This window comes from Anolis sagrei, chromosome 3, assembly GCF_037176765.1.
Source record: "Anolis sagrei isolate rAnoSag1 chromosome 3, rAnoSag1.mat, whole genome shotgun sequence".
In the NCBI taxonomy this organism is placed as follows: Eukaryota; Metazoa; Chordata; class Lepidosauria; order Squamata; family Dactyloidae; genus Anolis; species Anolis sagrei.
In genome coordinates, this window is record NC_090023.1 from 109,179,482 (window position 1) to 109,467,839 (window position 288,358).

At 41.5% G+C, this 288,358-nt stretch overlaps 1 protein-coding gene and 1 long non-coding RNA gene across 3 annotated transcripts; both read right to left on the reverse strand.

The window, feature by feature from the left end:
- Nucleotides 1-48,501: 48,501 nt before the first annotated feature.
- On the reverse strand, nt 48,502-199,707 carry LOC137096733 (uncharacterized). Of its 2 annotated transcripts, none has more exons than XR_010909686.1 (4): nt 199,650-199,707; nt 199,448-199,526; nt 109,351-109,469; nt 48,502-51,422 (listed from the first exon to the last, which is right to left on the reverse strand). It is a non-coding gene; the product is annotated as an uncharacterized lncRNA (long non-coding RNA). The 2 variants fall into 2 exon arrangements; XR_010909685.1 differs by lacking the exon at nt 48,502-51,422 and adding an exon at nt 69,829-70,380.
- Nucleotides 110,603-114,457, reverse strand: SOX1 (SRY-box transcription factor 1). Its single transcript, XM_060769612.2, has one exon. The coding sequence runs from the start codon at nt 113,327-113,329 to the stop codon at nt 112,127-112,129; it is 1,203 nt and encodes a 400-aa protein (XP_060625595.2). The 5' UTR covers nt 113,330-114,457; the 3' UTR covers nt 110,603-112,126.
- Nucleotides 199,708-288,358: the final 88,651 nt, after the last annotated feature.

The following is a 288,358-nucleotide window of genomic DNA, read 5'->3' on the forward strand; positions in this document are numbered from 1 at the left end:
GGCAATTCTACTTTTGTTTGCCCCTGCTATCCAAGTTTTGATTGAGTTGTCCAATTTCTTGATTATTTTGTTGGGGATACTATACGGTAGTATTTGGAACAACAATTAAAATTTGGGAAGAATCCTCATCTTAACTATCTTGATTCTGTTTGACATATCCCAATTCTGATTTTTCCAGTTGTGATTTTTTAAATCCAGTTTCAGTTGCTTGAGTTCCAGTTAACTGAGATTCTATTGTATGTATATGTGTCATATACAACAAAATCGAGATAAACAAATTGATTGATGTGTCAGTCGTTCCACAGTACAACTAGCTATGGGTTAATGTATCCATCTTAATTCAACATCAAAGTGACAGTAAGTATTTCTATTAGGAGAAAACATTACAAAATCATGGGAAATGACTTGTCCATAGCTTTGTTTATTTATTTTTATTTATTTACCATATTTGTATCCTGTCTTTTTCACCCCAGAGGAGACTCGAGGCAGCCTTACAACAGGCAGCAATTTGATGCCATACATACATATAACAAATAAACAATTACAATCACCAATTAAAAAATCATTAATTAGGGCCCTCTGGTGGCACAGTGAGTTAAACCACTGAGCTGCTGAACTTGCTAACCAAAAGGTCAGCTGTTCGAATCTGAGGAGTGAGGTGCTCCTGCTGTTAGCCCCAGCTTCTGGCAACCTAGAATCTTGAAAGCATACAAATGTGAGTAGATCAGTATTTATTTATTTATTTATTTATTATTTGCACTTGTTAACCGCCACTCTCAGCCCGAGGGCGACTCGTGGCGGTGTACAGAACATAGAACATAGAACATAGTAGGTACCACTTTGGCATGCCACATGACCTAGGAGGTGTCTATGGACAATGCCAGCTATTTGGCTTAGGAAAGGAGATGAGTCGGACACAAGTAGACTTAATGTCAAGGGGAAACCTTTACCCTTTACCTTTTAATCAGAGTGGAGATTACAATTAAGAGATCAGAAGAAGACTAGGACTTGGAAGGACAGCTCTTAAGGAACTGGACAAGATTCTGATGGGTAAAAATGTATAACTAAATAGTAAAGTTGGGACTGCCATACTATCATATTTCCCATTTCAATGTATTGTTGTGAAAGCTGAACAATGAAGAACGCTGAAAGGGAAAAAAATAACTCATTTGAAATGTGGTGCTGGAGAGGACTTCTATGGATATCATGGACTGCTAAAACAACATATAAAAGGGTCTTGGAGTAAATCGAGCCTAAATGTTCCTTAGAAGCCAGGATAACTAAACTGAAACTATTGTAATTTATATGTATCAGGAGAAGACACAACTCACTAGAACAGACATTGTTGCTTGCTAAGATAGAAGACATTAGGAAAAGAGGGAGACCTTGGCAAGGCTGTTCATGATAGGTTGACTTAAAGGTGTCTCATTCATAGGATCACTATAAACTAAAGCTAACTTGACAGTGTTAAGAACAAGAAATAAACAATGCTGTTAGAATCCATCCTGTTTTAGACTTTGACATCATTCATTTGGCAGTGGCCTTAGAGGTGTATTTTTAATTCCAGAAACAAAGCAGAATGTGGAAATTGACTTTTATGAAGAATGAACAGGCAATGGCATGTTAAGGGTAATGGCATGACGTTAGTCAATGCTCTTGGTACAATCCTCTATTTCTTTTATACCAGTGTTTCTTAACCTTCCTAATGCCACAACCCCTTAAAACAGTTCTTCATGTTGTGGTGACCCCCAACCATAAAATTATTTTTGTTGCTACTTCATAACTGTAATTGTGCTACTGTTATGAATCATAATGTAAATATCTGATATGCAGGATGTATTCTCATTCACTGGACCAAATTTAGCACAAATACCCAAATTTGAATATTTGGGTTGGGGGGGGGGGGTTGATTTTGTCATTTGGGATTTGTCATTGCTGGGATTCATAGTTAACCTACAATCAAAGAGCATTCTGAACTCCATCAATGACCTAACTTGGCACACAGAACTCCCATGACCAACAGAAAATACTGGAATGATTTGGTGGGCGTTGACTTTGGGTTTTGGAGTTGAGTTTTGGAGTTGTAGTTCGCCTACATCCACTGTGGACTCAAACAATGATGGATCTGTACCAAACCTGGCACAAATATTCAGTATGCCCAAATGTGAACACTGGTGGATTTTGGGGAAAATAGACCTTGACATTTGGGAGTTGTTGCTGGGATTTATAGTTCATCTACAATCAAAGAGCATTCTGAACCCCACCAACAATAGAATTGGGCCAAATTTCCCACACAGAACTCCTATGACCAAAAGAAAATACTGTGTTTTCTGATGGTCTTTGGCAACCCCTCTTACTCCCCCCTTTGTGATCCCCAGACTGAAAAACACTGTTTTAGACTAACCGTTAAAGCAGTTAAGTCAAGAGTAAAGCAAACACAATACAGATAGAAATTTAGGAAAGCTTCAGAACTTGTCAAAATAAAATGTTCTATGTAAGCATGGTTAAGCATTTACATTTGTCTGTAATCCTTGAATTAATTTTATAATGTTTAATGTTTAGGGCAGTACTGAAAACCTAAGGTGGTTATAATGACGTAGGATGGACCCATGCTTAAAATAGTAAGAAAGCCCTCCTCTTACCTCTAAATGAAATCTCAACTGACCTGAATTTAGAAAACAGTACAGGGGAGAGGTGTCGCTTATTATATTTGTGATATCACAAAAGTGTTGTTTTCTTTAATTATAGATTTGCAAAGCACTGAGCATCTTCTGGTCTTGTCCCTTCTTTAGTTTTCTGAATAGGCCAAGACAGTGAAGAGATACAATATTATTCATTCGTTCCTCTCTTTGAATCGATTGCAAACTGGAAATTTACTTTAGTAGCTTTTTGATTTCCTGCCCCACTACCTGGCATCAGAGAACTTTGTATGTTCCATCACATTTTGCTTGATGGTTACATATGACCCTCTGATCATTCTTGATGGTTACACATGGCCCTCTGATCATTCATAAGAATAATCAGAGGGTCATATGTTACCATTAAACAAAATGTGATGGAAAATGGATAGATGGGTAGATACGCACCTAAAATTTATTTTTTTTTGCTATCAGGTGTGAACCCAAATAATTAATTTTCTTATAAAGAACAATAATCTAAATGAACTGTGACAAACTGAAATACTTGTATCCCCCTATAGAGAAAAATTGAGCCTTTGTTTGCAAAGGTTCATGCCATCTACAAAAGAAGCAAGATCACTATTTTCCAAGGTCATTTGAAATATTGTGAAAGAAATCCAAAGGTTTGTTGCTATGAGACCTGAGTAGGTGGTCAAAGTTAAATTTAGACTTCTTCCTACCCACTGTAGAACAGTTCATTAGTTTGATTTAAAAGTAAGTGGATATCTTTCATTTCTTATACTCTTGTAATGTACTATCTTTTAGTACTTTATGGAGAAACCTTTTGCTGGGGAGCCTGTGCACTCCTGTTTCATATTTGTTGCTCAGTGTCCATATGCTATTTGCTCAGGTAATGCTTTGTAAAAGATCAGACTGTAGTATTTTGCATTTGGTTCAATGCTATATGACTCTCAGGTAATTCATACTGCTTCATATATGTGATTTTAGTTGTCCAAAAGCCATTGGTTCCTTGGGTATATTGTTTGTGACACTGTTTGTTCTGGAGAGCAACACAATAACTTCCAGCTGCTCTATCAAATGTCATAGCCTAGTCAAATATTTGCTCGGACTCCCTGCATTTATTTTAGACATTATCCAAGAAAATGATTGTATGAAACTTGTGGAAGTTTTTAATGCTTCTTTTCTATTGCAATCAAATTTCTTAAATATGCCCCCTTCTTCTAGACCCCCCTTGTTAATGTGGGGAGATATCTCAATGAGAGTAGACCAATCAAATTATTAAATGGTAAATCGGCCCATATAAGCAAATCCTACTGAGTACACAGGTTTACCAAAGTTAAGAGTTAACAACAGGATTCAGACCTGGAAATATTTTAGAAATTGGTCTAGGTTAGTGGGTGTATAGCTACAATGGTGCAGATTCAAAAAAGAAAAATGAATGTCTGTGATACCAAATACCAAACCACATAGTATGTTGTTGTTGTTTATGCATTCATTTGCTTCCATCTTTTCGTGATCTCATGGACCAGCCCAGGCCAGAACTCCCTGTTAGCTGTCACCACCCCCAGCTCCTTCGAGGTCAAGCCAGTCATTTCAAGGATACCATCCATCCATCTTGCCCTTGGTCAGCCCCTCTTCCTTTTCCCCCAGCATCATTATCTCTCTTCTCATTATGTGGTCAAAGTACCTAATCTTTGCCTCTAATATCCCTCCCTCTAGTGAGCAATTGGGCTTTATTTCCTGGAGTATGGACTGGTTTGATCTTCTCATGGTCCAAGACACTCTCAGAATTTTCCTCCAACACTACAGTTTAAAAGCATCTATCTTCCTTTGCTCAGTCTTCCTTATGGTCCAGTTCTCACATCCATAGGTTACTATGGGAAATACAAATGCTTTCACTATACAGACCTTCATTGCCAGTGTGATGCCTCTACTCTTCACTGTTTTATTGAGATTAGCCATTGCTCTCCTCCCAAGAAGTAAACGTCTTCTGATTCCCTGGCTGCAGTCTGTGTCTGCAGTAATCTTCTCATGGGTCAATGACTAAAATGCATATCCTTGGTCTCCAATGATCATGGAAAATAATTTGTTCTCTCTAGTAAGATTTATAGGATTGTAAGAGAACATTAGGAGGTGGAGTGCAAAGAGGTCAGAATGCACATTATTCTGGTGCAAACTTTGACTGGGTTGCATATAGAACAGGTATAGCCAGCCACTATGATCACCTTGAAGCTTTTCTTGGAAAAGATCACTGTCTAATGTTAAGAATATCACTTCAGCGATGGCCAAACCATTTTGCTGCCCATAATTCATGCCCCTTAATCATCATTTAAAGTAGAGCTGGCCTTGTGGAGGTTTGGTCCATTAAAGCTGGTGTCTTCACAGTAGCTGCTTCCAAATACATGCTGCACACATGTTTTCTTTGTTCTGCTCTGCATTTGTATTTTTATTTATTTATTTATTTACTTACTGTCCTTGTATACCGCCGTTTCTCAGCCTAACTGGCGACTCAACGCGGTTTACAACAGAATATACAGTACACAGTATACAATTAAAACCGTAAAAAACATAATACACAATATTTCACATAAATCACAATCCAATACATCTCCTAACTAAAATCGTGGTCCAATTGCATCATCCATATTACCAATCCGTAATCGACACATTCATTGCACCGAATTAACCAAATGCCTGCTTGAACATCCAAGTTTTTAGTCTTTTTCGGAATACCATCAGCGAGGAGGCTGATCTTACCTCCATGGGAAGGGCGTTCCAGAGCCTGTTTGTTTGTAATTTGAAACAACTCTGTGGGACAAAGCTATATAACATTTGGTGTTAATTAAGTACTACCAGAATAATCCTCCTTTTTACCTAGTGATATCAGTACAGTGCTACAGATCGACCCAGAGATTGTGCTGTAATGTTGCGGGCCTTCTTTCTGCCCACCACTTCCAGTGATATATCTGGTGGCAGCTGGAAAGAAGACCTAAATGGCTGCTCCCAAGCTCAGAAACTCTTTCTTGGACAGATAGGACTCCGCAGCAATCTCCTTGCTATCCTTTTGAAGGCTACTGAAAACGTTTTTGTTTGGGAAGGCCTTTGAGGGCAAATTGCCCAAGGAAAAAGGCCTTTCATAATGTGCTTTAATATATGTATTTCTTGCTTTTCTTTGTAATGTTCATGCTTTTAATAGCTTTTAATTCTCTTAGCTTAATTGCATTTTATCTTTCATATGATTTGTACTTTTTGCCGTATCTCTTCTAACTTTTGAAGCCATCTTGAGTTCTGGATTGGGAAAAAGGTGGAGTATAGAAATTGATCATCAGCATGGACACCCATGGTGCAATGGGTTAAACCATTGTGACAGCCAAACTGCTGACAGACAGGTCAGCAGTTCAAATCTGGGGATAATGGGTTGAGCTCCCTCTGTCAGCTTCAGCTTCCCATGCAGGGACATGAGAGAAGCCTCCCACAAGGATGGTAAAGCATCAAACATCTGGGCATCTCCTGGGCAACGTCCTTGCAGACAGCCAATTATCTCACACCAGAAGTGACTTGCAGTTTCTCAAGTCACTCCTGCCAAGAAAAAAAAATCATCAGCATTCAGTGCAACACAATAACACAATGGTGCAATGGCACAGCTATGACTAGAGCTTGCCCTTCACACTTTTTATCTGATGATGCAGTGACTTATTACAAGAATATCAACAACACTAGGCTAATACTTGTGCAAAAATGGAAATCCAACGTAATGGTGATATGTGTGGTATAATCTTTTCTTGCTGTAGTCTTCTCTAATGCTCCTGGAAACCTGCTAAGGAGGGCCGTATAAATAGTAGATTTTTTTCAGTGTTTCAATGTGTGTGGTAAAAAGGGGAGATTTTCGAAATCCCAACATTGCCATTGGATTTAAACTTGAGCCATTATACCACTCCTCTGTCTGCTTCAGCTGTGGCGTGTTGTTAATCACCTATAACCAAAGATGACAAGAATCTATGGAGGAATGATGAACTGAGATAGCCAATCATTGATCTGCTCAGACTGCAACTTTCTTTTCTTGCAAGGACTAGCACTTGCTTCTCAGCTCTGAGCAAAATAACACAACAAAAGCATTTGTTTGTACACACATCCACAAACTCGCAGCAGATAGCCTAGCCTAAGAATTCTTTTGTAAAAAACCTTCCAAAATATTCAGTGAGAATGCATGTGAAGTTGTTGATTATGTGCTATGTAAATACAGGCGTGTGATCCAGTTTGTGGGCCAATAATGTGTGTGTATATATAGCACAGTGCAAATGCAGTAGCATTCTCTATGTGTGGGGGGCAATAAAACATGGGGTCAGTGGTAGGTGAATCCCACATACGGAGAGCAAGAATTGAGGCGGGATGAAACATTCCCTGAGTATTATTATCATCCCAGCATTGTAACTGGTGGTAAGATTGCACCCTAAAGAACGGATAATTTTGCTTATATTTAATTCTTTTATTCAAAAAATATTATTTTTATTTTTAAATGGATAAAATAAATACAATATTTCTCCTCCCACTAATGTCTGTTCCTGTTCTCTTTCTCTCTATCTCTCCCACCCACTTGCAGCAAGCGCAGAAAGTGAGCTAGATTCCAGGTTGCAATCATTTCCTGGATGAAGGTTGCCTGTCCATTTGACTCAATATAGAATTTTCAAAATTCGAAACAGTTGCTTATTACTGTTGTGGCAATTGCTGTTCTTAACAGACATGCTGTCAGGTTTCAAAATGTATACTCCGGCTTGCGCAGGAGAAGAGAGAACCCCCTTTTTAAACACACATGCACGCACGCACACACACACCAAAGGTCAAAACTTTTAAAATGTCACTTCTTCTCCAGTTTTGCATAGAAAATACACTGAGTCAGTGGGAGGGCTCCTTGTCCATAGAAACAGGCTGTAAGGAAAGAATGTTACCCTGCTGCTGTAGTTTCCACTTTCACTGGCAGCTGCGGTCTGAGCAGAAAAGCACGGTGGGAGCCTATTGTTACCCCAGCTGGGTAATAGTTTTCTTATTTTACAGTCAGGAGCCAAGGGGGGTTGGGGTGCCTCAGCAAAGTGCCTGAAAGTATAACTCCTGCAAACAGATCACTTTCCTGCTTTCCAATGAGAAGCCAGCATCCATAAATCTTTCATTTTGGCTCTCCGCTCAAGGGAATGAAAAATTCTCTAAGTGAAGGGAGGGCCCACCTATTATTATTATTATTATTATTATTATTATTATTATTATTATTATTTTACTGACACAAAAACAGTATGTCACAGCAAATGAGATCTATATGCTGGATTTCATATCACAAAATCACAAGTCGAACACTTCCCAAGCGTCTAGGACTGTGTGATGTATTTTCGAATGATGTGCGCAGATCCAAGTAAGGTGGCCTTTTGCAGTTGACCGATCGTGATTTTGTCAATATTTATTATTTCCAAATGCCAGCTGAGATCTTTTGGCATGGCATCCAGTGCGCCAATGACCACTGGGACCACCTGTACTGGTTTGTGCCAGAACCTTTGCAGTTTGATTTTGAGGTCTTGATAACGGCTGAGTTTTTCTTGTTGTTTTTCCTCAATTCGGCTGTCACCTGATATGGCGACATCAATAATCTAGACTTTTTTCTTTTCCACAATTGTGATGTCTGGTGTCTTGTGTTCCAAAACTTTGTCAGTCTGGATTTGAAAGTCCCACAGTATTTTTGCATGTTCATTTTCCACTACCATCATCATGATCATCATCATGATCATGATCATCATCATCATCATCATCATCATCATCATCATTATTATTATTATTTATTACTATTCCTTTTAAAAATACAAAAACTGTTAAACCAATGCAAGTATTGTGCACTTATGTGGTGTAAGGGTTACTTCTCACTATAGTGCAGATTCATGCAAAGTCTTGGATTTATGGGGGAAAAAAACAGAAATTGGATCATAAATACAACAGTATAGCTGTTAGCATTCATTTAATCAAAATATACCATGCTTGCTATCTTTGACGTGGGTGTAAAAAGGGTTGTGTCTACAACTGACCAAATTAATTAGCTGCGGAAAAACAGCTTATATTTGTCACTGGTTTATCCAGCTAATGAGACTGATTTTAGCAGCCATGGCAACCCAAGTATTAAAGGTCAAAGGTCACCGACCCAGCCATAGAGCCTTACAATCTCCTTGGAGGTAGTTAATATCCCAGAATTTGTCAAACCAGATAATAGGAAGACAAAATCTAAAGGAGAGATGATGTCATTGCTAGATACTCTAACTTCATGAACTGAATGCTGAGATCTCGCCATGGTTCTCTCATTTTAGTTTGAAGAAAACTGTGCCTGTGTGTATGATGTGTATATGTGTGTGCAGATAACGAAACAAATAGATTGAATATCTATATCTATGTCTATGTGTGTATATATATATATATATATATATATATATATATATATATATATGGAAGCATTGCTCACTTCAGCACATCCAAAAGAGCTTTGCAGCAAATGCTATTATAGAGGAAGCGATGATCAGATCAATGAAATATTGAGTGTTTGATACCATTTTGTTTGTCACTGCATTTGCGGCATTTACGGTGATTCACATTATTGTTGTTTCATGTCTTGAAATCCTTTCCAATATATATTGACCCTCAGATGAACCTGTCATGGGATTTTCTTAGCAAGATTTGTTCAAAAGGGAGTTGGTTTTGCTTTTTACTGAGGCCGAGAGAGTGTGACTTGCCAACAGTCACCCAGTGGGTTCCCTTGACTAAGTAGAGATTTGAATCATAGTTGCCAAGGCCATAGCCAATGCTCAAACTGTTACACCAAGCTGGATCTCTTTTTACACAGTTAGAGAACCTCTTTATCTATCATCTATGTTTGTAGCTTTCAACAAAAGATTTATGTAAATTGAAAGCCCAATTTTCATTCCTCTTGTCATTTCATCAGCTGCTCTTGTGTGGAAATGTGTTGCTAATCATCAGTCCCAAGTCCCATAATGTGTAACATGTGTAACACAACCTATGTAACACAAGAAAGGAGACTCTTCTTATAGGCAGATGATATCAAGCCTGTTCTCAAGGTAGGGAATCATATGGATTCTGGTCTTATGAATATCCAATGTATATTTATGCCAGATCGAATGACTAAAAAACAACTTGTATTGCTGTATTAACTGAACACAGGTTGCTGTATTAACTGAGCACAATGAGGGTTGCAGGATTGTTCCATGATGGAAATATTGGCTGCTATGATTTTTAGTTTTGAATATGTTTTTATGGATTTTAATTCATTTTTAAAAACCAATGCCAATGATATTTAATTCTGTTTTAATGTTGATATATTTTAGATTTTAAATTGCATTGAAATGCTTTTAATATAAGGTGCTTTGAGTCTCCTCGTGGAGAGAAAAAGTGGGGTGTACACATAATAATAATAATAATAATAATAATAATAATAATACGTGAAGTTCATGTGGTGCAGGACCAGCTAGTTGGATTCAATATGTTTGATGAACATCTATGAAATAAACTGGGAAAAAACCCACAATGATTTATTTTATTTATTTATTTGGGGTTCTTATACCCCGCCCTTCTCACCCCGAAGGGGACTCAGGGCGGCTTACAGCAGCAAGGCACAATTTGATGCCTGCATCATAAAACAAGTGTACACAAAATTACATCCAATCAATTAACAACAGTTCATACATAAATTCATACATTAATCCCATAAAACCAATAAAATCAATAAAAACCCCATACAAACCCGATTTCTCCTTTTACATGGTCAGCGTTTGCTCATTCATAGTTCTAGTTTCCTGTTTCACTTTATCCGTCCTGCTGGTCTTACTTGCCTGAATGTCTGCTTTAATTGCTGGAGTGCCCAAAGGCCTGGTCCCACAACCACGTCTTCACCCTCCTCCTAAAGGCGAGGAGGGATGATGCTGCCCTGATTTCCCCGGGGAGTGAGTTCCACAGGTGAGGAGCCACCACTGAGAAGGCCCTGCTCCTCGTCCCCACCAGCCTCACTTGTGAGAGTGGTGGGGTCGAGAGCAGGGCCCCCCCAGATGATCTCAAAGTCCTGGGTGGGACGTAGAGGGAGATGCGTTCGGACAGATACGCTGGACCGGAACCGTACAGGGTTTTGTAGGTCAAAACCAGCACCTTGAATTGTGCTCGGAACTGAATCGGCAGCCAGTGGAGCTGGCATAACAGGGGGGTGGTATGCTCCCTGTATGTCGCTCCGGTGAGCAATCTGGCTGCCGCTCGTTGGACTAGTTGAAGTTTCCGAACAGTCTTCAAGGGCAACCCCACGTAGAGCGCGTTGCAGTAGTCTATTCGGGATGTGACAAGAGCGTGGACCACCGTGGCCAGATCAGACTTCCCGAGGTATGGGCGCAACTGGTGCACAAGTTTTAATTGCGCAAAAGCTCTCCCGGCCACCGCTGAGACCTGGGGTTCCAGGCTCAGTGATGAGTCCAGGATCACTCCCAAGCTGCGAACCTGAGTCTTCAGGGGGAGTGTAACCCCGTCCAGCACAGGCTGTAACCCTATACCCTGTTCGGCCTTACGACTGACCAGTAGGACCTCTGTCTTGTCTGGATTCAATTTCAATTTGTTAGCTCTCATCCAGTCCGACACAGCAGCCAGATTTCCCTCTCATCACTTCAAAAATGTATAACTGTGTTGCAAAGATTTAATGCTGATTCACATTTCACTGCCTAAGAAACATAAGGTACATTGTTCTTAACTGCCATTATGTCAAGTTCAACTTTTGGCAAACTTACAAATGAGGGACTGGCAAGCAATTTTTGTCATTAACAGCCCTGCTCTGGACTTGCACTTTTATGACCATGGCTTCCTTGACTGGGAGTGAATCTACACTGGTTGGAGCAGGATTGCTCTAGACGGGCCTCAACTCACTGTGACTTCACATTGGCAGGGGAAAAAAACCCATAATGGTTTTTCTTTCATCAAATATGGATAATGTATCCATTTTTGGCTTGAAGAGTTTCATCTGCTATCTATTGAGACATCATTTTCTTTTTAATGTATTTTTGCATTATTCCCTCCCAATAATTCTGGCCTCAGTTCAGAGTTCTTCCAACTCCTGATCAATTAGGCTTAACAGTACAAATCAACATTATTTAAATTTTATGTATTTTGCATTGTATTTTTGCTTGATAATTGATTTAATAGTTGTCATTAGCTTTACTCTTTTTTATAGTAGTAGTTCATGGTCTCTGCCACAATCTGCTCCTTGTCTTGTTTTTGCTGAGAGAATGGAACTTCTTCAAATTCTACTTCCTCTTATGTAGTCTATTTGGTTCTATATTGACCATCAGCTATGTCTATGTATATTCTTTGGTTAGTTGAGGAATATGTTAGTAATGAATATAGTGTTGGTCTCTAACAATTAAATTACTGGTACTCATTCTCCTGCTTCATTTCTTGATCCTAGGCAAAAATTTCCTACAAACTTTTTTCCTGCTATTTCCTGCTTTTCCATTCCAATTGCCTATAATTAACAACAAGTCCTGTTTGGTTGTGTGATCAATTTCTTCCTGGACTCCAGCACAGAATCTTTCAGTTTCTTCTTCTTCTGTCCAGGTTGTTAGAGTAGAAACATGGATTATTATTATTATTATTATTATTATTATTATTATTATTATTTACATGGGGTGTCCTTGATGTTTTGTTGATATGTTTGGTCAGACTTTGCACTATATCCTTTATCTGCATTTGCTAAATCTTTCCTCACTTTTAATGTCACCCCCATTTCTCTGTAGATTTTTATTTCCTGACTCAAAATGTGTCATTCTGGTCCCCACTGGCTCCAGGGCCATAGCTAGAAAACATTTTCAGGAGGGGTTGAAATTTTGCAGGGGGAGGGGTTGAAACCTGCCTCCTAACTCATGCTGAAGCCAAGAGCACAGCAGGGGGCAGAGCAGCTTTCAATAGCCTGCAGCTCCCCTCCCCTGTCAACCACCTCCACCAAGTCTGGCCTCCTTAATGAGAGCATTCAACACTCCCCCAACTTGGTTGCTTCACAACATCGGCTATTGCTGCAAGTAATGATAGTGTGAATAAATTGTCAATATTTGCTTGAGATAGTGCTTGCAGTTCTGGAGGGACTCATATTTTTTGTGTCTCATAGACTTAGCATGGGGATTTGGTTAGCCAGTTAAAAGTAATGAGTAAACCAGGTTTTTTTTAACCTGAAAAATTTGGGGGGGGGGGGGGGTTGAACCGGCTACAGGCCTGACTGGCTCACTTCTCTCAGTATTACAATGTTTACAATGTTCCATTTCTTGTTTTACTATGTCTTGTTTCCACTTATGCATATTATCACATTCCATGTCTATAAATGTATAATATTGAATAGGATTACCATTTTTACATAGCCCCCAACTGTCCCAGTTTGGCATGGAAAGATTAATCATCATCATCATCATGAGGTTTCTAGTAGGTATTTAAGACCTATGTTCTCTTAGATTACAAACTTCTATGCCACCAAAATTTCTTCTTCCTAAGATGTTTTTGTGTGTGGTGGGAGGAGAAAATAACTAAATTATGCAAGTTACTCTTCCTGTGAAAAATATGCTTTAGAAAAGTGATTTTGAGAGAAAGGGTTCACACAAAGATTTGAATGCCTGAATACTTTGTGTGAGATCTTAAAGATGTTCAGTGAAGAAAGCTTATAGTGTGGTGGTAGGGGGACAACTTATTTGATATCTGGTCCTGGAAGAGAGCTCTACGTACTGTATACTATTGAGTGCAAAAAGACAAATAGGTCCAAGAGTAAGTCAAACCTGAATTCTCATTAGAAGTCAAAACAATGACATTGAGGTTATTGTATTTTGGGCATATTGTATCATGAGATGGTATTGGAAAATCTTCAGTGGAGTTGATGGCAGTAGGAAAAGAGAAAAACCACTTTTGAAGTAGGATTTCATCAAAGGAAATCTTAGCGCTAGTCTAAGATGATTGGATGGCATGCAAGAATAAGTGTGCTTAAAATGGAGATATATCTGTATATCTGTGCTTAACAGGATAAATTTAGAAAAGAAACGTTCAAAAACAGAGAAAATTAATAACTTATTAATAATATTTCACTAAGAGCCAGTGTAGTGTAGTGACTTAAGAGTTTACTATGTGAAATTTCCACTTAAACATAGAAGCTTGATGGGTGACTTTGATCAAGATCCAGCTTGGCTACCTACCAGTGAAGTTGCAAGACCAATATCCCAGCCTGTCTCTGGCAAAGTTTCTAGGATGCAAAGATTAGACAGTGACATGTGAAGAAGATATAAATCCAGGTCACTTCAGAAATTCTTAAGAGAGATAGGCACTGATACACAACTTAATGAAAGCTTAACTGAATGTCCAGGTGCATGTGCAATGGGCAACTTATAGCCATACAGCTATTAGCCCAACAAAAGAAAACTTCTTGGTGTCTTGGCTTTTAGACCTATTCCTGAGGTTATTTGGGGTGCTGATTCAGAAATTTGTATTGTATAAACTACACCAACTCTAGTTTCTTAGATGTGGTCATCATGATTTTCTATGGATGAGTTGATAGCAAATGGTAGATGGCGTATGTTCTGTATCTCAAAAACTAGAGTTTATAGAGGAAAACTGGTGATTTTTGGACTCAGCAAATCAAATATTTGAGGCACCAAAATGTGTGAGTGTGCCTCAAATTAGAAGCAACACTTCATTTCTCATAGCTGCCTACAATTGAGGGGAGCTGCATTCAAACAGCATTAGGTGGACTAAAAGTTTCCTATTGTTATTGAGACTCCAACCCCATCCCTAATTTAAAATACAACAACATTTGATCCATGGGAATTGTAGAGTCCCAGGGAAGGAAGGCCAGAAGAGTTGGAAGTGGCCTCCATCCCCACGATATCCCTTGAACCTCCCAAGGACCAGCAGTGGCACACACTCCACAGCCCCCAAGACCCCAAGCTGCCGCCCCCCAACGGGCACACACCATTGGCTCAGCTGTTTGGCCCAAACCAGTCTACTCCAGTGGATCTCCACAGCTTCAGTGCAGAACACCCAGCTGAACCTCTCTCTCCTTCTCAGCCAAGAAGTGAGTGGGACAGCTACAGTGTATCTATAACACCTCCATTATCCAAGCCTCTGCTACTATGTTAGTCATATTTCTTTTCTTTTCTTCTGTGAATGTGTGCATGAATGGAGGGGATAAAGTATAAACAACTATAGCAAATGACCTTTCCCTTTTCATGCTCATGCCTTCACTCTTAATCCCCTTCTTCCTTCTCTATGAGTCTATACCAGTGGTTCTCAACTGTCTAACACCAGGACCCCTAAATATGGTTCCTCATGTTGTGGTGACCCCCAACCATAACATTATTTTCATTGCTCCTTTATAACTGTAATTTTGCTACTGTTACAAATCATAATGTAAATATCTGATATGAAGAATGTGTTTTTATTGTTACAAATTCAACATAATTAAAGCATTATGATTAATAAAAAAAATATGTTTGGGGGAGCATCCCTTGGCTATCCACGGGACTTAGAAAAAACTCCAAATTCTTGACATCACTATCTCTGTGCTGGAGGGTTTGGTAGACAATAATTTTAAACTCAAAGATCCTATTCACATAATTTGATACATAGTTTGCACACTACCTAATAAGCCTGCACAATCAATGAAAAAAAATTCAATACTCATTGCTAAATTAGGGGTGGTGATGAATCATTTCTAAAGTATTGTCAAAGGCTTTCATGGCCGGAATCACTGGGTTGTTGTATGTTTTTTTGGGCTATATGGCCATGGTCTAGAGGCATTTCTAAAGTGTTTCTAAAATATCATTAGGGGTCTGTATCATTATTGTAATGATATAACACATTTTTGTAACTTTTTCGTTAAGCAATTACGCAAGTAGGAAAGCTTCCAGGCCTCCTCCCTCCCTCATTTTTAAAGCTACTAAGATGAAACTTGCTACAATGTAGAACATATTTACCACTGTTACCCCCCCCCCAAGTTTTAGAATGTTTCACTCATCCACAACATATTTTTTAAAATCAGCAAGAGCCATCTCCTTGAATTTCTGTTTTCAATTATACAACATAACCAGAGCACCATCCCCCCAAGATTCAGAAAGATTCGCACATCCACTGATTTTTAGGGAATTTTAACTAACATAAACTTAACATTACTATTTCACCAGAAGACCCCAGGGGTCACCCAGCCCAATCCCCTTCTGCCAGGCAGAAAAAAAGCAAGCACAGTCAAAGCATTCCCATCAGATGCCCATTCAGCCTTTGAAATAATAATAATAATAATAATAATAATAATAATAATAATAATAATAATAGGAAACCTACTAGGTAAACTTTGGAGCTACGGTCTCAACTTTCCCTAATGCACAGGGTTGATTTAACTCTCAACAATCCTCTTTTATCTTGGAATCTCTTTATAGAATGAACATGGGTTTTCCCCCACCAAAACTTTGAAGGAGGAGGAGGCACAAGGTAGTAAGGAGAATTCTGGAAAATGAAGTTTGGGAAGGTGAGGACTTCTTTGGCAGAGAATTCAGAACTACATTTCCCAGAAACTACATTTCCTAGAATTCGGCTCACTTCCCACGTTAAAGTCTCAATGTGATGGTCACTGCTTATCTCTCTCTGGACTGAACATGTGCCAGAGGGTCTTTTTCCTTGCCCGGCCATCCAACCAGACATCTCTCCCTCCCCCTTGCCACCCCCTTTGGAGAAAGAGCAGGGCTTCGCCCTCCACTTCAGACCTCACCATCCTCCTCAGGGCCCTTTGGTGAAACCCAACTCTTTATGAGGGAGAAGCGGTGTCCATGACAGAGACCTGGAGCCACTTAGAGACTTGCATAACTCATCCAAAATTCATAGGTCAGTGTTTTGAATCTTAAGTCTTTTTGCGTGGATGCCCATTGCATTTCTAAATATTACTTCGTATGTATGAATCTTATGAAATAGATATGAAAAACAATTTACAAACTAAGTTTTGCACAGCTCTTCTACCTATACTACCTGATAGTGCCAGCTTCTTGAAAGAGCTGCCATTTAGAAGCTGTGACATCTTCTTATTTAGATTTAGAATATTATATAGTTTAAAACTGTATTATATCTATACTAATATCTTAATTTTTTATTATTTCCTTCACTGTTTTTTTTACTTATATGTTGATTCTCGAATAAGCCAGGGAGTGTGTGTGTAGTTATAGCATGTGCAAGCAACAACAAGGATAAATGCATGCTTTCCTATTTTTAGTTTTGCCCATCATTAGCTTTGTCCACAATTAGTGCTTAATTATAGTTTAAGTAGTTAGTACAGATGAAGAAAGATCAGTTCTTATGACCACAATGTCAACTACTCTAATATGCAGTAATTATTATTATACAAGGTTAATACAGACAGATTATAATTTGTGTCACATTTTCAGAGCTACATTCTATTCTGCCTCCACTCCCAACATTATTCTTCATAGTTTCACATGATGTTTGAGACACCAATGCTTCCCATTGGGATGTATTAGATTTTGGGGGGAGGCTGGGGTTTCTAACCACATTTCCATAATTTATAACTACACTCAAGGGATCAGTAGCACATCTGATTTATTTTTGTTCTTTAAACAAATGTCATCAGTACCTGGGAAATGTACCTGCTTATTTTCCTATAAACTAGGGAAAAAAACCTACAACTGAGAGATGACATAAAAGTTGAATGTATTTGAAAGCAATTTAGATTGTGAAGTTTCAGTTAGAAAATATTAATGCTAATAACCTATAATTTATAATGTTCATTACTTGTGTTCTAGTTGTTTCTAAGGCCTTGCAGGGAAGAATTTCCATATCAAGACTATGGCAAAGGGTTGGTGCTCCATAGTCATTCTCCAAAGGTTTGAAAGTCAAAAATATCCCACCAAGTTGAAAGGAGCACATTTTGGGCTCACGTAACTCCTTACAAATGGCTTTCAGATTCCTCACTTGTCCTTAATGTTATATTAAATATATATTTTTCAACATCTAGGCAAGGTTTTTCTTTATGACAGCAGTTCTGAGCACTTGGAAAATACATTTAAAAAAATATTATGTCAAAACAAAACTGAGTCAGGAAAACCGTTTAACTGCTAGCGTTGACTACTTCACTCATTTCTACCATTCATTCTGATAATGATAAATTACAAGGGCAGATTTATCTAATGATTATATAGGTTGAGAATGAGGGTCTCTTACATTAAGGCCAGCTCTAATATCCAGACTTGGTGGTTCCTGGGTGGTGGTTCATGGGTAGGGGGAGGGGTGGGTATGGGATTTGGTGGAATGACAGTTCTGTATTATGTGTATTTAATTTTTTTTGTTTTATTTTACATTCTGTATGTCACTTATATGATATATAAATTCATCATGAATTAAGTCATGATCTAGCTCACACACGCACACACAATAGCTAAATCATGACTTAATTCATGATGAATTTCACCCTTTGAAGCACTTTGGAGATGGTTCCTTGGCTAGTGCCACCCCATTTACCCTCCAAGTGCTGAGGAAGCATTGCAATACACTTCCTCAGTAACAACGGTACCAATGGAGAGATAAGTGGGTTTGGGGTAGTTTCCCACGTTTTTGTGATATTTCCTCTTTGTGATGGAAAGGACAATGCGGCAACACACATTGGTGCTCTTTCCCTCATTTGATGGCGATAGGGCATCAACGCGCCTTGTCCCATCCCTCACATGTGATGGGGGAAGGAGGGAGGGCACATGGGGCAAAATGACATGCCTCCCCCCCCCCCCATGTGTGAATAAGTTCTGAGTGCTATTTCAAGGGGTAGGGTGGGGGATGGACTCCCATTCAAGCTTCATGTGTCAAAGGTGTTTTTTCATGCCTGAATTTTCATTAATTTTTGCATAGCCTCCTTTTTTTGTTTTGGTTTTTATGGCAATTTAAGGTCTGGTTCTTAAATGTTACTTTTGGACAACTGCTTCAAATATGACAAAATTAGTGTGCTCAATTTTAGTTCCAGCTAGAGCAGACCAATTCAAATAAATATGCTTTACATTTTATTGACTGCATCATAGGTATGCACATGTGCCTGGGAGTCCAAACCCTGAACTTTATTTTGGTATATTGCACCAACACAGATTTATAATCCATGGTTTGATCACTGGACATTGTTTGATGTTAATTGTGGTTTATTGAAACAAGCAAAACCCATTAACCATGGTTTCGACAAGGCAAACCAAGGAGGATTAGACCTTGTTATGTCAAATTCTTAGCATTATTTCAATAGCAAATACAAATCTCACTGAACACATTAGTTTATCTTTTGAAGTGTGCATATTTGCGTGTGTGTATGTGTGTGTGTGCACGCATGCAAACAACATAAAACTACCATGTTATGCACAGGTATTTGGAAATAAGTCTTAATATATTTAATTACATTGTTCTTCCCCTCTGTCATAGCAACATGTCCTTGGTACAGTAAAGTCTTGCTTATCCAACATAAACAGGCTGGCAAAACATTGGATAAGCAAAAATGTTGGATAATAAGAAGGGATTAAGGAAAAGCCTGTTATACGTCAAATTACATTATGATTTTACAAATTAAGCACCAAAACATCATTTTTTTTACAACAAATCAACAGAAAAGGCAGTTTAGTACATGATAACATTATGTAGTAATTACTGTATTTACGAATTTAGCACCAAAATATCGCAATGTATTGAAACAGCTGTGGATCTGGGCAGGAGGCAGACTACGTTGAATAATACAGAATGTTAGATGAGCGAAGGTTGGATAAGCGAGACTAATGTATCATGGTCACGGAACCCCTACAGGGGTATAGGAAGTTGTTCGTTGTGATGAAATATTTCATTTTGCACTTATATTTGAAGTGAGCATCTGGAAATATAGCAACCTCAGTCAAAATGGAAGTCAGTCTCAAAAAGTATGCAAACATCAGCAGTGGGTTAAAGCACTGTGCCGGCAGGACTGAAGCCCGACAGGTCGCAGGTTCGAATCCGGGGAGAGGTGGATGAGCTCCCTCTATTAGCTCCAGCTCCTCATGCGGGGACGAGAGAAGCCTCCCACAAGGATGAGAAAACATCAAAAATCATCCAGGCGTCCCCTGGGCAACGTCCTTGCAGACAGCAAATTCTCTCACAACAGGAGCGGTTGCTCCTGACACAACAAAAGAAGAAGAAGAAGAAGAAGAAGAAGAAGAAGAAGAAGAAGAAGAAGAAGAAGAAGAAGAGCTTTGCAAATCCTTTATTCAGAGGGAATTGTAGTCCAAAATGTAATTTGTCCAAATCTGGGAATTGCAGTTCAAACGAAACATTTCCAGGCTCTGCTTTTAAAAGAGTGCACAGTTCTATACAGAGAGATAATAATTCATCCCATGTTGTTAAAATACTCACGCAGTACTGTTTAACAAGAGTTCAAGTATAATGATTTTCAAAATGCAAACTCAGCCTCAACAAACTAGGCACTGACAATTTTGTAATATTCCAGAGCTGCTGTTGTGTTAGTATTTTTTTTTTTAAAAAAGCAGCATTGGTATCCTCAAGAAGAGGCAGACAAGAAGCAGAGTTGGTTCAGCTGCTCATTCGCTTTTGTGAAGTTCACAATGACTGAGAAGTAAATTGCTTCTTAATAAGTTTTGTATTCTCCAGGGGTATGGTGAAAGGGTTAATTTAACGCTTGACCCATTAAAACCACTGAGTGCAGTGAGAACCTTACACGGCTGATCAGATGATTATTTCTGGGAGATAAGTGGTTGAAAACTGAGCTTCACTAGTTCAGGTAATCAAGGGAAATCGGCATAAAAGAGAAGATGCGGCTGAGTAAAGACAGAACAGCTACCTGAGATTCTATTACTTGTCGTCTTTCAAGCATAATAATGAGATTATAGTAACCCTAAACTGACTGAAAACAGAAATCTGGCTGTCTGTCAAGTTCATTGTGTTGAGTTTTACAACACTCCAGATCTGGTTCCTCTCTGAACCTGGCGTAATTATACCAGGAAGACAAATTCAAAGAAACTTTTTTTCAATCTTGGGTTATTGTCAGGCTTTGGCTTAAGACCAACATGCCATTGTTGATGACATGGAGAATCTTGTTAAAGCGTATTATTTTTTCCCACCAGGCTGCACTAAGCAATACTGCTATCATAGTATAAACAGCCACAAATACTTTACATTGCATCTGCTGCATGTTCTAAATCATTTTGCTATCGATCCACGTCTCATTCTTTTGTCTTGTGGTTGTCCAAACAAAAAGCCTGCCAAATATTCCTGAGTCTGAGTGAAAGAGGGTCTGCCCTAGCAAATCTTTTGTATCGTTACCCCAGTACCCCCATCATATGGGATATATTGAGCATGGTGATCAGATCATGATATGAATAAACGTAACAGTTTAAATAATGTATCTGTAAGGCCTTCTCGTGGACCACCATGAGAATTTGAGGGGCTTCACCCTCCACCCCCCCACCCCCACCCCCACTACATGCCTGCATGGTACCAAGATTGAAAAATAATGGTGGGGGGAAATTATTAGTGTGTCACATTTGTATAATTAAATCCACATAAAGAAGATGCACAGTTATGTTGTGCAAGTGTGACACCAGAGTTTAAGAAGATGCAACGTGGCAATCCTACCTATGCAGTCTCAACCCTTGTACTTCTTGTGTGGCCAAGTGATGTTATCTACTAAAGAGAAGAAAAGACTCCCCACCTTTCCTTGACCTGTAAGGCAAGGAGTGCTTCTTTTCCACCTAATGATTTTCCCTTCTCCTTATCCTATTCATATCCCTCATAACTATTACACATGTAAAAAGTGGGTGTACTAAATAAGAAATAAAAATGGCAAAAAAAATGTACAGGAAAGCAAAAATCAGATTTTGGGATTGGCCTGCCTGCACCAGCTCTGCTCCTCCTTCCCTGATATTCTCTTTCTGTCAGTTTAATTCCATGATCTTTTCCCTATTGAGCTGGAGAATCTGAGGGAAATTCTACATATATGCAGGTAACATATTCCCGTGTTTCCTTGATGCAGATTCATGTTTGAGTGCAGGAGTTCCATTGTAGCTGAGTAGTGATCTATTAAGTAGCTGAGTGGTGAATCCATGTAGACTTGCCTTAAGTATTATTATTATTATTATTATTATTATTATTATTATTCTGTAAATTGTAATACAGCTCCGAAAGCCATGAACTCCAGACCTTTGTAAATTATACCAGGTCAGTAGGGCCGACTTCCACAATTGCTGAGATGTTTAGTGCCCCTGGCTGTTATAATTCTTGTTCCTTCTACTGCTGGTCAGTTAGTGACTCTGTCTCTCTGTGTGGGAATTCTTGAGAAGCCATGCTCTATTGAATGGCACATTTCTGTCTCTCAGGCTACAAGTCCCAGACTTTCAAATACAAGTATGCTCTCTTTCCATTGTCCACCACAGCTTATCCCATCTTCTTGCCAATACATAAAGATGAATCCAAAACAGGAGAGATCTCTAATGCTGCTTGTCGTTGGCTCCAGCATTGAATCCACATGGATATAAGAATGTAAGTTTGAGCAATCAATTTCTACTTTCATTTTCAATCAAGTACCATTTATACCAGTGGTTCCCAACCTGTGGTCCGTGGACCACCAGTGGTCCACAAGAACAAAAATATGGTCCACAGCCTCACCATTGCTACACAGTTGCCTCAAAATCATGCGGCAATTAGGGGAACTGGTTTTGTGAAACTTTCTTATAGTACCAAGGCAATGGGGATGTTGGGAGGAAGACACTGACTACCCATGAAATATTACTACTACCACATCAGCTCTAGATTATTAAATATGGTTTTCTGTGGGCGAGCAGATGGCAACTACTGGATGGCATATGTTCTGTATCAGAAACTAGAGATGATGTGGTCTATTCAATGCAATTTTCTGAATCAGCACCCTAAATAACCAAACTGAATCTAGAGTTGACCAAAAATGGATTCATAACCCTTTTGGTATTAATGTTGGAGAGTGGTCCCTGGTTAAAAAAAGATTGGGAACATAGAATCATGGAATCATAGAGTTGGAGGAGACCTTGTGGGCCATCCAGTCCAACCCCCTGCCAAGAAGCAGGAAAATTGCATTCAAAGCACCCCTGACAGATGGCCATCCAGCCTCTGTTTAAAAGCATCCAAACAAGAAGCCTCCACCACACTCCGGGGGAAGAGAGTTCCACTGCTGAAGAGCTCTCACAGTTAGGAAGCTCTTCCTAATGTTTAGGTGGCATCTCTTTTCTTGTAGTTGAAGCCATTGCTCTGCATCCTAGACTCCAGGGCAACAGAAAACAAGCTTGCTCCCTTCCCCCTATAACTTCCACTTCCATATTTATACGTGGTGATCATGTCTCCTCTCAGCCTTCTCTTCTGCAGGCTAAAAATGCCCAATGATTTCTACCAACATAGTAATAGGATTTGCAGTTCGGATCTGTTTTCAATGTTTTGTCTCTGCAGATGAAGTTCATCTCTGAACTGGGACTGTAGAGAAGCTCATTCATGACCAGTATAGTCCAGTATGAATATGCTCTAGAGCAACTAAAATCCCCGAAGTACTCAAACCACTGAACTTGCTGATCGAAAGGTTGCAGGTTAAAATCCGTGAAGCAGTGTGAGCTCCTGCTGTTAGCCCCAGCTTCTGCCAACCTAGCAGTTTGAAAACATGCAAATGTGAGTAGATCAATAGGTACCACTCTGGCAGGAAGGTAATGACACTCCATGCAGTCATGCCAGTCACATGACCTTGGAGGTGCCTACGGACAACGTCTGCTCTTCAGCTTAGAAATTGAGATGAGCACCAACCCCCAGAGTCGGACACGACTGGACTTAATGTCAGGGGGAAAACTTTACCTTACTGCTCACTAGAAGTAGCTGTGCACCATAAAGAAGGCCAGCCTTCAATTTGCCAAGAGTACCAGGTTTTTGGTTTGTGTAGATAATTACCAGAACGCCTTTCTTCTCACTTCCTCCATCCATGGTGCATGCCCAAGTAATTTTCTTAAGAAGTCAATGCTATATTTGAGAGAGCTCTGTTCTGCCTGTTTTACCTAAGCACAAGCCCCCAAGTACATCAGAATTATGGTTTCTGATAAATCCAAGTGGTAAATTTAGATAAGTATGTCTTTTATAAAGGTGTCATTCAAAAAGTGGATGTGTTGAAGGCTTTCTCCCTTCAAAGGTATTTTATATAGATATATTTTCCCAAAGTTAACAAATATCTGCATTCCTCTGGCACCAACAATTTAAACATGGGAGCTGTGAAACTGTGCTATACAATTTGTTAAAGTATAAAGGTGTTCCATTTTGACATGCTCTGCTCTTTCCTTAACAATGACAGGATGCTACACAAAAACACTGCATTTCATCTGGTGTAGGTCTTTATCTTATCTTGACAGATTATTGCTGGTTAAATTGTAGAGCTGACTTAAAGGCAGGACTCTTCAAGGAAGTCAGAAATTAAGGCTTCACCAAATGGTAATAAAGCTATTAAAAATGCAAACAGCAAATAGCTACACTGTGCAGGTTAGACAGCTAATCCAAACTAGCGGTTAAAAAAAAGAGAGAGCAATTACACTTTTATTTAAATGCAAGGAATATGAACAAGAATAGAATGAGAAGCCTTGTTTAAATGCATTCTTCTGAATATTTATTAGAAATAATACATGTAGTTAAGCCACTTATCTGATTTCAGTGAATAACTAAAATGCAAAAGATCAATTTTCATAATTATACCAAAGAAGTCTGTCTTTCATAAAAATCTCATTAATAACACCATTATTACTGAAAAATATCTCAGTATTATTATTGTTATTCTAATTATCACAAAATGCTACTGATAATGTTGTCATAAAATTCCTTTTTAGTATCCTATTAAGGAAGAGAGACTAAATAGTGGTATAAGTTAAATCTACATTTTAAGTGGCATTATTAAAACTCTCTTTGTGTACTTGGTTAAAATACATTATGTGTATAATTACACAAATTGCTTCAGGATTGGCAAACAGGTCTGGGGAAGTGTTAGCTAGCTAGATATTTCAGCCATGCTGAACGCACACACACTCTTCCATGTGTGTATGTGCAAGAGAGAGACTGCATGTGTAGTGCATAATTATTGTCCAGTAGAAAATGTTATGAAGATTATATTGCAGTTTCTCCAAGTCATGCAGAAGCGAAATCAACAGAACCAATGTTTGTGTCTTATTTATGGGCACCTTGATATTTTTTTTAAAGAAACAAAATGCAATTTCTGTAGCAAGAAAAGAATTTGATGATTATTAGGAGATTAAGATCATCTGGGGAGGCCCTGCTCTCGGTCCTGCCTCCTTCGCAGGCACGGTTAGCAGGGACGAGGGACAGAGCCTTCTCAGTGGTGGCCCCTTGGCTGTAGAACTCCCTCCCCAGTGACATTAGATCAGTCCCTCCCTCCTGACCTTCAGATGGAAAGTGAAAAAGTGGTTTTGGGATCAAGCCTTCGGAGAATAATTGTAGTGAAATAACAGATATGGAAAATGTGCAATAACTTTTGGAATTGCCCTGGATTATGATTGTGGAAGGTGTGGTTTTAATAGCATTTGTAATGTTTTTAAATGTTTTAATATGTATTAATTTTAATTTTAATGTTTATTTTAATTGTATGTTGTTTTAAGGGATTGAATAGTCACCTATATGTAAGCTGCCTTTAGTTCTCTGGGGTTGAGAAAAGTGGGGTATAAATAAGGTAAATAAATAAAATTGCATAATCCAGACTCAATGGCTACACCACACTAGCTCTCTAAGACTTTAAAATAGCATAAACACATCTTTAAAATATGACAACAAAAAATCATACGCACACCGCATTAAAAAAAAACACCTTAAATTCACAATTCAACAATCTCCAAATGCCTGATTCAATAAGGTCTTTGTGTGTGTGTGTGTGTGTGTGTGTGTGTGTATACCTTCATAGTGTTTTCTTTGACAAGAAATAGATTTTATAGGGTTTCCTTAGGCAAAGAATTCTCAGAGCGGGTTTCGCCAGAAAAGAAATGTAGCTTATAGACCTTGATATTCATTGGCAATGTCCCATCCAAGTACTAACCAAAGACGACTCTGCTAAACTTCCAAGATCAGATGTGAGCTGTTGCTTTTATACAATGGCTTCTTTATCTGTTAACACAAGGAAACCATGTTCTCACTAGACAGGCCTGTGAGGATGATGAGATTCCTTACTCTACCTTAAAGATCTTTAGATTCAAGTAGACTGACATAGGATCAGGATCAGGATCATGGTTGGACAACTCTAAATCATAGCCTTTGTTTCATGAGTTTTATAATTAGCTGTAGGCTGTTTCAAATGCCACTCCAGTAGTAGAAATGTGATATATACATTTTAAATAACATGAAACTACCAAACTAAGGCTGTATCCCATGAGCTGCCTCGGCTCAATGCTGTAGAATTTTGAGATTTGTAGTTCTGTGAGATATTTTCTCTATCAGAAAGCTCTGGTCCCACAACAAACTACAAATCCATAGGGTTGCTATGAATTTTCCGGGCTGTATGGCCATGTTCCAGAAACATTCTTTCCCAAGGTTTCACCCACACCTATGGCAGGCATCCTCAGGGGTTATGAGGCCTGTTGGAAACTAGACAAGTGAGGTTTCTATATCTGTGGAGTGGGACATTCCACAGATCCCCAATTCCATAGAATGGAGCCAAGGTAGTTAAGGTGGTGACAAACTGCTTTAACTTTGCAGTTTGGATGGTCTCTCACTCAGCATAATCTATTGATCATTAAAGGGAGATCAAACAGAATTCAGTTCACTCTTAGAAAAATTATCCACCATAATTATCCACCAAAGAATATAACGGATGAGAAAAGTAGAGGGGGACTAGCGATGCCGAATTTAGGGCTATACTCAGAAGCATGCGCGCTAACTTGGGTCCTGGATTGGATAAGGTTAAAGAACGAGAAGCAGCTGAATTTAGAAGGGTTCGATCTCAGGAAAGGCTGGCACGCCTATACCTGGTACGGGAAAAGGAATATAGAAAAAAACTTCGGTAACCACTTCATTAGAGCCGCGATTATAAGAACATGGGAAAAGTATAAAAAAAGAATTTACAATAAAACCCCATTATGGGTATCCCCCCTTGAAGCTTGTCAAAGAAGGGAGTTAGGCTGGATGAAATGGCCCTGTTATAAGGAAATAATAGGTAAAAATGGACAAGAGTTATACTTGAAAACCCAAGACGAAGTAAAAAGGCTCTACCCAAATGTGAATTGGCTACAGTATAGACAACTCAAAGAATATTTTATGATGGATAAAAAAATTGGATTTATGCAAGAAGAGAACGGTTGGGATAAAATACTAAAAATAGGGAAGAAAACAATATCACTAATATATAAAAAACTGTTAGAATGGAACACAGAGGAGGAAAAAATAAAGGAATGCATGATAAAATGGGCCAAAAACATTGGGAGATCAATAGGATTGGCGGAATGGGAGAATATTTGGACAAAGAAATTAAAATATACAAAAGCATACGATTTAAAAGAAAATTGGATTAAGCTATTTTATAGATGGCATTTAACACCACAAAAACTAGGGAAAAATCTATAGACATCTAAATACTAAATGTTGGAAATGTGGAGAGACAGAGGGCACCCATTATCACATGTGGTGGCACTGCAAAAAAGCCAAAAATTACTGGAGAGGAATTCAAGAAAAATTACAATCTATATTGAAGATAAAAATACCATTATCTCCAGAAATATTCCTATTAGGGATTACGGATGAGAAAATGGACCGAAATATGGACAAGTTTATTTTTCTGGCGGTAACAGCAGCGAGAATTTGCTACGCTAGATACTGGAGAAAAGAAGAGATTCCTGAGGTGGAAGAATGGGAAATAAAACTTATGGAAGTAAAAAATATGGACAGACTAGGGTACTTAATTAAAAAAATACAAAGGACAATCAGAAAATGAAATGGACTGGACATTGGTAGAAGAATACTTCAAACAGAAATGATATAGAACCAAAAATGGGAAAAGAAAATTCCGCAGCCCAAAGAAGAAGCAAAAGAAATGAAAGAGAAATTGGAGAAGGTAGGAATGAAAAGGAATCTTCCCGCCAAAGACACCAGGAAGACAGACCGAAGGAAGAGGGGAACCTCATCTTGTGGCTCCTATTTTTAAAAAACACTTCTACATCTTTCTGCACCTCTCTTTCTGATTTCCCACCTATACCTACACTCACCTATTCTTCCCTCCCCCTATCCCAATTCCTCAACTCTATTTTGCCAACTATCCAGTTCTACGCCCCTTTCCTTTTTCTTTTCCCCTTTCTCTCTCTTCTCCCTTTTCTCCCCCCCCCCTTTTTTTTTTAACCATAATGATTTCTTTTAACTATATGTATGGAAAATTGAATAAAGATATTAAAAAAAGAAAAGAAAAATTATCCACCATAATAACATCCATGAATATAGGCACAATAGCCAAATGCCCACTAAGTTTGCAGTCGTACTTTTTGGATATACATAATAATATATGAGGATATCTGGTGTTTTTGTTTGTTTGTTTGTTTGTTTTTTTGTCAGGAGCAACTTGAGAAACTGCAAGTCGTTTCTGGTGTGAGGGAATTGGCCATCTGCAAGGACATTGCTCAGGGAATGCCTGTATGTTTTGAAGTTTTACCATCCTTATGGGAGGCTTCTCTCCTGTCCCCGCATGAGGAGCTGGAGGTGACAGAGGGAGCTCACCCACACTCTCCCTGGATTCGAACCTGCAACCTGTCGGTCTTCAGTCCTGCCAGCACAAGGGTTTAACTCACTGTGCCATGGGGGTTAAACCAATTGATATCTGTTGAAAATCAATTGGTTTGAAGATGAAAAATAGATTGCAACAACAGACATGCATTTAGTTTACACATACACACTGCGTATATCTCCTTTTTCTAAACTAAGACACTATTGAACTGTAACATTATAATTAAGAGGCACACACAGAGATATATTCATTGGGTATACAGGCTTTCTGCCATACATTTTCCATTTTCCGTGGTGCTGCCCATTTCAGGAGTGTTTGATAAAAACGGATTCTAACCACAAATAGCTACATTACGGAGCCCCTTAAAGCCTGTTTAATGCTCTGCACTTTTTGAAAAATGGGGTGGTGTTTCCATGTGGATGAAATAATATTGCTTTAATGGCACTTAAGATCTAAAGATAAATTAACCAATCTCATCAGAGAGAGTGATATGAGTTTCAGAAATAAGTATAACTTTTAGTCGGCATTGCCACTGACTGACACAATGGAAGTGATACTTATCTTTGGTCTGTCCCTGGTGGCATTTGCTTCGATGCATGAATGTAAAAGCAAACAGAAACAGCTTTTATCACAGCGGCAAGTCATGATCTCCACTTAGGGCTCAATCTTGCCATTCGCTATGTGGGCATGAATTGATGTGTACTGGAGAGCGGCTGAGCCATTGCACTCACACACTATAGAATGCATTCTAAAAATATCATAAAAATTCATAGGGGGCTTACAGAAATTCATTTTTTGTCTGCTAGAGGAGGAAAAAAAGCTTTATTTTCCCTTTTGTCTGGAAGAAAAAAGTCCATGTCATCCAGCAGGGAGGAGAGATCCAAGGACACTCCTTGAATGTTCTGGTATACTGAGCTCTGCTATACTGAGCTCCAAGGTTGGAAAAATGATTTTTGGGGCAGAAGTTCCAGAATCCCTGGCTGTGGCATTTTGGAAGTCATTGTCCCAAACAACTCCCTTTGCCTAGGCTAGATTTGCTTCTAAAATATACCAACGTTGCCTAAATTTGATAGGTTTCTAAAGTGTACTTAAAGAGGTAGCAATACACATTCAGAATAATCTAGAATCAGATTCTACTGTTCTTGCTTAGGCCTTTCAAATGTCAGAATACACTTTGTTGTAAAGAATACCAAAGCATTTTGTTGCTTATTACATCCCAATTCATATCAACTAGATTTTTATAACTTACTTTTTAACAAATAAAATGTGGAAGAGATGACGCACAATAGCTAATATAATGTATAGGACGGCAGTTTCTTCCATAAACTGATATAATATAAAGGTAAAGGTTTCCCCTGACATTAAGTCTAGTCATGTTTGACTCTGGGAGTGGTGCTCATCTCCATTTCTAAGCTGAAGAGTCAGCATTGTCAATAGACACCACCAAGGTCATGTGGCCAGCATGACTGCATGGAGCGCCGTTACCTTCCTGCAGAAGCTGTGCCTATTGATCTACTCACATTTGCATGTTTTTAAATTGTTGGGTTGGCAGAAGCTGAGGCTAACAGTGGGAGCTCACCCTGCTCCCCAGATTCGAATCACCAACCTTTCAGTCAGTAAGTTCAGCAGCTAAGCAGTTTAACCTGATGTGCCACCTGATGTGCCCATACAAACTGATATGCATAAATAAGTTACTATACTTCAATCAAAGTGTGTGTTTGCAAACAGGTGGTCCAGTTTGTCACCTGGTCCAATTTGTCACCTTTGTACAACTTTCTCTGCTCCAGTTTGTCACCTTTGTACAACTTTAAAAATGAGCAAAACAAGCTGAAATTAATTTAGCCTTAGATGCAATTGATTAACTAACTCTAGTTCATTATCCTTTACTTTCCTAAAATGTATAAATGGGCTATGGTTCTGTTGGTTTTGACTGATCTTTGACTGAAGATCAGAGTTTGAATTTCCACTCAAGCATGGAAACATACTGAATAATCCTTGTCAAGATTACATTTTCCCAGCTTCAGTGGAAGGCAAAGAATTCCAAGATGACAATCACTTTCTCCAAAGTTGCCATCACTTTCACTTCATCAGCCAGCCTTTTCCTGTTGGTTTGGAATCACAGATATTCTTTCACTATCTGAGTTGTGGAGATGTCCTTCAAGTAAGGTATTTTTATTGTTCCATTCATAACAGAGTTATATGTCAAGATAGTGAGGGTGGAAAATTACGACCACTACAAGCAGCAGTAACAAAAACAATGATAACACATTACTATTATGGCTCTTCTCTTGAAGGTTGTATCACCTGCTTCAGGGAAGTATTGTATCTGGACTGACATCTGTTTGTAGTACAGCCTGAGACTGATGAGTTCACTGATTGTTTAGAGAGAATTGTGGAATTTCTTGTGAGATTTACTGGGGCACAAAGTGATGAAAATTCAAATCAAAGAAATGATGGCTCTCTCTGGGAAAAATCTGATTCAGAAAGTAGAAGGCTCCAAGGTCAGAAAGAGGAGCCAGAAACTGCAACGTTAGATAAGGAGTTGGGCAAAGAGCTAAGTGATATGGAAGGATCCCAGGGAAAAACACCTGGAGCTATGGAGGTCAACAGAAGTCTTCACTTACAGATTTGAGCAGAAAATAGGCAGCTCTGGTCAGAGTACTTACGGGAGAAAGCTGAGGAGAGAATTCATGGGGAAAAAATATCTTCATGGCTGCCTATCAGCAAGTTGTTTACCTCAGAGTTAGTTCAGGCAATGTAGCATTCAAGTGAAGATGCTAGGCCTGTGTTCTCTGGTTCGTGTTTCAAGTCAAGCTTTGTTATTGGATTATAGTATCCTGGAAGTTTTCTATGTTCTTCTTTTTTGTATTCTTGCTCAAGTTTTTACTTAGCATTGAATGTGGGATGTGGGCTGATCATTCTACCTACATTAGGCATCCTCTTCAATAAGCCATGGGAAAAGTGCATATTTCATCTGTATTTGGCATATTATCTGGACAATTTATATAATCTCACATATTTCAGGCAAGTTTAAACACGGTCTAGCTCAGTGGTTCTCAACCTGGGGTCCCCAGATGTTTTTGGCCTACAGCTCCCAGAAATCCCAGCCTGTTTACCAGCTGTTAGGATTTCTGGGAGTTGTAGGCCAAAAACATCTGGGGACCCCAGGTTGAGAACCACTAGTCTAGCTAACATGTATACATAATCTTCAAGATGCACATAAATGGGTTTGACTGACATATCCAGTCCTGATTGCTTCAGGAGACTTGTAGAAATGATGGAGCTGTCTCTGGTGCTGCTCTTATTCTAACAGAATGGAGACATTCAGCAGAAATGAGAGGACACTATAGCTCCATTAAAAAATCCAAAATTGGTTCTGAGCATTTGAGAAATTCTCCAGATTGAGTTTTGAGGTGACTCACTTTTAGAAAAGGGGGAAAAATCTTGTGAGATGTATGCATTCTATTTATCCTGTTAGTGATTATGCAAATTATGTACAGAGAGTACAAAATGAGGTCAACATGTGCACATTCCTCAAGGCCTATCAGCGATGATGAACAATGGCTGTAGAATGTGTAAAACCCTTATGAATTCACAATTACCCAAGGGTTGCTGGAGACCACACATATTGTGCATAGGTGACATTTAGCTACAATGCTGCTCTTCATTCTGTTTCTGTTGGGTGAGGCTATTTCCTACAAGGTATCCTTTTCCATTCCTGTAGTCCAGCCATGAATGTTGCCTCACTATGGGTCATTCATATTACAGAATTATAGCAGTATTATTCCACTTGAACTGCAATGATTGTATCCTCTAGAGATTTGCAAATTAAGGAGAAGGCATTTACAGTTCTCAGCCAGGGTTCCCCAGTGCCTTACCAAACTACAACAACTAAAACTCCATAGGATGGAGCCATGCAGCTAAAGTGGAATAATAATTCTATGACGCCTACATCTCAGTCATATTTAGAACACTGTTGTTTCCTTCTTTCAATTGGAATTAAGTTCCTTCTGTTTCTTTTCAATAATGAGCAAATTTACATAGAGGTAATGGGAATAGTACATTACCAATTTCCCTGACATATTTACTTGAAAATTACAAGATACTCCCTCAAGTGCATTATGTCTTTCTTGGTCCCATATGCATTTGCACTTAAAAACCTGGATCAGTTCTTAGTCTTGGGCTTCTCCTTCTTTATCCTGCAGGTTTTAGTTTTAAGCCTCCATAGTCAAGCTAGTGAGGCTCCTGCCAAAAATAAGCTTCCCAGACTTTGCGAGACACATCTTATCCTGCCCCAGGAGTCCTTAATTTTAGTACTATAGGCTTTGATCCAGGAGATTAAACCTTTTTGATGATACTCCTGCATAGCTAGTTCTTTAGTTTTAGTTTGACTTGTTCCTCTCTTTTACACTCTGAATGTCAGCAGTAAACAACAATAGGGGAAAGGATTTCTGGCCCCATGTTTTTATTCTGCTACCTAGAGTCTCATATATAACTGGATATACATTCGAGAATTTCAGCAGCTGGGATTTTAAACAACTTGGCTTTGTGCTAACTTTAAAGATACTGAACAGTGGTATGAATGAAATTCCATAGAAAAGAGTTTGAATGAGTGAGACAAAATTCCTCTATATAAAAATCAAAATATCTATGTATGAATCTATGTATGTATCTAGCTATTTTCCAGGATGACTCCCACATTGGAAGAGCTCTGTCAATCCCAGCAATGGATCTCCAACAAACTTGGCACGTGTGCCCATCATAACCAACTAAAAATACTGGAGGAGGGGAGATGTCAGGGGGATTGACAAATATTAATGAACATTGCAATCCCCCCATGTTTATAGAGCTTTTTGAATCTCATCGACACTGGATTGGGACCAAACTTGAAACACAGATCCATTGTGAACAACTAAAAATATTGGAGGGAATGGCCTAGAACAGTGGTTCTCAACCTGTGGGTCCCCAGATGTTTTGGCCTTCAACTCCCAGAAATCTTAACAGCAGGTAAACTGGCTGGGATTTCTGGGAGTTGTGGGCCAAAACACCTGGTGATCCACAGATTGAGAACCACTGGCCTAGAATGATGGAAACATACTGCACCCACATCCCGAGAGCCCATTGTAAGGTTATGCAATTTCTAATGGGCCTATTCATAAAATCCAAGACCAAGCAATGACTATTTCTAATAAATAGCATTACAATAAAGGTAAAACTAGACAGAAGAGCATTTCAGCTGAACACAGAGAAATCCTTTCCAAGTTCTGAGCACTCCAAAGGCCTTATGAATCCCCATAGACTTTGCCTGGTTTGGGAAATTAAACAGCAAAGAGGTGTAATGATTTTCCCCAGAAGGTAAGTTCCAGAGGTTCACTGCTCTGGTGGAGAAGGCCCTCTCCTAGATAATCTCACCAGTGGTGCAATGGATCAAACCCTTGTGCTGGCAGGACTGCTGACCAACAGGTCAGTGGTTCGAATCCGAGAAGAGTGGGTTGAGCTCCCTCTGTCAGCTCCAGCTACCCATTTGCGGACATGAGAGAAACCTCCCACAAGGATGGTAAAACATCAAACATTTGGGCATCCTCTGGGCAATATCCTTGCAGATGGCCAATTCTCTCACACCAGAAACAACTTGCAGTTCCTCAAATTGCTGCTGACCAAAATAAAAAATCTCAGAATTAGGGGGAGTTATTTTTGGACTAGTTTCAAGAATTCTCCATTCAACATATTTGCTGCTTTTTATGTGCTCACTTCTAATTCTTATTCCTGTCCTAGATCCTCTGGATAATACCATGAGCATAACATTCTCAAACACCAACTTTGGAGACATTTTAGTGAAGGGAAAACCTTTAAATACAATCTGCTTCAGTTTGACTGGATGAGCTTTGCTGTACTCAAGAATAATATGAGATTGTTTCAGCACCAGAAAGATTAATATTGCGCCTCTGAAAATGTATTTAATATCGAAATAATATCTAATATCGAAAACAATGGTTTAAACTTCTTTCAAAACTAATATGACCATAAAAGGCAAAGGTTTCCCCTTGACATCAAGTCTAGTTGAGTCTGACTCTGGAGGGTGGTGCTCATCTCAATTTCTAAGCCAAAGAGCTGGCGTTGTCTGTAGACGCCTCCTAGGTCACGTAGCTGGCTTGACTACACGGAATGCTGTTACCTTCCTGCTGAAATGGTACCTATTGATCTACTCACATTTGCATGTTTTCAAAGTACTAGGATGGCAGAAGCTGGGGCTAACAGTGGGAGCTCACCCCATCCATGGATTTGAACCACTGACCTTCCGATCAGCAAGTTCTGCAGCTTAGCAGTTTAACCCACTGTGCCACCATGGCCCCATGGTTATATGAAAATAACCTCCAATTACCCCAATTTGCCAGGGAATCAAGCTGTTGTCCCTCTTTTTCAGATGCTTTAGCAATTTCCCAGTTTCTTTGTCATCCGTCTTCGTACTCGGCTTTCTTCAGTTGCTGCACACTAAATGCAAAGGTAGTCTCAATTCTGTTAAATCAACTGTTGTGGGCAGGCAGAAGGAGAGGAAGATAAGGGATGGAATTGTGCTCTTTCCAGTGGTCCCCAGCAAAGGCAAACTGTTCCTTACTCATCTATTCTTCCTCATTGATACCTTTTCCCGTTTTGACCACCCTCTGATGTTGCTTTGACTGTTTTAATCTCTGAAATATTGGTATGCATGAAAGGAAGGCAAGTTTCAACCAAATGGGGAAAAAACTAGACATAAGTCATTGTCAAAGAAATTTATGCATTTATTATGTTCATTATTTTTCTGAATAGACAATTTGTTCTTTGCATGATTTTGACCCCACTGTTTTTTTCATTGCATGTGTCCCCTTTCGTATATCTTTCAGCTGTGCTGTCTGTGACTGGGTAGGTGTAGGTCTTATCCTCCATTCTCCTTAAAATAAGTAAAGGTAACAGTTTTCCCCTGATATTAAGTCCAGCTGCGTCCGACTCTCCATTTCTAAGGCGAAGAGCTGACATTGTTAGTAGACACCTCCAAGGTCATGTGGCTAGCATGAAGTGCCATTACCTTCCTGCCAGAGCAGTACCTATTGATCTACTCACATTTGCAGGTTTTCGAACTGCTAGGTTGGCAGAAGCTGGGGCTGACAGTCATAAAATACTATTCAATAAAAGAGGTATACAATAAAAAATATAGTGGCAGAGACAATAGGGAAAGCAACTTTTCAAGTTAGAAAGCAAAAGGTTGCCAGAATAAAAACTTCATCTACTAAAAAGTAAACAAAAAATTAATGAAAGACTATCTTTACCTTCCAACTTGTAAATTATAGCTAAATTATATGCATAGTATGACTAGATTTATTTCAGAGTATAACAGCTGCCGCAAGTCTCTATCTCGAGAAACAATTAAAATCCTTATTATATATATTTGACGAAGTGTCCTGTGAGGTTTTAAAATCTGCTGAACACATTTAAGCAGCTCACCAGAGCAATCGTTTTAAAAATTATATGACATGTAGAATAGTCCCAAGGGTGTTATTCTCCCCAGGAAAAGGATAGCTGGCAGAAGACAATGGCAGAAAGAGGCACAAACTCCAAAGAAAAATTGGGTTCATGCATGGAAGGCATATGCTTATGGATTAGCACTGTTATCTCTCTTTCTTATGTTTTAGGACATAAGGATCACACTTACATTCTGTGTGTTGTTTCACTTGCTAGTGCCTTACCTATTTTTTGTTGAATTTTGGAAATTTTCCTCACAATGTTTTCATAACTTCAGCATGTTTCCATATGCTGTTTCTATTTATTAGTGGCGGTTGTGAGTGGAATAAAACACTCATAGGTTTGGGTCTGCGATGCTCAGCTTACAAACTCAAGAGTAAGACACATAGGAAAATAATACAGAGTGAAATAATAAATTCACAAGCATGCAGACAAGTTCAACAGAAAGGAAGAAACCATGAAAATGAACAAAATCTGGCTACCAGTATTAAAAACTCTAAAATTATAACAGTAAATAAAGAACAAAGCTCAGGCACAGGGGAATTCCAGACAAGAAACCATCAGGAATAGCTAATCACTTCTCAACAAAAGATTTCCCCAGGCAGGCATAAGTCACACCTAAAAACTGTCAGGCCATTAATTGCTAATCAAGGTGACCAATTGAAACATTCAAACCTACCTCCAACAAACAAGAGTTATTTCTCCCACCTTGGACTTTCCACAGATATATAAACCCAATTTTCCTAGTTTCTGAGTTCCTTAGTTTCCAACAGACCTCCCAACCTCTGAGGATGCCTGCCATAGATGCTGGTGAAACATCAGGAGAGAATGCTTCTAGAACATGGCCATATAGCCTGAAAAACCTACAACAACCCAGTGATTCCGGCCATGAAAGCCTTCGACAATACAACGTGTGTAGCATTGTAGCACAGTGGGCAGATACATCTTTCTGCTCCAAAGATTAGACAGGACTTCTTTCCTCCCATTTCAGTATGTTAAAATTTCACACAGCTTATTCTTAAACTAAGACTTTTTCTTCAATTACAACATATTCCGCTTTTAAGTGGAATATCAGTAAGCTTCCTGGGTACTTTGTTTTCCTTCTCAATCATATCTAGATCCCTCTCACTTAACATTTTGTTTTTAAATTAGAAAGCTGAAAGGAGATGCCTTTAAAAGGGGGAAAGTCATTGCCTCGGTGCCTGTTTTTGTTTTCAACATGTCATTTCATATCAAAATCCACTTAAAATCCTGCATTTTAAAAGTGTCATTGTATGCCATCTCACACTTTGGAGCAATGTGAGGAGAAAACTATGATCCATCACTCAGTAAAATGTAAACACTGTGCTTCATGCAGCCCGCTTTGTGCCATCTCTTCTTTACCCTGGGCATGATGAGCAAAGACCACATTCATGGGCTCAAGGACACAACACATTTTGTTTTGATGAGTTTTGCCATCCATTGATTGGCAGGGAAACTACTTGAGCTTAAATTGCTCCATAGCTACCTTTCTCTTCTCAAATCTGTTTTCTGCAAATTTACAAAGAGATATGTACAAAGCTGGTTGTAAAAATGTCACATCAGTATAAATAATAGCATGCTTAGTGGTCTAATTTGTACTTTTTTAAAGAAATATATGAAGAGATATCATTAAAATTTCTTAAATCAGTTAATTTTATTAGACTTTTTTGGGATCCCGATTTAAATACCCTATATACTCTAGTATAAGCTGAGTTTTTCAGTCCTTTTTAGACTGAAAAAGCCCCTTCAGCCTATACTCGAGTCAAAATTATTTATTATTTTTCTGGGTTATTATTATTATTATTACATTTAAATTTATTTATTTATGACATTTATATTCCGTTTTTCTCACCTTTGGAAGGGGACTCTGGGCGGCTTACAATTGACAGCCATTAGATGCCAAAAACAATAATAAAAACACAATTAAACATTAATTAAAACCTCATCATAAGTTAAAATACCATTTAAAAGAGACAAATCCACATTCATTATTTTACTCTATTTATTATTGTTGTTATTATTGTTGTTACATTTATTATTTTACTTTGTTATTGTTGTTATTATTACTTTTATTATTTTACTCTATTATTTATTTATTTATTTTCAGTATTTATATTCCGCCCTTCTCACCCCGCAGGAGACTCAGGGCGGATTAGCACATATACATGGCAAACATTCAATGACATAGACACACAACATATATAGACAAACACAGAGGCAATTTAACATTCCAGCTTCATGAGGGAATGCTTGAATTCTGGCCACCGGGGGAGCTGTCACTTCACGGTCCACTTGTGACACTGAGTCCTCGATGGAGTACTTCCTCATTCTTTTGCCTGCTGCTGGAGATTTTTATGGCATTGTAAATTAGTTAAATTATCTTCCCCACATAAGGGGTACCTAAATTTCCTACTTGGCAGATACAACTGTCTTTCGGACTGCAAAGGTCAACAGCAAGCTAGACAATGGTTGGGAGCTTACTCCGACCTAGGCTGGCTTCGAACTCATGACCTTTTGGTCAGTGGTGATTTAATGCAGCTGACTCCTAGCCAACTGCACCACAACATAATAACTGTTATTATTACGTGTATTATTTTACTCTATTATTACTGTTATTATATCTGGAATATTGTGTCCAATTCTGGGCACCACAATTCAAGAGAGATATTGACAAGCTGGAATGTGTCCAGAGGAGGGCGACTAAAATGATCAAGGGTCTGGAGAACAAGCCCTATGAGGAGCGGCTTAGGGAACTGGGCATGTTTAGCCTGAAGAAGAGAAGGCTGAGAGGAGATATGATAGCCATGTATAAATATGTGAGAGGAAGCCACAGGGAGGAGGGAGCAAGCTTGTTTTCTGCTTCCTTGGAGACTAGGACGCGGAACAATGGCTTCAAACTACAAGAGAGGAGATTCCATCTGAACATTAGGAAGAACTTCCTGACTGTGAGAGCCGTTCAGCAGTGGAACTCTCTGCCCCGGAGTGTGGTGGAGGCTCCTTCTTTGGAAGCTTTTAAGCAGAGGCTGGATGGCCATTTGTCAGGGGTGATTTGAATGCAATATTCCTGCTTCTTGGCAGGGGGTTGGACTGGATGGCCCATGAGGTCTCTTCCAACTCTTTGATTCTATGATTCTATGATTCTATGATTCTATTATTACATTTCCATTATTTTACTCTATTATTATTATTATTATTTATTACATTTATTATTTTACCCTCTTTATTATTATTGGAAGGATAGATAAGTACATTTACATTGAAGATGGTTAGAATAATGGTTCAATCAGAATTGGACAGTCTTATCTTAAATTACAGTTTTATGTAAATATTCAAAAACATTTAACCTACAGATGCCTCAATTAATGTAATTTCATTGCTATCTATTTTTATTTTGAAATTTACCAGTAGCTGCTGCCTTTTCCACCCTTAGCTTATACTCGAGTCAATACATTTTCCCCAATTTTTCTGTAGTAAAATTAGGTGCCTCGGCTTATATTCGGGTCGGCTTATACTCGAGTATATACCGTAATTGAATGATAGATCCTTGAGAGATACTAAATCACCTTTTGCATGTTTGTCATAAGGGTGCCTTCTTTAATTATATGCAAGCACTTGATTTTGGGAATTAAAGTGGTAGGTTTTTAGCCTGGCCAGGCTGCCTTTTTAAACTCATGCCACATTAGAGAAGGCTTGTTATTCTAGGACTGAAATGGTGAAGATGCAAAATGGTGACGATCAAGGAGACAAAGTGGCAAAGCCTTAAGTGCAGTTAACGCCTCTAGAGCCATAACTCCAAATTTGTTCATTCACTGAAGCACATGAATACCTCTGCATAGAAAAAACCCAACAGCATGATGATATGCCTGTGAGAACATATTACAGTGATACCAGGTGATAATATATTATGATTTGGTGTCACATTTATTCAGCGTGCAATTGAATGTACTGCATTTTTACTAAGATCAGCTGTGCCGAATTCCAGATTTTGATGATAGATTTAATGGTATTCTATTCCAGTTTCAATAGAGTCAAAGAGACTCTCCTCATTTTTTTTTAAGTCAGAAGAGATGCTTCTCATCCCTTATTTGAAATTGCTCCGCTCCAGATAGGATACTGACTAATCTATGCAAATGTCAATGGAAATATTATTTTTTCTTCTATAAAAAATAACTAGCTTGATTACTTTCTAGTATGCTGGCAAATCCAAAGAAATACTAAAATGGGATTAAGTAGTCTTCCAATTGCTGATAGTGAATTATATATTTGGAATGACTGGTCTGGAGAACAAGCCCTATGAGGAGTGGCCTAAAGAGCTGGGCATGTTTAGTTTGCAGAAGAAAAGGCTGGGAGGAGACACAATGGTAGTGTATAAATATGTGAGGGGAAGTCATAGGAAGGAGAGAGGAGGCTTGTTTTCTGCTGCCCTGGAGACTAGGATGCAGAACAATGACTTCAAACTAAAGGGAAAGGAGATTTCACCTGAACATTAGGAAGAGTTTCCTAATGGTGAGAGCTGTTTAGCAGTGGAACTCTTTGTTCTGGAGTGTAGTGGAGGCTCCTTCTTTAGAGGCTTTTAAAAAGAGGCTGAATGGCCATCTGTCGGGGGTGCTTTAAATATGTTTTTCCTGCTTGTTGGCAGGGAGTTAGGCTGAATAGCCCACAAGATTTCTTCCAGCTCTATAATTCTATGAATGGGAGTCACATAAGAACCCAGACAGAGAAAAATCTGATTTTCTCTGTAAGCTTTAATAAAAAGGGGGTCCATAAGGATTCATGAACACTACTGTGAACGAAGATGACTTCTACACTTGTACTTCAACTTGCTGTTTGATACTACATCCACACTATACAATTAATGGAGATTGGACATCACTGCCATATCTCAGTGCTAAAACCTGGGAGTTCTAATTTGGTGAGATGGAGAAGGTGAAAGATATTGTCAGATGACAACTTGGGATTCCCTAGCAATTAAAGTGGAGTCAAGTGGGAGTTGTAGTTTGGGGCTGCGGTGGCACAACAGTTAAACCATTGAGCTGCCAAACTTGCTGACTGGAAAGTTTGTGGTTTGAATCCGTGGAATAGGGTGAGTTCCCGCTGTTAGCCCCAGCTCTTGCCAACCTAGCAGTTAGAAAACATGCAAATGTGAGTAGATTTGGTGGGAAGGTAAGCAGGTGCTTCATGCAGTCATGGTGGCCATATGACACAGGACAATGGTTCTCAACCTGTGGGTCCCCAGATGTCTTGGCCTTCAACTCCCAGAAATCCTAATAGCTGGAAATCTGGCTGGGATTTCTGGGAGTTGTAGGCCAAATAATCGTATAATGTGTGCAGATCCAAGCACAGTGGCTTTTTGCAGCTGAGAGGTGGTAATTTTGTCAGTGTAGATTGCTTTTAAGTACAGGCCAAGGTCTTTGGGCACTGCACCTAGTGTGCCGATCACCACTTTTACTGGCTTGTTGTTGTTGTTGTTGAAGCACAGGTAATCGTTGTCAAGGGAGACTCAAGAACCTTGTAACACTGCAACCCATGACTCCTTAGCACTGAGCCAGGGCGGGTCAAGCAGTGTTAAAACTGCATCAATTCTGCAGTGTAGACCCACCCTAGAATGGTTTTTTATTCTCCTGTTTAGGACTGGCTGTTCCCACCTAGCTCAGGATTTCAAATGTTGTCCAGTACCACCAAGAATGGGGGGGGGGGGGAATATGCCTGGGAAAAGAGGCATACTGGAAATATCACGGGCAGCAAAACATCACCGTCACCAGTATCTTGAGCTACAGATTATCAGGGCTCTGCTCAATTGCGCTCCTCCACCCGCCTTCCTCGGATGCAGCGCTGATGACTCCGAAGCCGAGCTGTTTCGGGCAAAAGGCGCCCCTTCCCCCCTCTTTCTTCCCTTCTTTCTTGCTTTCCCCGCAATCTGGGGAAGGGGCCGCCCCCTCCGGAGACACGGTCCCACTGATTGGGAGCCCTGCGTGGCCTCCGCGGGGGTCCAGGAGCAGCCCACCCCGCGGAAAGGAAGAAAGAAAGAGAGAGAGAGAGAGAGAGAAAGAAAGGGAAAGGGCAGCGCAGAAGACGCGCTCCGGGAGGCCTCGGCGCCGCTGATTGAGAGGGGGCCGAAGAGCCCCAAGAGAAAGGCAAGGAAGGTGGTGGGCGCTTGGTGTGCAAAAGAACCCCGCCAGCCCCACGCGGCTTTCCGCTCCATGCTTGCGCGCCTCAGTTTCAATCAAGTCAGGTTTTCCTCCGCCTCATCCACTCTTCTTCTACTGCTTTTGATTCCCTCCTCCTCTTCTTCTTTTCCTTGTCCTCCTCCTGCTCCTCTTCTTCTTTTGCTTATCTTATCTTCTTCTTCTTTTTCCTCCTCCTCCTCCTTCTCTTCCTTTTCGCCTCCTCCTCTTCTTCTTCTTCTTCTTATCTTCCTATTCCTCCTCTTCTTTTTCCTCCTCCTCCTCTTCTTCTTCTTCCTCCTCCTCTTCCTCCTCCTCTTATTCCTCCTCTTCTTCTTTTCCTTATTCTCCTCCTCTTCTTCTTTTTCTCATCTTCTTCTTCTTTTCTCCTCCTCCTCTTCTTTTTCTTCCTCCTCCTCCTCTTATTTCTCCTCCTCCTCTTCTTTTTCCCCTCCACATCTCCTCCTCCTCTTCTTCTCCTTCATCCTCTTCTTCTTTTCCTTATTCTCCTCCTCTTCTTCTTTTTCTCCTCTTCTTCTTGTTCTCCTCCTCCTCCTCTTCTTCTTCCTCCTCCTCTTCTTTTCCTTATTCTCCTCTTCTTCTTTTTCTCCTTCTCCTCCTCTTCTTCTTTTCTCCTCTTACTCTTCTTATTTATCCTCCACCACCACCTCCTCTTCTTTTTCTGCTCCTCTTCCTCTTCTCCTCCTCCTTCATCCTCTTCTTCTTTTTCTCCTCCTCCTCTTCTTCTTCCTCCTCTTTTTCTTTTCCTTATTCTCCTCCTCCACCTCCTCCTCCTTTTCTTCTTTCTCCTCCTCTTCATCTTTTTCTTCTCCTCCTCTTCTTTTTCTCCTCCTCTCTCTTTCACTACTGCTACCACTTCTCACCTCTTCTATTACTTCTTCTCTCCTTCTCTTGCCCGGGTTACTACAATATTGCTTCTTTTCTCCTTCCCCCTTTTATTCTTGTTGGGTTTCATCCCTGACTGCACAAGTCTCCATCCCTCAATGAGTAGTTAGCCTAGATAGATTAGAGTAAGGGATTCCTTCTTCTACATTCCCTATGCATGCCTCTCTCAAGAAGGGGCTTAGAAGGGGGTTGTCTTACTCATCCTACATGCCACTATCCCCCCTCCCACCTTTGAATACTTAGCAATGTGATATCTTCAGGTATACCTTTAAAGGTATTTTTATTGACCTGGGTGAGGCCATGTGGTCAATTCTCCATTTTTGGCCTCTCTCCTGCCTTTGTTCTCCTTGAGTGAGGATGCATCTTGCCATTCTCCTGGCAAGATGTAGGCACGGCTATTTTGTTATTTTTCCTTTTTATTTTCCTTAGAAGATAGCTCAGTGGAACTAGTTAGCTCCAAGAACCTTTCCTATCCAGAATGGATTTCTTTTGACTTTAATAAACGTATTATTTTTAGAACCTATGAAGTTGTGGCTCCCTGCAATCCCGTTCCATCCTGCTGAATGGAAACTAATTCTTCCCCTCTACACCTAAGCTTCTGCTGGTTATGAATTGTGCTTCTGGCACTCTGCTATATTTTGTGAAATCATCCTCAAGTGGGGGTTATTTTTGAGCCTAACAACTCTTGATTCCTAACAATTCTACTGCTACTACTCCTTTTCTTATTTTGTCTCCTCTATTTCTCCCCCTTCTCCCCATTTACTACTGCTGCTACTCTCCTCCTCTTCTCCTTCTACTACCATTTCTTCCCCTCTTCTTTGTACTTAACTTCTCCCTTTCTCCCTTTTACTATTACTTTTCTTTCCTCCTCCTTTTCTCTCTTTTCCTCTTCCTTTCTTCTTCCCCCTTCTCCTCTTCTTCTGTCTTCTTCTTCCCCTTTTACTGTACTACTACATTTTCTCTCCTCTTCTTCTGCCTTTTACTCCTCCTACATTTTCTTCCTTCTCCCCTTCTATTACTATTACTACCACTACTTTTCTTCTACTTTTCCTTTTCAGAGTGGAACCGTCTTGTCTGGAAATAATCATAATAACACTTTATTTATATTCCACTCTATTTCCCAGAGGGGACTCAGAGTGGATTACAACATATCACAGATAGGCAAGCATTCAACGCCTTTAATAACAAAGAAATAACAATGACACACAAATACACAGAACAAAGGTAAAGGCTTCCCCTTTCATCTCTGGCTTCTGGAGGTGGTGCTCAACTCTGGCCATGGTGCTCTTTTTCCATTTCCAAGCCGAGGAACACATTTATTACCTTTCTGCAGAAATGGCGCCTATTGATCTCACCCTTGCATGTTTTTGAACTACTAGGTTGGCAGGAGCTAAGGCTAACAGGGGAGTAAGCCCCAGCCATGCGGCTTCAAACAGCCAACCTTCCTGTCAGCAGCACAAGAGTTTAGTCCATTGCACCAACCTCAGACATGGTATTTTTTGCAGCATAATGAGGTGGAAAACAAGGGAGTTGTAAAGAAGCTGTCTTATAATGGGAATCATTTCCCTTCATCTCAAGAATGGATTGATCAGATCCTTGGACTGATGGTTAGTCTTCCTAGTGGGCAGGCTCTTTCTCCTGGGAAGGGATTTTCCCCTTGCAGATTTAGTAGGACCACGGAGAGAAATATTTTTAAAATCCATATTTTGCAAGACAAGAAGTTTGGAATCAACTCTCCCAAATCGCCACTGTCACAATTCCAAAGACAGGGGAATGAGCCATAATGACCTCTTTGGTTGTTCCAATAAGTCTTGGGTGGAAAGACTGGAAATGTTTTTTTTATATTACTACTCTCAACATCTCCTATTCCCTAGCAACCTTAATAAGTTGACGAAGGCTTTCATGGACAGAATCACTGGGTTGCTGTGAGTTCTCCAGACTGTATGGCCATGTTCTAGAAGCATGACATTTACCCACATCTATGACAGGCAGCCTCAGAAATTGTGAGATCTGTTGGAAACTAGAAAGCCCACAGCAACCCATGGCCTTAAGAGTTACCCTCTGATTGTGAATTTAGGATTTTTCTTACTTATGGACCATTACTTGACTTCAAATTATGTAAAATAGATAAAAGGTGGGGGGCATTCAAATATTTTCAGGTGGCACCTGGGAAATCAAATTCAAATGGCAAGTCTGAATTAACTTTTCTTATGTTATTCATAGGCCTGAGGAGCTCACATTTCTTACAAAAACCTCCAATGCTATGGGTATGTCTTTTCTTTGGCTAGAATGGTGGATCCACTCTGGGTTTTAGTGTAAACTTGTGCTACCCAATGTCTGGCCCTATTTTGGTGATAGCATTCAACATTTTGGGTATCTCCTTTGAGCTGAGACTCAAAAGTGGAGAAGGTCCTATTCCGCTGACATGGAAGTCACCAGAATCACAATTAGAATGCTGTAGTGGTGAGCAGGTGGGTTTCAGTTTCATCAGTGAAGGGTTTCTACATATATAAATGAGTCATCTGCTCATTAGGAAAGTGAATGATCCAGTAGTGAGGATAACATCTAGTGAAAATAAATCTTGTACTAGCTGTACTAGTGGTTGCTATGGTGGATCCCCTCTCCCTCCAGTTTTCTTTGTGTCCTCATTTAGCCCAACCTTTTGAAGTTGGCCCTAGGTGTTTTGGCATTGTTGTGGGGAATGTTATCAGAGTTCACAGCAGTCTTTGCAAAGAGCTAAACAATAGAAGTCACAGAAATTAAGTAATAATAAATAGATAACCAGAAGCCAGCCCTTTACACAATCAATGCTCACTCATCAGTTTGAACAGTACCCTTTGTCCTATGATGATCCAGACAACTGTTTAAAAAGAGAGGCAACATTTATGATTCATCCAGGGTCGTGTGTCCTTGTAACCACTCTGTGAGCAAGAGATTAAAAGACATTGAAGAGGAAGATTGTTGCAAAGATGGGCATTCAAAAACTAGAAATTCTCTCGACTTTAACTTCAGAATAAGAACTACAAGTGGAGCCAGCAGCAGAATAATGGAGGAACACAACAATAATAACAAAAAAAACCCCTACTGTATCAAACCAAAGGATTTCCTGGTCCAACAGTGTGCTTTCCTGGCTTCTCTGCACTAGCTCGGAGTTTCTGACAACTTCCCCTATTAGTTATAAACTATTAGGAGCTCAAGCAAGTAGAATATTCTACTGCCATAATCCAATTTTCTATTTTTTTCCCCAGTGGATGTGCCAACATTCTTGGGACTGCTTGTTGTTTATGGGTTGAGTTTTTTTGTTGTTATTGCTCTCTATTGAGATTTAAAAAGCACCAGATCCCATGTGACCTTGGAAACTGGTTTGTCTTCCAACAATGGATGAATGTCTATCATTGGGTGGAAATTCAGCAATGGATACCATGTTCTGTAGAACAAGTTGGAATATTTTCAAGACTTGACTATTAAGTCTATATTAACCTGAACCTTACAGGTACTCCTAACTAGTATAGATCCACCGAATCAGCTGTCAAAGGATGAGACAGTGCTAATGTAAATCCCATTGATTTGGTGGATTTATTCTTGTGAAATTGACAATAGCATTTGGGCCACCAGCTTTGGTGAAGTCAGACATACTTGAGACTTCTTTTATGTGGTAAATTCTGGAATACCACTGCCTAAGGCAGGGGTCGGCAATCTGAAAACCTGGGGTTATATGCAACCCAAAAGTTATTTTTCCACTCCTGATCCCCTCTAAACTCTCTAGGTCAAATTGTCTTTTCTGGAAGCTTCTAGAAAGAGAATGTATTTATGTAACTGCCCTGAGTCCCTTTGGGGAGATTTTTTGTTTTTTATTCATTCAGTCGCTCCCGACTCTTTGTGACCTCATGGACCAGCCCACGTTGCAGTTAAACATAAAAAACCCAAGATGATGGCAACCAAACTGAATAATGACTGGCAAATAGAGGGAGAAATGTGGAAGCAGTGACAGATTTTGTATTTCTAGGTGCAAAAATTACTGCTAATACAGACTGCAGCCAGGAAATCAGAACATGTTTACTTCTTGGGAGGAGAGCAATGACCAATATCGATAAAATAGTGAAGAGTAGAGACATCACACTGGCAACAAAGGTCCACATAGTTAAAGCAATTGTATTCCCTGTAGCAGGCATGTAGCCGGGGGGGGGGGGGGGGGGGGGGGGGCTTGAGAGGCTTCAGCTCCCTGAAATTCTCAGGATGGTCTGCGAGAAGGCCTTACTGGTACATTATTTAAGCTGTTATGTTTATTCATATCATGATCTAATCACCATGCTCAATATATCCCATATGCATGGGGCTATTGGGATAATGATACAAAAGGTTTGCTAGGGTAGATCCTCAGCTCCCCCCCCCCCCCCCGAATCAAACTCAGCACCCCCAAATCAAAATCCTGGCTACAGGCCTGCCCAGTAGTAATCTAGTAACCCATGGATGCGAGAGCTGGACCATAAGGAAGGCTGAGCAAAGGAAGATATGCACTTTTGAACTGTGGTGTTGGAGGAAAATTCTGAGAGTGTCTTAGATTGCAAGAAGATCACACCAGTCCATACTCCAGGAAATAAAGCCTAACTGCTCACTGAAGGGAAGGATATTAGAGGCAATGATGAAGTACTTTGTCTACATCATGAGAAGACAGGAAAGCTTGGAGAAGTGCTGGCTTTAGCCTATAAAGCCCTAAACGATTCTGGCCCAGCTTATGTATCCAAATGTATCTCTCCTTATGAACCATCTAGGAATTTAAGATCAGCTGAGGAGGCCCTGCTCTCGATCCCATTTTCCTTGCAAGTGCGCCTGGCGGGGATGAGAGACAGGGCCTTCTCAGTGGTGGCCTCTTAGCTGTGGAACTCCCTCCCTAGGGACATTAGATTGCCCTTCTGTCCTTCCGAAAAAGAGTAAAAACTTGGCTTTTTGAACAAGCATTTGGAAGTGCAGCGGAATAGGTAATTATGAAATAGGAAGAATGAACATGGAATGGCTGGACAATGCTGCTGGATAATGATTTTAACAGGACGACATTGGTGATTATATGTTTTTTAATGGTTTATATATGCTTTTACAATATTGAGTTGAATGTTTTTAACTGTACTTTTATGAATGTATAACACTAAAATTGCTATTTCTGTGAGCTGCCTTGAGTAGTCGCAAGGCTCAGAAAGGCGGACTACAACTGCCGTAAATAATAAATAAATAAATAAATAAATAAATTATGATGATGAGGAAAATGGAAGTAAGAAAGAAGAGGGGCCAAGATAAGGCACTATATAAATAAAAATGATGATGATGATTAGCTGCACCCCAATAATAATAATAATAATAATAATACTAATAATAATAATAATAATGTATTTCTTTACTTTTCTGTTGACATGGGATCCACAGTATATATTTACATTTAAATATGTTGCAGAAGTTCCCTGTGCCATTCATCTTTAAATGGGAAAACCCCAATGTTTTTTCTTCCAGAAATAGCAGTGGATGTCTGATCACTGTAGGAGAATGTTTAATTCCTCAGCGGTTCCCAAGACAGAAGATTGGTCTCCGTGACACATCCTGGAGTAACATAAAGGCAGCCACTACACACAGCCCCTACTTCACTACCTATATCAAATTCAACCCATAATTTAGTGGTGAAATTCCATAGGGTAACCTAGGAAAGCAGTACATATACAAAGGCTTTTGGGTGATAGTGAATCTCATCTATAGACCAGTTTGCCAGCCCTAATCTAAAGTACCAAAAAAAAAAAACCCTTTAAGACAGTTTGCTATATTTTTGCTTCCATCAGGAGTCCCAGTTCTAGAATGTGCGAAGTACGCCATACAGAGTATATTTTTTCTATTGGCCTCCCCACTTTTGGGTGGTGTAGATTTGAATTCCAGCATCCCTTATCTTTCAGATGTAGCACCACTGGAAGAGATCTTGTAATAACAATGTTTTGGTGTGTTGACTAAATTTCAGTCGTGAATTCATACAGATCATGTGACAGCTATCCATTGTATTTGCTCTTCTAGGAACATTTGCCAAATGCAAGAAGCCTGGATAGCTCAAGGCCAAACAGACGACAAAGCCTTGCATTCTTTTAAAAATCTGTTTGCAATTGAAAAACATCCCTGTGAAATAGAGCTATGTGAAATAATTACAACCTTTGTAAACAGCCAGCACTTATACGCCTTTATCAGTGTAGCACTATAATGGTTCTTAATATGTATCTGTCTGTCTGTCTGTCTATCTGTCTTATCATACTACATGTCATAAGATTAGACAATGTGCTTCAAGGGGCACAGTGTTAAATTTCAAACAATACTGTGAAGTGCAGTTAACCCTCACACAACAGACAATCTCTATCTATTTCCTATCTACCCTGTCTGGCTATCTATCTATCACTATCTATCTGCCTATCTTCCTATCTATTTGTCTATCTAACCCTCCATTGCTTGAATTTCTGAAGCCACTGAAAATGCCAGTGTTCTGCGCGATGTTGGTGAAGAGTGCAATATACAGCCATAAGACACAAGATGGAATCAAAATAAAATAGGAGATACAATGGAAATCATGCATCTTGTACTCTGAGACAGTTCCTTGCCCCAATGAATTCCACTCGTCTGGCAATGGAAAGGGGGCCAACCTGCTGAAAACATGTCACATCTGCTCCCCTTGCATTGTGTGTCCCCAAAATCATCATAACACATTTTTGTCCTGATATTTATCATGGTTGAAATTTTAAAAATCCTCAGTGGTAAAGATCAATAGATGTTAAAAACTTTTTTACCCCTGTTTTTTTAAATTTGCAAAAAAGAAGCACCATTGCATATCACTACTAGGTGAGATTTGGGAATTATTTATTACAGTGCAGGTAACAATGGTGTAGGTCTAACTCTGTGTGGAGTCTGCCTGAGTCCAGGTTACCTATGGAACTGCCTCCTGCTGTATTCCATCCATATGGGGAATATGCATTTATTGTATATGGTCTTTTCAGCTAATGGTTTAACTGATATGTGTTATGTATTTTAACCGATTGTATATGGTGTATTTGAATATGTTGTTGTTCCCTAACTCCATCCATGGAGAGAGGTGGGTAGGAAATTATCATCATCATCATCATCATCATCATCATGATTCAGATGCATTTAAATATCACATTCTATTGCACAGGTAATGAGTGAAACTAATAATGGTTTTCCTATCCCAGAACCTCTTCAGATGGTGCCAGATGAGATTTTTCATATTTATTCTGTCTCAATCATAAAATTTTATCTATTTAATTTTGTTTATTTATTTATTTACGATATTTCTATCACACCTTTCTCAAGCCCGAAGGTTATTCAAGGTGGCTTACAAATTGGCAGCAATTTGATGCCATAACAATCCACAATATACAATTAAAACATTTAAAACAGCATTATAAAATCAATATAAAATCAATACAATACAAAAAAAATCTGCCTAAATGACGTTGTCTGGAATTGAATAGTTCCTACTATGTAACATAACTTATTTGTCTGTATCTATGAAATAGAAATCCTAAGAAGACCAGCTACTGAAATCTGAAGTTGCATAATGAGACACCACTGAATTGCTGAACTTGCTGACTGAAAAGGTTGGCAGTTCGAATCCGGGTAGCAGGGTGAGCTCTTAGTGTTAGCCGCAGCTTCTGCCAACCTAGCAGTTCAAAAACATGCAAATGTGAGCAGATCAATAGGTACTGCTTCTGCAGGAAGGTAATGGCGCTCCATGCTGTCATGTTGCACATGATCTTGGAGGTATCTACAGATAACGCCAGTTCTTCAGCTTAGAAAAGGAGATGAGCACCACCACCACCCCAGTCGGACATGACTAGACTTAATGTCAGGGGAAATCTTTACCTAATCATAAAATTGTATCAATGTGTGTAATTATCTGCTCAAATGACATTGTCTGGAATCCTATAGTTCCTGCTATGTAACATAACTTATTTTATGTATCTATGTAGTAGAAATCCTAAGACCAGTTATTGAATTCTGAAGTTGCATACCTAGCAACCTCCAGGGGTGCCCAATGTACATTGGGCACTGTACCATATTGGCTACAATATATGTTGGTGCCAATGCCAATTGATTGCTGTATTGGCTCTGGTATCATAGAATAATCATAGAATAACAGAGTTGGGCCATCTAGTCCAGCCCCTTGCTATGTAGGTAAATAACAGCAATTATCTACTGAATATGGGCATTTTGAACTACCCAATTCTCATCCTCACCAATGTAAGTCCAGTTGCAGAGATATAATTCCCATATAGAATTCTTATCAACATCTTCCATTTTCAACCCAATCAAGTCTTCTCACCACTTTTTACATAATTTGTATTTCTGCAAGAGAGAAAGAGAAATCAATTTAGAAAAAAAAAGTTAGAGCTCAGTAACTGAATACATACCAGATCTCTTCCTCATGCTGAGATGCTAGCTCATTCCCCCACCCACTTTATTTATTTAACTTAAACACATTCATGTAATGGATGTAGAACTCCCATTCAGTTAGCCCGGTTCTTGATATCTTTATAGTTTTGATGCAGCAGTAGTGTTATTGTTAATGATGTTTTAATTTATTTTAGTATTTTTTTTAAATGGCCAGGTTTCCCGATCAACTGTGTTTCTACCATAGTTATGAAGCGACATAGTGCCTCCCAGCACAGCCACTTCAAGCCCACTTACTGCACATAAACTGCTTAATCAATTGGGTTCTGTTCTCCTGTCAATCAGGAAGCAAGTAACTGACTTTCCATCATTCAATGATCAGTTTCCATTGTGACAAGCAGAAACAGGGCCCCTGTTGCAACTCTCTCTTGCATAGAGATGTCTTGAAGGAAGGGTGTGTGGGAACAGCAGTAAACTGCTTCCTGATCAACAGGGAAACAGACTTTCATTGGGGAGTCTCCCAGTGGGGATTGAGGAACTTTCATGGTATCTATGTTTACCCTAAACTAGAGAAAACATTGAGATCTCAAATACAGATCAATCACAAATGCATAAATCTAAGTTACACATGCTTGACTATTCTAGATTCTTCCCATTGTTATGTAACTCTTTTAAACCTTCATAAGAATTTAAATTCATAATTTTGAAATTACTATAAGCCATTGTAAATCCCATTTTAGGATAAAGTTGGGCTATTAAATAAATAAATAAGGACCACAGGCAATGCTATCTGGGTCAAAGCTGCAATCCTAAGGTCATTTTCTTGGAAATAAGTTCCAGCGAAATCAATGTTAGACGCTGATACATCAATATATGCTCACACATCAACTCATTTAGGAGTTCAGTGTATGTACTTGTATCCATCAACCATTCTGGCACCAGTAAGAGTGCATCAAGGAGATGGTGCTGAGAAAAGAATGGAGAAGTGTGCTGTGGCTGCTGTGATCAACAGTTGATCTGGCTACTTTGTCACTCTCCCTCTTCCAGACATTACTGCTTGATGGCTTCCATGTTAGTTCAGCAGGGAAAGCATTTCAAGTTTCATTCCAAATTTTAAGTGAGCTATCCAAGGTGCTGAGGCCTAACCTGCAAACAGGCTCAGCACTTTGGACAGCTCCTTGGAGTTTGGAGCAAGTCTCAGAAGGAATTCAGTTCTCCCTTGACATAGAATCCAAGCTCTCCTTGGTTCCAGCAATCTTCAACAAGATTGTTTGGTATATTCTTTTCATTCTATAGTTAAATTAATTATAGCCAATATGATTCACAATGAAAAATAAACACTTCTTCTAAACATAATCAAACAAAGATGAAGAGGCTTGAGATTTTAATTGTGGCTCTTTCTGCTAATTTATGTTGAATTCCTAATGATATTCTTAACAGAGGTTGCAGGCATCTTCTGTTACAGCACTGAAATGCTGCCCTTCATCATTACATTTCACATCACATTCTGGTTTTGATCAAGGAAAGTGTGGGACTGCCTTTAAAACAATTTATTTTAGCTCTTCTGAAGAGCTTTCCTACATTATGCATAATGTTTTCTCTGTCTATTCCTTGTTATGTCAGTAGAGTTTTAGCAAGAAATTATTAAATTCATGCACAAGTCAAAATAAAATAGTTTGGCCTGCAAAAGCAGTCCATATAATCAGAAAAATGAGTGGACACAATTGAACCTGAAACCATAGAATATTGGTTTTATTCTGTATCATGAACTGATGTTATCACAACAATAATACTTTTGGTGCACGTATAGGTGCACATCAACCTGTCTAGACTGCTTGCTGTCCAAAGCTACCTTGAACATAAGGCTGCTCCCTTTTCCTTTGCTTCCAGAACAACCAGCATTGCATCAAATGTCACTCTTAAGGTGAGAAGCTTTGTGGAAGGTACTACTGGATGCCTCCTTCTGAAAGGCCTGAGAAAGTCTATGCACAGGCATGTAATCAGGTTAGCCCCCTCCCTCCTGACCTTTAGGAGACAGCTAAAGACAGGGCTGTGGAACCAAGCATTTGGCCCATCATAGAAATAATTAAAGTTAAACTGAAAGTTGAAAGTGCAATGACCCAGGACTGTTTACAGACAATTACTATGTCTTTGTGTGATATGTGATGTAATATTATGTGAGGTGTTTAATAATGTTTAATGTTTTATCAGGGGAGGATCAATTTTGATGCTTTATACTGGCCTCTTGTTTAGTACTGCATATGTTATCCATGGGATGCCAGCCTATATGTATTCAGCACATAGACAGTTCATGGTGTAAACTGGTTCTTAGGAGCAATTCGGGTGTGCTGTGGTTTTTAACTTTTTAAACTTTGAATTTGTTTTAATGTTTTGTAACTGGGAATTTTTTTAATACTGTTCAGATTTAATCTTGTTTTATGTGTTTATATATTTATATATTTTAAATTGTTATGCTGATGCTTTTATGTTAAGCCATTTTGGATCCCCTTTGGGGGAGATAAAGCAGGGTATAAATAAATATTATAATATTAATATTAATAATAATCCGCTGTAAATTACATTGCATATGTAGCTTCCATCTCGGCCAGGCCAAATACCAAGTGTGTTAGAACAGGAGTTGGAAACTTATAGAATCAGTGTCATAGAATCTTAGAGCTGGAACAATCATAAGGTCATCTAATCCAATAATCTACCACGCATGACTACATACTCCTGAAAGATGCTCATCAAACCTCTGTTTAAAGATCTCCAAAGATGGAGAGTTCATCACTTTCTATTTCACTGTCTAACAGCTCTTACAATAAAAAGACATTCTTCTCCATGTTTACCCTTTTCTTATAATTTGAATTCATTGGTCCACGCTATAGTCTCTGGTGCACCAGAAAACAAACATGAACCATCTTCTACATAACGATTCACCTTTCAGTGTTGGTTTTCTTCGTGTTAAAGATTCCCTTCTCCATGAGTTGTTCTTTACAAGGCTTATTTGTAGGCCTTTGACCATTGTGGTCACCCTTCTCCAAGCATGTTCCAGCTTGAAGATATTCTCTGGATACCATATTGCAAGTGATGTCTGACCAAAGCAAAATTGAGTGGCACTAACTTTGGTACCAGAACCCCCTGTGGATACCAAAAGTTCTGGATGCTCAACCCCCATTTTATAGAATGGCATAATAAAGTGTAATTCATCCCTTATATAAAATGGTGAACACCTCAAACAAGTGTTGGAGAAAATCTAGGGATCTGTGAAATGGTGGAATCCTACCACAGGGTATGCCTACACCTCAGCATACTACTTTGCACATTGCAAAATCAAAGTTTGTTTTCTGGAATTCATTTCCAAATATTTTCAAACATGTTTGTTTGAATTCATGGGTGCAAAACCCATAGAAAAAAGGGTCAACTGCATCTCTTCCTTTACTTCCATGTCTATACCTATCTATTGTATTTTAATGCAGTTATTTAGACATTAGAATCTGTTTAGGATATTGTCTTAAAAGTTCAAATTCATATAGTAGCTGTGCTTGTTTGTTTTTCATTTCTGGTCCCCCCCCCCCCCATCTGATTCTCTGGAACAGCCTTCCTCCTCCTGTTGTTGTTGTTGTTGCTGCTGCTGCTGTTTGTATCCAGCTCTTATTTTTGTGATTGAGGTGCAATACAGCTTTTTAAAGTAGGGAAACAAAGCCTTAATGAGATGTGAATTAAGATATCTGAAACCTTCTTTTTCCACTGTGTAGACATAGGAATCATTTTAATTCCATCATTATCTAGTGTTTATAGGGGTACTTCAAAAGTTTAGTTGATAGTTAATTTAAGATTTCTGACAGATCACAATAGACTAATTAAACAGAATTAAGGTAAAATGGAAAGAAAATGAATCAAGTAATACAATGCATTGTGTAGTATTTTCCTCTCTTTTGAAGGCATTTGTGGTAATGTTATACTGTTTGGATTCACATGAAAGAAAGACACTTTGATTATATATTTCTGTTGTAAAATCCTTTGAAATTTGCTGACTAGCTCTGGCTTCCAGCTTTTACTGAACCTATTTCAGTGAATCTTGCAATACAACACTCAGAGCAGTAAATCTTTAAGGGCCCTAAAGACAATTGCATTGTATTCCGGGATGGCTTGCAGGCTTATGTGTTGGCTTTCCACAAACAGTTTTGCCTTCAGTCGCTATTTCTTAATGATCTTGCTAAGATATTGCTCCCTTGGTATCAGGCTCAGTTTTTTGTGAGTAAATTGAAACCCTGAAGTAGAGAAGAACCTACTAAAAGAGCATAAAGTAGCTTGCACATTTTATTTAAAAACACCCTTGATATGTCTATTATTAGCAATGGTCACGATCTATCAAACTGAAGTGCACGTGCTTAACTCTCTCCCATTGAAATCATGAGGCCAAAGCTGTTCAAATTTGGTTGACTCAAGCCTGCTGCTAGAACAATTTCATATGCCTCAATAGAAGGGAAGATGCAGAGTGTTGGAGGGGTAACATTTTTGAGTTTACTTTTGTAGAGCAAAACAAAAGGAAATGCCCCTAAAACATCTAGTAATAAAGACAGGAAAGGGCTGTATTAGAAACATTATGGTGTGCTTTGTTTTTAATTTGTAAGTATCATCTGGGAGATCATTCAAAAGTTATATTCCCCATGTGTTCTGAAATAATGATACATTTTGGAAAGGCATGACCTTGTCAGAGATCATAAACTTTTGGAAAACCACTGGTCACATAACCTTTATGAAAATTGCATTCATAACCATTTAGGAAAACCGGGAATCTCCTGGGAAGAGTTAAAAACTCACTTGAGTCAACCTTCTCCTTAGTGGTAAATATCCATTAGTATTCATGCAAGGCAAATAGGTTACATGCCCCCATGTATGCCACCCCGAGTCCTTTTGGGGAGATGGAGGTGGGATACAAAAATAAAGTTATTATTTTACTGACAGAATAACACAGTATGACACAGCAAATGAAATATACATGCTGGATTTTGTATCACAAAATAACAAGTCAAACACTTCCCAAGCGTTTAGGACTGTGTGATGTATTTTTGAATGATGCACACAGATCCAAGTAAGGTGGCCTTTTGCAGCTGACAGATCATGATTTTGTCGATGTTTATTGTTTTCAAATGCCGGCTGGGATTGCACCCAGTGTGTCGATTACCACTGGGACCACCTGTATTCAGGCATGTAGCCCGGGGGGGGGGGGGGGGCTTGAGGGGCTTCAGCCCCCCCCCCCCCAAAATTCTCATGGTGGTTCGCGAAAAGGCCTTACTGGTGCATTATTTAAACTGTAATGTTTATTCATATCATGATCTGATCACCATACTCAATATATCCCATATGCTTGGGGGTATTGGGGTAATGATACAAAAGGTTTGCTAGGCTAGACCCTCTTTCACTCAGACTCAGCCCCCCCCCCCCCCCCCGAAAAGAAATTACCCCCCCCCCCCCCGAAACGAAATCCTGGCTACGGGCCTGCCTGTATTGGTTTATGCCAGAGCCTTTGCAGTTCGATTTTGAGGTCCTGATAATGGCTGAGGTTTTCCTGTTGTTTTTCATCAATTAAACTGTCACCTGGTATGGCAACATCAATAATCCAAAAAATTTTCTTCTCCACAATCATGGTGTCTTTTTGTGTTCCAAAGCTTTGTCAGTCTGGATTTGAAAGTCCCACAGTATTTTTGCGTGTTCATTTACCACTACCTTTGCAGGTTTATGATCCCACCAGTTCTTTACTATTGGCAGATGGTAATTGTGACATAACTTCCAATGAATCATTTGGGCCACATAGTTTTGCCTCTGTTTGTAGTCTATCTGTGCAATTTTATTGAAGCAGCTGAGGATATGATCAGCCCCCTACCATGACAAGGTGGCACCCATCGGGGGGGGGGGGGGTGTTGTTATTTGTTGTTGTTGTTGTTGTTGTTGTTCTCAGATGTTAAACTGAAATCCTAGATCTCTATGTCTCTGTTGGGGACATAGATATGTCAATGCACAAAAACTATATATGTAGAAGAATTTCAGAAGTGTTATTTCAGTTGCCCAAAAAAGTCTGCTCTTTCTTGAAACATCTTTGTTTAAACCATGCTCTCAAGAGGCCAAAAATAAGTAAACTTCTTTAAAAGCAACATTGTTGGTTTACTCACAAATGTCATCTATTCAGCATACAGGTACTTTGCTTATCAGACCTGTTACAGATAGATTTGAAGTAGTTTCTATGTGCAGATAACACTAGCCATCTTTTAAAAAATCTTAACAGTCCAAAGTCTAAAGTATCTCTCCAGTCTGAGAGTCTAATAGAGTCTCTTCTCTAAAGCATTCTGTTTCTACAGACTTTGAAACTGTACTGTATTGCTTCTGATGCAAACACACTAACTTCTAAAATGGAGCCTGAGTCTGAACAATCCCAAACCTGATCACATGGTCTGCAGCCCCTCTCACAACAAAGAGTTAAAGAAAACTGCACACCAATACACACCCATACAATATGGTAAGCAATAAGAAATATATACATTACAAATAACTAGTATAGGAGGCTTAAAGAAGATTTCTGTTTCCAACAATACAATTCTATCCTTTTAACCAACTCATCATTCTAGCACTTCATTCTTCTGACTATGTAGATTCAGGCTATGTTCAGTTGAAATGATATACATTACTTGCTATCTTTGTTTGAAGGATGGGTAACAAATAAGTTAAAAGATAACTATGGTGGGCTCTTGATATGCTATTGGGTTTGTTTCCAGGACCTCCCATGGATTTAAAATCTGTGGATTCCCCATTCCTATTGCATACAATGATGTAGTAAAATGGTGCTCCTTATACAAAGTGACAAAATCAAAGTTTGCTTTTTGGAATATTGTTGGGGAGGGGGAGGATAATTTCAAGCCATGTACAGTTGGCTCTATAAATGCAGAATCAATGCATACAAAGGACTGACTGTACTTTCCAGGAAAAAAAAGATGGAGGAAAAGAAGCCGAAGTTAGATCTGGAATCAGTTTTTGTGTTCTGTTCTTGGTCTGGCAGTACAATTCTAACAGTAATTTTAGATGACACGATTTGGTCATTATTATCATGTTTAATGAGTCCAAAATCATACAGAGATCATTTTATCTTCTCTACACATTTTAAAACTTGAATGGATCCAGTGGAAGAAAATGTATTTCTGGCAGAGTAATGCAAGTTCTGTTCACTGAATCTATGATTCCCTTTCTGTGTGTGTGGATGAGTGTATCAGCCAGATGGCTGTGTATGCCATCAAATGATAATAAAAGTGACAAATACAGACAGTGCAGGAACAGAGATAACCACAAAAATATGCTGTTGCTGGAGATGGAAGAAACCGAAGGTGGAAAATGAGAATTAAGTTCCTTTCTGGACAAATCAAGTTTGTGCACTTTTCCACAAGACTGTATTAACGAATGTAGAGGAGGAAATATGGATCCTAGCAAGTGGTGGGGCATCTTCAAGGTTAATTAATTTCCTATATTATAGGGCCCATTTGAATACTACAAACTGGTGTTGGTTGTCTTCAGATATGTGTAGGCCAGGGCAATCACGTGGGAGACAATCTTACGCATATTCACCATTTTATAACACTGCACTGTTATAGTGCTATATTCCACTTTAACTCTCATTTCAAAATTATTGGAATACTGGGGTTTGTAGTTTAGTGAGGTCTCTTTGGCTGAGAAAACAAAATCCTCTTCCGTAAACTGAAAATTCCAGGATTGCCATGGCAGCTAACATGGAATAAAGCACTATAACAGAGTAGTCTACATCCAGAGAGTACTATGGACTCAAACAATGTTGGATCAGGACCAAACTTGGCATGAATATTCAATATACCCAAATGTGAGCACTGGTGGAGTTTGGGGAAAATAGACCTTGACATTTGGGAGTTGTAGTTGCTGGGATTTATAGTTCACCTACAATTAAAGAGCATTCTGAAGCCCACCAATGATAGAATTGGGCCAAACTTCCCACATAGAACCCCCATGACTAACAGAAAATACTGTGCTTTCTGATGGTCTTTGCCAATCCCTCTGATCACCCCCCTCGTGACCTCCCACGGGTCCCAACTCCCAGGTTGAGAAATGCTGAGTGAGTGTGTTTTAACAGGTTTAAATTACATTTAATTGTTTTAATTACACTTTTAACTTTCATATGAGGTTAATTTTTAGTAATGTTTGCTTGATCAGTTGTAAGTTGCTGTCTTTGACGTTATCCTGAACTGGGGAAAAGTCAGTGTGTAGATAAATATGAGAAGGAGGATTATTCTAATAATATCTGCAAAACAACACCCATCTGGACACTTCTCTAGGGCTGATATGGACTTATTTTTGGTAATAAATGTTTACTAATAAATTTACTGTAAATTGCAGTTGAATAAGAACTATGTAGACAATCCAATATAGCTACAACATTGCAACATATTCCATAATTTAGTTTTCTTAAGTTGGGTTTATAAGTGCAAACGTTGACTTCGCAGTTATTGTAATGACATTGTGTCCCAACAAGAAAACAATCCGCTTCTGCATTTTCCTCATGAATAGAAGTAAAGTTGATTTTTTTAAAATAACTAGATAAAATGTAAAGGAATAATAACTTATACACATATACATACAGATAAACAAATTAAACCATCAGGCCTAATGTTTTTCCTTATTTAGGATAAGTTTCTTCTTCTGTTTCACTTTTTGTGGTCTTTGGGGTAGGTTAGACTGGGCCCCCTCCCCTGCATTCTCTCCCATCTCCCTGGTAACAAACCCCACTCGCTCCCATTCTAAACCTCTAACTCCTGGCCTTTCCTGCATAAGGTTCACTTGACAGGCAATAAGAACTGAACATGTGTGAAACAAAATGTGTGAAGTCTCTTAGGTGATACAGAATACCAAATCCCACATTTTAGACAACTACCAATGTACTATATCCTAGCACAACAAAATAAACTCTTTCCCAAAGATGATACACAACTGTAGAAGCTAATTGGTGTATATAATCCTCACAAAGTCAATGCAGGAAGACATATACAATTCTTGTTAAACTGCTAGATACTATTCATCAAATTATAACAAATTATAACTATAAATAAGCAACTTCTTGGTTATTCCACCTTAGAGTTGAGATGGGCCATCCTCATTTTAACCTCTCCTACCCTGCCATTGTTCAAACTGAACCATTTTTGAAGATAAACTATGTCTCTCTTACCTTCAATGTTTACAGCTCAATGTGATTAATCAGATTGATCTGTAATGTATGTTTAGTGGCTTTATAATATGTAAGTAAAGAGAACTATTGCTTTTTTCAGTTGGACATGCTGTCAGAGTGTATGGTAAAGAAATTTCTCTAAAATGGCAGAAAACTTAAAAGGAAGCTCTTGGACAGTTGTGATCAAAGGTTGGAGAAACTACTACTGTTGCTTCCATCATTTTAATGTGATGGCTGCTGCTCCCAGAATTCACCAGTCAGCATGGAGTATATTTAGTTGTGCCCATCAATATTGCAATTCAAAAAAGGTAACCAAATCTTTCAAGGAGATGTCCAATGGTTAATAATATTTGGCTGTTTCTAGCTCTTTTAATTTGTATTTGTCCTTTCAAACTCCGTGTTTTTCCCCATTTTTCCTTTTGTATTTCACAGAGAAGAAACAAAGGAAGCACTTGGATATAGCTCACATTTATTGCTTTTGTGTATTTACTCAGTGAGAGAGCCACAAACAATAAACAGGCACAGACATTTGAATGCCCACCCACATTTATTTCGTGACAATCAAAGCAACAGATTTCTGATTGTATTTGCATGCCAGCAGTTCATATTCAATACCTTGAAAGTGATACATCAGGGCAAAGAACCTCTGGTGCTCCATATGTTGATGAACTACTTCACTCATCACGTCTCACTATTGTCCATGTTGGATAGAGTTTATAGAACTGGAATTCAAAAAACATCTGGAAGACCTCAGGTTATCCAGCTTTGTGATACAAGACACCACCCACATTCTTCAAAGTTTAATATGAAGGTTAGGCGGGTTGAATACGGGAATGATAGTTGCAATCCACAGCTAAGTATGCCTACTTGAAACTCATTCAAATGAATGGTTCATGACCATTTTACTTAGCACAGGGCTGCAGCCACCCAAATCCCTTTCAGAATAATTCAAGTTACCAATGGTCTACCTTTCTATCAAATTGTCTCTGAAGAACATAAGCTCATATTCAGTTGGAGTGATTTGAAAGGGTCAAAGAACCTTAGCAGAGATAATGTAATTTTCTATTGAAGTAGTGTGCGGAGGGGAGAATCTTTAAAAATCAGAAGTAGGCAGGAGCAAGAATATGTGGGGCTAATTCTTTTAAAGCATTGTTGAAGTTGGCTCAACATAGCCTTTTGCTATGCATTTTTATTTCAGAATCACTATATACAATGAGGTAAAATAAATGATGTGGGGGTGAAACTGTAGCAGAAGAGGAGACCTTTTACCACTTTTTAGTCATTAGCAGCAAAGGAGAGGAACTTACTAAGTAGGACACCAGTGAAAGATATATGTGAGAAAATAGCTTTGCATTTCTCAGTGGTAATAGTCCTGTAGATATGCAAAATTCAACATTGTATAAGGATCATGTGTGCAGTTGTGTGGTGACACTGATTCAGTTTCAGAATCACTATGTACAATGAGTTAAAATAATGATTCAGGAGTGAGAGTGTAACAAAAGAGGAGATATTTTACCACTTTTTAGTCATTAGCAGCAAAGGAGAGAATCTTACTAAGTAGGACACCAGTGAAAGATACATGTGAGGCAATAGCTTTGCATTTCTCACTGGCAATAGTCCTGTAAGGTAAAGGTTTTCCCCTGACATTAAGTCCAATCATATCCAACTTACTGGGTTGGTGCTCATCTCCATTTCTCAGCCGAAGAGCCGGCGTTGTCTGTAGACACCTCCAAGGTCATGTGGCCAGCATGCCTGCATGGAGCGCCGTTACCTTCCCACCGAAGTGGTTCCTATTGATCTACCCACATTTACATGTTTCCAAACTGCTAGGTTGGCAGAACTTGGGGCTGACAGTGGAAGCTCATGCCGCTCCCCTGATTCAAACTTGCAATCTTTTGCTCAACAAGTTTAGCAGCTCAGTGGTTTAACCCACTGCGCCAGTGGAGGCGCCTGTAGCTATGCCCTGTAGCTATATAAAATTCAAAGTTGTATAAGGATCGTGTGTGCAGTTGTATGGGGACACTGATTCAGTTTGAAGCCCAATTCAGTGATTTGGATCTGGGCCCAATTCAGTCTTAAGATCTAGAGCAAATCTGATCTGATCAGAAATATGGATCCTATTGATGTGCACTGGTAAACTAAAGTGGCTGTAATTTGTTCAGTATATTCATGTATTTAAACAAACTTTAAAGACAAGATTAATCTTAAGATAGGACTAACACTATCATATTTCTGAAAATTAGCTTTAGAGGATGCTCTACTAGTCGCCTGCAAAGTTTCACTTTGTTACTTTGTGTTTTTTTAAATTAAAGCTGTAAACTCTACATGATTTGTTTTGCCTGGTGCTGTACCTTTAGTAGAGGTTCATTCTACAGCATGTCCCAGTCTTTTCTATAGTTGAAGAACTGCACCAGCAAAAACAGAACCTATGGGGCAGTCGTGCTTGACAAAAAAAAAAAACCTAGAAGCAAAGAGTTTTTTTGATGCTGGAGGAAGAATGGCAAGCATAGTCATTTATGTCTGTTAAATTTTAGTTATTATCAGATGATATGATAATGATATAATGAGAATTTTCTTGAGAAGGTTGCTGTTGTGTACTTTCAAGTCATTTCCCACTGCGGTGGCTCTCAAATGAACCTTCTTTGGGCAAGTTGCATCTGATTTCCTCTGAGTCTGAGAAGTTGTGACCTGCCCAAAATCTCCCAATGGCTTCCTGCAGCTAAATGAGAATGTGAATTGTGGTCTCTAGAATCATAGTCCAATGCACAAACTAATACATTATTTTTGCATTATTCTATCAGCAGTCAATTGGTGAGATCCAATAGCATAAAAAATTAGGAAACTAATGCGATGATGCTTTGCAAGTTGATGAGATCCTCTTGGTGATCCTCTTGGTCTGCCTTTTATGACATTTGGTCTCCCTTAAGCCATTTGATGGTTTGAGATACTGCTGGAAATTTTCAACTCATGGCTCATGCTTTCCCGGCCCTATCTCTTTTGCCTACTTGCATCCTGTTTGGAGGTAGGAGAAGATATTGAGAACTTCTGCTGTCAGGGGATTCAGCAGCCCTTAGGGCAACCTTTCTGTGCCCCGAGCAAAAGTACTGGGTCCTACGTCTTAAGACCATTTAGCTCTTCTCATTTGCTGCCTACAGTGAAGGTAAATAGTACCCTTTGGATCCATTCCTACCTAAAAGTGATCTGAGGCCATATTCCATGTAGGACAATGTCATCAGAGGAATGGACGTCTGAGAAGGCATTTACATGTGAGGGGATTCTTGCTGCTGCTGCTCAGCTACTAGATTCCTATTAACTAAATAAAGGCCTCAGCGACCTCTTGAGAGAGGTCTCTGACCTCCTCCAGCAGTGTGTTCTGTTCGGTCTCTTCAGTCACCAAACTAGGGTTACTTTGACAGACTGTTACCAAACTAATGCTACCTCTTGCTTGCCTCTGCTATTTAGGAAGATTAAGTACTCTTCTCACAGTAGAAGCAGGAAGCTTTCACTCTCACTATGGCCTTTTGTCCAGGCCTGCCAACATTGCTTCTACTGGACTGTATTAGTCCCATTGGGGATGAAAAACCATATCCTTCTAGCAGTCTGCCATGGTGGTTTCAAAAGACTAGCTCAAAGCCTACAAGTTATGCTGCTGCATGATATAGCAGGTCTTTCTCACTGACACATTCTTGTTGTATCTTCACATTTGCCGACTGACATAGATGCCTCATTCTGCTTAATGGTATGGCAAAGCCTAAAAGAAATGCCAGGAGTTTGATCCAATAGCTTTGTGAGTTGTATCCAGCCAATAGGCCAGCAGTTCACCACCTTTACTACAAAATCTTGATTTGTTGCAGTGAGAAGGAAGACAGAAAGGGTGCAGCACCTAGGATCAAAATAAGAAGCCCTCTTCAACCCAGTGGTCAAGATTCATTAAAAATATTGAAGATCACATTTCAGGGGTGGTCAGGGCTGAAAACAAAAAGGATGAGACCAAAAGTACCAGTGTATTTTATTGTAGAGCTCTTGTTGCAAGTATCTAAGCCTGAGGAGGCACATTTCAGAATGGAAACAAACCCATTTTGAGTTGATAAACTATAAACTCCAGGATATTCATTCATTAATTCATTCATTATTTTATTATTTATTTTATTTATTTCCAACATTTCTATCCTGCCCTTCTCAACCCCCGAGGGGGGACTCAGAGCGGCTTACACAGGCAACAATTTGATGCCACAATGTACAAAACAATTATAACAGATATAAAAACAATTTAAAACAGTGAATAAAACAGTAAATTAAAAACAATTTAAAACATTATTATCAACCATATAACCATTTCCAGTCCAGTTCAACCTCCAAAGTGCTGTCATGCCTGCTGTCCAAAGGCCTGGTCCCAGAACCATGATTTCAGGATTTTCCTAAAAGAAAGGCGGGATGAAGCTGACCTAATCTCACTGGGGAGCAAGTTCCACAGACGGGGGGTGATGACCAAGAAGGCCCTGGTCCCTTGTCCCCACCAAATGCGTTTGCGAAGCTGGTAGGGCCGAGAGCAGGGCCTCCCTGGACGATCTTAGGATACGAGGTGGAATGTAAAGGGAGATACATTCAGACATAATGACAAGGGGAGAACACAGCACCCTGGAACATCCCAGAGGTCTGTGATTTTCTACCCTGGGCCTAGCGAGTCATTTCACAGACTTGAAGTTGAAGAAGCTCTTGGTTTATCTGTATGTGTATGTGCTTTCAAGTTGCTTGGTAACCTAAAGCGACTCCATGAGTTTCAAAAGGTTTTCTTAGTCATAAGAAATAATCAGGTCTGAGTCTTCTTAGCTTCCAAGATCAGATGCAATCTCATACTTTTCCCAGAATAGTAAATACAGGCTTGTTTACATTTAATTGTGCCAGTTTTGTTTGAAAATTTTTGTCTTCTAAGAGATGCAGACAACTTAACCTAAAAAAACAAACCTCTTAAAGGGCATTGAAATTTCCATGAGATTTCCATTTTAAAATTACATAGTGAAAAGCATGCTACCTTAAGGAGTAACTTTAATATCACTTTATGGTATTAAAGAAAGCTATTTATTTCTTGAAAGGGAGGAAAAGAGTTAAATTTAGTAGAAAATGCAAGTAGGGCCTTTCCTGAGGACAACAGGGATCTAGCAATTGAGAAGAAATGACATCGAGTTCTCAATCCAGTGAAGATCAACTGGTGATTAATTTGTGACAAAACCATATTTCTGCTTTTCCTATTTTGTCCAGGACACAAGAAATGCATTCTTTAATTAGTGCATGAAGTCCAACATGGAATATTGAACCTCTGAATGTCTCTAGTTAACTATTCCATAAGAAATCCACAATTTTCTCAAATGTATGTCCCTCAGGTGTGCTATATCATAGATTCCATCATCCCCATGAAAGATTACTACTATCACATCAGCTCTAGATTGTTAAATTTGGTTTCTGGGGCAAGCAGATGGCGACTATTGGATGGCATATTTTCTGTATCGGAAACTAGAGCTGAACACATCTGAAAGTCACCAGTAGGAGAAGGCTTGTGTATTAGGATGTAGCGCATGTTTTTCATTATTTTAAAACACTTTTTAAAGGCCCTTCATTCTCCAGGATTGAAATTTAGCAAGATAAACTTTCATCCTACTCTTTCCATGAGAATAGTTCTTGCTTGCTGAGCCTTTTACCTCTCTTTGTATTGTTATCACTTACTTCGGTCTCTTTCTCTTTCTAATATGACATCTGATACTGCACTACAGCTGAGGATGAGGGCTTTGGATTATTAATGATCATATCATACAAAATTACAAAAAAAGTCTTGCTGAACACTTGATTCACTTTGTTTTAGAGCCACATGGGAGGGATTTCATATCTGTAACAACTGACTCTATCTCTAAGTTAGGATCATGGCTTTGAAAAGTTTCTTGCTTTGACTGTATGGCCACTGAAGTACACTAGGAATCCCACTGGAATCCCACTAACAGTTGCAGATAAAGAACACTTTTCTGAGCTGTGTTAAGACTACAACTTGATTCCTAAATAAATGTATAAACCAAAGAATAAATAATTTTATTCACATATTGCTCATAAAGAAAAAGAAAATAACAACTATAAATAAACTATTTGTGTTATACAGTATAAGGGAGCCACTATTGTATAGCGGTTTGAGTGCTGCACTAAGAAAGCACACTGGGTGGCCTTGGGCAAGTCACACTCTCTCAGCCTCACAGGAAAGAAATATCAACTCCCCTGAACAAACCTTGCTAGAAGTTTCCCTTGTTGTTGTTTTATATCTACAGGTCATTTCTGAATCATGCCAACCCTAAGTTAAATCTATCACAGGGTCTTCTTGGCAAGATTTGGTCACAATAACGTTGCCATTTCCTTCCTCTGAGCCTGAGAGAGAATAACTAGCCCGGTGTCACTCAATAGATTTTTCATCTTATGCTCACCATACATTGAAAACACATAATTACTACAACAGCAACAACCAACAATTTTATCTTACACTAGCTAAAAGACCACATATATTTATCAAGACCCACAGTTGAGGTCTTTCTTGTAATCCCATCACTATTAGCAACATGTTTCATGAGAATACAGCAGGCCTGGCAAAACCTGGGCCCTCCAGGTGTTTTGGACTTTAACTCTCACCATTCCTAACAGTCTCAAAAAGGGGCCTGAGGCTGTTAGGAATGGTGGGAGTTGAAGTCCAAAACACCTTGAGGACCCAAGTTTGCCCATGCCTGGGATACAGGAAAGGGTCTTCTTATTGTCTGCTCCCGAGGTGGAGAACCTTCTCCCAAAAGCAGTCAAAGACATGTTTGTTTGCCTCTTCCCTTATGGAGCAAAGGGGGCTTTTAATGAAATGTTCTGTGCTTTTCTTCTTTCTTAATAGGGCAGCATGGTAACAGTCTGCAGTTACCTGTGACTTGTTAGTGGATTATTCAAAAAATATAACATTAAAGGTTGCCACATTTGCAGTCACAGCCCAAAAGATCAGATCTAAATTAGTAAAGTCCACAGCAGAGGCTAGAAATGGAGATAGTTTGGGATGATACAAATCAGACATTATTATTATCATGTCACTGCTATATAATTTTAAAGAGCCAGTATATGGAATAAGTTGTAATGATTATATTGGAAAGTGCTTATTGTACTTTTAAAGGTTGTATATTATTTGATGTCATAGCCTATGGCTGTTACAATAAACAATTCATTCATTCCTTTCTGAATATATATAACTTGTACTTTTATTAACTTTTTTTAAAAAAACCGTCTTGTATGATAAACTTTTCACTGCATTTTGTCTTAATTTTTCATAAACCTGCTTGGGATCCTGTGCTTAGGCAAAGATTGAATATAAATAAAATAAAATAAGATACAGGCGTCTTTTAAAAATGCCTAGAAAGAGCAAAGCAGTCTAGAACCCTGGGAACATCAAGCTGACATGGATATTCTTTAAAAACCGGAACAGAGACATGCAGAATGACTGACAGATGCAGAGAGATGTAATATCTAGGAATGCATCTACATCGCAAACATAATATGGGTTGAACCCACTTCAACTGCCATGGCTCAATGCTAAGTCATTGGGGTTGTGGTTTTATCAGGTGCTTAGCCTTCTCTGTCAAAACGTGCTGGTGCCTCACCAAACTGCACCAGTGTTCCATAGCACTGAACCATGGTAGTTCAGAATTAAACTGTGTTAATTCTGCAGTGCAGATTCACCCCACGAGATAAATCAATCAACAACATTATACACAGAGATAAAGCATAAGGGATGCGAAAGGGAGGTTTCTTGCAGCAGTTTGTTTCTGGTTGCAGTGGGCCTCGGTGATCCTCTGGAGTCTGATTCCAGGATGATGCATGGACGTGCAAATCTGTGGCTGCTCAAGTCCCATTATATACAATGGCATAATAAAAGTTGGGGGGGGGTATTATTGGGGAGGGGGGTTTTCAAGCTAGGAATGGTTGTTGAATTCATGGATATGGAAGACTGACTGTACTTTCACATGAGGAGGAGGAGGAGGAGGAGGAGGAGGAGGAGGAGGAGGAGGAGGAGGAGGAGGAGGAGGAGGAGGAAAATGATGATGGATTTTGGTTTGCTTCCTTCCCTTTTTCTCAAGCCCTGGAGTCTGCTGTTCATCATGCTGCCTTCGCATTCCAAGGATGTGCAAGAGACTCTCTCTCTCTCTTCCTCTCTCTCTCTCTCTCTCTCTCTCTCTCTATTCCTCCCATTTCACTCTCTCTCTCTTCCCCCCTCCCTTGCCCTACCCCTCCTTTCTTTCTCTATCTCTCCCTTTCACCCACTCCATCCCACTATTTCCTTCGCCATCGCACTTCCCCTTCTATCTCTTTCTCTCTCTTTCCCTTGAAGCCAGTGATGTGGGTGTGCTCTCCCATCTCTCCTTCCTTCCTTCTTTGCCTCCCTCCTTTTCTCTTTCTCTTTCTCTCTTTCCTTCCCCTCCCTCCCCTTCTCTCTCTCTCTCCTCTCTCTCTTCCTCCCCCTTTCTCTTTCTTCCTCCCTTTCCCCCTCCCTCTTCCTATCTCTCTTTGTCTCTCTCTTCCTCGCTCCTTTTTTCTTTCTCTCGCTCTCTTTCCCTCTTTCTCTCTCTGTCTCTATCTTTTCCCTTGCTCTTTCTTCCCCCTCTCTCGTTCTATCTCTCTTCCCTTGCTCTCTCTTCCTCTTTTCTCGTTTCTGTCTGTTTTTCTCTCTGTCTCTATCTCTTCCTCACTCCTTTTCTCTTTCGCTCCCTCTCTCTTTCCCTCTCCCTTCCTCCCTTCCTCCCTTTCTTTCTGTCTCTTTCCTCTTGCTCTCTCTTCCCCCTTTTCCTTCTTTCTGTCTGTTTTTCTGTCTCTGTCGCTCTCTTTCTCAGTCCTCTTCCATTTCTCTCGCTCTTTTTTACCCTTTCTCTTTCTCTCTCCCTTTCCTTCTGTCTCTCTGCCATTTCTCTTTCTCCTCCCTCTTTCTGTCTGTCTCTCAGTCTCTCTGTCTCTCAGTCTCTCTCTTCCTCTTTCACTCCTTTTCCCTCTCTTTCCCTCTCTCTCTCTTCCTCCCTCCCTTCCTTTCTCACTCTGTCTCTCTCCCCCCCCCCCTTCATCCCTCATTCATTTTCCCTCTCTTTCCCGCTCCTTTTCTCCCTCCCTCGACGTGATGTTTTGCAATGCTGACATTGATGTAGCAACGGCCGGTCGGAGGCAGCAACGCGGCTGCAGCTGAGCTTGGCTTTGAAAGGCGGAGGACAATGGGAGCCTCTGTTCTCCTTCCTTCTCTCTCTCTCTCCTTCCCTCCCTCCTTCCCTCTCTCTCTGTCTCTCTCGGTGGCTTCGCCTTTCCCGGCTCTTTTGCATCGTCTGTTCTGCCTGATTGCCCAGCCGGGGTTGGCCGGGGGGCCAAGGCATTGTTCCCAGGTCCCTCCGCCATGGCAGGGATGGCAAGGTCCAGGTGAAGGGAGAGGAAGAGCCTTCGCAGCCCCGAAGCCCACAGCCCCTGGGAACTGGCAGAGGCCGAGCGAGCGGGGGCAGAAATCCAGGCCTGGACGGGGAGCTTTCCAGCCACCTTGAAGCAGTTTCCAGGAGGAGAAAAGGAGAGGCGAAGACTCTGCCCTGTGCTTTCCAAGTTGAAAAGGAAAGCCCGATCCAAATCCTCTTCCTGTCACGCCTGTGCCAAAAAAACAAAAACAAAACATGCCCACTCCCACGTGAAAGGCTTGCAAATCGCAGAGCAAAGCGGGCACCAAGCTGTCAATACCACTGCCTCGGAAAGTGATGGGAGTTTTGAGACAGAAATTGGGCAGGCAGGGCAGCAATTCGCATTAGGCAGAGTGGGTTCTGTGTGGGAAGTTTGGCCTAATTCTATCGTTGGTGGGGTTCAGAATGCGCTTTGATTGTGGGTGAACTATCAATCCCAGCAACTACAATTCCCAAATGACAAAATCAGCCCCTCGCCAACCCTAGCTCTCCCAATTCGTCTATCGCAGGCTTGGGCCAACTTGAGCCCTCCAGGTGTTTTGGACTCCAACTCCCACCATTCCTTTACAGCCTCAGGCCCCTTCCTTTTCCGCTTAAGCGGCTGAGGGGGGAAAGGAAAGGGCCTGAGGCTGTTAGGAATGGTGGGAGTTGGAGTCCAAATCACCTGGAGGGCCCAAGTTGGCCCAGGCCTGCTGTAGCGTGGTCCCGAAGCCTCCTCCCTCCTCCCTCCCTCCCTCCCTCCTTTCCCTCGGGTTTCAAGCGAGGCGGGTGGGGCCGAAGTGTCCCGGGAGTGTGTGGACTTTCGCGGCCGTGTGTTTACGGATCTTTCCCGAGGCGCTTATCTCGGGGACGATCGAACGATTAATACAGCCGCAGGTTTCCAGATAAGTGATTGTGATGGAGATGGTTGGCGAGAAAATAGACAATTATCCGCTGTTAGCTTTACATAAAGATCGCATTAACTTGAATTAGTTATCAGACAAAAGAACATCAGAAAGCGGCACCTTTCCTGCCAAGGCAACGGCGCGGGCGAAAGGCGGGGGGGGGGGGGGGGGGGAGATGCGCGCGCGCGTGCACGTTTGAAAGGGCGGGTGGGCGCGCACACGCTTCGCTCTGATTTGCTCCGAGGAAAAGTTGAAAAGCGAGTTGGAAGGAGGGAGCACTCCGAATCCGGTTTGGGTTTGGTTCCAGGGGGGCAGTGGATACCAAAATCCGCGGATGCTCAACTCCTATGATGAAATCTATCTTCTATATAAATAAAAATGTAATGTTCGTTTGTGGGATTAACAGAACTCAAAAACCACTGGACGAATTGACACCAAATTTGGACACAAGACACCTAGCAACCTAATGTATGTCCTTCACTAAAAAAAATTGATTTTGTCATTTGAGAGTTATTGTTGCTGGGATTTATAGTTCACCTACAATCAAAGAGCATTTTGAACCCCACCAACGATGGAATTGACCCAAACTTGGCACACAGTTTTCCTATGACCAACAAAAAATACTGGAAAGGTTTGATGGGCACTGACCTTGAATTTTGGAGTTATAGTTCACCTACATCCAGAGATCACTGTGGACTCTAGCAATGATGGATCTGGACCAAACTCTCCACGAATACTCAATATGCCCAAATGTGAACACTGGTGGACTTTGAGGAAAATAAAATCTTGACATTTGAGAGTTGTAGTTGTTGGGATTTATAGTTCACCTACAATCACAGAGCATTCTGAACCCCACCAACGATAGAATTGGGCCAAACCTCCCACACAGAACCCCCATGTGGGCCACAGCAACGCATGGCAGGGGACGGCTAGTATAAATAAAAATGTAACCTTCGTTTTTGGGATTAACATAACTCAAAAAACACTGGGCGAATTGACATCAGGCCGACGAGTGACCATCACTCATAAAAACACTGAAAAACACAGAAGAGACGTAAAAGGCCAAAACATAAAAATACATTACAACACATGCACAAAACCATACATATATATGTAAGCACACACACATACACACATACACAAAACACATATACACACAAAACACATATACACAGACTAGGCCACAGCAACGCGTGGCAGGGGACGGCTAGTAGCATATAAAATGGTTAAATCAATGTTTGCTTTGGGGATTTTAAAAAATAATAACTTCCGAGCCGAGCATGTTGGCATCCGTGGATCCGGAGGGCCGGCTGAAGCCACAGCCGCGGAAAAGAATTGGGCGAGTGAAAGGGTTGTCAGTTCCCCTCCCAAAGAGAAAGAGAAAAGCTGAGGCAGGTATAGTAATTATACAGTTGGAAAAGATTCCAAAGGCCACCCAGTCCAATCCCATTCTGCCACGAAGGAACATGCAAAGCCCTCCCAGCAGATGGGCATCCGGATGATGTTGAAACACCTGCAGAGAAGGAGAGGGCATCACACTGGGAGGTTGCTTGGTTGCACGCAGAAGTCTGGCCTAGTGGTTTTCCCCAAATCGTGTGCCCCCTCTGTATGTGGAAGGAAGGCAGGCAGGCAGGCAGGCAGGCAGGCAGTGTCTCCCAGGATAGAGCTTGGCCAGACCAAGGAAGGTCTTGAAGTTACTTTTTGGATTCCAAACTCCAAAAGCCCCTTGCCCACTGAAGAGGGCGGCGGGAATGGTGGTGGTGGTGGTGTGGGGTTAACCTGTAGCTCATCCCTTGAGCCAGGCTTGGGAGGGCTAAGGGCTGGACTGCAGAGGCCACTCCGTTTGGTGGCTTCCTACATTATAGAATTAATGCAGTTGGACCCCACTTTCACTCCATGGCCCAGTGCTGTGGGAGTCTTCCTTGGGTGAGGTACAAACACTCTTGGGCAAAGAAAGCTAAAGGCTGTGTGAAACTACCACTCCCAGCATCCCACAGCATGGAGCCACAGAAGTTCAAGTGGTGTCATAGAATCAGAGAATCGGGAGACACCACATAGGCCGTCCAGTCCAAAATCAAAGCACCCCGACAGATGGTCACCCAGCCTCTGTTTCTGTTGGGTTTCATCGCTAGACTGCACAAGTCATGTGCCAGCAGGTCAGAGGTTCGAATCCGGGGAGAGTGCAGATGAGCTCCCTCTGTCAGCTCTAGCTCCCCATGCAGGGACATGAGAGAAGCCTCCCACAAGGCTGGTAAAACATCAAAACATCCAGGCGTCCCCTGGGCAACATCCTTGCAGAGGGCCAATTCCCTCACACCAGAAATGGGGGTTCGAATCCGGAGAGAATCCGGATGAGCTCCCTCTGTCAGCTCCAGCTTCTCATGCAGGGACATGAGAGAAGCCTCCCACAAGGATAATAAAACATCAAAGCATCTGGGCATCCCCTGGGTAATGTCCTTGCAGACGGTCAATTCTCTCACACCAGAAGAGACTTGCAATTTCTCATGTCACTCCTGACACAAAAAAAAGAAGTCTCTTGTGTCATCATGTCTCCAGACCTCAATGAGTAGCTAGACTAGAGATAGGATTAGGCTGAGGGATTCCTCCCCCGCATTCCTGTGCGTGTTTTCCCAGAAATGGCTTTGTCTTTTGTTCTTTTCTGTTAGCCACTGTCTCCTCCTCCCCTTTGATGATGTAGCAATGGAATTCCGTGAGGGAACTTCCTCTTTTAAGTTTCTTTCCCCTGGGCTGACCATGCGGTCTCCGCCATTGTCTCTTCTGCTTTTTCCATTCTTCCAGTAAGGAAGCATTTTGCCTCTCTCTGGGCAAAATGTAGCTGTATGGGTCCTTGTAAACATTTTGCCTTTTCCCTTTCTTAGAAGACGAACCTTAGTAAGCTAGTTCGCTCCAAGACCTTTTCTATCTAGAATGTATTTCTTTTACTTCAAAAAATATTTTTGAACCTAAAGTTCTGACTCTGCAATCCATCCTAAGGAATAGAAGCTTATCCCAACTCATCACATGTAATTTTCTGCTGGTTATGAAGTTTGCTTCTGGTACTCTGCTATATTAATGATGGAATCACCCCAATCGAGGGTTATTTTTGATCGTAACAGTTTCAAAGCCTCCAAAGAAGGAGCGTCCATCACACTGGGAGGCAGAGAGTTCCACTGTTGAATACCACTAACAGTGAGGAAGTTGGGTTGTTGTAGATCGGGGTCCTCAAACTAAGGCCCGAGGGCTGGATACGGCCCTCCAAAGTCATTTACCTGGCTCTTGCTCGGGGTCAACTTAAGTCTGAAATGACTTGAAAGCACACAACAACATCATCGACAACAGCAATCCTACCTTATCAGCCAAAAGCAGGCTCACACTTCCCATTGAAATACTAATAAGTTTATATTTATTAAAATTGTTCTTCATTTTAATTATTGTATGGTTTTAAAGTGGGGTTGTTGTTTGTTTTGTTTTTTTGCACTACAAATGAGATATGTGCAGTGTGCATAGGAATTCATTTATGCTTTTTTCAAATTATAATAAATTATAATGTTTGAGGGGCTGTGACCTGACCTTCTGTTTAAAATGTTTGAGGACCCCTGTTGTAGATTTTTCGGGCTGTATGGCCATGTTCTAGAAGCATTCTCTCCTGACGTTTCGCCTGTATCTATGGCAGGCATCCTCAGAGGTTGTGAGGATGCCTGTCATAGATGCAGACGAAATGTCAGGAGAGAATGCTCCAACCCAGTGATTCTGGCTATGAAAGCCTTCGACAATACAGTCAGGAAAGTTCTTCCTAATGTTTAGGTGGAATCTCCTCCTTTCCTGCTCCCTCTTCCTGGTGACATCCTTTCAAATGTGTAAATAAACATGGCTCTCAAACGGTACGAGTCCTGAAGTGTAGATGTGAGGAAGGGGGTCCCCCAGACCTACCCACTCTCCCATCTAGGGCCCTTCATCTGGGCCGCCCCTTCCTTGCCTCTGTGCTGACCCGCGGTTCCCAAGGCCTCGGGGCCGCTGCCTGGCGCGCCTTGGCTCTGTGTGGTCCGTCCCTTTCCCAGCGACTCGGCTCCTGGGCCGGGCTTTCTCTTCGGGAGGGGAGGGGAGGGGAGGAGGGGGCTCCCCGGGCCGCTTTGCACCTGCGCGGCTGCGGGCTCCTTCAGGAATGCGCTGGAGCTTGTAATCAGCTTTGTGAAGGCATTGAGGGCCCGGCGGAGGAGGGGCGCCCGCTCCGCTCGCCCAGGACGGGCCCCATGAATAGGAGTCAGCATGGGGCGCCTCGCCAAGGCCCGCCGCTGCCAAATTCCAGCAGAGCCCCGCACAATCGCGCCACACAGGCTTGGCCGCCCGCCCCGGCCCCAGAAAGGCCCCGAAGAAAGGCCCAAAGAGCCGCCGGGCAGGACAGCGGTCGGTTCCCAGATTAAGGGCGGAAAAACCAAGGAGGGGTGGATCCTCTCTCTCTCTCTCTCTCTCTCTCTCTCTCTCTCTCTCTCTCTCTCTCCCCAGCTCCCCCTCTTTCTGGATCCTCTTGGGGCCTCAGCCTCTCTTCATCAACATTACCCTCACCAACATAAATATTATCCTCATCAACAACTTTTCTTTTCCTCTTCACAAATACAGGCAGTTCCCAAGTCTATCTATATAAATAAAAATGTAATGTTGGTTTGTGGGATTAACAGAACTCAAAAACCACTGGGGGAATTGCGCCAAATTTGGCCACAGGACACCTACTCACCCAAGGACTGCCCACCACTCAAAAAAATTGATTTTGTCACTTGGGAGTTGTAGTTGCTGGGATTTATAGTTCACTTACAATCAAAAAGCATTCTGAACTCCACCAATGACAGAATTGAACAAACGTGGCACACGGGACTCCCATGACCAACAGAAAACACTACAAGGGTTTAGTTGGCATTGACTTTAGGTTTGGGAGTTGTAGTTCATCTACATGCAAAGAGCACTGTGGACTCAAACAATGATGGATCTTATGGACCAAACTTGGCACGAATATTCCATATGCCCAAATGTGAACACTGGTGGAGTTTGGGGGAAATAGGCCTTGACATTTGGGAGTTGTACTTATTGGGATTTATAGTTCACATACAATCAAAGATTATTCTGAACCCAACTAACTACAGAATTGGGGCAAACTTCCTACACAGAACCCCCATGACCAACAGAAAATACTTAAGTCCATCCAGTCCAACTCCCTTCACAAGGACAAGAAAACCTAATCGAAGCCCTCCTGACAAAGAGCCATCCAGCTATAAATATAGATATATATGATTCACACAGAGAGAGATATAGTATCATAGATTTGAAAGGGACCCCTAAAGAAGGACAATTATATGTTACATGTTCCAGAGTAGGCAAACCAGACAATCTCCCCATCAACACTGATGAAGAAACAGCAAGAAAGACTGTTTACCCACAAGTATAAAGAAATTACATAGATTAGAAACCAACACTTTCTCATTATTTTATTTTCCAAATCACCAGACAGCAATGCGTGGCAGAGGGCGGCTATATAATGTTCGTTTGTGGGAGAAACATAACTCAGAATACACTGGTAGAACTGACACAAAATTTTGACACAATAAATCTAACAGTCCAACAAGTGTCCATCACCCTTAAAAACACATACAACCCCCCCCCCCCATGAAACAGACTTAAAAACCCAAAAAAACATACCATATATACATATACACAAACACTCATATACATATACACATGCACACATTCATACACACATGTATATAGATGCACAAGCACACACACATATACATACATACATATATACATACATATACACATGCAGACATACATATACATAAACACATATATACACACAAATATGCATATAGATAAGCACACACACATATACAATATGCATATACACATATAAACACAGAAATACACAAATATATGTACACATATATACACACACACACACATATATATACACCGACATATATATGCATCAATAGGAGCATAGTGTCTAGATCTAAGGAAGTAATGCTACCCCTCTATTCTGCTTTGGTTAGACCACATCTGGAATATTGTGTCCAATTCTGGGCACCACAATTCAAGAGAGATATTGACAAGCTGGAATGTGTCCAGAGGAGGGCGACTAAAATGATCAGGGGTCTGGAGAACAAGCCCTATGAGGAGCGGCTTAGGGAACTGGGCATGTTTAGCCTGAAGAAGAGAAGGCTGAGAGGAGATATGATAGCCATGTATAAATATGTGAGAGGAAGCCACAGGGAGGAGGGAGCAAGCTTGTTTTCTGCTTCCTTGGAGACTAGGACGCGGAACAATGGCTTCAAACTACAAGAGAGGAGATTCCATCTGAACATTAGGAAGAACTTCCTGACTGTGAGAGCCATTCAGCAGTGGAACTCTCTGCCCCCGGAGTGTGGTGGAGGCTCCTTCTTTGGAAGCTTTTAAGCAGAGGCTGGATGGCCATTTGTCAGGGGTGATTTGAATGCAATATTCCTGCTTCTTGGCAGGGGGTTGGACTGGATGGCCCATGAGGTCTCTTCCAACATTTTGATTCTATGATTTGATTATATGATTCTATATATACGCAAACACACATATATACACAAATATATACACACACATACAAAACACATATACATAGACTGGGCCACAGCAACACATGCCAGGGGACGGCTAGTTATAAAATAGGTTGTTCTGTAGGTTTGTTCTTAAGTAGAATTTGTATGTAAGTCAGAATAGGTACATTTTTAAAGTGTAACTCTAACAAACAAAAAAATACATACTTCTTGGCTTTGGATCGCATGGGGAAGAGTTAATAACACCCCTGTGGAGTTTGCTTTGCCGTCTGTTCAAAAGATTTCTGTCCCTGGGATAATTGGATTTTGAGAAATGTGGCTTGTTGTGGAAACAAGGACTGGTGCTACAGCTTCAGTGAAGACACCTTTCCCCCATGATTACTTTTGACCTGCAAGCCTTTTTGAATCTGATTTCTGCCTTCTTACACTTTAGTATGGAGAGTATGTGCTATGTGCTTTGAGATCTCTCTCTGCATGTGTGTCAGAGAGATGTGGTGCTTGGATGATTTTCCCTCCCTTGAAACCTTAGAAGAGATGGGTGTTAGAGTAGCTCAGACCCAGTTTTTTACTATTAAGAAATGCAGTTATTTCTTATTACTGTAAGTAAATCTTTTGTGATTTTTGAGACTGGACTCTGCCTAAGTTCTGAATTCTTTACAGCCACAACCAAGGGCACTTCAAGCTCTGCTCGCTAATGAGGTGATGCTCAGCTTTTGTATCTTGTTTGTTTTTGGATGCTCTGCTTTATTTTAGGGTAGTTATCCCTAACAAATATCCCTTCCTAGGGGTAGATTTCTCTCAGTCCCTGTTGTCTCACCCCTGTTCTTTACTATGTGTTATTTGTAAGTCAGATGTTTGTAACTCGGGGATTGTCTGTACTCCCCCCCCCCCACCCCAATCTATATTTTGCATAGTTCCTGTTGCAATCCTGCAGAAACAATGTATTGTCAAAGGCTTTCATGGCCGGAATCACTGGGTTGTTGTAGTTTTTCAGTCTGTATGGCCATGTTCTAGAAGCATTCTCTCCTGACATTTTGCCTGCATCTGTGGCAAGCATTCTCAGAGATTGTGAGGATGCTTGCCACAAAGGCAGACAAAATGTCAGGAGAGAATGCTTCTAGAACATGGCCATACAGCCCTAAAAACCTACAACAATCCTGCAGAAAAACTTCATTTGGGAACAGGAGTTCAGAGGAAAGACCACTAAGGAATATTTAATAACAGCAACAAAGGCATCAGCTCCAATAGAGTTAAAAATTAAAGCCTGTACAATGTACACTTATCTAGACAGAAGGAAGTCTTATTCATTTCAGTAGAAATTACACCTCAAGGTGAATGCCCATTTGCAGGAGAGTAAAGTTTTGCTTCACATTCACTTACCACTGAAGTCAAAGGAAAAGCAGGACTGACTTTCAAGTAAATAATGTGTTTACAATCTTGCAAAGTGCTGGTATTGTGAAAAAGTAGTCACAGAAACCAAGGGCACTGTTGCTCAAGTATGTATTCTCCTTAAAAGAAGCCATTCCTGGTAATCTTTTCCATATTCAATTATCAGGTTCTACTAATGGGGTGGTGTAATAATAGCAGAGTGCTCCTGGCTGGGCCTTACTGCAACAAGATGCAAGATGTTCCCTCTCTTGTGAATCCTCTGGGTATCTTCAGATGGCCAACCAACCCTTTGCACAGAAGACACGGATATCTAATTTCTTGTCCCCTTTAATGTCAGCTTTATTTGGAGGTGTCCTGATGCACCTCATAGAATATGGTGGTAGGAAATCCCAAAAAGACATATTTATTTGTAGATGCTCCCTATTCTCTTAGGTTTGTAGAGCAGTGGAATTCAACCTTCTTTTTAAAAAACAGGCTTACAATAACAAAATTCTAGAAGTGTAGACAAAGGGCCACAAGGGGCATCTCATCCAGTGACAGAACACGCAGCATTCCTGATATGTGCATAAGTTCTCTTCCAGAGGCAACTAGATATGTTTGTCTTAACATTTGCATTCAGTTCAAGGTACAAAAATTGAATGTGCAAGAAAAGCCAATACTCTTTTCTGGCCTAGAGCCACCATACCTTCATTTGAAGGCAAAGGTGGTTGCCATTGCTTTCCTTTAAAGCCAAGTGTGACTTCTTCAAGGTCACCTTGCGGGTTTCTTTGGCTGAGATGCTGTCTACAGTCTCTCAAAGACTTAGTCCATTACTCAATCCATTTTACCATGTTAATTCACTACTGCTTGTTTTTTTTTAAATCTATGGCAACCCTAAGGTGAACTATCATTATTCTTTTCTTGTGTTGTAGATGTCTTTCACGGCCACAATCACTGGGTTGCTGTGAGTTTTCTGGGCTATATGGCCAAGTTCCAGAGGCATTCTCTCCTGATGTTTCACCCACATCTATGGCAGGTGTCCTCAGAGGTTGAAGGGTCTGTTGGAAACTAGGCAAATCAGCCATAGCAGACCACCTGATGAACCAACCTGGAGACAGCATATTATTTGAGAACACAGAAATGCTGGACCACTCTAACAACCACCATGTCGGACTACACAGAGAAGCCATTGAAATCCACAAGCATGTGGACAATTTCAACAGAAAGGAGGAAACCATGATGTGAACAAAATCTGGCTACCAGAATTTAAAAACCACTAAAATAAGCACAGTAAATAAAGAGCCACATGCAAAAATCAGGGTAATTCCAGACAATAATCAATCAGGGGCCGCTAACACCTCCCAAAAAAAGATTCCTCCAGGCAGCAACCAGCCAGACTTTGAAGATGCAAGGCCATTGAATGCTAATCAAGCTGGCTATTTACAGCATTCATACTTGCCTCAACACTTGCCCTGGACATTTCACAGATATATAAACCTCATTTGCCTAATTTCCATTGGTCCCCTCAACCTCTGAGGATGCCACCATATATGTGAGTGAAATGTCAGGAGAGAATGCTTATGAAACATGACCACACAGCCCAGAAAACTCACAGCAACTCTTGGCAAGATTTGTTCAGAGAGGTTTGCCATTGTCTTCCTCTATAATTGACACAGTGTGACTTGCCCAATGTCATCCAGTGGGTTTCCATGGCTGAGCAGGGATTCACACTTTGGTATCCAGAGTCACAGTTGGCTCCTTCATTGGCTTATTTCTTATCCAACTAATGACAATTGTTCCCAGGTCCAAGTGAGGTCTGATAGTAAAGTTCCTTTGACATTCAATGTGGCCTTCTTTTGTTTAGAGCCAACATTCATGTGACTCTTATAGACAATTTTTGTTTCCTCTCATAAATAGACTTCTTTAAGTTTGGCTTGTCACATGGCATGGAGGAAAAGTGTTGGGAGCTAAGGTAATACCAGTAGTGGGGTGGTTCCTTGGATCCAACAGATCAAAGTGCATCATGCCTCTTCCTTAGGATTTCAGCTCTGGATACTTTTGCACCCTCTTGAGTCAGTAAGTCCTACCTCTGTGTGAAACCTATTGACTCAGCGCAATGGTCCAGCACAACAAACCAATTGACTCAGCACAACAGTCCAGTGGCCATTTAGGGCTTATCTAAGACATTTTGCTGCCATAGGCAAGGCAGCAAATGCTCTGGCTCCCAAGTGGACTTAGGACCACCTCTCCTTTTTTTTTGTAGTGCTTGAGACCGATCATAACAAAGATCATAACATTTCCAAAAAGTTCAGGAGTGTTGGGAATCAGGAGCTGTTAGGTTCAAAATAATCCTCACTTGGGGGTGATTCCACAAAAATATAGCAGAGTGCCAGAAGCACAGTTCATAAACACCAGAAAAGTATGTGTAGTGAGCACAGATTGACTTCCATTCAACAGGACGAACAGGATTGCAGATCCACAACTTCATAGGATCAAAATAATATGTTTATTAAAGACAAAAGAAATCCATTCTTGATAGGAAAGGTTCTTGGAGCTCACTAGCTATCTTCTAAGGAAAGGAAAAAGGAAAAATAACAAAATAGTTATATCTACTACATCTTGTCTGAACAATGGCAAGATGCCTCTTTACTCTAGCAGAACAAAGGAAGAAGTGTGAGGCCAGAATGGAGAATTAACCACATGGCCTCACCAGGGCAATAAAAATACCTTTAAAAAGGAAGTTAGGTTTTCCCTGAAGAGATCACGCTGCTAAGTATTCAAAAGGGGAGGAGATCATGGCATGCAGGATGAGCAAAACATCCCCTCTTCTAAGCCCCTTCTTGAGATAAGGCATGCAAAAGGAATTTGGGGAAGGAATCCCTCACTCTAATCTATCTAGGCTAACTACTCATTGAGGGCTGGAGACTTGTGCAGTCAGGGATGAAACCCAACAAGGAGATTTCTATTTTCCAAAAACGACATCCTGGAAAGCTTGAGTTGGGACCAAGTGGACGAGTCCCATTGATTTCAACAGGAAGGTTAAGCTACTTGGTGAAACCAGGGGCACATTCGTTCCGATGTTATGCTTCATGCTATTTATAAAGTCTTTTGACTTTGGGAGTTTGTCATTCAAGGAAACGGTGTGCTAAAATCTGGAAGTCATAGGAAGGACTGTCCCCTTTCTGAGCCAACCAGCAACCCCTAAAACTCCATTCTTGACATCTGAAATCTATCGAGCCAAACCAGCGGCTCTTGTAAGAATTCCCAGAAAGGATTTCACCCCCTGTTTCTTTCCTCGGGAAGAAACTTTCTCTCCCTCCCTTTCTCCCTCCCTCTGCTTGCCTCCCCCTTTCCCCCCTTTTCTGACTGGCTTGGAAGTTGGATGCTCCATTTTCGCCCGTGTGGCTTCTTCCAGCCTTTCTCAGTGACAAGTCAGGAGGATATGCAGTAATTCAGAAATTAGTGAATTTTTCCTTCTTGGTGGGGGCGTTGGATTAAGAGGCTGGGAGAGTGTGAAACAAGTCAACGTGTAATTGTATGATAAGGCTCTCACGAGGAATTTATTGGCCAAGTTGCTATTTCTATTCCTTCCTAATCTCGTTTAGCACATTCATTCTCTGCAATCTGTCTCCATAATCTTCTGTGACAGAATGGCAGCCAATAGAAGCATGCATGTTTGGAGAGAAGAGAAAATATGCAGAGGCGTGATAAACTGATGCTAATTATCCATATTTAGGACACCGAGTGCAGAAGATCAAGGTTTACAAATAACAAACCCGAGCCAGGGAGGGTGGCTTCCTAGCGCGGAATATATCGGAGGGGACAAGATAAGGGCTTCACGGGCAGGAGAGATTTATTGGTCAAAGGGTTCACCTTCCACTCTCCCCACTTTCCAGGCCGGCCTCCATTATTTCGGCGAAATTCACCAGAACATTACTCTTTTCTTTGGCGACGTGCCATGGCTTGCTCCCGCTTTGTGTCTGCTCAATGCAAATCCTTGTAGTGTAACATCAGTTGATAAGGAGGGAAGAATTGAAGGGATAGGTAATTCCCTTTAAATTGCGCATCTAGGACGGGAAGGGAAGCATCCTTTAATGGGCCGAGCGGGTGGGGAAGGGAAAGGGCTGGGTCCAAAGGAGGAAACGGAGAGCGGAGGGGGAAACAAGGCCCAAGGAGAGGGCCAGAAAGAGAAGGAAGGAAGGAAGGGAGGGAGCAAGGAAGGAGGAAAGGAAGGAGAGAGTGGAGGGGGAAACAAGGCCCAAGGAGAGGACCAGAAAGAGAAGCAAGCAAGCAAGCAAGCAAGCAAGCAAGGAAGGAAGGAAGGAAGGAGGGTTGAGTCCAAAGGTGGAAGCAGAGAGCAGAGGGGAAAACAAGGCCCAAGGAGAGGACCAGAAAGAGAAGAAGGGAGGGGAGGGGAGGGGAGGGGAGGGAGGAAAGAAGGAAGGAAGAAGGTTGAGTCCAAAGGAGGAAGCAGAGAGTGGAGGGGGAAACAAGGCTCAAGGAGAGGACCAGAAAGAGAAAGGAGGGAGGGAGGGGAGGGGAGGGGAGGAAGGAAGGAAGGAAGGACAAAGGTTGAGTCCAAATGGAGGAAGCAGAGAGCGGAGTGGAAGACAAGGCCCAAGGAGCGGACCAGAAAGAGAGGGAAGGAAGGAGGGAGAGAGGGAGGGAGGGAAGGAAGGGGAAGATTGAGTCCAAAGGAGGAAGCAGAGAGTGGAGTGGAAGGCAAGTTCCAAGGAGAGGACCAGAAAGAGAGGGAAGGAAGGAGGGAGAGAGGGAAGGAAGAGGAATAGTTAAGTCGAAAGAAGGAAGCAGAGAGCAGAGAGGAAAACAAGGCCCAAGGAGAGGACCAGAAAGAGAAGAAGGAAGGAAGAAGGAAGGAAGGAAGGAAGGAAGGAAGGAAGGAAGGAAGGGGGAGGATTGAGTCCAAAGGTGGAAGCAAAGGGAAAAAGAAGGCCCAAGGAGAGAACCAGAAAGAGAAGGAAGAAAGGAAGAAACGAAGGAGGGAGGGAGGGAAGGATGGATGGATGTAGGTTAGGCATAGAAGATTTCTAAGTTGAGCTCTACCTCTCTGGAAAGAAAGGAAGGGGAGAAAATGGCACACACATTTCAGCGGGGAAGTTAACTCCATCCCACCGCCTGCTCCCTCCCTCTCTGTGTGCATCTTTTTCTCTCCCTCTCTCACAAAGTTGGCTCTGAGAAATAATAAGGGGATTCAATTTGGCAATATTTGTGCTGCATGGTTGAGAGGTTAGCCGCAGTGATCTTAGTACTTTGCCATAATTGCGTTGTAAAATTTCCAGGATGCTGCGACAACTTGAGCAGAGGGTTGGCTGGCAAGGGTGTTGTGGCTCGGGCGTCGAGCTCTTCTCTTCTCTTCAACACCTCACGCAGAAAATGTGCCGCTTTCTGACTTTGCCCTGGCTTTATATACTGCTTTCTAGAATCATGATGCCTTTGAAAGTCCATGTTTCTATCTTCTGACTTTGTGGGTGCCTCTTTTGTTGCACCTTCAAACCCAATGATAGTTTCGTTCAAAAATTATAATCGTTATTTAAGCATCCGGTCGGTGACTGTGATTGTAATGTGAAATAAAATGGCTCTGTAAGAATGTTGGTTCTGTAAGGATTCTTGGCCACGGGAAGCTGAGAGGCCAACAGTTCCCCAGATTTTCTGGACTCACTCCATTAACTTCTCCTCCTTAGAAGAAACTCGTTAGCCTTCTTCCAGAGATAGTATAATAAATTCAGTTGCTAATCCCACCTAGAGCATAGTGAAGGGTGCATCATTTTTGGGAAATAGCATTCAAAACCCTTTAGGAAAACCAGGAATCTCCACAGGCTTTTGGAAGCCTGATCCTTTTGGAGATTAATTAGCATTCAGACTATTTGTAAAAATCACAACCTTTTGGAAAGGCATGGCCTTGTTATAAATTGTAAACTTGTGTAAAGTATAATCTTACTGAGAAGAATTAAAAACTCGTTTGAATCAACCTTAGTAGTAAATATCCACTAGTATAGGCAGTTAGGTTTCTCAGCTGTTAGACTCATATACCTAGATATCTCTTTGAACTGTTAAGGACAAAGATATGCTAATGCACAAAAAAACATATAGCAGAGTTTCAGAGTGTTCTTCTCAGTTGCCCAAAAACATCTACTCTTCCTTAAAACATCTTGGTTCAAATCATGCTCACAAGAGACCAAAAATAAAGTCGTGTTAGTTAAAAGTAATATATCTGGTTTACTCACAAACTTCATGTATTCAGCATGCAGGTACATTTCTTATCAGTCCAGTTACAGATAGATTTGAAGTAGTTTCTCTGTGCAGATAACACAGGACATATTTCTTATAATCAACAGTCCAACGTCTAAAAAGTCTAATAGAGTCTTTTTCAATCTGAAAGTCTAATGGTGTCTCTACAATCTAAGAGTCGAATGGCATCTCTACAGCATTCTGTTTCTACTGACTTCTAAAATGAAGTCTGAGATCTGAACAGTCCCAGATCTTGTCACATGGTCTGCAGTCCCTCCCACAACACAGAGTTAAGGAAAACTGCATACCAATATACACATATACAATACTGTAAGCAATCTGAATTATATACAAACAAATTACTAGTGGAGGCTTGTAGAAGGTTGCTATTTCCAACAACAACAGCAACAACATTTATTTATATTCCACCCTATCTCCCCAAGGGGACCCTAACATATGAACACATATGGAAATCCTATTGGTATAACAAATTAACTTTACTTGGGCCTGCCAATCTGACCTATGTTTTCTGAGTTATGTTTGGATTTTTAAAAGAGGGCTTTGAAGGACTTTACACCCCCTGTGGCTCTTAACTTTAAAAAGAATAAAAACAAATGTTGGTCTTTTCTGCTTTTGTTCTATGAACAACACTCTTATTGCCTTTTTGTTTTGAGGGGGAAAAAGTAATGTCTGATTTTTTTTATTTTAAAAAAAGATATAAAAGATACTCTTTCTAGAGTACTAATCAAGCATTTTGTCAGGCTTTGTAACTCCAGTCCACGTCATTGTCCTAACTGGTTCTAAAGTCCTGCATCAGACCCTGTGTCACACACTGTTTACACTGTGAAGCTCTAGTAGTTTCCATGATTCCGATCTAGGAAATCATGGGGCTTGCCCTTTGATGAGACACTTCAAACGTTCTGCTGGTAGACAATTATGGGTCCCTCACAAACTGCAAATGCTGAGATTCCATAAGAAGGAGACATGGCATCTAAAAGGGAATCAAACTGGTGTAACTGTGTAATATGGATGGTCTCCTAACAGGACTCCAAATGATAGATGATACAAAACACCCTACTGCTTCTGCACTGCTGGAGGTCATGGGTCCTCCAGTGGTTGGTAGATAATTCCCATCACACCTAGATAGCACAGATGCAGGTCAGTAACATCTGAAGAGATGCATGAGCTTCACCCTTGGTCTAAAGCTGAGCCTTCTGAAGAACTGGCAGTCTACAGAGTTAGTAGAGGGATTTTTTCCCTGTGAAAGAGGTATGGCTATTATAAAAAGTCTGGTCAGATTTAAGCTCCCACAGGAAACCATTTTAGCATGGTAAGAAGAACATGAAGAGAATGGGAGAAGATAATGCCTTTTAAAGTTTTGGAAAACCAGCATCTCCAAAGCCATTTGGAAGCGTGACCCTTTTTGGAGATTAATTGGCATTCACACTATTTGGAATAATCATAACTTTTTTGGAAAGGCATGACATTCCTGATATGAGTTTAGGTTTCTCAGTTGTTAGACTGATATCCCTGGTTATCTCTTTGAACTGTTAGGAACAAAGATATGCCAATGCATAAAATATATAACAGATCTTCAGAAGTGTTGTTTTAGTTGCTCAAAAACATCTACTCTCCCATGAAATATATTGCTTTCAAATCAGACTCTCAAGAGACCAAAAATAAGTAGTCTTCATTAAAAGTTAACATAGTTAACAAGAATGGTAATTGACTAAAGGACTGGCAATATGACGACGAATAGGATCACGTTTTAGTTAAGAGCTGAATTGGATTGGTATTGATGTATAAACTGTGTTTTTATGTTTTTATGCTTTTAATTGTATATTGTTAACTGTTATTTTATGCTGTAAACCGCGTTGAGTCGCCGGCTAGGCTGAGAAACGGCGGTATATAAGTATCTAAATAAATAAATAAATAAATAAATAGTTGATTTACTTACAAACTTCATGTATTCAGCATACAGTTACATTTCTTATTGGTAGAGAGCAGGCCCGTAGCCAGGATTTCGTTTCGGGGGGGGGGGGGGGGGCTAAATTTTTTTCAGGGGGGGTTTCAGGGAGGCTGAGTTTCGGGGGGGGGGGAGCTGAGTCTGAGTGAAAGAGGGTCTAGCCTAGCAAACCTTTTGTATCATTACCCCAATACCCCCATGCATATGGGATATATTGAGTATGGTGATCAGATCATGATAGGAATAAACATAACAGTTTAAATAATGCACCAATAAGGCCTTTTCGCGAACCACCATGAAAATTTCGGGGGGGGGGGGCTGAAGCCCCCCGAGCCTCCCCCCCCCCCTCCCCCCCCCCCCCCCCCCCGCTACATGCCTGGTAGAGAGTTTAAACAGTAAGTTCTCTAAGCATTCTGTTTCAGTTTCTTCTCTGTTGCATACAGGCTAACACTCTCTTCAGTCTAATACACCTCTGAACATTGACTCAATATACATTGATTTTCACTGTATCATAGCGTATTCAACTCAACTGACTTCATACATCAACCATACTATACTAAACTGACATCTAAAAATGGAGTCTCTGTCTGAATAGTCTCACATCTGGGTCACATGATCTGTAGTCCCTCCCACAACCTCAAACATCATAGAGTTAAGGGGAAACTGCATACCAATATATAAATACAACATAGAAATTAATCTCAATTGTACACATAACAAATAACTAGTATAGGAAGCTTGTAGAAGGTTGCTATTTTCAACATAAAGAGCTTCTCTTACTCTTCATACCAGTGTTTGGGCATAAGGTAAGACCACACCACCATTACTTCTCTCTAGTTATTCAGTGAGCCAAATTCAGCATGAGCTCAAGCATCTGTCCCAGTGGTTCTCAACCTGTGGGTCCCCAGGTGTTTTGGCCTACAACTCCCAGAAATCCCTGCTAGTTTGCCAGCTGTTAGATTTCTGGGAGTTGAATGCTGAAACATCTGGGAATCCACAGGTTCAGAAACACTGATCTATCCTGTATTAAGTTCAGAGGATCAAGAGTTCATTGTAACAACAATCCAGACATAAAACAATCAGGGCCAGCTAACACCTCCCAACAAAGGATTCCCCCAGGAAGCAATCAGCCAGGACTTGAAGCTGTAAGTCTTTGCAATGCTAATCAAGGTGATTAATTGCAACATTCACACTTGCTTCCAACAGACGAGAGGTTTTATTTTTCTCCCACCCTGGACCTTCAACAGATATATAAATCTCCTTGTCTAGTTTCCGATATACCTCACAACCTCTGCCATAAATGTGGCTGAAAAGTCAGGAGAGAATGCATCTGGAACATGGCCATACAGCCTGGAAAACTCGCAGAAACCCCAAAAAATTGTGCACAGCAATAGATAACCATTCTTGGGACAAAGTCTGGGAATGCCATGGGCTTGGACACAATATCACCCAGCCTCTCCCATCTTTTTTAATTCTTCTCTATGCAGGGCAAAGCCTAATGGAAGCTGTAATTTTACCAGGTTTTTAACCTTCTCTGGCAAAGAAAGATGGCACTTCACAAACTACATCTCCCAGTATTCCATAGCATGGACCCATGACCGTTAAAGTGATATAGTACTTCTACAGTGTAGATGCAGCCATAGTAGATACTTCAGTAAAACTGAAATGCAGAGTTGTTGTCTATTGTTTCCCTGTGATTGGGATCTCCTCACAATATAATCCCTAATAGGAAGTAATAGCACTAGAATTCTGTGTTATTTTCTAGGAAGCACTTTGAGAAAACTATAACTTGCCTTGACACTTTAGAGCTGGCATGGGAAAACCTTGGCTCTCCAGGTGTTTTGGACTTCAATGTTGGGAGTTGAAGTCCAAAACACCTGGAGGGCCGAAGTTTGCCCATGCCTGCTTTAGAGTGACTCTGAGCTAAATGCAGTACTGTCCTTGGCATGATGCCACAGAGGTCCGCTGTTCTTCTCCAGGTACACAGAGCCTACAGCCTGTGTGATTAATTAACCAGCGTTTCAATGTAGATCAAACTTAATATCCTACTGAGACCCATGTGGATCTGTCAGTGGACTTCAGAGTTTTGGAATAAATGGTGGAGAGGTTTGCGGAGATGCCAAAGCGACCAAGATAAATCACCCTTCGAGCAAAAATAGCAGGAGTGCAGGCAGGCAATGTGGTGTTGTGTTTTAGCAGTTGGACTTTACTTCTAGAGCTCAGGGTTCAAATCTGGACACCACCATGGATGTCTTGTGGAAGTCACACACTCTCAGCTTCAAACGAGGCCACCGAGGAAATCCCATAATATAGTCAAAGGCTTTTGTGGCTGGAATCACTGAGTTGTTTTAAGTTTTCGGGGCTGTATAGCCATGTTCCAGAATCATTGTGGAAAGTCCAGGGTGGGAGAAAGAACTCCAGTCAGAAAATAATCAGGGACAGCTACTCACCTCTCAACAAAGGATTCTGCCAGGCAGTAACAAGCCACACCTAAAAACTGTCAGGCCATCAAATGCTAATCAAGGTGGCCAACTGAAACATTCATACCAATCTCCAAAAGACAAGAGTTCTTTCTCCCACTCTGGACTTTCCACAGATATATAAACCCAAAATTTTTTTGTAATTGTCTTTTATGTGTACTGTACACCGCCATGAGTCGCCCTTATGGGCTGAGAATGGCGGTTAATAAGTGCATCAAATAAATAAATAAATAAATATTCCTAGTTCCAACAGACCTCACAAACTCTGAGGATGCCTGCCATAGATGCAGGCGAAACATCAGGAGAGAATGCTTCTGAAACATGGCCATAAAGCCCCCAAAACTTAAAACAACCAAGAAAACCCAAAATAAATTCTCCTCACGACTTGAAGGTGCACAACAAACAGAAGGGTTCCACGCAGAATTTGTTCTCAACTTTTTTATATTCATGGGATTGATTTCACTTGGTTTGAAGCTAATGATAAAAGTGTATGAGGATCATGATTACTATGACTACCTACAGTAGCATTAAGAATCTGCAGTGTTAGTATAGTTAATCATTTGCACCCATATGCACACTTTTCCTCCTTTTCTAGTTCTAGACTAGGCTGTGTTTTGTAGTACTAAAGACATTTTCTCCCAAGGGCTGACACAGCAAGAAGTAAGCTGCATAGACACCTTGTCTTTCCCACTCATTCCTAACTCTTCTGTTTATTACTTCCCAACTCCAGGCTCCTCATCTTCCCATTCCACACAAGCAATTGTTTTATGGTCACAAGTCCAGGCTCCTAGTCTTCAGATAAACATATTATTTCAAGGTTTACTCCAAAGGATGAATAGGGATTGGAGTGTAGAAAACACAGGAATCCCCTTATTTTATGTCCTTGGCTATAAAAGACTGGCACTGAAGTCTGTTCCACTCCTACTTGCTGGGGAATCTGAGCTGTTAGGCTCAAAAATAGCTCTCAGTTGGGGCAATTCCACCAAAATATAGCAAAGTACCAGGAGTAAACTCCTTAACCAGCAGTGTGTGGTAAGCAAGGGAAGGTTTCTATTCCTTAGGATGGCTCAGAGTAAAACCTTTGCTTCAAAAATATTTATTGAAGTAAAAAAGAAATGCATTCTTGAAAGAAAAGTATTGGAGCTAACTAGTTTACTAAATCTCATCTCCTAAAGAAGGTAAAAGGTTTTTAAAAGTCCATGCAGCTACAGTTTGCCTACAGAGAGGCAAAATGTTCATCCTCACAGGGAAAAAGAAAAGCAGAAGAGTCTCAAAATGGTGGAGACTGCATAGTCAACCCAGGGCAGTTTCAAACTTAAGAGGAAGTTCCCTCACAGAAATTCCATTACTACTTCATCAAAGGGGAAGGAGACAGTGGCTAGCAGGAAAGACAAAGACAAAGCCCCTTAGAGAAACATACTTAGCTCCCTTCCACACAGATGAATAAAATCTCATATTATATGCTTTGAACTGGAATATATGTCAGTGTGGACTCGGATAATCCAGTTCAAAGCATATATTGTGGGATTTTCTGCCTTGATATTCTGGGTTAAAGGACTGTGTGAAAGGGCACCTAGGAATGTGGGGGAAAGGAATTCTTCAGTTTAGCCCTGTCTATAGTCTAGATACTCATTGAGGACTAGAAACTTGTTGACACAAAAACTTGTGCAATCCAGGGATGAAACCCAACACAACTAATAAAAGTTAATTCTCAAAAGGTGTCACAATTAGACCTAGATCTTTGGGTGATCTGGAGCCCTTCCACACAGTCCTACATCCCAGAATATCAAGGCAGAAAATTCCACAATATCTGCTTTGAACTGGGTTATCTGAGTCCACACTCAGATAATGTAGGATTTTCTGCCTTGATATTCTGGGATATCAGACTGTGTGGAAGGGCACTTGGAGTAGACTTACAAAGTTTTCTCACTCCCACTTGTTTTAGTGCAGATTAGAACTCTCATGTTTTAGACCCCTTTTACACTGCCCTATAATCCAGATTATCAAATCAGATAATCTGCATTATCTGCTTTGAATTTGGTTATTGGTGTCTAAACTACCAGTTCAAACTTGTTTACTTTTTAAACTGAAAATACTTTAAATTTAGAATCTACAGCTGGAAGCATTTTTTCCCATGTATTTAAAACAATTTTGCACATTTCATAAGAATAAGTAATGCTAATTGCAGGACTTGGCAGGACAATTTTTAGTTTGATAGTTTTTGAGCAAATATTTACATGATGTGGAAGAACTGCATGGTCTCAGGTTTCTTAAAGCAAACGGCTGTTTTAAAAATTAGGCAGCCACACAAATTATGTTAAGATAAGGAGCATGTTTTAGCTTCATGACATTCCTTCAGCTAAAAACACTACTTACAGTTTCAGGGCCCTTCCACACAGCCATATAACCTAGAATATCAAGGCAGAAAATCCCATGATATCCGTTTTTAACTGGGTTATCTGAGATCACTCTGGGCCTTTCCATATAACCTGATATCCCAGAATATCAAGGCAGAAAATCCCACATTATCTGAGAGTGGACTGAGATAACCCAATTTTGACGGAGATCTTCATGGCTAATTGTGGACTTGAACCCATGTCTCTTAAATCTATTTGACCCTAGCCCATATCACCTTAAAATTAGACCTGAATTAATTTTTCTAGTTAGCATTCTCATCACAATAGTGCTAGGTTTATTAATAATAATAATAATAATAATAATAATAATATCATCTTATATAATAAATGAGGCCATCCTCCAGAGCAATGTCCATTGCATGATCATTACAACATTCAGCAGATGGCTTGTCTGTGTAAATAAGCTATAGCTGGCCAGACATCACAGGGAGAATTTTCATCCTGTTTTTCCTTGAAGGCCGGTGGTTTTCAGTGCTGAATAAACTTATCTCACCTCTGTTTCCATGAAATTCATTATAAGATCCTAATGTCATAGGGATGGAACTAAATTACTAGGATTGGAAGTGAATCAAAGGACCAATTTCATAGGGTTGGAACTAAACTAATGGACTGTAGGTCCATTAAGAACAATGAGATTTCAGTCAGCCATGACTAATTTAAGTATCACTAATTTCAATGTGCTCTAAGCATGCCTAAATCTGAATCTAACACAGAGATTGTTAGTCTGGTCGATGGATTTGAAAGGGGTTGGATAACTGTAATCACTTACCAGGATTAAAGGGGAAAGGTTGTAAGCACCCTACTCATTGTTTAAGTTTGATGGATTCCAAAGCAAGTTAGGGGAAGCATTCATCCCTGGACTGAAAAATATGCCCTCTCTTCTGCTTGATATTCTGGGTTATATGACAGTGTGGAAGGGCCCTAAAAATCTCTTATAAATACACCCAGGCCCCTTCCACACAACCCTATATCCCAGAGTATCAAGGCAGAAAACTCCACATGATTTGAGTGATTTGAACAGATAACCCAGTTCAAATCACATACTGTGGGATTTTCTGCTTTGATATTCTGGGATATAGGGCTGTGTGGAAGGGCCCTATGCTTTCCCCTCGCGTTTTCTGTTCAAGTAATGACATGCCTCTGTGAATGGGTTATGAAGATTCAAAACACCAAGCAACGATGTTCAGGTCACAAAAAACGCATTCCTTTTCAGGTCCATACATTCACAGGACTATCTGCAGCCCCTTCTACACTGCCACATAAAATCCAGATTATCTGTTTTGAACTGGATTGTATAGCATTGTATAATCCAGTTCAAAGCAGATAATGTGGATTTTCTGCTTTGATAATCTGGGTTATATGGCAGTGTAAAATGAGTCTGGATATAGTGATAAGTGGGTATTTTAGGGCCCTTTCACGCTATCATATAACCCAGAATCCACAATATCTGCTTTGAGTCCACACTGCCATAGAACCCAGTTCAAAGCAGATAATGTGGGACTTTATACAGCTGTGTGGAAGGGGCCTTAGAGGTCTTTCGTTCACAGGGTCCCCATATATCAAACTCAATGGCAATTAACACCACCATGGGAATTCCATTCAAATGTATGATGATCCTTCTCCAATGAGAGACAGTGTATGTTTTTGTCAAGGCAACTAGATGAGAAGCAACCTCTGTTTCTGATGTTAGTGTTTCCATTCTTGGCTGATAACCTTCAAATGCAAGGCATCATGTTACATTGGGAGGATGAAGACACAGTTGTGGACTGTGCATATGTGTGAGAAACTTCCCCACCTTCCTACTTCTGGTGGTCTGCTAATAGGACTGGTCTTCCTTTGAACATCTGAAAACTCATCCTCCTTCATTCTGTCTCAAGATATCATGCAAGTACCCCCTTTTGGGGAACATCTTTCCCGATGAAAAAATCCAGAGATTGCCAGATTTCCATACTTTTTATTTAGCCTCTTGTTTGACCAATGAAATCGTTGGAGAATCTGAGCTGTTAGGTTCAAATATAACCCTCAGTTAGGGTGGTTCCACCATAAATATAGCAGAGTACCAGAAGTAAACTTCATATCCAGCAGAAACTTAGATGTGATGAGCTGGGATGGCCTTCTATATATCAGGATGGACCAGGATTACAGAGTCAGTGTTGGAAATTGGAGCTGTTAGGCTCAAAAAATAACCCTCACTTGGGGTGATTCCACCATAAATATAGAAGACTGCTAGAAGAAGACTTAATAACCAGCAGAAACTTACCAGTGTGGTGAGTCAGGATTAGCTTCCATTCAACAGGATGGTACAGGATTGCAGAGAAAGAACTTTAGATTCAAATATATTTACTGAAGTAAAAAAGAAATCCATTCTAGATAGAAAAGGGTCTTGGAGCTAACTAGCTTACTAAACTAATCTAAGGAAGGTAAAAAGATAAAATATCAAAGGTATCCATGTAGCTACATTTTGCCTGGAGAAAGGCAAAATGCGTCCTCACTGGAAGGGAGACAAAAGCAGAGAGAAGACAATGAAGAATGACCATATGGCCAAAAACCCAGGGCAATAAAAAATACCTTTAAAGATAAAGTTGCCTCATCCCTCACAGAGATTTCATTGCTACATCTTCAAAGGGTGGGGTGGGGGTGGGGGGCGCAGAGATTGTGGCAAGCAAGAAGAGTAAAGAGAAAGTCCTTTCTGAGAGAAGCATGCATAACAATGTGGGAAAAGGAATCTCTCTCTCTAACCCTATATCTAAATCTAGCTATTATTGAGGACTGGAGACCTGTGCAGTCCAGGGATGAAACCCAACAGTCAGAACTTTAGATTCAAAAATATTTATTGAAGTAAAAGAAATACATTGATATAAAAAGTCTTAGAGTTAACTAGCTTACTAAATGTCTACTAAAGAGGTAAAAGGGTAAAAAGTCCATGCAGTTACATTTTGCCTAGAGAGAGACAAAATGTGCATTATCATAGGTAGAAAGAAAAGCAATAGAGAATGGAGAAATGGGGAATGGCCACATGGCTAGCCCAGGCAATAAAAATACCTTTAAAAAGGAAGTTCCCTCACAGAATTCCATTTCTACATCCTCAAAGGGGAGGAGACAGTGGTATGGAGCAAGAGTAAAGGCAAAGCCCTTTGGGAAACATGCATAGGAATGTGGGAGGAATCCCTCAGCCTAATTCTAGCTCTAGCTACTCATTGAGGTCTGGAAACTTGATGAAACCAGAGACTTGTGCAGTCCAGGAATGAAACCCCCCAGGAATAAAATGGATTTTGGATTAATTTTTCCCAGATGGCCAACACAGGCACAAAATTTGCTTTTAGAACTGGAGGACTCAAAGTTATCCACAAGAACCAATTTGTGCTAGAGGAAAAAAAACACCAGGCCAGCATAAACTCAATTAGTTTCCTGTTGAATCTTTCTAATTGGAGGGCCCAACTTGGGATAATACTGTAAGCTGTGCAGTGGGGGGTGGGAGAAACACATTCCGAGCAAGTCTCTGGCAACATCAACCCTGTAACTGCACCGTTGTTCGCTTCAATTATAAACCCAGACTTTGGTCTCAAAGCATCCAGCTTAAATGTTTTGTTACAAATGCAGGGGATTGTCGAAAGAAAGGGGAATTTCACCTGAGTGCCTGATGGTGGCTGGGAGCAGCTGAGCCTGAATGAGGAACTCTTTTTCTATTAACTATCCACCGCAGCAAACTACCCAGGGAATGATCCCCACGACACACCCCTGTATAGCTTTCCTTCAGCAAAGCTTTCTTGATCCAACTTTCCAGGCTGAGCATATTTACCACCAGAAATTGGCACTGGTTTACCGAAGCAACAGCCTCCAAATTATTCTTTGGTATCTCTCACGGCAGACATTCTTTCCAAATCCCTTACATTCCAGTTTGTATTTACCTAAGCTAATGAGATATCCCTGCTACAGCACAATAATTACTCACCTGTGGCTTTGGCATCACACCAAACGACCTCCTCCCCCTTCCCAGTGTTTTGGGGACAAAACTGACTCTTCCTCTCCATGGTTTCAAGGTCTCTGCTTGAACCATCCTCCCTCCCTCCCTCCCTTCCTCCCCTCTTTTCCCTCTGAAAGGGATTTATCTTGAGGCTGTGAGGGTTTGGAAAAGGAAAGAAGAGATCCTTAATGGCTCTTCCAGGCTGTTTTCTAGAAGATGTCTGTAATGTTCAGCTTTCTCTCCAAGCACATCACTCCTTTCCTCTTCCCCTGTTTTCTTCCTGTGCCTTTCCCATTTCAGGACTCCGTTGTGTTGGGAATCAGAGATGTTAGGCTCAAAAATAACTCCCACTTGTGGTGATTCCACTATAAATATAGCAGAGTGCTAGAAGCAGACTTTTTAACCAGCAGAAACTTACATGTGGTGAGCCAGGATTAACTTTCATTCAACAGAATGGAACAGGACTGCAGAGAAAGAACTTTAGATTCAAAATATTTATTGAAATAAAAAGAAATCCATTCTAGATAGAAAAGGGTCTTGGAGCTAACTAGTTTACTAAGCTCATCTTCTAAGGAAGGTAAAAGGATAAAATATCAAAAGTATCAATGCAGCTACATTTTGCCTGGAGAAAGGCAAAATGTGTCCTCACTGAAAGAGGGACAAAAGCAGGGAGAGGACAATGGAGAATGACCACAGCACATTAGTCATCATAGAATGGCAGTATAAGGTGAAAATGTGGAGGCCAAAAAAAGGCAGAGGAAAAAATAATCCCCTCTGGATTTATATGTGGCAACCTGAAATCATAGAATCATAGAATTGGAAGAGACCTCGTGGGCCATCCAATCCAACCCCCTGCCAAGAAGCAGGAATATTGCATTCAAAGCACCCCTGACAGATGGCCATCTAGCCTCTGTTTAAAAACCTCCAAAGAAGGAGCCTCCACCACACTTCAAGTCCACACATGTATGTTTGTTGCTGGTTGCATACATGCATGGGAATGTGAGGGAAGGAATCCTTCAGTGTAGCCCTGTCTCTACCCTAGCCATTATTGAGGACAGAAAACTTGATGACACAAGACACTTGTGCAGTCCAGGGATGAAACCCAACACATAGCTAAAAGAGTGAATGAACTTTATTTGAGACAAATATTTTGTTGGAGCTCAGATCTAGTTGTCAAAGTATCATCTGTGGTGGTTTATCCCTACATTTGTCCTTATACTATACAGAAACATGTGTGAAATTACTCTTAGTCATTTTTTCCATGAGTAATAACAGCTTGGTTTGGGGTGAATGCTCTCTAATAAATAGGAAGTTTAATTCAACCTGTGGTGTCTGAAACTTGAATTTAGTCATTAATTGTACTGTTAGTTTTAATAAGTTGTTCTTTCCTCAGTGGAATTCAAAATACAACTTACCCTAACATTTCTAAAAGTTCAGCATAGGTGTGATTTTGCTTCCAAGATCAGAGGGCCTCTGGTGCCTTTAGGATATTTAATCAGGGATCCTTATCCTAATCTTAGTGGGGTTTGATCTTATTGTTGAGTGCCTTCAAATCGTTTCTAATTTATGGCTCTATCAAGGAGTTTTCTTGGTGGGTTGCTGTGAGTTTTGCCGGTCAGAAGCATTCTCTCCTGACGTTTCACCACATCTATGACAGGCATCCTTGGAGGTTGTAAGGTCTGTTGGAAACTAGGCAAGTGAGGTTTATATATCTGTGGAATGTCCAGGCTGGGAGAAAGAACTCTCCTCTGCTTGAGGCAGGTGTGAATGTTGCAATTGGCCACCTTGATTAGCATTGAATGACCTTGCAGCTTCAAAGCTTTTGCCTCTCCCTGAGGCTGAGAGAGAAACATACCCACAGTCACCCAGTGGCTTCCCATGGTCGAGGAGGATTCAAAGCCTGGTCTCCAGCGTCCTACTCCAACACCCAAAATCATGATTCCCTAGTGCTTTACCACTTCAGAGCAAGCCTTCGTTGCAATCTCTACAGCACAATGCTATTGATAAAGCGACGTCAGCTTGTTTAATTCCATTTCCGCTTTCTGGAGCTAATTGTTTACTCCAGCAATTAACCCAAGAATGATGTCTCAGCGTGTGCAAACGTGGATACCATTTGATCAGAAAAAGTGGATCGTAGTTGGCTGTTCTTAGTCCAGAACATAGACACAACCACCCCGACTTCCTCAGCCATGGCTTCTCTACGATGTCTCTCCCCGAGTTTGGTTGAAGTGTAATTTTGTCAGCCCAAGGAACAGGCCTTCATCCCTCCATTTAGTGATGCTGAAGGGTTTTTTTTTTTGGTTTTTTTTACAGAGAAAGGCTTCTTGGCTTGCTTGGTTCCCAATGCACAAAGGTTTTCGTCATTATGTTAGTCTCTCTCTACACAGTCATATAACCCAAGGCAGAAAATCCCACAATATCTGCTTTGAACTGAGTTATCTGAGTCCACACTGCCATATAACCCATTTCAAAGCAGGAAATGTGGGATTTTATTCAGCTGTGTGGAAGGCTTAAGACTTTGTAAAACGAAAACTCCCATATTCAGTGAGCCACGGTAGCTAAAGGGGTGTTAACCTGCCTGTATTCGACAGTGTAGATGCACCCCAAGGTTGAGGATTTCAAGACACCGCCAGGATATTCATAGAATAAAGACCCATGATGATAGTTGCTAGCAGCACTATTATTGTAACCGCAGTTTTATCTAAGGACCCTTCCACACAGACCTATATCCTAGAACAGGGATCTCCAAACTTTTTAAACAGAGGGCCAGGTCACAGTCCTTCAAACTGTTGGAGGGCCGGATTATAATTTGAAAAAAAAATGAATAAATTCCTATGCACACTGCACATATCTTATTTGTAGTGCAAAAAAAACCAACAACACTTAAAACAATACAATAATTAAAATGAAGAACAATTTTAACAAATATAAACTTATTAGTATTTCAATGGGAAGTGTGGACCTGCTTTTGTTTGATGAGATAGGATTGTTGTTGTGTGCTTTCTAGTAGTTTCAGACTTAGGGGCTGGGTAAATGACCTTGGAGGGCTGTATCCGGCCCCTGGGCCTCAGTTTGAGGACCCCTGTCCTAGAATATCAAGGCAGAAAATCCCACATTATCTGAGTGTGGACTCAGAGAACCCAGCTCAAACAGATATTGTGGGATTTTCTGCCTTGATATTCTGGGATATAAAGGTGTGTGGAAGGGCTCTCAGATAAACCAGTTCAAAGCAAATATTGTGGGATTTTCTGTCTTGATATTATGAGCTATAGGGCTGTGTGGAAGGACCCCAAGTTTAATTAGTCTGGAATTCAACGAAATTGTGTGCCATGCTTTTTCATTTCTAAGCCTCGCTGATAGTGCAGTTACATTGTAGAATATGTTGGGTTTTATCCCCAGACTGCACAAGTCTCTTGTGTCATCAATGGCCCTTCCACACAGCCCCATATCCCAGAATATCAAGGCAGATAATCCCACAATATCTACTTTGAACTGAGTTATCTGAATCCACACTCATAATGTGGGATTTTCTGCCTTGATATTCTAGGACAGGGGTCAGGAACCTTCGGCCCTCCAGGTGTGGTGGACTTCAACTCCCACAATTCCTTGAGGCTCGGCATTCGCCCAAAGGCTTACCTTGGCCTCAAGGAATTGTGGGAGTTGAAGTCCACCACACCTGGAGGGCTGAAGGTTCCCCATGCCTGTTCTAGGATATAGGGCTGTGTGGAAGGGCCCCAAGTCTCCAGTCCTCAATAAGTAGCTGGCTACAGATAGAATTAAGCTGAGGGATTCCTTTCCCCACTTTGCCCTGATGTTTCCCAAAAGGGCTTTGTCTTTCCTCCTCCTTCTGTCTCCTCCCCCTTTGAAGATGTACCAATTGAATCTCTGCGAGGAAACTTACTTTTTAATGGTATTTTGATTGCCCTGGGCTTGGCCATGTGGCCATTCACCACCTTTGTCTCTTCTGCCTTTTCTTCCTTCCAGTGAGAACGCAAATTTTGCCTCTCTCGGCAAAATGAAGCTGCATGGATTTTTTTTGAACCCTTTAGCTTTCTTAGAAGAGGAGACTTAGTAAGCTCATTTCTTTTGCTTCAATACATATATTTGAACCTTGTCATGTATCATGTTCTACAGTTGATGGCGGTTGGTGGTGGCAGGCCTAGCAGTCGGTGATGGAAGAGTTAATATAAGTCTTAGTTCTAAAGGATTGAGTAATCTGTAAGTAAGAGTTCATGGGTGAAAGCAATTAAGGGTGGAAGTATGCAAGAGATAGGTTGCAATTGGGTGTTTCTGGATATAATGAGCTAGCCTTGGGATGATCTTCAGGAGAAAAGGATTTGTCTTATTTTGGTGGTAGATGCTGCTGGTTTCCCCCCAGGTTTGTGGATTTTTGGTATCCTGATCTGTCTCCTATGCTCTTGGAACCTTGAATCTCTGGACTGGCTTTGGACTATGGTATAGACTCTTGATCTCTGGACTTTGCTCATTGAACTCTAGGCGTTTGACCGCTGAACTGGACCTTGACTACGGTGTTATATTGAACCTGCAGCAGTGTTTGCTGTCAATTTATGTTTTATATTCTGTGACTGGGTGCTATCTTTATGTTTTATATTTTGGACTATTCAAACAGCTAGAAAGTAAGTGCTGTCTGTGGGAAGCGAGAATGGCCGTTGGGAGAGCGCTGAGAAAGAATGGCTTGAGGAAGGGTCAGGGGAAGGGCTGCCAGGGGCTTTTCCCTTCCTTTTATCGCTGCTCCGGCTGGAGAGGCAACGGAGAGCTGGACAGGGCAGCGCGTCCTGCGGGGAAGGCGGAACAACGACGGGGCGCGCTTTCCTTGAAAAGGCGGGAAGCGCCCGAGAGGCCTCCTCCTCCTCCTCCTCCTCCTCGTTGTCTTGGGCCCGTTTTTCTGGCGAGGCTTCCTGCCCTCCGCGAGCCTCCTTCCGCCTTGTGCCTCTGCTGCGAGATGAATGACAGCCATCCACGACCCTCGTTTCCTTCACCAAATAATATGACTTCCCCCCTTAGAGGAGAATTGACGTGTTTGTCAGAACTGTCCTGTCTCCCTCCGAAGTGTCATTCAACCCGCGTTTGGGGCTTGCGGTTTCCTTTTTATTTATATTTTTCAGGATCCTAGCCCTTTATTTCAGCTTTCTGGCTAGCCACCAGGGAAATAGGCCCCATCTTTCCAACTGTGGGAGCTATTTATTTTTCTGTGTCAGGAGCTACTTGAGAAACTGCAAGTCGCTTCTGGTGTGAGAGAATTGGCGTCTCCCAGGGGGCTGCCCAGGGGACGCCTGGATGTTTTACTACCCTGTGGGGGGCTTCTCTCATGCCCCCACATGGGAAGCTGGAGCTGACAGAAGGGAGCTCACCCCGCTCCCCAGTTTTTAACCCATTGCATCAGGGGAACTCCTGGATAACAAACTAACAAAAAGTGTGCCAAAGAAAGCCCTTCATCCGCATCAGGACCTTGTGGCTTGTGGATCTCGAGTTCCAGATCAGGTTCTTGAAAACCAGTTTGAAACTGCATAAATAGTATTGATGGGGTTTCAATATAGCCCTGGTGCCACACCTCGCGGTGGAATTGTTTGTGGAATTTCTCCCTTCAATTCCCTCTCTTTAAGATTTTTTCTCTAGTGTGATGAAGCAACAGTGCATCTACACTGCTGATATAAAGCAGTTTGACACCACTTAAACTGCTAGGGCTCAATGCTATAGACTCCTGGCAGTTGTTCTTTTGGAGATGATTTGGCAAAAAAGGTGAAACACCTTGAAAAGCTACAGCTCCCACTATTCCATAGCTTGGAGTCTTGCAGCCGAATTGGAGCGAAAGTATTCATTCCGCAGGAGAGTCCGAACAGCCGCCTTGGTTCCCCCGCTGGGCTCTCCTTCGTGGATGTGGGGCTGTTTGTGGAATTTCCCCCTCAATTTGTCTCTCTTAAATACAAAGCTAAAATACATTCCCTCTTGAAAAGTTAATACACTGACACTGTTCTCAGCTACGAAACCTTATCTCAGTTCGACGGCCTTTTGGGGGCTTTCTTGCTACAAAGAGCAAGATCCTGAAAGAAAGAAATCGAGGATCTATTTTTGAAGTGTCAGGAGCGACTTGAGAAACTGCAAGTGGCATCTGGTGTGAGAGAATTGGTCGTCTTCATGGACGTTGCCCAGGGGACGCCCGGATGTTTGATGGTTTACCATCCTGTAGGAGACTTCTCTCATATGAGGAGCTGGAGCTGACAGACGGGAGCTCACCCTGCTCCCAGATTGGAACTGCTGACCTATTGGTCAGCAGATCTGTCAGCACAAGGGTTTAACCCATTGCAAAACGGGGGGGGGGGGGTCCATCGAGGATCTATGATATACTGTGAAGAGGAGAGAGTTTGTGGTCGCTTCTACACTTCCATATTATCCAGATTATCAAAGCAGATAATACTCATTATCTGAACTAGATTATCTGAGTCTCCACTGTCATATAATCCAGTTCAAAATAGATAATGTGGATTGTATATGCCAGTGTAAAAAGAAGAGGGCTGAGTTTCCACCCTGGGTGTGATTCCAACTCTGTTTGGCTCTACACTGCCCAATATTTCAGGATCTGATCCAAGATCACCTTTTCAACCCAGATTATCTGGCAGTGTAGACATAATCCAGTTCAAAGCAAATCTAGGATCAGATCCTGAGATATAGGGCAGTGTAGAAGGAGCCCAGGTCCCACACAGCTAAATAAAATCTCGCATTATTTGCTTTGAACTGGAATATATGGCAGTGTGGACTCAGATAAACCAGTTCAAAGGAGATGCTGTGGACTTTTCTTCCTTGATATTTTGGGTTCTATGGAAGGGCCCTCAGTCTTTCGGGCAACAGCGGTCGGTCCAACCAACCGGGAAAGCCGGCCTTGACCTTAGGCAGCCCTTGCTTGAAGCAGTGGCAGCTTTTGGGCACTAACCAGGGAGGGATTTTCTGCCTCAGGCGCCCAATTCGTCTCGAATACCATTTCGTCTCCTTTGCTAAAGGGCGCTGCTGGCACTTCCCCAGACTTCAACTCCTAGGATCTCATAGCCTTGAGCCACGGGCGGTTAAAGTGGTGTCAAACTGCATCCATGCTACAGTGTAGCAGCTGCACCCCCAATGTGCGAAGCCTCTCCGAGCCGCCTCGGGCCCTCCAGCTCCAGTCCTGCTCTGGTTTCACTTGTTGCCCGGCAGGCTGCTCGCAACAGCGGGAGCCATCAACGGGTTTTCCCCTCCTCCTCCTCCTCCTCTTCTTCTGTTTCTTTCCCCTTCCCTCTCTCGCTTTGCTCCTGAGTGATTGTAAATAGGTTTGACTAGCCGCTGATCCCAGGGTCAGGGCTCTCCTCCCGGCTTAATCCCGCGCTCTCCAAACACACTCTGGCCTCCCGCGCTCGCCTCTCCCTTTCGCTCCGCTCCGTCGCCTCCCCCGCCGGCCCTCCTCCCCTCCCTTCTTTGCCTTCCTCTTCCCCCCCCCCCCCCCATCAACCCCCTCTCCCTGTGGCCCCCCAAGGAAAGGAGGAGGAAGCCAAACGCCCAGAGGAGAGATGGGGACGGCATGATAAGAGAGGGAGAGAGGAGAAGGAAGGGGAAGGGGAGGAAAAAGAAGAAGAAGAGGAAGGAAAATATGAAGGGGAGGAAGAGGGAGGAGAGGAAGGAGAAGGAAGAGAGGGAAAAACGAAGAAGAAGGAAGAAGTACCATAAGGAGAGGAAGAGCAAAGGAAGGGGGAGGAAGGGAGGAAGGAACGACGGATGAGGTGGAGGAAGAAGTATCACAAGAAGAGGAAGAGCAGGGAAAAGGAAGTACAGGAAGGGGAAAAGACGAAGAGGAAGGAGGAGGAAGGAACGACGGATTATGGGAAGAAGTATCCAAAGAAGAGGAAGAGGAAGGAAAAGGAAGCACAGGAAGGGGGGAAAGACGAAGAGGAAGGTGGAGGAAGACGAGGACGACGGATAAGGAGGAGAAGAAGAGAAAGGAAAGCTGAATAGGAAGAAGAGGGGGATAAGAGGAAAGACGGAGGAAGGATTGAGAGAACGTGCATTTCATAACGAGGAAGAAAAGAAGGAAGAGAGGAGGAATGAGGTGGAAGAAAAGGAAGCCGAATGAGAGGAGGAAAAAGAGGAGGAGGAGAAAGAGAGAGACGAAAGGAAGAGAAGGAAGAGGAATGGGGAATCAAAAGGAAAGAAGGAAAGCTGAACAAGAAGACATGGGGGGGGGCTTGGGCTGAACGAGGGGTCCCCAGGTGAAGCCGGCGGGGTGTGTGTGTGTGTGGGGGGGGGGGGGGGGAGGCTTCGTTGGCCTGTTGGCGCGAAGAAGCAGCTGGGGAGAAGGCCTGGATGGTGTCAAGGCGGAAAGAGAAAAGGCCTCCCAACCAACAGCTGGTGGGAAATGAACTCGGGGTTGCTTGGGCCTGTGTTGGGCAAGGCGGGGAGTGAAATATAGCACACGGGGGGGGGGGGGCACAAAGTGGCGCCTAACGTTCAACGGAGCGTAAACAGAGAAGGGCGACCGGATCATTCCGACGCAAGGGCCATCCAAAGCAATGGGGCTGGGTGGAGTGAAGGCAAACTTGAGGACCCCATAGGATTGCTTTTCCTATGGCGTGGACTGGAAGTTTCTCAACAACAACAAACCAGACACGGAGTGGAAGAGGAGCGAAGGGTTGTGAGACTCAGAAAAGGCTAAAATATAGATGAGGTGGAGCAATTGCGGAGTTAGATGGGGAATGGGGATGGATCTCAGGGAAAGCGAAAAAGGAAAGAGGTTCATAAAGTAACAGCAGGTTGGTTTTGGGAGGGATTCCTTCCAATCAAGCGCAGTTGGGTTCAAAGGGCGGCTCTGCCTAGGACTGCGGCCTCGAGGCGAAACTCTTGGCGGAGGCTCATGAAACTTTTCGGAACCTGTCCTGGGATTTTAATCTGGAATCAGGAAGGGAAGGAAACTCTGTTTTTAGGAAGAGTTTTCTCGAGCGAAACTTCCTGGCCCAGAAGGTTTTTCTGGGATGGAAAGTGGAGATTAATAAAGGCGGGGAAGAGATAATGTGGGCTCCTTCCATACAGCTGTATACAATCCACATTGAAGTTTACTATACAGCAGTGTGGACTCAGATAACTCAGTACAAAGCAGATATTGATATTCTGGTTTATATGGCTGTGTGGCAGGGCCCTTGAAAAACACCTGCGATTACGGAACGGGGAAGAAGGACAGAGGAAGGGGCGGAGATGCGTGGGAGAAAGGCGAAGGCCGTGAAGGAGAACCCGGGAGGAAGGGCTCTTCGGAAGCCAGGCAGATGGGAGCAGAGAAAGTCCTCGCTCGTTAAAGTGACAAAAGGCTTTCGAGGGCAGGGCAGGCATCAGAAGGGGGGAAAGACGCATTTCAAGCTGCAGGTCACTTTCTACCAACCTGGGCCCCGTCTACACACCATTCAGTGCCGTTTCAAACCGGTATTGAAGGAAGTGTGGGGTTTTTTTTCGTGTCAGGAGCAATTTGAGAAACTGCTTCTGGTGTGAGAGAATCTGCACGGACGTTGCCCAGGAGACGCTCCGGATGTTTGATGTTTTACCATCCTTGTGGGAGGCTTCTCTCAGGTCCCGCACGGGGAGCTGGAGCTGACAGAGGGAGCTCAACCCGCTCTCCCCGGATTCGAACCGCTGACCTATCGGTCAGCAGTCCTGCCGGTACAAGGAGAAGTGTAGATGAGTACATAGGAAATTCGGGAACCTGGCCTGGGTCGGGATGGCACAGAAACTGCCGAGTAGTGAAGCACATTCAGGGCTTGTTTTCTTTCTTTTGTGGGAGTTTGTTGTCTGGCCGTTGCAGTTCGAGCTTTACAAAAGGGGCCAGTAGGGATGGGGCCCAGGCTCTCCTGGGAGAAGGCGGGAAGGGTCGGCAGAGGCCCCCGGGCTTTCCTTGGGCGCAGAAGCTCCCTTCCCTCTCTCTTTTTGGGGCTGGCAAAGGGCAGGCCTATCGCCGCCCCCTACCCCCTCCCTGGGCCCTCCATTGTCCCGCGAGGCCTTGGCCGGGAGGCTCTTCACGCTTCCCTGAGCAGGTCCCACGGGCTCCCCCTCCTCCTTCCCTCCCTCCCTCTGCGGCCACTTGGCTCGGAGAGGAGAGGGCAGCGGCCCATGTCCTCCCGGACCTCCCCTTTCTCCCCGCCTCGAAAAAGAGGGTTATTGGGCCGAGGGGCGCTGGGAGGGAGGTCGAATCCTCCTCCACGGATGGTGCCTGCCAGGCCTGCTTTCGACCCTCCCACCCGCGTCCCGAGAAAACAGCAGAGAGGCCCAGAGTGACCCATCAGGGTGTCCTTGAGGCCGAACGCCTCGCCCTTTGCCTCTCTTTCCCCCCTTTGGGCTGGGGCTTTGACCTCGGGGACTCTGGCTGTGCTTTCCAATCCCAACTGTGGGCAACCCACAGCCATCAAAGATCGCTCCTTCCTTCCTTTCTTCCTTCCTTCCCTTGGTCCCTACCGACCTCCCCTTCCCACTTCAGCCATTTCCCATGTAACAACAACCCTCCTCGGTCCTATTCCGCATCCTGTACCTCGTGAAGAGGAAACCCCTCCACACAGCCCTATATCCCAGAATATCAAGGCAGAAAAATCTCATAATATCAGCTTTGAATTGGGTTATCTGAGAGCCCTTCCACACAGATCTATATCCCAGAATATCAAGGGGAAAACAATCCCACATTATCTGAGTGTGGACTCAGATAACCCAGTTCAAAGCAGATATTGTGGGATTTTCTGCCTTGATATTCTGGGATATAGGGCTGTGTGGAAGGACCCTCAGACACAACTCTCCTTTGAAACGGGAATTAATAGCGCAAGTCAAATCATTCAAATAAAAAATGTTCACCATTTATGTAGTTGTATTGAACCTACGCCTATCTTTTGAAGAAGAAAAAACCACGTTATTATGACTTCTCTTTCGGTCAAGGTTTGATGAAGGTTATTATGACCCGCGTCTCCGGGGAAAAGATCAAAGGGAGCGCCAAGCCTGGCCAAGCCCGACCAACCTCCTTCCTCCCCAAACCCAAGCGAAGGGAGGCCACCGCTTCCTCCTGGTTTCTGGGAGAGGAAAGGATACAGGGCGACCAATGACGCCCATCTCTTTCCCAATGGAAGCAAGGCGTCCTGTGGAAACTTTGCCCCGGTTGGGAACAACAACAAAAACAGCAAAGGAAGAAAGTTTATTTTTCCCCACCCGTTTGAACTGGGATATTAACCGGTATGTTTTGGAAGGGTCACCGTTGGTCATACGTTACTTACTTAGGACTAAGGTTAAGCCAAAAGGGAAAAAAAATAACTCGAAAGACGACTTTTCTCCAAAGTCGAGGCAAACTCTGCAACCCAGGATGTGGCCTCCATTGGGAGCTCCCTCCACCCACCCTTTCCCTCCTCTCTCGCCTCCCTTAGGAAAAGGTCTTAATATTCTTTGCAGGCATGGTGGTTAATTGATTACATATCTCCTATTTTCCTCCCTACCAGGCTGACATCTTTCACTTCATATCAATACACCCAGGCCCCTTCTACATTGCCATAGAATCCATATTATCAAAACAGATAATCTACTATCTGCTTTGAACTGGATTATACGAGTCTACACTGCCCTATAATCCAGTTCAAAGTGGACAATCTGGATGTTACATGACAGTGTAGAAGAGGCCATAAAACATTTTGTGTGTGCGCTCGGTCATTTACATGAACACACATATAGGAATACATATACATATCATCGTGGGTGTATTTAATTTATGTATGTGTGTATATATACGCACAAACATATTACGAGCTACTGAACGCACAGGTGTATTCATGGCCCTGGGTCCACTCGGTGAGATAGGGCGGGTTATAAAGAAAATAATAATATTGTCGAAGGCTTTCATGGCTGGAATCACTCAGTTCTTGTGGGTTTTTTCGGGCTATATGGCCATGTTCTAGAGGCATTTCTCCTGACGTTTCGCCTGCATCTATGGCAAGCATCCTCAGAGGTGAGGTCTCCTGGAACTGCCCAGTTCCAGCAGACCTCACCTCTGAGGATGCTTGCCATAGATGCAGGCGAAACGTCAGGAGAAATGCCTCTAGACAGGCATGTAGCCAGGGGGGGGGGGGGCTTGGGGGGCTTCAGCCCCCCCCCGAAATTTTCATGGTGGTTCGCGAAAAGGCCTTATTGGTGCATTATTTAAACTGTTATGTTTATTCCTATCATGATCTGATCACCATACTCAATATATCCCTTATGCATGGGGGTATTGGGGTAATGATACAAAAGGTTTGCTAGGCTAGACCCTCTTTCACTCAGACTCAGCCCCCCCCAAAACTCAGCCCCCCCGAAACCCCCCCTGAAAAAAATTCACCCCCCCCCCCCAAAACGAAATCCTGGCTACGGGCCTGCCTCTAGAACATGGCCATATAGCCCGAAAAAACCCACAAGAACAAAATAATAATAATTAATAATTAATAACATTATTATTATTATTATTAGTATGCTGGTGAGCTCCCTCTGTCAGCCCCAGTTCCCCATGCGGAGCTGAGAGAAACCTCCCACAGGATGGTAAAACATCAAACATCCCGGCGTCCCCTGGGCGACATCTTTGCAGACTGCCAGTTCTCTCACACCAGAAGCGACATGCAGTTTCTCAAGTCGCTCTCGACACGAAAATTATTATTATTATTATTATTATTATTATTATTTCTAGGACCTTTCAGGAAGACACACAAAAGCCAGCCTCCTTTGCCTTGCTGAGATACAGAAACTTATTCTTGCAAGGTCTGATTTAAGATCCTGATCTGGCCAACCTAGAAAGATATATCTCAAAACTCCTCCGGCTTTTAGATATTTGACTGAGAAAATAGAGGGGGAAAGGGGGGGGGGCATGACACCCAAATGACATTAAGGAAATCGTGAGGGGGAAGGAGATAGTTTCTAATTTTTTTCGCAAAATAAAAAGAACAAACAACTCCGGTTTGCAAGTACTTCTAAGAGCGAGTTATTCAGATCGATAGGGATCGGCTCACATTTTTCCAACTCTTTCTAGAGAACTGCCCCCCGCCCCGCCTTCCCCACAGCTGAATAAAACCCCACATTTTCTGCTTTGAACCGGAATACATGGCAGTGTGGACTCAGGTAACCCAGTTCAAAGCAGATATTGTGGGATGTTCTGACTTGATATTCTGGCTGTGAGGAAGGGCCCTCAGACCCATCCTCGAACACTCTTTTACTTCGTGATAAGACAGCTGAGGGACTTACTTCTTGGCTTATGGGTTTGGACAAGGGAAGGGAGCGAGCGAGCGAGCGGCGCCTCTCCTCCGCCTGGGCTTTGACTCGGGACCCAAAGGTGGAGAATCCGGGCTCCGCGGTTTCCGCAACTGATACAAACAATAAAAGGGAAGCCATTAATCCTTGCGTTGAACCCTTTACCCCCCTTTCCAGACCTCCGGGGGTTCCTCCCACTCTTGTTAAGAACCCCATTTCCCCCGGAGCGACTTTTCAGGAAATGTTAAAAAGTGGGACCTTGATGGAGAAAGCGCAGCCTCAACTTTTGCCTTTCGAACTCAACATCAGAACCAAAGAAGGGAGGAAATCCAATCCCGACGTATTAAACAGTATCAAAGCATTAGTACAAATGCACGGACTTATTTCAGTATCCCAGGGACCTTTCAAACAGCCATATAACCCAGAATATCAAGGCGGAAAATCCTTCAATATCTGCTTTGAACTGGATTATCTGACTCCACACTGCCATATATTCCGATTCAAAGCAGAAAATGTGGGGTTTTATTCAGCTGTGTGAAAGGGGCCCCAGTCTTCCACATAAAACGTATTTTACAGGGTATTTAAAACACCCACACAAAAAACAACACACTTGTTTTCCAATTTGTTTAAATCCAGTCCCTATTCATTATCATCATTGCTTCTGCCGAGACCTGATGAGACCAATAATGGCGACATTATGACTGCCCTTGGGGAAAGGATAGGGGAAAATATTGTATATTCATGACCGGAATCACTGGGTTGTTGTGAGTTTTCCTGGGCTTTATGGCCGTATTCCAGAAGCATTCTCTCCTGACGTTTTGCCTGCATCTCTGGCAGGCATCCTCAGAGACCTCACAACCTCTGAGGATGCCTGCCCTAGATGCAGGCAAAACTTCTGAAGAGAATGCTTCTGGAACATGGCCATACAGCCCGGAAAACTCACAACAACCCGATAAGGGAAAGTGTTGTGGCGACAAGAGTTCTTTCTCCCACGCTGGGCATTCCACAGATATAGAAACCCACTTTTCCTAGTCTCCAACAGACCTCACAACCTTTGAGGATGCCTGTCATAGATGTGGGGGAAACGTCAGGAGATAATGCTTCTGAAGCATCGCCATACAGCCCGGAAAACTCACAGCAAGCCAGTCATGTAGCCACTTCTTTCAAATTTCTGCATTTCCTCAGGACCCAAAACTGAATATTTAGGCAGGCCAGTGAGAGGAAGAAAAACAAAATAAGCAATCGGTACTATGGAAAGTATTTTAATAGATCGCCTTCCATAACAATACTCAACAGATATTAAAATAATATCCCAAAACTACACTAAAACTTTCTTCCCTTCCTTGTTTTGTTTTGGTGAGAATTCTCAAACCCAAGTTGGCATTGATTGGTCTTTTGTTTTCCTTCTGTTCTTCTGTCGTTCTCGTTATACATTCTCCTCACCTTCCCATTGCTAGTTTTTAAGGCATGCCATGAATTAGTACGTTTTGGACTGACTGTTTCCTTCCACTTTCACTTTTGACATTGATTTAACTCAGAGTGGAACTCCATCTTTATATATTTTTATTCGTTCTCCTTTTTTTCAGAGGAAATGCTTTTTAGTAAACTATATACACATTTCTGAATTCCCTTGTAACGCCTAAAATTAATTAAAATTATTCCCACAATGCATGTACAAGAAAAAAAATACAAAGAAGTTAACAAAAAGGGGGGAAATGTAGACATAATCAACATTTACAAAATCCAGAATATTGTTGCTGACCTCAGAAAAACTTTATAAATAAACAAAACCAAAAAAATTCCCGCGTCATAGGAACTACAAAAAAAGAAGATTAAAGTAATTTTGGATTTGCATCCTTGGTACTTGTGTAATAAACGGTTTGCACTAGGTTTACTTTCATTAGGCAATAAAAAGTCTTCAAGAGAAATGGTCCAAAGGGTGGCCAGTGAATGCTCCCCTGTGGCAGAAAAGTTGGCATCGCCTCAACCTCTGAATAATTATTAATTCTGGTCCCATTTCTTCCTCTTTCCTCCCTCTTTTGCATCCTCCCCACCCCTTTCTTTAGCAAATTCAAAAACAAACAAACCTGGCTTCTGGGTGAATGATAAATACTGTACAAAATCCTCCCCAAACCCTCAGTGTCTGAAAAGCGACCACAACAGAAGGGAAAAAGAAATTATCCTCATGAGAGCAATTCCCCTTCTAGTTCCAAAAGCTACTTCTTTTGGGAACGAAGGAGGACTGGAGGACTCTTTTGTGTGCAAGCATTACAGCACTGGGTTACCTTCTCTTGTCATTACCCTCAGCAATATGAATATTTGTTATAGTCATCGTTATTATTATTATTAATATTATTATTAATACAACGCCATCAAAACATTTCTCTCTTTGTGGTGCTCCGGGATTCTGTACAAAAGGAAGGGGAAGCAGGGGAAAGGGTTGGTGGAGGGACACGAGTGGGAGTGGGTGGGTGGAGGGGCCCACGGAGAGAGAAAGCGTCCGTCCGTCTGTCCCGTCCCCATAGCGTCTGGTCCGTGGGTCGATGGGCCCCAGAGGCGCGTGAGACTGGGGGCTGCGGACACGCGTGGGGGATACGGACACGCGTGGGAGGGTCCCCTCGGTCCATCTCTAGGTCGGCCGGCCTCAGAGGCGCGCCAAGAGCACGGCGAAGGCTGGGGACGGCGACACGCGTGGGTTTTGGAGATTCCGCGTGGGTGTGGGGGACGCGCGTGGGAGGGTCCCGTCGGCCCGTCCGCAGGTCCGCTGCCCTCAGATGTGCGTCAAGGGCACGGTGCCGTTCACCCCCGTGCTGGCGCTCTGGTAGTGCTGGGGCAAGGAGTGGAGGCGGCTCTGAGCCGCCGCTGCCGCCGCCGCCGCTGCCGCGGCTGCCACCGCCGGGTCCCCGCCTTCCCCTCCTCCTCCTCCACCGGGCAAGTACATACTGATCATCTCCCGCAGGTCCCCGGGGCAGGGGGCCCGCGCGTGGGCGGCTCCGGCGGGCGGGCTGACGCTAGGCTCGGCCTTGACCAGGGAGCCCAAGGCGCCCAGGGCCCCCGAAGAGGCCGCCGCCGCCGCCGCTGCTGCCGCCGCCGCCACGGCCGAGTTCTGGTGTCCCTGCGACCCGTAGGAGAGGCCCCCGTAGGCGGCGGGCGAGGCGCTCATGTAGCCCTGCGAGCTGGGCAGCGGGCTGTACTGGAGGGCGCCCATGTCGTAGCGGTGCATGGGCTGCGGGTTGTGCGGGTGGTGCGGATGGTGCGAGTGCGGGTGCCCTCCTCCTCCGCCGCCGCCGCCTCCTCCTCCTCCGCCGCCCGGGTGCTGGCTGTAGGCGAGCTGCGCCTCCTGCATCATCGCCGCCACGGCTACCGAGCCCGGGTAGGCGCCGTTGGCCCAGCCGTTCATGTGCGGGTATCCTCCGCCGCCTCCTCCTCCGCCCCCGCCGGGGCTCTCCAGGCGCTGTCCCACTCCTCCGGGGCTGAGGCCCACGCCCAGGCCCACGGGCGGGCCCCCTCCGACGCCTCCTCCGCCGCCTCCGGGCCCGCCCGCGCCCAGCAGCCCCCCGGCCAGCGAGTACTTGTCCTTCTTGAGCAAGGTCTTGGTCTTCCTCCGCGGGCGGTATTTATAATCCGGGTGCTCCTTCATGTGCAGCGCCCGGAGGCGCTTGGCCTCGTCGATGAAGGGCCGCTTCTCCGCCTCGGACATGACCTTCCACTCCGCGCCCAGGCGCTTGGAGATCTCCGAGTTGTGCATCTTGGGGTTCTCCTGCGCCATCTTCCGACGCTGGCCCCGCGACCACACCATGAAGGCGTTCATGGGGCGCTTGACCCGGTCTTGGTTCGCTTTGGGGCCGCCGCCGCCTCCTCCTCCTCCGCCTCCTCCGCCTCCTCCTCCGGCTCCCGTTTGGCCCGACAAACTGGTCGCCACTTGGGCTCCGCCGGGCGAGTGCAAGTCCGTCTCCATCATCATGCTATACATGGCTGCTGGGTGTCAAAACATAGAGCGAAGGCGAAAGGGAGAAAGAGCCCGCGACGGACCGGGAGGAGGAGCAAGCAGGACCCGGTCTGGGAGAGCGAGGCTCGAGCGACGACGACGAGGAGGAGCTCGTGATGGGGTTCAAAGGTGGAAAGAGTCCCCTTCCTCCAAAGCCCGCGCTCCAAAAGAAAAAAAAAGAATGGAAAAGTTTCTCTCCTTCAATGGCAACGCTGGGGCTGGAGGTGAGCCGGATTCAAAAGCGACTCAAACAGGTGCAAGCCGGAGAGAGCTGGAGAAGAAGGAAAGCCAAAGCGGAGGGGGTGGAGGGGGTGGGAGAGGAAAGGGGGAGGAAAGAGAGAGAGAGGAGGAGGAGGGGGAGGAAGAGAGAGAGAGAGAGAGAAAGAGAGAGAGAGAAAAGTCTGGCTGCTCCACTTTGGCACCGAGAGTGGTGTGCGCGCCCGATGCTTCTCAGCGCTTTGCCACGAACACACGCACAGAGGCAGGACTCCCCTCCTCCTCCTCCTTCTCGCGGATGCTGCCGAAGTGATCTAATGTGCCCCCCCACTTCTGCTCAGTTCCAGAGAGAGAGAGAGAGAGAGAGAGAGGAGCGAGCGTGTGTGACTCGCATCCGCCGGTCCCAAGTGAACAGAGGATGAGGGAGAGAGAGAGACAGGAAATTCCCCCTCCCCCTTTCCCACCTCCGCTCCGTGTTTGGAAGGGGGGGGGGAGAAAGAGAGAGGGAATAGGAGGGGAGTAATTAAATGACGGAGGGGGAGGGGGAGAGACGGAGGGAGAGGAGCGCGTGAGAAAGAAAAAAAGGAAGGAAGCAAGCAAGAAAAGAGTGAGGAGGGAGAAAGAGGGAGGGAGGGAAGGAGGGGGGAGCGGAGCGCCTCCGGGCAGAAGTTGCGCCGCAATTTGTTCTCTGTGGTTGCTTTCCCTCCTCTCTCACAGCCTGGGAGGAATCAGGAAAGGAGGAGCGGCAAAGAGAGAGAGAGAGATACAGCTCGAGACGAGCCCAGCAGCCATACGCCGCGCGCTGAACCCGGATTAAATGAGTTCGCCTCGTCCAATCGCTGCGCACGGGCGAGGGGATTATTTGCATGGCGCGCGGGAGGAGTGACGTCCGGAGGTGAGAAGTACAAACTCTGCTGAAAGCAAAAGGGAGGGGGGGGCGGAAATGGGGGGCAGAGGGAGGGAGGGGCCCGGAAGGGGTCACGACCCCTTGGAAAACAACCAGGGCAACCACAACAACAACAACACAGGGCGGCATCTCGCGGAGACCCACGTTTGGGATGCCAGAAAGCTCCAAAAGGAGAACTCGGCGGGTCCTTTCCCCCTTTCCAGGCGGGAATGGGTTTTCACGCGGAAGCCACGCGCAGAATCACTCACGCACACCTCCACAGAGGTTTCGCCTTGTTTGTGAAAGTGTGCGTGTGAGAGAGAGAGAGAGAGTTCGCGGCCGGGTTTGTTTGGAAACCCAGAAAGTTTTCTCCTCGAAATTGCTGGAGTTTTGGTCTAAATTGGGTCAGCTCCCCTCTGAGTTTCTTCCCATCCTCTCTGAAAGAAACTTTTTCTGGGTCTTTTGTTACCTAGCAGCGCGTGCTTATGCACACGTGATGGTTTGGAGTTTTTGGGGGGAGGGGGGAGGTATGGATGAGGAAGGAAGGAAGAGGTGTGTTGGCAAAAAGATTATCACCCGATGGATCCAGAGGCACACACCGATAGTAAAAAATCTGTCAGAAAGTTCTCTTGAGATCCATACAACTGAATATGAAATACTATCTAGTTTCTACAGAGCTTTGTGAATACCTTAAAGGGCCCTTCCACACAGCCCTATATCCCAGGATATCAAGGCAGAAAATCTCACAATATCTGCTTTGAACTGGTCTTTCTGAGTCCACACTGCCATATATTCCAGCTCAAAGCAGATAATGTGGGGTTTTCTGCCTTGATATTCTGGGATATAGGGCTGTGTGGAAGGGCCCAAAGACTGCAAATATATTGTGGCACCAAAGAGATCTCTCCTTCCCTTAAAAAAAAGGAAAAAGGGCCAAATATTCTTTTTAATAGTCTGCAACAAACTGAAATGGTTCCCAAGTTAATACATGTTTCTTATAATAAAGCTGGAACCCTTTTGGTTTCTCCCAATTTACAGCAGATTCATGGACTCAGTGCTGGAGGGTAAATAATATAGGTAAATCCATTAAAAGGGGAATTCAATGGGTCTACTCTAGTTTGGACAATGGGATATAGAGATTGTATGGCAGTTGTTTACAATTTGACATTGGTTCTGAAATCTCTTTTCCCTCATTGTGTACTTGAAGTGGTTGGAAAAAGAGGTTTTATAGCATATATTTATTGAGAAGGAAGCCACATGGAGTTTAATTGTGGTCTTGCTTCCAGGTAGGTCTGCCTAAGATTGCAGTTGTGTCCTAAAGGTCAATCTTGAAGGAGACTTAAATTAATTCATAACTAAGTTATATTCCATTGACAGATATGTTTTGGCAGGAAAGAGATCTCACATTATCCTAAATAGAGAAAGAGGCCAAAGATTGTTTTTAACAGTCTGCAACAAACCGAATATGTCTCCTCTGGAAATAGTTCCCAAGTGTATACATGTTTCTTATAATAAAGCTAGAACACTTTTGGTTTCTCCCAATTTACAGCAGGCTCATCGACTCAGTGCTGAAAGGTAAACAATATAGGTAAACAACTCTGCATTTACAGCCCAGTACAACCAAGGCAAGAATGGGATTAAATTCCCAGTAATATTTAGGATTTGAGTGTTAAAAATGCCAACCATAAGAACCCTTTCAGACTAGGAGTCCTTCTACACAGCCATATAATCCAGAATATCAAGGCAGAGAATCCCACAATATCTGCTTTGAACTGGAATATATGGCAGTGTTGACTCAGATAACCCAGTTCAAAGCAGATATTGTGGGATTCCCTGTCTTAATATTCTGGGTTATATGGCTGTGTGGAAGGGCCCTAGGTCTCTAAACAGGGATAGCCTGAAGCCTGGAGGACAGACGCCCAAGCCTTATATATAGTATTGGAGTCTATTGTGCAGATTTCAACCGAATTTTTTCCTCACAGAATGTGCTTTGGATTGCAATCACTGTATCAGTAATGAATGGGATATTTTGCAGAACTCCACCAGGTCTCAGGGGCCTACTCCAAATTCCAGTACTTGATCCAGTTTGAGCATGGAACCTTACATGAAGATCATTTTATCTTGAATATAGAGGTAATTTCCATTAGATACAAATGGGGGTGAGTGGGGGCCCCCCATTTCAAAGAATTACACTTGGAAAGGCATATTTCTCCTGATGTTAAAAGATTTAAGACTTTAGCTTGCATGTGTTCCTTGGATTAATGCATGAATTGATATTATATTGATCTGCATTATTATAGAATGAATAGCAACATATGTATGAATTTAGCAGACTCATCCCTTTGGCTGACAATATTGTCAGATACAGTATTGAGAATTTCTCACGCTCTTTCTCTGTCACCAGAAGTGCTGGGGCTGGAAGTGAGTTGGGTTTAGGCAAACAATAGAATCATAGAGTTGGAAGAGGCCTCATGGGGCATCTGCCAAGAAGCAGGAACATTGCATTCAAAGCACCCTCGACAGATGGCCATCCAGCCTCTGTTTAAAAGCTTCCAAAGAAGGAGCCGCCACCACACTCCCGGGCAGAGAGTTCCACTGCTGAACGGCTGTCACAGTCAGGAAGTTCTTCCTAATAATCAGGTGGAATTTCCTTTCTTGTAGTCTGAAGCCATTGTTCCGAGTCCTAGTCTCCAGGGCAGCAGAAAACAAGTTTGCTCCTTCCTCTCTATGACTTCCTCTCACATATTTATACATAGCTATCATGTCTCCTCTCAGCCTTCTCTTATGAAAACATGAACAGCATGTTTTTTAAATAGAATTGTATATGTTTTACTTTTCCTGTATCATATCTTTGGTTCCACTGCTCCCCCTCCCCCAACTGATCATCATAAATTAGGTAAGATACTGCAGAGTTATTTAGCTAATAACAATTTGCTAATATGCCAGAACTCCAGCTGAATCAATCAACAGCTTTTTCCTTACACCAGTGCAAATACGTTTTAATGATAGCAAAACATGGTTTGAGCATTGGATTAGGATTCAGGGAGATCAGAATCCAAATCGCTCCTGCCTATGGATGGGCAAGTCACTCTCTCTCAGCTTTAAGAGGAAGGCAATGGCAGCAATGGCAAACCTCCACTGAAGAAATCTTGCCACTTGAAGGTGCATATCAACTAAAACATGGTTTTTATTGAAAGCAACAAATTATAGCATTGGAATTCTTCTGGCCACATAATAACTATGTGTGGGAGTGTGTGTAAGTGCCTTCCAAGCCGCCTGTGGACTTATAAACACTTCATGCATTTTCTGGGGTTTTCTTAGGCGAGGAATCCTCAGAAGTGGTTTGATCAGCTCCTTCCTCTGAAATACATCTACTGAGCTACTACTAGCGTTCCTTGGCAGTTTCCTATCCAAGTCCTAACCTGCAGTGTACTAGCCATATTCCATAGGTTTGCCGAGGCATTGGTTTCACTGGGACAGTCCATAATTTCCCTAGTGGGATGGAAGACAGGGGCAAAACTCTGAGTGGCAACGCTTCCCTGACTTTATTTGGATTTCTAAACAAGCCTTCTGGCCATGATAGCAATCTATAGGCAGTAGGTTCTTGTGGTTTTTTTCGGGCTATATGGACATGTTCTAGAGGCATTTCTCCTAACTCCTTTCTCCTCCTTCCAGGAGAAATGCCTCTAGAACATGGCCATATAGCCCGAAAAAACCCACAAGAAACTAGTGATTCCAGCCATGAAAGCCTTCGACAATACAATCTATAGGCAACTAGGAAGAAAAATGCTACCGTTAATTGGACGCTACACCTAATTTGCTTGTTCTTCTCTGCCTACAAGTGGTTTCAGATATATGGCAACCGTATCACGGGATTGTATCACGGGATTTTCTTGTTTGGGGGTGGGGTGCCCTTGCCTTCCTCTGAGGCTGAGAGAGTGCGACTTTCACAAGGTCATCCAGTAGTTGTTCGGGATTTGAACCAGAGACAAAGGATGCATTTACAGTATGGATTTAAAGTACTAGGACACCACTTTCAATGCTATGGAATCACTGGAACAATTGTTTCTGGAGCCACTGGCAGATCTTGTCAAACTACAACTCCCATGAGATACTGTGAGTTTTCCGGGCTCATGTTCCAGAAGCATTCTCTTCTGACATTTCGCCCACATCTATGGCAGACATCCTCAGAGGGTGTGAGATCTCAACTCCCATGATTCCGTAGCACTGAGCCATGGCAATTCAAGTGGTGTCAAACTGCATGATTCTACACTGTAGAGGTGCCCATAATAATCCAGCTCAAACCACTTCACCGCGCTGGCTCCAAACTGAATCCTTTCTCGAATGGCTTCATTCTGCAAGAAGGAGGTTCATGCTTCACGCTCCCAAAAGCAGCACTTCAAAACCAGTGAAAAGATAGTAACCAAAACAATAAAAGAGACAAACATAACACAACAGCGAAGTTATTTTTGACCACCGTTTTTTAGCAGCAAGCTTTCAAAAGACAAGAAACCGCAATTTAAAATTAAATAATTAATGTATCTTCGAGTCCCAGTAACAGATTACAAAATGGAAAGCAGATTATGGCGATAACACTATGTAACAAAATGTGAAAATAATTCTATTCCTGGTTTGAAAGGGTTATTGTGCATTCTTTACTTTGAAAGTAGTTATTATACTACAGAAACTTCGTTTTGTGGATGGCACAAACTATGTCGAATTGGCGGAGACTCAGATATTCATTGAAAAACTATTGCAAAATGTGTTGCAGGATGTCCCACAAAAATAAAGTTTTGGTAGTTTCTATGTTTTTAAAGGATAGAATCAATTAGGAAATGACATTTATAATCCAGGAACAAAAATCGTGTTACATAGTGTAATAAAGACAGCTGAAGTTAGAGAAACCAACATCACTGGGCTTCACAGGGCTTCACAGAATATCCCATACCAGAAACTAGACATAGTGGAGATGTTCCCCAGGCCTCCTAGGCCCCATCTACAGTGCCAAATAAAAACCAGATTGTATGTCAGTGCAGATGCACCCCTAGTTGAGGATTCTTGGGTAGAATTTGTCAAGTGCCCACCTGCAACTCTATCCGAAAATCCAAAAACTCAAGGATCCATGGAGGATCTGGAGCCTTCCTCACTTCAAAACACAGCACTGCCCGAATTAGAACAGCTCAAGAAATCAAAGTGGGCACCTTACAGGAGCCAAGGGCTAGTCCAGCACACAGTGCCCTCCTTTGTTTATGGATAGTGAATCTAAATACCAAAAGCACTAGATCCCTTCTGATGGTGGAGACTAAGCAGTAGTAATTGAATGGGAGACCCCCCCCCCCCCTCAACCAATGCCAGGTACTGAGGACTCTACTTCAGAGGAAAGAATTGGAAAAACCAGCTCTGAGCATTCCTTGCCTAAGATGGGATTGCCCTCAGTGGTCTTAAAGGCACCAACATACATGCAATATAAATATTAGATAAGGGACTTGCCATTGGCACAGACGGAAACAGCATTGTGTGTGTGTGTGTGTGTGTGTGTGTGTGTGTGCGCGCGCGCACACACTCTCTCTCCCCCTCCCCTCCTCTCTATATATGAGATAAATGCAATCACCAATGAGGCCCTATTGCTCTGTTCCTCCACACACACACATATACACACACCCACCCTTATTTCAGGGATAGCTCGAGACTGAAGTGAATAAAATTCTATTAACTGCTAACATAAGGAGCGAAATATACGTTTGAACGGTGCTTTATTATGTTATGTTTCTCAGGCATTGCATGTTTGCCGATCTTTTGTTGTACACCGCCCGGAGTACCTTTTGGGAGATAGGGCGGTATCGAAATTATTGTTATTATTATTATTATTATTATTATTATTATTATTATTATTATATGGTAGCTATAAGGGATGGTGTGCTTAGGATTTCACAGGGGAAATATAATAATAATAATAATAATAATAATAATAATAATATGTTGTTGTTGTTGTTGTTGTTGTTGTTGTTGTTGTTTATTCGTTTAGTCGTTTCGACTCTTCCTGACATCATGAACCAACCCATGCCAGAGCTTCCTGTCGGTCATCACCACCCCCAGCTCCTTCAAGGTCAAGCCAGTCACTTCAAGGATGCCATCCATCCATCTTGCCCTTGGTTGGCCCCTCTTCCTTTTTCCTTCCATTTCCCCCAGCATCATTGTCTTCTCTAAGCTTTCCTGTCTTCTCATTATGTGGCCAAAATAACAACAACAACAACAACAACAACAAAACAACAACAACATAATAATAATAATAATAATAATAATAATAATAATGACACTTAAAGATGTGAGGGAAAGTCATAGGGAGGAGGGAACAACTTTCTGCTGCCCTGGAGATTAGGAAGCTGACCAGTGGCTTCAAATTACAGGAAACCAGATTCCACCTGAACACTAGGAAGAACTTCCTTTGAGAGCTGTTTAGCAGTGGAACTCTCTGCTTTAGAGTGTAGTGGAGGCTCCTTCTTTGGAGGCTTTTAAACAGAGGCTGGATGGCCATCTGTCGGGAGTGCTTTGAATGGGATCTTCCTGCTCCTTGGCAGGGGGTTGGACTGGATGGCCCTCTTCCAAATGAAGGATTCTATGATTCCATCTAAAGATCTTATCTATGGGCAGCTGTTTCGGAGATTAAGTATCATTTTTAGTTTTCGAGTAATCACTTGAAATATAGTTAGAGACATTAGTCTGTGGACCTCTTTGAATGAATTTCCCGAAAGTAAATAGGGCTGATTTTCCCCTGAGCAAGCAGAAGGGAATTAGGTCCAGCCCTGCACAGTTTTGGGAATTAATTCCAGGCAATATTCTGCGATTTACTTCCAACTAATCAGGAAGCATCGGGCTACAATTCCGGGAGACCAAGGTTCAAATCCCTGTTGGGCCATGGAAACCCACAGGTTGACCTTGAATGGGTCTCACCCTCTCAGCCCCAGAAAACCATGATAGGTCCTACTTAGGATCACGTATTACCATTTAGAATAGATTATTTTTATTTTATTTTTAATATTTTCATGCTCCTGTGATCTTCATCTGTGGGAGAAAACTGTGAGGTTAGCTGCTATACTTCCTCCCCATTTTACAGAATTGAAAACTAAGACCCCTTCTACACTGCCATACAATCTAAATTGTCAAAGCAGATAATCCACATTATCTGTTTCGTACTGAATTATATGAGTCTACACTTCCATATAATCCACTTCAAAGCAGATAATCTGGATTTTAGATGGGGCCTAAGGGTGGATCTACACTGCCATATAGCTTTGAACCCGATTATATGGCAGTGTAGATGCAACCTGAGATACAGCTGGTTCATCAAAGACCGTGCTGAGGTTGTTTAGTAAAGAAAATTAAATTCTTTGGTGCGTTATATTTTCCCCTTGAATTTGCCAATTCGTTTGATGACAGAAATCCTTGCTCTGGCCTCCCTTGGTTCATGTATAAGTCGAAGGAAACCAGATTAGTGAGGAAATCGTATGTGTGCCCCTGTCCAAACCTCCTGCGGCCCTGCAAGACACCTTCCAAACTCTGGTGGGGCTTCTGCCCCCGCGTGGCCAAGCTTCGAGGCCTTAGGGGCGCCCCCATTCTTCAAGGCGGGTCTTGTTGCTAAGAGACCGGTGACTGACAGCTGTGGGCGCACCAGCTAGATAACCCCGGTGCCCCAAAAAGACTACACTGACCAATATAGAAGTCAAGCGAAAGATGGGGAAGGGGGCCTTAATTCTCGTGGTTTTCATTCCCCACGCGCTCTCGAAAGAAAACTTGATGTACTCTTTGAGAGTGACTCCCACTGAAAACGGGACTCCTCCAGTCCCTGAAAAAGGAGGCATATAAATATAAATATGATAATAATGTTTTTATTATTCTATTGCTCCCTTATTTCTATCGCTTTCTCCCCCACGGCGGTTTACAGAGTGAAACCTCTCTCCGGATGGATCTTTTCTTGGTGTGACTTCGGGCGTCGTCTTCAAAGGAACACCAACCGCAAAACCCGGTCTGACTGCTGCTTCCTACACCCACAGGAGTGCTCTTAGGGTTTCTAATCGGCCATTTAATGCGGTTAGAAGCTAGCTTCAACCGCTGGGCCCAGGCAACAAACTCCTACAAAAGCGCGGGAAAGATAGCCCACCCCGCCCAGCATCAGAGCAATGTGGTTTGTGTCATCACACTAGTTCCACTTTTGTCAATGCCGGTGTGAGAGAATTGGAGAATTGGCCGCCTGCAAGGACGTTGCCCAGGGGACGCCCAGATGTTTTACAATCCTGTGGGAAACTTCTATAGTGTCCTTGCATGAGAAGCTGGAGCTGACAAACGGGAGCTCACCCCGCTCCCGGATTCGAACCAGCAGTCCTGCCGGCTCATTACTCCAACGATTTGAAAGTGACTCAAATGATCAGTGTAGTGAAGTCCTGGGTGACTCTAGGGCACGTTTGGAAACCAAACGAAGGGTGGATCCTAGATTCTCAACTTTTGGGACAGAATCCGGTTGTATCTACACTGCCATATAATCCGGTTCAAAGCAGATAATCTGGAGTTATATGACAGTGTAGATCCACCCTTAGGCCCCATCTAAAATCCAGATTTGTTGTCGTATTGGGAGCGACTTGGGAAACTGCAAGGCGCTTCTGGTGTGAGAGAAGTGGCCGTCTGCAAGGACGTTGCCCAGGGGACGCCCGGATGTTTTGATGTTTTTACCATCCTTGTGGGAGGCTTCTCTCATGTCCCCCATGAGGAGTTGGAGCTGGAGCTGATAGAAGGAGCTCATCCGCGTTATCCCCGGATTCGAACCTGCGACCTGTCGGTCTTCAGACCTACCTGCACAGGGGTTTAACCCACTGTGCCAGGGGTGGGGGTGGTTATCTAGATTATCTGCTTTGAAGTGGATTATATGGCAGTGAAGACTCATATAATTCAGTATGAAACAGGTAATGTGGAAGCAAACCTTTTGAGCAAAAGGGTGGGCAGTGGAGCACTGGGTCTATAAAGAGGGGTTGCCAGGAGACAAAGGATGAACTGATTTTATTTATTATTATTATTATTAAAATAATATCATATGACTGTTAGTTGCATGCAGTAATAATATTGGAACTTCCACCATGGTTTCCAGCTAGGAACAGGTGATAAACATTTTCAATGTCTTGTCTAATGTTTAAGGGGCCCACTTGCCCTTGCGCTCAACGCCCTTCCTGGGGGGCAAAGTGAGTGTGGGAGTAAGTGAGTGAGTGAGTGGCGGCGGCATCTCAGGCGGTCCCTTCTTGGGTAAGACGGAGGGGGGGGGGGGGAGAGAGCCCCTTGGGGAGAGGGAGGAGGGGGCAGCCGGCCCTGAGGGCGGCATCTGAGCGAGGGGGGCTCCCCAGCGCGGGAGGCGATCGCCGTCTGGTGGCTGCTCCGAAACTCCAGGAAGAAGAAAAAACCATCCGCCGCCCTTGGATCCGGAACGGCTCCCCTTTGCCTCCCGCGTCCCTTTCCCCTCCTTCTCCAGATCTTTTGCGGTTGACAAGTCCCACCAAATCAATGGGTTGCGCTGAGTTTTCCGGGCTGTATGGCCATGTTCCAGAAGCATTCCCTTCTGACATTTCACCCACATCTATGGCAGGCATCCTTAGATGTCGTGAGTTCTGTTGGAAACTAGGCAAGCCTGTGGAATGTTTAGGATGGGGGAAAGAACACTTGTCTGCCTGAGGCAAGTGTGCATGTTGCAATTGGCCAGCTTGATTAGCACTGAATAGCCTTGCAGCTTCAAGGCTTGGTTTCTTCCTGCCTAGAAGAATCCTTTGTTGGGAGGTGATAGCTGGCCCGGGTTGTTTGCTGTCTGGAATTCCCCTGTTTTCTGAGTGTTGTTCTTTGTTTACTGTCTGATTTTAGAGGGTTTTTTTTATACTGGTAGCCAGAGTTGTTTATTTTCGTGGTTTCCTCCTTTTTCTTGAAACTGCCCACATACTTGTGTATTTCAATGGCTTCTCTCTCTACTCTGTAGTTAGAGTGATCCAGCATTTCTGTGTTCTCAAATAATATTATTTGCATAATAACACCTCCCAACAAATGATTCCTCCAGGCATGTAACAGCTAGGCTTTGAAGCTGCAAGGCTACTCAATGCTAATCAAACTGGCCAGTACCGACATTCAAACTTGCCTCAGGCAGACAAGAGTACTTTCTCCCATCCTGTGCATTCCACAGATATATTAATCCCATTTGCCTAGTTTCCAACAGAGCTCAAAACCTCTGAGGGTGCCATGTGGGCGAAACGTCAGGAGAGAATGCTTCTCGAACATAGCCATACAGCCCGGAAAACTCACAGCAACCCAGTGATTCTGGCCATGAAAGCATTGCACAACACAGTCCCAAACCACTTCTCCAAATGAACCCGGAGCGAACCCACCCATTTCCGAAACGCGCAGAACAAACAGTCGTCCAACAGAGCCATTGGAACCTGCTTGCCTCACCCTTGATCTTGGAAGAAGTATGCATTTGGAAAGGGAGGAGAAGGGGAGGGGGCTGGGTCTACACTGCCATATAATACAGTTTGAACTGCAGTATATGCTCAGTATAGACCCAAAAGACAGGCACTCCCCAGTTATGGACATAACTTGTGTGGGTTAGGAAAGAAGAAGAGTTCTTTTTCCCCGCCCAGGACATTCCACACATACAAAAAAACAAACAAACCCGTTGCCCTAGTTTCCAACAGATCTCACAACCTCTGAGGATGTCTGCCATAGATGTGGGCGAAACGTCAGAAGAGCATGCTTCTGGAACATGGCCATACAGCCCGGAAAACTCACAGCCATGAAATCAGTCCACAACACATTGTGTAGCTTATTCGTAAGTTGAATTTGTATGTAAGTCGGAACAGCTACATTTTTAAAGTGCAACTCCATCCAAATATATATATATAATATTCTTTAGCTTTGGATCGCACAGGAAAGGGTTCACACTCCTGTGGGGTTTGTTTTGCTCTCTGTGCCCCTGTTCCTCCTCTCACTTTCTATCCTTGTAATAATTGGATTTTGAAAAACTTGATGAGAAAGCTTCAATGGAGACAACTTTCCCCCAGTATAATAACTCTTCCAGGAGTGAATTTTGCTTCTGAGGAGTAGATTTCCTCTCACTTCCTGTAGTCTCACCTCCCACCTCTTGGTATCGAGGACTGTCGCCTATAACGGTTCAAGATGTAGATCCAGATAGGCCTATTGCGATCCCCAGAATCTATTCCGAAGGTGAACGCTCCTTTCTTCCGCCTCCTTCACATGCCTTCCCTTCCCTTCGCCTCTCTTCGCCTTGCCTTTCCTTTCCCCTTCCTTCCCTTCCCTTCTCTTTTCCTTTCCTTCCCCTTCCCTTCCCTTCCCCTTCCCCTCTCTTCTCCTTCCCTTCCCTTTCCTCCCCTTCCCCATCCCTTTTCCTCCCCTTCCCCTTCCTTTCCTCTCCTTCTCCTTTCCTTTCCTCTCCTTCCCTTCTCCTTTCCTTCCCTTCCCTTCCCTTCCCCTTCCCCTCTCTTCTCCTTTCCCTCTCTTCTCCTTTCCTTCCCTTCCCTTTCGTCCCCTCCCCTTCCCCTCCCCTTCCCCTTCCTTTCCTTTCCTCTCCTTCTCCTTTCCTTTCCTCTCCTTCCCTTCCCCTTTCCTTCCCTTCCCTTTCCTTCCCCTTCCCTTCCCCTCTCTTCTCCTTTCCCTCTCTTCTCCTTTCCTCCCCTTTCCTCCCCTTCCCCTTCCCTTCCCTTCCCTTCCTCCCCTTCCCCTTACTTTCCCTTCCTTTTCCTTTCCTCTCCTTCCCTTCTCCTTTCCCTTTCATTTCCCTTCTCCTTTCCTTTCCTTCCCTTCCCCTCTCTTCTCCTTCCCCCCTTCCCCTCCCCTTCCCTTCCTTTCCTCTCCTTCCCTTTTCCTTTCCTTTCCTCTCCTTCCCCTTCCCTTCCCCTTCCCTTCCCCTTCCCCTCTTTTCTCCTTCCCTTCCCTTTCCTCCCCTTCCCTTCCCTTCCCTTCCCTTCCTCCCCTCCCCCTTCCTTTCCCTTCTCGTTTCCCTTTCATTTCCCTTCCTTTCCCCTTACCTCCCCCTTCCCCTCCTCCCCCTCGTGACAACTCGTGGGCCCCTTTTCCGCGCCCTTTCGAGGGCCCGTGCGAGGCTGGGAGGCCGGGGCTGAGCCCTCTGCGCCGCCCGCGCTCTCACATATAATTCAAATTTCACAGCTGACCTGCTCTGAAAAACCTCAATCAGCTTCTAATTGAAGGGAAAACAAAATATGGCTTTCCCCCTACAGCCGAGCTAACGATTTAATCATTATATCAGACATTATAGCTTTTAATTAGGCTAATGCTGATACTGTATGGGAAAGAGATAATGCCGCCGAGTTCTTGATGAATTCTGTAATTGGGGGAACGGCGGAGAGGCGGCGGAAACCAGGCCTATTCCCAGCCGCGGAGGGAGCCCACGCCGCCAGGTTCAGAGGAACGGGAGCCGAGCCTTTCCCCTTCGCCTTCACCCTCCGCGGTTGCGGAGCCCCCAAATCGGAGCCCCTTCTCACTCCGGAATGACCCAGGCCTTGCTGAGACCTGCGCTTTCTTTCCCGCTTCCTTTTCTCTCTTTTTAAGAGGACGGGAACTTAACTCCGCGCCCATCTACGCGGTTTTTTTTTGTCATGATCCCCAAACAAATCTGACTAATGTGTGTCCCAGCTGACAGCTCCTTCCTTCCCCGAAAATCAACGGGAAACGCGTTTCCTCGCTTGGACGGAAGGGCAAGCCAATGCCAACCAAACCCCGCACATTTCTCCGACACTCCTATTGAATGCCAGAGAAGGAGGTCGTCTTGTAACCTCATCACACCAGAGAATGAATCCACTTTAAATCCGGTTGCTGCCTCCTGCAGAATTCTGGGGTTTGTAGTTTAGGGAGGAGCCCTTCACAGTCTCCCTAAACTACAAACCCTAGCATTCTGCAGGAGGAAGAAAGCGGATTTAAAGTGGATTCATTCTCTAGTGTGATGCATTTGGAAAGAGAAGGGGCTGAAGGAAGGGCACTTCAGACAAAAATTCGTAGAGACCAAAACCGTAGAGACCAAAAAGAGGGTAACCGGACGCAAGTTTTTTTTTTTTGCATTGAGTCAGCAACCACACCTTTTGGATGTAAACTAATAAAGGCTTACACCATACTCACAACCCCCGAGGATGCAGGGGAAACATCAGGAGAGAATGCTTCTGGAACATGGCCATATAGCCCGGAAAACTCACAGCAACCTAGTTACACCTTACTGCTATGGAATTAGCCGTAAAACAGATACCGTTCAAAGTAAACATACTCTCCAGTAGTTCACATAAGTATTGCCATTTCTGTCCTGTAAGGATAAAATCCCGGATCTGACAAGGCAGCAGATTTCTCCCCAACGTCGTTTCAGCCGGACTTTAGAAGGAATTTTTGGCTGCCCTTTCTCCTTCTCCTTCGCTTAAAATAATATTTAAAATGCTAGTAAGGGACCCTTTGCTTACTGTTTTCTTCCGCCCCTGTCAATCAATTCCGTTCGCCTTTCCGGCCCTTTCCCTCTTTATCGGCCCCATATCGGCCTGATCTCGGGCGCTAAGCAGGGTCAGTCCTGGTTCGGACTTGGATGGGAGGCCTCGAAGCAATACCCGGTGCTGTAGGCTAGATTTCAGAGGAAGGAACTGGCCAAACCACCTCTGAATATGAAAGAATCATATTCATAATCCTATGAAACATGAAACAACCAAGGCCAGCTAACGCAGCCCAAGAAAGGATTCCCCCACGCAGGCTTTGAAGCTGCAAGGCTTTTCAATGCTAATCGCCAATTGCAGCATTCACACTTGCCTCAAGCAGACAAGAGTTCTTTCTCCCACCCTGGGCGAAACGTCAGGAGAGAATGCTTCTGGAGCATGGCCATACAGCCCGGAAAACTCACAACAACCAGATAAGGGAAAGTCTTGTAGCGACAAGACCTTTTTCTCGCACCCTGGGCATTCTACAGATATATAAACCCCACTTGTCTAGTTTTCCAACCGATCTCACAACCTCCAAGGATGCCTGACATAGATATGGGCGAAACTTCAGGAGAGAGTGCTTCTGGAACGTGGACATACAGCCCGGAAAACTCACAGCAGCTCAGTGATTCGACAACACACCTCTGAACACTCCTTGCCTGAGAAAACACTGCAAAAGTCATAGGATGGACCATATTTGGGGCCCTGGGTTCCAATCCCGGTGCCTCAGTGCTCCCTTTCTTTCTACAAAGGCAAGCTCTCTCTGAACGAATCTTGCCAAGGAAAACCCGGGTTAGCTTCGCCTTTGGGGCCCCATCTACACTGTCATAGAAAGCAGTTAAAGAATGCAGTTTAACTGCACTTAGATGAGCTTGGACTCCCTCATTTCCTGACTCTCTGGAGTCCAAACGAAGGGGACGTTCAGGGTTGTTTGCATTTGCAGGGACTCTCGGCACAAGATCGTTTGACCAGAGCTAAACGTTCTCCATTGCGAGCCACCCTAGCCTTCATTTCTCACTAATTGCAGCGGAAACATACGGGTCCTTGATCAAATCCCATTGGCACAACCCACCCCGACATTAAAGGCACCTTGAAATATAACCCGAGAGTTATAATTTTGGCGACTTCTCGATAAAGAATCCAAACTCACCGCATTTCTGAAGGGTAAGGAAACAGTTCTGCCCAGTTCCACACCAAAGAATATAAGCTGGCCAATTGCAACATTCACACCTGCCTCAGGCAGACAAGAGTTCTTTCTCCCACCACTCTGGACATTATTCCACAGACATAGTAACCCCACTTGCCTAGTTTCCAACAGACCTCACAACCCGTGAGGATGCCTGCTATAGATACGGGCGAAACGTCAGGACAGAATGCTTCTGGAACATGGCCATACAGCTCGGAAAACTCACAGCAACCCAGAATAATATTCTTCTGGAAGTGTAACACATTATAGTTAGGCTCCTTTTAAAGGTCGGTAATTGCATGGCAGAGGCCTAAATACCTCGAAAGTATTCGATTCTGTCTAATCGTGTATGCTAAGCAGGGGCAGCCCTGGATAGCACTTGGATGGGAGACCGCAGCCAGGGCTGAAGGCTATATTTCAGAGTATTCCTTGCCTAAGAATCCTGCATGACTTTTATGGGGAAATTTATGTAGTAGAGTTTCTAGGGAAGAGGATAGAAATAGTGCAGAAGGGCGATAAGGAAGAGTGCTTTTTTGGAGCCCCCCAACTAGTCTCCTCCAAAAGGGGAGAGGTACTCCTGCATCCAAACTGGAGACAGGTCAGAAGAGAAGAGAAATAACACAAGGAGGAGGAGGAAGGGGGGGGGGGGAGGCAACTCCTCGCCTCTCTTCGCCTTGCCCCCCTCCCCCTCGCCCACCCCGTGTTATTGCAAATTAGATTAACCAGCCCGGCTTCAATATAGCCTGACACCGGGGTTCACGGGCGAGCGGAGGATCATCCACTCCAATCTCTCTTTTCATCGAAGCATCTCCCATAAATGACACCGTGTCCCTTAATACACTTTTCTATGAGATTAAAACATCACTTTGACACGGTTTCGGGCCTGGCAGCCGCATCCCGCAATTACTTCGGCGAAGGAGAGAAAAGGGGGGGGGGGAGAGAGAGAGAGAGAGAGAGAGAGAGAGAGAGAGAAGCGTCGAGGAGGCGGCGAAAGCGAGGCGGCGCCTGGGCGAGAACTCCAGCAGAGCCTTTGGACTCCCTCCGTGCTCTTAACCTCTCCCACCGGCAAGGAGGAGCCTGCTCCTGGAGGAGAGCGAAGGCGCCTTTCCTCTAGCTCAGCGTTATTTGGGGCAGGGAGGGAGCTTCCCTGTCAGCTTACTCTGGGAAGGGGAAGGGGAGGAGGAAGGGAGGGAAATAGGAAGAGGAAGGGGGAAGAGAAAAAGAGGAAGGAAGAGGAGGAAGAGGGAGGAGGAAAGGAGGAGGAGGAACAGGAGAGAGGAGGAAGAGGATGGAGGAGAAAGAAAGAAGGGGAGGAAGAGGAAGGAGGAGGAGAAACAGAGGAAGGAAGAGGAGGAAAAGGAAAGCGTAAAAGAGGAGGAGGAGGAGGAAAGGAAGGAGAAGGAAGAGGAGAGAGGGGAGAAGCGGATGGAGGAGAAAGAAAAGAAGAAGGAAGAGAGAAAAAAGAAGGAAATAAAGGAGAAGGAAGAGAAAAGAGACAGGAGGAAGAGGAGGGAGGAGAAAGAAGGGGAGGAAGGAGAAGGAGAAAAAAGGAAGGAGAAGGAAGAAAAGAAATGATAGACGAAGAGGAAGGAGGAGGAGAAGGAAAGGAATGAGAAGGAAGAGGAAAGAAGAGTCAGGAGGGAGGAGAAAGAAGGGGGAGGAAGGAGGAGAAGAAAAAAAAGAAAAGAAAGCTAAGGAAGAGGAGAAATGAAAGAATAAGAGGAAGTAGGAGAAGAAGGACAGAAAAGAGAAGGAAGAGGAAATAGGAGACCGGAGGAAGCCAACAGAGAAGGAAGAGGAGGAAGAAAGGAAGATGAGACAGGGGGAGGAGAAAGAGAAAGAGGAAGATTTCTGGACGGATCAGGCTCCTTGGGTTGTCCTGGGAGTCTTGGGAGTCCTCCTCCTCCTCCTCCTCCTCTTCCTCTTCCTCTTCCTCCTCCTCTTCCTCCTCCTCTTCCTCTTCCTACTCCGTTCAACCTATTCGAACATTTCGTACATTGGTGAGTTGGAAAGTCTGTGCACCGACTTTATCCACAAATAATCGGTGGATCGTTTAGACCTGAGAAACCCTTTCTCTCCCAGGGCACAGGGGTCCTTTCTGTTTCCTCTATGAAAAACTATACCCCCCCCCCATCCCCAAACAACAACCCACTCCCCGATGTGACTCAGTAAAAGGCCCTCTCTCGACCTCCCTATCAACCAATGGTCGCGGTTCTTCTTGGGGAGACAGTAAAGTTCAGATTTAAAGCGCCTGCTTTAGTCTTCCCAGACAGATTAAAAAAAAAACCCCGAAAATTCATACACCAGAACCAAAGAGCATTTCTTTCCTGCCTGGCTCATTTTTAAGCGGCCTGGCCAATATGGTTTAATAGTCTCTCTTAAATTCACTGTCCATCTAATGGGTATTCTTTTGCGTATATTTGCGTCCTAAAACGCGAGTCAACTGTTTTCAGATCATTCCGAGTCGGAATGTATCCTAAAGCTATTGGTTAAGGTGTATTTTGAGGTGTGAATTGTTCACATGCTCTTGAGCTCAAGGGGGTTTGCTTTGCTTCGGGACATCTTTCGGGAATCAGGACATTTTCGTCGATATTTAATCCGCGGGCGAAAATGGGAGGAAAGGAGCCTGTCTCCATTTCTGGGAGTCCTTAGACTTTTAAAAAGAAGTATTATTTGGTGCATATGGTGGCCAATATTTTGCTTCTGGTCTTGCTGGGAAGTGGGCAAAATCTCTTCTGCTCTCTCCTCCCTCCTTGTTATTTGCACCCTCACAAATTAGGGCTCTTCCACACAGAATATCAAGGCAGAAAATCCCACAATATCTGCTTTGAACTGGGTTGAGTCCACACTGCCACACATTCCAGATTAGAGCGGGAAATGTGGGATTTTATTCAGCTGTATGTAAGGGGCCTTAGTTGTGCTGATTTTGCTCCTTTCCACCCATCTTACCACACGCAGTGGCCCAAAAGGTGCATCTACTCTGTCGTATTGATGCAACTTGACACCACTTTAATCGCCTCGGCTCAATACTATGGAGCAATGAGAGCTGTAGTTTCCCAAGTTCATTGCCGTTCTCTGCCGAAGAGTGCAGGTGACTAAGGGCCCTTCCACACAGCTCTATATCCCAGAATATCAAGGCAGAAAATCTGCTTTGAACTGGGTTTTCTGAGTCCACACTGAGATAATGTGGGATTTTCTGTCTTGATATTCTGGGATATAGGGATGTGTGGAAGGGCCCTCAATCATCTCACAGGCCAAGAAAGCGGCACCTTTGACACTCGGAATACACGTCTCCGCCTTCCGTGAAAAGAATGAGCAGGAAAAACAAAATCCTCTCATTCAGGAAGGCCTGCGTATGAGGTGGCCAGGTTGGCCACATTTCTTAATAAATTAATATATATTTCCCTGATTGTTCTGCTTAACGGAAAAAACTTAACACTAGAGAGAGAGATCGCAGGGCCTTCCTTGTTTTGGATTTCGAGAGATTTCCATATTTGGTAACGGGAGTCTTTGCTTTTCTATGCCACGCAGACTGTGCAACTCTCCTCTTCCTTCCTTCCTTCCTTCCTTCCTTCCTTCCTTCCTTCCTTCCTTCCTTTCCTCCTCCTCCTCCTCCTCCTCCTCCTCCTCCTCCTCCTCCTCCTCCTCCTCCTCCTCCTCCTCCTCCTCCTTTCTCTTCTTTCTCTTCTTTCTCTTCCTCCTCCTCTGCTTTCTCTCTCTTTCTCCTCCCTCTCGGGTATCACAACTTCACCCCTGGAACAAAGAGGGTTTCCAGAGGACCCCCTCCCTCCTTTTTATTTTATTTTTTATTTTAAGGGGTCTCCTCTGCTTCGGCCTGCCCGGGAGGGCTTTGCAGTGGCTCCGTTGACTGGGAGGCAGTAGCTCAGTGACCGACTCCTCGGAGCGTTGGCCAGGGCTGAGCCCCCCCCCCCTCCGAGGCCGAGGAAAGGCGGAGGAGGAGGAGGCCGGGAGGTTTCGGTCCTGACTCCCCAACCTCACATGACCCCACCCCCTTCCCTTCCTCCTCCTCTTCCTCGTCTTCTTGCTCCTCCTGCTTCTTCTATTCCACCTTCTCGTTTTCTTGCTCTTGCTCATTATCTTCTTCTCTTGCTCATCCTTCTATCCTTCATGCTCCTCTTCTTCCTCTTCTTGTTCTTGCTCTCCCTCTTCTTTTTGCCCTCCTGTTCCTTCTCTTCTTCTCCTCATCTCCTTGCTCTTTCTCGTTCTCCTTCTCTTCTTTTTTCTCTTGCTCCTCTTCCTCGTCTTCTTTCTCTTGCTCTCCCTCTTCTTCTTGCTCCTCCTGCTTCTGCTCCTTCTCTTCCTCCTCCTCCTCTTGCCCTTCCTCTTCTTTTTTCTCTTGTTCCTCCTCCTCTTCTTCTTCTTGCTCCTCTCCCTCTTCTTCTTCTTGCTCCTCTCCCTCTTCTTCTTGCTCCTCCTGCTCCTCCTCCGCTTCTTCTTGCTCGTCCTCCTTTTCTTCTTGTTGTTCTTGTTCCTCCTCTTCTTTTTCCTCTCCTTCCCTTCTCCCCTCCCCCTTTTCTTCCTCTTGCTATTCCACCCCCCCCCCCCCAATTTTTGCTCTTGTTCCTCTTCTTCTCCTGTTCTTCCCCTTCCTCTACCACCACCTCCTTTTCCTCCCTTCCTTCCTTTCACTTCACCATATCCAGGTAAAGCCAGGCGAGGGGAAACCAAAACAGCCCTTTGGGCGGGGCACCTTTCTTGCCAGACTTACCAGGTGTGGACTGCTGATTCCTCGCCACACACTCCCAGACCCCCCCTTCTAATAATACTCCAGCCCCTCTCACACCCAAGCTCTTAATTCAGTTCCCTCCCTCCCACACACTTCAAGGCAGCGCTGGGCCCCAATCCGCCCCCTCCCTCCCTGCGCGCTCATGCAAACAGAAGGTAAGGAGGAGGAAGAAGGGGCCTCCTTGCCACCCTCTTCCTCTTCCTCCTCCTCCTCCTCCTCTTCCTCCTCCCCCTCCCTCACGCATCTCTCCATGCCTCCCCATTGATCATGGAAAGGTCTCTCTCTGTCGCCACTTGTGGAAAGTTGGAAGCCCGCCTTCCCTCCCGAGGCTCCTCGCGCTGCAGGAGACGATCTGCCCCTCTCTTTCCCTCCCTCCCTCCCTCCCTCCCTCCCGCTGACCCCCACGTACCCACCCATCCCCTCCAAAGTTAGAGGCACACTTACAGTTCCTCGCTCTCCTCTTCCCCGCCGCAGAGTTCAGGGGCGGGAGGGCAAGCGAGAGGGTTGCGTGGGCCACCGTCTTTGGATTACAACCCCCCATCGCCTCGCTTGGCCCAGGGCCCCCCCTTCGTTCTCTCTCTCTCTCTCTCATTCACTCTTTCCCTCTTGTCACCCACCTCGCATCGCGGTGCCACTGCCAGGCTTGCCCAGCGCCCTCCTCGCTCGCTCTCCCTCTCTCTCAACGTCTCTCCTTTCTCCCTTCCTTCCTTCTCTCTCTCTCACACACACATACATGCACACACACGCCGCAGAGGGAGGGAGGGGGAGAGGCGAGAGAATGAAATTTATTATTGATACAAAGAGAGAGAGAGAGAGAGAGAGAGACTTTCAAGACAATTTCCAGGGATTGTTTCTCTCTACGGAAAAGAAAAGGGGGGGGGGGGGGGAAGCGAGGAAGAGGCGAGGGCTTCCCTTACTCCCCCTTCTTCCTGCCTTCGTACTCTCTCCCCCCCCCCCTCCTTCGCCATCCCGGAACATAATGACAAGCTTTTGTGTGGCCCGGAACAATACCAAAGAAGTCTGCTAATAAATAGCCACTTCTCCTTTCCCCAGCCCGTTCCGTCTCGGCGGTGAATAGAAAACCGAGCCGTTGGTTGGAGAGCAGCTGGGATGCTGAAGGCAGGAGGGAGGGGGCGAGGGGAAGAGGAGGGGGCGAGGGAAGCCTGTCCTGCTTTGCCCCCTTCCCCGCCAGCCTCCTCCCCCTCCTCCCCCGGGTTCTTCCCAAGGTGGGCTCCTCTGCCTCTCCCTCCACCTTCCGGTGGGGAAACAAATCCTTCTTCCCTCGAGGATTGCAATTGGGGATCCCTTTCTCTGCAAGCCCTGCCCTCCCGCCAAAGAGGAACCGTGTAGAGGGAAAAAGAAACAGAACAAAACATAGACGCCTTCAAGTTCCCTGTCCACAGTCTGGGGTCGACCCATGCATCCCTTGGGTGAGGAATACAGACCACCACAAACAAGGGGTGTGTGTGTGTGTGAGAGAGAGAGACAACCGGAAGTGAGAAAAGAAATTCATTCCTAAAAGAGTTCTCATGGGGAAAAGGTGCCTCCACTGAACCTTGTTTCCACGACAACCCCAAATTTTCAAAGTCCAGTTGTCACAGGGATAGAAGGTGGGGCGAAATCTTCTGAATAGGAGCACAGGCAGCAAAACAAACGCTATAGGGGCGCCCACCTTTCCCAAAGCTGTCCAAAACTAGAATAGAAATGGCTGGAGAGACGCTTTCAAAAGTGCCCCTGTTCCGACTTACATACACACGCAACCTATAGAACTGAACTTTTTCGTAACTTGGGACTGTTTGCACTCTGACATGGTTTGCCCGATGGTGTTCTTCTGAAACGCATGCTATTCCTGGATGGTCTTCCATCCAACTGCTAACCGGGGTTGAGCCTCCAAGATCAGAGGGGAACCAGTGCCTTCAGCAGCAGGCGAGGAAATCAATGGCCTGTCGCTTCCTTCCCGCTCTGCATCACACTAGAGAAAAAAATCCACTTAAAATCCGGTTTCTGCCTCCTGCAGAATTCTGGGGTTTGTAGTTTGGTGAGGTTGCTAAAGGCCCCTCCCTAAACTACAAACCCCAGGATTCTGCAGGAGGCAGAAACCAGATTTTAAGTGGATTTTTTCTCTAGTGTGATGAGATCCCGGTTTTGGGACTTTTCTTGTTTTGGGACTCATTCATTCATTTAGTCTCTTTCTCCTTATAAGCACGGGGGTGGGATGCAACTTGAGTCTGGGGCCCCTTCTACACAACTGAATGAAACCCCGCATTATCAACTTTAAATTGAAATATATGGCAGTGTGGACTCAAATAACCCAGATATTGTGGGTTATTTGAGTAGATATTGTGGGATTTTCTGCCTTGATATTCTGGGTTATATAGCCAGAATATCAAGAAAGGGTCCTAAATCTGTTCTGGACTATTTCACGGAAAGATGGCCTTTGATTGGGGCAAGCGGGGGAAACTGAAGCCTATCTATCCCTCCGTCATTATATTCTCATTGTTATTATAATTGTTGTTGTTCATTCGTTCAGTCGCTTCCGACTCTTCGTGACTTCATGGACCAGCCCACGCTAGAGCTCCCTGCCGGCCGTCACCACCCCCAGCTCCTTCAAGGTCAAGCCAGTGACTTCAAGGTTATTATAGTTAGCTTCGTTAATGTGCATTGTCCATCCATCCACAGCTATGGACCCCTGCTTTATTTCTTGAGAGACTAATTGCTAATTTTGGGTGGATGGGGGGGGGGGGCAACAAAATAGGCTCCTTTCTCTCCAAAGGGAGTAGCGAACAAAGGAAGCGAAAAAGCTCAAATGAATGGTGCGACTCCAACGTCAGGCTTTCGGGTGCATCTACGTTGTGAGCTGTCATGGCTCAATGCTGTGGAATCATGGGAGTTGTAGTTCTAATGCAGGCGTGGGTCAACTTGGGCCCTCCAGGTGTTTTGGACTTCAACTCCCACAATTGAAGGCCCTTTCCTCCCCCCCCCCCTCTGCCGCTTAAGCATGAGGCTGTTAGGAATTGTGGGAGTTGAAGTCCAAAACACCTGGAAGGCCCAATGCCTGTTCTACAGGGTCTTTCACCTTCTTTACCAAAGAGTGTTGGTGCCCTACCAAAGGACAAGCTTCAGAGTCCCATAGCTTTGGGCCATGGCAGTTCAAGTGGTGCCAAACTGCATTAATTATACCATGTAGGTGCAGCCTCGCTTAGGGTCTGGTTGTTGTTTACACGGCAACAAACCGAATCTTTTGAAATCGCCGACTTTCTCACAAGTGGCTTACACTTTCCAAGCTCAGGCTGGGAAAAAAGAGAGAGATGGATGGCATTGCAGCGATCGTTTCCCAGCCCTGCAAATATTTGAATGGTGCCTCTTGCACGCACGCACACACACACACACACACACACACTTTCTCTCTTTCTCTCTCCCTCTCCCCATTCCCGGCTGCCTCTCATTCTGCAAAGCGGAGCAGCTGTCAGTCAGCTGGCTTTGACAACCTGCCACAATTTTTGTCACTTAATAGTGGGTGTTAGGCTAAGTGCAAAACACTCTGGCAAACAGATGTCAAACCGACATCTCATACAAACGTGGGTTGTGAAATTGAGTTTTAGCCCACACGCTTCTCCCCGCTCAGCCTCCCTCTCTCCCCCCACAACACATCTCCCCCCCCTTTCCCCACTTCTTCTTTTTTCCCCCAGCGTGTAAACTGTGTACAAACCCGAGAGACGAGCCTCGCCGTCTCCGGCCGGCTGGGCTTGTTATTTGAAAAGGAGGCGTCTTTGGAAACCTAACCCCCAAATTACCGGCGCTCTCTCTCTCTCTTTCTCTCTCTCTCGCTCTTCTTCCGTTGAGAAAAGGGGAAAGCAGAGAGAAACCGGGCCCCGGAGGGAGGGAGGGAGGGAGGGAGGAGGCCTGCGCTCCCAGGACAAAGGCTGCAGACCTCAGGGGACAGAGGTCCAGATAGTCAGCATCACAATTAGGATTATGATTATTACTACTATTCAGAGGAAGGCAGTCGAGATATTAGGAAAAACATTATTATTATTATTATTATTATTATTATTATTACTAGTAGTATCATCATTATTCAGGGGATTGTAATTATTAAGAAACATCACTGATATTATTATTATTAATCAGGGAATAGTAGACATATTAGGAAAACATTCTATAATAATAATAATAATAATAATAATTCGGGGTGGTATTTGAGTTATTAAGAAACATCACTGATATTATTATTCAGGGGATATTAGTCGAGATACTGAGAAACATCATCATCATCATTATTACTGGGATAGCAGTCGAGATACTGAGAAACATTATTATTCTGGGGATAGCAGTCGAGCTATTAAGAAACATTATTATTATTATTATTATTATTATTATTATTCTGGGGATAGCAGTCGAGATATTGAGAAACATCATCATCATTATTATTCAGGGGATAGCAGTCGAGCTATTGATAAACATTATTATTATTATTTATCAGGGTATGGTAGTCGAGATATTAAGAAACATCACTATTATATAACATTATTATTATTATTATTATTATTATTATTAATTACCAATTATTATTATTATTACTGAGGGAATAGAAGTCAAGATATCAAGAAATATCAGTATTATTATTAATTTTTAATCAGGGCATGATAGTCGAGATGTTAAGAAACATTACTATTATTCAACATTATTATTAATTACTAACTGTTATCATTATTATTATTATTGAGGGAACAGCAGTCGAGATATTAAGAAACATCACTGATATTATTCTAGGAACAGCAGTCAAGATATTAAGTAACATCACTGCTATTATTGTTATTAATAATAATGATCAATAGTGGATGGCAGTCGAGATATTAAGAATTATTATTATTATTATTAATCGTCATCGGGCTGAATTTGGTTGCTTGTCCTACCTAAAGTGTGTTGTTATTCTGTGCCTTCAAACCGTTTCCGGTTTATAGAGACCCTTCTTTATTTCTTTAGTGAGGCTTTTGCCTTTGCCTTCCTCTGAGGCTGAGAGAGTGTCACCCAAGCTTGAGCATTGGGGCCAGCACCGGGAGACCATGGGCACCCATGGTCTCCCGGTGCTGGCCCCAATGCTCAAGCTTGCCCTTTCCTTCCTCAAGTAGACCCAGTGAATCAGTGGGATTTATGTTGACTCGCCATCCAATAATCCATTGGGTGGAACCACTCTAGTCGGAACCAAACAAGAGAATGCCAGTTATTATTATGACAGCCGGCCCTCCGTATCCACGGATTCTTCACCCACGGATTCAACCATCCGTGGAAAAGACTCTTCCGCCAAATTGAAAGGAAAGAAAGCGTCCCCTTTCCTGCGGAAATACATGGATCCCTGCGATGTTTCCACTCTCTAGGTTCTTGTGGGTTTTTTCGGGCTATAGGGCCATTTTCTAGAGGCATTTCTCCTGACGTTTCGCCTGCATCTATGGCAAGCATCCTCACTACCTCTGAGGATGCTTGCCATAGAAGCAGGCGAAACGTCAGGAGAAATGCCTCTAGAACATGGTCCTATAGCCCGAAAAAATCCACAAGAACCTAGTGATTCCAGCCATGAAAGCCTTCGACAATACATTTTCCACTCTCATTTTCCCGCTTGCACCCCTTGATGAGATGAGGAAGAAAGAAAGGGAATGTATTGTCGAAGGTTTCCTGGCCGTAATCACTGAGTTGTTGTGAGTTTTTCCGGGCTGCATGGTCATGTTCCAGAAGCATTCTCTCCTCACGTTTCGTCTGCATCTATGGCAGGCATCCTCAGAAGCTGTGAGGATGTATCCGACCTCACAATCTCTGAGGCTGCCTGCTATAGATGCAGGCGAAACGTCAGGAGAGAATGCTTCTGGAACATGGCCACACAGGGATCGGAAACAAACTTTTAGGACGACCTTTCAAAAAGTAAAATAATATATTTATTATTATTATTATTATTCAGGGTGGTATTTGAGTTATTAAGAAACATCGCTGATATTATTATTCAGGGCATAGCAGTCGAGATATTGAGAAACATTATTATTATTATTATTATTATTATTATTATTATTATTAGGAACACAACAAGATGAGTCCACAGCAGAAAAGATCACTCTGCTGGCTGTTGTAATGGATCACACCTCGGGCACTTCCCAAGTGTCTAGGACTGTGTGATGTATCAGCGAATAATGGGTGCAGATCCTAATAATAACAATGATTCTGGGGATAACATATATATATATATGGACTGCCGTTTGAAACGCTCTTTAGGGTAGGTTTCAAGCTACCCCCTTGTTACCCAAGTGGTGCGGAAACAGGCCTGGAAACCTCGTGTACATTTTAGTTGGGGTAAAACCTCACTTTTCCATTCAGTGTGGAACTGGAGACATTGATATAAAATGAATGGCACCTTCGGGTGTCTGTTATGTTCTATCGGGATATTCATGGCAAGCATCTTAATGTATCGCCTTATGCTTTTGTGCAAGCGACTCAGACCCATTGGGTGGTTACATGGAAAAGTCGGATCGTAAAGCAATTTTCCACCATCGGAAGAGATTTCCGACTTGGCAAAAGGGAAGCGCCGCGGTGCTCAAGGCATGGAGGCCTCCTGATCCCTGGCTTTGCCGTTTGGATTCTAATGATGGCATTCATTTCTATCCCTGAGCTGAAGGCGGCTCGCAAAAGTAAAAACAGAGAGAGGTTAAAACCTAACCTCTCCTTTCAGTCAAAAATTTAATTAAATTCCCAGTAAAATGGAAAGCCGTTAAAAGCACAACAAGAAGAAGAACCAGGCGATTTTCGCCCACCAAGGTCTTCCCTTGCCCACGAAAGGACAGCAGTTTGACATCACTTTAACTGCCTTGGCTCAATGCTATCCTGGGATTTCTAGAGAAGACTAAAGACCTTGCCAAACTACAACTCCCATGCTTCCTCCAAGGCCAGCGGAAACACTGGGTTGCTGTGAGTTTTTCAGACTGTATGGCCATGTTCCGGAAGCATTCTCTCCTGACTTTTCATCCACATCTATGGCAGGCAACCTCAGAACTTGTGAGGCCTGTTGGAAACTAGCAAGTGAGGTTTATATATCTGTGCAATAATGTCCGGGGTGGGAAGAAAGAACGCTTGTCTGTTTGAGGCAAGTGTGAATGTTGCAATTGGCCAGCTTGATTAGCATTTAATGGCCTTGCAGCTTCAAAGCCTGGCTAGTTGCTGCCCGGGGATCCTTTGTTGGGAGGTGTTAGCTGGCCCTGATTGTTTCCTGTCTGGAATTCTGCTATTTCCTGAATGTTGCTCTTTATTTACTGTCCTGATTTTAGAGTTTTTAAAATAGTGGTAGCCAGATTTTGTTCATTTTCATAGTTTCCTCCTTTCTGTTGAAATTGTCCACATGCTTGTGGATATCAATGGCTTCTCTGTGTAGGCTGACATGACTACCAGCGGAAACAGATCAACAGCTGCCCAGAAAAGGTAAATAGGAAGCCTTTCCAGGCTAATCTACATAGGAAGGGAATCCCAGAGCAGCCCATTTGAAGATCCACAGTTTTGAAGAAGAGAAGGAGTGGGTACTACTCCACCATCCTTTTGGAAGTGGACTTTTAGAAGCCCTGGAGTTGATAGAGTGATCCCAGCTGAGGCCCCTTCTACACTGCCATATATATAACAAATTATCTGCTTTGAATTGAATTATATGAGTCCACATTGCCACATAATCTGGATTTTATATAGCAGTGTAGAAGGGACCTAAGTTAATGCTAAAGTTTTGCTGAGGGTGTGTATCTATACACTGTAGAATACTACTTTAACTGCCATGACTCAATGCTATGGAGCCCTGGGAATTGTAGTTTCACAATGCTTTTAGCCTTCTCTGCTAAAGAGAGTTGGTGCCTCACCAATGGACACAGCAGCTCTGAGTGTTTTCTTGGGAAGATTTGTTTGGAAGGAGTTTTCCTTTGCTTTCTTCATAGAATCATAGAAGTTGGAAGAGACCTGGTAGGCCATCTAGTCCAACCTCCTGCCAAGAAGCAGGAAAATCCCTTTCAAAGCACCCTGACACATGGCCATCCAGCCTCTGTTTAAAAGCCTCCAAAGAAGGAGCCTCCACCACACTCTGGGACAGAGAGTTCCACTGTGGAACAGCTCCCACAGTCAGGAAGTTCTTCCTCTTGTTCAGGTGGAATCTCCTTTCCTATAATTTGAAGCCATTGTTCTGCATCCTAGTCTCCAGGGCAGCAGAAAACAAGCTTGCTATCTTCTCCTTATGACTTCCCCTCACATATTTATACATGGCCCTCATTTTGTCTCCTCCCAGCCTTCCTAATGTCCTAAAGTTCTTCATAATGTCCCCAACCCTCTGAGATGGAAACAGTGTGACTTGCTTCAGGTCACCTAGTGGGAGTTTCCATGGCTGAATGGGATTCCAACCAGTTTCTACAGAGTCCTAGCCCCACACTATACCATACTGGCTCAGTATAAGATCTAACTTCAACCTGATCTGTAAACAAGGACTCCCATTCCCAAACCTGAACACACTTCAGAATCAATGATATTGAGCACAACAGAATTTACCACCTAGTAAATACATATAGGTCTTGAAAACACACAAAACAACTCAATCCCCCTCCCTGTATTTTTTTACATGCAAGTACACAGGCAAGATATCTTATGGAATAAGGTTAATCTGGTTACATCATTTTGTTTCATATTTTAATTTAAAGCAATTGAAATAAGTGGGGCTTTCTTCCAAGACAAGAGGATCAGCTATAAAGTCACAATTGATCTTTCAAAGTGGATCTGCAGACACTGAGGATTCCCTGTACTTTTTATGGATATGACACACATTTACAAATGCACATGGCTTATTACACTGTGCACTTTTATAGCAGTACACCTAGAAATCGAAGCTGTGAAGTAGCTTGTTAAATCTGATTTTATCAGGACTTTATTTCCAGACTGTCCATTTAGTAATTGAACATTCTCTCTCTCTCTCTCTCTCTTTCTCTCTCTTACACACACAGACTCAGTTGGGTATACCTTACTCTGCTATCTCTAGTAAGTTAACATGCCAAAGATCAGTACTCATACATAGGATATTTGTGGACAGATTGAAATGCTTTCTCTTGTGCCTGGCTCCCTTTTCTTTCAGTAAACTGGAATTAAGTTGTTCTTCTCATCAGAACTGAAATGGATTTTGTCAGAGCTATGCAATTTTGATCAACTTTGGCAGTTTTATGAAGTGTAGCAATGAAGTCCACTGGCAGCCTGACTCCCTTAAAATTGCTCCAGAGTCTTTAACTGCGGTGTCATCAGAATCCTGTGTATGGGTGGGTGGGGGTTAGTTGATAGACAGACACACAGACTGACAGATGGATAGACAGATAGAACTGTTTACTGTGGGTAACACTGAAAACAAGACATCAATGATTTTGTGTGTGTTTGCTTTCCACTTGCTTGCTATAGCAACCCCATAAATATTTCAAAGAGTTTTCTTAGGCAAGGAATACTCAGATAGTTTTGCCCATTCCTTCCTCTGAAACACACCTAACATCACTTGGTAGTTGTAGATGTCCTCCCACTCTGATAAAATCAAATCAAAACAGTTTATTGAGGACTTGGTGATTTAAGGGAAAGTTTCATGGTTCTGAGTGTAAATATTTATCCAAACCTCAACATTGTTTTAAACCCTGATTTACACAGGAGAAAAGGATGTACCCCAGATAATTTCACTGGAGAAATGGCTAGCAGAGCAAATTAGATCAACTTATTAGCCCTTAATTCATCCTAGTTAGATATGAAGCTTCAGATCTAAACTGAGTGACACATGCATCTATCATTCATCTGATGAAGTTGCTAAGGTAAGATTTCAGTTATGCCTATTTTCAGGTTTTTGGTGCCCTACTCCTAACAGGTGGAAAAAGGTAAAGTAAAAGTTTCCCCTGACATTAAGACTAGTCATGTCCAACTCTGGGGTGGTGGTGGTGGTGCTCATCTCCATTTCTAAGTCAAAGAGCTGGCATTTTCCGTAAACACCTCCAAGGTCATGTGGTTAGCATGACTGCATGGAGCGGCGTTACCTTCCCGCAGAAGTATCTATTGATCTACTTGCATTTGCATGTTTTCAAGCTGCTAGCTTTGCAGAAGCTGGGCCTAACAGTGGGAGCTCACCCCACCCCCATATTCGAACTGCCAACCTTTCAGTCAGCAAGTTCAGCAGCTCAGGGGTATAATAATAATAATAAGAAGAAGAATAATCTTTATTTATACCCTGCCACCATTTCCCCAAAGGGTTACTTGGGGCGGCTAACATGTGGCCAAGCCCAAAAATACAACATGACAAAATAAAATACAAAGCAATGAAAAATTACATCACAATAAGATACATATAGTAACAAAATAAAATAAACAGTTGCAAAATAATATACTGAAGAAATGGAACACAATGGGCGGGCCAAATGCTCACGATAAAAAAGCTAAAACCCTGGATGAGATAGTAGTGAAAAAACGTATTTGTGAGGGAGGAGCTCATAAGGGAGGAACAGTGGGGTTAGGCGTTCATTTAGGATGGCGGGGAAAGTGCATTATGAGGACAACACTATACTGCGCCACCAGTGTGGAACTATGCTTATTTTTACTGCCATGAGGACTAGAATGGTGCCACACAAATGACAAGGGTTTGATTGGTATAAGTAACTTACCACAACAGATATTCTCTTGGGTTGACAACTTTGTTTACTGTTTAAACCTAATGGTCCCCACCTGATGTGTTGGACTAGAAACTCAATTGTTCCCCCCTGAGTTCAGCCAATGGTTATGCAGACTAGTCATGACAGCAATTGTAACCCAGCACATCTAGAGTTATGGAAATGCAGCTGTTCTCAAATTCTCCAGATATTTCAGACTTCAGCTCCCAGAATCCCCATGACGCATGGAGAATAGTCCAGGATTTTTGGAACAGAAGTCTAAAACATCTGGAAGACCAAAGATTGACCCCCACTGAGCTGACATATTAAGGACACAAGCCACATAGCTTGCTTGTTATATCATTATGCTATTGCTTGGAACTGTATATTTAAAAAATCGCTAAGTCACCAGCACCACCTCAAACCTTACCAGCTATTCTATGAGTATGTTATTTTAGAAGTGTCATGTTTACTGTGTAAAACCATGTTGGCATTTTCTGCGCCTCCTTAAGTATCAATTTGCTAATAAATATCCTTGAACTTTGGGTTTGAGTATATGCAGTTTCCTGTTACATTGCCGATGGAAGGCCACCACATGTCAGAGAATGAGTCTCTGTTTATTCATGTTGGTACATTTGCAGTGTTTTCCAGGTTAGTGACACAGTTGACATTTGTGTGTCTCTTCCCTGCCTCTAAAAGAATGAATAATTTTGCTTGGACTGCTGTGTTCTGCTTACATCAATGTTCTTGATGAACCCAAAGTTACAGCCCGTTTATGTTATGTTAGGTCTATGAATCCACAAATGAATTTATTTGAATCAAGTTCCTTGGATAACTTATCGCAATGTGAAGAAACAATAACTTAGAATACAAGAAGTAGTTTCAGAGTTTTGTGCATTCAGGTATAACATGCACATTTAAATTAAGAATGGCTAGCTATTGTATTCTGTACTTGTATGTATATTTATGTTTTGACCCAACCTAGTGAAATATGTGCAAGTGAGAGCCTGTTCGCACCATATATTAATGTCTCAAATAATAACAACTGCAAGGGGAATGCCTCCCAAAACAGTCTGCATCAATGCTTTTGAAAGAGTAGGAGTGCGCTGCTTTACATGAATGCCTGGCCTATCATTAGGGAAGAGAGGGAGACAGCCATCCAAGCAGCAGATATTTATATATCATGAGAGAGCGATAGGTTGTTAGCTATTTACGGGTGCATCTACACTGTAGAATTAATGTAGTTTGACACTTCAACTGCTATAGCTCAATGCTATGGAACCCAGGAATCTGTAGGTCTTTGCCCTTCTCTACCAAAGGATGATGTTGTTTAATCAAACTACAATTTCCAGGGTTTCATAGCATTGAGCTATAGCAGGTAAAATGGTGTCAAACTGCATAAATAGTAGAAGGTAAAGGTTTCCCCTGACATTAAGTCTAGTCATGTCTGACTCTGGGAGTTGGTGATCATCTCCATTTCTAGGCTGAAGAGCTGGCATTGTTTGTAGTCACCTCCAAGATCATGCGGCCAGCATGACTGCAGGGAGCACTGTTACTTTCCCATAGAAGTGGTACCTATTGATCTACTCACATTTGTATGTTTTCGAACTGCTAGGTTCGCAGAAGCTGTGCCTAACAGCTAGAGCTCATCCTGCTTCCCGGATTCAAACTGCCAACCTTTTGGTCAGCAAGTTCAGCAGCTCAGTGTTTAACCCACTGTGCTACCAAGGAGCCCATGTCATGTAAAGTGGAATAAATACTATAGCATAAATACATAATCTCAGCTCTCAATTATTCCTCATTTTTTATCTCATTTCTTTCTCAGATTATGCATAATTTTTGAATTCAGAAAAAAGGAAACATAAGAAATATGCCACAAGCCTGCTTTACCTGATTTAAAGTGCAATGCAAATTTGTCAAAATGCCTGGGAACCACCCGCCTCTACCCCCAAGAAGAGAAGCTCTAGAATAAAATATTTGCTTTGCTTTTAAAATATTTTTAAGAGTCAGTAATTGCGAATGCTTACTGTTGTTGCACTAAGCAAGCCCATAACACGATGAAACTGCCCTTGTGTGAACACAGGCTCTTATTTTATGAAGAACTAAGAGTACAGTTTATACAGACATGGAATAAGACCCCTTTTGAATAAAACAATCTGCATAAATGCTTAAAGAAAGCCTATAATTATGATAAAAATGTTGCTCAAAGTTAAAATTATGAAGCAATCAAGATTTATAAACAGTCTCTCGTCAACTTTTAATCACACTTTCAGTTTTCATATACGAATTGTATATGGAACAAGCATAACAATATGTTTCTTGGGATGGATCCACACATTTATTTAATGTGCCAAATCCAGTGGATTTCTCTGGTCATGTTATCTCTGCCCTACCACATGTTGAGGCATTTCTCATCACACGTATATAGACAATGCCTTGTCATTCAAAAGCAATCCCACATGCTGAGGAATAAAGAACAACTTTGGATTTTGGATGCATTTGCAAATCTGCCCTTAATCTGAGGCTCTATCCAAAGAAAGGTATTAAAATAAAAGGATAATGTGACTGGGAAACATACATTTTAAAAATTACATTCTATACTACAGCGTTTGGGCCAGTTTTACCATAGCTATCATTATAGTATTTATAGTCCAATAAAGCAATTATTTCAAACTCAGCACATCTATAACTTAGTACATATCTTTCTGTTAAGGCACTAGTATTGATAGTAGGTGTTTTCTGCTAACTAGTATGATGAAAGGACATTAATCCCAAGGAATATTTTTTATTATTTTGTTGTTAATTGTATAATGGCTTTGAATGTTTGCCATATATGACTTCTGTAATCAACTCTGAGTCCTCTCGGGGAGATAGAGTGGAATAGAAACAAAGTATATTATTGTTGTTGTTGTTGTTGTTGTTGTTATTATTATTGTCATTTTACATGCTGTTAAATGAAAAATATCTATAGCAGTACGGGCAAAGAATGCGCTACAGGTCGCATATGTATGTTCTCCAAGTGTATTTGCAGCCCCAGCCTCCTAGGCCTTCTCAGATGCCCCCTCAAAAAAGGATATTGACATTGTAATTTGCAACCAAAACTTGTTTTATGGTCAATGGAGAAAGGAACAATGTTAACTGGGACTAAAGTCAAGAGGATGACCATTGCAATATTGTACTATGCGATCAATATAATGCTAAAGTCAACTGAATTTACAAGTAAATATATAAAGAAAAGCAATTAACTACATACGATTGGGGGATTTTATTTGTTAATAGTGGGTGAATAATGCCTATAAAATATGAGTTGTGTAGGATCTTCTGGAACTTCTAATATTTCTCTGTGCTGGGAGAAAGAAGGCATACACATGAATGATTTCTATCCAAAAAGTGGTACTGAGTAATTGCTGCTCAACTCCTCGGCCTGTGGTCTTTGGGATCCTCCAGTTTCTCTTCTGTTCTCCATGCTATTTAATTTAATATAAATATGAAATTTAATATAAACATGAAACTACTGGAAGAGGTTGCCTGGTGTTTCAATTGTAGCAGCTACCAGGATGCTGGCAACCATCAACTCTATCTCTCCTTTCCATTTAATTCCAGTGAAACTGCTATCAGGCCAACATGGCACCTAGCATCAGTAATGAGTAGAAGAGAGGAAATAAACTGAAGCTTAATCTAGAGGAGATAGAGATGCTCTTGATCATTTGAAAAGCAGTTATGGAGCAGGGTTAGAGTCTGTGATTGATGGAGTCACATTTCCCCTGAAGAGGTAGAGCCTAGAGGCCCAATTTCAGGAGAGGTGGCCATCAGTATGTTCGCTGCTGAAGTTAGCCGACTAACTGCCCCTGCTCCTGGAAATGTTTCATTTAGACACAGTGCTATCTGTCACAGTTACATCCTATTAGGATTACTATATTTCACTTCCCTTCACTTTGGTGATCCCTTGTTGTCCATGAATGATGGTCTTTCAAGAGCAATGTCTTGGCGGTAGGTCCATAGGTGATTGTGAGGACCTATACTTGATTCGCACATTCTTCCACAGTGAGGACATCAGTTTCCTGGTGAAAGGCGGTCCTGGTCAGGGTTGGCTTGATGTGCATTCTTCATGGCATGTTTCTCCATTCCTGCCTCTTTGAATTCCACAGTACTGATGGTTACAGCTGACCTCCAGTTAGATTGTTCAAGGGCCAGGGCTTCACAGTTCTCAGAGTCTATGCAACAGTTTTTAAGGTTAGCTTTAAGCCTATCTTTAAATCTTTTGTCCTGTCCACTAACATTCTGTTTTCCATTCTTGAGTTGAGAGTATATTACCTGCTTTGGGAGATGGTGATCGGGCATTCAGACAATGTGGCCAGTCCAGCGGAGTTGATGGCATAGGAACATCGCTTCAATGCTGGTGGTCTTTGCTTCTTCCAGCACACTGACATTTGTCCACCTGTCTTCCCAAGAGATTTGCAGGATTTTTCAGAGGCAACGCTGATGGAATTGTTCCAGGAGTTGAGTACAATATCTGTAGACAGTCCATATTTGCAGGTGTATAGCAGGTTTGGGAGGGTAAACAAGCACTTTGGTATCTCTACGGATGTCTGATCCTCAAACACTCTACTATTACTATAATGCATCATGCAGGAGCTGTCTTTGAAAAATACTCAGAAAATTCCTTTTGCCCAAAGAGGTACAACCAGGCAGTTAACCAAGATTGGCTAATAATAGCACTGGATTCTCTTCTTAAAATAGCTCTACTTGTCTGTTTCTGGACAAAATTCAAACTGCTGATGATTCTCTATAAGCCTCTTTATTATTCTTTTCTTGATGCTAACATCTTCACAGGCACATCTAGTGGGATCACAAGACAAAGCCTTCTCAGTGGTTGCTCCCTCCATCACAAAGCTTAGATTCTTTCTTGTTATTCCCTCGTCAGAAAGAGAAAAGTACCCTTTTTGACACATTTTTGGGAAATGAGTACAAGGGCCTTAATAGTGTACTGTTTCATTGCTATTTATCTTTCAATGTTTTAATTGTTTTTCTTTTAAAAAGAGGTTCTGATCTTATGGATTGTTTCACTTTAATTAAAATTTAAAAATAGGTGCTTTTATCTGTATTTTTAAAAATAAAAAACCAAAGTCCCAAGCTGGAGAAAAGCTGGAATAGACATTAAATGTTAATAATAATGCATTGAATTATAGACGTTAAGTAATGATATGAATAATAATGATGAAATAGAAGATGTGTATAGAAAGAAAATGATCAAGCACTTCGGTGCTTGAAAAAAACATATCACAATATGACCAGTACATTAAAAACATAGAAGGAAATCTGAGAAGGAGAACACCTGGAACTGGTGACAGAATGAACATAGAAACTAAATGACTTGTTTTTGTGGAATAGGTGCTTCAAATAAATAGTTTCAAGGCAAATACTGAAAAAATAGATGTTGTTGGTAAAGCTCATCTATGTAAAGAAAAAAAAGATGAAAATATTGACTGTCTTATTAACATGGTAGAGTGGACACAATGATTCCTTAGTATGTACATCAGAATATGATCTGTCATTCTCAAAGAAATGGTGGAAACCTATGCCTGAAAACATTCTTGAAAATGCTGACATAAAATCCCCATAGGTCTTTAAGACAGACAAATTACAACAACAACAACAACAACAACAACAACAACAACAACAACAACAACAACATAATAATAATAATAATAATAATAATAATAATAATAATAATAGTAACCTGCCCCATCTCCCCAGGGGACTATAACATGCCTGGTATAACTGGTTGAAAGGAGGAAAGCTTGAATTTTAGACTGCAGAATAAAAGACAAAGAGAATAAAAGGTTATGAATTATTGAGACAGAAATATTGAGATTCTGGGAAAATAAAACAATAACAAAAAAATAATATGGCTCCAGTGATTTTTTTTATCAGCTCCATATAAATTGAACTCCCCCTCCCCCCCCATCTGAATGAAACCACCATAGATTTCATTCATTTTTTTTTTCCCCAAGATGGCGCTGTGAACACACACAGCACTGCCAGCTCCTGGGGCGAGATCCAATTGCCCCCGATTTTTCCCCTCACGGCCTCCCCTTCCCAGCTGTTTCCGGAGGAGGTGAGTGAAGGCCCGTTCAGCCGTCTGCTCAGCCCCCCCCCCAAGCCATCGGGAGGGGTGAAGAAGAGGGAGCCAGCTGTTGCTGCCCCATCCAGCCACCGGCCCTTTCGCCGCACCGGGGAAGGGCCGGCTGAGCTCCAGGCTGTGCCATCTCTGCCCACACGCCATTGGGAGGGGTGAAGAAGAGGGAGCCAGCTGTTGCCGCCCCATCCAGCCACCGGCCCTTTCGCCGCACCGGGGAAGGGCCGGCTGAGCTCCAGGCTGTGCCATCTCTGCCCCCACGCCATCGGGAGGGGTGAAGAAGAGGGAGCCAGCTGTTGCCGCCCCATCCAGCCACCGGCCCTTTCGCCGCACCGGGGAAGGGCCGGCTGAGCTCCAGGCTGTGCCATCTCTGCCCCCACGCCATTGGGAGGGGTGAAGAAGAGGGAGCCAGCTGTTGCCGCCCCATCCAGCCACCGGCCCTTTCGCCGCACCGGGGAAGGGCCGGCTGAGCTCCAGGCTGTGCCATCTCTGCCCCCACGCCATTGGGAGGGGTGAAGAAGAGGGAGCCAGCTGTTGCCGCCCCATCCAGCCACCGGCCCTTTCGCCGCACCGGGGAAGGGCCGGCTGAGCTCCAGGCTGTGCCATCTCTGCCCCCACGCCATCGGGAGGGGTGAAGAAGAGGGAGCCAGCTGTTGCCGCCCATCCAGCCACCGGCCCTTTCGCCGCACCGGGGAAGGGCCGGCTGAGCTCCAGGCCGTGCCATCTCTGCCCCCATGCCATCGGGAGGGGTGAAGAAGAGGGAGCCAGCTGCTGCCGCCCCATCCAGCCACCAGCATTGGAAGGAGCCGACGAACTCATCAGGCTTCGCCTGCAGCAGGAATTTGCAGCCGCCATCTGACTCTTTTTCTCACTATTTTTATTTTCTTTTCCTACTTTTTCCTTTGGCTAGCTGTATTTTTATTTTTATTTCATTAGTATAATCATAGTTAGCTATACGTTATATGTTTTAATTGCTGATTATATTAGGAGGTGCGAGGAGCAACAGGAGTATTGATAGGAGAGAACAGGATTGCCTGAGATGGTGTGAGTTAAGAAGCCCAGGAGAGCGCATGAGTTGTCCGTGATAGTAGCGAATTCATAGGAAGGTGCGGTTGAGTTGTGTGTGAGAGAGTGTATAAGTTTGGCTTCAGTGGGCTGAGAGAAATGTGGGAGGATGTGAACAGTGGGGGAGTTGTGGAATGCCTGGAGGACTGACTGATTGTGCTGTAAGTGGGAGGTGAGTGAGTTCTGATAGAGTGCTTGGTGTTAGTGGTGAGAGAGTGAATTATTGACATAGGAATGGCTACAGCGGATCCTTATGCGAAAAATGATATTTTGCACTTTTACGACCTCCTGAGGGACTCGTTCAACCATGTGTTGTTTCAGCTCAGGTTTTTGAACGAGAAAATGGACCATCTCCTTAGAGGCTTTGCCTCTTTCTCAGGAATTACTGTGCAATCTAACCCTCCAAAGACTGAAAACTCTCTCTGTGCAGACTTAGCTAAGGACTTGTGCCGGAATGGGGAGGAAAGCACTTTAGAGCATTCGGAACATAGGGTGGAAGGAGGGAGGGAGGGAGGGATGAATGATGAGACATCTGAGGGAAAAGGAGAATCTCTGGGCACACATAGGAATGGAAACATCTGGGAGTGGCAGCGGACTGTGCTGGCTACTCAGAGAACGGCCAATAACACAACATCCGGCCTCATGGATCAGCCCACTGCACTTTATGATCGGAATCAACATCTCCCCACGGACAGTTTTGCAGTGGATATTGCCGATCTAATGATAAACAGAGGCAGATGGACCTCCAAGAGGGCAGTCTGTAATTCCTTGGCCCAAATCCTAGGTAAAAGATCACAGGATATAAGACTAAAAGCCATAGTGTGGCTGTGGAGGGATTACCAATCTTCTGACCGCTCCACCCGTCTTCAAATTTCACCTGAAGACAGCACTTGGCTTGGTGAGCTAATGGCTAAACAACCTGGCCTAAAGAAATGGGGCATCACTATTAGGAGGGTAGTTGTGGACCCTCACATTCGCCCCTTGTTTGATCCTGGGGCTTTGTTCCACCACACTCCACCTGGCCCCCAGGCGAACTCCACAACTAGCTCACCAGTTACGGCCCCCCCTCCTGGTTCGTATAATTTTGAGACCCCATCTGCCCCGGTCGCCTCCACTCAGCCAGTCACACTTCTCCGCTCGAGAACGCTCCCTTTATTCAGCCCACTTAGCTCCCTTGATACCTCTCTATCCACATCAACATCAGAGTCATCCCTACCAAATGCCCAAGGGAGATTATTCCCCAGCCCAACTTCCTCCCCTGAGAGCTGACTAGATTCTGGTCGGGCGGGGGGGGGGGGGGAAGGTTCCAGAGAAAGGGGGTGCTATCCGAGTTGTGTGGGGAAGGAGATTTGCGGATCACAAACATCCCAGGGAGAAGCGCAACAGAGTCTTTGCGACCCTGGAAAAGGTGGGTAGTGGTAGGCTCCTTGGCAGCCCCCTTGGTCTCAAGGTCCTGTTGATTAATGCCAGATCCGTTAATGGTAAGACCGCGGCCATCCAGGACTTGATCCTGGATGAGAGGGCGGATCTGGCATGCATTACCGAGACCTGGTTGGACGAGGTGGGGGGTGTAAACCTTTCCCAGCTGTGCCCTCCAGGTTTTGGAGTGCATCAACAGGCCAGACAAGGGGGGCGGGGAGGAGGGGTCGCAGTGGTCTTCCGGCAATCCATCGCCGTGACCAGATGCGTTGTCCCGCAAGCTTCTGGGTTTGAGTGCGTCCACTTGAAGGTGGGGAGCCGTGACAGTGTGGGGTTCCTGCTGGTGTATCGTCCACCCCGAGATCCAGCAGCTTCCCTGTCTGAGTTAGCGGAGGTGGTCTCTAATTCGGCCTTGGTCTCCCAGCGCCTGGTGGTGCTGGGAGACTTTAACATTCATGCCGAGACCACTTTATCTGGCGCAGCTCAGGACTTTATGGCCACCATGACGGCCATAGGACTGTCACAGATAATATCTGGCCCCACGCATCAAGCTGGGCACACTCTTGACCTTGTCTTTGTGGCGGACGACGAATTGATCAGAGTGGAAGATCAAAACATCCTTCCAGTGTCATGGTCTGACCATCATCTGATCACATTTAGACTTACTGCGACCCTAAACCTCCGCAGGGGTGGAGGACAAATTAAGATGGTCCGCCCTAGGAGACTGATGGATCCGGATGGATTCCTGAGGAATCTTAGGGTTCTTCCTGCCTTGGAGCCTGGCGATTCTATCGACGCCTTGGTAACTCTCTATAACGGGGAGATGGCCAGGGCGTTAGATATGATCGCACCCGAACGCCCCATCTCGTTGCGTCGTGACAGGCCATCCCCTTGGTTCACCGAGGAGCTGGCTGTGATGAAGCATACGAGAAGGGGGCTAGAGCGCAAATGGAGGAAATCTCGAGATGTGTCTGATCGAACACGGGCTAGAGCCTCTCTTAAGGCATACTCCGTGGCCATACGGGCGGCCAGGAAGTCATTCACGACCGCTCGTATAGCATCTGCAGCAAATAGATCATCGGAGCTGTTTCGGGTCGTGGGAGAACTCCTCCACCCACCTGCGGTGGAGGAGGTCCCTGACGACCCCGCAGCTCGGTGTCGCGATTTCGCACACCATTTTGCAGATAAAGTCGCCCAGATACGTCTCGAGCTCGACTCCAATTCCATCGCAGTGCCAGGAGAGGTGACGGAGGCACCTGCTTGTCCAATTTTGTGGGATTCTTTTAGGCTTGTTCTTCCTGAAACCGTGGAGGAGATTCTTGGGGCTGTGAGAGCGACCACCTCATCTCTGGACCCATGCCCATCTTGGCTCATTAAATCAGCCAGAGGGGGGTTGCTTGATTGGTTTGTACCGATTATCAATGCATCGTTGGAGCAAGGAATTTTTCCATCTAATTTGAAGCAGGCCGTGGTTCGCCCACTTATCAAAAAAGCTTCCCTTGACTCCACGGTGCTGAATAATTACAGGCCGATCTCCAACCTCCCCTTTTTGGGTAAGGTGCTGGAGAGGGTGGTCGCCTCTCAGCTCCAGGGCTTCCTAGACGATACCAACTACCTAGATCAGTCACAGTCTGGTTTCAGGCCTGGTCATGGCACCGAGACAGCCTTGGTCGCCTTGGTGGATGACCTCCGCAGAGAGCTGGACAGGGGGAGTGTGACCCTGCTGGTTCTCTTGGACATCTCAGCGGCTTTCGATACCATCGATCATGGTATCCTTCTGGGTCGTCTCTCCGGGATGGGCCTTGGGGGCACGGTTTTGTCGTGGCTCCAGTCCTTCCTGGAGGCACGAACTCAGATGGTGAAGCTGGGAGACGCCTGCTCCGACCCCTGGCCTTTGACCTGTGGGGTCCCGCAAGGCTCTATTCTGTCTCCCATGCTTTTCAACATCTACATGAAACCGCTGGGAGAGGTCATCCGGAGTTTTGGAGTTGGGTGCCATCTCTACGCGGATGACACACAACTCTACTACTCTTTTCCACCTAATTCCAAGGAGGCTTCTCAGGTGCTAGACGAGTGCCTGGCCGCTGTGTCGATCTGGATGAGGAAGAACAAGCTGAAGATCAATCCCGACAAGACAGAGGTCCTCCTGGTCGATCGTAAACCGGATCGGGGTATAGGGTGGTCACCTGTGTTGGACGGGGTTACACTCCCCCTAAAGCCACAGGTCCGCAGTTTGGGCGTCCTCTTGGATTCTTCGCTTACACTTGAGGCTCAGGTGTCGGCGGTATCCGGGAGGGCCTTTGCGCAACTGAGACTTGTGCGCCAACTGCGACCATACCTCGTGAAGGCTGATCTGGCCGGGGTGGTCCACGCCTTGGTCACCTCTAGAATGGATTACTGCAATGCGCTCTACGTGGGGCTGCCCTTGAAGACGGCTCGGAAACTTCAATTGGTCCAGCGGGCAGCAGCCAGGATGTTAACCGGGGCCCATTATCAAGAGAGGTCTACCCCTCTGTTTAAGGAGCTCCACTGGCTGCCATTTATTTTCCGAGCCCAATTCAAGGTGCAGGTGCTTACCTACAAAGCCCTAAACGGTTTGGGACCACCCTACCTGCGTGACCGCATCACCATCTACGAACCCACACGCTCGCTTCGGTCATCTGGAGAGGCCCTGCTCGTGATCCCACCCACGTCGCAAGCGCGCTTGGTGGGGACACGGGACAGGGCCTTTTCTGTGGCGGCCCCCCGACTTTGGAACGCCCTCCCAAAAGATCTCAGACAGGCCCCTACTCTAGCCGTTTTCAGAAGGAATTTAAAAACTTGGCTGTTCCGTTGTGCCTTCTCAGACTAGGAATCCCCACCCCAAGTCCTAGTAGCACCTTAGCATAACTAATTGTCGCTGCACACTGCACTTTTAATCCCACGTGCCTCCTGCCATTTCAGCACTTTTAACCCTTGTACCCCAGTGCGCCGGCCGAACCAGTTTTAATAATGTCTTGATGTACTGCTATTGTTGTTATTTTGCTTATTGTTTGATTTGCTTTGTTATTGTGGTGTTATGCTATTTTGTTTATTGCTGATTTGCTTGCTATTGTGATGTTATGCTCTCTACTGTATTGTTGTTTTGAGGCTTCGGCCTGTGTAAGCCGCATCGAGTCCTTCGGGAGATGCTAGCGGGGTACAAATAAAGTTAATAATAATAATAATAATAATAATAATAGATAGGATCACAATAAGATAATAACAAAATGTGACACTGATTGTAATGTACCACATCATCTGACAATATGTTACTGCTAGAACCCAAATCAATGATGGTCTAGTACTACCAGATATATTGTGATTTTAAGAAATAGGTATAAATTCTTCTGAGCATGGAAACCAGGAATCCTCCTATTTAGAATATATTAACACGAAGAGTTCTGTGAAGGAACTCTAGAACACTCCTGACTCCTGTACATGAACCCCACTTGCTGTGATTTAGATTAGATGCAAAAATATAACACCCCTGAAATGACTGATTGCAGTTCCCATAAGCTTCACCAGCAGATTCCATGGAATATATATGTGTTATATTCCAACATCTGGGCTGTGCAATTCCCAACACTAGTCTATACTCTTTATACACCATTACAGGACAGAATGTGTCTTCTTTAACTTCATTCTTTGAAATGATGGCAATTGAGATTATCTTTCCAATTCCGGCTGTATGGTTGAACAATGTGCTTTTGCATGGAAAGAAATACGTAAATGAAATGCACCACATTGTGTATATATATATACTTAGATGAAGGTAGAAACTGAGACACAAGCTATAATACTAAGCAAAACTCCTTTCATTCAGGTGTGGGCTGAGTTATTATTATTTTTTTATTTTGACATGGAGAGATGAAAACCAAACCAGTACTGAAACATATGACTGATTCTTACACAATCTATGTATCCTTCTTAAATTTTTTCATATGCTTCATGCTCACAGTTAATATTAACACTATTGCAACAGAATTTCCCCAATTGGTCTGTTGTCTTGGTATTGTTCAGTTTGCATTAACTGAAACATGGACTTCTGTATATTTATTTTTTCAGCTTTTAACATTCTTTTTCATCCCTTTCTCAGACTATCAATGGAACGGAGAACATCTTGTGTTGAAAATGTGAACACTTGACAGACTTACAATGTATTACAAATAGAGAAGAAAAAATGTGCCGAAATTTTTATTGTTTGTCTCAGCTGGAGTCGGGACATTAAATCAATTAGATTTACTTAAGTGTTGACTCATTATTTAGTAATTGATTCAATTAGTTGGGTCTAATCAACATGGTCCCAGCCCAAGTGAACATCTACATAACCAAGTAAAAAACAAAAAGGAAAACTAAAAAAGTCATCTGAGAACAAAATTCATACCTTTTCCACATCATTAATTTACAGTAAATAAACTGGTTTGTCCTTGTAGTCCACCCTCCTTCAGCACATTCCTTCCATATCTTTTTGTTTCACGGATTCCCTATTTCTCCAAGTAAGCATGGCTAATTTTGGTGTGTATATGAATGTTTGTACATGCCTTCAAGTTGGTGTTGACTTAGGGCCACCCCATACATTTCATATGGCAAGAAATAGTCAGAGGTAGTTTTGCCAATTCCTTTCTCTGAAATATATCCCACAGCACTTGGCATTCACTGGCCAACCAGGACCGATCCTGCTTAGCTTCCATAATGGGATCTGCTGCCTTTATTAATTTACTGGAAAAATAAATCTTTTGATTGTTCATCAGGAGTGGAAATATTGCTTTAGTCAGTAGAGGGAAATTCATGGCTGAAAGCAATGGCTGAATATGTTCTAAAAAGGACATTTGCTGAGGTCTAAGAATATCCAATTTCTTTTATTCTAGGAATAAGCTCTTGTCTCAGAGTTTAATTCTAATTTCCACATTGACAGCTTGAAAGGAAGCATCTTAAAAACAACAGAAAAGAAATGTAATGTATCTGTACTTCACATTCTTATTACAAGTATCATAACAAAGTTAGACTTAAAGGTAACTGAAATGGAAAGTTCTGAAGCCTAGAAAATCCATGGATGGTTTGGCTTTAAACAGTACCTTTGAACCCTACAGTTCAACGAAACAGTAATTCTATAGCTTAAGTGAAACAGTTAGCATTACAATGTTAATTATATTTCTGTATCTTCTCTTTAGCAGATTTCAAAGAGAATGAGCCCTGTTATGAAACTTAGATGGAAAAGGCTGGCTTGGAATAATAGGCAAAGTTTTTAGATTTGGGGCAATGCTTCTCAACCTGGGGGTCGGGATCCTGGGGGGAGGGGGGAGGTCACAAGGGGATGTCAGAGGGGTCACCAAAGACCATCAGAAAACACAGTAGTTTCTGTTGGTCATGAGGGTTCTGTGTGGGAAGTTTGGCTCAGTTCTATTGTTGGGTTCAGAATGCTCTGCAGGTGAACTATAAATCCCAACAACTACAACTCCCAAATGTCAAAGTCTATTTCCCCCCAACTCCACCAGCATTCACATTTGGGCATATTGAGTATTCATGCCAAGCTTGGTCCAGATCCATCATTGTTTGAGTCCACAGTGCTCTCTGGAGGTAGGTGAACTATAACTCCAGAACTCAAGGTCAATGTCCACCAAACCCTTCCAGTATTTTCTGTTGGTCATGGGATTTCTGTGTGCCACGATTGATTCAATCTCATCACTGGTGGAGTTCAGAATGCTCTTAGATTGTGGGTGAACTATAAATCCCAGCAACTATAACTCCCAAATGACAAAATCACCCCCCAACCCCCCAAACCCCACCAGTATTAAAATTTGAGCGTATCGGGTATTTGTGCCAAATTTGGTCTAGTGAGTGAAAATACATCCTTCATATCAGATATTTACATTACGATTCATAACAGTAGCAAGATTACAGCTATGAAGTAGCAACAAAAACAATTTTATAGTTGGTGGTCACCACAACACGGGGAACTGTATTAAGGAGTTGCAGCATTAGGAAGATTGAGAACCACTGATTTAGGGCAAATCTGATGTTAGCCAATCCTCAGCCAACATCCAAGCTTAGAGCTTTTCATGAGAAAAAAATAAACTACTGCTGAGGATGTGGCTGATCCAAATATATGCTTTTGAGAAGTACAGTAATCTGCAATTTCACATAAAAGAGTTGCTGCCTATTTTAAGAATGGATGAGCTAACTGTAAAGCGATGGATGTTATTCTTATTTTCTGCATTGCTTTGGACTGTCTCAATAGGAAATCCATACGCCTTGCAAGGTTATCTCAAACTGCAATAACAATTTCAAAGATGTTTCACTCACATCAAAATGGATTCATTCAGTTTCCTGATCTTCCAGCAAAATAAATGCAAACATCTTGCAAAAAAAATTATAAAATAGTGATGTCTTCACAAGCAGAAACAAAGATCTAAACTTATTTAGAATTTAAATTCAAAAATTAAAAACAAACAAACGGGAATCTCCTATGAACAGTGTAATCTGAAACATATGTACGTAATCAGCTATAAAAGCAATCATGGTTGTAATTGGAATCACACTAATTAAAGTTTGCAACCCTATTAAATACATATTGAGGGTGAATGGGAAGGATTTGGATAGAGTGCTGTGACTCAACATTCACATCTCCATTTACTGAAGTTAAAGGTATTTTCACATCACTGGACAGAGGAAGTGTAAGGCAATTTCTAGAGGCATTACTATATTTCCAACTCTACCTACCTTCTGCTTGAATATTGCTTAGGAATTTCACACAATATATTTCCTATACAAAGTCTTTGTTCCTTTTATCCATTGTTAAGCTAAGCCACACACAGACATTTACTTTGGAAATTATTCCTTAGGGTCCCCTTTTCTTGTGCTATACATCTTTTTAGTTACTTTCCTTTCCACTGCTCTGAATAGTGTGGGTTTAGTTACATTTGTCTGACAATAAAGGCCAGATTGTAACCTTGCTCACTTGTCCATAGGAAGGGGCAGTGCCTAACTGTTCTGCATGAAACACAAAGAAGGGACTCTGCCACAAATGAGAGTAATGAGCAGGCCTTCCTTCCCTTTCCCACCTTCCTGCCATACTGAACCCTGGCAAAGCTTAATTCACTGCAGGACGCAACCCTGTATTGTGCCGAACACTAGCTCTGATCCCACACAGTAACGTCAAGGGAGTTATTCTTCCATTTGTTTCTGCCTCTACTAGTTGCAGGCAATGAGATGAATGCCAACAAGGCTGGGGGGTGGGGGTGGGGTGGGGGAATGGTTCAAAATAAAGCAACCAGGGGCTCAGGATGACAGGGATGTGGCACCATTTATAGTTGTGTTGAATGATGGGATTTCAGCAGATGCAGATTTTTCCAGTCTGGCATCACAAGCTGCCCAATAATTATAAGGAACCCAAGGCCAAATAGGACCAACCAAATGGTGTCAAAAAGTATGCCCATTTTGCACTTTTGAGAAAATTCCACAAAAGAGGCTAGTGGCTCTGGGGTTAGTGGCATGTTGCATTCACTCTGGGGTTTAGTGTAAATGACAGAAAATGCTGATTTTTGGAGACAGGGTTCAGTGGTTTGCACGTCTTCTTTCAAGTCTGGACAAATCCTAGTGTGGATTCACTACCCTACTGACATTAGAGTTACCAGGCTCTTCTGAATTTTGATTAGTGTAAAAAAACATATAATTTGTCTCAGATTGTTATTTTTTTTTCTCATGGATGACACACTTAAATGTTAGTGGAAGTGATACAAGACCCTTGGCTATTTCTTTATCATTGGGTCACACGAGACATGGGTTATGCAGTATTTGAGATCAAGATAATATTTCATTTCCAAAAATTCCCAGGAGTCTTCAGACTCTAGCTGAGGGACTGATCTTGAATTTTGTGAGACACATACCTAATTTTGAGTTTTTAAAATTATAATAATAATAATACCTTAGTGAACTGTTCCAGTGGTGATTATATTTCGTCTGTCATGTTTTTCACCATGTATTATAGTCTCATAGATGAATATATGTATGTGTAGAATATTTCCACATTTGCTGCCTTGGCACTCCAGATATGCAGGGAATGTGTTTTTTAATTAATTTGTAATTTCTTCACAGTAAGAATAATATGGGAGTGGAACTAATTACCTAGATATTTTGGTGGGGCTTTTTCTTGGTGGCAATATTCAATCAGAAACTAGACACCCATGTGCTGGCCATAGTTTTGCTCTGGATCTCATGCACAGAGGTGGTGGTAGTACTACACTATAATAATAACAATAATACACTTTATTTATATTCCACCCTTCTCCTCTAGGGGACTCAGAGCAGATTACAGCATTTACATACATAGGTAAACATTCAGTGCCTTTACAATCATATACAATGAGACACAAAAACACAAACAAAGGCAGAGGCTTCTCCTTTCATTTCTGGCTTCTGGAGACGGTGCTCGTCTCTGGGGAGGCGCTCTCCTCCATTTTCAAGCCAAGGAGCCTGCGCTGTCATCTCCTGATTGCGTGGCCGGCAAGATTGCCTTTTCCCACCAAAGTGGTACCTATTTATCTACTCACATTTGCATGTTAACGAACTGCTGGGTTGGCAGGAACTGGAGCTGAAAGACAGGAGCTCACCTTGTCTCGTGGATCGAAATGCCAACCTTCAGATCAGCAGTTCAGCAGCACAAGGGTTTAACCCATTGCATCACTGCAGCTCCTTGAGATCAATTCTAACTCAATAATATTCCAAAAGAAAAGATTTCTACCACTTTGACACTGGGGAAGAGTAACTGCAATATCTGGGTTCCAGAATACAGTAAGAAGAGGTACTAGGACATAGCCCTGAATCCAACTACAATAGATCTATCAGCTCAACAGTACTTGCATAAATTGTTGATTTACCACACTAGCACATTAGTTTTGGCCTACTTTGTGTCCTTAGTTTAGCAGAGGGAAACAAGGAAGATACATTTTGGGCACTTCATCTGATGATCCAGCCAATAGTGGTTAGTGGTTTTCATATGGGGTGATGAACCCATTGTGATCTTCAATCTAAGTTTCAATATAGGATAGCAAGAGATTTAAGGCTAAATAGGGAAGGCTTCACAGCCCTCTTTGGCCTCTTTTGTGTTTGCACCAGTAACTACAACAAATAAGAGTCCGGGATGTTGTAGTGTCTTGAGGGTTGGACTAGGACTGCAGGAGACCAGACTTCAAATCCCCACTCAGGCATGGAAACCCACTGGGTGATATTCAGCAAATGTCACTCTCCCTCAGCTATACAGGAAGGCAATAACAAAGCTCCTCTGAGTAAATCTTGCAAAGAAAATTCTAGAGTAGGGTTTGGATGAGTTCAGATTGACTTGAAGGTGTTATGAATAACTTTCAATGACTTTAAAGCATAGGTTATTTTTATTGCAATTTTCCATTAGGAGAAAGGATATCAGAACTTTTTCAGAACAACATTTAGACATACAGATATACAGATTCTATGTAACTACTTTGGATTCACAAACAACCTACAGTTACATCGGCTAACAAACAAAGGGGAATTACATTTTTACTCAGTAGTCACTTACCCATACAAACATTCATCCATCATCATACATACATCACCATTTCACCATTCTTCCTCCGTGAAGAACATCTCTTAGGCCAGAATGTTTCCTTGCAAATCTGCCAATGCATATTCCAAAACTTCTAAAATGCCAAAATGCATCCTGTCCCTAAGCACAATTCCAAGAATCAGATCCCTGTTTTCCATACAGCAGAACCTGACTTCCTGCACAAAATCCAAAACTCTAGAATAATATTCCTTTCTCTTCCCTTGATAAAAGGAGCCCAAGTGACAAAATTTCTGCTTTTCATTGCAGATCTGCCATTCCCAAATATATATACCATCTCTGTTCTTCCCATGTAATAGAACTACAGGTGGGTTAGACTCCTCTGATTGGCCACAAATTTTGGATTGTAATAAGGTCTCATATAGCAATATTTTGCTGATGTTGCCCTAAAGTTATAAATGGCCAACAAGGTTGTTTTTCCAACCTGAAACATTCTGGCTTCCATCAGTTCTTGGATCGATGTTGACTCTTCATAATTGGTGTTAGTAAACACAAGCCTTGTGTTGACTTTCTTCTTAATGTAAGGAATCTTGTAAACATTTCCTTAACTTAAAAGAGCCATTGTCTCTAATAAACAGATGTAAACATGTTGGTTTCCCCCAAAAGTTCAATAGTTAATTATTGTCACAGTTCTTATCAATTTCAGCAGTTCAGCAACTTTTAATTAAAGTTCATGAGAGTAGTTGTTTTCCAGGCCTAAATATTCAGAATGGTGTCGTCAAAATTATAAGGTCTTGTTCAATCATTCTTTTCATACAATTCTATTCAAACCATATATCATATTTCATCATGACAAAGTCACACATTTTGGGGGAAAATAATCCTGGTACCCAGAACTAACTGTACATTGCACACAATAGTTGTGCATTGAATCAAAATAGAAGTAGTGCTGAGGGGCACTGCAGAGTTATTTGTGCCAGCAGTATTGCCACTCCTTCAAACGATTAGCATAGGTGTTGCATGCCTCCTTTACTCTATGTCATTAAAGGCAAATATTGAAAAACTTGAAAGAAGACCTAGAGCACCAAACCACACAGATTGTCCATTATCAGGTTGAGGCTGCTTGAACACTAAATGCCAGTAATCTGCTAATGTATTTTCTTGACTGCTTTTTTAAACCATGGGACCAGCACTGGTCTGGGTAAACAATACAGGTGCAGCACTTGTTGGCATATGGAATGGTTAGGAAAACCTGATGTTTTCTATATAGAAATTTATCACATAAAAAACAAGACATAAAGTAAAATCTTTTGAAGAATCAGTCCTACCGGTTCCTGGAATGTAGGGTTTTATAATTTTAATAATAATAATAATAATAATAATAATAATAATGATAATAATAGTTTGTTATTCACCTTTGCTTTTGATATGCCATAAATCCAAACCCACTTGTTCTATACATGGCATGATCTAATGCTGTGTGTAGCACACACAACAAGAAAGTGGTCATCCCTGGGCTATTGGAAGTATAATTAAATGTTAAAGCCCCTGAGGGCTTTTAAAAAGGCCTTTCAAACTGTTGTTTAAACCTAAGCAAATAAACTTGATTTTGACTTGACATTTACACAGGGACCCGAAGATTCCCCAGGAGAACAATCTCTGTCAATTTCTGTTTCATGTTTCTTTTTGGGACCCTGAAGTCAATCCTGATTCTATTGACCCTTCTCTCGGGTCATTCATTCCCACTTGGCTTCGATGAGTGGGGATTTCTCAGGTTCCTGTGGGGTGTCTTTCAGCCTTACTGAGACAACCTTTGAGGAGGCACCCAGGGAAGAGCCTTTTATCATCTGGATCTAAGATGTGGGGAGCGGTTTAGTAAAGTGGACCGATTCCAAATGTCATTTTTTTCTTTGCCTGAGATACAACCCTCTGTTCTTAGGTAAAGCTTCAGCTCAGTCTAACGGCAGGGAAATGGCACAGACTGCATGCAAAGGGAAACTCAACTCTGCTGGATAATTATTTGTGTTCCACCAAATGATGTTAGAAAGGAAGGAAGAAAGCGAGAAAGAATGCAATCATCTGAATTTAACAGAGCCTTTTCGCCCCCCACACAGGTAATGTATTCTCCAAATGTATTCATTAGGTTAAGAATGACATTTTTTCTGGTGAATGTAAGATGATAAGAATACTTAGCATTTATATAGCATTTTTAAATGTTCAAAGCAATTCAAAGAGATAAGCATTTTCTTGTGCTTAATTGTGAGCCTAATGAACACATTGGGAAGATACTTTGTAGGTGAAATTACTCAGAAATGTATTTTTTTACAGTAGGGTTATGCAGACTAAGGGCCACTTCAAATGTTATGTTTTCCTACATGGGGCGCACTTCAATTGAAGAAACGAGCACACAAATTATGTATAAATCACCAGCGCTTCAAACCATTCTCCTGAAGGAACATGTTATTCCTCTTGCTCGTGGATTTGGGGGAATTCTAGTCTGAAAAGGAACCTTTCCAGGCATTGTGACACCCCCACTTTCCCTTACAAATGACTCACAGTATATATAAATGAGGCAAAACATAACAATTGTATATGACATGATTTTTTATTGACAGTATATACTATTAGAGTGAATTGAGTTACTTAGAAATGATTGCATTAGCATTTGTTGTTTCAGTCCTAAATTGTTGTCAATGAATGCAAGGCACCAACACAAATAAATAATGTCTGGAACTGTCAACCAATTCAAAGAATCCCTGGCCTTTTTTCATTCATCTTTCATTTTGTCATGGATTAATTTGCAGTCAAGATCCTACACTAAAGCTGCACCATGTATATCACCAAATGTGGAGTTACACAAACTTTTGTGTTAAACAGCAGAGTTGCCAAGTGAACGCACACTTAGATGTGCAACTGAATTCACATCCAAATGTATTCACGTGCACCTGTGTGAGCAATTGCCAAGCATTCACAGCTCTGGTTTCACAGCCTTGAACTGAAAGCAGACTTTCCACATTGTACACAAATGTTCAACCACTTCCTTTGGAGAATGACAGAACAACGGAGTTCTAGCTCACAAGGGCTAATTCACTGGAATACTATTCCCTCCAATGAAGTGTATTTTTCAGATACTGAAGAAGGTATAAGATAGCTTATGCTTTTTAAAAAATTCTACATAATCTCATTGCTAGAAAAAAACCCCTCTATCTTTAATATTTGCTGGTTCATTTCTTTTTGCAATAGCTTACAGTGTGAAAAAAATGAATGAGTATGCTCTTAATCCATAGTCCACTGATCATAATCTTTCATAATTAAGTGAAAGTTTTATTTGATTAACTTGCTGATTAAACCAATATACAGACACTGTGTTCAACAAGGCCGCCCCGATGGAAGTGTACACAAGAGATCCACTTGAAAGAGAGTGGAAATTTATTGACCCTCCACAAGTTGGACTACAATTCCCATTGCATTTTAATATTGCTATGTACGCTCCACTCCAACAATCTGGAGGGGGTATACATTCCTCAACCCTATCCTAGAAAGTAAAGAATATTACTATTTTTAGGAGCACGGATTGGCTGCTGTGCTGTCTAAGATACCCAAGGTATTTCTCCATGTTCTACTATAACCCTTCAAAAAACCCACTGGGTACACCATCTTAGACACAATCAAGATAGCAGAGCATCAACAGCTTCCATCCAGTTTAGCTGTTATCTTTCTCAAGAGGTTGTCCATGTCTACACATTTAAAGGATGCTTCAAAGAGGAATTTAGTTTTTTGTGTGTGCATGAACAGGCTTAAGGACACTACAGCAGAAGGCTTAGTAGATTGTAACCTGCTCCATTGATCAGATTTTTAAAAAATGCATTGTAGATTCCTACATGTGTGTGTATGTGTGTATTTGTAGATTCCTACATGTGTGTGTATGTGTGTATTTATATGGGTTATCCAGAAAGTTAGGTTACAAGGTACATAGCTCTCATGGGAAATTTGCGGGGGAAGCTGGTATCACTGCCATGTAGCGGGAAGCCAGTGGAAGCAACAGAAGATGAGCATTCTATTTCCATTTCCCTCCAAGTGAAAAGTTTGCACTATAATACGCTACCTAATGCTAAGGGCATGAACAAAATCATTTTAGTTTACAGAGAGAATATAATGTTAAGGCAGCATGTGACAAAATGATTATGGAATATATTGTGAAACCATGAAGAAACTTCACAGAGCCATCCGAAACAAACATCATGGGATGCTGATGGTGGAAGTCTGTCTCCTTCATGACAATGCATGTCTGCACACCACTCATGCAACACAAGAGGTGTTGACTTCATTCGGTTGGCATGTTTTAAGCCACCCCTCTCACACCCCTGATCTTGCACACAGCGACTATCATCTGTTCATTAAATTGAAGGAACATCTGGGTGGAAAACACTTTTCTGATGAGGTGAAAATTGAAGTGATGAACTGGCTGAAAAAGGTGGAGGGAAACTTCTATGACACAGGCATCAAAAATTTGTCCCATGGATGACAGAATGTATTGAACTGAATGGTGATTATATAACACCTATGCTACAATCCATGTGAGTTTTATTAAAATATATTCATTCTTTGTATTTTAATAAAATCTTGTAACCTTACTTTTTGGATAACCCATATATATATATATAAATCTTCATGAGATCTGTTTTACTATTTCTCTCTGAGCAAATCCATATATATATATGGATTTACTCAGAGAGAAATAGTAAAACAGATGTCATGGAGAACTTTACATATAATTTGGAGGAAGTCAAATGTGGATCATCAAGAAAACTCAGGTAACAAAATAGTGACAAAGAGCAAATTGATTTACATATCATGTTGGAAGCGAGAAAAGTATAGTGGATTATATAACTTGCACTAAAGCATATAAAAACAAGTGAAATCCTCAATTGGACTAAGTCTGTGGGAAATATGAAACATTTACAAACAATTGCATTAGCCATTCAATTTTATCCTGCAAAATCATTAAGTATAAACACATTTCCTTCATCATATAATCAGATTGCATACTTCCACTGCTGCAGTTGTTATACATGGAAATTGAATGGCACAACAGTGATATAAAGGAACACCTTATATTGGCTAGTCATAGGTTTGGGCTTTGGTTCTGAGTTGTGAATGCATTCTGGTTTTTAATCTGAATGGTACTGGAGATAGCCAGGGTGTTGAATTGTATTCCCCAAATAGACTTAATACCAGACTAAAACCCAAAGTGCAGCACTGGTCCAAAACCGCTGGAATGCCTCAGTTGCCTATCCTCATTACAGACTTTGCTTGGAGACCTGTCAATTTGAGCTGCTTACTAAATTCCAGCTGCAAGCTTCAGTACGTCTAGTCTCTAGTTTGTTGAAAAACACAACAACCTTTTAAAAAGGCATGAGTAGAACCCATGGGAGCATTTGGGCTGCACAGCCATTGCAAAAAAGACTAAAAACAGAGCAGACACACTTTCAATCTGTCACTTAGAGAAGCCTTATCAATTCAGTTTATTCTTGCCATATGTTGCTATGTATGGAAAAGCTGACAGTCTCTCTCAACTTGGCAGCTTACGAAGGACTTGGCATACCCCCTCCCTTAAGTCCCTTCATATGCCTGATAGCACACATTTGCTGAACAATATATACATCTTAACATGCCTTCATTTATGTCACTGGTGATTTTGGCCAAGAGGCATCCCAGAGAGCTACATTCAGGGCAGGTGTGAATACAATTCTTAGATTTGTCTTAATACAAAGAAATTGCACAGTACTGTCAATGCTGCTGCTGAGGTACTGCATAAATGTCTGAAGCAAATAACTATACTTATTATGATGAATTCCAGTCTTTGACCTTAATAGCTACCTTTTTGCAGCTAATAAAGTTGTGAAGCTTTTATGCAGAAAATATAAACCAGGCATCCTAACATTTACACATGAATAAATGGATGTTGGTGAGTTCAGTACTCTTGCTTAAGACTCAGAAATTCAACACACAGATGCATGGTCAAGGAACAACATCAAGCTGGAAAATCATACTGAGAGATATAAACTGGGCAATGACTAAGACTTCTACCCTCATCAATAGCATGTGGGGACTGTCTTGTCTTTCATTCTGGGAGAAAAGGATATACATTAAATCAATCAATCAATCAATCAATCAACCAATCACATGTTATTGTCATGTAAATACTTAGGAAGAAACTGAATCTGATCTTGCAATCATCAGTCTTTCAGGGAGAAGGTATGGGTGTTTGAGAAGTTGAAATACTTGTGGCTCACATGCTAGTGGGATGGTGAATCGGATCCAGTTTTAAATTGAATTTAGAGTAGTGTTTCTCAATCTGGAAGTTGGGACCCCTGGAGGTCATGGGGGGGGGGGGGGTCAGAGGGGCACCAAAGACCATCAGAAAACATGTACTTCTGATGGTCTTAGGAACCAAGTTTGGTCCAGATCCATCATTGTTTGAATCCATAGTGCTCTCTGGATGTAGGTGAACTACAACTCCAAAAGTTAAGGCCAATGCCCACCAAACTCTTCCAGTATTTTCTGTTGCTCATGGGAGCTCTACAAATCCCAGCAGCTATCAAGGTCTATTTTCCCCAAACTTCCCCAATGTTCACATTTGGGCATATTGAGTGTTCGTGCCAAGTTTGGTCCAGGTCCATCATTATTTGAGTCCCCTGTACTCTCTGGATGTAGGTGAACTACAATTCGAAAACTCAAGGCCAATGCCCACCAAAAACCTTCCAGTATTTTCTGTTGATCATGGGAATTCTGTGTGCCAAGTTTGTTTCAATTCCATCACTGGTGGAGTTCAGAATGCTCTTTGATTGTAGGTGAATTATGAATCCCAGCAACTGCAACTCCCAAATGACAAAATCAATCCTCCCCAACCCTACCAGTATTCAAATTTGGGTGTATTATGTATTTGTGCCAAATTTGGTCCAGTGAATGAAAATACATCCTGCATATCCGATGTTTACATTACGATTCAGAACAGTAGCAAAATTACAGTCATGAAGTAGCAATGAAAATAATTTTATGGTTGGGGGTCACCACAACATGAGGAACTGTATTAGGGGGTTGCGGCATTAGGAAGGTTGAGAAACACTGATTTAAAGGGAATTATTTAAAGTGTTTGATTGTATCCCCACAAAAGGTTCAGGAACATGGATAGTTTAAAAAGTAGTTAATTTTTTAGCAGGCGGAGTAAAAAAACTGTTAAAGAACTTGAAAATCAGAATAGTAACATTTCCAAGTGTTGCATTGGATCTTACAGGCGATATAGCCTCATCTTTCATCCCTTCTCCTTCCCTGAATTGATTTTCTACTTCATTGCCAGCCATTCATGAGTATGGGACAATTTAGTATGAGTGGATTATAGCTGGCAATGAAGTAGAAAATGGATGTGAAAACCCAGAACCTGATGATGTGGATCCAGATATGGACAGCTTTCCTTAAAGTGTTCTCATCCAACTCTATGATTCTATATAAAAACCTTCCTGTTTAAGGAAGGTTTTACGAATGCAACATTACTCTTTTCAAAATCCTTCTCCTGATAGTTGCTAATTTCTTTTGTTAGATTTTAATTCACCTGTTTTCTTGGTTGATCCTTTTGATATTTTGAGTATGATATTCTGTTTTAATTGTTTCAAGTGTCTGTCTAATATCAGCAACTTGGAAAGTTACTTGAAAAGTAGCTAGTTTTATAAAACCATAGTGAGATCATATATCCTTAACCATCAAAATAATTAGAGTACATTTACATTGCAAAAGCAGTGAAGTTATCCTGTGCTAAATTACAATATACTTAATATTTTGTTACTGGAAAAATAATAATTACAAGCATTTTGCTATTTTAAACTAATTACTCCTAGTGCAATTTCTGTTGCTTTTATTGTCTAGGGTCTACAGATAATTTCTGGAGATGGGGAGGGAGGGAGAGAAAGATAGTGGTAGTAATTTCATAGCCTTTGCGGATTTTGTGATAGTCTGGCAGTGCAGAAGCTGAATCTGATGCACTTGCTTTATCAAACACAAAACACTGACTCAGAAATAATTTGCAGATTTTTGTGCTAATTGTTTCAGCACTAAAACAAATATGTAGATCTAATCCCAATGACTAATCATACCTAGATTGACCCATTACATCTATGGAATGATGGTAATGCCATTGATTTAGGGAATTTACTTTAACTGGGACGAACAATAGGATTCTGTTTACAATTTACCAACTAAAATAGAAGTCCCTAACAGTATTGACATAGAGCAAGGTTGACTTGAAGGCAGTGAATAACAACAAATTATTGATTGATGGCATGTTTCCTTTCATCTAAAATGTAGTAACTAGTCCAAATGCAATATACTAAAGGCCAAGCTTACATTAGTACTTGCTCTAAGGAAGAAAAAAAAGGAGCCAACCTGACATAATGGTTTGACTGGAGACCAGGGTTCAAATTCCCACTCAGCCATGAAAACCCACTTGGTGACCTTGAGCAAGTTCCATGCTCTTAGCCTCAGAAAGCCCTGTGATAGCTTCACCTTGGGGTTACCATAAGTGAGAAACAACTTGAAGGAACACAGCAACCCCAACAACAACAACCTGTGGGAGAAAATTATTCATTATTAGAGTAAAATCTGAAAGATTACTTTCTTTAGTTGCCCATGGTCACTTATGTCATTGGCTTAAAAACCTAGTCAATCAATCTGATTTTTTTAAAATTAAGACAACCCCCTTCCACCACATACCCATAAAAATATTCAGGCAAAAAGAGAAAGTGGACTGCTTGCCTAAAATTAGATGACATCAGAAATGATGATAGCACATTTTCCTTTTATATTTATAGATTTGGCTGTTTTCCAAGCTCTGATTTCAAAGGGCCTGATTTTCCTTTATCCTGATTTTCCTCTATGTTATTCTGGTAATGTAAAGAGGGCACAAAAAATGGACACAAATTATAATTATAATCACTTCAGGGCCCATTTACATCATCCTGGCAGAGATTTTGTTTGGAATTTCCAGACCCACTTTAAAAGAAAAAGGGGGAAAATTGATAGTTTTGAGCATGGGTTTGGATTTCAGTGGAAAGGGAGAGAGAGGTTATTGCTTGTTCCCACTACATTTTTAAAGCAAGGGAATTTGTGCTCTTGGCACACCTAACTATGAAATAAGTTCATTTTATTGCTTATTCAAAGAATAGACACTCAAGATGCAGAACCACTGATCTGACTAGGAATATAGAAACTCCTGAATCATCATTATTCTCATCATCATCACACATCTGTATTCGTAAAATCCATGATTCCCAGTCCAATAAATGATTTGCATTTGCATATCCATTTTGAAACTGAGATTATGTCTAGGATTCAACTTGAATAGTGTTTAGATTTTGATTAAAATTATCCTTGTTATTTGTTAATTATTCTTGTTTGTGATTATATCCGTGCAGATTGTAATTCTGTCAACTTTTTAAACTTCATTCAATATGCTTTTTCTTTAAACATTTAGAAAAAGCATTTTGAAACACTTCATGGTTGAGTGAACTGTAGTCCCTCAGATGTTCAAAACTACCATAATCTCTCAGCACTTTCTGATAGGAACTGGGGTCTTACAACATCTGGAGGGACATAATTTTAATGTCATTTTAGTGTTTTTTCTCACCTGTTACTTCACACACAAATATGCACACACTATACTTACTTTCTGTATGACTATAGTTTGCAATAATGTAAAGTTACAGAGTAGGTTAAAATATTCTTAACTGTTTACTTTTTTCCAGGGTTGGCTCAGGGGCATATGTAGCTCTTAGGCCTGATGTCTTGCACCTCAGGTATAATCTATTGGAAGCATTGTGAGAAATGACATGGTTTGACTACTGTTGCCCTTATATGTCCTTTTGTTTTGTTTCTTATTTTTTTTATTTGGAGCATTTCTATCCCGTCCTTCTCGCCTCCGAAGAAGGACTCAGGATGGCTACCAACAGGCACCATTCCATGCCAAACAATAAATGATATAAAATAAATGATATAAAATTAAACTATATTAAAAGAATTATAGATACATTAAAACAGTTTGCCATTTCACATTGTCTTCCAAATCAATCAATTTCCATCAGCTAAAAAGTCCATTAAAACTAGCTATTCTGTGATCACTTGATCCCATAACCAGGGTTTGAGCTTCTTCCAGAAGGCCATGAGGGAGGGGGCAGATCTGATCTAATTAGGGAGGGAGTTCCAGCTGAGGGGCCACCACCAAGAAGGCCCTGTCTCTTGTTCCCACCAAGCGTGACTGCGATAGCGGTGGGACCGAGAGCAGGGCCTCTCCAGATGATCTCAAGGTCCTTGGGGGTTCATAGAGGGAGATAAGTTCAGACAGGTAAACTGGGCCAGAACCATTTAGGGTTTTATAGATCAAGACCAGCACTTTGAATTGTGCTCGGAAGCTAATAGGCAACCAGTGAAGCCAGCGTAACAAGGGGGTTGTATGTTCCCTGTACCTCGCTCCAGGGAGCAACCTGGCTGCTGAGCATTGGACTTGCTGGAGCTTCTGAACAGTCTTCAGAGGCAACTCCATGTAGAGTGGGACGTAACCAGAGCATGGACCACTATGGCCCTTTTATACAACTAAAAGTCATGATACTACATCCAAGCTGTGTACTGTAAATTTCTACTCATTCATGGCACTACACTGCATGCAGAAATCTCCTTCCATGAACTGGAAATGAATACAGATGTTGCCTTTCAGGAAAAAAAGTCCAATAGGAGAACTTGGGCGTTTATGTATAAGACATTGGAATTTGGCCAAAGCATCAAGAGGAGTTTAACAATCATCTACTGCATACATCTGCTTCAGCACAAGTGCTGTAATAACGTAGGGTGCATTTGCAACAGTCCTGATAGTCATTTTATCTCTGGTTAAATATTTCCAGCAAAGGATATCCCACCCCCTCCTACCTACCCTCCCAAGGCTATCATATATTCTCATAACCACACATTCACTCACTACTACTATTCCTTAATTTTAATTTTTTATTTTTAGAAAATATTTGCACTTTAGTTTTTGAAAAACAATCAGAAAAGAGCATAACTATATACCAAAATAGGTGATTGAAACATTGGAGGACTAGGAACTATTGATGGGTTTCACCTGTCAATAGCTAAGAATGGGAGAATCACAGAAATAATGCTATTGAATAATAGAATAACATTATATACCTTGCCGCCACCTCCCAGAGGGACTCGGGATGGCTCACAAAGCACTCAAGGTGCAAACACGCAATATACAAAAAATGCAAAGATAACAACAAAAAGCAAGAACAATCAACATAAACATCACAAAACCCTCTGATTAAGTTCAATAAAGTGCAACAATAGTTGCAGAATACAAACAATCAAACTGCAATCAATATCATTCTCATAAAGTGCACGGTGAAAGGCTTGTCTAAAAAGTCATGTCTTCAGTTGTATATGGAAGGCTTGGAGAGTGGGAGCTAGCCTAACCTCCCCCGGGAGGGCATTCCAAAGCCGGGGAGCCACCACTGAGAAGGTCCTCTCTCTCATCCTCACCAACTGCACTTGAGACGGAGGTGGGACCGAGATGAGGGCATCTCCAGTAGATCTTAGTGCCTGTACTGGTTCAGAGAAGGAAATGTGGTCTCAAAGATAGGGCTTTATAGGTGATAGCATGCACTCTGAAATTGGGACTGGAAAGACACACGGTATCATCAGTATCATGCAATAGGATCATCACGAAATGTGATGGTCCAGCTGAAATGCTGGTTTGCCGTCTCATGTAATAGTCTTTAACCCTGTTTAAATGAAAATGTCTTTGCCTGTCAGTGAAAGGAAAGCAGGGAGTGGGCAATGGCTCTCTCTTGTGTCCCCACCAAAGGAGTCTGTGATGGTGTCTGGACCAAGAGATAGCATTTCCCCATAGATCTTAGAGCCCTGGTAAGTTTACGTGGGGGGAGGGGCAATCTTTTAGATAGTCTGAATATCATATAAGGTTTCATAGGTTTGTGCCTGGAAATGAACTGATAGCCCATGTTTTAACAAGGGCATTATATGCCTCCCATAACTGGCTCCAGTCAACCTTTGTAGGAACTGTACTCTGTCCTCCCACTGTAGGAATGGCTGGTGGTACATAACATGTAAATAAATGTCAGACATAACTCATACTTGCATGGTTGCCCTTCAAAGGTATGCTTTCCCCACCTTCATTAGTCCACAAATGTTAAATCCAGCCCACGTCCAGGCACAGAAATGTAGATAAATGTGTTATATGCATTTGAACTATTTATGCTGATACATAAACATGGATAAATGTATTACGAACAGAATTACTTTCAGTGCTGTTCTATATACAGTTAAAGGTTTAAAAAGAGCTTTAAATGACATAATGACATTACTGTAGCTGATTTTCTGTGAAAATAGTACTTAGAAGTGTTGCACAGTAGTCACTATACATTAATTCTCACTCCCATCACTTAATTGCATCACCCTTTAAGACAGACATATAATGTAATTAGAGATTTGAACAGTTCACAGCCAGATCACTTAAAGTAACATTGTTAATGGGCTTTAGGAGTTCTCCCTTTAATATTGCCAGTGTTATAACTTCTAATTACCTTAATAATTAGGGCTGTGTCATTCATGATTGAGGTAACAGTTTCTAACACTAATGGGTATTAGAGGGCTTATACAAGACATGTTTTGATGTTCTCATCCAGTTGCTTAGGCTAGAAAGGAGCTATTTGTCCTTAGAAACATAGTGGTTGCTATGTGGTGACCCGGGAAGAGGCATCCTTACCAGCTACTCTAATACTGCCAGTACCGCTGCTGTTTTCATGGACTGTATAAAATGCATTCACCCAACACTGCTCATGAAATGCAAATGTGGCCCCTATGACTGAAATTCAGTGAACTTAAATTGCTGCAAATAACAGTGTAAACCCAGATGTCAAACCTGGCTGGCATTGAAAGAAATCAATAGGAAAGCCCCCCTCCCTTCATTAAAATGTAACATTACATCTTGACACGTATTAATAAAAAGGTGAGGAATTTTAAGATTTAGCATAAAATTTTGTCCTAAACTTGTTCCATTGTTTTGAACCTGGAGGGGGGATGATGGGGTATGGCCCGGCTTCAAAAGAATCGACACATGGTTCCAAAGCAATGGGGTTCACTGTTTTTCCCCCTACCCTTTTGGTTGGAATAGGGGAGGGAGCTGTGGGGGGAAGGAGCAGTAGATTTTCTTAGTTCTGCATGATTTCTAAGTAAACAGTTTCTCATAGCAAAGCTGTACATCTCTAGTTAAAGTCATGAAAGGCCTGAGGATAATGTTCTTGTTGTTATTGATTGACATATAGTCAGATTCAACTTAAAGAAGCTCTATAAATGAAAGACCACTAAGAGCTCTAGTCATTGGTAGTTCTGCTCAGGTCCTGCAGATGCATTACTGTGAAGCCTTTATTGAATCTATCATCTTTAATGTGGACTTCCTCTTTCCCTGCTGACTCCCACTTTATCAAGCACTATTGTCTTTTCCATTGAGGGTGCACCTACCCTATGGAATCAATCCAGTTTGATGTCACTTTACCTGCCATGGTTCAATGAGATGAAATCCTGGGAATTATATCAGCACTTTTTGCCATCTAAGGCTAAAGACCTTGTAAAATCACAGCTCCCAGGATTTCATAGTATCGAGCCATGACAAAGTGGTTGCAAACCACATTAATTCCACAGTGTAGATATGTCCTGAATCCTGTTTTTTTATGATACAACCAAAGTACAATAGCCCAAATTTAGTCATTTTGTCTTCTTGGGGGAGTTCAACAATGATTTGTTCTTGAATTTTTTTGCTCTTTTCAGTGATCTGTGTGAACCACAGAACTCTCTTCCAGTACCAAATTTCAAATGAGTTCATCTTGTCAGCTACCCAACCAGTTGAAAGCATGAGTTTTAAACTTGTGTCCTGTGTTTTGGTCTCAGTCCTGTGTGATTAATGTATTGTTTGCTTGTTTTTCGATGCTTATTTTAATCTGATTTGTTGGGCATGTCCCTTTGTAAGCCGCCCCAAGTCCCTTCGGGAAGATGGAGGAGGGGTATAAAAATAAAGATAATAATAATAATAATAATAATAATAATAATAATAATTATATAGAAATGCTTGATATGTATTTTTAAGGAACTGCATTTTAATATGTATGTTTGTAAAAATTTTATACTACTTGTGTGTTTTTTTACTGTGCTGTGAACCATGGGGAGAGGTGGGTAAGAAACATAATAATGATAATAATAATAATAATAATAATAATAATAATGTAGCTTCTTTCTTGTACTTTCTTTTTTTAGTTCTCTTCAGTGCAGTTGGGATGGAAGTAAAGATTAATAATGAATTGCTCCAGACAACTTCTATTCTCCATAGGATTGGAAGATAGTTGCTGTATTCCATTCATCCTTTTTAATAAGCTAGTGTTAATTTGCTAAGTGAAGTGGCAAAAGAGAAATGATAAAAAGAAGCCCCAAATTAAAGTGACATTGTCACCCCCTGCAGGCAACAGGATCTAACTAGTTAAGGGAAAACTCATCACAAATCCTTTAGCCACACAGATTAGGAAGCAATAGGAGGATCAGGATCTACTATTGATGATTCAAAATATGTTGAAGATTTTTTTAAAAAAAATGACCTTGGGTCATCATTCTCTATTAAAAATTGATATTCTGGAGGTAAGACATAATGTTTTATACTGGGTTGATAACTGTCTTACTGAACAACTAAAGGATTCTGCCCATGTTGGCTATGGCTATTCTTTTCTTCTTGCACTGTCAGCAGCTGGATTGGTTGGGTGGGATAACTGATACCTATCCTCTTACCTGGCATTCCAGAGTCTAACTCTGAACTCGCTCAACTATGCTAGCTCTCCTGCATTGCTTTGCTCAGTCAAGCATCTCTCTCTTCACTTCTATCCATTTGCAGAAAGTGATTTAATTATTCCAGGCTAAGGAACAAAATTGTATAAATAGTATCTGTAAGTTTGCTATTGTCATTATTAGTGTTGTTATTGGTAATAATATGAGTATTTTCAAACAATTAACACACTTTGCAGAAAATAAATATTTTCTATATGGCAGAGATAAAAATGTTGCTTTTAAAATGATGAACCAGGACCTTATCACACTGGGATACTCTGTTTATACAGTAGAGTCTTGCTTATCCAACCTTTGCTCATCCAGCGTTCAGTATTATCCAACGCAGTCAGCCTCCCACATGGATCCCCAGCTGTTTCAATACAATTTGTAAATACACTAATTATTACATAATGTTACCATGTATTGAACTGCTTTTTCTCTCAATTTGTTGTAATGTTTTGGTGCTTTATTTGTAAAATTATAACGTAATTTGACGTTTAATGGGCTTTTCCTTAATCCTTCCTTATTACCCAACATTTTCACTTATCCAACATTTTTCCTGCTTGTTTATGTTGGATAAGTGAGACTTTGCTGTATCAATGTGTGTCCCATATTTTTAAAGGACTGGATGTATGTGTGTTCAGATGGGATGCATACTGACCCCTTCATACCTGATTCTTACGTTTTGAAAATACTATACTTTGACTCATCACACCATGGAAGACTGGCTCCTCCAAATCTGTTCGAATGCCTCCCTACATCACTTTTTTATTTTTGTTCCTAATATTGCACAGTGATGTATCTTGGAAATCTCAAACTACCATTCTCGTGAGATTTTAGCTGACAGAATGCACACTGATTTTACAATCACATGTAAAAATGGCATCTCAGAAACATATTAAATCAAAAAACACGATTAGAATTACTCGGTTTCTATGACATTTTGCAGATGGATTCCAATGGATTATTGATGGAATGGGACAAATGTCATGTGACAGGATGCATTTGGATCATGTTCACAGGGTCTCAGAAACTGAGTACCATATATACTTGAGTATAAGCTGACCCGAATATAAGCTGAGGTACCTAATTTTGTGGTGCTGGAGGAAAGTGCTGAGAGTCCCTTGGACTACGAGAAGATCCAACCAGTCCATCCACCAGGAAATAAAGCCCGACTGCTCATTGGAGGAAAGGATACTAGAGACAAAGCTGAAGTACTTTGGCCACATCATGAGGAGACAGCAAAGCCTGGAGAAGACAATTATGCTGGGGAAGGTGGAAGGTAAAAGGAAGAGGGGCCGACCAAGGGCAAGATGGATGGATGGCATCCTTGAAGTGACTGGACTGACCTTGAAGTAGCTGGGGGTGGTGACGGCCGACAGGGAGCTCTGGCGTGGGCTGGTCCATGAGGTCACGAAGAGTCAGAGACGACTGAACGAATGAACAACAACAACCTAATTTTACTATAAAAATCTGGGAAAACATATTGACTCGAGTTTAAGCCGAGGGTGGGAAATGCAGCAGTTACTGGTAAATTTCAAAATAAAAATGGGTAGCAATAAAATTACATTAACTATAATTTTAGGTTAAATGTTTTTGAATATTTACATAAAACTGTAATTTAAGATAAGACTGTCAACTTTGATCAAACAATTATTCTAATCTTCTTCAATGTAAATGTATGTGCTTACCTATTGTTCCAATAATAATAAAGAGATAAATAATAAATGCAATAAAATAATAATGATAGAGTAAAATAATGGAAATTTAATGATAACAGTAATAATAGAGTAAAATAATAAATGTAATAATAATAATAATAATAATAATAATAATAATAGAGTAAAATAATAAATAACTTTGAATTGTGTATAAGCCAAGGGGAGCTTTTTCAGCCCAAATAAAGGGCTGAAATACTCGGGTTATGCTCAAGTATATAAAGTATATTCCAACTGGCACTTCTGTCTGATGTTTTGATTTATGTTTGATATAATAGTTTGCATTTTTAATTTAATTTTAGTTGTTAAATTACAATTTGCTTTTATATGTTGGGTTGTCAATTTTCATTATTATGTGTGTATTATTGTTATGTTCAGACATTGAAAGTTTGCCTTTTATTATTGGAATCCGCCCTGAGTCCCTTCAGGGAGATAGGGTGGAATATAAATAAAATATTAGATAAACAACAAGATTAGTACACAGCAAAAAAGATCAAGTGTTTAGGACAGTGTGATGTATCGGTAAACAATGCATGCAGATCTGAGTAGGGTGGCCTTTTGCAGCTGACAGATGGCAATTCTGTCAGTGGCGATTCTTTTTAAGTGTAGACCAAGGTCTTTAGGCACTGCATCCAGTGAGCCGATCACTACTGGGACCACCTTTACTGGCTTGTGCCAGAGTCTTTGCAGTTCTATCTTTAAATCCTCATATTTTTTAAGCTTTTCCAGTTGCTTCCCTTCAATTCTGCTGTTGCCTGGGATTGCAACATCACCAATCCACACTTTGTTTTTTTCCACAATCGTGAGGTCAGGAGTATTGTGTTCCAAAACTCTGTCAGTCTGAATTTAGAAGTCCCAGGGTATTATTATTATTATTATTATTATTATTATTATTATGTGATAAGGTCCCCAGAAATATAGTACTGTTGTCCCATGCCCCCAAAGTAATTAGGTGATATTATACGCAAGTTTTTGCAAAAGTAATTCCACATTTTCCTGTATCTAATAATAATAATAATAATAATAATAATAATAATTCATTTCTAGACCACCCCCGCTCCCCGAAAGGACTCATGACAGTTAAAATGAATTACATAGTTACTGTCTGGTAAATTTCAGACAATCTGATTGCTACAGTCTGTTTTTATCAAAAGCACTTTCTTTCTGTCAATTTCTGAGACTTCCATAAATTATACAGAAATTCCTGAATGAACAACTAGACAATGGGCATTAATGCCTGCTAATACAACCTTTTTGTGCTCTCCGTACAGCATCATGGTTATATCAGGTGGGTTTTTACATAAAATGTTATTATTTTTTTAAAAAATACCTAGGAAAAAATCCCTGGTTGCCCTTTCCTTCACTGGACATTCATGTACTGGTAGTAAAGTTTTTGGATCCATAGTTGCTTGCAGGAACAATGTTATGGGCTAGTATACTTATGCCATTAGAATTATGTAGCTGATTGATTATCTCTGCCTACTAACAAATTGTTTGTATTTCAATTCAGTTTCATGATTAGATTTGAAACAGCATGTTCAGATTCCAAAGTGAAAGTAAGACAAAGTACAATTTATTCACCAAAACTAAATTCATCAGCAGAAAAAGCCATCATGTATTATTTTCTTTTGAAAAATGCCATTAGCATATTCACAAATCAAAAGTTTCCCCAAAATAAAAAAGTCATAATTCCCTTCACTAAAATGTCCTCCCGTTGACTAAATCGTGGAAAAAATCAGTTGTAGTTGAAAGTTTTAATTGACTGTTGTTGGAATTATACAAATTTAAGTAGCTGTGGATTGGAAAACACCCTAGGAAATGTACTCCTATACATCCATCTACATTCATATGCATCCATCTTCGTGGGAAGATGGTTCAGTACTACTTTTAACAAGGCCAATGTGACTTAAAAATCAGAAATCCTTAGGCAAATAAATGCCACAGATATTTTGAGCTAAAAGGTCAAAAAGAGGAATATGCTACTTAGCATTTCTATTTTGACTGACATTGTTCTAAATAACCAGTTCTGTCACAATTGAGAGAATATGGAGAAGCATGATGCAAACCCTTGCTGATGCCTTCTAGGATGACACTGTCAAAAACATACTTGTAAATGAAAACTGCAAGAAATTGTGCTAAAAAGGGGATAGGAGGAAGAGAGGATGACTATAGTTTCCATGAATGAAAATTCAATATTCCCTGGGGGTTCAGAATTAAATGCAGACGGTAATAATTACACTAATTATGTCTGTTGTGATTCTACCTTTCAGTCTACATGAAACAAACATATAACAATTAGTTGCACTTTCATTTAATTAATGAGCTTTAGGAGAGCCAGCTATTATTTTGGTTGCCTTCTAACTCTTTTAGAATAGGCCAAAGATAAAGCTGTTTACTTTAATTTGTCAATAAATGTGTCACTGGCATCATGCAACACCATACTTATTTGTCCCACTGGAGAATAAAGTTCTCCTTTTAACATAGAAAAACCTTACACACTGTGTAAATATCCAGTGTTTTTTCATGTTGCCTTTGTTTCGGGATTTGGAGAGCTTTTAAGCATGCTTCAGAGTGCTTACTTTCTAACGCTATCGGTTTGGACACAAATTGACCAAAATGGGGAGAAACATACTTGCACACATGGAGTCCTAAGAAGCAGAACTATATCTCCCCAGAATGTGATCATGGGTGATGTATATATCCTGTAAAAATGTATTGCATTCATTGAATCTGTACCTCAGCTATGTTTCTTTCAGCCATATTATTTTTATATTGGTTTTAATTGTGTTGTTATTTGTTTTATCTGATGTTTTAATTGGTTAAAGTGTTTTACATGGGTGTTTTAATTGTAATCTTGGGCGTGTCCCTTGTAATCCGCCCGAGTCCCCTAGGGAAGATAATTGGCAAGGTATAAAAATAAAGTAGTAGTAGTAGTAGTAGTAGTTGTTGTTGTTGTTATTATTATTATTATTATTATTAAAGTAAAGTTTCCAAGCTGTGCTGAAACCAAAACAAAACCTGTTTTCTACTACAAATATGTCCAGCTACTTCAGAGCTACCTATACATGTTGAGCATCCCTTATCTGGAATTCCAAAATTGCCCACACAGGTGGCTGAGATCGTGATATCTCAGTTCCATGTTCAATGTACACAACTTTGTTTCATGCACAAATTATTTAAAATATTCTATAAAATTGCCTTCAGGCTATGTGTGTAAGATATATATGAAGCATAAAGAAATTTTATGTTTGGACTTGGATTCTCTCTCCAAGATATCTCATTATGTATGTATATGCAAATATAAGTATTTCAGAATCTTGAGAAATTTGAAACCCAAAAGACTTCTGGTCTTAAGCATTTTGGATAAGGTATACTCAACCTTTGCCACTAACAATGCCCCTCCAGATTCCAAAAGGAAGACTTCCCTTAGGCTGATGTAGAGATGCCTGGAAATGAATGCATGACAAGCAGGAAATATCTGAAATATGGAAGTTCATCATGATAACTCCCATGGCTCTCCTCCACCAGATTCATATTCTCATTCAAGCAGCCATGTTGGTTCATAGTAGCATGCGTATTTGTGTTTGTTTGTATATAATCGTTCTGTATGTCTGTATATATGCCTTCCTCATAAGGTTGCAAGATGTCACTTAGGACCTCATCACATCGGGAAATTTACCCATCCTAGAACATTTCACCAACACAACCAGCACATGACATACAGCTATTTCTGATGGGGCTCTGTGATGGCTGTGTCAGCCAAGTATTCTACGACAGGAAAATCTGAACACGGGAGACTATTCATGTTCAGACTGGAAATACTGGGGACAGCACTGGAGCAAGCTGGAAATGTATGCTTTCTGACGTGTGATGAGCAAGCAGGTGATATGGCCAATGTTGGGCTTTGGGTGATGGATTTGCCCCATTGCCCCATGATTTGGCCCGCTGCCCTATGGATTCCTCTGTGCCCTCCCACATCAAGGACCTCCATGTGATGAAGTCCATATTATACTAGATGCACCTGGAGATCGAGGAAGCTTGCCCCTTATCAGGCATGTAGCCGGGGAGGAGCTTGAGGGGCTTCAGCCCCCCCCCCCCCGAAATTCTCATGGTGGTTCGCGAAAAGGCCTTACTGGTGCATTATTTAAACTGTTATGTTTATTCATATCATGATCTGATCACCATACTCAATATATCCCATATGCATGGGGGTATTGGGGTAATGATACAAAAGGTTTGCTAGGCTAGACCCTCTTTCACTCAGACTCAGACCCCCCCGAAACTCAGCCCCCCCGAAACCCCCCCTGAAAAAAATTCAGCCCCCCCCCCCCAAACGAAATCCTGGCTACGGGCTTGCCCCTTATAAATTGTTAGATATTGCCATAAGTGTAGAAATCTTTTCCTTTTGTATATGAAATGAGATGCAACCCTTTCCCACAAATGTTGGGGGTATAGATCCTGCATAAATGTATGTATCATGTAATCTATGAATTTAGAAAGTATATTACTTTTACAGAAATATACATGGCTAAGTGAACTAAAACTAATGCTCCAATTTGGTAATTGGAATACAAACTGAATAATGACTTTCTGATTGCAAACTCTGCATTTTGACTGCCTCCATATTGATATTTGAAAATCTGGGAACAATATGCCTTGGAGACATCTTTAACTATATCTCTGATCAGATATTACGTTATTGGGTGAAAGCAGAGCAGGAAAACTGCCCAAATGTTCCCACAGATCCGAAGTCAGTGGATAGTTTGAATTCTTTGCCAGAATTAAGATTTCCCCTTGTCTGTGACTAATGTGGGGCAAGCCCATATTAAGGTGGCCTTGCCTTGCATTACCCTGGATAAGCTTCTTGTGGTATTTGGCTATCACAGAACTGATCCTGCTCTATACTGATTAAAGTGGTCAGTATAGAATGTGGCCTGGTTTACAGCCTTTCACATGGGAAATAGTCCTATTGTTTTATTGGTTGCTGGGATTGGACCTTGCACCTAAACTCCAGTTTTGTGGAGTTATATAAGCAGGAGATGAGTTGGCCCTTTGTATCCACCAATTCAGCCACCTATGCCTTGAAAATATATTTTTTTAAAAGCTCTGAAACACATCTGTTGTACCAAAACCAATGAGATGAACAAAACTATAAGTGTTTCTGCTTGCTTTCCAAAACTCTAGTACATATGGATGGAAGACTTTCCTGCTTCTTGGCAGGGGGTTGGACTGGATGGCCCACGAGATCTCTTCCAACTCTATGATTGTATGATTCTAAGAGTTACTAAGTGGGAATTTCTCTGTTGACTGGTGACTGACTATCCACTAGGCTTGGTTGATAAAAAAAATGGTTAAAAACTCATTTCGGATGTAGGGGGAGCTGGTGGTTCGATTCTAAAGTCACTTCTGAAATTTTCCGAAAAAAAGTCAGAACTTTCCGAAACTTCAGAAACGCTTTGTTAATGGCGGACATGATTGTGCAATATGCAGAAAACAGCACTGGCACCGGGGAAACTCCAGGGCCACCTTCCTCCTTAATTTTTTCAGCAATCTTGATGAAATTGATATACTGCTACAACACATCCTCCTCTGTTGGCATACCAAATTTTTACATGTTAGAACATGTGAGCAAAAAAGAAGCTTCCAGAAATAACGTCATTAATTTCACCCTCTCCCTCCCTCTCAAACACATTTTTCCTTCTTCTTTGGAACAGAACTGTTAGAACAAGTTCAAAATATAGACCCCAGAAAAAGGGAGGGACCCCAAGAAAAATAGCAAAACTTTAATGGTGAGCTAAAAAGAAGTTAGGTTCTTGTGGGTTTTTTTGGGCTATAGAGCCATGTTCTAGAGGCATTTCTCCTGACGTTTTGCCTGCATCTATGGCAAGCATCCTCAGAGGTAGTGAGGTAGTAAAAAGAAGTTTCCAGAAAAGACATTATTAATTTCACCCTCCCGCCTCCTAAACAAACTTTTCCTTCTTTCTCTCTTTTCTCTGGCTCCAAACCCTTCCTCTCTAAAAAATCTTCTGTTCTACCTTGCCTTCCTCCATTATCCAAAATTCCTTTCCTCTGGCTCCAAACCCTTTGTGCCACCCCACACCCAACAGCAATAAGCAGCAGCAGAAACAACGGTCCAAACTCCCCTCTCCCTTCCCTGGCTGCCAATGAGCCTTCCAGCCATGTGCCTGGGTTTATATATACCAATGGCTGCCGAATGCCGCAAACCTTTCCCCAAAACATAACCCCTGATTGGTTGAATGGCAAGCAGCTTAGGCTTCACTTCCCAGCAGGCTTAGTTGCATTAAAAATATTTCATCATAGTTCCAACTCACTTCCACATCCCTGAAATCAATTGCGCAAGGTGAGTTGAAACTATAGGGGACTACAGCCTTGTGGAAATGTGGCGGAAGTCCCTTCGGAAGGCAAAAACATCCAATTTTTTTGAATTACACCATGTCCGAGCAAACCTATTGAACCTTATTATCCACACTACAGAATTATAGCAGTTTAAGTGTGCATCTACATTGCACAATTAGTACAGCTTAACACTTGGCTCCATGCTATGGAATTCTGGGAGCTGTAATTTGGTGACAAAGAAACCTTGTAAAAACTACAACTCTCACGATTCCATCACCTTTAGCCATTGCATTTAAAGTGGTATCAAACTGCATTAATTCTACAATGAAAATAAACTCAAATATCACTTTAACAGCAGGACTCTGTTGTATGGAATTCTGAGTTTTGTAATTTGTTGTGGAAGCAGAGCTCTCTGGCAGAGAAGGCTAATTATCTAGCAAACCTACAAATCCCAGAATTTCACAACATTGTGCCACGGCAGTTAATGTGGTGTCAAACTGCAACAATTTTGCTGTGTGGATACAGTCTAAGTGGTGGAACTTACAATTGCTATTTCAACAATACTTGTTATGGAAAACTGGGGCGGGGGGTGGGGACTGAACATGCGAAGAGACTGCAATTTCTTATGTTTGCCTTTGTATGAAAAAAAATCATAGTTTTGGAGAATAGAGAAAGATACCAAAGGCTGCTGAGTCCCAACTCAGAACGTTCTAGTAGCTTGAACCCCAGTGTTGTCAATAGACTAAATTATTCTCACATCTTAATCCTAAAAACACACATAGCCCAACCCTATGCTGTGTTGATGCAACTAATCCTGTTGATTTTAATGGGCTTAGACATGTTTAATGCTGCATAGGAACACAGAGGGATTTAACAGGGCTCAGTCTCACATAAATATGTATAGGACTGGTATCGAAACTCTACTATGTCCTGCTGGTGTCCACATCACTAGAACTGATCAAGCTGGAGAGATAGGTGGAGTTATGCAATCATTTTCAAATTGATTGTGTACTACAGAGTGTAGCAGTTTGATTGATACCATTGTAACTGTCATGACTTCATTCTACAAAAGTCTGGGATTTATATCATAGTGTAGGATTGATAATTCTCTGAGAGAGAGCTCTAGCGTTATGCTTCAGTGGTGGATTCTCTAGCTTTCAAGCAAAGAATTCTAATTCTGTCAAAAAAGCGAACTATCTTAGGATGGAGCCTTGAAATTAAAGTGGTACCAAATTGCTATAACTCTGGAGTATACATACACTGTCACATTTGACTCCTTCAGTAGAGGCCTTGAACGGAGCTATCAAAATTTCTCTTCACTGAAATTCCTTTCCTTGAAAGTGTAAATTATATGTGTGATCTACAGCAGTTTTCTCATCGGAATAGTACAGCTGTCTACTGCGCTTAATGTATCATTTTTTATTATTCTTCCTATGCATGTTGCTCTGTGAGGTCTTAGCCTTAGAGAAAAGCTAATAAATACTTCGAACAAATAAACAAAAATAAATATCACACTTCCTCATGTATTCGTTTTCTTTAAAAAACAGAAAACCAACCACCTGCTATTTTCTGTGAATGCCATTCATACCTGTAAAGCTATGCAAATATGTGCCCCTGTGTTTCTTAGTATCAGTATTTCCCTTGCAGTATTTGAATCATGTGGTTGTAGTTGTTGCTGCTTCTGTTTTTAGGTAAAACTTGCACAAATTTCCTCTAAAATCTTATTTATTTTGTGAATGCTTTCAATCAGCTTAGTCTCATTAAAAAGATCAATGTCAGGGATTTATTAATTCTTAATATGGGATGGGATGGGAAAAGGTTGTGTTTTAAAGTGAGGAGAGTGTAAAGGAATCCTGACTGAGTAATATAATTATGTGGGCTTCTAGCACACAATGCTATGCATTTAAATATAAGAGATATCTTTCTGAATAATGACAAGTGTTTGCAAGCAATACAATATTTGTAAGATGGCCACCATGTGTCATTGAATGGAAACACATCCAAGGTAGCTTTCCAAATCATTCATATATAGATGAAACACCTTGGGTCACAGCCTATACTATAATGAGTATTATTAAAGATGGCTGTGGAGACCCCAGTGGTGTCAATGGACTAAACCAGGGATCCACAAACTTTTTAAACAGAGGGCCAGGTCACAGTTTCTTAAACTGTTGGAGGGCCAGGTTATAATTCGGAAAAAAAATGAATGAATTTCTATGCACACTGCACATATCTTATTTATAGTGCAAAAAATATTTAAAAACAATACAATAATTAAAATTAAGAACAATTTTAACAAATATAAACTTAATATTTCAATGGAAAGTGTAGGCCTGCTTTTGGCTGATGAGATAGGATTGTTGTTGTTATTGTGTGCTTTCAAGTAATTTCATACTTTGGTTGATCCTGAGCGAGGGCCAGGTAAATGACCTTGGAGGGCCGCATCTGGCTCCCGGGCCTTAGTTTGAGGACCCCTGGATTAAACTCTTGTGCCAGCAGGGCTGCTGACCAAAAGGCCAACAGTTTGAATCTGGGGAGTGGGGTGAGCTCCTGCCTGTCAGCTCCTGTATGTGAGAAGCCTGCCATAACATGGTAAAACATCCAGGTGTCCCTTGGGCAATGTTTTTGCAGACGGCCAATTCTCTCACACTGGAAGTGACTTGCAGTTTCTCAAGTCGCTCCTGACATGAAAAAAAATTAAAGATAATTAATTTTAAGATAGTTCTCTATATTTTCCTCATTTATTTGCTTTTAAAATTACTCAGATTTACACGCTGCATGTTAATCTATCTTATCTAAGTATTGATAGTTTCAGGGAAGAATTCAAGCACAAACAAATACATCCTAGGTGGGCAGCCTGTGATGTTAGTGTGCATCTACATTGTAGAATGAACACAACTTGACTGCTATAACTCAATACTATGGAATTGTGAGAGTTGTACTTCTACAAAATCTTCAGCCTTTTCTGCAAGAGTATGGGTGCCCCACCAAAGGAATAATCACATTAAGCCATATCAATTAATGTGGTGTCAAACTGCATTGATTTTACAGTATATATATAATGGGGAGGCCCTGCTTTTGGTCCCGCCTTCTTCACAAGTGCGACTAGTGGGGATGAAAGAGACAGGGTCTTCTCAGGGTGGCCCCTTGGCAGTGGAACTTTCTTCCCAGCAACATTAGATCAGCCCCCTCCCTCCTGGCCTTCAGAAGGAAAGTGAAAAATAGCTTTAGGATCAAGCCTTTGGAGAATAGTGCAGTACAATAACAGATATGGAATATGTGCAATTACTATTGGAATAGCCCTGGGCTACAATTATGGATGGTGTTGTTTAATATTGAATGTGATGTTTTTAAATGTTTAATATGTATTAATTTCAATTTCAGTTTTAATGTTTATTGGAATTGTATGTTGCTCTAAGGCATTGAAAAGAAACTGTGCTCTAGATGACATTTTTGGTGCAATTTTTTTGACCTTTGGGGACACTGAGGACCACAAAAATGGGCTGGGAAGCTCACATGAAGGACACTGACTGCAGTTCTTCCACTTCTGCTTAAAACTAGTTAAAATGTAAACAATGCATTGATCAATTTATGTTTATAGTCCACAACTTGTAGGTAGTGCTGGGTGAGGTTATGACAATGAATGTACTTTTCTGAAGGTTGAGAAAGAGGATATTCAGTGCTTTCTTGCTCAATACGCATCACCTCTTGCAATGTCACAGCAGGTTCTCCCCACAAACACTCAGTGGCTGGGTGGTCTGGCAGGATCTTTGTTGAACAGATGTGACACATTCATATTGTCTCATGTGCTCTCAGAACTAAACATATGCTAGCATACTCACTGCAAATCCAAGAGAGCAATATCTGTTTTCTTCTCTTGGAGCCATTCTACACAGGCACAAACACCCAATTTGAAGCTGGCTTGAAGTCAAGTGTCTACAAAACATACACTCCTAATATGCACTGCAACATGAATCCAGTCGGAAATAGGGTAATAAAAAACTTACTGGAAATACTGGATCAAGCCTATAAAATCCGCTGAACTTGATCAGTATATGTACTATGCAAAGCAAAAATCTGAGGCCAAAACACAGATTGCTTGTGAGAACAAGGTTAATGCTGAAACATTTGGAGAAAGAAACAGAATACACAGTTTGGCCAGAAGGCAAAAAACAAACAAAAAACAAAAACAAACAAACAAAAAACAAAACAAAACAAAAACAAAAACTTTCTTTTGGAAAGGAAACTACAGCTCTCCCATTGGGACACTTGCTTTCACTTTCTTGGTTTACCTTGCTCAGTCCAACACTGATTATTATTGATCAGGCTGCTTCTTATCTGTGCATCTCACCGGACAAGGTGGAAAAAGAAATTATTATTTGGATTACATCAATCCTCAATCAATGGATCTTTATGCCCTAGCTTGGAATTAGTTCATGGGGTGCCCATGTAGGCACTCCTCAGCAAACTGATTCTCTTTCATTCATGTCCTGACTCAGATTAAATGGCTGCAGAATTGCATCTGGATATTGTCTCTCAGTCCTTAACCTTCAGAAGCACTGGGTGGCATTGTTGACTAGCTATCTTGGGGCACATATACACTAACCATTTAGGTTGCTGTAGATATGGATCAATCCCATGGTGGCTACACATCTCACAGCACTGATTTGGGGTAATCCAGGGAAAGGCCAGCTTAATGAGGCCTTGTTTTGCTTTACCTTAAGTTGGGGGACAGTGAATCCTGATTTGGAATTTTCCCCAGTTTAGGGGCAGCAAGGACAGTTGGTCAGTTCCCAACTCATACATAAATTCTCATCAAAATAAGTAGGACTCATGCAAAAAATAAGGCAGTTAATAACAAAATTGATGTCCCCAAGCTCACCTCAAATGAATTGTTTTACTCCAGTGGCATGGATTCACCTTGTTTCCTTGCTGACTATGGACCTCGTCACACCGCCCATGTGGGTCATGCTGCTGTGCTAACAGTCACTAGTGAAAGGGAAGGCATGTGGGGAGCCTTATGGCTCCCTCCGCCCCCTTCCTCCTTCCCCATTACATGGTGGGAATGGGATAGGACGTGTTGGCATCCTGTCCCTGTCTCATCAGACGAGAGAAAGGGCGATATCATTTGGGGAAAGGGTGAGGAAAGTGCAGGTAGCGCATTTTGATGCTTCCCCTCCACTTCAGCAGGAATGTGGTGGAACCTAACATACTCGGCAGGCCTCATCCAAGCCCCAGCTAAAAGTGGTAAAACAAGCTATTTTGTCCTGTGTGAAGAGGTCCTAAATCTCAAAATCCTTAGAAAAATTGATCCTGTTAATGAATTCCTTGCTTGAAAAACAACACTTATGTAACAGTATTTATTAAACAGAAGGTATATGTAATGAAGGGAAGATAATTTCATATTTATTTGAATTAAGACAGTGGTTATTGATTGTTGGCCAAACAAAATTTCAGTTAATCATTCCTTTTGCAAAACTCTTCATGCAAAGACGGAGAGCACCAAGATTTTAACAAGAGATTAATTGGCTAGCTTTGAAAAACTGCAGTGCCATCGCATTGTCAATTCTGCAAACACCAAGAATGGATTATGCAATTCAGAGACAGGAAAACATCCCCTTTTTTGTGCATCCCATCCATCCAAGTCCCTCCCAATGTATTTCATTTATTTGTAAGTTCCATGCAATACACAATCTCAGAACTCCTTTATTTTTAAATATATATATTTCCCTCTCACTTTGATCTATACAGAAGAGCTTCTATATACATAATGAAAGTTGCAGATTATCTGCCAGGAGAGGGAAAGCTACTGAGACAGACAACCATCTCCAAATGCATGCAGAGCCACAACAGTTAAATCTCAAAGCCACTGTGAAATGGGTTGGGGGTTGTCAGCAAAAAGTGTGGTTCCAGAGTATAATCCTAGCAATACACTATGTTCTTTGGAAAAGGTTGTGAGGCCTTGGCCTAATAAGCATAATCTCATTACACTGCAAATAAAAGTTTCCTATTTATCTCCAGATTTCAAATGAATCTAATAAGGCTTATGATACAGTCACCCAATACCCTAATCATATTTCAGCCTATCTAAAAGCAATCAGTAATTGTGTTATAGCAGAACGTGCTGACAATACCTCTGACACAGAAAGGAGAATGAGAGCCCAGCTGTACTAATTAAATTAAATGCTAGGCTGATGGAATACATTTGCTGAAGCTTGGAGAGTATGGGTGCAGAATTAATAAGCATTACAGCTTAGAGCAGGAGATGATATCATAATGGATGCAAGGTTTTGATGTGGAGAGCCTCATTCAGATTCAATGTACCATAATGTACGGATGTGACAGCTGCTTAGAGAGGTGCAGAACCTTGAACAAAGTGCACAGGAACTTTCCCTTTTATTTAGTCGCTTTATTTCTCAGTTAGGAACAGTATATTTTTTAACAAGGGGCCGGCAGCTTCTGAAACGACTAGATCGAGACAGCAAGAGAGTTGCTGCAATAGGAAATTTGTTAACCTTATTTATGAGCATGGATTGCCTCCTGACTCACACCAATATCCTCTTATGTTTCAAGCTTACTGGGTGCACATGGCAATATGCCATGTTGGACTTTAAATAGTTACAAACGACCATTACCATTTCACATTGTCAGTATGGAGGAGCATCACAATATTTTCACCTTTTCCAGCTGCATGTGGTACATTTAAGCTGCAATCTATATTCTCTTCTTGGGAGGCTCACAGAACAAAATAGGATTTACTTCTGGCTAAATATGCAGATAACTGACTTGTATGCCATGTTTATTTACAAATAACCTGACCTTACACTTGCTTGTTCAGGAGGAAGTACCAATAAGTTCAAAGGCACCCCCAAGTTACTGTGCATTGCCCACAAGTGAACAGACCAGTCCAATATATGTGTATGTTTCCTTGGAATTGTCCAATGAAATAAATACAACCTGCATAGAATCACAAGCCAAACTACTCCTTGCTACATTACAAGATAAGTGAATATTTAGTCCTACAGTTATTTTGGCTCACAACTGCCACAATCCCTTGTTATTAGCCCTTCCAGGTGGGGTTGGGGTAAAACATTTGGAGGGTCAGATGTGTACTTGCTGTCATAGTGTACTTGGGCTATTCTTTCTGATTTGGAAGTGTATATTTCAGGACAGGACACATCCAACATGTCACACCACATGAACAGGTGGCTAACTGATTATGTCTGACATCAAGAAGACATGTTGAATCTTTCCCATGCCATGAAGACTCCAAGCCTGCTGCAATCTGATGTACACTTATGGGAGAACAAGTCTCATTGAAAACAGTGGGACTTACTTTTTAGCAGATAATTACATGCTTATAGAAGCTGAATGTCTTTATCCAGAATTCTGAAATCTGAAATATTCCAACATCACAAACACCCATGTCCTTATGGGGATCTGAGCTAGTGACACCTTTACTTTATGATTGTTCAAAGTACACAAGCTTGGTCTCATGCCCATTATTAAAATATTGCATGAAAAGTGTTTATGAAACACCTGTGAATTTCATGTTTAGACTTGGGTTTCATCTCCAAGAGATCTCATTATGTACATAATTATACAGACTTTCTTCAATTCTAAGATGTCATTGACTTTAAGACGTATACAAAATTTCAGTCACACCAATGGACCCACACACACATACAGCCATGATTCCAAGATGCACCCCGTTTTTAGAGATGTCTACATGGCAAAAAAGTGCCTCTTGGAATTGAAGAAGGACAGTATTTTGAAATTCCAGATACGGACTCTTGACCTTCATAAGTCTTAAATCTTCCCATGATGCCTTGTGGGCCAGAATAGCAATATTGTTTGTTTGTTTCATATTTTATCTTTCTCCCTGTATAAAACCCATGGTGGCTCATAATACAGTTCAATGATATTTATTCTCAATTTATTAGGATTCAGGATGCTGAATCCAGATGCAGCATTCCTTAAAAATATACAGCAGACCAACCAGTAATCTTCCAAGGTACATTTTGAAGTAGTGAAATATAATAAAAAAATTCTAAATTATTTTAAAAATATTGATTTAAAAATATATATAAATTATCCATGTTCATATAGGAATCAAATGAGAATTTCTAAAGTGTTAATCTGTTGGAGGAAAACCAGCACCGTAAAAACTAACAGTTTTATTAAAGCATGAGCTTTTATGCACCACAGCAAAGTACACAATAGCATTTGTTTATCATCAGCCAATGCACATTATAATTATGTTTCGAGTCCTGTGATTGCATCATCATCATCATCATCATCATCATCATCATCATCATCATCATCACCACAATTGTCATTAGACTACTAGAAAACAAAACCTAAAAAAATACCCAAGAAGGCATTATTCTCTATAATGCACTTTAAAAATAATTATATATCTAAACACATCTCTAAATGAATGACTTCTCTGCACCACCTTTGGACACAGGTATGCCTGACAGGAGAATGTCAGGCTTACTGTGCTCTCAGTCATGGTGTTTTAAGAAGCCTTTGAGGAGGGCTTTTTTGTCCTCTACCTCTTGGGAAGTCAACTTAAACTACTTCATAATATCTAGGTGCTTCCCTGCTCAGCCAGCAACTTCATACTCCAGCTCCAAAACCCAAATAAAGGACCATCAACACGCTTCTCATCTGACCAGCTCAGCTCATGCCAACGCAGCACAATTCCTTGTTTGCAAATTAGCAGTACTATCTCGTGAGCCACGGCTTCAAAGCGGCTGTGCCAACTGAGCCAAGAAGGCCAGCCAAGATTCATTATCATGAGAATTTTGACAGGATATTAAATTTACTAATCCTGAACTTTCCAGACTGACCCTTAACTCATGCACAAACAATTCTGACAGTGCCTGCTTTACTACAACGTGCTTTTTTCTGTTTTCTTTGCTCTCTGCAAAGGTTTCTACATTTCTCTGTCAAACACTCATCCACCCTATCAATTCTAGTCCTTTTCTGAGCCTGAGATTTGCACTAATGTTTTTATTTGGTATGTTTTCATGATGGGTCTTTTAGGAATGCTCCCAATTTTTCACTCCTTATGTATTCCAGTATGAACTATTGTTTTAATTGTTGCATTCTTAAACTCATTTAAGATACACAGATATCTTAAGAGATTTCATGTGGTATAGGAGTTTATTTATTTATTTATTTATTGTTTTTCTCAACCACTGGGAGGACTCAAAGTGGTTCACAACAAAGTAAATGGCAAAATTCAATGCCTCACAAAATATAAAATACAACACATAACTCAAATAGCATATGACAGTAGAGTGAAACCAGTAAACTATAAAATATCAGACACCAACAAACAGAAAACACAGAAACTTTGAAATTACACCAATCCTGAAATTCTTGACTGCATCATCTCACTCCCCAAATACTTGCTTGAAAAGCCACATTTTAAGTAGGTTTCTAAATGTCAGGACGGAGGGGACTGTTCTGATTTATTGGGGAGGGAGTTCCAAAGCTGAGGGGCCACCACTGAGAAGGCCCTGTCTCTCGTCCTGCCAGTCGCACCTGCGAGGGCAGTTGGACTGAGAGTAGGACCTCCTCTGCCAATCTTAATAGTTCATAACTAGCTCATAAAGGGAGATACATTTGGATAGGTAAGCTGGACTGGAACTGTTTAGGGATTTATAGTCTAAAGCCAGCACTTTGAATTGTTTTTGGTAACAAACCAGCAACCAGGGGGGTAGTATGCTCCCTGTGAGTCACTCTAGTTACTGCTGCCCATTGGACTACTTGAAGCTTTTGAACTGTCTTCAAAGGCAGCTCCTCATAAAGCACATTGCAATAGTCTATTTGAGATGTAACAAGAGCATGGACCACTGAGTGTGAACTCCAGTAGACCAAGGTTTTAACCCACACTTAGTTATGGAAACCTAATGGGTAACCTTGGCCAACTCACACCCTCTCAGAGGAAAGCAATGACAAAGCTCTTCTGAAAAATTGTTGACAAGCAAACCCTTCAAGTTAGAGTTGACTTAAAAGCACAGAAGAACAACATAGGCATTACTGAAGGCAGCCAGATTCTGACCTGTTAACTAATTCCACCGTGATACAGTATTTGAGAAAGTATGTTTCTTACTATGCGTAGGTTTAAGACAGGATGCTCACTACTTCCTATCCCTTCCTCAATTTCATTTTATTTTTCTCTCCACATTGGATTTGTTGATTATAGTCTACAAACAATTATATTAGTAGTCCGTTAAGGAACAAAGAATATAATGCCCAATTAAAAGGAAAAATAGAAACAGGTTTGGGTGGATGTTCAATGTGGGAAAGTGCTTTCTACTCTCTGACCACCTGCCCCACTTGTTGGGAGTGGTTGAACTGCTAACTTTTCTTGTTGTTTTCTGTTCAATATTCCCTTCTATGTCAGCTATTTACTTTTAACAACATTAGCCACTTTCCTTATTCCCATTGGACATGATGAACCCGTCACTCAAATTTTACTGTAACTAAAGTATTATGACTCTAAGAACATCTTTCAAGGAAGCAATACTCTGAGTCTATATGCCTTGTAAACCACTAATATTCTGGTCATCACTTGCCCCATAGCCCTATTCCCTGGCTCATAACAATTTCAAATGGATCTAATAAGGCTTATAGTCTCTGAATAAGTACAGGGTCCCTTCTGGAGGGACATTGCAACCAGGTCGATTTGTGCTGTGACATCCACTGCTTGGGAAAACAACCAGATTTTTGGGGCAACTACACTGCTAGATAAAAATTTGATTATCTGTTTTGAACTGTATTGTATTAGACTACATTGCCATATAATCCAGTTCAAAATAAATAAATACATAAATAAAAGCAGATAATCTGGATTTTATCTGCCAGTGTACATGGGGCTTGAGATGCATTGCTTTGGGAGTTCTCTGGCTTGCTCCAGGACCCATACAAATTGGTTTGGTTGGTGTTCCAGCTGCAGGCCTATTTTTGAGTGCTGTCTTCAGTGGTGGTTAAGGGATTCCATCTCAGTGGGGTATGAATCCACTCTGGAACTCTGAACAAACCTCTTAGGATGCTTGCCACAGATGCAGGCAAAACATCAGGGGAGAATGCTACTGGAACATGGTCATACAGCCTGAAAAACTCACAGCAACCCAATCCACTCTGGGTTTTCAAGGACTTATCTAAGGCACTGAACCCTATCCTCCCAATAGGTATAGCATCTTGAAAGAGTCCTCCTTTGAAGTTAAAACTAAAATCTGAAATAGAATCATCACTCCATCAAAATAGTATGAGCCAACATGATCTTATAACTTCTTTAGGACTAAACTTCCACCTTTAGAACGATATGCCAGAGAATTGGTTATGGAATCATTTTTGCTGTTTCCCACTTGATGGACAAACTTTCCTCTGATGGAAAGTGCTACAACTACGAGCAGTCCAATCTAAATTCTCTCCACACACAACTGCTATCCCTTTCCCACATCCAACTCCTGTAAAACTTTGCAGCCGATCTCGCGCAGTGCACAGTTTTAAATAATTCAGCATCAACAGCTAGGCAGCTCTGCTACCTAACGGGGAGGGGGAAGAAAAGTCTCCCAGAACAACCCAGTGCCAATTAAGTTGCTGAAAACAACAGATTCCCTCTGATACCATACAGATAAAGCTGACCATTAAATCACGATTTAACATCCCCAGGGCAGCGGTGGCTGCTGACAACCTCTAAAGCTTGTAATCTCATTTAACCCCCCTCCTGTCATGAGTGGGCCCAGCCCCTCTAGCATAATGCAGGCCAAATTAGACTCGACATGGCAACAAGAGAAATAAAAACCTCTTTAGCTTAAAAGTCATGCCACAGTGGGTAACCCTGACCTTCAGCTTTTCCCGCACACAGCCCCTCGGCCCCATTCTCTTCTCCAGGGACCCAGGAGGCATTTCATGGTTAGGCAGAAAGAGAAAGAGAGAGAGAGAGAAAGCTCAAAAGTATATATTATTAGGAGTATTGGCATTGCTGGCATTGCTTATACTATTTAAAAAGGGTGCGGGGGGGGGGGACTGCAAAGGGGGTGCATTTCTCTTGGGGGAAAGATAGACAATAGAAAAAGAAAGGGGGGGGGATTCACCTGAGCTGCTTTTTTGTTGCTTCCCCCAAAAGGTCTGCCTTGAATCATAAAAGGTGACCCCTGAGGGCTTTCTTCAAACCTCTTTGGCTCAATATTTCCCTCTGCTGCCTGCAGGGCTCTGGACTTAGAAGTCAGGGGGGCATCTCCGCTGGACCAGAGCATCCTCCCTCCCTCTCCCTCTCCTTCTCCCCACCTCCCCCTCCCTCCTGCTTTGAGGCTCCTTACAATTCATTCCTGCCTCCATGGCTTCAATAGCCTCCTATGGGAAGGTGGCTTTGCTGGCTTGTTGGAGCTCAGGAGGAGGGAGAGGAAGAAGAGGAAGAAGATGAAGAGGAGGAGGAGAAGAAAAAGAAGAGGAGATGGAAGAGGAGAAGAAGAAGAGGAGGAGGAGGAGGAGGAAGAAAAAGAGGAGGAGGAGGAGAAGAAAAAGAAGAGGAGGTGGGGGAGGAGGAGAAGAAGAGGAGGAGGAGGAAGAAGGAGGAGGATGAGGAGGAGGAGAAGAAAAAAAGAGGTGGAAGAGGAAAAGGAAGAGAAGGAAGAGGAAGAAGATGAAGAAGAAGAAGCGGACCGCTTGTCAGACCTTCCCTGGAAAGCGAAATCATCCAGACGCCCACCATTACCTCTACTTCCCCCTTTCCCTGATCAGCCTTTTCTTCCCCCAAATGGATGGAAATGGGTGAGAAGGGAGATGGATGGCGAGGCAAGAAGAGAGAATCCAAAGGGGGAAATCATTGCAGTTGGGAGTGGGCTTCTTACAAAGCCTTCCTGGAAGCATCAAGGGGATCTACATGGAGAAGACTTTCCCCTGTCCCCCAATAAAAACCCTTCACCCCTCTGTCTCCTTTTCTGTTACATGTATACCGGGCTCGGCTCAATAACATGCGTGGAAAAGTCGTTTTCTTTCTTGTTCCCATGCCAATCCCAACTTTGCTACAAACTGATGTGGGAGAAAAACCCCTTTGGTGCACTCGGAGAGTTCCCCTTTCCTGCGCCCCCTCCCAATCTTTGCCAACCCCATACCCATGCTCTGCTTCAAACCCAAACGCCTCCTTGCCCAATGGAGGCACATTTATTCCCACGAGAGACTTTGCCCCGCCGCCGCATTGCTTTAGGTGAGGCTCAGCCGCCTGCAGCGGCAACTCCAGACCATCTCCTTCAAAACACAGACACACAATACATCAACAAGAACCCAAGGCTTCCTCATCCTTCTCGCCTCTCGCATTCCCCCAATTTGCAATTAATTTTTCTCCCAACTAATGTGGCTGAACAGCCAATTTCCAGCCAACAAAGAACCCCGACACTCATAGCTTGAAGTGGGAGAAGGGAAGAGGAGGATGGAGGTGGAATGGGGGGGGGGGGGGGGAAGAGAAGAGGACAGGATCCAAGCGACGCTTCTTGCAGGCTTTTTCCAACCCAAGCAGACACCCCCCTCCTCCTGGTCCAACTTATCTCCCCCCTCCCAGGTTCCCAGACAGACCCTAGAGCAGGAAAGGGCTTTTTCCAGCATCTCCCCCAGGCTGAACACTTGGGAAAGAGGGAAGAGGAGAAAGGAGGGGAGGGGGAGAGAAAGAGATCAAAGCAAAACTCCAGCTCATTACCTGCACACATAGCTTTTCAAGACTCCAGATGCCAGACCTCTTGCTTCTGAAGATCAACTCAAAATTTTGTGAAGTACTCCTTTTAATATTGCAAAATAATAATAAAAAAAGAAGAAAAGAAAGGGAGAGGAAGCTTTAATGTTAGCTGATTAACCATTTTCCCCCCTGAGCTTTGAAAAAAATAAAAAATAAAGAACCCAACCGAAATGTTTAGTGCAACTTCGCCAGTGCAGTAGTGTACCAAGCCTAGCCTGTCCGTGCCTCTTTAGCAATGGAGTGGTTTATTTAATTTGTCAGTATAATAGAAGCGGCTGAATGAGAGACAGAGAATGCAGTGTGGTATAAAAGAAACAAAGGCTAAAAGTACCACTATTTTGATTCCCTTTTAAAAATTACTTCCAAAGTGTGGTATCTATTGTGAAGAATAATGCTGAACAAAGCACAGTGTCTTGGCAATATTCACAGAGCTCATTCACACAGCCGGTTCTGTCTGTACATTCAGAGGTAGAATACACTTATAAATGATGCATTGGAAGGACTATGGTTTCCATTGTGTTCCCAGTGTAAACAAAAAGACAGACAGAAGCTGAATGGCATATGGGCAACGAGGCTGCACTTTATTCAGCCATTCCAAAAGTATTGTGAAGGTAAAATGTAATGCTTTTCCCTCAACTTAAAAAAAAATAACGGGGGGAGGGAAATCAGCTCCCCCCTCCTTATTTTTCTTAAGGAAAGTTCACTCAACAAAAGGTCTCAATTTTGTACATTGAGGTGTTTCGTGAAATACACACGTATACAAAGGAGCGACATAGCGCTCTTTCAAGGAGGTGGGTGAATGGCAGAAAAATATGCAATTGCTGAAAGTTATGGAAAATCCTACAAGGGGGGAACAGGTTTTTGAAGAGAAATGATTGTCAGCACATTGTAGTGCTTGGAACTCACAGGAAATGGCTTGTGGGAACCGATGATAGCCACTCACACACTTCATCTTTCTTTCCACAGAGTTTCTTCAGTAAAACATTGAGCTTCTCATTGGAAGACACAGTATATCAATACAAGTCAACAATCATCGCTACCAGAGAAGCAAACCCTCCGCTGATTTGCCATAGCCAAATACAACATTTTAAATCTCTGTCCTGCCTCAAATGGGGTCAAATTACATCTCCTTCACTGTCTTGCTTTATTTGTCATGCAAAATATGGAAATATTTGCCTGCCTTTCTTCTACCCTACTTTGTACCTCTCTGTTGTGCCTACGTTTTCTTTGCTTAAAATGTCCCAACTTTTCAAATAATTTCAAAACCTTGACTCATGAAGCCAAACTGTGTGTACAATAAATACAATAGCACATGGAATCCCTATATTGTGAGAAAAGTGGGATCAAAATAAAGTAAATAATAAAGAAACATATATATCACCATGATTTTTTTGTGTGTGTCAGAGCAGCTTGAGAAATTGCAAGTCGCTTCTGGTGTAAGAGAATTGGCCGTCTGCACAGATGTTGCCCAGGGGATGTCCAGATGTTTTGATGTTTTACCATCCTTGTGGGAGGCTTTTCTCATGTCCCTGCACGAGGAGCTGGAGCTGACAGAGGGAGCTCATCCGTGCTATTCCTGGATTCGAACCTGTGACCTGTCAGTCTTCAGTCCTGATGATACAAGAGTTTAACTCATTGCACCACTCGGGGCATAAACCATGATGTATGCATAGAGATACCCCCAAGTTGCAATTGCATACTGTACTATTTATTGTAATCAAACATTTATGTTCCTCAGTTTGAAAATTTAGATTGGGGTAGGTGTTTTATTTTTGCATTATATTAAATATGGTCTACACTTAATAATTAACCCCTTACATGCTTGGGAGTATGTTTTGATATCAGAATCTTCACCATCCAAGCTGTTCCTCCAGCTTTCCAGCACCTAGATGTAAACACTCTGTGTGTATTGGAGGATCCTCAAAATGAAATATGTGTGAATGTTTTAATAAGGCACCCCTCTAGTTTTGCCAATGGGTACTACCAGAAAGTCAGTAATAGAACAAATCTGCATATGCCTACCAAAAGTATAGTGAGTACACCACTGGCTGGTTCAGTGCACTAGGGTTTTGCTTTTTTCAATTTTGAAGGATGACATCATCTCTCCCCACTTCCTATGTTCCTAAGCCCTCTGTGCGCAGATGCAAACTTGGCAATAGCTGAGGATGGGGATGGATTTGTGCAGCAATATCTATTGCAATGCAAGTTGGGTTGCCTTTGTTTTGAATGGAGTGTTAAGAGCCATTAGCTTCATAATTGGCCTAGTTGCCATTAAAATTATGAAAATTGATTTGTTCATATGAATCAGCATAAGTGTTTGCATTTTTGGAATCTTCTTGGGAAAGTGACTACAGTTTCTTATGGTACTGAACTATCAAAGTCGGAATTTGAAACTCAATTGCGTAAGAATGATAAACAAATTTGTAAAACTTATAAAGTTTTGTTAAGAGTTGATATGGAAGATGAGCAAGTGGAAGACTATATAATAAAGTGAGCTAGAAATTTTGTTTATACAGATGGAAAATTTGGAGAGGATATGGTCAAAGAGTCTGAAATTTACTTTGCATTATAATTTGAAGTAGAATTTGTATTAAATGATGTATCTGACAGAGAAAAAAAATTATAGGATGTATAAAGGTTCAATGAATGTACTTTGCAAAATGAAGGAGGGTTTTTTTATCATATGTGATGGATTTGTGAAACAGCTAAGAAATACTGGATTCAAAAATATTATAATGCAAAAGATGTTGATGATAAACATTTAATCCTAATCTGAACTTTCTCTTTTGGGATTGGTGGAAAATCATAAAGAAAGGAGCCATGGAAGAGTACTTCAATATAACAGCTGCCAAAATACCTTATGCACAGAAATGGAAAAGTGACATGATTCCCTCAAGAGAAGTTTGGTTATGCAAACTTTATGATTTAGCACAGATGGATAAACTGGAATCAGTATCTTTAGTAATATATGGTTCAGCTCCTACCTACTGCATCTCCCCCTATGAACCAGCACGGGCTCTAAGATCTGCCTTAGATGCAGCACGGGCTCTAAGATCTGCCTCCTCTTGGTCCCACCTCTGTCTCAAGTGTGGTTGGTGAGGACGAGGGAGAGGACCTTCTTAGTGGTGGCTCTGGAACAGCCTCCCCAGAGAAATTAGACTAGCCCTCACATTTCAAAGTTTTTGGAAAAACTTGAAAACATGGCTTTTAAAACAGGTCTTTGAACATTGAGGACCAAGTGCATTGTTGACTTGAGTATTTAATGTCACTGAAATTAATACAACCATTTTATTTGCAGCTATTGCTGCATTTTACAAAGTATTTTAATTGGTTGTTTATATGCTGTTTTTATGTACATCTGTTTTTGTTACTGATGTTATTGTTTATAATTGTTATGTGTTTTGCTGTATTTGTATATCCACTGCACTATCACATGCTTTTGTAAGTCCCTTTTAAGAGATGATGGTGGGATATAATTAAATTATTATTTTACTGACACAAAAACACAGTATGTCACAGCAAATGAGATATATATGCTGGATTCCGTATCACAAAATCACAAGTCGAACACTTCCCATGTGTCTAGGACTGTGTGATGTATTTTCGAATGATGCGTGCAGATCCAAGTAAGGTGGCCTTTTGCAGTTGACAGATCGTGATTTTGTCAATGTTTATTGTTTCCAAATGCTAGCGGAGATTTTTGGCACGGCACCCAGTGTGCCGATTATCACTGGGACCACCTGTACTGGTTTATGTCAGAGTTTGATTTTGAGGTCCTGATGGGTGCCACCTTGTCATGGGGGGGGGGGGGCTTAACTGCTCCAAGGATGCTGAGAGTAACTACTAGCAGGTCCAACCAAGCCAGAGAGGTCTTAGCTGAGGAGTGGAACTTAGAGCACCTAACCATTAGCACTGTGGAGAAACAAACCAAAACGAAGTCTATACTGGCTCAATTGATGCCCCGGATAAAAAGACTGCGGTGGATGCTGCTGATTCTGGACATTCATCGACAAGTGGACTACAGTCCACAACAACAATCAAAAAACAAATGAACAATCACAGAAGCGGCAGAAATATACAATGCCAGAAAACCACATAATTAAATTGTTGTTGTTGTTGTTTGTGAATGATTGGAAAACCCAGTTGATATTGGGGGGGGGGGGTGAGATAGTTTAATGACTGGTTTCACCAATTAGTATGAGTTAAATAATGCATAGATGAAGTATAACTAACAGATAAGGGTTATGCTATAACTGCAGAAAATATAGTTGGAAGTCATTTTTTGGTCTTTGTCCTTATTAGTTTAGTCGCACATGGGGTTAGTGTTGTATTTAATTTTTGTTTTATATATTTTGTTGACCAAATATTGTAATTCTGGTTTGTTATATGTGTTATTACTGGAAGAAACATTAACAACATTAGATATGCAGATGATACCACTTTGATGGCTGAAATCGAGGAGGAGCTAAGGAGCATTCTAATCAAGGTGAAAGAAGAAAGTGCAAAAGTTGGGTTGCAGTTAAACATAAAAAAAACCAAGATCATGGTAACCAGACTGATTGATAACTGGCAAATAGAGGGAGAAAACATGGAGACTGTGACAGACTTTGTATTTCTAGGTGCAAAGATTACTGCAGATGCAGACTGCAGCCAGGAAATCAGAAGATGCCTACTCCTTGGGAGGACAGCAATGACAAATCTCGATAAAATAGTGAAGAGTAGAGACATCACACTGGTAACAAAGATTCACATAGTTAAAGCAATGGTATTCCCCATAGTCTCCTACAGATGTAAGAGCTGGACCATAGAGAAGGCTGAACGAAGGAAGGTAGATGCTTTTGAACTGTAGTGTTGGAGGAAAATTCTTAGAGTGCCTTGGACTGCGAGAAGATCCAACCAGTCCATATTTAAGGAAATAAAGCTGGACTGCTAATTGGAGGGAAGGATATTAGAGACAAAGTTGAAGTACTTTGGCCACAGCATGAGGAGACAGGAAAGTTTAGAGAAGACAATGATGCTTGGGAAAATGGAAGGAAAAAGGAAGAGGGGTCAACCAAGGGCAAGATGGATGGATGGCATCCTTGAAGTGACAGGCTTGACCTTGAAGGAGCTGGGGGTGGTGACGGCCGACAGGAAGCTCTGGCGTGGGCTGATCCATGAGGTCACGAAGAGTCAGAAGCGACTGAACGAATGAACAACATATATGTTATTCATTTTGATTGTGTGTGTGTAGAGAGTACAGGTCTATTAGGATAATGCATGAATGTAAACATTTATCATTACACTATGAACACTTTGTTTCCTCTTGTTATTTGTTGTCAAGACATCTTTGATTTAGGGCAACCCTGTGCATTAAACAAAAGAACTTTCCAGAGACCCTGCTATTAATAATCCTGCTCAGGTCTTCTAAACCTAGGATTCTGGCTTTCTTGATTGAGTTTACAGATCTTCTTTTTCAACTGCCTTCAACTTTACTAAGTATCATCATGTTTTTAAATGAGTCATGTCATCCCACGATTTTTTCAAAATGTGATAGCCTAAGTGTGGGAAGGCAGGGTTAAGAAGGTATGTGGAGCTACAACAACAAGATCATGAATAGGTGAATTGCATGAATGGAGAGAAGTGCAATAATGAGGACCCCACTACCGGTTTGTATTGGTGATCACTAAACTGTTATAGAATAGTGGCTTTGTGCAATAAAGTCTAAGGTTTGCATTTTTGGCTTCTAGGGATAGTTCATATTTGACAGGATATAAATAAATACAATAATATATTTATTATAATATTATGATATAAATTCCATTAAGCCCAATGTGATTTAGGTAAGTAGGAATAGGATTTAGGTAAGTAGGAATAGGATTAGTTGTCATAGAACAGCATATCATGTGGACAGGCAATGTCCACCATACCAGAGCAAGTATGGACAGTCTGTTGGAAATTGTTTATGGAAGGAACAAAGTGTGTGTAGATAAAATGAGTTCTCCAGATAAGAACTGTATTGTGTGCAAAGAAATAAACAAGGTGATATAAAATGCAATGAAATTACTATGAACATCACCCATCCCCAAAGAAGACATATTGTATGACCAAGACCAAGGAGTTGAAGATGTAAAGGGAAAAACAGAGCTGCTCTCACAGGTTGTTGCAAAAGAAATGAAAGAACTGTAAAGCAATGAGCTGGAGAAGACAGTAGACTGCCAAAAAGAGAAAAAAATGGGCCCAAGAGCAAATTAGTCTGAACTGTCACGAGAAGCCAAGCTGACTAAATCCAAGCTGTTGCATTTTGGACATATCACAAACAACACAACATATTGGAATACATGGCAAAGCTTGATAATTTCTCCCTCTCTGAATAATTGAAAAACCAATTCAGTACCAGACCACTATACTGACATTTGAAGAAATAGCAGACAGCCACAGTATAAAACAGGCATGGGCAAACTTTGGTCCTCCAGGGAGTTAAAATCCAAAACACCTGGAAGGCCAAAGTTTGCCCATGCCTGGTATAAAAAAGACATCATTCCTTCCTGGCTCTTTTGCAATCTGCTGGATCTTCCACAATGAAATTCAGAATCCAGAGTATCATACCCTCTTTTTTTCCTGTGTCACGAGCGACTTGAGAAACTGCAAGTCACTTCTGGTGTGAGAGAATTGGCCGTCTGCAAGGACACTGCCCAGGGGACGCCGTGATGTTCTGATGTTTCACCATTCTTGTCGGAGGCTTCTCTCATATCCCCACATGGGGAGTTGGAGCTGACAGAGGGAGCTCAACCCACTCTCCCTGGATTCAAACCTCTGACCTATCGGTCTTCAGTCCTGCTGGCACAAGAGTTTAACCCATTGCACCATGGGGGGCTCCATCATTCCCTCTAATAGTTCAGTTATGAGTGTCTTTAGCATGTCATTAAGACATTAGTCCTAAAAAAAATTACTTTCCAGGCTCTGCTTGGGTTCTAGTCTTTACAGTAAAAGAAAATAGTTAACCACATAGCTATAAAGAATTTTCCAAATACATTTAAAAAGCAGAATTGTGTGGATTGTTTTTATTCTTCTTTCTCATTTTTCCATGTCTAAAAGTATTAGTTATTTTGAATGTTATTTTCAGTCTCGTTCTTTAAAAAATATACTTATGACCATATAAAAGAAGATATTTTAATCTATTCAGATATTTAATTAATTCAGGAACCCAGTATTGGAAGGGAATGAACAATGTTTGGCAAAACTAACTTTAGAAACAACCAGAATTTATTGTTATGTTATTAAAAAGTGCAAATGGGGAATGTAGCTATCTTTTTTCAAAATTATTTACTGTATGTAGGTTTTCCTCAGAGAAACTGGGGATGTTTTTAAATCATTAATGTATCTATTTGCAATCAGAACTCTACTTTTGTTTGCATATACGTCTCCAAATAAGTCAAGCTCAATATTTCTGCTATCTCTTCAAAGACTTCAGTTCAATTGCTACTTCTGAGAAATGGAGATTTGTCTGTTTTACATTTGACAGGTTTAGTTAAATAAATTAAAAAGTCTTCACCCCAAAAACTTTATTGAATAAAATAAATTAATATTTTATTCTAATTTAATTATTTATTAATTCATTAACCCCAAATTAAAGAATATACTTTTTATTCAATCATACACAGACAATTGATTTCATATTTAAATCATTAGTTGCTTTGAGCCCCTTACGGGAGACATAAAATGGGGTATACATAAATATAATAATAATAATCCCCCCATATAGCTTATTAACCTATCTGAAATCTCAATAATTTATCACCCTGTGACATATTTATATCATCCATTTTAAAAAAGTTAAATATAGATCCATTTTTAAAAAGTTAAATAATACTTCCAGAATAATTTGGGATACAACTATTTGGGATGCAGACAATAGAATATTTGTAATATATTTTAATTACACTTTCCCCAATATCCCTGAGTTTTAGTGCCAACGATAGGAGACCCATTGAAACAATGGAAGTTAGATGTTGACTTACCAAGTTTACATTGAGATGAATAATGTAGGTCCTATTTTCAACTCACAAGTCCTTCTCTGCTTAAAACATCCCCACCCCTTCCCCACAACCTGGGTTTAACTAATCTGAATTACATAGTTTGGAAGCCTATTTTGCAAATCAAGATGCAGTTAAAACTATTAGCAGCCTGAATAATAATAAATCACCAGGCCCATATGAATTTGAAAATTGTTTCTAGATCATTATTAAGCCAACTTTTAACAAACTATAAATTCCCAGCACAGAATTATACCAGTTTGATGCAACATTAATTGCTGAGGTTTAATGCCATGGAATCCTGGGGTCTGTAGTTTTGCAACATATTTACCCTTCTTTGTCAGGATTTCATAGGATGGAACCATGGAAGTTAAAGTGGTGCCAAACTGCCATAATTCTGCAGCGTAGATGGTCTGCGCTAGAGTGCCCTGCCTATAGTCAACCAGTAGGTTTCTCTGATTGTGAAGGAATTTGAATCCTCATCTCCTAGTGTCCTATTTTGGCATTCAAACCAATATACAATGCTCGTTTATTGCTGTTCTTTAAATAATATGCAATATTACAAGGTTTCTTCCAGTATTGTTTTATTAAAATCCATACTGCTGTGAATAAGTTCAAAACTATCTGTAAATTGGCAAGCTTGATCTTCTCTTTAACATAATACAATAAAACTATTAAAGTTATCCAGTCATTAAACTCATCTCCTAAATTAAATGTATTGACATTCTTCTAAATGATAAATACCTTTTGTGTACTGAGGAAGATGCTTGCTGCTTGTGTTTGGTTTAGTTGTGACATTTAAATAGATCATGTATTGTTTATTGTTTGCTGACATTTTCCTGTTGTTAATAGCTTCAGTCTAATCTTCAACTATGTGTGCTGCTATCAATTTTTAAAATTATTCCACATTTTGATATCCCAGTAAAGCAGTACAAGTCTAAAAGTGCTGGACTATGTTGTATATTTGCCCATTTTAGCTATGCAACAGCCATTTGGGGTTTTATTAGAGACAAGTGTTTATACATGTTAATTTGAATTCACCCATTTATATGTTGTCAAAGCCTTTCATGGCCAGAATTACTGGGTGGCTGCACATTTTCCAGGCTGTATGCCCATGTTTCAGAAGCATTCTCACCTGACATTTCAACCACATCTATGGCAGATATCCTCAGAGGTTGTGAGATCTGTTGCCAACTAGGCAAGTGAGGTTTATATATCTGTGGAATGCCCAGCATGAGAGGAAGAACTTTTGTTTGTTTGAGGCAAGTGTGAATGTTGCAATTGGAGACCTTGATTAGCATTTAATGGCCTTGCAATTTCAAAGCCTGGCTGGTTGCTGCCTGGGTGGATCCTTTGTTGGGAGGTATTAGCTGGCCATGATTGATACTTGTCTGGAATTCCCCTGTTTTTTTTAGCATTGCTCTTTATTTACTTTCCTGGTTTTAGAGTTTTTTTAATACTGGTAGCCAGATATTATTCATTGGTTTCCTCCTTTCTGTTGAAATTCTCCACATGCTTGTGGATTTCAATGGCCTACCGTATACCATGCAGCTGTGGACAAGTCTACATAGGGACCACCAAACGCAGCACCGTCCAAACATGAATCAAGGAACATGAAAGGCACTGCAGACTGATTCAACTTGAGAAGTCAGCTTTAGCAGAGCACCTTATAAACCAAACTGGACATAGCATATTATTTGAGAACACAGAAATGCTGGACCATTCTAACAACTACCATGCCAGACTACACAGACAAAATATTTTGTGGTGTGAATACAGTCCCAAGGGAAGATAAAGGCAAGCCCTCTTTGAACAAACTTTCCTGAGAAAACCTTGTGATAAGCTCACATTAGTGTCACCATAAATTAGAAACAACTGGAAGGCACACAACAACAACATAAAAAATAACAAAACAATACATTAGGGAGTAACAAAACAAGATAATAAAATTAGATAGAAACTGTTATTTGTATTCATTTCTGGAATGTGAAGATAGCCCCCAAACCTAAGCTCTCACTCCATATTCAAAATAATTTGAAAATGCCTACTTTACATCATGCTTTGCATTCCTGAATGTGAATTTTTGGAATGTACTATTAATGAATATTCTGAACATGAATTGTTTGGGGTGTGATCTGTTTTAAAGCTTGCATAATTGAGTATTGTCATAAAATTAAAATAGAAAACAATAAATGAACTTTGCAGTCACCAATGTCAAGCCCAGAAAAGTGTTGAGAGCATGATGCAACTATGCTTCTTTGTAGAAACAAACTCCAGAAGAATGTATAGATGGTCTCTTGAGAATGGTCTCTTCAGAAGGACAATAACTTCCTCCTCTTAAAAATGGCAAGAAATAATATTTTACCACTCATATTTTTATGGAATGTAATACTGAAAAGGAGCTCTCAAGCAGTTTATATACAGAAATGTTTACAACTGCCCCAGTTCAAGGCTGCAGTTTGATGCCTTAGAGTGACCTTCATTGAATATCATGGAGCTCCCTTTTACATGTCACTGTTCAAGACTTGTGACCATATAAACAACCAATATGAGAGATTGTTTCATCACAAAACAAATAACCATGTAAACGGATTCCACAGTTGTGATTTTGATTTAGTGTTGTTCGGTCCACAGCACTTGGTGTTTTCGCTATAATGGCATTTAACTCCATAACGTTTGGATATTTCCACTGACTTCGATGGAGTTTACTTTTAAGTCAATGTGCTTTTAGGTTGAAGAGTATACATTAAGGACAATAAATCCATTTCTCCTTCAGAATGACAACAAATACATCCATCTGCACAGACAATCTGGTTATTTAAAACAACTTCACATTTAAGCTCTCTTAGTTTGATCTCCCAAGGTTAATTGATTATTGTTACTACAGTAGTGCCAGAAAAGATCAAAGCCCTTACATCTTTTCATTAACCCATTGCACTTCAGTGAAAGGCTGTGAGCCTTCAGAGATGCTTTTTGCAGGTCAAATTCATTTCTGCTATTCAAGGCACATGAGAATGCACACCTACACATACACATGGTATCCTTAAATCTGACTTTTCTCATCAGTGACATGACTTTTCATAGACACAAACTAACGATGGCAACATCGTGCTTTCCACCATCATATTTCCATTAAAATAGCTAAACCTCAAACAAAAGGGAGAGCACATCAAGATTATGAAAAGTGGTTGTGGTGGCAAGCAAAAATCAGCCTGAATCTGGATGTTGGGAAGCGGAAGTCTAATAACAAACCAGAATCCCAGCTCTTTCTTAAAGCTGACATTCAGCATTTTTTGCCTCGGTAAAAGCCCGTCAGCATTCAACAATGCCTCTCAGGGGTGTTCTAGTGGAGATGAGCTTTATCAGCAATTGCATATTTGTTATTGACATCATTCTTTTCAGAGGCCTACATGGGACAATGGGGGATTAACCCGCTTGCAAGGCCGCATGACAACTCAGTTGAAAAACAGAACCTGGTCAAATGTCAGTAAAAAAATGCTGTTATAGAGAAAACTTTTTTAGCATTGCTGTGTTTGCTAAAACCTACATTTATTTTAAATGGTCACCAGGTGAAAAAAACTGAAAGTAAGAAATAATGAGATGTTTTTATCTTGCTTTCAATATTGGTTTTTCTCACCCAGAAGCTTCACATTATTATGGAAGCTTCCACCAATGTTGTTTAAAAGGTCAAATTAGCTTGTTTACCTGGTGCATCCATAACTTCCATAGAGGTTACTGCAATGTTTTAAGGCAGTCAAAGTGAGAAGCAGTGACTTAGTCAAGGCTATCTAGTGAGTAGGGAAAAAAATGAAATACAAAATTGTATTTCAAGCAAAATGGGGCTGACCTTGAAAATGATAGAAATGATATTCACTTCTTCATCCTTCTCAAGATAATCTATAGCAGCATTTCTCAACCTGGGGGTTGGGACCCATGGGGAGATCGCAAGGAGGGGTCAGAGGGCTCACCAAAGACCATCAAAAACACAGTATTTTCTGTTGGACATGGGGGTTCTATGTGGGCAGTTTGGCCCAATTTTATCATTAGTGGGGTTCAGAATGCTCTTTGATTGTAGGTGAACTATAAATCCCAGCAACTACAACTCCCAAATGTCAAGGTCTATTTTCCCCAAACTACACCAGTGTTCACATTTGGGCAAATTGAAGACTTGTGCCAAGTTCGGTCCAGATCCATCATTGTTTGAGTCCACAGTGCTCTCTAGATGTAGGTGAACTACAACTCCAAAACTCAAGTCAATGCCCAATAAGCCCTTCCAGTATTTTATGTTAGTCATGGAAGTTCTGTGTGCCAAATTTGATTCAATTCCATTGTTGGTGGAGTGCAGAATGCTGTTTGATTGTAGGTGAACTATAAATCCTAGTAGCTACAGCTCTCAAATGATAAAATCAATCCCCCTCCCCCCAACCTCACCAGTATTCAAATTTGGGCATATCGGATATTTGTGCCAAATTTGGTTCAGTGAATGAAAATACATCCTGCATATCTGATATTTACATTCCAATTCATAACAGTAGCAAAATTACAGTTATGAAGTAGCAATGAAAATAATTTTGTGGTTGGAGGTCACCACAACATGGGGGTTGTGGGTAGGTATATATTACCAACTTTCTAATAGGAAACAGCCACTAAGCAGCAACATGGATGTAGGAATCAGTTCCACAAGAATCCACATGCTTCTTCTGGGATCTTGGAAGGTACTTGAAAAGTAATTATTTTAAACTCCCGCTAATTCTGGAGATCCACAGCAACAGTTTCCCTGTCAGGTTACCAATCCATCTTTGGCTAAAAGCCATAATGAAATGGCAAGATCTAATAATGTCAGGCACAAAAGCAAATATTCAGTAATTGTTCATCTTCCAATGTGCTCAATACAACAGCTTTCATTATCAAGGAATACCTTCTCCATTGTACACAGCATCTTAGTCCCTCTCTATGCAAAAGAATACACAGGCACAGGTCTAACTTTTCAAAGGACAATATGTATGAATATGTATGAACAGGTAGGAAAATGCTCCAACTCTTTGCTCTTCTGCTGGCCTGAAAGTGGATGTTGTTGAACAAAGCAACTGGGAAGGAAAACTCAAGTGTGACATTGTCAAATTACAATCGATCAAGAATGCCCCATAACCTCTGGGTTAAGCTGATATAACGGTTTGTTATCCCACTACAGGTATTAATTAGCACAGCAACTCCATTGTGCTTATTTTTGTTAAGGATTACTGCTGTTGTAAATGAACACTGGATCTATTTGCATACATATATGCTTTGTTGTAATTCTTGCACCCATTTGCCTGAATTTAACACAGAGAGCAAAACTTTGCTCATGTAGTTGCACTGGATTTCATTGGTTTATAAATAGTATCTCAAGAAACATGAACACATGCTATCTCTTTCGCAATTTGTTGTGCAATGGAAAATTATGCTGGATTCCAGCACTGCACTATAAAAATTCATTTCCATTGAACCAATAGACCTTGAATTAGTACAATAATACCCATTTTATTTCTACCTAACCTTTGCTCCACGCAACACCTCCTTGGAAAGATAAAACTACAGGCTTCTGGTGAAATAGACTCTTATTTCATGAAATATTCTGGCATAATATATTTATTTACTATTTGCTTTGTCACCCACTTTTTCTATCAATAATCTAAATTGCTTGGTGAAGACATGAAGAAGAGCCTTCTTAGTGGGAGCACAAACTACTCCACTCTCCTTCAAGGTGTGTGGGATTCAGAACCACGGACAGCGCTTTTGACAAAAATCTGGAGCAGATTCACTGGAAGCCACCTGCTCCCACTGGCTTTCTGATCATTTCTATAGACACAAACCAATATACCAGTTTTGTAGATAACTTTTCTCTTAGCAAAGGCTCTTGAAGTATTTTGGATGACTTCCATAAGCCCCATCTATCTTATGGGAGATGCAACTTAACACATCTGGGGGGCATCAAAGTAAGGGAAGCTCAATGTGCAGAGGAAACTAGAACCATCAATTCTCTGTCAGCAGTTATATCCGGTCTTATTGTCAACAGGTTCCACTTGAACTGGCTCCTTCTTATATCTCTTCAGACAAAGATTGAGCCAGAAGGAGGGGAAAGGCCAAATCATCGGGAAAAATACAGGGCATCAAAATTAAAACGTGTGGTAAATTAAACACATGTGAAGAGCACAATAAGCAGCAAATTAGAATTAGAAAATACTGTGGGAAAAAAATGCATCTTCAGGTTTTGCCTGCATGCCATGATGTGACAGGTATCATTGCCTTTTGTACAATTATTTAAACCCTGTAGGAATTCTCAGTGTCAGGCTATGTCAGTGTACTGTTATTAGACAAGTTTAATTAGGATCTACCCTGCTGCTCCTAACAAGTATTTAATTAACTTCTAGGCAGGGTAATTAGCTTTTAGATTGTGGCTGATTTTCTGTCTCACCTTCTGTTGACACTTGGCCTCCAGTAAGACAGGCCTGCTTTACTGACAGTGTAATGGATAGTATCTTTGGGAAGCCTGATATCAAGGCTGACTGGTCTAATAAAAAAGGAAAAAAGGAAAAGAAAAGATGAAGATAAAAGACAAAATAATGACTGTCAGGTCGTGGTCTGAGAGTGCTACAAAAGGCCATAGATCAGACAGGCGGACACAAAAGCCTGCTAAAAGGGAAGGAGGAAAAGAATCATTTGACCTTACGGGCTTCAGGAAAACAGAAATAATTGGACAAGATCTGTGGGTGGGTAGGTGAGTGAGTGGGTGGGTGGGAATGAGAGGAAACTAAAAAAATATACAAAGTATTTGGTAATATATATTGAATATGGTTATTAAGAGTCTGCACTTAGCAATATTTTATAGATATATTGTGATGGTGTTTTGATGCTCTATGACTGAGCAAATAAAGGGAAATATGGTTTGGTTTTTTAAAAATGCTTTTATACTAAGAAGCAATTGCTTTCTATTTGAGAAAAAATAAAAAATCTGTGATAAAGAACATTAAGCAAAATTAGTAGAGTATATAAATTAGCCTGATCAAAGTGATTGCTGTTTAACCCTTTGAGGACCCATGAAAGTGTACAGGAATTCAGAAAGCATATCTTTTGATCTATTCTGCTCAATTCTTTCCTCCTTCTCTGACTTATCATTAAAAATAATGGCCCTGCATTCAGGAACACAGCTATGCAAAAATTTGGGGCTGGTGGGTGGGAGTGCTGAGGAGTTTGCAAAACCCTTTCCCTGTCATTAGGACAAAAGGCTGGTAATTTTCTTTCCGTTTGAAAGCAGGATATTTTTTTAAAAGTCTTAATTTTTGCAGAGTGCCCCAGGTATCTAAGTGTAGGTACGGCATGCCTCCTCTCATTACAGAATTTCAACAGCATTGGTCCAAAACATTAACAATTGACAAAACATTACCACTGAGTTTTGGCTTATTATAACACTCTCATGCGCATGCACATTATGAGGGAAAGGACTCCTTCCCGCCCAATTAAAGGCACATATGAAGGAGAAATTCCAATAATGAAATCTTAGACCTTTAATTATTTTTCCTCCTCCTTCTCTTCCTCCTTCCTTGATACAAAGTATGAAATGCCTCTTCCCCACATCATAGTTTTTATTGTTTTTGTTGTCATTACTCCCTTTTTATGAGATACTTTTCTCAAGAGCTCAGACCCTATTTAATGCTGACAGAGCAGAACATTGTCAATATTCTAAAATTAATTTCAGGGAGAGCAATGGTGGCCAGCCAAGAGATTGTAGAATTGAGGTCTCCCTGCACAGTTCTCATTTGGCCAATTAAATGTACAGCAGCCATTTTTTTGTGTTTCAAGAGTGACTTGAGAAATTGCAAGTCACTTCTGGTGTGAGAGAATTGGCTGTCTTCAAGGACATTGCCCAAGGGGACACCTAAATGTTTTACCTTCCTGTGGGAGGCTTCTCTTATGTCCCCACATGGGGAGCTGGAACTGACAGAGGGAGCTAATCTGTGCTCTCCTTGGATTCAAACCTCTGACCTGTCGGTCTTCAGTCCTGCCAGCACAAGGGTTTAAGCCATTGTACCACCAAGGGCTTCAGCAGCCATGAAACATTGGATACAGTAGAGTCTCGCTTATCCAACCTTCACTCATCCAATGTTCTGTATTATCCAAGGCAGTCTGCCTCTTGCCCAGATCCACAGCTGTTTCAATACAATTTGTAAATACACTAATTATTACATAATGTTACCATGTATTGAACTGCTTTTTCTGATTATTTGTTGTAAAATATGATGTTTTGGTGCTTAATTTGTGAAGGCTTTTCTTTAATCCCTCCTTATTATCCAACATTTTCGCTTATTCAACGTTTTGCCAGCCTGCTTATGTTGGATAAGCGAAACTTTACTGTAAAAGCAATGTGTAAGGAGCTACTGCACACTTTCTTGCTTGACAGCCAAAAATACATATACATAATATTGTTGTTGCCATGTCTCATTCAAGTCATTGACAATTTGGTAGCCCTAAGGAGAACCTATTATGAGATTTTCTTGGCAAGATTTATTAGAGGGGATTTGTCTTTGCCTTCTTCTGAGGTGGAGAGGGTGTCAATTGTCTAAGATAACCCGATGGGTTTCCGTGGCCAAGCTGGGATTCAGAATCACACCCCAATGTTCAGATCATGACACCCTGCCAGCTCGGCCATTATAAATCACCAAAATAATTGGATCCAAATTAGTTTTTAATTTTCTTTTTGAAATACCTGTAAATTAAAAGCAAAGATCCCAAATGCCCTCTCTGTAATATCAAACTCCTTCCCCTCACATCTACAATACAGTGCACTTGTCATCCTGTCAGAGCACCAAGGAGTGGGGAGAGAAATACATCAAGTCATTTAAAAATTCCAGAAACAAATATGCCCAATGGAAATTGAGGAAAAGATTTGGCATTTGTTGCTGTGGTGAATACACTTAAAAAACCATGACAGATTGCTTTAGGGGAGAGGCAGCCAAATGGAAGCAGGAGCTGTCTAAACAGATGTACAGTCGCTATTCCATGGAGGCTATTTGTGTGTGGGTGTCCCAGAGGGCTTCCTGAAATGAAATCTTATTGAGTGATCACAAGCATAAATAGGGAGCTATGCATAGTGTGGCCATAATGCTTCGGGGGGGGGGGGGGGGGGAGGAAACCAGTAAGATAAAATAGTATGGAGGACTCTTGTGACTCCTGGTCCAGTTGACCCCCCCCCCCCTGGGCAACAGCTAGAAGACTGGGGTCCTTGGCAGATGTTCACAGTAGTTCTACATTAGCCTCTTGGGAGCTGGGAGGTTTCTTATTGTGAGTTGCTTTGCACCATACCTAGTTCTTCAACATAATATTGGCTCTGTCATAGTTATACCCTGTGATCTGCAAATAATTACAAGGCATAATCTGGGGTGAATTATCAGGGAGTGTATCTATATTGCACAGTTTAAGCATTTTGATTCATTATGATTCATGGCTCCCTCCTATGGAATCCTATGGATTTGCAGTTTAGTTTGAATTTTCTGCTAGATTTTTCTAGTCTATTTCCCTGCATTAAATCACTATATCTCTCTTGAAGAGAATTCCACATTTCCAACCATGCTAGAGATTACAGGATTTTTTCATACAGAGTCATGATAGTTACAATGGATTCAAACGGCTATAAATGCAGTAGTGTAGATACACTCTGAGAGTCCACAATATGTGTATCTGCACTCGAGTTATATCTATGTTATCCTACTTGACATGGCTCCATATGAAAGAATTGTGAGATTTGTAGTCCAGGAGAGTAGATAGAGTTCAAGAGTATTTCTTCTGGCTCAATAAGTAAGTACAGTATGACTCTTCATAATAATAGGGGATACATTCCTAGGCGTACTGTGCGGATGCAAAACCACATATAATATTTATTTATTTATTTAGAGCATTTGTATCCCATACTTCTCAACTACCGAAGGGGGACTCAGGATGGCTTATAATTGGCAGTCATTAGATGCCAACAAAGAAACAGTTAGAACACAAAAATTCACATAAACAACAATAACAATACATTTAAAAAGCAATAAAAATACATGTAAGAATATTAAAAATATTGGCCCTTAAAATATTAACACAACCAAGTCTGAGTCCGCAGATACAAATCATAGTCCAGAGTTCCAGTCCAAGGTCTCTTAACTGACAATTCTTGTAAGTCATTACAGTTGTGAACTATTGAAATGAATGATTTCTGGCAGAACCATATCATAGAATTGCACTGGAGGACCCAAGCACCCCCAAAAAGACCCTAGAAAGAACACCTCGCTAGCATTTCTAGGTCCTCTGGCAAAGGCACACCATAGAATCATGTTAGAGGATCTAGAAAATGCCCAGAGAGAAAATAATCTTTCAGTCACAGGTATGTGAAATAGCAGGTACATGTCCCATAAATATGGGAATTGGATTGTAGAGTATACACTGCATTAAGAGAGCTACATTCATTTATATTTTCAAACTTAAATTGTAGTTATATAACAAAAAGGGCAATCGACATTCCTTTTAAAAGTGTATAGACTGCTTTTTCATAGCAGTCCATAAAGAAATAAATGACAATCTAGGCAAAAAATAATCCAATAAAACCAGTTAACTGTATACAACAAACAATGAAATGAGTAGTAACAAAGAACTTACATTAATGCATTTCCAAGCAGCCAAGCTAACCAACTCAAGAAATACAGGGACTATACCAATTAATTCAGATCTCCCCAGATGACTAGTGAAAAGGGAACTTAAAAAACACACAAGCCAACTACTTGTGAGTAGCCCCTGGGCTGAGAACAGCGGTATATAAGCAAAGTAAATAAATAAATAAATAAATAAATAAATTTGCAGACATATCACCTAGTGGGAATCATAAGAATTGAGATTGATAGTCTGGCAGTACTACCACAGACTGTAAACTCCAGTGAGTTTAGATATCTGAGTAGAGCCTCCTGAAAAGACTTGCATGGGATGTTCTTATTTATTTAGAAATGTGTAGATATTAAAAAGGAGCAGCTGCAAGTACAGAGGTTGTGACAATGTCAACAACATTAGCTCAACTCCTCTAAATTCCAGTCTGAACCTTGAAAATTCTCCACCAAGCTCTTGGAACCTCTTCATTCTCTTGTCACTCTACTTGCAAAAGGGGGGCATTGGAATGTGAATTGAGTCTGAAAGGAGGGAGGGAGGAAGGAAGGAAGGAAAGAGAGAGAGAAAGAAAGAAAGAAAGCTGGAAAAAAGCACGCTCTCCAATGCTGATAAACTTTTTAACAATTTAAAGCTCGAATAGATTCAGCTATAATCAAATGAATGACAGAATTAAATTGAAAGTGTTTCACCACTACTTATTTTAATGCTTTCTTCCTCCTGGTGAGAGCAATTCATAGTTTACTTCTGGTCCCTAGGGGACTGTGCATATCAGGAACACTAATCAGACTTCTTTGAGATTAGAGAGAGCTGGCTGTTTCGCCTGCCTTGTAACCCCCTAGGATTGTGATTATCTCACGGCTGCCATACACCCCTGTTGCTCACATGGCTTCCATGAAATAAATGAAGTGTTAACTTGATGGTTTTAAATAAACTTGTGCTGGCTTGTTGGTTTGATGGAGTTTTATTTATTTGTTGATTTGTTTTTTTAAAAAAGAAGCAAGATAGAAGTGCACAATAATGTTTAAAAGCCTGGTGCTGCAGGAAACCAATCTCACAGAAAGCTCGTCAGTATATGCTGCTGGGAAGCAGGGCTGAGGAGGGGGAGGAGACAAAAAAAATCTCATGTTTAAGAAGGAAGGGCTGGAAAGGGGGGAAGGTTTATGAAAAAGATCAGCACGAATCAAGAAAAAACTAAATTAAAATATGCTGCTTAATTTGTCAAGAGGATTTCCCCCCTTCCAAAGTAGCACTATTCTCAAATGTGCCCATAATCTAGATTGTTTGTTGGACTATTCAAGGCTCATAGCCTTGTGAGCAATAATTTTGCCTTTTATAGTATTACTGAGAGTCTAGCTCAGAGGTAGGCAACAAGGGCAAATCCAGGTGGCAAATAATTGCCCAACAACCCTTCTGGGAGCCACATAGCCTACACACACAAAAGAATGCAAAATACAAATGGTCAGAAGTTCACTGCCAGATATTTGTGCAATCTATTTACAAAGAGAATTGTGACTCTTTATAACCTTATCGCATGAGCCAGGTGAAGCGGGACAAAGAAAGAGGTGAATCTGTTGCTCCGCGCACTGCTCCCTCATAGTGGAGCTTCTCCCATCAAATGAGGGAAGCATTGCCTGAGTGGTGAGGATATCATAACATGGGCATGCTCACATGTTGGGTGTGGGGCCTCCTCCACAAGTCCTGTGATGTCATGCCCATCCATTGCTGGACTGGCGGAGAAGCATCCTAGGACGATTCCCAAGCCCTTTCCTCACTTCGAAGCCTTGGAGGCTTGGAGGCTTCGAAGTGAGGAAATGCATTCCTTGTCCTCTTCTTCCCTTTTCTTGCAGCAAGATCTGATCTGGTTGGAAGATTGAAGAGCTAGAGAAAATGCTAGTAATCTCACAAGGGAAATCTACAGAATGATGTAATTTTATCACCAGCACTGACTTATACACCACAGCCCAACAATCACAATCCACACATGGAAACTGTTACACTTCAACACTGAAACATCTTTTCACCCAGCACCACACCAGAGTCCAGTAATTCAATCTAAAATGTTTATTAAAGAAAGCAGATAAAAGGAGGGAAAGGGCAATTCCAAAAGGATCAGTAGAATCAACAATACAAAATAGCAATAATTCAAAAATGACAAAGAGCATAAAGTCAAGAGAACCAAAATCCACAGCGGTACTTCAGACTTAAATACATAAACCTGAAACTGGAACTTCTCCAAAGGTAAACCCTCCTAGGAAACAAAGGCAGAAACAGAACAGGAAACTTGAGAATACTTGAATCATGAACTTGAGAGCAGAGACAAGAGAGCCATCTCCTGTTGTATCCTCTGAGAGGCTTGAAACCAAACTGCCTAATTTAAGCCTATCAAGGCACCCATGAGATCATGCAGAATACAACTGGACTTCAAGGTCTTATCTTGGACTCTTTGAGAATCTCTAGTTTGTCTATTTTTCACTCCTTGCATTCTCAGGCCTAATCTAATTTCATAGGAAAACTCCCCACCTGCCTAAGGTCTTTTCTCAAGAGAATTTTCCCTTTCCCTTGTTGCCTGAGAATGAGCACAGGAATCTAAACCATTGACCTCATCTGCCTGCAGTTCTTTCAATTCACTCCTCACTTTAAAACACACCATCCCCTTCATTCTCTGAACCACCATCAGAAAAATCCTCTGATGCTTGCTGAGCTACAGCAGAAACAAGGTTCTTGTATGAAGCATCTGGCTGGACTGGGTACTCTACAGACTACATAATACTGTGTGGTTTACATGCCTAGCTCCACCCTGCACCCATAGATGTATACATGAGGATTCATGATATTTTGGGATTGTGCATGTTTTATACATACCCTAATAAATACTAGTTTCAAGGCTAAATTGTAGGCAGGTGCCACAAGGTGAAAATCAGGAACCAAATCAAGGACAAACTAGGATTCAGAGTCAAAGAAAGCACAGAAATGCACCCAAACCAGAAAGAATTAATTGCTCAATAAGGTCAGAACAAATAGTCTTTTCTTGCACTTCTAGTCCAGGAGGGTGAACCGGAGGGATGGGTTGGGAAGTGTAGTCTAGGTCCTAAGAATATATGATTGCCTCAAAAATGTTTCATTTCTGCATTTCTGAGAGAAACAATATGCCTGGCAGCCAGACTCTAAATTAAAAGGGGCTGCTGTTTGTAGTCTCAACAGATCTGGACCATCAGCTCTATTCTCTTTGCTTCCCCCTTTGAACAGGTGACCAATGTGGTTAAAGTCAACATCATTATTTGTGCAAATATTCAATACTTCCCTGAGTTTATGATCCCCATCTTCAAAATTAGCTCACCTGCCAACAAAAGGCCCAGAATACCTGACCAGAGTTGAGGACCTTCTGTTTTACTCCTGTTCTACATGATTCCCAAGATGTCTTGGAGGATAAAAAACATCTTCTTTAGCAACTGTGGGCTTTTGTGAAAGGCTAAGGGGCTAACCCACAGGACTCCTTGGAAAACCACTCCTCACTGCACCTGTTCCTGCAAAATAAAAGAAAGGTATTTGTTGCCCAAAGGTTCCCTAGATAACATGGATGCATTCCTACCATGTCTGTGACCCTTTCTTGAACCTTTGGTGCATTTTAGGCAATAATGTGTTGTTGTTGTTGTTGTTGTTGTTGTTGTTGTTGTTGTTGTCGTCGTCGTCGTCGTCGTTATTTTACAAAAATAGTTTTGACTCTTGAAAGTCCAGGGGGCTCCAAACATGGCAGAAATGCCCTTTACATCTGCTGGATGTTGACTATAGAGCTGCATTGCAGGACCTAGAGATTTCAAGAGAAGTATTCTCTCAGGTACAAAAAAAAAGTATTTTTAAAATTTGTGGTTTTCCCATTTGAGGATCTTGTGCCCTTAATCCCAGTGTATATGGAGTGCTGACTGTAGTTTTAAAATGCATTATGCAAAAAAGTTGTATATGCATGTTTTCTATTTTTCATCTTTTTCAAGCCTGCCAATATTTAAATCTTCAAGCATTTCTGGAACGATTTATAGAATTAGAAGGCTCTCTGCCAGGTTATCAATTTTAGCTAGCAAAGAGAATCCTCTTGTGATAGGGTTGGAGGCTTTCTCCCATGGAGGCAATAATCTTTCCTCCTGGCAGGGAGGACAGTTGCCAACTGGCTCATGGGACTGACAGGTAGAATTGTCCATACATCCCACCTTGCTGAACTCATAGTGTTTTATGCTGGATCTGGAATGCTGTCTGCTAGGACATCGCTCTCCTTCATTCAGGAGAAGGCAACCTGGCAGAGAAACTGTAACTGCTGCCAAACTTTATAGGGTTTTGCACTTAGCAGGAAGTAAAAAAAGTGCTCAGAATTCTTAAAAATAGAATAAAATTGGCAGCCTTTCTCAGTTTATCACAATGCAAAAATACTCCTTGATTTCCCCACTGCAAGTTTCATTTAGCACATTAAAACTGAACAAGTGCAATAAAGATATATGAGCCAATGGGGCTGTTGTTTATTCCTACAGTCTGTTCTAGGTCCACTCAAATTTTAAAAGCACTATTAAGTGTGAATTATTAAAAGTCTGGACCATTCTGAACCTCGCTCTAAGGCAATCACATGGTACTCCCGATGTTCTTTGTATGCAACTTTCATCATACAAACTTGCTCCCGCAACTTTCACTGCGAGAGAACATGCAGGTCAAGAATAGGGCTCCACAGTCAGCTACGTACCCACCGCCAGCACACCGAACTTGGAGGACAATCTTACTTGGACAACGAGGGATTGCCTAAGCAACTTTCAGCAAACCCCACATATGAATAGACTGGCTAGGTCAGCTCAGATTGCAATCCAACAACATTTGAAGAGTCTAGATTTCCATCCCTAATCTAAGGTTTCTGCTAGAATAATAGGCTATAAGGACAAGAAGTGCAAAGTGCTATATCTGAAAAGTATTCGGTATGTAAGGGCAAAGACTGATGTAATACACAACAGTGAATCTGACAACTGATAAGATTGTTATTTTAGCAAACTGAGATAAGTTGCAGGGGAAGTTACTGTGTGTTTATTGTTCATATACATGTAAGTTAAAATTGAGGGATTTTGAAAATGCATAGCAATTCTAGAGGCTAGGATGAAAGCCTCTTGATGCCATTGGCTGTGCTATCCAGTCAGCATCATAGACAACCACTTCTGCTTCAAACAAAGAGAATTTAACACATAAACTATCAGGCCAGCTTTAGAGAGGAAAGCAGACATGTTTGTATTGAATTAACTGTGGGGTGATCCTCGTAAACAGGCTCACAATTTTAAAATATGTAGTTTATCATTACTAAAGTGCTTTGGTTCACTTTCTCATTTTACTAAATGTTTGGTGTAACTTTCATCTTTAAGTTGTGTTCTGTTTTTACTGCTGTATTAAATTTTAAATTAGCACATTTTCTTGAGCATTCAGTGGTTGGATGGTCAACTTATAAAGACATTTAATAAATAAAGCCTTATCTATACCGACTGGATAAATTCAGTGCAAGACTCTTTGGAGCTGCTCTGATGCAGTTAGGGGACATATCCAGAACCCCTTAGTTAAACCCACAGCCATCTAGTCCAGGGACATATTGGGACCATTCCGGCTGTGTCATCACAATAAGCAGCTTTCTTGTCACACAGCTAAATATCTTGGTATGACGTCACCAGAAATCATCTGACAGGGAGCTGCTTGCTGTTGGTGATACAGTAGTTAGTCCTTTGAGTTATGGACAGTGGATTGAGCTGCATTCAGCCTGATCCAAAAGCCTGTGCCTTGGAAACTCTGGGATCACTTTGAAGCTTCCAGGAAGCTCTGGATTAAATCCCATGTTCCACTGACCCACATTAATGGCTGGATTCAGCAGTTCTGCTGCTAATCCAGTCTTACACTGTGTGGACCCCACACAGTAGCTAAGCAGTGTGTCCACATTATTTTGGCTATGTATACCCAAATAACACATAAAATCTCTCAACATCCTCAGTGAAGGCATTCATGTGCACTAGCAATATCACCAGACCAGACAATGGAAAAAGAACCAAGAGCATGTGGAGTTGTGTTGTTGCTGGTTTCACACTATTTAGCTTGCGTTTAGTACATTTTAAGAGTTCAAAGCACATGACATCTGTTTAGAATTCTTCCTGCATCCTTCCCAGTGTTTCTGGAGCTCCTACTGCCTTATTGCAAGGAGCTGGAAGGAAATTATACAATGGCATAGCATAGCATGATAGTGCCATTGCTGCTAAAACCTCCAAACACTTTCATATCTGACCCTGTTCGGTGATGACCCTGAACACATTAGAAAGCTTTCAGGAGGCAGTGCTCACAGTATTCCTTACTGAACACTCTCATAAAATGCAGTGCTCAAGCATACTAAAATTCAAGAGACACTGAGCCTGAGAGAATATTGTAGGGGGGCGTAACGGCTGTCCTTATGTTCTCTCTTTCTCTCATGCACATGTGTAACTCTGCAGGTGATGATTCCAAAGGGAATAAACCTGCGTGTGATGGGTACAGATCCTCTGCTATAGATATTGCAGCCCCCAAGGAAAATTAAACCACAATCAGACAGCTACATTTCTATAACCAGTCATTTCAAATCTTGCATCCCAAATTAATGTATTCTGCATCAATAAAAGAACCTGATTTTGGGCTTTGAAACCAGTCCTTTGCCGTCTGTTTGCTACACAATGCCATCTGACTCCTTTAAAAAATTGCTGCAACCCCCATCCAGCTGCACCTGCATTGCTTCAGAAATATCACTCAGTGTATGTCTCGGACTTTTTCTGTCTGCTCCAATTTTCATGCTACCATTGGTTGGGAAAAGCAAAGATAGTGTAGCATGAAAAGAGGGCAAGGTATATTCAAAGACTGGTTGAATATACATTTTAACATCAGGGGAAAACATGAATAAAGTCCCTCATGTACAAATAATTAGGTATGGGAGGGGGCAGTGGCAGAAAGAAACTGTTAGAGAGTTTTGAGAGAGAGTTAGCATCAAAAGGCGGACAAATGTATGGAAGTTATGCACTGGAGGAAGCACAACTGTCAATCCCAATTGTCTTCATTTACCCTTGGTGACCTCATTACACAGTGAAATAGTTTTGGCTATGTAGTGTCAAAACACTGCAGTGTTTACCATGTGATTGCTAATTGACTTGGATCACATGCTCCACCAATACATATTTCAAGGCAAGGCATTTTAAGAGATCACCTTTGTGTGTCAGTTCAGGTTCATGCAATACTATACTATTCTATACGCTATATCCCAATACTAACTGATAAGTACCCAGTGCTTCTTGGGGTCATGTCCAATTTGGTATTCATATATATATATAATTGTGGTAATGCTACTAAGGAGGCTGTTCAGGTCCTGAACCGATGCTTGGCCGCTGTGATGGTCTGGTTGAGGGCAAATAAATTGAAATTGAATGTAGACAAGACAGAGGTATTCCTGGTCAGTGGAAAGGCTGAACAGGGCATAGGGTTGCAGCCTGTGTTTGATGGGGTTACACTCCCCCTGAAGACGCAGATTCGCAGTTTGGGTGTGATCCTGGACTCATCGCTGTGTCTGGAACCCCAAGTTTCAGCGGTGACCAGGAGAGCATTTGCACAGTTGTGTGCCATGGTAGTCCACGCTCTGGTTACATCACGTATAGACTACTGCAACATGCTCTACGTGGGGTTGCTTTTGAAGACTGGTCAGAAGCTTCAGGCGATCCAGCAGGCAGCAGCCAGGTTGCTAACAGGAGCAGCACTCAGGGAGCATACAACTCCTCTGTTGCGCCAGCTCCACTGGCTGCCAGTTTGCTACCGAGCACAATTCAAAGTGCTGGCTTTAGCCTATAAAGCCCTAAATAGTTCTGGCCCAGCTTACCTGTCCGAACGTATCTCTCCTTATGAACCATCCAGGAATGTAAGATCATCTAGGGAGACCCTGCTCTCGATCCCGCCTTCCTCGCAAGTGCACTTGGAGGGGACGAGGAACAGGGCCTTCTCAGCAGTGACCCCTCGGCCGTGGAACCCCCTTCCTAGGGATATTAGATCAGCCCCCTCCCTTCTGACCTTTTGGAAAAGAGCAAAGACCTGGCTCTTTGAGCAAGCTTTTGGTAACACAGTGTAATTGGATAAATACAGTATGATGAAATAACGAACAAGGAACAGCTTAGATGATGCAAATGGATAAGGAGTCGAACTGGTAGACATGAATTATTATAGTTTTAATTGGTTTTTATATGGATTTTTATTATGTGATATTAAATGTTTTTAATTGATATGTATGTATGTATGTATGTTTATGGCATCTAATTGCTGCCAATCTGTACACTGCCGTGAGTTGCCTTTGGGCTGAAAAGAGTGGGATAAAAATGCTGTAAATAATAATAATAATAATAATAATAATAATGATAATGATAATTTTATACACACACACATCTTCATAAGTATGAAATTATGTTCAATTACAGAGCTGGTGCAAATGAGTGTAATCAGATAATTGAAATGGATAATGACATATTTACAACTCGAAATGATGTTATTATGATACTGTATCAGATTCCTAAATTCTGAACAGTAGTTTCCTTGAACTCCAAGACACTGCAGCTGAGAAATGTTTTATGTTCTCACGGGAAGCCCTGAGGTCACCTGCAACCTTTCTCTCTCTCATAGGAGATGGGTATGTTTCTTTCCCTTCAGCATAGTGACTACTCATTCCTTTGATCCAAGATCACATTTGCTCACTTCCAATTTCCTTCTATCCAACAGATGGGATCTAAGACAGATCAGAGATGAGTTTAGAGCTGGCAGATAAGGTATGAGGTGTCAGCAACTAAGTGCCACTGAATGGCATCTATTGAGATTTATCAGACTTAGCTAGCTTAGATTACTTTTTCTGAAACATCACTCACTGATTGCTATAACACAGTCCTTATGGAAAACTTATAAAACCAAAGGATTTCTCCAATTTGGGGCCCAAAGTCTTCTTTAGGGCCACCTGATAGACCAGGTAGTTATAACAACCTTCTCCCAACATTCATCCAGAATTGATAGAATCTGAGATGTAGGAAAGTTACATTTCTTTGGTCTCCATCACACATTTATGACAATTCCTTTTCCTATAACAGACACTCTTTAAACTTCTAAGTATTCTTGCCTAAGAAACTCTGTGAAATTAATGGGGTTACCATAAGCGAATAGGTGAGTCAATGACACATAAACACACATTCTTTTCCATTCTGATTCCTTTCTCTATTCTTGAACTGTATGCTACTCTGATCCCAAAAGAATGTATTTTTCCTCATAATTAAGCACACAAGATATTATAGATATGATGATAATTATTAATTATGGCAATGTTGATATGCTGGGGAAAAAAACCCACAACAAACCCAAGGGAATAAAAACACTCTTGGTTGAAACCTATAAGTTTTCCTCTCTCATTGAAGAGAAAAAGAGCTTATCAGTTTCCCATTCCTCCCAGGTAAAACTTTCCATGGGAATGGCAGGGAGGGGAGTCATTCATCAAATGTTTTCTCCCCTGACAGCTGTAGGTTTTGTTTCTCTGCTCCTTTAGTAGCAGCAAGATTTTCCTCCCAACACAGTTTTAGTTTCAACAGGTTCCAAGATTTGAACTGATCCAAGTACAAAGATGTATTCATTCCCATATTGCCACTATCACAGCCATAACTATCAAAGTGTTGCCAAGCCACTTCCTAGGTCAATTTGTGGCATAAATACCCTGTCAGGGGCACAATGATTTATTCATTCCCCTCAAAGATTAGTATCATATGGAGGGGCTCATTATATGATTGATTTCACCTTATTTGAATGATTGCACTGCTGATGGTGGGTACAAGGGGAGGCTTCTAAGCTCTGGGAAATAGACATACAACACCAGCAAGAGTTTTTTTTTTTTAACAGAAAAACTGTATTCACCCCCCCCCCCTCCATTTAAACAAGAGTTAGCAGTGATATAACCTGCGCTGCTATTATTTGAGTCTTATGTTCTAATACAGGATGAGCAAACCTTCTAACTTGGCAGCCGAATGCTAGCACTCCCTGCTAAGAGGACTGGCTGCTTGGTGATGGAAGGAAAGAAAGGGAGAAGGAAGGAGGAAAGGGAGGAAGGGAGGGATGGAAGGAGAAAGAGGGAGGAAGGAAAGAGAAGGAAGGAAAGACAAAAGGGAGGGAAGGAAGGATGAAAGGGTGGAAGGGAAGGAGGAAGTGAGGGAGAAAGAGGGAGGTAAGGAAGGGATGGGGAGAAGGAGGAAGGAAAGAGAGAAAGAAGGAAAGATAAACAGGAAGGACAAAGGATAAAAGGGTGCAAGGAAAGGAGGGAAGGGAAGGAAAAAGAAAATGAAAAAAGAAAGGGGGGAAGAGAAGAATGGAAGGAAGGAAGGAAGGAAGGAAGGAAGGAAGGAAGGAAGGAAGGAAGGAAGGAAAGAGAGAAGGAAGACAAAAGGGTGGAAGGGAATGGAGGGAGGGAGAAAGAGGGAGGGAAGGAATGGAGGGAGGGAGGAAAGAGATGGAAGAAAAGACAAAAGGGAAGGAAGGAAGGAGAAAGAGGGGAAAAGGGAAGGCGAGAGGGAAGAGGGAATGAAGGGCAAAGGGTGGGTGGGAAGGAAGGAGGGATGGAGAAAGAGGAAGGTAAGGGAGGGAGTGAAGAACGAAGGAAGGAAAAAGAGAAGGAAGGATAGGATGGTGAGAGAGAGGAGGGCCTGGGTTTGCCCATACCTGTTACCTGTTCTAATAGCTCGCAATATGTCTTATATTGTTACAGTTCATAATAATGTAGTTATCTCAGGACTACTTGCTTTATTCTGTCAATGAGCTCCAGGAATGTCTTACTGGAACATCCTTCCAGAACTTTAACAAACTATCTATATAGCCTGCATGGCCTTCTAGCACCCCCCCCCCCCCACACACACACACTTCATTCTCAAGGAATTCGTCCTACTACAGAATTATAGCATGATCCAGATTGATGATTAGTGTAGTGGTTTGAATTTTAAACGAGGCTTTTAGGAAACCTATTCTGGAGGGGGTTCCTATTCATCTATGGAAACCCACTGGGTGACTTGGGACATGTCTCACTTTCTTAGCTTCAGATCCAATCTTGCCATCATAGATTGGCCTTAGGGCTACTGTAAATCAGAAATGAATTCTGTAACCTTCAATTTTACATGTCATTTACCTTTCCCCCTTTATATTAATGGAATGATATACTTCATGTCATATCTTCTCACTCACAGTGACAACTAATAACATAAAGCACATTGAGAAACACATGCTGCAAATATATAGACGTGTCTGCCTTATCTGAAATGCTTGGGACTAGAAGTATTCGGGATTTCAGATTTTCTGAATTTTGAAATATGCATATTTGCAAATTAGTACATAATGAAATAACTTGGAGACTGCATAAAGTCTAAACACATTTCATATGCACCCTATACACATAGCCTGAAAGAAATTGTATACAATTTTAAAAATAATTTTGTGGATGAAACAAGTTTGTGTACATGAACCATCAGAAAACAAAGGTGTCTCCTCTTGGTTAGCAAGCATCTTGAACTGAATTACAAGACATCTGACGATAGCAAGCTGGCTGGCAGTTTACTGCATCTTTCTTGTTCTTAGCATATTATCATCAGCTATGTACGTGTTTCCCCATGACTTGGTAAAACTGACGTTCCTCTTTCACTCAAATATATACATATGCAGTATTGATGTGTTTTGCCTTGAGGGCCACACAGATATAGCGCTGTGGCATTATCTCTTCGATCTTGAACCATTTATTATAGTTCCAGAGAACCCTGGTATTAAGCTGCTCTTTGAGTCTTATCCAGGCATAATGTGCTGTTCCACTGAAAGGCTGGCACTGTGAAGAAGATGCAGAGGGTGTAATCACAGCCATTACAGAGAGCCATCAATGTAGCCAAACCTACACTTTCCACAGTCAGCAGTAGGCAGTTTGATGAAAAGGAACTATTAGAAACCAAACCTTGCACTCAATGTGTAATAAATGACAAAGAGAAAATCTATTTGAGAACCGTTTCGGCTTAGAAAGTAAGCACAAAACGCTGTCATAGAGGGGGGAAAGAGAAAAGATTCGGTGTTAGTTTTAAAAGGTCAACTTTTCCAGCATATACTGTGCTTGAATTGGAAAGCTGCAACCTTAGATTTTCACAGGCTGCTTTACACCGTTCCTTTTGGACAGTGCTGTGTACTACTGATAAACTTGGAATGCGTCCTCATCTCTTTTTGTTACTTAATGCATTAATCCCCAGGGCCATTTCCATTAGAAATTAAATGGAGCCAAACATCTTTTCCAGGGCCTGCAGTAGCAGTGTAAATACTGAATAAAAACACGAGCATACATAGACACACATATATTCTGGTAGGCCAATCAAGCTGGTTGTGTGCTAATACTGGCAACAAAAGGAAGTCCATTCCCTTGGATTTAACTATGAGAACTTTAGAGATACCACCAGAAAACAGGGGTGCCAAAGAACATCTTGCAATCTGAGTCAAAGGAAAAATAAAAATGCTGGGATAAAATTTCATACAAAAATTCTAAATCATGGTTTAAATATATATAATCATAACTACTACTACTACTACTACTACTACTACTACTTTATTTTTGTTTCCTGCTACCATCTCCCCAAAGGGACTCGGGACAGTTTACATGGAGACAAGCCTGATCAAACACAGGTTAAAACATAAAAGTATCACACAATAAAGTTATAAAACAACATCATAAACAACATAAAATAACATCAACAACAGCCAGTAGCCAGACATGGTAGTCAAATACTAACTCGGGCAGACAGGGTCTTGTGCAATAAAGTTGTAAGGACAGGGCAATTGGAAAAAGTGCAGGAGCCATTTGATAAACCAGGGTTAGTGCCCCATATCAGTTAGAATACTATATTTATAGGACAGGGAATAGTGGTAAAGTGAAGGAGCCAGCGATTGAGTTATAGTTGAGGGAGCAAAATTATCTGGTGAACATCCATGTTTGGTTATTTAGATCATTTGCTGGACAATTGACTTCAACTATCTTTAAAGAGCAGCATTTTGTTTCCACAGAAGACAGGATTGCTGTTGATGGATCAGCATGTTAGTACATTTAATTCAAAACTCATCATGTTTATATTAAACTAGCTGTGCCCTGCCACGCGTTGCTGTGGCCTATAGTAAAACTTATCAAAGTTGAGGTAGATATCTGGACTATTATGAAAGAGAGGTACCTACCTATTCCTTCCCCCTTTTCCTCCCCCTTTCTCTCCTTTCTTCCTGCTCTACCTCTTTCTTTCTTTCTTTCTTTCTTTCTTTCTTTCTTTCCTTCTTTCACTACTTGGTTTCATCCTTCTCTTTTTCCTTCATTCCCTCCCCCTTTCTTCCTTTGCCTTTCTTCCCTCCCTGTTTGCTTCCTTCTTTCACTTTTTATTTCCTTTTATTTCACCACCATCATAACAATAACAATAATGCAATGCATTGCCTCTGGGACCTGACACCTCTCCCATTCCCCCAGGGTCTAATAGGAATAATAGCATAATAATAATAGAAATAACAACCTTTACCCGCCACGTGTTGCTGTGGCCAACCTTCCCTCTTTCTCTCCTTCCTTCCCTCCCATCTTTCCTTCTCCTCTTCCTTCTCTATCTCTTTCCTTCCTTCCCCCTTTTTCTTTCTCTTCTGGTCTCTTTTCTTCCTTCTCTCTTTCCTTCTTTCCTTCCTTCCCTCTTTCTCTACATCTTCCTCCTTCCTTCACTCCCTCTTTCCTTCCTTCATTCACTTTTTTCTTTCCTTCTCTCCTTCCTTCCTTCCCCTTTTTTCTTTCTCTTCTGGTCTCTTTTCTTCCTTCTCTCTTTCCTTCTTTCCTTCCCTCCCTCTTTCTCTACATCTTCGCCCTTCCTTCACTCCCTCTTTCCTTCCTTCATTCCCTTTTTTCTTTCCTTCTCTCCTTCTTTCCTTCCCCCTTTTTCTTTCCCTCCCTCTGTCTCTCATTTCTTCCTTCTCTACCTCTTTCCTTCCTTCCCCTTTTTCTTTCTCTTCTGCTGTCTCTCTTTTCTTTCCTTCCATCTTTCCTTTTCTTTCCTTTTCTTCTTCCTTCTTTCTCTAACTTTCCTTCCTTCCCCCTTTTTCTTTACCTCCCTTTCTCTTTGTTCCTTCTTTCCTTCCTTCCTGTCTTTCCTGGATTTTGACAGGGCGGGAAGGGGCGGGGTGGGGTTTGGAGGTGGCGTGAAGTAAAAGGAGGTAAGATTGAGGCAAGGGAGTGATGGAGCGTGGGGTTGTGTGTGTGTGTGCGGCGGCAGGGGGAGTGATGGAGCGTGGGGTTGCATGTGTGTGTGCGGTGGCAGGGGGAGTGGGCTTGCGTGTGTGTGTGCGGCGGCGGGGTGAGTGATGGAGCGTGGGGTTGTGTGTGTGTGTGCAGCGGCAGGGGGAGTGGGGTTGCGTGTGTGTGTGCGGCGGTGGGGGGAGTGATGGAGTGTGGGGTTGCGTGTGTGTGTGTGGCGGCGGGGGGGAGTGATGGAGCGTGGGGTTGCATGTGTGTGTGCGGCGGCGGGGGGAGTGATGGAGCGTGGGGTTGCATGTGTGTGTGCGGCGGCGGGGGGAGTGATGGAGCGTGGGGTTGCGTGTGTGTGTGTGCGGCGGCGGGGGGAGCGATGGAACGTGGGGTTGCGTGTGTGTGTGCTGTATTATCCAACACACTCTGTCTCCCACCCAGATCCACAGCTGTTTCAATACATTGCGATGTTTTGGTGCTAAACATAACACAGAGGTAAGGGTAGGAAGGAGGAAGAGGAGGAGAAATAATACAATATGTTTTAATAATTATTTTGCAGTAATATTATCTGAAATCAGTACAAATTGTCCTCTTAAAGCAGTTCTACACAGAAAATATAATGCAGTTCAAAGCTGGCTTGAGGGTGGGGTGTCGACAAAATGACACACCCCCAATGTGTTCAGCAGCATTCATTAAGCCTTGAAAAATCTCACCAGAAAGTCAGGAATAAGCCAGATGATGCACTATAATAGGTCAGAGTATATCCCATGCAAGGTTTGAAATCAGGACAGAAAATGCAGAGCACTTGTCAGGGCATCGCTAACACTGAAGGCCTTTTAAAAATGCTGAAACACACCTGGCCAGAAGGCAAACAATTACAGTACTCCCCCGGTGTGAAAACTATAGTAGAGTCTTGCTTATCCAACACAAATGGACTGGTAAGAAAAAATGTTACCTAAGAGAAAATGTTAGATAATAAGAAGGGATTAAGGAAAAGCCTATTAAACATCAAATTATGTTATGATTTGACAAATTAAGCACCAAAACATCATGTTTTACAACAAATTGACAGAAAAAGTAGTTCAATACACGGTAACATTATGTAGTAATTACTGTATTTATGAATTTAGCACCAAAACATCGCAATGTATTGAAACAGCTGTGGATCTGGTTGGAAGGCAGATTGTTTTGGATAATACAGAATGTTGGATGAGCGAAAATTGGATAAGTGAGACTCTACTGTTCATCATTCCCATGTGAACTCTAATTTTCTGCCCCTTTGTTTTCATTTCCTGTGGCCTTCCATAGTCCAGTGCTGATCCTAAAAGACATTTATATATGCATAAGTGTATCTCAGTGAACTGTTAAGAAAAAAAGCTTGCATTTTCTGCTGGCTGTCTAGACGTGGATACTGCAGTTCCTGGATTCAGTTTCAATCCACATTCAGTGGGTGCTTTGTCCACTGTCCCAGTATTGAACTGGTTCCTTAAGTGTTTGTGTAGATGCTGCACAGCCAAACCAATTCATTTTAATCAATGATGAAACTGGATTATAGTGTCTGTGTGGAAATACCCCTAGTGACTGCTCTCTGTGTGCTAAATCATAACATCCAGGATATTTAATGAAACATTTCTACTTGATTTCTCATTATTGGTAAGCTTCATTTACTTTGGAGCTGTGAGCATCTTTCTCAAACAATTCCAAATAGTTTGTTGAGGCACTAGCAAAGAAGGTTAAAGACCTTGTGAAATAACAACTCTAATAATTCCAGAATATTGAACCATGGCAGTTAAAGTGATATCAAACTGCATATATTCTACAGCAGGTATGGGCAAACCCAAGCCCAGGGGCAGATGTGGCCCCTTGGGTTCTTTTCTGAGGCCCTCCTCTCTCTCACTGCTATCTTTCCTTCCTTCTCTTTTCTTCATCTTTCCCTTTCTCTTTCTCCTTCACTTCCACCCTTTCGTCCTTCTTTCCTCATTTCCTCCCTCCCTCCATTACATCCCTCTTTCTCCCTCCCTCCCTCCTTCCTTCCCTTCCATTCTTTCATCCTTCTTCCTTCCCTCTCTCCCTTTCTCCTCCCCTTCCACCCTTCCCTCCCTCCCTTTCTTACCTCCCTCTTTCACCCTCCCTCATTCCTTCCCTTCCACCCTTTCATCCTTGCTTCCATCCGTCCCTTTCTTCCACTTTCTCCTTCCTCCCTTCATTCCTCCCTTCCCTTTTGTCTTTCCTTCCCTCTTTCCTTTATCCTTCCTTCCTTCCCTTTTGTCTTTCCTTCCTTTCCTCTTTTCTCCCTTCCTTCTCTCTCTCCCTCTTTCTCCTTCCATCCTTTTGTCCTTCCTTCCTTCCTTCCTTCCATCACTGGGCAGCCAGTCCTCCTAGCAGGGAGTGCTAGCATGTGACCCACCCAAGTTAGAAAGTTTGCCCATGCCTGGTCTACAGTGTGAATCTGATCTCTATGCATTTGGATTGGAATTATATTACCAAAATAACTAAGCCATTTGAGTAGAGTTTTAACATTTGTCACACCTGTTATGTTGTGAATTTGTGAATCATGATAAAAAAAAAGAAAGAAAATAAGAATGTGAAACCCGAAAGGGTTGAAAGCAGTCAATTTTGAATTGGATCAGGAAGTCTCTGTTTCAATAAAGTCTTGCAAAAATTAAGTTAACTAATGCAAAAAAAAAAAACCGCACACACACACACAAAAACAAACAAGAAGAAGCAGGAGCACATAACATGTTTACCTTGTGTTTCAGACTGGATCCATCTTCAGAGACAGGGTGGTATAATAAAAAACCTTTCATGCAAATTATAATAATGAAACAAAATGATAGAATGTCACTCTCATGTTTGCTATCAATGCAATAAAATAAATTATGGAAAAGCACAAGCAAAATATATATCTGATGAAGTTAGTCTGTACTCCAGAAGAGCTAATGATATAATAAAAATGCTAGCCCTTAAGGCTGGAGTAAAATGTTGAAGACCACATATCTTTCATATTTGTGAAAAAGTACCACACTGCACTAATGCCTTCAGATAACATTATTAATTAAAAACCTCTTGGAACACTGAGCAACTTTAAAAAATGGAAATTTAAGGGAACACAAAATGTAACTGCCAAGGCCCAGGATAGTCCTATCCTCTGAGTAGGAGGTGTATATCTCAGTTTATCCAATTAGATTCTGCCACAAAATGAAAAATGCCTTTCTCTTCCTTGTACTTCCTTCCTAGTCATGTGGACACCTCTGCTGATGTTAGCTCCTGCTATGGCCAGGAGCTCTCATCAAGCTCTGTGACCATCTGGCAGTGATGACAGAGAAATGGTTGGAGAGAGAATGGCCCAGCAGGTTCAAAGCACTCTTAAGATAGCTGGATTGGCTAGACTCCCACCAGAGGTTGGAAACTGATTGTGTGGCAGCTTCCGGGGCCAGTTCAGAGCATTACTACTCCGGATTGGCTGTGCATTAGGCAATCAGTGTAGACCGAGTCTTGTCTCTGTCCTCGCTATCTCTCTGTCCCCCCTCCCTTTTCCCCTACTAAGTGGGCTACTATAAAGGATGCTAGTTACTCTTGCAGCTAACTGAACTGCTACTTGTGGTGTTTTTTGTTTGTTTTTTGTTTCATGTAAGCAATAGATTGCATGAGGCCAAGCAATCTTGGGCCATAGATTGCATGTGCTTTAAGGGGCTACAAAATTCTTGCCTATCTACTGAAAATCACCCAGACAACTCCAGAATATCACAGTGTATTGGACTACTCACAGTTGTCCTACAATACTGTCAACAGCAATAGTTTTTGTTGTTGTTCATTGCCTGTCAAGTAAACCTCAACCTATGGCAACTCTATGAATGAGAGTCTCCAAATCACTTTATCATCAACTGTCCTGCTTGGATTTGCAAACTTTGGGCCATGGCTACATTGGTTGAGTCTATCAGTGTGGCTGTCAAAATCCATGCCAGCTTTTAGTCTGATCTTTACAGGAACTGTTAAACATCAGGGATAACCTTCCTTACTTTAGATATGTCCTTTAAAGTTCAGGTGAAAACCAGGAGCGTATTTGCTAATCCATCAACATAGAGAGTTAGACCCCTTCTACACTGCCATATAATCCAGGTTATCAAAGAAGATAATCCACATTATCGGCTTTGAACTGGATTATATGAGTCTTCATTGCAATATAATCTGGTTCAAATCATATAATTTGGATATATAATATATGGCAGTGTAGATGGGGCCTTAGTCTCTATTGGCTTTGCCTCTGTCCTAACCCACCTTTTAAAAAAAGTAACTGCAAGTCATGTTCTCATTGCTGCTTTACAATAACGTATTTACCTAGCAGGCAACTACACCGACTATCTGCAGTTCACATAGTATATACAACACTAATCTATTGGACTTGAAGACTGTTAGGTAATTTAATTCCTTAATTGGCTTAGATCTATCACCCAGGTATTTGCTTTACCTCTTAGGGTGATTCATAATATAGCGGCAGGATGAAAAGAGAGCTCTGGAGTATGACACAGATGTGTTTCAGTCTAGAAATGAAAACTAATCTGACCTCATTAAGTCTGATAGTCTGTATGTGATGGTTCATTATCCACTGGAAATGTTTGAATTTGGTATGTGATCTATGCCACCCAGGCGCTTGATTTACTTCCAGCGTACGATGGCAGATAGAGTAAGTTCAGCATTAGGAGGCGGAACAGATTGGATGGATCAGTCATTCCCCAATGGAGATGATAAACAACCTTTCACGACAATTATCTAGTTAGAACACCATTAACAATTAATGACATACATCACTAAACTTATTGAACCCATTAAAGACTAATTTACTGGCTATAAAAATATGGCATTAAGAATTTATGGATCATTAGCTTTTATTCCAGCATGAAATATAGCTGACTGAAAATCCTAGAAATTGTTGAAAACAATCACTCATTTAAAAAAGCCACATGAAATTAAATGATATCCACATTGGAAGAAAAGGAAACAGGGCTAAGTTTGTAAACGTTTGCACAGAAGACGCTAATGTTGTATGCTGTTGAATGGGTGAAGATTGCATTTTCAGAAAAGACAGAAATCTACAATTAAATGATTTACGCATCTTTTAATGTACAGTTTTTTTAAAAAAAAGACTCCTTTTAATGGGAAAAATAGAAGATGACTGATCAAAATTCTGATCATGATCTATTAATCACAGTAAGTGATTTTGGAACACTGTTAAGGAATTCAGAACAAAGTTAAAATGAGTTAACCGATTTTTCCGTTTATCTGATACTTTTAAGTTGGATGCTACTGTATATGTAGCATTGGCGTTAGCTCACTGAATTGATTGTTTTCAATCTGCATACATTTGCCTTTATTTAGAGGAAGGGTAGGCTGTCATTTAGAAAAAGGGATGATCTTTATTTAGAGCAAGGTAATTTCTGTTCATACTTTCCCAGGGATATTCAAGGCTGCAATATCCTAATATGCATCTCAGAAATCCCTTTACCAAGCCTGGCCCCAAAACACCAAATTATAGGAATCCTACCACTTACCCTGCCTTGTTTCCACAATTATTCCCTTATACAATAAAATCCAAAATCCATAAAACAGTGACACCTTTTTTGGGCCAATTAAAAAAAAACAAAATACATCATTTTGGAGCTTCACGGGTTTCTTCATTAGGTAAAGATCTTAAAATAGCAAAATAAAAAAATGACAATATTACAGGTCTATATTAGAACCGTGGTGTGCCAGCTGACCTGCTGATCTGACGGTTGGCAGTTTGAATCCATGAGAAGGGGTGAGCTCCCATCTGTCAGCCCCAGCTTACCTTGCAGGGATATGAAAGAAGCCTCCCACAGGATGGTAACACATCCAGGTGTCCTCTGGGCAATGTCCAATTCTCTCACACCAGAAGCAACTTGCAGTTTTTAAAGTCACTTCTGACACAATAAAAAAGTTCTACATTTGCTCTTGAGGTGGTATTTCTGTCATCAGTTAAGATGGTCTAGACTGAGGAATATCAATGCAGGCAGAGCACTCCTCCCCCTTTTATTTGGCAATGTGGGGACTGGGCAAAAAGAGCCACTATGCTGTTATATCTAGAAAAGATAGGTATATGCTGTGTATGTAGAACTTGCCAATTGTTGTCCAAATGGAAGAGTTTAACCTTTGTTAGTAGAAACCTCAAGGAGTAAAGTGCTAGTCCTTTGGTTCTGTCTTGTATAAACCTCAGAGTTGGCTTCTGATTCAAATGTTGTCATAAAGAAGAACTTTTGACTCTAAATGTAGTCCTGTGACTCAAACATCATCATCTTGTCTTCTCCTGTTTACTTTTTAACCCCTTTTGCCTGATGAAGAAACCAATGAAGCTTCAAAAGCTTGCATGATATATTTTGTGCCCTGTAAGTTGGCCCTAATACACTTTGTGGACTTTGGATTCTGTTGGTCATTCAACAAAATATATGGTACACATAAGGTATGGTAGGATAAATCCAATTGTGTGTGTCTGTGGAATATAGCCATTCAGTCAATGGGACATATGGAAGAATGGATCTGCCATTCAATAATTGATTTGTCAGATCTATTCTGGTTGGGACTAGAAATTGGCTGTTATTTCCCTTGATTTCTTTGAGATACAGACTCAATATCACATCAGAACCCCCCCCCTTTCAATGAATTATCATTTACAATACTTATATTTTGCTGTTCATGATATTATTTATTTATTTATTTATTTAATCGCTGTATTGGTATACCACCTTTCTCAGCCCACAGGCAACTCAAGGCGGTTTACAGGGCAAAATTCAATGCCCACAATACCATAAATACAATTAAAAACTTTAACATATAATAAAAACCATAACAACATCAATAAAAGCATAAGTCATTAGTGTCTCCTATTAGATTGTCTTTGTGGTCACTGAGAAAGAACTTTTGACAGTCCAATAGACCCCTAACCCTAACCCCATCCCCAATTGGAACAGACATACAACATGCACACCTACCATTAAAATTACCTGCAGGAAAAATATCCTTAATGGAGAGTGGAGACCACTGTGACACAGCTCCTGAAAATTTGTAAGCTTTAGATCAGCATTAACTTGTAACATTTTGGTTTCAAGTTAATGTTTTGATTCAACCGTCATCCTCCTAAAGGCACTATTAATCAAAAATTATTGGCAATAAAGCAAGGGATGCCTCAAAAAGGGACAGGAAACGTAGGAGGATCAAGGGGTCCCAAATCCCTGCTGTGTTTACAAAGGAAAAAACATCTCCCACACTAAATACAGAGATGGGATGGGGGAGTGTGTGTTTTCCTTGCTTTTATTTGTTAGCGTGCTAAATGTTACTAATTGCTTCTAGTATGAAGAGCCCAAGCCATGTGAAAAGACTGGCGTTTTTATGGCAAATGCTCTCGCAAAAAATCATAATGTAAACTTGATGCATTTAGCCACTTAGGCAAGATGCAAAACAACATCCTTGAAGAGCCATTAGCGGAAGCTAATGTGAGAGCATCCCTCGTGCTTAAAAGGATCTTAAAAGGAAAACCCAACCTTTTTGAAAAGGGCAGTCAAGGTTTCTGGAGAAGGGGATGTATCTATCTGGATTTCCCTTCTGGGGCCTCTGGCTTTTCCGTCCTTCATGGGACTAAATTTGGCTTGTTTTTGAGTTTACCCTGTTGAACCCATTACAAAGTATGCAAATGAGTTGGATATTTGGTGCAATTTCTCTGTATATAATAAAACATTATATTTTAAAAAATCTTTCTAGGTGTAGTGAACTTTGTCAAAAGAATTAAGAAATATGTTGAAGAGATGTAGTATGTTTATGTTATAGATTCATGTCAAGTCATTTTGGGAGCTAAAAGAACAAATAATATTATTGCTATCTAGCTGGTATGATACCAAAATACCAAGAGAATGCTTGGTGGTTGTAACAACAGTTCCAGCACTATGGATCTCTTCACACGTCCCTCTCCACTGTGATGTTTCGCTGTCAGCTGCTGGTGAAACAGCAGGCCTGCGGGGCACCTTCAGGCACCCCACACGCCCTCCCTCTTTCTCCCATCACATTGGGAGAAAGGGACAAGGCACATTGGCGCCCTGTCCCCATCAAACGGGGGATGGGCAGCAAGGCGCGTTGCCACATTGCCCTTTCCTCCATCAGGTGGGGAAAATAGGTTAAAAAAATGCAGAAGATCTTAACAACTGTCCTGGTTCATAAGTGGAGATGCATTTGGACAGGTAAGCTGGACCAGAACTGTTCAGGGCTTTATAGGCTAAAGCCAGCACTTTGAATTGTTCTCAGTAGCAAATTGGCAGCCAGAGCAGCTGACATAACAGGTGGGTTGTATGCTCCCTGTATGCCACTCCAGTTAGCACTCTATTGAAGTTGGACTGTCAACTTTGTTGATGGATGCTATTACACAACACTGTGAGAATCCCCCTGACAATTTGCCTCCTTCACATGATTATCTCATCCCTTGATATCCCCTGATATTCACATATATTTGCCTTTAAATGTTTTTTAATTTCTGAAATTGCAAAAGTGCTCTAAAATAAATATTATATTTCACCAATTCTAAGCCCTCCCCCACCCAAATTGAGGAAGTATGATCACTGGACCATAAATTGCTGAATCAGTGCAATTGTACAATTGAAGAAAGGTGACATATCAATAATGCTAATCCCAGTATGTATCTGCTATCTGTGATAGCATGACCGCACGTGGAATAGTATCTGTGTAATGAAGTCCTTATACTGGGGGTAGAAACTGCTTCTTTTCTCTGTGTTCAAAAGAAGCCAGAATGGTCTCTGGTATGTACTTGCAGGCAAGTGGTAGCCTCAGAGATAATCTGTGCCCAGTAGTCCTCTAGCTGTTGTTTTATATTGAGAGGAAACAGCCATCCTTCAATGCCTTCCATAATTATGTAAGTGACTGGTAGATATGAAGATTAGTTATGATTTATTTAGAGTACTCAAAGAGAAACTCTAATCAAACTATAGATACCAGGATTTCATAGAATTTTTGTGTGTATGTCAGGAGGGACTTGAGAAACTTCTGGTGTGAGAGAATTGGCTGTCTGCAAGGACGTTGCCTGGGGGACACCCAGATGTTTTGATGTTTTATCATCCTTGTAGGAGGCTTTTTTCATGTCCCTGCATGTGGAGCTGGAGCTGACAGAGGGAGCTCATCCGCGCCCTCCCCAGATTCGAACCTGCAACCTGTCAGTCTTTGGTCCTGCTGGCACAAGAGTTTAACCCACTGTGCCACCAAGGGCTCCATTCCATAGGATGCTGCCATTGCAATTAAAGAGGAATCATGGCACTATGATTATTTAGTGTGGCTGTCTTAGTATTACTGGAGAGGCTCAGAGATGGCTGCCGAAGAAGGAGGGGGGCAATCCCCTTGTGAATGTCCTTGTAAAGGTACAACATTGGCTTGCCACCCATTATAAGGCTATTTGCATTGACCTGCACTGCAGGTCACTGCTGAGAGAGCATTCAAGACTCTACATTCAACTACACTGAAATGATATGGCTTTTTTATTATTATTATTTCAAGGGAAATTACTGGTGCACTACATTTTCCCCTCCTCCTTTGGCTTCTTTGAAAGACAAAGTACTTGTGATCTCATAACAGCTTATTCTTATAGAATTTCACAGAGCAAAGTGCTTTGGATAAGTATATCACCTTGTGGATGTTTAGCCAAATCAAATTGGACCCCTGAACCTTTTAGCGTTGGCTGGCTCAGCAAAATGGAATTCAAGATGCCTGTGAAAGGCTGAGATGTGGGCTTTGTGTCTTCCACCTCTAGCCTACATTTGTAGTTCATGCTACTTTGCCGCAAAGTAAATTGACAACAATCAACTGAACACAATGAAATCTGACCCCTGGGCATTAAATTAAGGTCTTTTGGTATTGGATGGATTCACCCATGGGGTTGGGGTTGGCTGTGAGGCCAGGGCTGAACATTTTGCTGATGGCCTGGACCTCTTAGTGTCTGTAGGTCCATTGGACTCTCTTTTCTAGGGCAATTTTGTTTTAATTCTCTTCCATCAGGGAGTGATGTCAGTGGGTAGCACATTGCCATCCACCACCCTTTTTCAGAAGTTCACCAATCCAGCAATGTATTTATTCCAACAGGAAAAATTAAATGCCAATGACTGCTCTTGGAGACTTTTAGGGATGACAATGGTTCTAACAACAACAAAAACATTTTTTCTAAGCACGACAAAAAAGGCTGAAAGATTAAACTGAGCTGGGTCTGATTTTCACCAAAATGTGTCATCGTGGTCCCTGCTCTATCTCATTTGTCCATGCCTGCATTAACATTTTGTGATTTGGGTGGTATTTTCTGACTCCAATGAGAATTCCAATGTACTGCAGGGTAAAAAAATACTCCATATCTGAACATGAATTTGTATCTGCAGAATCAAGCATCTGGGAGAAATATATGCAAACAAACAACAAATAAATGTTGAAATAAAAGTAATAAAACATGAAATAAAACCAAAATGTATTGTTTGTATTGTGTCATATTTCCATAAAAATAAATAAATGAATGCCTCAAAATGGCATAGGACTTTCCCCCCAAAACATTCCATTATCTGGGGCAAAAAGATAAAAGGGAAGGCACAAAAATAAGAAAAATAATTTGTGGGATTTTTTAGCCCCAGCTTTTTTTATTTGTTTATTGGGAGGAACTGCACATGGCAAGTGGCTGTAATTGGAGGTGACTCTTTACAACTCTCTAAGTAGGTCTGCTTCTGTGTAGACTCTGCCCTGGCCCCACATTCAACTCTAACCTCATGAGTGAATCCATCAAATACTGAAGGGCCTTGATTTAATGTACAAGGGTCAGATTTCATTGTTTTCAGCTGATTGTTGTCAATTTACTTTGCAGCAAAGCATCATGAACTACAAAATAAATTGCTTCATAGTGAGTACATTAAAAGCATACAAGGAAAAACTGCGAAGGAGAACATCTGGCAATGGTTACACAAACATAGACACTGATAAAGAAACTGAAGCACTTATGTTTGCAGCTCAAGAACAACCACTTCAGGAAAATAGCATCAAGCTATGATGAAAAAAGAATTACAGATAGTAAATATAATCTATGTAAAGAAAATATTAAACTTTTGACCAGCATATGAGTTTATACAGCAAAATTGCACAGGCTAAATGTAAGGAACCAAGTGGCTGCAATGAAACACTGGAAGTTATCAAAATATGATTTACCATCTGCAAAGAACTGGTGTGAACATCAACCTGAAAAAGTGGTCAAAATGGTGAACCAAGAGAGCCAATGTGGTGTAGAAGTTTGAGTGCTGGACCAGGGTTCAAATCTTGCTCGGCCATGGAAACCTACTGGGTAGCCTTGGGCAAGTCACGCTCTCTCTTGCCAAGAAAACCTCATGATAGGTTCACTTTAGGGTTGCCAAATGTCAGGAATGACTTGAATGCATACGGTGACAACAAAAATCTTATGGGGATTTAATATTTAAACTGACAAACAGAGCATAATGATGAGGCAATCCTAGTAGAATAAAAAGGGACCATTTAAACCTGGAAAAAAGGTCCAGACAGGCCCTTAAAATGCCTTATGCACACTGTGTTTTCCCAATATGCATAAACCCCCAACCCGTTTACCTCATTAGCATCACACACACAATGTGGTGGATTCACCTTCAGTGGCCACACATTTCTCCTGGGAGAACTTATCTCAGCTTCCAGAAAACTCCTCTCATTTGCACAACTGGTTGACCAATTTGCTTTGCTGCACTGGGTGGAATTCAGCAGGAATCTGTGCGATCCCATAGTTACAGGCAGACCTATCATCACTCTAGAGAAAAAATCCACTTAAAATCTGCTTCCTGAAGAATTCTGGGGTTTGTAGTTTAGTGAGGCTGCGAAAGGCATGATGAGGTCTAGATTTAGAATTCTCTGTGTGAGAAGTCAAGTCCCAGGACATCAAAAACCCCAAGGCCTTTTCTGGATCAACCTGGTTCGCAGGCACTAAAGTTCTCTATTATTAGGTTCTTGTGGATTTTTTCGGGCTATAGAGCCATGTTCTAGAGGCATTTCTCCTGACGTTTCGCCTGCATCTATGGCAAGCATCCTCAGAGGTTGTGAGGTCTGTTGGAAGTAGGAAAAATGGGTTTATATATCTGTGGAATGGCTGGGGTGGGGCAAGGAGCTCTTCCCTGCTGCAGTTAGGTGTGAATGTTTAGCTGATCACCTTCATTAGCATTTGAAGGCCTGCCTGAGCCTGGGAAAAACTGTTGCTGGGAGGTGTTAATCTGTGCCTGGTTTTTTCCTCTCTGTTGTTTAGCTGTTATAATTTTAGAGTTTTTTAATACTGGTAGCCAGATTTTGTTCATTTTCATGGTCTCTTCCTTTCTGTTGAAATTGTCCACATGCTTGTGGATTTCAATGGCTTCTCTGTGTAGTCTGACATGGTGGTTGTTGGTGTGGTCCAGCATTTCTGTGTTCTCAAATAATATGCTGTGTCCAGGCTGGTTCATCAGGTGCTCTGCTATGGCTGACTTCTCTGGTTGAAGTAGTCTGCAGTGCCTTTCATGTTCCTTGATGCGTGTCTGGGCGCTGCATTTGGTGGTCCCTATGTAGACTTGTCCACAGCTGCATGGTATGCGGTAGACTCCTGCAGAGGTGAGAGGATCCCTCTTGTCCTTTGCTGAACGGAGCATTTGTTGGATTTTCTTGGTGGGTTTGTAGATTGTTTGTATGTTGTGTTTCCTCATCAGCTTCCCTATGCGATCAGTGGTTCCCTTGATGTATGGCAGGAACACTTTTCCTCTGGGTGGATCTTCATCTTTACTCTCGTGGCTTGTTCTTGGTCTTGCAGCTCTTCTGATGTCTGAGGTGGAGTATCCATTGGCCTGGCGAGCCCAGTTGAGGTGGTTCAGTTCATCTTGGAGGAGGTGGGGTTCGCAGATTCTTTTTGCACGGTCTGCCAAGGCTTTAATGGTGCTTCTTTTTTGACTTGGGTGATGTTTGGAGTTTTTATGTAGATATCTATCTGTGTGTGTGGGTTTTCTGTAGACGGTGTGACCCAATTGTTGATCTGGTTTGCGGATGACTAGGACATCTAGTAAAGGCAGTCTTCCTTCATTTTCTTTTTCCATGGTGAACTGGATGTTTGGGTGGATGCTGTTAAGATGGTCCAGGAACCTGTTGAGTTCTTCTTCTCCATGGCTCCAAATGGTGAAGGTGTCATCCACATATCTGAACCATATCGTGGGCTTTTTGGTTGCTGTCTCCAGGGCTTGTTCTTCAAAGTGTTCCATGTAGAAGTTAGCTATGACCGGGCTGAGAGGGCCCCCCATAGCTACTCCATCTTTCTGTTCGTAGAATTCACTGTCCCACTGAAAGTAACTGGTGGTAAGGCAATGGTGAAACAGAGCCGTGATGTCTTCTGGGAACCTCTGGTTGATGAGTGCCATGGTGTCTGCTACCGGGACCATGGTAAATAGAGATACCACGTCGAAGCTGATCAGTTTGTCGTTTGTATTTAGCTTGAGATTGCTGATTTTTTTCTATGAAGTGGGCTGAGTCCTTGATGTAGTGTGTAGTGAGACCAATATGGCTTTGTAACTGTGCAGCAAGAAATTTTGCTAGGTCATATGTGGGGGACACAATGGCACTCACGATGGGTCTGAGTGGGGTGGAGTCCTTATAGATTTTTGGGAGTCCATAAAGCCTGGGTGGATGGGCTTCCGATTTACATAGCTGTTGTCGTATGTCAAAGTTTATGGAGGAGTTCTTAATCAGGGTGTTGGTTTTCTTGGTTATTTTGGCAGTTGGGTCTTGCTTGAGTTTTTTGTATATAGTAGGGTCCAGGAGTTTTCTGATCTTCTCCTTGTATTGTTCTGTATGCATGATAACTGTGGCATTCCCCTTGTCTGCTGGCATAACGAGGATATCAGGATCTGAATTCAGTTCTCTGATGGCTTGTCTTTCCTTCTACGCTGCAGAGACACAGATACCATCCCACAATTTCTCGCAGCCAAAAGGACTTTCAAAACACCACAGGCTCATCGGATCTATGACCGCCTAGAACGCAACCTCTTACAAGAGAGAATTCACACCATCCGCAAAGAACTCGCAAGCACAGACAAGGAATTGCTGCACCTCCATATCAACATCAGCCAGAAGATGAATTCCCAGGACTGGGACAAAATAGACAACCTCACTTACAGGAAAATGGAGAAAAACATGGCTGTCCACACCAACAGACAAAAACAAAAATTCCACAAACGCCAAAAGCAACAGCCGAAACCAGAACTGGATACATCACGGACCATCATCAACCTGACAGACAGACAACTCTCTGAAGACCAAGTATCCATACTAGCGAAAGGAGGAAACGTTGCTGTAACCGCCACCAGGATCCCAGTAGAAAACATCATTGCCAATGTTGAATCAGCAATTTATCGCCTCCCCGAGGAGGAAGCAGAAGAAGTACAAGCAGAAACAGCAAGGATCCTGAAAAGGGCAAAACTTCCCTCCAGTAACATCACTAGGAAGGAAAGACAAGCCATCAGAGAACTGAATTCAGATCCTGATATCCTCGTTATGCCAGCAGACAAGGGGAATGCCACAGTTATCATGCATACAGAACAATACAAGGAGAAGATCAGAAAACTCCTGGACCCTACTATATACAAAAAACTCAAGCAAGACCCAACTGCCAAAATAACCAAGAAAACCAACACCCTGATTAAGAACTCCTCCATAAACTTTGACATACGACAACAGCTATGTAAATCAGAAGCCCATCCACCCAGGCTTTATGGACTCCCAAAAATCCATAAGGACTCCACCCCACTCAGACCCATCGTGAGTGCCATTGTGTCCCCCACATATGACCTAGCAAAATTTCTTGCTGCACAGTTACAAAGCCATATTGGTCTCACTACACACTACATCAAGGACTCAGCCCACTTCATAGAAAAAATCAGCAATCTCAAGCTAAATACAAACGACAAACTGATCAGCTTCGACGTGGTATCTCTATTTACCATGGTCCCGGTAGCAGACACCATGGCACTCATCAACCAGAGGTTCCCAGAAGACATCACGGCTCTGTTTCACCATTGCCTTACCACCAGTTACTTTCAGTGGGACAGTGAATTCTACGAACAGAAAGATGGAGTAGCTATGGGGAGACCTCTCAGCCCGGTCATAGCTAACTTCTACATGGAACACTTTGAAGAACAAGCCCTGGAGACAGCAACCAAAAAGCCCACGATATGGTTCAGATATGTGGATGACACCTTCACCATTTGGAGCCATGGAGAAGAAGAACTCAACAGGTTCCTGGACCATCTTAACAGCATCCACCCAAACATCCAGTTCACCATGGAAAAAGAAAATGAAGGAAGACTGCCTTTTCTAGATGTCCTAGTCATCCGCAAACCAGATCAACAATTGGGTCACACCGTCTACAGAAAACCCACACACACAGATAGATATCTACATAAAAACTCCAACCATCACCCAAGTCAAAAAAGAAGCACCATTAAAGCCTTGGCAGACCGTGCAAAAAGAATCTGCGAACCCCACCTCCTCCAAGATGAACTGAACCACCTCAACTGGGCTCTCCAGGCCAATGGATACTCCACCTCAGACATCAGAAGAGCTGCAAGACCAAGAACAAGCCACGAGAGTAAAGATGAAGATCCACCCAGAGGAAAAGTGTTCCTGCCATACATCAAGGGAACCACTGACCGCATAGGGAAGCTGATGAGGAAACACAACATACAAACAATCTACAAACTCACCAAGAAAATCCAACAAATGCTCCGTTCAGCAAAGGACAAGAGGGATCCTCTCACCTCTGCAGGAGTCTACCGTATACCATGCAGCTGTGGACAAGTCTACATAGGGACCACCAAACGCAGCGCCCAGACATGCATCAAGGAACATGAAAGGCACTGCAGACTACTTCAACCAGAGAAGTCAGCCATAGCAGAGCACCTGATGAACCAGCCTGGACACAGCATATTATTTGAGAACACAGAAATGCTGGACCACACCAACAACCACCATGTCAGACTACACAGAGAAGCCATTGAAATCCACAAGCATGTGGACAATTTCAACAGAAAGGAAGAGACCATGAAAATGAACAAAATCTGGCTACCAGTATTAAAAAACTCTAAAATTATAACAGCTAAACAACAGAGAGGGAAAAAACCAGGCACAGATTAACACCTCCCAGCAACAGATTTTCCCAGGCTCAGGCAGGCCTTCAAATGCTAATGAAGGTGATCAGCTAAACATTCACACCTAACTGCAGCAGGGAAGAGCTCCTTGCCCCACCCCAGCCATTCCACAGATATATAAACCCATTTTTCCTACTTCCAACAGACCTCACAACCTCTGAGGATGCTTGCCATAGATGCAGGCGAAACGTCAGGAGAAATGCCTCTAGAACATGGCTCTATAGCCCGAAAAAATCCACAAGAACCTAGTGATTCCAGCCATGAAAGCCTTCGACAATACATGCTCTATTATTGTTATTAGGTTTCTGACCAGTATCAAGAGGAACACTTATTCATTTATAAAACACACTTTATGGATAGCAATCCCCAGGTAACTGCAAAGCCCTGCAGCCTGAGCTGGATCACGAAACAAGTTTATTTATTTATTATTTATTTACTTTGCTTATATACCGCTGTATCTCAAGCCCGAAGGCGACTCACAGCGGTTCACAAACAGTAAAAAGAGTAGAAACAGCAGTGGTTCCATACAACATATAGCAATTGACTTAACACATTATCCATAAATTACCAATAAGCAATTACAATGCACAATTATTACAAAAAACAACCGTACCCAATCTTCTCATCATCCAAGCGTAGTCCAGGTTCATCGTCCATTGTTCCATTCCTATGTTCCATTACCAGATTGCACTAAATTACTCAAACGCCTGCACAAACATCCAGGTCTTCACCTTTTTGCAGAATACCATTAGAGATGGTGCTAGTCTAATGTCCGTAGGAAGGGCGTTCCACAGCCGAGGAGCCACCACCGAGAAGGCCCTATCTCTCGTCCCCGCCAGCCGAGCTTGAGAAGCAGGCGGGATCGAGAGCAGGGTCTCCCCGGAAGATCTCAAACTCCTGGTGGGTTCATAGGCAGAGATGACACACACATGCCTTAAGGACTCTAAACTGGGATAAGAAAAGTTGGGGAATACTCCAGAATCGAACTCACAGTGCACACCAGCGCACCTAAGTGTACACCATATTGCATGGGTGCTCTGGCAATCCTCACATGTGCATTGCAGCAAGGGGAAATTGAAAAACAAAAGATTCCTCCACAGCTGAGAAGCCATGGATACAAATGGATCCTGGGATTGGGTTGAACTATCCTCTGATGTGTATATAAGCACAACTCAGGCCTTGACCCAGTTCCCCATATTGAAATCACTTCCTCTGCAATGGTCAGTGTAGGTCAGTGGTCAGTGTAGATGCGCCCAATTGCCCATTTGCTTTTGAGCTTTTTAACCATAAACAAAAGCCTGTCCCAGACTTCCTCCAGATCCCCTTGTGTTCTGTCCAGGGTCCTGATACCCATCCCCACCCAAGAGTTGTGGATATACATTGCTGTTGCACCATCCTTATAAACCACATAATTTCTTTTATTTACAGCAGCGTTGGGGAGGGGGTCATGAGGGGGTGTCAGAGGACTCACCAAACACCATAAGAAAACACAGTATTTTCTGTTAGTCATGGGTTCTGTGTGGGAAGTTTGGCCCAATTCTATCAGTGGTGGTGTTCGGAATACTCCAAATGTCAAGGTCTATTTCCCCCAAACTACACCAGTGTTCATATTTGGGCATATTGAGTATTCATGCCAAGTTTGGTTCAGCTGAGCTCCATCATTGTTTGAGACCACAGTTCTCTCTGGATGTAGGCGAACTACAACTCCAAAACTCAAGGTCAGTGCCCAGCAAACCCTTCCAGTATTTTCTGCTGGTTATGGGAGTTCTGTGTGCCAAGTTTGGTTCAATTCCATCATTAGCGGAGTCCAGAATGCTCTCAGATTGTAGGTTAACTATAAATCCCAGCAACTACAACTCCCAAATGACAAAATTAATCCCCCCAACCCCACCAGTATTCAAATTTGAGCGTATCAGGTATTTGTGCCAAATTTGGTCCAGTGAATGAAAATACATCCTGCAAATCAGATATTTACATTACAATTCCTAACAGTAGCGTAATCACAGTTATGAAATAGCAACAAAAATAATTTTATGTCTGGGAGTCAGAGCAACATGAGGAAGGGGTTGTGGCAAGAGAAAGTTTTCTTTTTGGTCATGTCAGGAGTGACTTGAGAAACTGCAAGTTGCTTCTGGTGTGAGAAAATTGGCCGTCTGCAAGGAAGTTGCACAGGGGATGCCCGGATGTGTTTTTTTTATGTTTTACCATCGTTGTGGGAGGCTTCTCTCATGTCCCTGCATGAGGAGCTGGAGCTGACGGGGGGAGCTCATCTGCGCGCTCCCCGGATTCGAACCTGTGACCTGTCGGTCTTCAGTCCTGCCAGCACAGGGGTTTAACCCACTGCACCACCGGGGGCTACATATTAGAAAAGTACATATTAGAAACCACTGATTTATAGAATCATAGAGTTGAAAGCAACCACAAGGGCCATCGAATCCAACCCCTTGCTATGCAGGATACCCAATCAAAACACTCCTAACAGGGGCTCATCCAACCTCTTTTTAAAACCCTAAAAAAAGACCCTCCATTCTGACACAGCATATTCCATTGTCAAACAGTTCTTACCAGCAAGAAACTTATCCTAATGTTTAGTTAGAATCTCTTTTCCAGTGGTTTGATACTTCCTCATACAGAAACCACCACTTGAAACAGTCATGGCTTTGCCAGGAGACAAGTACCCATTCTTTATTCACCAAATTGGGTGAGAGTTGTAGTCACTCTTGCCATACTTCTTGAGGTTACATTTTTATTTCCAGCTTCTTTTAATAGTGACAACCCATTCATCAAAGCACTTGGACAAAGTTAGCCAACATTAGTTTAGCATTATTTGGAGATGGTATTTGAGACCCAGAGCCAGGAAAATGTTTCTCTGATTTCAGCTTTAAAACAAAGCCAAGCATGCTGTCCTAATGTGAAGCAATGTTTTAATAATAGCTGTTTCTCTTTTATTGCTGATCAGCTATTAAAAGAAGCAGGCTAAATTAATTGCACAACTATTGGAGCCCTGAGTGGCGCAGTGGGTTAAAGTGCTGAGCTGCTGAATTTGCTGTTCAAAAGGTCACAGGTTTGTCTTTGGGGAGATGGGTGAGCTCTGCCAACCTAGCTGTTCAAAAATATGCAAATGTGAGTAGATCAATAGGTACCGCTCTGGTGGAAAGGTAACGGCACTCCATGCAGTCATGCTGGCCACATGACCTTGGAGGTGTCTATGGACAATGCTGGCTCTTCAGCTTAGAAATGGAGATGACCACCAACCCCCAGAGTCGGACACGACTGGACTTAATGCCAGAGGAAAATCTTTACCTTTTATCTAAAGATGACTTCCCTGCACACACTTTTCCTCTCTCCCTCCAGCTCTCACACACAATGTTTGTTTTCACAATGCTGTCCCCTCCCTTTAGAGATAAAGGCACTGAAGTAGTGAACATGAAAATAGTTTTTACCACAGTCTGATTCTCCATCCTATATAGTTTTGTGTAAGAAAACATCAATTTAAATTCAATTTATAGCTTTCTTGGACCTTTTTCACATAATGTGGTTTTTGTGCTGAGGACCAAATGGCATATTCAGAAGCGTCAAAATTGTGTGCGTCTCTATGTGGGAGGGGGTATGTTTAGAAAAGCTGTTATTTGTTATTGTAAAATAACCTTGGGAAAACTACTTGATTGCATTATACATGTCTTCTTGTTTAAAAATGTTCTTATGCATAGAATTTTAATCCACAGGGAATAAAGAAAAAAAAAGAAGCCAAAAATGTTTATTGTATTTCTTTGTTTTTTCCATGGGCATGAAGGAAAACATGGACAAGAAGAAAGAGTGATAATTAGAGTGATGGTGGAGGAAAATGTGGGACAAGTATGATGAGAAGTGGGCTAGAGCAACACCTTCTGAAGGCAACACAAGAAGTATAGTTTTCCAACATAGGCATCCATATAGAGAACTATTCCAAATTATCAAAGGTTTCTTACATTGAAAAGGACAATTCACTTGCCTGTAAGAAAAAAATGAAGGTAGCTCACATTAGTGCAATTTATTGGTCATGCTGACTAAGGCTGATAGGAGTGATGGCACAAAACATCTGGAAATACCAAGTAGCTCTCCTTTCTGTACTTCCTGTGAAGAAGAGAAAATCTATTAAAATATTAAAACCAGAAACTATTAACCTTTCTGGCCAGTGTTTGTTAAATTGTCAAATATGGCCAATTAGAAACAGAGAGAGGAACATGGACTTGATCAAAATGGATTAAATTTTGAGAGGGCCAGTTAGAGACAGGGCCAGTCAGGGACTAGCTTGATGGCAGGTCAAGGTGACAAAAGAGTTCAGAGAAAAATATTGCTTTTGTTTATCTAAAGTGTTATAGTGGTGTCTGTGTGTAGCCAGCATAATACTATGAACTAGGAGTTTTGAGCACTTGCTGAGCTTGCAGAAAATCCATGAACAAGCATTCAGAAAGGCCTGCAATCAATCTGCTCTTGTCCTGAATGAAACATTTAACTAGTAGGTTTGGAAGAGGATAATGAAAACAACAACTGAGTCTGAATTCATTCCAACATTTTCATTTGAGACCTTGGGGAGAGAGAAGTTCCTGTGTCATGCCATGTAATTTGTAAATACCACAACCAGGAATGTAGCCGGGGGGGGGGGGGGGGTTGAGGGGCTTCAGCCCCCCCCCCTTTAAATTCTCATTGTGGTCCGCGAGAAGGCCTTGCTGGTACATTGCTTAAACTGTTATGTTTATTCATATCATGATCTGATCACCATGCTTTGTATCATTGGGGTAACGATACAAAAGGTTTGCTAGGTTAGACCGTCTTTCACTCAGGCTCAGCCCCCCCGAATCAAACTCAGCCCCCCCCCCCCCCCGAAACAAAATCCTGGCTATGGCCTTGACCACAACTAGGTTGAACAATCTCATGATTTCTGGGGAACAAGCATAATCATATTTTATGTTTGCTGGAAGCCCTAACACCTATGACAAAAGAAAGAGTTTGAAGTCTTAGTCAGCTGCAATATGGCTGCGATATTTATTTATTATTTATTTATTCATTTACGGTATTTCTATGCAGCCTTTCTCATCCCTAAGGTGACTCAATATAACTCACTGATTGCAGTAGGAAGCAGAAGTCAGGAGATAAATACCAATGTTGGACATATGAAACATTACATTTCAAGTAGGACTAAGATAACATTAGTGTCATTGCAGTAGTGAGCATGCTAGATTTTCACAACCTAAATGCAGCAGATCTTTGAAGTGAAAAGGAGAGAGAAAGCAATTTCAATTCCTGCAAAAGAAGAGAGGTGAAAAGGAGAATACTATCTACAAAAATATTTATTTATGTATTTATTTATGTATTTATTTATTTACAGTATCTATATACTGCTTTTCACACCCCTGGGGGGACTCAAAGTGGTTTACACAGAAATAATGTAATAATAATTTATTTATTTGACCAGTCATATGACCATTTCGAAATACAACATGAGTAAAAGACAAGGCAAAAAGGAGAGGACAGCAGCTGACCTTCTATTTACAGTCAGAATCTTATTTTCCTGGTTCTTCTTTCAGAAAATGTGCTCTTTTCTTGATAGAAATAGTGGCAAAATTCAATGCCTTACAAAAGTACACCAAATTACAATCAACACCATAACAAAGTATAAAATCAATGGGACAATTCATTATAAGATACAATAAAAAGACATTTAAAACATGAAATATAAGAATTAAAACACCTAATAAAAACATTAAAATCACGTGATCCAAGTACATAGAACAGGCCATTCCCAAAAATGTGTGTGTGACTATTTCATTTTATAAATACACCACTGAGGTCAACAGAAGAAGAGAGTTCTTATTATGGTCAAAGAAGAAATTTTCAGGTTGAAGATCTTATGAGTACAGTATATTTATCCTGGATACCAGAAGCCTGAAATTCCAAATAGCTGGTCCAATATAGTCCAGACCAAAGACTCTCACTGTTTCCCAAGACTCAATTCAATACAATAAATAGTTATTGCACATGAAGCTTAGTTCTGGTCTACTAGTTTAAAGGAAAGCCTTCCTTTGTTGATCTAATTGTTTTTCATGTTTGAAGAACACAGGTCTTAGATGTTGGGTGTTGTGGAAAATAATTTCTGTGGAACTAATGGGAAATAGCACTGAGTGTCTTATAACTGTGTTGATGAACAGTTGATGATATTATGAGCAGTAAAAAAATAATCCCATTGATATCCAAGGAAAGAGTGTGTGTGCTTTTTTAAAAAACCAAGGAAAGAGTGTGTGTGCTTTTAAAAAAATAGTTCTCTCTTGCATTGTTTCTGTAAGCAAGAGAGGGAATCCCAGCTGACAAAACATCAAGATAATAAGAAGTTAAGGAGACAGGCAAGTTGAATAACCACGTGAATGCTACCCATTTATTTTATTCAGTGAAATCATCATTTAATAATCATAAGATGAAGCTGAAACAAAGGCAGAGCCAGGGGAGCTAAATCCCAGGAGGATAATCCTTTGGCAATTTACAATTCAGGAGCTAAATCTTAGGGGAAGAAATACTAATGAAACCACACACTTCCTATAGCTCTGCTGTTCCAGAGAAACCTTAAGGAGCTGCAGCAAAGCTCAACCAGATGTAACTAGACTAGAGCAAAGCTTGGAGGAAGGTGAATGCCCGGATAAAAAGCTAAGCTATAGCTTTATATTGGCAAGGTAGAATTGGATAGATCTAGTTAGTGACACAGTATGTTTCTAAATGAGAAATTATAGTCTTAGCAGTCAGCTCAAGATCAATGAAGTATCTGTTGGGTTCAGTTCAACAAATAGTACAGGCTTCAAGAGTTCAGTTCTTCATCCAGGTATTTATAAATGTGTCTAGCAAGTACACACTGAGCAGACTTACAATAGGTCACCCACTGCCATGCCCAGAAAAATTCAACAACATCATGTCCTGAGAACACCACAATTGTCCCGCAACTGCTAGTTGCTTCGGTGCCACTGAGGCAATGGATTCATTTTGGGATTTAGTCTATGCTTATTATGTATTGTTCTTTTTATTATTTAATTACTTTATTGTTATCCCAACATTTTTCCTGATAAAGGAACTCCTGATATTTATCAAGGTGGCTAACAATACATTCCAAAAAATGCAACTTAAAAATGTAAATGCACTAAAATATAAAAACAATTTTTTAAAAAGCAATGAGACCATTTGTGTTATTAAAATAAGTAACATTAAAATATGAAAATGCATTAAAACTCCACACCCAACCTAAAATCACAATCATACTTACTCCAACATCCTGCCTCTCATCAGCCCATACATGCCCAATGGCAGAGGAAGATTTCACCTACCTACAAAAGGCAAAAGGGCCATCCTAGGGTCCTTCCATACAGCCCTATGTCTCAGAATATTAAGGCAGAAAATCCCACTATATCTGCTTTGAACTGGGTTATCTGAGTCCACACTCAGATAATGTGGGATTTTCTGCTTTGATATTCTGGGATATAGGGCTATGTGGAAGGGTCCCCAGTCTCTCTATGGAGGGCGTTCAAGAGTTTGGGAACAGCCACGAAAAAGGCTCCCTCTCTTGTTTCCACCCAATCAACTTGAGAGAGTAGTGGGAATAAGTGAAGGCCCCTCTCCAGATGATCACAGTGTTCTAACAGGCTCATAAAAGAGATATAAATCTTTAAAGAAGCTAAACAAGGTGCCAAACCTATTGGAGTGGTGGCATTTTGGCATTTTTGATAGCTCTTTTAAACTGCAAACTGAAGGGGTGGTGTTTCATCACCTTGGATAGCTCCTAGGCTTGTTTGATAAGAAATGGTTCAAAACTAGCTTCGGATGTAGGGGGCGCTGGTGGTTTGATTCGGAATTGAATTCTGATTTGGGGGGGGGGGGATCAAAACTTTCCAAGATTTCCGAAACTTCAGAATACTTCGTTAATGGCAGACATGCATGCACAGTAGGAAAAAATGCAGAGAAGGTGATATACTCGCTGGAGGGCCTGTCGCCTTCTCCTCTTCCTTCTCCATATTAACCGCTGAGGAAAGCCTGGAGTGGAAGAGCCCCTCAGCCTAACAAGTCCACTCCAGTCCTGCCTCGGCTGTCAATGAAACTCCGCAATGTGAGCCCACACAAGGACAGACTTCTCCCATTGTGATCCACCTTAAATCCAGCCCCATTTGATCCCCCAAGACATCTTACTGTTAGGTTTTCTGGAGACATTTCCAGCCCCAAAATTATACATGGAGGAGTAACCAAAAGGCAGCCTAATTCTTTAACAAAGTTGGAGACAAACTTGACTGAAAAGGCGGAGAGAAAGTGGGGACTGACTGGGGCCAGGCTTTGGGTGCCTTTTCACCTATCTTTGGCAACTTTGGCTCAAGGTGGCATTTTCCAAAACTGGGGAAGGAAGGGAGAAAAGGAAAGGAAAAGAAAGGAAAGGAAAGGGAGGGAAGGAGGGAGGGAATGTAAAGAAAGGAAAGGAAAGAGTAAGGGAAATAAGAAGGGAAGAAGGTAAAGGAGGAAGGGAAGGAAAGGAAAGGAGGTGAAGGAAGGAAAGAAGGAAAAGAAAGACAAGGATAAGGGGAGGGAAAAGAAGGGAAAGAAAGTGAAGGAAGGCAGGAACTGCCAGGTTTCAGCCTTCTTCAACTCTCCTCCTCCTCCTCCTCCTCCTCCTCCTCCTCCTCCTCCTCCTCCTCCTCCTCGGCTGTTAGTGTATCGCCTCCTCCACAGCTGAGGCAGGCCTGGAGTGGAAGAGCCCCTCAGTCAGGCTGAAGCCTGGCCGTTCCTTTTGCTAATGTTAAGTGCCTTTAATAGATGCTTTTACCACATCTTCTTGAGGTAGTGTGGCTCATAGCACGTTTATTTTGTTTTTCATAGGGCCCTTCCACACAGCCATATAATCCATAATATCAAGAGAGAAAATCCCACAATATCTGCTTTGAACTGGGATATCTGAGTCCACATTGTCATATATTCCAGTTCAAATCAGAAAATGTGGGATTTTATGTTTCCCCAAGGAAATTATTAGATTAGGAGATTTCGTGTTTCCAAAAGTACAAATTGAAACCCCAAGCAGAGAAAGGGTGCTCCAAAGTGAAGTTTTGTTTTTCCCCAAGGAAATGATTAGCAGATTATAGATTTCTTGTTCCCAAAAGTACAACTTGTAACTAGGGCCATAGCCAGAAAAAAATTTCGGGGAGGGTTGAAAATTTAAGGGGGGGGGGAGTTTTGAAAATTTCGGGGGGGATTGAAAATTTCAGGGGGGGGGGTTGAAACCTGCCTCTTAGCTCATGCTGAAGCAAAGAGCACAGCAGGGGGCAGAGAAGCCTTCAATCGCCTGCAGCTCCGCCCCTGTCAACCACCTCCACCAAGTCTGGCCTCCTTAATGAGAGCATTCAACACACACACACCCAACTTTGTTGCTTCGCCATATCGGCTATTGCTGCAAGTAATGGCAGTGTGAATAAATTGTCGATATTTGCTTGAGATAGTGTTTGCAGTTCTGGAGGGACTCTTAATTTTTTGCGTCTCATAGACTTAGCATGGGGATTTGGTCAACCAGTTAAAATTCATGAGTAAACCAGGTTTATTTTTTTAACCTGAAAAATGGGGGGGGGGGGTTGAACCCCTACCCCCCCCCTCGCTACAGGCCTGCGTGTAACCCATACAAACAAAGGGGACTCCTTAGTGGTATTTTGTGTGGTTCCCCAAGGACATTATTTGTTTGCAACCCTGTCCTTTCCTTGCTAAGCGGTGGCGTGGCACCTTTCCCACCCAAGCAACCTGCCCTAGTCCCTTTCCCTTTGCATCCCCGGCTCGCCCTCCCCACATGGTTCTCCTCATTGGTTGGAGGCAAGCATCCCAGCATGCAAGCTGCTGATTGCCTCCAAATGCTGAGTTTTTCCCGATTCACTTCCCGAGTCAGAACAAAGATGGCGACAGTGGCTTTGAAATGGCAAGGATACTTCTGGGTTCCCAAATTGCTTCGAAATCACTTCAAAAAAGAATTTGATCTTAATTTAATCCAAATTACGAAGATTCTGACTGGACGTAACCACGCCTAATAGCTCCTCTTAACAGGGTGTGTTTCAGTAATTTGATTAGTTCCTTAAACCTTAGACTATTTCAGAACCTTGGGGCACTTCCACACAGTCATATAACCCAGTTCAAAACAGATAATGGGGGATATTACACAGCTGTGTGGAAGGGGCCTTGGATTGATCCTTTAAAACCAGATTTAACTGCAGAGTGGATTACTCAGATCCACACCGGAGCCTCCATTTGCCATTTCCACTGATTCTGTTCCACAGTCTCTCATCTAAGAGCACTGAAGTTATATTTTAATGTGGATGGGTGGCCATTACATACTCCTAGGCTGAAATGTGTTGGGCTAATTACTAGGATAAAATCCGCTTTCTCCACACCTCAAGACATTGCCTCTTCTCTCTAACCCTTAGATATAAGGAGGCCTTAAATTTAGAACAAGTCTTTTTTTCCCTATGTTCCAAAATGACCAATGACATTCCCTGTGGGCAATATTTAGGCCAGAAAATTGGAATATAGGGACTTGTGCCCATCAGTGTACCAAAGATTGGGCCCATATTTTCCCCATCAATTATGACTCTTTCTTTTTTGGAAATTCGCCATAGACAGGCAACTACTATATTTCTTCGATTCTATTATGCCATCAATTGTAAGACTCATCCTAATTTCAGTACCACCTGCATGACAAAATACATAAAATGTACCTGCAATTCTAAGATGCATCCCATTTTATAGATATTTATATCTGTGTGTGTGTGTGTGGGGGGGGGGGGGGGCGGGATGAGCCTTAGAATTGAAGAAATACAAACAATGTTTTGGCTTTGCACTTGTCCATGAATCACTACATCAAGAAGGGCACTATTAGTAGGGACTGCCAGTTGATGCATGCAGCAAATTGTTGGATCAGAGCCATGGTTTAAAAAGTTACCATGTTTGGACAACAGCCCCAATGACGGTAACAAGTAACAAGCCAAACTGCTCTGAAACTGGGAATAAACACTGTGTCCAAGTCTAGGAATCAGAAAAATATGCTAATCTCAATGGCAGAGCTTGGAAAAGTTTCTTTTTAAGGTTGTAATTCCCAGACTGTATCGGTCAGTTTGGCCAAATTCTAGGATGTAGTTCCACAAAATAGATTTTCCAAGTTCTGATCTGGACTACTGTCTTTAACCTAATCCATTATGTGCAACTAATTAAAAAATACAATAAGAAAATGTTGGAGACATCAGTCTATTGAAGCGTTCTTGCCAAGCATTCCATGTGAATGGATTTCAAATCAGTGTCAAACTATTGATCTTGTCACATGCTGGATAGAAGAAATCTATGAAGTAGAAACCCTTCTGATGTCTCACTTTACAGCCTCCTTCATCTGACAGGAAATGGTGCACTGCGTAAACTCTGACACTGGCAGCTGAAGCACCCTTCAATTCCAAACACCTTCTTCTACATTCACTGGGCCTTTGAACTACTCCTTTTAAATGGGCTTCTTGAATTAATGAATAATTTTTGCCAGGTGTTAGAGCTACCAGCTACAGACGTATGTTGATCCATGCTCATTTTTTATCTGAGTAGATATTTATTAGTGAAAGATAAAAGCTCTGGCTTGTTCCCATGCCTTTAATATGAGTTTGAAATGATGGTGGCAGCCTAAAAACTTTGAACAAATGCCCTATGTGATGTTCCTAAGAGCCTAGCAAAACAAATTGCTGCTCTGAAAATTGCACTAATTAAGCATGTTGCTTGGGTAAAAAGCACTAACCTCACAGTAGTAATAGGATGTACTAAGAATTGCCAAATGTCATTGTTTATGATACCAGATATTAAAAGTACTGTGTTTTCTGGCGTTTAAGGCTTCTTTCTAACCCAGGAAATCTTCTCAAAAGTTGGGGGTTGTCTTATACATTGGGGTGGGTGCTGAAACTCTGAGCCGGACTGGAGAATCTGCAGTCACCACATATGGTGGTGGTGGTGGGGGGGGGGGGCGCTAAAAAATGGACGCAGCTGCATCCTCGCCATATGCGGCAACCGTATGAAAGCAGCAAGGGTGGCGTTGTACAAGCACAGTAGAAGAAAATCCACTCACCAGGATGTGTGGAAAGAAGTGACTTAATGTGGTCCCGATAATGAGGTGAGGGGGCGCCTCACCGGGAAAGTGTAAGTGAAGGGAGGAGCAAGCTGCAGGCGTTTGGGACGCCCGGGATATGGAAAGAAGAGATAGAACAGTGCTGTGCCCAGAAAAACACACCTCTTTCACCTGTCTGGCCCGCCCTTGTATCATATTACTCTACCTCCTTCTCTGTCCCTCAGATCTCGCTCCTGAGGACTGCAGTGAAGTGGCACAGGCGTGCATGTACGAGATCTGACAGGCAGAGAAGGAGATACAGTAATAGGAAAATTACCATATTGAAATCAAACCTGATGTTTTCTAAATTTTTATTTTGTGTGTGTTGGAAGAGGGGTAGTCTTATACAGCCAGTATATCCCAAACTCTATATTTTAACTGGAAAAGTTGGGGGTTGTCTTATACACCCAGTCATCTTATACACCGGAAAATATGGTAAGTACATTCAAGATACATGCCAACCTGGGTTTTGAGGTCAGCTCTATTCACCTATGTTTCTTGGCTGCCAGACTGTTTTTATTTTTCTTTTAAAAACCCAACAAATTTAACTACTAATCCCCCTAAATAGAAGTACAAACTGCAAAAAAAGGAACATACAGGAAATACACAAAAGCAACTTAATACCAGGTATGTTGAGTGGACAAGTGCTAGCTTGTTTTGTTTATTTCAATTTTGTGCCAAAAGAGTAATATTTTGGACCTTCACTATGTTGAGTGTCTTGGGTACATCTATTAGAAGCGATGCCAAATCTATTTCATTTCTAGAAAAATCCAAAGTGAGTGACTATTCTTGCAAAGCATTGGGTCATACAATTCTGGAACTGGGAATGGATTATTGCTCTGCTCTAGGAAATAGCAACTGTATTGCTCTTAATAAGATGATAGGAAAAGTCACTCTTCTGGTGTAGAAGTCCCAGAAATCACCATCCAATTTGACCAATGTTTATACTTCCTGGGGAATTCTGGGTGCTATAAAAGAGCTCTGTGGTCCCTTTGTTTCTTTGGTACCTGAAGCTACTTTGAATTGAAGGAATGCTGAACTTCCAGAAGTCAATTGGGCCACTGGTAAGGAAAGGTGTGGGCTTGACTTCATATAAGTTTGTACAGAACATGTTACATCAACATTATTCATTTCATAGCAAGTAAAACACGTATAATGCAGACCGACTATTAAGTTGAGCTGCTGTCACACAAAAGAAATACTAAGGGACAATGTAGTGGGTGGGACTGTAGATGGGCTCTTCTTCAGCAGTGACTGACCCATGTGCTATTCCAGTGGTGATCACTGAATGCATAAATAAAGCTCAGCCAACCCTTCATAGGAATAAACTATATTTAAAAACACGCTCTCTTCTCTTTGGTAAACATGGTGTCTACTAATATATATTGAGAAAATTAGTGTTTTCATGCAATGTTTTATGGTACATTACCTAAATTGAATAAGAAACTTACACTCTGTGTTTCATTGCTAACAGTGGATCACAGTGTTTCACTACCAACTATGGGTGTCACAGCAATAATTTGACAGGCGATAAAAAGGGAATAAAGCTCTTTGGTGCGATTTTTACAGTCCTGTTCTCTACAGTTCTATTCACTGAAGTGGAAGAAATGAAGATGTGCTGCCTAAACAGTATATTTATATGCATCTAACTAGATATTTTCCCCCTCAAAGATTAATTAAATTACTTGTGTAAATAAATAAAAATACCTCCATTGTAGTAATCAGTTGGAACGAATTCTTGAAATGCAGCCACACTATTTGCAGAAAAAGACTTGTATCGTGGAGGTTCGTTTGAATGATTGAAAACATCAAAGACAAGTACACAGGGAAGGCAATGTTCTCCTTTTTACTGCCATTTCTAGCACTGAGATAACTTTCTTTGCAGTTATCAATATGTACAGAAAGGCTTGATTCCTATTATTAGTCCCAACTGCAAACACATTGAATCAATAGGATTTGCCTATATGTTTACTCATCATGCAACAATTCAATTTTTTATCATGTCAGAAGCTTCTAGAGAAACTGGAAGTCGCTTCTGGTGTGAGAGAATTGACTGTCTGCAGAGATGTTGCCCAGGGGACACCTGGATGTGGTACCATCCCGTGGGAGGCTTCTCTCATGTCTTGCATGGGAAGCTGGAGCTGACAGATAGGTGCTCACCCATCTTGTGGATATGAATCACCGACCTTCAGGTCAGCAATTCAGCCGGCACAAGGGGTCAACACATTGTGCCACCGTGGCTCCTTAATAATTCAGTGAGTTAACTGTAGTTGGAATTAATCCATAGGATTCAAGCCATTGAATTTAATATTTTTAGATCTTATAGCTTAAAATTAATGATTTCTGACCCAAAAGCACATATTCAACATATACAATCGGAACAGTGATTGTGGGGCAATACAAGAAGAAACCAAAGGCAGTTGTGAGTAAATGGCAGGGCTGTGGAAAACTTCATTTATAATTCATTTGTCATATCTATTTTGTAAGATTCGTACATATGGCAATATTAAGAAATATTAAGACATGGGAGGGACAGCCATGCAAAAAATTAAGATTCAAAACACTGGCCTATGACTTTTTGAAGAGTTATGTAAGTCTCGTAAATGGTTCCAGGTCTCCATCACAGGTACTGCTTCTCCCCTAAAAGGGCTGGGTTTGGTTCCTCAAAAGGATCCCAAGGAGGATTGTGAGGCAAGAGTGGAGAGAGAAGCCTTGCTCTTTCCACAAAGGGTGTGGTGAGGAAGGGAAAGATGTCTGGTTGGATGGCCACACAAAGAAGAAGTCCCTCCAGTACATGGCTGGGACAGAGAGAGATATGCAAACACCACAATTCTATTATGGCTTTAACACAGGAAGCAAGAAGAAGTCTAGGAAATAAAGTCTAGGGTGTGGCCATTTGAATCATCTGCCACAGGGATCCTTGCCTTCCCAAACCTGTTGTTTTTCATTCATTCAGTCACTTCTGACTCTTCGTGACCTCATGAACCGGCACACGCCAGAGCTCCCTGTCAGCCGTCACCACCCCCAGCTCCTTCAAGGTCAAGCTAGTCACTTCAAGGAGGCCATCCATCCATCTTGCCCTTGGTCAGCTCCTCTTCCTTTTTCCTTCCATTTTCCCCAGCATAATTGTCTTCTCTAACCTTTCCTATCTTCTCATTATGTGGCCAAAATACTTCATCTTTGCCTCTAATATCCTCCAGTGAGCAGTCGTGCTTTATTTCCTGAAGTATGGACTGGTTGGATCTTCTCATGGTCCAAGGCACTCTGAGAACTTTTCCCCAACACCACAATTCAAAAGCATCTATTTTCCTTCACTCAGCCTTCCCTATGGTCCAGCTCTCACATCCATAGGTGACTACAGGGAATACCATTGCTTCCCAAACTACATTTCCCAAAATTCTGCTTACCACCTTGTGCTGCCTCCTCCTCCCTGACTGTTTTGCTGGGGGAAGATCCATGTTCATTCTCTCAAAGGATTTTGAGATAAAAAGGGGATTGTTGGAAGTTGAATCAACTCTGTGAGGTAGACAAAGTTGACGCAATAACACCAAAGTTTACCTAGTAGCAGGCCTTTAGCCAGGATTTTGATTTGGGGGGAGGGGGGCTGAGTTTGATTCATGGGGGGGGGGGCTGATTCTGAACGAAAGAGGGTCTACCCTAGCAAACCTTTTGTATCGTTACCCCAATACCCCCATGCATATGGGATATATTGAGCATGGTGATCAGATCATGATATGAATAAACATAACAGTTTAAATAATGTACCAGTAAGGCTTTCTTGCGAACCACCATCAGAATTTCGGGGGGGGGGGAAGGCTGAAGCCCCTCAAGCCCCCCCCCCCCCCCGGCTACATGCCTGCCTAGTAGGTTTCCTGTTGTTATTATTATTTCAAAGGCTGAATGGGCATCTGCTGAGGTGGCTTGACTGTGCCTTTTCTGCTTGGCAGAAGGGGGTTGGAGTGGATGGCCCTTGGGGTCTTCCAGTGAAACAGGACTGTTAAGCTTTTGTTGGTTAAAATTCCCTTAATAAACAGTAGGTGTGCACATCTTTCTGAAAATTGAAGGGGAATGATGCCCTGGTTATGGTATATCATTGAAAATGGAAATAAAAAATGGCTTGTGGATGAGTGAAACATTCTGAAACATTCTGAAACTTGGAGGGGTGGGGCAGTGGTACTATTGTGTTCTACTATGGTTTTATCTCAATAGCTCTAAAAATGAGAGAGAAAATAGCCTCGAAAACTCCCCCCTCCCTTGTGCAATTACTTAATTAGAAAGCAACGAAAATTTTGTTCTATTACAGTTATGATACCGATCCCTAATGATATTTTAAAAATGATTGCCCCCCCCCCCCCAAATTTAGTAATGAGCATTGAAACATTGTTTTCATTGATCGCACTGGCCTTGGAGCAGGCCCTTGAAGAACCACTTGCTCCTTTACAAAGCCTGTTTGGCAGAAACGTTTCTCCAAAAGCTTCCAGCTGTAGATCTATACACCTGGCTATCAGCAAAAGGGTCTTTTCTCTGGAATGTATTTCCCAAGAAAATAGAGCAGCCATGTGTAGCTCTCAAGGCTAATTTCATGGCCCTGAACCATAACTCCCTTGGGCTGTATCTAATCTGGGAGAGAGTCAATTAACAATTCATTTTTTAAAAGGCTTCAGTAAAATTTGGGCATTTAAGTTTGCTTTGTTTGCCGGTGGGTTTTCATTAAGTTCTTTCGGACCCCATCTACTCTGCCATATAAAATCCAGATAATTTGCTTTAAACTGATTATATGGCAGTGTAGACATCCAGCCTCTGAACAATGGTCTTTAATTCAAAATCATTATTTTAATTAATTATTTTATCCTTTTAATTTTTATTTGATTATAAATTATTTAATTTGATTTTGCTTGTATATCAGCCTGAGACTCTGTGGCAAGAAATATAAATATTTTATTCAGTAAAATAAAGTAAAATGCTTTGGGACAGGGTTTTTGGATACCTTTAGAGTTTGTCCTACTGACAATAAACCATCAAACTCGATTGGGTAATGATCCAAAACACGAAGAGTTTGGTTATATGCACTCCAAACACTCTTAAGAATTAACTTTCCAAAAGTATTGGGAAATTGGTAAAATAACTTTTCCTTAATATATTATTTATTTATTTATTTGCTACATCTATTCCCCACCCTCTCTCACCTCAAAGGGGACTCAGAGCGGCTTACAAGTTATATGTACATACAATATATTATATTACTAGCATAGCACAATATTAGCATTACATATTACTATATTGTACTATGCCACTATACTGTAATATTATTAGTAATATTACATGTAATCTATAATATATAATTAATATTATTACATTGTATTATTATTATTAGTAGTAGTAGTATTATATTGTATTACATTATAATATTATTAACAATATTATATGTATATACAATATATTATATTATTATCATAGCACAATATTAGTATTATTTAGTACTATATTGTTGCTGGGGGGAAGCCCCCCCAACTCATGGCACAGTTGACAAGGTGGAACTGTCTTCCTGGCTTGAAATGCTTGAAATTATTACCCTTGAAATGCCTTGACTTTTCCTTAATATATTACCCTTGACATGCCTATCATACACAAGCAACTAGTAAGCAGTTTCTCAAGTTGCTCCTGACATGACAAAAAAACAACAACTAGTAAGAGAGTAACTGAAAGGTTCATAGCATAAAGTTTTATATACTTAGTCTAGATCTGATGAAATCAACTGAGCATACAAAAGCTTGCACTACACACTTCAGTTTTTCTCAAAGGGACAAGATCTCTTTGTATACTTATACAGATTGAATGGGTCATGTTTCACTACTTCTAAGCCCTGACTGTGCCACTATGTATTTTCCCCTCCTTGTATTTTAAAGAACACACACAAGCATATATAGAAGAAGCAGTGGGAGACATGAGGGTTATAGATGGAAGACAATATTGTCTCGATCACTGGCAAAGTTGTGTGAATGAAGCAGGTCCACTGCACAACAAAGGCTTCATGTTGAAATCCCTTACAATTCAGACAAAAATCCCAACTATGCATAATTTTGCACTTATTCGTTTATGTTATTCCTCTTTCATCTTTTCCCTGATGTGGTAGCTTGGAAAGCTAACACCGATTTAAACAAAATACAGCCATAGCCGAGCATGTGATGAACCAACCTGGATACAGCGTATTATTGGAGAACACAGAAATACTGGACCACTCTAACAACTACCATGTCAGGCTACACAGAAAAGCCATTGAAATCCACAAGCATTTGGACAATTTCAAGAGAAAGGAGGAAACCATGAAAATGAACAAAATCGGGCTACCAGTATTTAAAAAAACCTCTAACATCAGGACAGTAAATAAAGAACAACATCCAAAAAACTGGGGAATTCCAGACAAGAATCAATCAGGGCTAGCTACCACCTCCCAACAAAGGATTCCCTCAGGCAGCAACCAGCCAGGCTTTGAAGCTGCAAAACCGTTAAATGCTAATCAAGGTGGCTATTTGCAGTATCTGCTCTTGCCTCAAGCAGACAAGAGTTTTTTCTTCCACACTGGGCATTCCACAGATATATAAACCCCACTTGCCTAGTTTCCTACAAACCCCTCAATCTCTGAGGATGCCTGCCATAGATGTGGATGAAACATCAGGAGTGAATGCTTCTGGAACATGGCCATACAGCCCAGATAACTCACAGCTACCTAGTGATTCCATCCTTGAAAGTCTTCAACAACACATTTAATGATATATAGCTTTAAAAACTAGAATTATTTAAAGATGATTAATAAATCAGTTAAATGAGCCAACCATTAAAATGGTACTAATCTAAAACAATTGAAAGGCATTAAAAACATAATACTATGAATAAAAGTAGAACATACACCTTCTCTTCCCTTAATCAAAAAAGGCTCTCCATTAGCAGCCAGTTTTTAGCTAAAGCCCTGGCTAAAGAAAAGCAGTATTTACCTACTGGGATAAGTAAACAGAGAGGAGGAAAACCTAGTTTCATGTGGAAGGCTCCCTCTCATGTCCTCACCAGCCTGTGACCATGTTAGGAGCTCCTCTTAAACATGTCTTTACCTCTCATCCTAACCTATCTTACAGAACTGTTATGAGTATAAAATGATAAAGGGAACATGAATATCTATGGGGGAAAGCGTAACAAAAAAGTAATAACTAGATATTCAGAAGGAAGGCCAGTTGAGCTACATGGTACTTGCTGTCAAAATCATCATCATCATCATCATCATCATCATCATCATCATCATCAATGTGTGAAACACAAAAAGGAAAAGACGAATAACAACCATAAAACTATACAATACAATTGCAAAACAAATCATCCAGATAAAGTGCTAAAAAGAGATAAACTAAATACAAAAAATCCCCATACAAACCAATACAAGCAAACTGACAATGCATATAATCAAAATATTCAACACTCCAAACTGATATCAAACTAAAATCCTAGATACGCAAGGAATTTCAACATACATAAAATATCCAGAGGGTGAATACGTAAGAGGGATTCACATAATAAAGAACTCTGTTCTTATGTATTAAAATTATCTTCTAATTAAAAAAGCATCTGAAACTTCTGAATGGGAACTTGAATGTATACTTGAATGTATAACGCAGTGTCTATAATCTAACCTTTTTCTTAGTCTATGATCTCTTCCCTCTAAGGTTAAATAAATATTTTCAAGGTGACGAAGAGTAATTTTGTCATGGAAAATGTCCTGCACGACAGTGTGGGTTTTGTACAAATAATGTATGATTAGCTTGGCAAATAAATGCTTTGCCTATCAACATTTCCACTAAATGTTAGGAAATTGATACAGGCATCAATGAAAATGAACACTCAGATGCATATGGGAGAACAGTGAAAGCGCTTGCTTTGAAAGACAGCTTAGATGCATGGTGGCAGTGTGTGTGCATCAGACTTGGAAGTACTTTAAAAGGATCAGCAGAGAGCAAAGGGGAGTCAAAACCACAGCATGACATACAGAAGATAAGCTTCTTGACAAGGAAGAAAGCCATCTCCAAATCATTAGCAGTGAAGGGGCTGTGAAAATGAAAAAAAAAAAAGAAGTGCTGGAGGAGAGTGAACCAGTGATGTGACTTATCAGTAAGGGATACCGAAGCTAACAGTTCAGAAAATGATACTGGAAATTATATTGTATAATGCCTGCTGTATGGATTCTGTGCAATGCGAATGAAAGTAACAGTCACTTGATTGTCGCATTCATGTCGTTACGTTTTCGAAGAAAAAGTGAGAAAGAGGCAGACAAGGAGATAATACTTTCAGCACTACCATTAGCTAGAATTATTACCCAATCTGCACACAAGTTAAGGAAACTGGACTTTAGAGTCTCAGGTTATATATGTCTCTGTGTATGTGTGTTTCCAGTTGCCTGCTGCTTTCGGGCAATCTGATAAATTTCATGGCATTTCCTTAGACAAGGAATAGTCAGAGATGATTTTCCTAGTTCTTTCCTCTGAAATATAGTCTACGGCACTTGATATTCATTGTTGGTGTCCCATCCAAGTATTACCAGGACTGGCCGTGCTTAGTTTCCAGCATCAGACAGAATTTGGGGCCTTATGTGGGGATAATTTTATCTCCTTATAAGTTTACCTGTCCAAATGTTTCTCCCTCTATGAACCATCAAGGACCTTAAGATCATCTGGGGAGACCCTGCTCTCGGTCCCACCGCCATCGCAGTCACGTTTGGTGGGGACGAGAGACAGGGCCTTCTCCGTGGTGGCCCCTCGGCTGTGGAACTCCCTCCTTAATGAGATTAGATCTGCCCCCTCCCTCATGACCTTCTGGAAGAAACTTAAATCCTGGTTATGGGATCAAGCGTTTGCAGAATAAACTGATTTTACTGGTGAAGATAAGATTACAATTGAGGCAGCTGTTTCTGCTGGCAGGTGCTGAAAGTAAAAATGGAGTGATGTAGTCAGGGGACGGAACTGCACATGTCACATCCTGAGCCCTCCAAGCTGGTCGACTGCCTCCAAGTGCTATGCAGGAATTTATGCTCTTGCTAATGCTCAAGTGAGGTTCAGATCAGCCAGTTTCCATGCACAGAATACAAATCATCTTGTCTTTTCCTTTCTATGAAGATCTAAATGTAGTTAGGAAAATGGCAAACAGTTCATAAAAGTAAGAAATGGCCAGCAGACCCAACGTCCCACCTATTATGTAGTAGGAGAATGGTGATAGGACAATTGAATGAAAGAAAGCCAGAAATTAACCTGGTTATTGATGGCTGTGATAATTTTAATTTGTTTTTAGAGATGCTGGGTGCTATTATGTTTATTGAAGAAGTGAGATAAAATTGCAACAAATAAACAATAAACTGAATATGACCAGTCATCACCTTTAGCGATGATGTCCTTTACCATGGCATTTGCCTTATAAGCTCATGGCAGATATCATGTCTCAACCCAAGAGTTCACTGCCCATTGGTACAATGTGGCTGCACCTTGTAGTACTAGGCAGATATTTACAGTCTGGCGAGATTGCCTATTTTATTTTATTTTATTTTATGCCACAATGCCATAGATGGGTTTGCTATTTCAAGTCCCAATATGGCTTTTCTTTCCCAGAGTGGTTATTAGCTCCGCTCCAGCTGAGCCTCGCAGTTCCTCTTACATGCTGGCAGCTGGCTCAGGAGGCAGCTATGCTGCTACAACTTCAAGGAGTTGGAAAGGATAAGACACCTGCTCAACCTATTATTAAATGTATGGAGGCAGTATGTTAGGGGTGGAAAACCCTGAGATTGCAATTGGCCTCTACAGGCTGTCTTTGTCAGTCCTTCCAAACTTTCCAGACTTCTTTATTTGGACATTAAAAAGGATGAACTGAATCTCCTGAAATTCACTCCTTAAAATTAACTTATATTAAAGCAAACGTCTATTTTTAAAAACTAGAAATTGATTTCTGGTAATTTGCATGTGTGGTTGTATTCTAGGCAGTCCATTCTAGCCCCGAAGGGTCTCAGAAACAGAAAACTGGCCATGAAGAAGGAAAAGGAACTGGCACATCCACCTTATTTCCATTGGTGATGGCAATAAAAATAAATAAGATAATACACAAAAAAGTATAGACTTCCTACATAAGAGACGAGACTTCAGCTCTTGAGTATACTAAAGCTATCAACGTTAGAAGAATTGGGGAAGGCAAACTCTTGCAGTACAAGATTTAAGGATATTTTCTTTCCACACATTGCTTTCCTCTTCCTCCATACACTGCTGGATTCTGGGCATAGTTTTTTTTACATTGCATAGTAAGAAAAAACTGATAACCCAATCTGAAAGAACCAAATAAAAGTAATTGAAATGTAATCCCTTTCTGAATCTGCCTAATGTGCCCAAAACAGGGGATCACAACATCCCATTGTCAAACAACTTTGTGATAACAATGTTCTTCCAATCTCTCTTGAAAGTCAATTATAGGAAAGAAATAAAAAATGAGGGGGATATGATAGTAACTGAAGAGTAATTATAATTTTATGCTATAATTTTGTGCATGAGCAAAAGAAAAGCTTTATGGAAACTGTCTATGCTATTGATTTGCAATGAAAAGGCATCTTCTGCTTTTGTTTACACTGGCTGAAAACAATAGGGCTAAGCTTCATTTTGGCTGCAACAAAATTGGACCACAAATGAAGATCCGTGGGTATTTGGTGAAATGCAAGAAAAAAATGTTCTTTTTTACTGTAGTCTAGCTGACCAGCACAAAAACAAGAAAGCATGAAATACTTTTTTTCCCTTAACCATGGCATTTGATTGGACAAATGCACCCTGCAACAAAGGGTTACCATATGGAGTATTATGTCTTTCAAGTGTTCCTATTTGGCAAGGGCAGTTCCAATTAATTTTTTACCATTACACCATTCTGTTTACATTTAAAATGTACCAGTTTTTCTTTGTGACACCCATTTTCTCCCTTTGTCTTCTGCCAATACTGATTAAAAACATACAGAAACATATTGTGAGAGTTGTTCAGCAGTGGAACTCTCTGCCCCGGAGTATGGTGGAGGCTTTTAAATAGAGGCTAGATGGCCATCTGTCAGAGGTGCTTTGAATGTGATTTTCCTGCTTCTTGGCAGGGGGTTGAACTGGATGACCCACAAGGTCTCTTCCAATTCTATAATTCTATGATTCTATTCAATATATTTTTAAAAATCAATCAATCTATAAAATTAAACCTATTTTTTAAAAATCAATAAAGGACAAAATAAATGAGAACAGTAGCTGTGTTTGTTATTTTAGCTTCTCCCAATGACTGGTTGCACTGTATGGAGTATGTTTTACTCCGTGTAATAACATCCCAGATTGTGGTTTGTTTATTTGTTTATTTTAATTAACACAGACAAGAAAAAATCTTTAAAATCTACAAGAAACTATTAGAATGGGCCATGGAGCAGGAACAAGTTAAAGCATGCATGGTTATATGAGCATCCAATATAGATCAGATAGTAAAAAGAATGGGTACACATTTGGAACCATAAATTGAAATTCACCTATGCATACAACCTCAAAGAAAACTAGTATAAGATCATGTGCCAATGGTATATCACTCCACAAAAATTGGGCAAAATGTATAAGATATACAAAATAAATGCTGGAAATATGAGAAAGAAGATGGTACTTTCTATCACATGTGGTGGATATGTGGAAAAGCTAAAAAGTATTGGAAAGAAATTCAAGAAATATCCCAGAAAATACTTAAAATAACTGTACAAAAGAAACTGTGATATTTTTACTGGGAATTCTAGATATGGTGATGGACACAAAAAAGACATACTTTTTAATTATTTAGTTAGGGTAGCAAGGATAGTATATGCAAGAAGTTGGGGACTCAAAGAAATCCCCTCAACAGAACAATGGCTGATAAAAATAATGGATATTAAGAACATGGGCACTCTCACACAATTTTTGAAAGATGGCCATGGAAGACCCAAGAAAAGAACAGACTGGCAACACTTTAAGGACTACATCATTCAAGAGAAAAGGAAGATGTTAAAATAATACTATCGAGCCAGCTATATGTAGAGATGGTTCTGAAAGTAAGAAGAACGAAAGGCGGAAGCATGTAAAAGAAGATAAAAAGGGGCAAAGTATTTGCCTTTAATGGGGAAGATTGGAAGCCCATAAATCCTCCCCCCATATCCTTCCCTTTTTTCCTCTCCCCATTTCCCTCGTCAACCCCTAATTTTCCTTACCTGAATTTTAGACCAATATGTAATATAAACTTTCAATAAAAGGTACTTAAAATATTTTTTAAATCAATAAAATTAAATTAAAACTGGGTTGTTGTAGGTTTTTCCGCGTTATATGCTCAACACAGCTACTCTTCTCATTTATTTTGTTCTTTATTAATTTTTTAAAATAGTTTTAATTTATTGTCGAAGGCTTTCATGACAGGAATCACTGGGTTGTTGTAGGTTTTTCCGCGTTATGTGGCCATGTTCTAGAGGCATTTTCTCCTGACATTTCGCCTGCATCTATGGCAAGCATCCTCAGAGGTAGTGAGGATGTAGTGGTGAAGCATTTTCACTTCCTCTGAGGATGCTTGCCATAGATGCAGGAAAAATGTCAGGAGAAAATGCCTCTAGAACATGGCCATATAACCCGGAAAAACCTACAACAACCCAGTGATTCCTGTCATGAAAGCCTTCGACAATAAATTAAAACTATTTTAAAAAATTAATAAAGAACAAAATAAATGAGAAGAGTAGCTGTGTTGAGTATTTTATCCTCTCCCAGTGACTGGCTGCAGAGCATGGAGCATGTTTTACTCCATGTAATAACATCCCGGATTGTGGTTTGCTTATTTTGTCTTGTAACAGAAGGCAATTGTCTTTGTCCCTTTCATGGTCCTAACTAGTAGTCTGGCTTCATTTTTTGTTTGTTTGTTTGTTGGTTAAGATAGCTAGTTTGTTTAGTATTTTGGACATTATGGTCATATAAGGTGATAGACTCTTGGAAGCTGGCTTTTATATGCATGGATTCTTGCAGATTAATTCTGGATTTAGCTAGGGCAATGAGGGAGCCCTTAATAGCCTTAATAGCCAAACGTCCCCACTGCTCGCACCCTGTGCGATTCTTCCCTTGCCTTTTCCATTCTGATTGCACTGTGTCCTGCATCCCAAGGAGGTTTGTGCACCATTGAACTTGTTATACACCGATTGACTGGGCATGTCCTTCAGGTTTACTATGAAGTCTACAGCTGCAGATATCCGTTGGCCTTGCTTATGACCCCTGGCTCTGCTATTGATTTATGAGTGCATTTCAGTCACAAAGGTCCCAGCTAGATTTGGAATCCAGCAAGTGAAGTGAAAGCTTCTTGCACTGATGTGGAATGCTAATCCCACCCAACCCTCTCTCCTCCGCCTCCATCTAACACACGCACACCTCCCTGGCTCTTCTTCCACCACCCTTGCCTTGAGCTCTTCATCTCAAATAATTATGCTGCACATGAATCATTTTTTAATGTTTGGTTTAATACACACAGATTCTTTAAACAATAAAAAAAATCAGCAAACATCATTGCGATCTGGAAATCTCTTTTTTAGCATAGAAAATGGTTTCCTTAATGGCACAGGGGGAGAACACGACAGCAAGCTTGACAACATAATTAGAAGATTGTTATGGGGAAAGGGAAAAGCATTCTTTATACAGCTCTTACTACTTTCAATAAGATTATTCCCCCTGAATAGCTAATCAGCTTTTCTAGCTTCCCAAATCCATGCGCTTTAAGCTGCTCTCACAGTTCTTCTTAGTTACTAAATGGCAAACAGTGACACCTCCAAAAGGGAAATTTAAAGTGTTAACCAAATGTGAGCAAACAGCATGATGGAGACTGCAGATAAAAGAGATTTTTGGCAGATTAGCAGCAATTTAAGAAGATCACACTGTTACACCTGGGTTGACAAGAGCTGACAGGGTTTGCTGATCTCTGCTCTTACCTCCAATTTGAGTGTCATGTTTCAACAGAAATAAGAGAAATACCAAAAAAATTAAATAAAAAAACATAAAAGGGAGGGGGGTTCTTTTAGAACTGAACATTGGCTTCACAGCAAGTGTTTATGGCAGCTGAAACAAAAAAGGAGCTAAAGTGGGAGATGAAAGGATTAAAAAGACCACATGTTTGTCATTATGTGCCCAGTTTATTCTTCTAATGCATGGTGTCCTTATTTTGTATGAGATTGGCCTGTTTCATCCAGTCATTTTTCCTCCTTTTCACTTAAGCTGGCAAAAAAAGCACAACACAATGGAAAGGGTGGAAACAGACAGGAAAACCAAGCGTGCATGGACTTTACTTTGCTATGCAAGTGGGGCAACAATTTCAAAATAGGATGTGGAGGTGGGCTATTTTCCCAAGCGCTTTCCATTTTTCTGTGTGGCTTGACCCTGTGTGTTTTCAATAACTGCTATTACATCACTGTGAGCAATTACAAAACACTCTTCAGTTTTAAACTTTCTTAGCTGTCGATCTTTTACCTATAGCAAGAGTAATAGGCTTGTTCATCAGACTACTGAACTTACCATGTGAAATAAAACAAAATACAGTAGAGGTATTTCATACATTTTTACTAATGAAACACAGACTGACCACCTATAGCCTTTGTTTTAATGAGACTTTAGTAGACTATATGGGTGATATGTGTAAGATGTGCAGGATACCTCTTCCAAGAGATATTGTACTAATACTGACACATTATTTAAAATTTATGGGAATCTGAAGTGGCTCATGCTTGGATGAAAGAAGACTGAGGAGCAAAAAGTAATTTACCTGAAATATTGTAATTATTTATGTTTTTAATATCTTACAGTAACTTCCACCCTGTTATTGGAATTGGTCAAATAGTGATCATTTCATAATTCAGGTGATATTTTGAGTTTATTATGCCTCCTAAGCACAACAGGATGTACAGAACCAGTTAACCTATTCTGATCCCAACAATGAACAAGAAAACAAAATAAAAATTTATTTGCATGCACACACACACAGAATTCAGAATGCCGACGACAGCAGTCATAGAGCTGCAGAAATCCAATGTCAAAACAATCCAGGGTCAAGAAAGCTGTAAATCACAGACAGGCTCCAAGGACATTGCAATAGCAAAGTCTGAGTCATAAATTTATGAAACTCACTTGTAAAAACCTAGACTTTATGTGGAGAATTGAGAAAGAACTCAGTAACTTGTGGTGGCAGAGATAGGGTTCTTTTTATAAAGGTATTTATTTATTTATTTATTTATTACTTGCATTTATTGACCGCCCCTCTCAGCCCGGAGGCGACTCGGGGCGGTGAACAACAACAACAAGAAGACAATGTACAGTAAATAAAGACAATACAAACCAGACGGATACAACATAACATACACTTATACTAAAAATCCGCTTCGTCAAGTCCTGGGGTCATAGCCGAAATTCGTAGTCCTAGTTCATTCCATTGTCAATTTAACTACACTCAATTGAAGGCCTGTTCAAAGAGCCATGTTTTTAGGCCCCTACGAAAGGCCATCAAGGAGGGCGCCTGTCTAACTTCAGCAGGGAGAGTGTTCCACAGCCGGGGGGCCACCACCGAGAAGGCCCGCTCCCTCGTCCCCGCCAGACGTGCCTGTGAGGCAGGCGGGACCGAGAGAAGGGCCTCCCCGGATGATCTCAAGGCCCTCGTGGGCTCGTAGGCCGAGATGCGGTCTGCAAGGTATTTTGGGCCGGAACCGTTTAGGGCTTTGTAGGATAACACCAGCACCTTAAATTGGGCCCGGTAGCAAATCGGCAGCCAGTGGAGCTGGGACAGCAGAGGCGTTGTATGCTCTCTGCGTCCAGCCCCCGTTAACAACATGGCTGCCGCGCGCTGAACTAGCTGAAGCTTCCGGGCCGTCTTCAAGGGCAGCCCCACGTAGAGAGCGTTGCAGTAGTCGAGGCGGGATGTGACCAAAGCGTGTACCACCGTGGCCAAGTCAGACTTCCCAAGATACGGGCGCAGCTGGCGCACGAGCCGAAGCTGTGCAAATGCTCCCCTGGTCACCGCTGAAACCTGGGGCTCCAGGCTCAGCGATGAGTCCAGGGTCACACCCAAGCTGCGAACCTGCGCCTTCAAGGGGAGTGCGACCCCGTCCAGCACAGGCTGTAACCCTATACCCTGTTCGGCCTTGCGACTGACCAGGAGTACCTCTGTCTTGTCTGGATTTAATTTCAGTTTGTTCGCCCTCATCCAGACCATTACAGCGGCCAGGCACCGGTTCAGGACTTCGACGGCCTCCTTAGTAGCAGGTGGGAAGGAGTGACAGATATCTGTCACTCCTGTTTAGGTATCTGTTTAGTCAACACTTTGATTCCATGCATTATTTAGGGAGAGCTGTGCTCCCCTCTCTATCTGGAGCTGGCATGTAGCTGGGGGGGGGGGGGAGGGCTTGAGGGGCTTCAGCCCCCCGCTGAAATTCTCATGGTGGTTCGCGAGAAGGCCTTACAGGTACATTATTTAAACTGTTATGTTTATTCATATCGTGATCTGATCACCATGCTCAATATATCCCATATGCATGGGGGTATTGGGGTAATGATACAAAAGGTTTGCTAGGGTAGACCCTCTTTCACTCAGACTCACCCCCCCCCCCCCCCGAATAAAATTCCTGGCTAACGGCTTGATCTGGAGCATACACTGTGCCTTTCTCTGGGACTATAGGTGTTTTCCTCCAGTTCTCTAAATCTGACCTGACTTGATAACCAAAAGAGGAGTTGACTGGATATCAGGCACCTGCTCCCCACTGGAATGTCTGCTTCATCTTCCAAGGAAGGTGAACTCTCAGGGGCATCGGGAGGAGGCAGAACTGACCAATGGTTAGCATCCTGCTGGTCTTTCATGCACATGCACTTTCTTTTACATATAACATGGATACTCAGTTTACAGCTGCAAGAGGGGTTTTATAATATAACTGTTACTCCTGTACCTATGGATTCCTAAATGGCATGTAATTCATGACAGCCTTTAATGTCATCATCATCATCAGAGATCACTCGTGTCCAAGTATGATTGTCTTCCAAGTGTGATGTCTTGGCAATGGGTCCATGGGTGACTGTGGAGACCTATTCTTGATCTGCATGTTCTTCCACAGTGAGAACATTCATTTCCAGGTGGAAGGCAGTCCCAGTCAGGGTTAGTTTGATGCACCTTCCTCTTGACACATTTCTCCCTTTTGCCCTCCATTCGTGCTTCTTCAAATTCCACATCACCATTGGTAACAGCTGACCTCCAGTGAAAATGCTCAAGGACCAGGATTTCTCAGTTCTCAGTGCCTATGCCACAGTTTTTAAGGTTGTCTTTAAGCCCATATTTAAACTTTTTTTCTTCTCCATCAACATTCTATTTCCATTCTTGAGTTGGGGGTAGAGTAATTGTTTTGGGAGATGGTGATCGGGCATTCGGACAATGTGGCCAGTTCAGCAAAGTTGATGGTGAAGGATCATTGTTTCAGTGCTGGTTGTCTTTGTTTCTTCCAGCATGCTGACATTTGTCCACCTATCTTCCCAAGAGATTTGCAGGATTTCTTGGAGGCAACACTGATATTATCATTCCAGAAGTTGGGTGCAATATCTGTAAATGGTCCACATTTCACAGGTGTCTAACAGGGTTGGGTTATATACCTTCAATATATAATTTAATTCACAAAGGACCCTTCCACACTTTCTTTTTCTCTCAGGATCAAATCCCTGATTGTCTGCTTTAAACTGGAATATATAAGCCTCCACTGTCAAATACCCTGGAATAAGCAGATAATTTGGGATCCGATCCTGGGATAAAGGGGCAATCTGGAAGGGCCCTGAGAGTGTAGAAACAACAAGCACAATTGTAGACATACAGTTGGTTGTACAAAGTTTCATCCAGTGGAAGAGTGATATAGAGCAACTACCAGTTAACTATGCAACTATGAAGTTGGATCTTGGCTCATGCTTTAAAATACAGATATGAAAGGTCTATTCTCCCTTCCGTAAAAAATGCCCTTGTTTTAATAAAAGCTACTAGGCCACCTATTTGGTTTCTTTAGGACTGCTACAACATGCCATGGTTGCCAGATTAATGGAGCTGAGACCATAAACACATTATTACTGCTGAAAAAATAGAATATTGTTAACTGTATCAACAGCCCCCTGTAGCATAACTCTGATTTGTATGGTGTGTATTCACCGTAAGTAAGATAAAAATTGACATATTTAGCTTTTCCATTTTATCTTCCATATCCTTGCAATTTCATATAGACTTACCTCAGAGAAGCAATATTTTGATACGGAGCATAGAATTGAAGATAGTAGATTGATATCTAAGAATATAATGGTGCTATGGCTTAAAACAGATGCTTCTTTGGTGAGCCAGCTCAAAGCCAGATAGAAGATAGGTCACACAGGGAGACAGAGTTTCTAAATGTTTTTGGCTTAATGATACAACTAAAAAACCCTAGATTTAGAACAGACCCCACTCCTTTGCCCATTGTCATTTGGTACATTGCTGAACCCTTCTGTAAAAGAGAAGGCATTGCAAAAGGTTTTGCAAAGATTTTTTTTAATGTCTCACTCTGTTCTTTTAGCATCTCAGTAAATCCTGCAGAGACATTACAGTTCCTCATGATGCGAGCATACAATGTGAAATGTAGTCATGCAGTTTAAATGGGGAATTAATCAGCATTCAGAGCTCTAGGAGATTGACAGGGAGCTGGCTCTGTCAGTCATCTGCAGCAGGACTCTAAGGCCTAATTTTCCTAAGTGAAAATGTGCTTTTCAAAATTGCATTGCAATTTTCAAAAATGGGAGCTGAATATTTAAATACTCATTCTTTCAACAAGACTGTTTGCTGTCCAGCTGCTGCTTATGTCTATGTCTGTGTCTATTGGGATCTGGGATGGGTTTTTTTTTTTCATGCATTCTGTAGTTTATACACCAGTAACCCCAAGGTGATGTTCAAGTCAACTCAGTTGCAACTATTACAGTATTTTACTATAAGTCTTTCCCCCAGATTGTACTGCTATCTTCTTACCCTTTCTCCTATAAATGAATGGCTGCCATGTAGTTTAAGACTGTGTGGAACACCCAATGCAATGGTAGAAACCTATTGCATTGGGTGGCTCAGTATTTACTGGGAGGGATCTTATGGTGGGATGTGCCAATGTGTTTTTATGGACAAAGTTGCTCCACTCCACAGCTTCTAACAATAAAAAGCCCCATCTTTTTAACCTTCCCCTGCTCTTCCTATTGACAACCATTTCCTAACCCTAGTACTAACATTGTATGGACAACACATGTAAAAGAAAAGGACACTGTGTGAAGTATCATATAATAAAGAATGTGACATGCTGGAAACAAAGACATACATGTATTACATGATCTGACATTGACTTCACATTCTTGATACTGTTCAAGTTCACTTCTGGCAGGCTTGTCATCCAAATTTGAGCAGCGTCTTGTACAAATTCTTCTACAAAGTAGCATGACAGAGATATGTCTGTTTTTCATGCCAGCTGGCATTCTACCAAATGTCCAAGCCATGTCTCAACTTTCACCAAGTTGAAAAGACAATCAGGGACCTCTCAAAGTATTCCTGTTTTGCCTCTTTGGTTCTCATAAATGAACCACTTCCAGGGTACACAGAAGCTTTCTAATCATATGCTGAAGATACAACTTTAGGAGGGAGTTGGATCAGATGACCCCCAAAGCTTATTCAGCAATATGATTCTAAAAATAAATGAGAAATTGAAGATACCATTATTGCTTGCTCTATTTACTATTTAAATCTTCACAAGAATCCCCATGTGATAAGGCTGTTTCTTTTCATAGGCCTTGTTCAGACAGACATAGCAAGTTTATGTCTGGGTTTTGCCACTTCAAGAGGCCCATGGGGTCACCATGATTGACAGGTCCTCCATTTAAGAAAGAAAGCAAATAATTTCTCAATGAGGAACACCATAAGTCAAAAAGATCTGATCCCACTATGCCAGTTTTCTGTGTAGAAAAAAGTGTTCTCAATGAAGACACGCTACACTGTCATATAGTGCAGTATCAGAATGTTGTTTAACTGCATTCTGAAACTGCATTATATGGCAGTGTAGATGGGGCCCCAGTCATGTGAATCCCATGCATTCCGAAGTAGAATAACTCAACATAAGGAACTTGAAAAAAATAAAGCCACTTTTGAACTAGTTCATATATTTCAAACTTCGAGCATTGACTCTATTCGTAATTTATCCACCCGTGTTGAAAAATATTTCCTCGAAGGCTCCATTTGGTTACAAGTGAGTCCCTCAGCAATTGTGCATAATAAACCACAAAAAAGTAATCGTGCCTTTCTTTAGCTTAAAAACAGAATAAAACAATTATTTTATAATTTTCCTGCATATCATCCAATTCCTCTGGAGCAAATAAAGTTATAGGGAGCACACAATTCCCTTGTTTAAACAGCTATATTGACTACTGGTTCATTTCTGCGTACAAATCAACGTATTCATCATGACCTATATAAAGGTTAGGTCCAAGCTCTCTAAAAGACTGCCAGAATCCCATAAGCTACATGGGAAGATTTTTTTCTTGACCCTGCCACCATTGCAGGCTTACTTGGTGAAGACAAAAGGAGGACAAAGGTAAAGACTTTTCCAAGGGTGCTCCCAGCCTCCCAGTCTCTGGGAGAAAAAGGTCCAGCTTGGCTGGACCCTTTTCTGCTTCCTTTTGCCAGCAGGTGAAGATAGTCCTGTTCAATCAAGCTTATAACATGTAAGCAGGAGAGTTTTTGATGCTGTTGTTTTATTTTTTTTCTAAACCTGTGTATATTTTCAAAAACACTTTTATAGTATTTCATCTACTTTTAATGGTTTTTTAAAGATCATAGTGAATTTTTTAATTGTTATGGAAGCTGCTTTAGGTCCCACTCTTGGGGAAAGACAGCATACAAATGTAATAAATCAATAAACAAATAAGCAAATAAATAAATAAATGCAGAAATGTGGTGTTAGGTTCCCAGTAAAACAAATCTCAAAATGATGGTATGCATAATGGGGATGGACTTTCATTTGTATTGTAGTTTTCAAATCAGCGAGCACAAATTGTGTTAGTGAAGCTCTTAACGACACTATTTCAAAGAACTCACGGCATCATATGACCCTCTAACGCTATATCAGCCAACTACTTGGAAGAGGTATTATTAAACATTGTTCTTGTTAGTATAATTATAATGCTGATTTAAGGTAATTAGAAACTGGGGCATAAAGGTTGCTTTAGGAGAGATGAAGAGTGAGGATAGATGTACATAATGATGAACATAATGAGTTCTTAAGTGGAATTTGTAGCACTTTGCAGGGTAGAGGTTACATGAATTACACTCATGATATTCAGTTCTAAGTTGTCGTAATATGGTTCTGGTTGGGAATTACACTTTTTGTTTATTTTCTATATAGGAAATCTCTGGATAGACAGAATGAAGCTACTTAGTATTACCACGGACCCCTATTCCCCACCACAGCTTTGAGGTATGCAGCAACCATTCTAGTTCCAAGCTTTTGTCGGGATAGGATTGAGTACTGGCTGCCCCCTTCATCCCGTGAATTGAAGGAACTGTGTAAAGAATCAAGAGTGAATTTGCTGCCCCTATGGCTTCAGACCCACTAGATGCCTTTGGTAAATTTAACACATTGGGCTTTTGGCTTTTTGAGGCAAAAGTTGCATGCAAACTTTTTTTCTGTAAAGTTGCTCAATCATGTGGTAGATGTGATGTAGATTTATAAGAGTAGTGCCTGCAACATACCTTAGTAATATTCTATGGCTTGTCGTTGTTGTTTTAATTATAATTCTGCATCAACATTTGGATAAGTATCACAACTTTTGGTGACATATGAAGAAGAGAATATACACTCAGGTAATGAAATCTGCAGCTTGTATGTACTTGGAAGCAGCAATCAATAAGAAGAAGGGCAAAATGACAGACTGGCTCAGATTGGATGGACCCAAAGGAACACAAGTGCCTTATGCAATTAAATGTAGAGAAATCCAAGATAATGAGATGAGGGACACAAAACAAGTAAAAGGATGCTCTTTACTAAACACTCGCATGATAGAAAATGCAGAGCAAAAAAGAGAGCTGGAGGTATAGCTCAAATAAAAATTGTACAGTGGGCTACAAGGATAATAAAAATGGTAGCACAGATTCAAAGAGGAGAACAATATTGTGGGGGTTAAAGTTATTCTTGCCAAACTGAAGACGTTTATCAATGTGACCACTCTTAGTACAGCAGCAAAGAGTTCTGCACACCTTATTATGAAGAAGGGCAAAAGGAAAAAAGTGTGGAAGAGAGAAGGAGAGAGATTGGGAGCTTAATTATTCATAAATGTCAGACAACAGAAGGGAATGGTCTGTGGTCTTTTGAAAAGAGAAGAATGGAAGTCCTCCTGTCAATGAGAAATTTGAAATTCTGAAGCCAACAGAGAGGACAGATGTTGCAAATACATGCTGCAGTCCGTCCACCCCCACCCCCACCCCCCCACACACACACACTCACAAACACAGTGAGAGTAAAAAAAATCATAATTAAGATAGGAGATCAATAACTGGCTTTCGTGACATTCCTAAAACAGGCACTTGGTGTGCAGGAGGGGGTATGGGGATGAAAACATGCCATTCTCCAGAGCAATAGCTCTGGTCATATTTGGAGTCCTCAGTGGCACAAATGGTACTCTAAAAGTGGGAGGTCCAGCCCTTGGAAATCCAATGTGGTGTCTATTGTGTGGCTCAGATTTTTCAAATTCTGAGCTTGGAAAATCCCACCCACTTCCTTTTAAAAACCATCATACTGACCATGTTGTTTGGGTGTGTTGTAGATCAGCCAGAGGCTAATGGTTTAAATGATTATTTAGAGAGGATTGTGGCTTTTTCTATGGCACAAAGTGATAGGGGTTCAAATCTGGGGATTCATGTCTCAGAAATTATGTTTCTCTCTGTTAGAAAACTGGCTTGAAAAGTGCAGGGCTTTAAGGCCAGTGCAAGAAGTTAGAAGTAGCAACAGCAGATAAGGAATTGAGTGACAAGGAAGGTTCCCAGGAGAAACCACCTGTGGCTACGGAAATCAACAAAAGTCTTTGTTTACAAATCACAGCCGAAAATAGATTATGCCAGTCTGAGAGATCATGTGGGAAAGTTGGGAGAAAATTCACAGAAGATGTAATGCTTTCCTGGGTGTCTATTAAACAACAAGTTGTTTACTTTAAAGGTAGTTCAGGCAACACTGTGTTAGAGTGAGAAGATAAGTCTCAGTTCTCTTGTTCTTGGTTCACGTCAAGCCTTGGTTTTGGATTTTAATCCTAGAAGTTTTACATGTTCCTGTTCATGACTCCTGATCAAATTTTACTAGCTATACCTTTTTGCTTGTGGAATTATGCCGTACCTGTAATTTCTGGCTTGTCACATCTAGAACTTTATGAGACATTTGGATTACTGTTTGGTTATCACCTGTTGCTAAAACTTTTTGGATTATATATCTTCCTTTTCTTTTTCCTGGTTTTTTATATGCTTTTATATGTTTTACACTAAACTGTTTGCTTATGCTCCTGGACTCTTGTGCGGTGGTCATAGGTGTTTCCAGGCCTGGGATGCAACAGGGTGATTCTAAGAACTCTACTCCCAAAAGTGTATTTTACAAACTCTGTATTTTAATAAGAATGTCTGAATTTACTCTTGACTTGACACTACACACATATAGAGTTCCCTTGATAATGCATGTATGGTGACTAAGCATATTATTTAACTGTATACCTGCTATTTGATAGAGGCTTCTTCAGCCGAAGTTTATGCCATCAGGGGTTGTGCTTGGATGAATGCATGCACTCAAGGCCTTACTTCCTGGTCCTTTAGTTGCAGAGGATTGTAATCTTTGCTAATACCATCTCTTGGCTTATCATCCATCACATTATAAATTCTGACTTTCCCCCTCTGCTTGCAGCTTGAGCATTTTGGTGCATCTGTTCATTCTTCACAGCCAAGGAAGAGCCATATGTTTCAAATCTGTGTTTTAAAGCATATTTTGATACAACAGGTGGCAAATCTATTTCAGCTATTATTAATTTGCCATCTCTATTTTGCTCTTCCTGAGCTTTAGCATTGTATTTATTCTAACTCCTAATGCAATTTTTTTTTTCAAGTATTGCAACCAGTAAAGTTGCAGGAAGTTATTTAAGGGGGAAAAAAGTATGCCCCTTATTTCCATGGCCTCACACCATTCTTTCTCAATGGTTGTCTGCTTTAAAAGATTGCACCTATTCAAAAAAAAATATGGGCATCAATCTAAATACATAACATTGAAAGGACTGAGCTGAATATAACTTCAAACAGATTAACAAAATCTTATGTATTTCTTAATTCAAGTGCATCCTACTTAGTACTAAGTAGGATGCACTAAAATTATCATATTGTGATCCCTTCTGAGTCAATTTGGATGGTGTTTGGAGAGGCGCATGGGTGAGTGATAACTAAATTGTTAGATAAAAAGTGTTGGAAGAAACTAAGACAAATAACAATAAATGGAGTATTTACACAATACTTCTCCCTCCACCCCATCCCTCAAAGCACCTCCAAGATGTATAGTAAAAATATTCCACATGCCTCATATAGAGGTGCAAGTAGGAATTCTGTCATCTTCTTCTCCAGAATGTTTTTAGTTCAGAATAATTGTTGTTCATTCATTCAGTCGTGACCTCGTGGACCAGCCCACGCCAGAGCTCCCTGTCAGCTGTCACCACCCCCAGCTCCTTCAAGGTCAGTCCAGTCACTTCAAGGATCCCATCCATCCACCTTGCCCTTGGTTGGCCCCTCTTCCTTTTTCCTTCCTTTTCCCCCAGCATCATTGTCTTCTTTAAACTTTCCTTTCTTCTCATGATGTGGCCGAAGTACTTCATCTTGGCCTCTACTAATCTTCCCTCCAATGAGCAGTCAGGCTTTATTTCCTGAAGTATGGACTGGTTGGATCTTCTCGCAGTCCAAGGCACTCTCAGAACAACACCACAGTTCAAAAGCATCTATCTACCATTGCTCAGCATTCCCTATGGTCCAGCTCAGAACAAGCCTTCTTCCAAACCAGGAAACAAGCCTTATTTTCTAGTTTTTAAAAAGGGCATCTACTGGGCCTATAAGAACCCAAAATGCATGGTAAAAGTGTCACCACACCCACCTTGAAGTCATTGATGCATTTTGAATGTTTAAAATTTCAGAATAAAAACAGTTACTCAGCTGGGTGTGGGCACGGACAGAGAAGGAATGTGGCCTTTCTAAATTCTACGAGTGAGTAATCCAAACTTTTGGGCATTTCCGCTTTAATTCACCATGATTCTAATAATAGAAACTACTATAAGTACTAATGCATAAAGTCTGGAGGGTTTAGCAAAAAAAAAAAAATGAGCCCTAAAACTTAGGTCAACTTATCCATGAGTCAGTGTAAATATTGTACCTTAACTTTTCTCTCCCAAAAAACCATCTTGTTCTCTGAGAAGTTATGGCTTAGTCCATCCTGGATAAATATAAAAGAAGCACTCTTATTGTTGTTTTAATACCTGGGCAAGAAAATAGTGGCAGCCAGTGTGTAAAGCCAGCACTTTTTCTGTTGTTGGGTTGTTGTAGGTTTTTTCAGGCTATATGGCTGTGTTCTAGAGGCATTCTCTCCTGATGTTTCGCCTGCATCTATGGCAAGCATCCTCAGAGGTTGTGAGGTCTGTTAGAACTAGGAAAATTGGGTTTATATATCTGTGGAATGATCAGGGTGGGACAAAGAACTCTTGTCTGTTGGAGCTAGGTGTGAATGTTTCAACTGACCACCTTGATTAGCATTTGATGGCCTGGCAGTTTTTTGGTGTGGCTTGTTAGTGCGTGGAGGAATCTTTTGTTTAGAGGTGATTAGCTGTCCCTGATTGTTTCCTCTACAACAACCCAGTGATTCTGGCCATGAAAGCCTTCGACAATACTTTTTCTGTTGTTTGGGTTGACCTTTGACTCATCCTTAAGTCATTTCAAACTCCATATGTTTTCCCTCAAAATATGCCCTTGGTCAAATTATACATATGTGGTATGTGATAGGTATTGATTAGGATGGAAAGATTATTTACTGCTATTAATCTTCTTGGTGAACAGGGATTTCCCAGCACTCTGAAAACCCAGGCAGGAAGAATAACACAGTGGAGATAAATTTCAGTGCCAGGTACCTTCAATTCTTTGATGTTTATTCAGTGCTCCAAACTGTCTTTGGATAACACTATCTAGCTACGGCAAGGCAACCTGCAACTCTTCAGAGGTTGTTGGACTGCAGTTTCCATAATCAACCACAGGCTGTCTGGAGCTGACAAATAAATAAAAATAAATAATAGATAAAACTTGATTTATATACTGCCCTATCTCCCCAAGAAGACTCGGGGTGGTTTCCAACATAAGGCAAAACATTCAATTGCCAGAAAGGAAAACCATGCAACAAAATTAAACATCATAAAACATAAAGATAAAATCCTACCAAAATCCAGTTTCAGTTTTACTGCATCAGATGGGTTCAAAATTCCAATGGCCAGAATTACAGAATGGACATGGCAAACTATGAAAGGGTTAGGCAAGGGCTAGTGCAACAGAGTCTTATAGAGCTGGGGAAGTAGATAAAGTGCAGACCAGGGTCCTAGCTAACGACCAAGAGAAGGACTAGGGACTAATCATTCTCATAAACCTGCTGCAACAACCAGGTTTTCAGGTTCCTACAGAAGGAGGACCGTGTAGGGGCTTGCCTTATCTCTCTGAGGAGGACATTCCAAAGTTGGGAGGCCACAACCAAGAAGGTGGGAGACACAGTCCAATATCATCAACTCAGCCTTGGTAAATAGCAATGCCTAGACTTCGTTGTACCTCACATTATTATTCAAAGTTTTCCTATCATTGATTAAGGTGCCCGACAGTCTGATCTAGAGACCTGACAGATACTCAATTGTATATGTGGACAGAGGTGGCCCTAGGTAATTTTCAACGGTAAGCAAACAGTATTTTGCCCCCCCCCCCCCCACCAACCAATCACTGATATATATTTTCTGTTCATCATGGGAGTTCTGTGTGCCAGATTTGGTTCAATTCCTTCATTGGTGGAGTTCAGAATGCTCTTTGATTGTAGGTGAACTATACATCCCAGTAACTACAACTCGCATATGTCAAGGTCTGTTTTCTCCCAAGAGTGCCTCAAGAGCGCCCCTGGGCAAAATCAACTATACTGCAAATGCTTACTTTGCGTAATGGGTTGAGCCGCCCCTATATGTGGAGCTCTCGCATATGCTGGATTATTAATGGATCAAATCACATTATTTACATATCGATTTGTATGAATTCCGTTTTTTCCCCCTCATGGAAATAAATTGGGATGTC

Bases quoted from the DNA above. Each gene is read 5' to 3' on its own strand.
- SOX1 (XM_060769612.2), bottom strand. From the start codon at position 113,329: ATGTATAGCATGATGATGGAGACGGACTTGCACTCGCCCGGCGGAGCC.